This window comes from Corvus kubaryi, unplaced genomic scaffold, assembly GCF_017639235.1.
Source record: "Corvus kubaryi isolate FWS band 111438036 unplaced genomic scaffold, C.kubaryi_AGA036_p1.0 37397, whole genome shotgun sequence".
NCBI classification, from domain to species: domain Eukaryota; kingdom Metazoa; phylum Chordata; class Aves; order Passeriformes; family Corvidae; genus Corvus; species Corvus kubaryi.
The window spans coordinates 14,773,817-15,062,174 of NW_024581136.1; the positions used below are offsets into that span (position 1 = coordinate 14,773,817).

General features: G+C 43.7%; 2 protein-coding genes across 13 annotated transcripts in view; one reads left to right on the forward strand and one right to left on the reverse strand.

The window, feature by feature from the left end:
• ZMAT3 (zinc finger matrin-type 3) overlaps nt 1-7,183 on the forward strand; it is a 15,888-nt gene extending 8,705 nt beyond the window's left edge. For all 3 annotated transcript variants that reach the window (XM_042041789.1, XM_042041790.1, XM_042041791.1), the window contains exons 4-6: nt 452-618; nt 730-830; nt 1,829-7,183. In XM_042041789.1, the coding sequence (XP_041897723.1) occupies nt 452-618; nt 730-830; nt 1,829-2,040 (480 nt within the window). In that variant the 3' untranslated portion in view covers nt 2,041-7,183. The remainder of the gene's footprint in view (nt 1-451; nt 619-729; nt 831-1,828) is intronic.
• A 34,452-nt stretch (nt 7,184-41,635) lies between these two features.
• Nucleotides 41,636-183,916, reverse strand: KCNMB2 (potassium calcium-activated channel subfamily M regulatory beta subunit 2). Of its 10 annotated transcripts, none has more exons than XM_042041973.1 (6): nt 183,724-183,738; nt 92,728-93,626; nt 58,276-58,386; nt 52,098-52,268; nt 49,448-49,643; nt 41,636-43,799 (listed from the first exon to the last, which is right to left on the reverse strand). In XM_042041973.1, the coding sequence occupies exons 2-6, from the start codon at nt 92,799-92,801 to the stop codon at nt 43,515-43,517; spliced, it is 837 nt and encodes a 278-aa protein (XP_041897907.1). In that variant the 5' UTR covers nt 92,802-93,626; nt 183,724-183,738; the 3' UTR covers nt 41,636-43,514. The 10 variants fall into 10 exon arrangements, with proteins under 10 accessions (XP_041897907.1, XP_041897908.1, XP_041897912.1 ...); XM_042041974.1 differs by lacking the exon at nt 183,724-183,738 and having other exon boundaries at nt 92,728-93,264; nt 93,449-93,744; XM_042041978.1 differs by lacking the exon at nt 92,728-93,626 and having other exon boundaries at nt 52,098-52,247; nt 183,724-183,916.
• Nucleotides 183,917-288,358: the final 104,442 nt, after the last annotated feature.

Consider the following 288,358-nt stretch of genomic DNA (forward strand, 5'->3'; position numbering starts at 1 on the left):
TCTTCTTGCTGTGGTCAGGGAGCTGTGTAAAGACAGGGTACTGTGGAGAGATTAGGTGGACTGTAAATAGGAGAGAGAAGCACCTCTACCTTTCAGTGGGTCTTCATCAGTGTGAAAGTCACTCTTCATCAGCTCCCAGCAGTCAGGAGGAGTAAATCATTGCTGTGATGTAAACAAGCCTCTGTGGCTATTGCAGAGCTGTTTGTTCAGATTGCTTTTCTCTCCATCTCAGACCAGGAACTTGCAGGCTCTCCTGGAGGCTGAGGCAGGAAAAATGAAGTTTTTGTAGGAACAGTTTGGGGAGAACTTGAGAGTGTCCTAATCCATGCACTTTAATTCCAGCTCTCCTGCTGTCTGATGAGGATGACACTGGTCTCAGTCCCTGTGACTGAAATACTTCAGCGATATAACCTTCCTGTGTTTCACATGCTGTCTCTCCCTTTGCTGCTAGATGGGATCCAGTAAACCAGGTGGCCGAGTGATCTTGGCTACAGAGAATGATTACTGCAAGCTTTGTGATGCCTCATTTAGTTCTCCGGCTGTGGCACAGGCTCACTACCAAGGGAAAAATCACGCCAAGCGGCTGCGTCTTGCAGAGGCACAGAATAACTCATTCTCGTAGGTATTGTTCAACCTCATGCTCAGGCTGAAAGTGTGTGGCAGTGTCTCTGGCAGTCCTTTTGTCAGAAAACTCTGAATTGCAGCTGTTCATATTTGTTTAATCTGCAGGGATGCGTCAGAACTGGGCAAACGAAGGGCAAGGAAAGAAGGGAATGAATATAAGATGATGCAGAACAGAAGAAACACGTATACGGTTCAGAACAACACAGGTAACTTGGAGCTTGCATCTATTCTGTAGTTGGAATAGTAATTAATAATAAACAGACTTGTTTTTCTTCTGTTTCTGAGGTCTATTTTATCAGAGTCAGATTGTGAAAGGACCTGGTCCAAGCTCTGCTGATCCTTCATGTCTGCATGGTTTTTTTCTCAGCTGCTAAAGTTGCTTTGTTTTGTCAGCCTGCTTGTTAGTTCTTTTTCTCAGTTTGTAACTTAATTTACCATCTGCCTGTCTCTAAGGCTGCCCTAAGTGGTGACAATTTTCCTGCTTTATTTTCTTGGCAGGTGGCCAGGTGCTTTGACTCCTACTGTGGCACATCAACCTGTACTTGCATTCTCATGACCAGAATGAGAGAGCATGTTAGCCTCCCTCTAAGACCATCTGTTCCTAGCATAGAGTCCTTCCTCAGGTGTTAGACACTAACTTTGCCTCTTTACTATGATTTAAAGAGTGTATTGCAGTCTACAGCCAGGCATCTATTTCTCTTTTTCATTTTAAGTTGTTTTACAAGCACACATTAGCTGAAACCCTGATTCCTGGTGAAGCTTGGTTTAATCATGTCATTCTGATCACTGTCATGTGGAAAAGATAAATCTTCTGAAGTTCTATTATATATCATCTTGTGAGTTTTAAACTGAGGCAGCTTATTCTAATCAAAAGACTGTTCTAATTCTGGAATTAGATTGTTAAGAAAAAAAAAAGAATTGATTCATTACTTAAATGATTAAACTCTGGATTTTCAATAAGACTGGGTCACTAAGCCCACTCTACTACTTTATAAAATTCCAAGTGCTGCCCTGTGTGCTGCACCTCTGTAAATCTGGAAATCAGCAGAGCAGTTGTGGGGAGAATAAGGGTTGACTATAAGCAGATAAAGAAGCAAATCTTTGTCTGCTTTTCAGTCGTTCATTGGACTTAGGCATTGTCACTGAGCTGCCTGAAGCTTTGATTTCTTCCAGACAAACCAGGCTTTTTGTGTTGACTCCCCAGGTCCCTACTTCAACCCCCGCTCACGCCAGAGGATCCCCCGTGACCTGGCCATGTGTGTGACGCCCAGCGGCCAGTTCTACTGCTCCATGTGCAACGCGGGCGCCAGCGAGGAGATGGAGTTCAGGCAGCACCTGGAGAGCAAACAGCACAAGAGCAAAGTGTCCGAGCAGCGGTACAGGAGCGAGATGGAGAACCTGGGCTATGTCCAATGACGCGCCACCCTCGGTAGTAGTTTGCAACTAGAGCAGCTTGTCTCTCGCCTGCTGTTTGCCACATGCCCTGCTTTGTGCTCCATTGGGTAGGAGTATGCTCTCGAGCTGTACATGTAACACCTGCAAACTTACTGGTATGGTTAGATTTTTTTTCTGTCATAGTCGGCAGGATGACGCTGTGCAGGACATGAAGTGTTTTTGGTGTTTGTTTGCTAATTATCTAAGGCTCTTCATTGTGTTGAGTGGCGGGGAGGAACTGTGTCTTCTCCCCAGCCTTCTGCATGAATATGCAAAGCCCAAGAAGTGCTGGGAACTTCTGTGGTTCTACCACATGGGTGGACCATGTGCAAAGCCCACTCCCCTCTTAGCACTCCACAGAGCAGTGCTCCAGAATGCCTCCCTACAGCAGACTGAATCTCTGGGCAGCTTGTAAAAGAGGGGCAGGAGCAGCGCCTGTGAATGTGTGAATTAGGTGGTGTACTTGTCCACACTTTGCTGCTTCTGGCCCCCATTACAGTCCAGAGTAGGTTCTTCCCACATCCGTGTAGAAAGGCTGTGCATACCCCTCCTCCTTGGAGGGTCTTGCCTCTTACTGCTTCCTCTGCAATGCAGATTCCATTCTGAACATCTGACATGGATTTCAGCTGATTAGCCCCATTCAGAAATACTGTTCTGCTCTTGATATTGTTGCCTGGACACCTTAATGTACCATGGGTGTAGCTCATCTCCCTGAAGAGAGTCTCTGGGGATCTCAGTGGCTTAATGAAATGAACTGGAAAGCAAACCTGCTCAGGTGAGATGTGCTGTGCTCTGATTATGCCTTAGACTGAGTCAGGTTGAGAATAGATGGAAGGAGCTGTCAGCTGTAATTTCCTTGCATATTGATGTGGAAGAGAGCAAGCATTGGTCTCTGGGCTGCAGCCCTTGCTTGGAAGAACAGGTCTGCCTGGACTGTGGTAGCAGATATTGGTGTGTCCCACTGCCATGCCATTCCCTGGGCAAAGCCTAATGGGTGTTTATAGAGCAAAGATGAAATGCTCCTTTGAACTAGAGCTACCAATATTGGATGACTTTTCCCTTCTCTTTCTTTTTCCATCTCAGGATGGGTTTTAATTCCATTCCTTGATGTGAACTTGACTGTTCTAGGGACCATCAAAAAATCCAAAGTTATGTAGGATTTAAATGTTAGGGGTGATGGTTGGTTGAGTAACAGCTTTTTGGCCACATGGAAGTATTCAAGAAACTTGTTAAGCAACTTTTTAATTGTAGACAAACTCAAAAGGTGTGTGTGTTTGTTCTGATATTTCTTAGCAAAAGTAGGAAGGGGATAAAGAGCAGAAGTAGGGCTGGCATTTGTTCTTCTGCTTGTTTGGGTAGATGTGAGGAGCTGTGATTGGAGTCCAGTTTACAGTGTCATTGAAACATGGTCTCCAGTGGCAAGTGCAGCCCTTAGGTGGCTTTTGTTGGACCTGATCCCCTACTGCTGCTGGAGCTGTGCACTGGTGTAGCTTCACTGTCTTCAGTGGCAGGTGTAGAGAGAGGGTCAAGGAAGCGCCATGGCTCATCTCTCACCCCTCTTCAGGCAGCTGGAATTAGATGCAGCTCCATTAGTTTTAGTAGGATTTGACCAGGGATAAATTGTACCTAGTGCATGGTGTTGAAGGTAGCTCCCCCACCTCCTTTTATTGCCATTCTGATCCTGCCTCTTGCATTCCAGAAGGACTTTCTGCTTGCCTTAAAAAATGAAGACTGAGTAAACTAACAAAAAAAAAAGAATCCAGATAGTCTTTATTCATCTTTCTAGTCCTCCTTCAAAAGGTTTGTTGCACTTGGCTGCTCCTCAGAAACTGGGTATTATTTTCTTCAGCTACCTGAGTGAGCATCAGGGAGTCATACAACCTGAATGCAGCCTTCCTAAATCTGGGCAAGGTGAGCGCTTACAAAGTAGTTGAAAACTCCCTAGATCATTCCATGCTGATCCTTGCCCTGCAGATAGAGGCAGAGCAATGGGTGTCCTCATGAATGGGATTCCCTCCCCTCCTTTGTGCAAAACTCAGTTAAATAGGGTTTGTGCCCTGGGGCACGTGAGAAGGTAGAACAGGTGCTCATGTTGTAGAGCACTCACTGAATGCTTCTGACAGCTTCCTAAGTCTGTTTCTTCTGTGCTTTCCTGCCCCTGCCTCACCCTCTGTGTAGCCTTGAAGAACATTTACCTTTCCAAAATCTCTCATCAGCCTTTCCCCCTCATTGTTTGCATTGACAGAAGGGCTCTGGTTTTCTCTTTGTGTCCTGTCCTTTGGTTTGCCAGTCTGACACCACTGTCCAGAGGGACAGAGGCAGTTAGATGAGCCTTACCACAGCGTGCTTCAGCACAGTGATCCCTGCATTATGGTTAAGCATCCCTCTGGCTGTAAATTAAAGCGTGGTATTTCCCACAGGCTGCAATTAGCAGCAGAAAAGCAACCCTTTGTGAAATATGAGCTGGAGGAGCTGTAGGTACTGGTGCTGTCTGGCTTATTGCTAAGGATGAGGAGGCGTTTTTGCTTGTTTTCATGTGTCCCAAAAATCAGCTGTTCACCACTTAGCTTTGGTTGCTGCTCCTGCTTCCAGCCCAGCCATCTACTCCTCATTTGGCGTTTCCAGTGGCTGCTGGAGGTGTCAAACCCTGGTTTGCTCCAGCTGTGTAGATGTGCGACAGCACAGCCGTGTGCTGGTGCTTTTGAAAGGGTGTGTGAGGGATGTGCAGGGGGCTGTTCTTGCAGACTCCTCTCTGCTTGGGGCTGAGTCTGGTTTGGAGTGGTGGCTTCAGTCTGCCCTGAACAGAGAGGCCTGAATCTGCTTTGTTCTGTTCAAGGGAGTACAAGTGAATGTGGTCATGCTGGTGATTTCAGAGTGGTGGCTTGTAGAGCAGGTGTACAGTAGACAGTGGGACTCAGGTGATGAGATAGGACAGGTTTCCTCCATGGGAGGAAGGATGTCTTGCTGGAAGAAGCAGCTGAGACTCACTTTGCCCCAGTGCTCTGTTGTGGCCCTTTCTACAAGCGACCAAGGCTTTCCTCTCCCTCTTCAGCATTGCTTAATGGCTTGTGATCCTTCCACTTCCCCTTCAGCACAGGAAGTTGCTGACTGCAAAGAGAAAACACCCAACCTCCCCATTATCCTTAGGGTTCAGGACAATCCAAACTCATACTTGTCAGCATTAGATACTGAGTGGATCCTGATTTTATTTCTTTTTGTGAAAGGTGTTCTCCAAATCACTGTTCAAAAAATACTGAAAACACATCCTGGGCAAACCCTTTTGACATAGGTGGGCTGGGGAGAACACTGTACAGCTGAAGTGCCAGTTTCCAGACCCAATTAATCTTTTTCTCATGTTAAACCAAGTACCAAACCCAAGAAACAGGACTTCTGTGAAGCTGTCACATTGGCCAGTAGGTTAATGACCTTTGCTGCTAGAAACAAAATGTAAATCAATATGTTCATATTTATTTTACTGTGCTGACCACTAATTGATTTGTTAATATTTAAGGCATTATGCTGTAGGTTGTTTTTGTTTAAGTGGAAAAATTCTACATCGCACTTTGCTTTTGGATCAGAACAGTTATTTATTATATTTGTGAAAATGTTTTCCTCCCACATAGCTGTTGTTTTCTTTCCCTTGATGCAAAACACCCAACCACAAAACCTGAAAACCCCCCAACCAAATCCAACCCAAACACTCTTTGTTTCTTTTCATGCTAAACAAAATGGGGATTTCCTTGCAACTTGTTATTAAATGTCCACTTCCAATTTCTTTTTCCTCCAATGACTCCTTTGCTAACTCGGGATGTTATTTTTAGACACAAAGTTCATGTTTCATTTAAACATTTCTTTTAAGGCAAGGAAGTAAACCATGTGGCATCCATGAATTTGTGAGGAGTATGAAAGTGATACTACTTTGTTTGTATTAAGAATTAGCTGTTGTTTTGCATTCTGCACTAATGAGTAAATCTGTTATAATCTTGCCTAACATTGGTCTATTTTTGACTTTTTCTTTCTTCATGCACACTGAAAGGAACTCTGAAAACTTCTGTGGAGTTGCTTAGGATGGTCATCAGTGTAACAAAACGCAGATTTTTTTTCTGTAAAGCTGCTTACTTCCTTTCCTAGATGCCCATTATAGGGCATTAGAAGGGAAAGCTATTGCCATAAGCATGGATTCATATTTTAGCTTACTAATGCATGGTGTCCTTTTGCTGCATTACTTAAGTGATGCTCTCACTGTAACCAATGGGAATCTTGCCAGGGTCAGGAGTAAATGAAATACCCAAGGCAAAGGTACTGTGTTGTCTGGGGCCAGGCAAGGTACATTGCTAAAGTTTGTTTTTTACTCCTCCATCTGGATTACAGCACTCTTACGGTTTTGCTTTTTGAGGGCCGTGTGTCTGGTTCTGTAAGGATTTGCTCTTGCTCCAGCTAAAATAGTTTGAAGTACGTTGAATTGAGTTGAGTTAGGAGCAAGCCTTGAAAACCTTTAGGAATTTCTCACTGCTGATGTTTTATATGGGGTTTTGGTTTTGTGATTTTTTTTTTTTTTTAAATTTTACAACCACATATACAAGGATGCTCTGGATGAGATGGAGATCTGTTGCTGATTATGGAAAAACAAATGCCATGGTTGCCAAAGGATAAAAGAAAATGTAGAAGTATGGACCTGGTTTCTTTGAAGTTAATGGCTAAGCTTCTTTTATTTTGATCTGGGCTTTGCCACCTGCATAAAGTTGGAAGGGAAAATAAAATCCACTTTGAAATAAATAGTAGTTCTGGGAATCTATCCTTTAAAAAATGTATCACAGCTAAAATTGTGTTGTCTTACCTGAAATATCTGCAGATAAAGACAGAATTGAATTTTTGAAAATAAAATCAGTTTTTCAGTCCGTGTTTTGTAGGGGAAAAATTACTTGATTTAATTTCCTTCTGCATCTGTCCAGCAACATCATTTGCAAGTGCTTTGAACATGTTTCATCTAGAGCCTTCTTGTCAGGTTGTTTTGTACATTTTTCCTTATTTCCTTTATATTGTACTGACCCCTGTGAGGGAATACTTGATGAAAATGAATTTTTTTTTTTCCTTCTTCATGATATAATAAACCATCTTGCTCTTACCATTGTACAGCCCTAGTGTTTGGTATTGCTACTGCTCATGGCTGGACTGGGCATGACTGAGTTGATTTTAGCCCAGCACTGATCGCGACTACACGAACATGTTTTCACACACCGATAAAGGAGTATAACTCAGAATTTGTTACTCTGGAGGAGGGTCAGTGTACTTCCAGCTATTACTGAAAGCCAGCTGAGAGCTGTCTTGGCTTCAGGAGGGGTTGGGAGTGCTCAGTGTCTGGCAGGACGGGAGCCAGGAGGGACACAAAAGGCTCAGTTTCTGTCTGTGCTTTCCCATTGAGTGGACATCACAAGCTCTGCAACAGCCCCAGGCTGAACCACAGGCTGACCTTCAACTCTGACTGTGAAAAGGTGGGACAAGCTGAGCCAGGTCCTTACATTTACACTTTTTTTTTAACCAGAGTGCTGTTTCCCCCTTTTGTTACTTGAGGGCTCCAGAAGAGCATATGCTAAAGCAGCGTAAGTGACTTTCCAAGCAGAAAGGACATTCTGAGTGTGGCCTTGGAAGCAGAGAAAATCTGGGTTTTTTGAGTTCAGCTCAGGTAAGAGCAAAGCACAGCCCTTCTGTGGTGCTGCAGCCATGCTGTTGGTGCAGTGAGCTGTTGACCTCAAGGGCAGTGTCCTGGGGACACACCAAAGACATTTGGGGGTGTGACTGTTGTTGGGGCACAGCTCTGGGTGTAAAAGCAGCTGTGAACAGAGATGTGTCCCTGCAATCCCCTGTCCTCTCTTATCAAGGCATTGGACCCTTACAGAGAACACTGACACTGGTGGAATTATCCTGATTTACCATTTGGGATAAGAGCTGCCTCAGTGCTTAGGTGACTTCTTCTGTGCTAACAATGAGATGCTGGAGGCTTTATGTGTTCTCACTTAGAGTAAATAGAGTCATAAAAACTTGTAAGTGCAGTTTAATGTTAAATCTCACCTCAGCCCTTCACTGTTTATGTTCACCCAGGCTGTGTTATGTTTGGTCATCCTGGAAACCAAACCCCTACAAAGCAACTCGTCCCCATTATCAGGTGTTAAATTGCTGCCTTTTTAATACTTACATGTAGTAATTGTATTTTCTACCAATTCTATAGCAATTTGGTGCAGTCAAAAACCATAGTGACATGCAGATACCTGGGCAACCTAATTGAGAGTCACAGGCATTTGCTGAATTACTCAGTAAATAAAGTACGATAAAAAAGAGATGAAAATCAAAGACTAAATCTATAATTTGAAAGCATAAATAGCCTTCCGTCTGCTTCTTCAATTACCCTGGTGTCTAAGGATTTCACATAAGTGGCCTGCAACATTTTACAACTGAGGAAGTAAAATTTGGGGGGAAAAAAAGTGAATTGTCTAAAAACTCTATGGCTAAAAAGGAAGATTGAACTCAAGGGTTTTAAATACCAAGCTGCTGTCCCTGCCTCATCTCCATCCAGCCTCCCTGATCCCAGAATGATGAAAATGACTGGATTTTAAAACCAATTTGATTAATAATAGTTGGATTTTCATTGTTCACGTAGTGGCTTTATAAAGCATTAGGACTTCAGCATGTGGTTTAAAAATAATGAATCCTGGCAGAGAGATTTTCCAATATTGCTTCTGCCATTAAACATTACTGGAGATGTGGAAAAACAACAGCTTTTAGGAGGATTGTAAAGGATGCAGGTTTGCAAAGCACAGGTTTGGAGGCTCTTCTGTATTTATTTACATCCCCTTCTCATAAATTCTCTTTATTCCTACTTGTAGTTCTCCTAAAGCATTTGGATTGAAGGCTGCTTCTCTGTTTTGGAATAGTAATGAGCTGCTGCTATAGATAGTGTCAAGGATTCATTGGCCTATCCTTCTTGGAATGACGTGCTCTCGACTGCCTTTATTCCACTGGGCTTCCTTCACCTCTCTACCTGTGTGAAACTGGAGCAGAGCTGTGTAAAGTCACTGGAATCACATGAGGGTAAAGAGAGATAGGAAGATTATCCACAGTGTATTGTCTGAGACTAGGGAACGTGGCAGGTGTTTGCAGTACAGTATAAAGATGTTAAAAAAGTTTTAATCTAAGGTTTGTTTTGCAGTATCAAGGTACAAAGATACTGTGAGTGAAAGAACAGGGTTCTAAAAGAGTAGGGTTCTAAAAAGAAGTGAACACAGTTGCATGATAAATAAAATAGTCTGCATGTGGTGTTTCTGTGAATTTTGTGCAGGAATTACCTGAAGAAGCCAGACTATGTGCTTAACTAAATGCAACATGACCAATACCGTGAAAAACACAAAAAACATAGGTATGAAAAAAAAGGAAAGTCAAATGGCCAAATCCCTGTGCACCGGTGACACGTAAATTAACACCTGATATTTTGGGGAGCCTGGAAAGAATAGTTCAGAATTAAGGAACTTGTAAAAACAACATAGTGATGCCAAAAATCTCTGATTGCAGCTGACTGGAGAGTTTGGGGGCTGAGACGTCATTTATGACAATAGCTCCTTTTGCTCTGTGTGAACCTGTGTAGGTGGGGATTATTTCAGCAAAGGTGGCAGCTCCTGTGCAAGGCAGGGCATGGTCTCAGTAGCCTCCAGGGGCAAGTTCTGCCTTGTATGTATGTATGTATGTGCTTGCACATCCCTTTAAGGACTCTTCCTCCTTGTATTGGCCATTAATTATTAAAGATCATTTTCCAGTAGCTCCTTACTGCAGCTTCCTCTAACACTTCGCAGCATCTCAACAGCAGCTTAATTAGGAAATGCTCAAACCACCCAATACATGAGGTCTTGGACAAGTAGGTTCTGTTTGTAAAAGCTGGAGCATGTTTGGATTAGCAGCTCTGAACTCGGAGGAACGGTGCCGTTCATCCCCAGGATATTGCATTTATTTATGTCAGGTGGGGTTATGGGCTGCCATGCATTCTGCTGGTCTGTAGTGGGCATCAAGGTACCCAGGCACGAGGGCTGAATGCTTCTCATGCCTCCTATTGTGGCTTCTCTTAGTGACTGTGTCTTTAAGGGTCTGTTTTTGACTGGTCTGTCTTTGATTTACCTGTCACAGTCACAGAAGTGCAGTTAAAAGGACACCTCTTCGATTTAACGTTTACTTGCATGAAGCACAGATTTTTATTATGCAAACCCCAATTTCTGGTGGATATTATTGAAAAGTATGAAGAAAAGTGTTAACAGAAGAAGAGTATAAATAAAAGTGAGATTTTCAAGGTTGTGGTGATCCTAGGCGCACAAAAGTGAGGAGGTAGGAACGGGAGGTGACAGTGGGTGGTTCCAATCTGTTTTTTGCCAATCCTGCAGTCCCAAGTGCCTTATTTGGAATTATACCCTTGAAATAGTCTGATAAAATCCAAGCTGCACTGCTGACCATTTGAATTAGCATTTCCTCGAGGCTGATCTGCAGCTGCAGACAAGAGGCAGGTGCAGGAGGCTCGGGATCATTCTGCAGAGCCAAGTAGGCTGCTGCTTCCCCTGCCCTCTCTTGCCACTAAGGCCAAAGGCAGCAGGCTGAGTAAAGCCCTTGTCGTTGGGGTGGGCTGTTGTTAGCCTGGTGTCAGCACAGAAGACATGACAACCATTACTAAAACATAAGATGTAGCCACGTACCTGGACCCTTGAAGCATCAAAGGCTGCGTGTGAGCAGAACACGAAGAGATGCACTGGAGGTCAGGGTGGGTGCAGGGAGAAGCATCTCTCCTCCTAACAGGTTTCTTGACAGTCAGGTACATCAGCCTGGAGTCTTTTCATGCATTGCCCAGTGTCTAACACATGGGACAGATTTCTGCAGGCACCTTGTTAAGCTAGGTTAGCACTGATCTTCACACAGCTCCTCAGAGCTGCTGAGAAATGCAAAGGTGGGGCAGAGCACAGCTATATGTATAGACATACTGGGGATATATTTGGGCATAATAAGCTTTCAAGGGAGTTCTTCTTAATTTGGGTACAGACTGTATATGCTAATTATATGGCAGCAGTCTTGGCAATTAGCATACATGCTTTCAACTTGTATTTCTGATTGCTGCAACAAAGCCAGCGCTGCCTTCTCCGCTCACTGACTTCAAAGGCTTTGTCTTGATTTAAGAAATGCTGTCCTAAAGCTGTTAGGAGAAAATGAAGCTGTGGTACTGCCACTGTTAGGCTGCCCACTTAACGAACTGTGTGGTAAATGGATGAGCAGTCAAGCTCCCTGCAATGGTTCATGAGAGCTTTGAGGCTGGAAAATGCCAGCCAGTATTTATTGTCATTGGCATACAACATAATATTCCCACAGTGAATACAGCACAGGTCTTCCAAATCAGCGCAGGAGTCCCTAAAATATCAGGACCCAAAGATACACCTTGGGTCTAGATCACAGGCTGTCATATTTAAAAGAGAATATTATGTACACATCCCAGAAGGAAAGTAATAATCAGTGGAAGAAACAAGAATAGAAACAAAAAGAAAATCTGAAGTTCCCCTGGGTGATCCTGCCAACCCTGGGACACAAGACCAGCGTAGGTAATGAGCAATATTTAAAAACATTTGGCACCTTAATCTGCTTGGGTGTTTTCATCAACCGCAGTGGATGTTTTAAATTGCTGTAGCATTTTTGTATATCTGGTTGCAAGTTGTCTTTGAAAACAAGACTTAAACCCCCAAGTGAGTTAGTCTTTCACAGAATTTAATCCTACAAGGACGGTCATCAGCATGTGGCTGTGCAACTGCAGTGGGTGCAGTTGTAGCCTTTGAGCCTGGCTAGAACTCTCCAGGGCAATTCCCTGCAGAGAGCTGGAGTTGCCTGAACTGCCTACACCAAAATTAAGGAGTACAGTTCCCTGCTGCTGCCAGGGTACATTACTGGTTCCAGTCTCAAGCTACATGTTCCATACAGAAACCCATCATCTCAATGCTGCAGTGCCACAGTCAGACTGAAAATATTTGGGTGTCTTTCTGGAGACTGGTTGGGGTCACCCTGTGCTCAGCAGGTGCTGCTGAAGTTGATCTAGATTTCCTCCAGAAGGAAGTGAAGCTGTGTCACATCATGCAGGAGCATCACTTAATGCTTGGCATTTGGGATAAAACTTAATGTTCCACAATTATAGTGTTGCATGGCTGGCAGCAATTTTGCCAGACAAATATCACATGTCCTTCCCAGAAGGATTCAATCTTTAATATTGTTTCGATGCTGGAGGCTTTTCCAATTTCTGTTTATTAGAAACGACTTATCTATGTTGGAAGTGCTGCATTTAACCCAATACAGCTGGTTCCACCTACAGCATTGTGAAAAAATCCTGTCTGCAGCATTTTGCTTCCACAGACTTGCTGTATGACCAAAGCAAATTGTCACCTTGCAGAAATTAAACCGTTGAAGGGCTAAATGAGTGTTAGCTCTTCATCTGCTTTGTGTTCTTTGAGGCTCTTTCCACAGAGTTTAACTTTTACATCCTCAAAGCATGGAAGTGTATTGCTGACAGGGAAATGTGGAAAGTTAAGTGGTGTGGATGGAGAACCCATGGAAGGAAAAACGAAACAGGGACTCTGAGATGCCAGGGCTGTGCCAGCCCAGAGCCAAGCTGGGGAGGAGTGCAGCCACCTGGCTTCTCTCCCCTTTTTTGTATCTTTCTGTTGTTACCTTTCTAAACCTAAATCACCAACTGCGCTGGGGGTTCTTGCTATGAAGTTAAACTGGCCATGAAATGCAGTATTTTGGGGACCAATGTTGTTCATTTAGGGCACATATACAAGGCTAGATGCCCTAAGTCCATGCATGCTCTATTACCTGGAAAAGATTTCCACCTGCACAAGAAAAGGCCAGTTTTAATCAGCATCCTTATGCCCAGCTTTCCTATAGAGCGTAGAACAGGGAACAGCTGTTTGCTCCACCTTCACCTATTTGATCCACTGCTTTTTTTTTTTTTTTTTAATGAGACCTTGGTGAAATCATTACGTTTTTCTGTCAGTGGAATCTTACCTGTGTCTCTGGGGAAAGAGCAAGTGTGGGATGGCTGGATTAATTCCTATTTCAAGGCAATAAAATAATATTCAAGGTCTAATACATAAGTGGCAAATCCGACTGCCCTGAACATTTATGTAAATGCAGTCATGTACTTGAACCTTCTTTACTAGGCAGTAAAGAAGGCATTTTAGTGATGCATTTTATGGGGCAGAGGAGATGAATGAGCAATCATAGTGTGAGGTGACAAGTCACCCTCCTGAAATTCTCTAACAAGTGTTTAATCTTTGTTCCTTGGAGGGATGGCTTTGGTAGCTGGAAAAGTGAGAACAATAGAGAACTGAGGCCAGTTTGGGAGGAAATGGGTCACAGTAATTCATAACTCAAAAATAACTCATATTAGTTGGTACCCACCTTCCCAGGCTCCAGTTTTGCCACCTCCCTGCAGGTCCAGCAGGTTTGCTGTGGGCTGTGATGTGCTGCTTGTGCAGTACTGACCAACCTCTAACCCACGGCGGATTCAGGCTGTGGTTTTCTAATTGGCTTCCAGAAAATCAAGGGAAAAAGTTACAAAAGTCTTATAGCCCCTTAGAGGACTGCATGTTTCCATGTGTTTGAGCCTCCTGGATGCAGAATTCCCATCAGTCCTCAGCTGGGTCGAGGCTCTGAAGTTCTGGATGCAGCCAGAGAGGTGCGACAGAGGTGGCAACACCTGGTGGTGACATTTACAGGAGCCTGGAGCTCTCAGGATGCTGTTATCCCTGGAAAGGCACACGTGGGATGCCTCTCCCCACATCCATGCTCCAGTGTCCGTCTGTCCTGGTGGTTGTACTGCCTCACCCAGCTGGCTTGGCCTCAGCTCAGCCCTGCTTTCCTATGCTGTGATCACACCTCCTGATGGCACTGCAGACATACTTTTAGAAATCCAGAACAACTCCCTCCTTAGACCCATATTTCAAGCTCTTATTTAATATTGCCTCCTTTTCAGAGGTTTTAAGAAAGGTGGCAGTGTTTTATTGAGATTGGGTTGTTGTTTTGAGGCAGGCAGAGTGATGGTATTTTATTTTGATTTCAACAGCGCACACGCATTAGGATTTTGAAAGGTAGTAATATTCCCTGGAAACAGAAGAGGGTAGCTGTTTTTTGAGAAATGAAGAGTGCATTGACTATTTTTGAGAATGAAATAGCAGTCACTCAGATCTAGATGAGAGAGCTTTTTATTTTCCATGAATGAATAAAAATAGCACAGTATTTCAGGGCCTGTGCTGGTGTAATTAGTGTGTGAAATAGCTGGACCCCATCACCTTCCACAGAGTCCCTGGGTTTTGTCTGGCAAAATTAGATTCCTTGCAATTTTATTGCAATGTAATTAAAAAGTAACCAAGGGAATACAGAACTCAGTCTTCAGAGATGTTCAGCTTCAGACAGAGTAAAAAGCATCTTCAGCTCACTGGATTAAGAGTCAATTTCTTTATTTACTGCCCATGGGAAAAAAAAAAATTGCTGTCAACTGTGTATGTATGTATGGAAAAATCTGGAAAAATTAGGTTTAGTAAATGTTTTTCAATCCCCCAAATGCATGGGGTTTTTTAAATTGAAACAGTTTGTATTAAACAACAAATGTATAAATTCCAAAACAAATGTATAAATTCCAAACCAAAACATCATCCTGGAGTGAAATCTTTCTTCGTAACTTCCCAAAGAAGGCATTTTAATTTTTCAAACGTCCATTTCCAGTGTTAACAATTACAGAAGCTTGACAGGAGATTGCAGTGAGGTTAATTCCATCCAAATCCTTATTTCCTGGCAAATATTTGGCTGAGGACCATGGAGCTGATCTAATGTGCAGTCCTGAGCCCTGATTTCAGCCCCAGAGCATCCCTGCTCTGGCACCAGCCCCAGGCTGCCTTGCCCTCTCAACCTGTACACCTATTGTTTGGTGTATGCAAACAGCACATAGGCAGTGCAGCCTTGTAGCACAGGCAGGTTTTCTGTAGGAAATTTCCCATACCTGACTTTCCACACGATGCCTGTTCTCCGTGCAAAACCCACAATCCCCTCTCCCACGTCCCCAAGGCCGGGGCTGTGGCTGGATCCAGACTCAGGAAGTTGGGTCTGTTTTTAAACCCAAAATAATTGTCCTGAATCCCATGGAAACACGTCCTGGATGTGTTTGCCCCCAGTCTATTGTGTGTTTCCTGGATGCCACATCCTGGATGTGGCTCTTAATGAGAGGGACAGTTAATCCCCATTCATGTGGGACTCATAGTTGCCAGTGCCTTCGTTGGTCCAGTTGGTAGGTAATTTGGAAAACTCAACAGTTACTTCTTCCAGCACCTTCCCAGTGCCACTGTGTCCTTCCAGCTCTGAAAACAAAAGGGAATTTTTGTATTTGGCTGCACCAAGGAGCATGTGAAAAACAAATTGCCTTTATTTTTTTTTTTAAATAGCTCCAAGGCAGAAATAATTAGAGACCCTCCATAATGAAACAGTACTGACTGAAAGGGTAGCCCAAAAAGACTGCTCTTCTGATGCAGGAAATAATGAGGGCTGCCCTAAACTTTTAATCAGAAGCTCAAATATTATTTGCAGCTCCTGACAAGGATAGCATCCCTTAATAACGCTCCTGACAGTTCCAAACTCCTGAAATTAATATGAGAGCAATGAGGATTTAATGGAAGCACTAATTACAGATGCTGGAATTATTCTGCCTCAATTCAAACCCTCTGATGTGGAGAAACTCTTAGCATGGTTGGGCTGTCATCTAATTTCTACGAAGTTTTGCTGTGAAAGGTGACCTGGCTTTACACACCTTCCTTCTGGTAGGTGTGGGCATCCTTCCCTCACACTGACTTCCACAACTTGCAAAGAACTGAGATGCAAGCAATTAATTCTTCCTGCTCTGGAGACAATACCACTCTTGTGTGCTCTTCCCTCTATTTCCCCTCTCATGATTAGTCATAATGTCCTAGTGGACTCACACCCAGGCTTTTTACAGAAAAGCTGACTGGTTATGCAGGTGGATTAAACACAGTTGGCTGTGGCAGTTTGTACCTGCAGTGCCACCCGCGCAGCAGGAACAGCTGAACCTCACGTGGAACAGCTCCTGCTTCCCTGTGCTTCATGGTCTCGTTTGTTAGCCAAACTGGTACCAACAAATTGGTACATGGTTATTTGGGGATTGGTGGGGCAGGGATGGAGATGGAGGCCAGGAAGAATCTAAATGAGAGAGAACTATTCATGGGGTGAAGCCACCTCAGGCTCTAACCCTGAGTGCACATCCCAAAAAGCACAGATCTTTGGAAACCCTATGACATTACCAGTAGACCTACTCATGCCTTGCTCCACAGCCAATTTTCACCCCAGGCTTCCTGCAAATCTCACAGAGGTGCATGGAGACCATGCCAGGTCCTTGGGGCTGGTGGGCTGTGGAAGCTGGTCCCTGGACAGTGAGTCTTTGGCAGGCTGGGCTGGTGGGCTGCACCCTTAGCAACCACCTGGCTCTTTGGAACCTTCATGGTGATGCCAGGAGATTGCTGCTGGCCTGACAAGGTGCTCTGGATGCCCAGAAGGATCCTGTCATCATCCTTCCAAAGGTTTTGTTGCAGTTTTGGAGACCAACTAAACGGCAGCAAGCCCACACTGCCCTCCTTGCATATCCCAAAAAGGCTCTCTGGATGTCTAGCATTCAGAGCAAGAATTAAATTTGAAGGCTTTAAAGGGAGAGCTTCGATTTCCAAGATCAGAGGAATTCACAGACTGAGTGATTGGAGAGGGACCTTCCCCAAATCATGAACGTCTTTTGATCTATGCAACTTTTTCCTCTTTGTCTCTCTCAAAGCCAGCTGTGAAACCTGAATCTTGATATTAGCTCCAAATGTTGAATGGCATTAGATGATTCATCTCTGCTATTAACACCAAAAAAGTAATACCATTTTCTGCTTTGCACATAATGCCTTTTGAGAAATAGATGAAGACATAAGGGACACCGAAGAATTATTTAATCTAAGCTTTTTTCCTTTAGCCCTGGATTTTGTCACTCTGTTGAATGATTACGCTCCAGTTCCTGCCCTCCCCCAGTTACTCTGGAGACAGTGACAAAGGCAGGAGCCATCTCGTCCTGCTTCAGTGCCCCTCTCCTAAGGGAGGAGTGTACCTCTTTTATAAAAAAGTAATAAATGTTCTTTGGTATAACAGAGTGAAAAGAAGGAGGGGAAAATCACCAAGCTGGTTTCAATATGCTCTGTTAATAAGCCAGAGCCACTGTCATAAAAATGCCAGCACCAACATTGAAAATCGAAGTATAATCTCAACAATTCAGCTGAGAAATCTAATTTGGCCAAAGGGGGCTTGGAGATTTTCCACCCTCTCTGGTCAACATGGAGTCATGTGCATAAATACAAATATTCCTGGGAAACTTTGCAATGAATCATAAGCTCTGTAGCAATAAAGACAGAGAAGTTTTTATTGTGGTAATTCTTGGCATGCAACGTGGATTTTGCAGCTGAAAGACAATGGCCAATTTTATGGATTTTTGAGCTCTTATTTATTTGTGAGGGCCTTGATAGAATGGAATTTGAACACCTCATTCCTCTCCCCCCCCCCCCCGCTATTAAAAAAGGGACCAATAAATTAAAGATTAATTGATAGAAGTAAAAATGACAGGAGAGATCTTATGGCATTGAATTTTGGGGAAGGATATTTGTAAACCAAACAGTTAGTTCCAAATGTCACTGCAAAATAATGTTCTCTCTAAATTTCCCTGAAATCATGGACCATGTGCTGACTTTTGGATGCTGGGTGTTGAAGCATTAATTAGTACTATCAGAGGGCTGACCTCAGCTCACACTAAACCTACTAAAAGTAAAGAAATTTTTAATCAAAATTTTGTACTAGAAAAAGAGAATTTTGAGTTCTGTGAGTGGGGAGAGAGTGACATTTTACACAAGCATCTTAAAAGCTCCAGTTTTCCATATAACTTAGTGGTGGGTGGCCACCTAACATCCATATTTGTGTTTACTGGGGTTTGTAAGTGCTGTCATAACTATGGTAAATTATACAGAAAGAAACGAGTTAACTTCTCAGGGCTGGGAACAGAAAATCCTTTCTTCTTTAGTGCCACTCTTGCTGTAAGTGGTTTATCAAGAGGAAGCTGCATTTTTCTCAGCACATTATTATTGTGATTGTTTCCCCGGCACTGACAGCAACCCCAACACTTTCTCATTATGTGGTAGATGTGCAAGAGCCTGCTCTGTCTCCCATTAAAATCAATAACTATCTTCCTTAATTAGCATTCAAATTACGATCAGTCTTTTAACATTACTATCAATTAGGCACAGCACAGCCCTGCCCTGTTGTTTGTATGAATTCTTCCAAGTGAGCCAGGTCCACAGAGGCTGGGCGGGATCATGGGCAGGAGCCAGACCCCAGGGATTTGGGTTGAATCCACTGATGGTCACGGGCTCTCCGAATGCTGCTGGAGGAGGAGGAGGAGCAGGGGGAGGCTCTACCAAAACTATGGACACAGCACATCTGGTTTAATTGCCCTGTTCCAATCAAATGAATAACTTAAAAGTGTCAGAAATGTGATTACATCAACAGAAAAGGGAGCCTTTCCTCCTTTTTTGTCCGTGCTGGATGCTGAGGGCTGGAGCAACCTTGGCATGCAGTGAAATTTCCCTAAGAGCTGGGCTGGGGCCCAGAAATTAAGACATGGGGGTTTCTAAGGCCAATTACAGCACATGGGAGCGAAGGATAACTGGCTGGGAAGCTGCAGGTTGGAAAGCCAGGCCCTAACAGCGCTGGCTTACTCTGCTCCAAGGGCTGTATATCAAGGAACTGAAGTTGATGTTGAGGAGGCACCAAGGGAGCTTGAAATGATTGATGTGTCATCATGACTCCTCCAAAGCACCTGCCAAGGGGGACCTGGGACGCTGCAATGCAGGTTCCAGGGGCTGGAGCCTGTGTCTGCTGTGCAAGATTGTTTCTTCAGATTGGGATCAGAGTATTTGCAGTGCTTCAGTCAAGAAAAGGAAAAAAAAAAGAAAAAAGGAAAAAAGAAAAAAGGAAAGAACGAAAGTGTTTTGATGAAGTTAAAGCACAGAACAAACCTGGCTCCCTGATGACTCTACCAAGGTTTGCTGAAAATTAGCTGCTCAGCACATGGTGGTATTTGCTAGCAAAACAGACTGAATGATCTAAACCAAAGCACATGGGGCTGTTATAAACCTCCAATGCCTTAAATCAGAAAATTGCTTAGCACTGGCAATTTACTGTAACATCCCTCCTCAATCTAATAGAGATTATCCTCTGGAAAGGTCTGTTTTCTACTCTGAAAACTCAGACTGCCACCTATTTTCCTCTGTCCCCAAAGCTTATATTACATTTGCACTATTTAAACTCCTGACTGTGTTTTATACTACTGTATTTTACAACCACGTGGTACATTTGAATTAATTCTGCATGTGGGAAAGAGAGGCAGACAGAAACCTGTTCTTTGGAAGAGAGGAGTATTTCCCCTTGGAGCTCTATACTTCACCTCCTCTCTCCATTTTCCTTATCTGAGTAGATAGAAGACCCTCTTGGCAAGGATAGCAGTTGTCCATGTGGAAAAGTGACCTTTTAATTTATATTTTTCTCTTTCTTGGATCCAGTGAGCATCTGGAAGGAGTGCAGCTAGTGCTCCTCTGCCAGAGGGTTTGCAAGGGCTGCCAGCAGCTGGTCCATGTAGGTAAGGCAGGCTGCTCCAGATCAGAATGAACCTATTAGCATTAATTAAAAGACAGAAGTATCTAAGTGTGATGGAGCTGGCCCATGTTCCTTCTGGAGAACAATCTCAGTCTCATTTATTAACCTCTTTGCTGCACATTGAAGGACACTCTTCAGCCATTCCAGCACAGTCCAGTGTGACCACATCAGTAAATATGGACAGATCCAGGGCTTTTCCTGCAGGACAGAGGATGTGAGCTGCCACAAAATACAAGCATGGTACCCCAGTGTTCAAGGCCAGGTTGAACAGGGCCCTGAGGAACCTGATCTACTGGGTGGCACGGTTGAGGGATTGTAACAAAATGATCTTTAAGGTCCCTTCTAACCCACACCATTCTGTGATTCTTGTGGCCACTTAGCCAGGACTGCCTGTCAAAGCAGGAGATGGGGATTTAGGGGCAGGAAAGAGAGAAACAACATCCCCCCCTTCTATCTCTGCTGTCTTCTTTATTCATTTACATCTCACAACCGGATTTAATTTATCTAGATGTGCCAGCTCAATGAAACTTCAGTTTCTTCTCTTAACTGCTGTGATAATCTCACCTCTGCTGCCTTCTGAAAATAGAAAAAGCCATCCAGATAAAATGGCCCATTTTGATGAGTATCTTTGAGATTTTTCAGCTTTCTTTTCTTCACATCACAGAAAACTTCAAACTTCGCCTCAGCACCTGAGGCTCTGATTTCAATTTACATTAATTTCAGACAGCACAAAGTGATTCCCTAATAGTTGAGAGCACTGTTAATGCCTCTCTTTTTTGAGGTAAAGAACGAAGAAAAGGGTCTAAAAGAAATTAATATATTGTTCATAATAACAATTTGCAATGAAGCAAAACCCCTAATGTCCCTTTGAAAATTCTTTCAATAAAATATATACAGTTCCCTGTTTGGCTCTTAACTCTTATTTCACACTTTTTATTTGCTGAGCTTTTCAATTTTCTGAGCAAGAAGGGAAAAAGGAACTCTTGGTGCTCAGTTCATGGGAGCCATCTCATCAAGGGGAAGAGTTTCCTCCCTAACGCTGAGTAACTCACGTGCCTTCCACAGGTAAGGTGGGGGATGAGGGGAAACCCTTACTCTGTGTAGGGTTTTCGGGTTACATCACAAGGTCTGACACGGAGTCTCCAGAGGAGAACTTCAAAGACTGGTCACTTGAAAACCCAGAATTGTGGTACATATTCTGACAGAAAGGTCACAACCCTTTCTTTAGCTTGGGAAACTGAAAAATGGCTTTATTTAACAGCAGTGTACTTATCCCCCTTGGAATGCGAATGAAGATTAATCCTCGGTCACGCTGGGAAAGACTTTGCTTTGAAATGGCTGTTATAGTGATTTTAAATTAACATGTACAGCACACAGAGTGAATTCTTTTCCTCTGAGTGTGTCCACTCTGGACACTTTTTACCGCAATTTAATTGACTGCCAATTAATGTAAAATAGTCAGACATTTTTAAGGCCAGAGTAGACATTTTCCCACATTAATCTGCAAGCTGGTTGGTAATTAACCTGAGACATCTATCCTCCCCAACCCCAGAGATAGGTAAAACTATCAGATACCAGACACTTGTTACTAGAAACCACAATTATATCTTCATTTACAACAGCTGAGGAACAATGTTTAATTAGTTACACGATATTATTTGTGAACAACTGACTGCCATTTGGACAACACCTAGAGTGCCTTGAGTTATATATTTAGCTTTGAAAATCACCTCAGGAAATAATTTGCTCCTTTGTGCTTCTCTTCTGACCTCCTACTTAACACCAGCAAAAGGAAATGAAAAAATGCTTAATCAAAGGTAAGATATATTCTTTTCAATGATGAGTTTGTGGATTTTTTTCAGTCAAGGAAATCTCAGGAAATTAAGCAAAATATTTCTCTCCAAATATTTTTTCAGCCTGAAGTTATTTGTGACTCTCTTTGGAAAAAATGCAAGCATTGTGAGAAGACCCAGTCTTCTACAAAGCATGCTTCTGTCCTTGCCTGCACCTGCTTCATCTGCCATCCCTTGAATTTGGATGAATTTGGATGAAGGCAATGTACAGGTGCTTTTACATTTACCTGATGTTTTCCATTCCCTCTGTACACAGACACAGCATAACCTCAGGCTCATTACGAGCACAGGATCTGTTTGGTGCTTTCACTCTTTGCTTCTCTTGTCTTGCAGAGACACCCCAGCACCCACAAAAGAGCATTACCTCCCTGTATAAGGGTCTTGCCCCTTCCTACAGCCCAGCGCTTGTGAGGAGCTGTGCTGTGCATGGTGGAAGGTGCAGGGGAATGAGCAGCTCACAGGAACGCCAGATCCACTCATTCCATGTCTTATCTCCTTTCCAAGTGAGCACAACCACCTCCTTACAGCTGCCTGGTGATGAAAACCCTTCACTCTGCTAGCTAACAACTGTGGTTGAGCCAAGCTAGTCCTTGAGAGAGATAAAAAGCAGCTGGCAGAGCCTCCTGCTTTCTGCTGGTACCCACCCACCTCCCAGAGTGCCGGTGACTCATGCTCAGATCTCCAAGGACAGACGTGTTGCCCAGTGCTGTCATGACAGATGCTGCCAAAACCTTTGGGGCCAATTTTCTCTGCCAAATCAAGGCAAAATATTTAAGTAAGTGAGACCAAGAGGACAGTTCTGCTCCCAAGACCCTTGTTGAACTCATTGCCTCAGGACTTGCACCAACACTTCAATGACGAATTCTGCTGGGCCCTCGAAGCCCCCAAGCCTCAGACAATGTCTCAAAGTCAGGGTGCTGCAGGCAAGCTCTGGGGGATCTGCTGACCACAAGCTGGACTGGGCTGGTCCATCTTCCTGAGTCTGTCATACCAAATGTGTACTGGTCATACTGGGGGCAGAGCAGCCTCTGGAGCTGATGCTGCAATACAGGCAACACTCACAGACACCCCTGCCCCCAGTTAAGAACAATAAAACAACAGTCACCTTCATTGCAGAGATGAGTTCCGGCTTTGTGATTTCCCCCCACATCCCATCAAAGTCCCTCCAATTGTGTAGACACCTCTGTGGCTTAAGGACTTGAAACTTCTGCCAGGGAGGTTGGAGGAAAGCTCCTGCACAAACACTGAAATGTTCTTAATCAAAGTCAGTAAGTGCCAGAGCAAAATGAATTGAACTTTAGGGTGAAAAATGGCTTTTCTTTTTAAGAAAGGTGGATACTTACTATTGATTTTTTTTTCTTTACTTAGGATTTTGAAGCAAATCCATAAAGAAACTTTCATTGCAATGTTCTTGGAAATAAATGGTCCACATATTATACACATTCATTTACACCCGGCAGATCTATCTAAAAAGAATAGGAACTGATTGAGTTAGCTTGGCTTGGCTGTACCAGTTTTTTGCAGAGTAATTTATTTGCTTGAAAGTTGGATCATCAGCTGTAGTTAAACCTCATTTTGCTTTCAAGATGCTTGTTTTGTGCTTCCAGTCTAGGCTTTTTCTAAACCATCACGAGCTCAATTTTTAGCTTAAGTTTGCACAAATTTCAGTGAATTAGATCATGACTAGGGATGAGCCTTGCTGCTAGTCCAGTCTAACCACTATGTGACCTGTGGCAGCAGATGGTGGGATAACCAAGGCAGCTCCTGGGAAGTAGCCCTTGGTAAACAAGTAACACCAATACGGATCATAAACTGTGAGGAATTCTGGTTTTTTTAGGGGGGGTGCTTATTAAATATTCAATTATGTTTCCTGAATCTACAGCCTTCCACATCCTCTTGCCCTTTTTGTTTCCTGTCTGGACAGCTACACAAACTATGAAAAGGGGCAGAGCAGCTTTTGGACTTTGGAAACTCCTCTCTCCTTTTCCCGTTTTATTCTTTCACAGCTGCAGCATCCCCAAATCTTTCACTGCCAGTAGTCACCTGTGTCTCCTGGGTGAGTCTTTTCCTCCACCACCACCACCACCACAGGTCTTGGATATTAGCTATCCTACTGCCCACTTGCTTCACTTTGATATCAACCCTCTCAGACAGAGGTTAATCCTGAGGAAAAAGCCTCCCACAGGATCCTCTCTCCTTTCCGCCTACTCACATGAATCAGCGAGCAGTTCCGTGAGTGGGATGGGGACGGAGCAGGTCCGTGCTCAGGGCACATCCCCAGGCCCCTGTACCCGGGGAGCTGAGAGCTCAGCACTCCAGAGGAGCTTTGATGCCCAGAGAGCAGCAGCTCTGCATTTTCTCTCCCATTATCTCCGGCTGGCTCCGAGGGATGTGGCATCTGCTCTACCTGGCTTTAGGCAGAGCTGCCCCTTGGTGAGGGCAAAGCCCAGTGAGACTCCTGGGCTGTAACACCAGAGGAAGATTGGGGCAGCCCAAGGTACCCCAAAGGTGCAGCAGTTTGCAGGCACAACTCAGGCCACGGTCACACCAGCAGAGAGTGCTGGGGACATCTGTGTCACCCACCCCAGCAAGGAGCTGAGGTGTTGCAGCTCAAGCTTTTGAGGGCACACACATCATTTTGTGAATGAGGAAGCAGGAAAAAGAAGCTGATAGAACATCCTGAGCCCCAGTGGGATACAGCAGTCCTTTGAGTGAAGTGGGTCCAATCCATGACACCCATGGATCAGGATGAACAAAACCAAACAAGCAGCTGCTTTGATAATGTCCCCTTACCTGCAGAAAGGGCTGCAAAGCCTGGCTGGAAGGTGCAGGAGAGCTCCCAGCCCACATCAGCCATGCTGGGTCCAAGGGCTGCCCCCAGGGCTGCTGCATTCTGGCTGAGGTCTGGAAGAGATGCTGACCACAGACCCTGCTATGTGTGCTGCCAGGCCCTGACAGAGTTCTACCTGATTTGCAGCCCTGGGGGAGGAAAAGCATTCAGAAATCAATATTAGTGGATTTTAAATTAAGTACTAAATTATCTCACCTTCAGTCACAATGGATTTACTCCAGAATGATTCCCACAAAAAAATTGCTGTTTTTCCATTCCATAGAGCACAGCACACCACGTATCCTCCCCTCCAAACAAAGGGAACAGTAAAAATTCCCTCTTCCTCCCTAAATCTGCGTAGAGACATCCTGATTTACCTCACAGCGAGTCACTGGTGAAAATATCACGATGTAACATTATTTGGGGAATAAACCCCTCTGCATTACTGTTGCATGAGGCATAGATATCATACATAACTCTGGTGAGCTTATAAATACACTCATAGAAAGTGACCTGCAAATTGTTTTTCCTCTTGGCTGTGAGACCAGGTGCCAGTAGCTCTGATCAGGGTACACTTACATATTAGTGCAGTGCAAGGGAAACTTTTTTATGCTAGGAAACACCTGTGATGGAAAAACAGCAATATAAATACTTCATCATTTCAGCCACAGCTGCTCTGTGGCTCTTGTGCTGAATTCTAAGAGATAGTAAAACCCATAATCATTTCCCTCTTCTGCAGTTTGTAGCCAAAACATAATTACAGTAAAACACCAAGCTTTGCAAAATGCAAGAGGTGAAATCGTGACCCTCACTTTTAGATGTTTTCAGCCTTGTCTGCCATGTGTGCCTTGTTTCCTGTTCCCAAGGGTGCTCCTCAGGTACATACCACATGCCTGGCAGCAGGAAGTGAGCTTTACCTGATGCTCTTTGTGGTGCTGTGTTGTGGCTCCTGGAGGGAAAGGTCTTCTGACTACACAGAAGGAAAGATGAACCTTGTCGAAAATTTTTGTAGCTTTAGGCTCTTGGTTTGACTCCATCAGCAACTGCTGAAGGCTCCAGATAAGGATGTCCCAGCCAGTCTGGTAGGTGGTCAGGCACTCCAGAGGTGCTCCTTGTGTTGCCAAATCTGCCTGCTAATGAATGGGTCACAACCTGTCTGTCAGTGCCCTTTTGTTAGCTGTTTTTGGCTGTATCCAACTGCTGTGAGGAGGTTATGGTCCTGGGGGACTTGTGTGGATGGATTGGCAACTCTGGGAATAGGGAGGAGCTCTGTCCCTGCATGACACCAAAGATTTTTGTGAACAAAGGGAGCTGTGGGTGCATGGAAATGCTAATAGATGGCCACATTGTCCTAGACAAAGTGTCCGTGACATTGGGGGTAGTGCCCCAGTGTTGGTCTCTTTCACTCCATCTGCACATGGGTCGGGATGGTGTGAACAGACTCGCAATTGGAGGAGAGTTATAAAGTTGTTCTGAATTCTATCCATGAACTGGGCTCTCTGGTCAGTACTGGGAGGCTCTGGCATCAGCAAACCTGCTGTGAATACCAGACTTCGCGGGAAGTCACTGGCCCCATCCCAGTTTGGCCTGGGTCAGATGCTCTTCCCTTAACCTCTCTTTCTTGCACTCTCTTTGCCTTTCATGTTGCAAATAGCTCCCACCAGTGAATACCAGGATTTTTTGCTCATGAACAGTTATAGACATGTTAATTCTTCCTTAAAGAGACTTAAAAAGAATCAAACTCCATACCCTGGTGCACACATTGTATTTGGTAATTAAAAGCTCTTATCACACCAAGTTTTGGTTTAAATATAGTTCACCATTCCCCCTGGACTACAGAAGAAAAAAGTGATTCTAAAGCAATGTGTGATAGAACAGCCTGTGAAATTCATACCCCTTCTGAAAGCTGGGTGGGGAGACCTTTCCCAAGGAGAGTTGGAGGGGGAAATCTGGAGAGACAAAGTCAGAGAGAGAAAGGGAAGAAGACCGGAAGACTCACAGCAGTGAAATACTCACCCCTTTCTAAATGAATACCTAAACTTGTTTAACATCCCAGCTGGATGGGTGTGGAAAGATATCCCTAGGGAGGAGAAGGGTTGAAGGGCAAAAGGAACAGACAATGAAGTTTCACTCTGGCTTGAACCAACCCACTGTGAAGGATGCAGAAAGGCTGGCAGTGCCACCAGGGTGTGGCCCTGTCCCTCTGAGCTTTCTGGTGTTTCTGGAGCTCTTTGCTGTTAGGACCACTAAAGTACCTGGCTATTATCTTTAGCTCAAAACAAGAAAATTTGGTCTGCTGAATGCGGGAATGAGGGTGGGTTTTACTACAAGAGAAACCTGCCTCACTCCTTGCTCTCCACAGCCCAGGGCATCCTCTGAGGATTCTCTGAGTGGTCTCTTGCCCAATGACTGAAAAATATCAGCATTTCTTTGGAGTGTCCCTAATGCTCTGGTGAGAACCCCAATGCAAGAAGGTAATCAAAGAATACAAATGGGTGTTTATTTCTTCACTTTTCTATTCATTCAGCTTGACAATGCACTAAGGGGAAGGTGTGCTGGTGGTGTCAGGGGGATGCATGCGAGGAAGGAGCACAGGTCCAGCCCTGGTGTGGAGCCCCCACCTCCCAGGCGTGCTGCTCGAGCCCTTGACATGCTGCAGCATCCCCAAGTTGCACACACATCTGTTCCAGCACCAATTAGTCATGTGATGCTTGAAACATCAAATATTCTTTCCCTGCTTATCAACACTGCAATTATGGCCTGTCAGGCTTTTATGCTCTATTCAAAATAAACACCCAAATGTTCATGTTAACCCTTCAGCTCTCTGGGACTGTGGGGTTCCACAGCAGCTTGTGGGGTGAGCAGGGACCACAGGACTCCTGTTGTGGGATAAAAATGGGGGAGAAGGGCAGTGACTTGTGCAGGGCGTGTGGTGCCAAGGCCAGGCTTGAAATTGAAGCTGTTGACTGTTTGCTCAAAGGCTTTCATAATATTTCACCTTTTTTGCCATATGGTGTTATGAATATACTGCAGCTACCTTGGTTGTGAAAAAGTTTTGAAGCATCCTGGGAAGAATTGATGATAATTTTCTTAGAACCCCTTCTTCTCTTGAGACTTTTTTTTCTGTGTAACTGAAATTTACAAGAAAGAAACACATTTAAAGAGAGTTTTAATTTTCTCTGTTAAAGGATGGTTTGCTTTTGATCTGCCAGACAAAGATTCTCATGATTTTATTTTACAAAAAGGGGATGAGAACTACAAGGTTTTAACTGGTCTGGTTTTTTTTTTGGTTTTTGGTTTTTTTTTGTTTTTTTTGGTTTGGTTTTTTTTGTGTGTTTTTTTTTTTTTTTTTTTTTTTTTTTGAGAAAAAGATAACTTCTTTTTGCATTTTTAGTCAGGAAAATTGAGGTTTTCTTTTTCTCAGCTGCCTGACCCTATGCCAACAAGGGGCACACTGCAAAATCTTTTGCCTGGACAGATGTTGCAGAGACTTTGCTTCATTTTGGTGGCCAGACAGGACTTGTGTGCTGGTCTGCACAACTCAAAGCCTCTGCTGCCCTCCTCAAGCCTTACCCAGTGGTGCTGTGAAGGCAAAGAAGCCTTGAGGCATTTTTGGGCACAGAGAGGAGAGGTCAAGCTGTGCTGAAGTACGTGAGTACGTGCAGTGAGTACATCCAGTAGTTTACCATCCCTGCAACCTGAATTTTTAGACACAATCTGAGTCATCTTTCCCAGGCCACTTCTGCTTTTTTATGGGATGAGCTTTGGAGCCAGTGCTCAAGAAAGACCCTTGGATATGCCAGATCAGGAGCAAGGGGCAGTGGCAGACCCAGCCTTGGGAAGGAAACCTGCCCTGCTTCTGCCTCTGGCAATGCTGGGATCTCTGTCTGCTGTTTGGGCTTGAATTCCCTGCTGAATTCACCCCAAAGTAAGTAAATGAGCAGAGAGGCTGCAGGAGTGGTCAAATATGTGCATTGGCTCTGAGGGACAGACCTGACTCTGTTCTTCCCTTCTCCATGACCTTCCCCTCTCCACTTTTCACACCTCCCTTGTTTTCATTGTGCAGTGTTTTGTTTGGCAACTTTCAACTACACAGCACGCTGCAGTTAATAGTAATGATGTGCAAGCTTGGGGTTTTTTTTATTCTCTATTGCTGCTTAATGACCTAAACATCTTGAATGCTTTTGATAATTTGACTGAGGTGTATATATTAAATTCCTGTAGTTTCTGCTGTGAAGGACTCTTAGCAGTGAGCAATGTCAGAGCTAATCTGCAGCTCTCAGGGCCTGGGACACACTGCAGCAATGTGAGGAGCCACAGCCCAACTCATGTAGAAGTCCTGCTTTATGGATGCTGGTCCAACACCTCCTCTGCAGCAAATGTCAATGTCAGACAGAGAAGAAAAGTGAAGGGATTGACTTGGACTAAGAGAAGCTCAGCTGTGTCCCAGCCTGCTCGTTGTGGGTGTCACATGGGACATTCATTATCCCATTTTATCCCAGTCTTGGGATTATTTATTTCTTTAAGGGAGAGCTTGCTGCTGAGTTTTCTCTTGAATGGCTGTCCTGATCCAGTGCAACATTCCAGCTGCTTAGGCATAGTTGCCTAACCTCTACTTTTGAATCCATTTTTCAAACAAAAAAATAAGCTGTGGTCATAAGAATATTATTTATAAGAACACTTTAAGAACTGATATCTTCAAACAGCCCTTTCCTGCTATTTATTATTTTGCCTTTGGAGGATAATGTTTGGAAAATATGCTTTTCCTCCAGGAGCTGTGTTGGGCACTGCTTTGCACTGGCTGTTGATCGGGTCTGGAAGACAAGCTCTTGCACAGGTCTCTGTGCCATTCTAGCCAGGTTAGCTGAGTGGAAACCTCCTTCAGAGGTCCCTCACAGCCTGCCTGCTTTGCTTGGTGGCTCCTCTGGCAGCAGTGTGGCAGATGGAAACACAGCTGGAATGCAGAGGCTGGGGGGATGCTGTTAATGAGGGGTGTCAGCCTGGCACAGACTGGCAGGCACAGCCCAAACAGCTCGGCTGTTTAGCAAATGGTTTTGTGCTTTGAAAGGGCTTTCAGGGGCTGAGTGGCCAAAATGGCTTTAGTGCAGCCTCTGAAAATGCTGCTGTGACACAGCCCTGATCTTCTGGGCTCTTCAAAACCCTGACTTTTGCATACATCTGACATTTCTAAGGCAATTTAGTGAGAACAGACCATAGATGTCCAGCTGCCTGAGTCCACACTGCAGCACAAGCTGGGCTGGGCAGCCCATGCTTTGAAATCATTGCAGAAGTTTAATCTCCAAACAGACATGAGCAAATTGTGACTCCAAGGGTGCAAGCTCAGCACGTGAGTTTGAAACTGTGCCTCTGTAAGAGAAATACATATTTCCCATGCCGGAGGACAGCGTGCCTCAGTTTCCCTTCTCATATGGGCCGTCTCAGCTCTCTGGCAGGCCCTGGAATGTGCTGCTCTGCCCATCACATCCTTGCAGCACTCAGCTCTAGCCCTGGCCTGCTCAGGGACTCTCAGGCAGTTGAAATAACCCAATTCAGCTTCAGCTTTCAAGCCCAAGCCGTTCCCAGACTCCGAGCACTTTCCCTGCTGAGCTGTTACTGCTGCAGGTTCTGCTCCACACCAAAACCAACTGCCCTTGACAAAGCCGAGTCCTTCAGGCCTCCAGGTCTCCCAGACCAAATACAACAGCCATTTCTCTGCTCTCTCTCTCTCTCCCTCTCCACTGTGCTTTTGCTCTGCAATTCCCACATCCCCAGAGGCCACAACTTTCCAAATTTTTCCCTTGTGCCCAACAGCAGAGTTGTGTGTTCTGGGGTGCTTGGAGCATGAGAGACCTGCTCTGAGTGCAGTAGTTGGAGCCCGGAATGTGTTGCTCTACACCATGATCTGGGTTGTGGTTTCTCTCGATGTGATGATTCAGTTTAGTGCAGATGCCACAGCTGGATGATATCTCATTTCAGTACCAAAATGACATTTGATTTGTTTACAATAGAGAGTAAATGAAAGTAAGAAATATGTTACTTTGAATTTCAAAGAGAAAATCCTCATCTGAAGAGATCAAATGCCTTCTTTGTATCTTTTAAGATAAAATGTTTTTGATACTATCACAATCCACCTTTGGAAATTTGGGGATAAGAAATACTATTATCTGATAGAAAAATATTTTGCTGAAAAATCGCTTATTCTGCTTCTGAGAGAAATATCTGATGCCTGTAGAAAGATGTGTTACTGGGGGAGACTTCCAGTGGTTGTACATGAAGCCACAGCTGCTTCTGACTTGCCTGAGTCAAATTCCCAGTCCAGCCTGGCAGAGCTGGAGCTTGTAGCTGCTGGTGTGTGCTCAGACACCCAAGGACAGCAAGGATGTTGTTATCAGCTCGTGTCCCTTACAAGGCATGGGTGAACTCACGCTGGCTGCTGCTGGCAGGTACACAATTAACCTTGCTAATCAGCAGCTCTCTGAGGAAGGAAGTGTACTGCTCCTGCAGGGAATTCATTTTTTGCTTCAGGTTGATTGATATTAATGCACTCCAATATTTCAGCATTCCTCTGCTGAGATTGTCAGGTCTGGCTGGAGCAGGAGGCATATTTTCTCTGCTAGAGCAAGGCAGAATTTCTCTGCAGGAGTTGGTACCTCCCTGAAAATCTGATCTAGGCTGGGAGCTGCTGGAATGCTTAATAACACTTAAGGAAATACACGGCAAGGAAGACAAGGGATCAAAATATACAGGGGAAAACATCAAGTGAACTGAAGTACCAGAGAGAAAATCAAGATTTGAGGTGGGATTTGGTGGATCCCAGGAGTCTGGCTGCATTGTGCTGTCAGCTGGTCCCATGAGCCTGGGTCTAATCTGGGTCTTGAACTCGTGGTAATTTAAAACTCAAACTGAGTTGGAGAGTGTTGGTGTCTGTCCCAAGTGAACAGAACAGTTTTGTCTGTCAGAACAGGCTGGAAAAGCCCGGATTTCAGCTATTCACTGCCAAAGACAGTGTCTGAAGGAGTGGATGCTGCCTGGTGAATGTCTTGGCAGGACCTGGCCCTGGGGTACATTCACTGATAGCAGGCAGAGGTTGTAGTAGGTTTTAAAAGCAAAACTTGTTCCAAACAGTGATGTTCTACACTTGGATTTTCTCATTACTAATTTTCCCAGGTAACACCCTGTGGAAGGACCCTTTATTAGCTGCACATCCCTTCTGCAAGACAGACCAGCATTTTACTATTTGAGGCATACTCCAGCAATGAAAGTGAGTCCCCAAATTTGGGGAAAGAAAGATATGCCACTGACAAGCACAATCATATATACTTACAGGTTGTATTTATGCAAGGGAATGTACTATAATTTTTAAAGGCTGTTCTTTTGCCAGTCCCTCTCATAAAAGACCATCTGAACATGCAGATGTGGTGTTCCAACTCTCTAGGGTGCTGGTTCAAGGCGTTGCTGGTGCCCCCATTACCTTTCCCCGCCATCTTTAGTCCTGCAGGGATGCACTTGGAGAGGAGAGTGGTTCTGTGTCCCAGCACTTGCTCCTCCAGGTTGGCTGTAGCCTGAGAGATGCTCATACTCTCTCCTTGTTTAATAAAATTATCACTCCTTCTCAGACAGTTTTCCCCAGTTGAATTTATCAGTTTAAACAACTCAATTAAAAGGCCAGCAAAAAGTCCTTAAGGGCATTGCCTTTCATCACCGGTGAGAAGATGAATGCCGTACAAAGAGATTGCAGAGATGTGACAAATATCATTGCAAATGCACCCTGAAAGTGAAAAGGAAAAAAATTCTCAGGCAAGCATCTACATCTTCTCGACGTGTTACCCCAGCCAGGGCTGGCAAGACAACACAGCCCCTTGCATCCTGGCTGTGCTCTTGGCTGATGGGTTGAAATTGCTTCCTTGTGGCTTGTGGGTCATACAGAGGTGTTGTAGTTGTACCCTCTGCAGTTCCCATCCTGCAGGGATTCAGCCTGGGGAAAATTGTTCAGAGACCCCACCAGCCTCATGCAGAGAGGCTTCTTTTGTTTTTTAGTATTGTTTTTATGGAAAATCAGCCATTAAGTTGCCACTGAGGCTGGTGATTACTTTAGTAACTAAGGCAGCTTCAGCTGTGTGTGTCAAGGCTCAGCTGTGCCCAGTTCTGTAAAACCAGAGCAGAAGATGTTTTTATGTCCAAAGACCTCATGGTCTATGATGGGACATCCTAGGTGGATACCACAGGGCATGGGGAGCAAGCAGCTGGTACTGGCTAGATGGGAGAAACAAAAACTTTGCTGTAGGACAGTTTGCTGTGTCACTACTTTATGAAAGTGAGGTCCTGGGCTCCCACAAAGTTTTGCTGGATTTATTCTTTCTGGGTTTCTGCTTCCTATTTTTGCAGCAGTGTTCTGAAGCACAAAGCCAGTGACAGGGCTTGTATTTCTGGGACACCCTAAGGCCAATTGAAGGCATGGAAGGTGAGGCTCAGGTCCAGACTGAAACCCAGAGTCATGATGACACTTAGGAAACTCTTGAGCTGCTACATAGCCCACATCTAGACTGTCTCATCCTCCATAGAATTGTGAATTGAGAAGGTAGATGTAATTTTTTTTTTTTCAGTTCAAAAGGCTCAGGTATTTGCAACTTGCATATGCTTATTTGTTTCCCAAGAAACTGGAGACACTGCACAGTGAAAATGTGTTAAGCACTGAGGTTGCATTAATCCTTTATATTTCCTGTGTTGGAGATATTCTGGAATCACTGAGCAGGAACTTTGCCAGATTCAAAACAAATGTTAAAAAACCCAAGCATGAAGTCACTGAAAACAAGGACCATTGAGAAAGTCTGTTCCATGATGATGCTGTAGTCACCATGCAAAAAAATATTTGAAACAACCCAGGTAAGACAATTAGTTTGGCTTAATTCTTTCCTGATTGTTGCTTTGTCTTACCATCTTTCACCACATTTTGCTGGAACATGGTCATGTGCACCAGGGCTGCTGCTGGTTGGCAACTGCTGGTAAATGCAGGCGGACCCTCTTGGCTTATTGTGGGTCTTGTCAGGGAAGAACCCATTGTGAGAGGAACAGGATTTGGTCTGTCTGTGGCACTGATTGCTGGCTTTGACCAGTTTCAACTTTACTGAGTGCACAAACACCCTGACCTTTGGCCTGGCATATGGGGAGGCCAGGATGAACTGGAGGAACCTGGGTTTTGGTGGCTACAGAGTCTCTGTGTCAATGGATTTTCATTTCATTTGAGGAATAGACAGAAACAGGCCTTCCTTGAAACCCCCTATTTGCCTGTCTGATTCTGGTCTATCTGCTCAGCCTTGAAACAAGTCAAAAGGTCTTTCTGGGGAGAGGTGAGGTAGCATTTGTGGGTTCCAGGAGCAGGGCTGGTGGAGAGCAGCCTCTCACCGTGGACCTCTTTGGCTGTGGGGTGGGGTGGGTAGATTTGGTGACAGGGCACTTAGCTGGCAGCAGCCATCCAGAGCAAAGGGTAAATTGAACCCTGCTGCCAGGGCATGGCAGGAGAGCTAATGGAGGCTTCTGTGCAGCAGCACTTTGCTGGAGTTTTGACACAAAGGAGTTCAAAAACTAATAGTAAACTGGCCCTGCTTCCCACGGGTCAAAAATATCTGAAGATGATCAGTTTGGAGCTGTCAAAGCATTTGCTTCAAGTTGTTTTCAGCAGGAAGGTGATCTTGAGCTGAGCCCTGCTCAGGACAGAGCCCAGTATTTGCTTTGTGCCAGCTTGGCAGTTTCACTGAATCTTGAGCAGGAAAAGGATCCACAGTATTTTGGGGAAAGGAGGGCTCTCCATCAGCCCCCCTCAACTTAACCCTGCCCACCCTCACAGACACCTCAGCAGTGTTCTCCTCTGTAGGACATCAGGCATGTCTCCCTCTTCCACTCTTGCTCTGCCTATATGGTGCTATGGCTGTGACCCTGCCTAAAGGTCACTCACTAGGGCAGGGCCAGGGGTCCTGTGGAAAATGATATATCCCTGTAGAGTTAGAGCCTGTATCATCCTGCATATATACAAGTGGTGCACCATGGAAGCTATTCAGGCAGCTCTATTTCTGGCATTTTGTAACTTTGGAGTGCCTGTTTTTGCAACCTGAATAATGTTCTTTTAAGTATAGAGTTTATGGGGTTTTTTTAGGATGTAATTATAATCTTGTTCTACATAATTTAACAGCATCAGGGCAGGAGATTTTTATCCGAGGCTGGAAGTAATTGTCAGGCTAGTATTGAGCAGCCAAGCGACTCGAGGGAAGGACAAAGATGTGCATTTCCCAGCCACAAAGTGGAGAAGAGGACAAGCCCACCCCTGGATCTGCACACACAGTCTCTGCAGCAGGCAGGATGCCTTGTGAACTTTGAAGGGGCACCTTGAAGGTTGAAGATCATCACCAAAGTATCTGCAGCACAGATGTTGAAGAAATGAAGTGACCTTTGGGACTTACTCAGTTCCATGGGAATGGTGGCATGTCCTGAGTGGACTGCCACCTCCTGTCCTGCCACCTCCTGTCCTGCTCCTAGTGTGAGGTGTGAAAGGTTTGAGGGTTATCTCAGGCATGAGGCAGCAGGGTTTGGGAGCTGGGGATGTGGGTCAGCTCAGTAGAAGTGTCCTTGACCAACCATTGCATGCAAGGGCCCTGGATGCTCCTTCCTCACTGTCCCCTTTAGGGACCTTGGCTCATTTGTGGTGATAGGTCCATAACAAGCTGCTGGTGGTGATGGTCAGCACCAGACTCAAAGGGCTGCTGACACCAAAGTCTCCTTGCCCAAGCATCTGAACGTGGGTTAGTGCTGATCCAGTTTCCACGGCTCTGATGATGGGAAGTAGGTGGAATTTTGGCTTTACTTCTGCTTTCCTGCATGTGTTGATCTGCATGGCCAGGATCTCACCTGGAGGGAGGCCAGAAGGGTTGGGAGAGGACTCTGGAAAGGTATGAGAGAACAACCGATTTTCTAGATCATTAATTTGTAATTTGCAGCGAGAGTGTCATTGGCTCAAGATGAAGGACTGCCAGGGACAGCAGTAGAAATCTGGGACTGCAGAGGTCTTCTCTTCTTAAGGTGACTGCTGAGTGGCACAGAGCTAATGGCGCCTTGAGAGACCACCTCAAAACACAGAGTAGACAAGAATAAGGGAATAAAGGGAGGTATTTATTTGAAGGGCTTTCAAAGGTACACCCTGGGGAGCCAGAGGTTACTCTCAAAATGGACCCCAAGATGGACGACAGGTCACGAGTTCTCCACACTTTTATAAGTTTGGTTCATTTGCATATCAGGGCTAATTCTCCAATTAAAACTTCAGTTAATGATGTAGTTTTGCCAAGCTTGCCCCCTCCCCCCCCTTTAGAGGCTTTGGTTTACATTTTGGGCCTAGGACGGTCCTTGGAGAGGCTTTGTTATGTCTGCCTGGCACAAGAGAGCAGAAGTGAACAGGCTACAAGAAACCTCAGAGTTGCACAGTAAGCAGTACAATATTTGAAAAGTATGAAAGTTAAAACCTAAGGCATCACTAATGGCAGGACACTGGAAAACAAGGAGCAGTGAGTGCCTCCCAAACTCCTGTGCCCAGACCACGTCCACAGAGCTGTGGGTGCTCGGGACCAGGCACCCTGTGCGGTTGGGACAGGGACACTTGAAGCTGCCTGGTCTCCCCTGTGCCCCTCTCTGATGTGGGTTGCAGTCCCTCTCTCCTGGCTTCTGTCTCAGGATTAACCTTCTGGTTGGAGTTATCAGGTAAAGCCTCCTGGTTTTGAAAGCAGAGGATCTGGATTCCCTCTAATGCCAGTTCTGATTTTGGTGCTCTTTAACAGGGGAGAGCCTCCTGGATAGCTCTGCCAGCTCTGCTTCTGTGTCTTTCACTGGATGCTTTGAGTTAAAAGAGTGAAAAATGGAGTGTGATGGAGTATTAGCAGAAAATCAGGTTTTTAAATGAGGTTAACCAAATTCTCCACTCACAGCCAAGTCCATCACAACTCCTGATTTGACTCCTGTTCCTTTGACAAGACCTGTACTCAGGGCACTTGCCTACCAGGTGTTGGGATGTGCAAACCCCCTGCTACAGCAGGCTTCCCTACAGCACATTACCCAGGATTCTGTCCAGATGGCTTTGGAATAAATCTATTTTGATACTGAATACTCAAATTTTTTAGCGCACTTCAGTGGGCCTAGTAAGCAGCTACTCCTTGGGAAGCAGAGATTTGTGAAGAGCTGTGTGTTGTGCCCACATGAAAATGAAAAGAAATGAAAACCTGGATGCTATATCCAAACATGATGTTTCTGCCCACAGAGAATGAGCCCCTCGAGTGTCTCCTGCCCTGGGAAACCCCTGCGTGTGAGCAGAAAATCCTCATTTCTCCTGAGTAAAGCAGAATATCTCATTTACTCATGTTTGCTGTTTGTCTTTCCCACTCCTTCCTGGTGGCTGTTTAATAGAAACCTTGGACTAGTGGCACTTTACATGCTGTGAAAGAACCTGCTCTGGGACAGATTTCTTGGCCTCTGTTTTGCTCCCGGGTGGGAGCTCTTGTCTCGTATTTGGAGGCTGAGACCCAGAAACCCTTGTGCAGGGTTGGGAGCCAGCATGTGCTGATGAGGAAAGGGAGCTGCCAGTGATGGAAAACGAGCTGCTGCTGGTACAGACTTGCCTTCCCACTGCCTTTGAGCACATGGTGAAGTGGTGCTGAGGAAGTGGCAACTAATTACACCTGGACTCCCTCGGTGTAGGGTTTTGCAGCCTCTGCAGTGTTTGCAACCTCCCGTTGCATTGTTCAGCTGTCTTGCTGTATTAATGGCTTTGAACTCTTGCTTCTAAGGGGTGTGATTAAGGTGTTGCTGCTTAGTCATCAGACTCTGCTTCCTATTTAATTTCTGATGAATATAACGGAGCTTAAGTGCACCGTGATTGAAATCATAAGTGCCTTCCCCATGGAAGGGTTTCAAGGTGCTCTTTCTTTTTGCCCACTGGATTTTGGGGATTGAGCTGCTCAGCAGCCTCTGGAACAACAGAACCTTTGCTTGTGATCTGGAGTAAACTGTGCAGGTGGCTGGGTGTTAAAAAGTGCTTGGTAACAGAATACAGAACGGTACCTGCAGTTATGCAAAGGAATTGCCAAGGTGGAGACTTTAGGAGGAGAAGATGAAACCTCCCACTGTCCTCATACACATTTCCACACAGTGGAATCACAGAACGGTTTGCCTTGGAAGGGACCTTACAGATCATTTATTTCCACCCCCCATCATGGGAGAAGACACCTTCCACAGGATATATTAAAAAACCTATCCTAGGAGGCTTCAAGATTTTAGCCTGAGCTGAGTGGGAAAAGTTTTCAATTCCACAATATTTTATTTAGCTGTGAATGGGAAGAAAATCTTCAAAATCTTCTGCAGACTGAAAAACCTGAAAAAAAATCAAGTTGGGTTGATACAAAGAGTTAGGTGGGATAGTGGTAGATCACTTGAGGTTCAGATTTCGCTTTTGCATTTTTTCCAAGTTTTGAAAAAAATGGCATAGCAGAAATGGTATCTTTTAAAAGGAAGCTAGTTTTTGGGTGTACTGAATGTCAAATACAGTGTTTCAGGAGTTTTCTAACTTTTTTCCCTGAAATGTATTGAGAATGGAGCACACTCCTGGATGAAAAAGCTGTACTTTTTTTTTTTTTTTGCAACCTATAGCAGTGCCTGATCCTGCTGTGCTATACTGAAGGGGATGAACATATATTTATATGGTTCCCTAAATCTGACCTGCCTCATTGCCTCCGGAGATGCTTCTAACTCTCACCCGCTTTTCTTGAACTTCCAATTTAAACAAACTTTTTCTGTATGTTTAATAAGAGCTGGTCCCCCATCTCTGCCCATGTTTTATGAGTCATTTGCTGAGCTTCTGCCTGGAAATGGCCATGTTTCAATAGAGCTTGCAGAGCACTTTAGAATGAGCATCTCGTACCATCTATATTACAATAGAATCACCAAGAAATGAAATACACTAAATTCTTACCTAAACAAATGCAGTTCAGTTAAAAATAAATACTCACCTACCAGCTCTTTCTATGAAAATGGAGAACTAGAAAAAGTAGACAGGCTGTGTGGAGGGCTCTGCTAATGTTAACACATTTTTTTCAGTGCTTGGAGAAATTTGGTTTATTTAAAAAATCCTGGTGCAAATTCACCAGGCAGCACTGCTGATCTTTTTTTTTTTTTATCATATCTGAAGGATGAAGAAGCCCTTTGTGTGAAATGAAGTTTGTTTTACATTTAGCAGCTGCAGATTAGGGACAGAAAGTGGCTTGTTGGGGGACCAGCAGATGGCCAAAGGCAGCAGCACCCACCTCTCCTGGTTCACTGGGATTTATCAAACACAGGAGAGGACAGAGCTTGGGAGAGCCAACCCATAATGTGCCCAGTGCTGTGCTGGCTGCACTCCTGGGGCTAACAGGGCATGGAATCCACTACCCAGGGCCTCTGCATGTAGGGTCCTCCCTAATTTATAACAGCTCAAATAATTGAATCACATGGCCTCACCATTTTGTGTTTAAAAGAGAAAAAAATTAAGGGGGCTTGGTTTAACTTTAAACACAGTGTCCCCACACAAACAGCTCAATTCAGGAGTTGTTACACTCTTTGAGGAAGTGCTGTGCTCTGCCTTACTCATCCTGGTGATCCCTGAGATGACCATCACCCACGTGAGCCTGGCTGGACCCTGGCTGGGGCTGCTGCTGGTTGCATCCTTGTGATGGATCCTGCACTTCACTGGTGGGAGATAAAAATTAAAGAACCTTGCTGGTCAACCTCATAAAAAAAACCCTGACCTCAAAATATTCAGTGAACTGATCAATTGCTGATCATTTTGTTTCACATCAGAGTAACTCTTATGTTTATTTTTTTGAGATTTCCTATGCAAAAAGTTTCCCTCAGCCCTAGATTTCAAAAAGGTTCTTTAATTCAAACTGAAAACTGGAAACATCTTGTTTTCAAAACACTGAAACAAATTAATTGATATTTACCCTCGCTTTTCACTCTATCCTGTACAAAAAAATCAATTTGGCAAAGTTTGCATTCAGTTGTGAGATGTTTGGGAACTCCACAAACTGTGCGTTGTTTTCCTCTGAAAATTGAGTGCTGGGAAGGGACAAGTGTTCAGTGGAGCAGAAAAGTGAGGGTTTTTTCCCAAATATTTGATGGATAATGAACAGTACAGTGGATAATGGAGAGAAGATGCTCAGAGTCTGTGGAAAAATTGTGTTGCTGCAAAGATATTGGATAACTTCCATGAATGCCTGGAGCAAATTTCATAATGGCATGACTGTATGAGAAGGGAAATTAGCTGAACGATTTCTAAGGTGATTGTAATTGACAATGCCATTCACAATAGAGGCTGTACTGCTGTAAGGTCAAAAGTTTTACAGTCAAATGAGAGCAGGAATCGTCACAGAACAGACAAACACCAGCCAGTTCCTTCCCAGCTACTTCTTCCATTGAGCAAACAGTAACCCTAACCCTAACCCAAAACCTAACCCTAACCCTTACTATCAGTAACCCTAACCCAAAACCTAACCCTAACCCTGACCCTAACCCTTACCCCAACCCTATTTTTCAAGCAGAATTTAAAAATTAATTACCCAAGTTCACTCCCATCCTCTGTACAAAGGAAAAAAAAAGGAGGCTACAAGGTGGGACTTTATTCCCTATTTTCCTTGAGGTGGGAAGTCACTGCCTTTGTGTCTCCTTGAAATCTGCAGGCTCTTGTGAACCCTCTCTCCTTGCTGCATTCACCCAAGCTCACCCTGGAGATAGGTATTCTTCCACTGGGTACATTTTGTGAGATAAATTGATGTCTCCTCAATGAGGAAAACTAAATCAAAATAAACTCTCTGTTGTCCTAGCTGGTGACATTTAGTAAATCTGCTGCAAGGTGCCAAATTTCAAAGTATTACAGCAAGGATGTTCACACTTCAGCTTCAGATTTAGATGTTCCAGAATAGAAATAAGGCTTGACATATACAATCTAATTAAGAAAATAACAACTACTAAAAGGCCATGTGAATTTGGTACCTGAAATACTTACAAATGCTTTAAAGCACACAAGGGTGCTTGTCATAGGTTTCTAATGCCTGGGTATACTGCACAACCTTTTTCATATTGCACCTTTCCCTTCCAGGGTTTTCCAGGACAGGGTTTTCCCTGCTGCTATCCCAAATGCCCAGCTGGGACATCAAGAGTTGAAATGTTTGTGCTGAGAAGAGTCAGAACCAGTGTTAGAAACAGGGTAGGTTTGCCTGGCTCCTGAATTGCATTAGATATTTTTCTCATTCATTTGAGCTGCCTATAGGAACATCAATGCCTTTTGCAGGGGAAAACGTGATATTAAAATAGAGTAGAGGAAGAAATAGCACAGACTAACATCCCTGCTGAAACACCATCTCTCTTTGGGGCAGCAGGAGTTGTCAAAAATCCCATTTGCAGTGCTAACACTTCAGTAGGGGGTTAACAGTGCCAAGGATCAGATGGATAATTCCCTTCAAAATTATTGTTTTACCTCACTCCATCCAATTACTCAAGTTGTTTTGCTATCCCTCAGATCTCTCTCTTAATGTCAACAAAATGATTATAGCCTACGACAGCAGCAAGATGTTTCACCCACAGGAGCTCTGGTGAAATGTTTTATGGCACGAAACGTTGAAAGCAGCGTTTGATGTGTAAATGTCAGGAACAATCAGCTTCCCTGTCACCGAGCGAAAATACACAAATACAGGCACCAAAAATGTCACAAGGCACGTAAATCACGGTGCAAATGGCCAGCATAAGTATTGGTGATGGTGTGGAAAAGCCACCACACCAGAGCTCGGTGCTGCCAGGGCCATGTAGCATTTCTGATTTGGGAATTGTGATCGGCAGCACAGTCCAGTCCCACTGATGTTGAGGTTCTCAGGTGTCCCAGTGCCGGCTTCTGCAATTCCAACATACTGACCAAAACCTCTCTTTTGCAAATGAACATTTATGAATTCCCTGGTCCACCAGCACTCCTCTTTTCTTGGTAATAGAAGCTACAGAAAACCGTTTGATGAAACAAGCCAGATCTGAAGGCAGAAGATATTGAAATCTGGAAGATTTAATTTAATATTTTTATTACATATTTTTGGAACCTTCATTATCCCCCCACCCTCCAGGAATTTAATTACCTAAGGAAAATTATACTACTGATTACAAGATTGCAGGTTTATTTTCACTGCTGAGAACTCATATTTTTTTTTTTTTTTACAGCTCACATTACACTTGCATGACTTGTTTTGTAACATCTTGAAATTTTTAATGCTATGATGCGGAAAGGTACTTACATATATAGATGAACTAGGCAGAATACTTGGTTTTCAGTCTTTTTGAAGGGAAAAATGTTATTTTCTTGGTTTGAGTAGGCCTGTATGTATTTTCTTTGAGCTACTGGGTAATAGGTTCACAGGATTTCTCCCAGGATGTGCCTTGTGTTTGTCCTTCAGGCTGGGTGCAACATGAGAAACGGAGAGAGGTGTCTTTAAAACATAAGAAGGAATGTTTTCTATAGGGGAATAAAAATAAATTATGCAGACATTGTGACTACAGTGTGTATGAAATTAAATTGGCAAGTATACTGTGGTAAATATTTGACAGATAGGACAACAATTTAGCCAGATTCTCAGTTCTTCCAATAAATCATTGCACCTGGGTCTTGTAAATCATAATTCATGTCAGCCAGCACTGCATAGTGAGATAAGGTCAGGAGAGATTTCCAAATGTGTTATGATGATTATCTAACAATTCAGTTAATAGAGACATAGAATTGTATGAGATTTTTGTCATTTCCCATGTCATAGCAACAGAGACCTTTGACTGAAACACCATCATGAATATTGGATAAGATCCTGCAGTGCTGCTCCTCCATGTTATGATATTATCCAAGGATGAAGGTTACAAATACATGAGTTGTACTGTTCATTTTTCAGTGGGTAAAAACAAAGAAAAAAACCCCCATAAACAAGTTTCAATACACAACTAGATATAATATAGCTTTTTCTTTATATATATATATCTGTATATATATCAAGTAAAAAAATCTAAAATAGTTGGAAGTAAAAAATGAAAAAATAGCTGATAGTGTTATTTTTTTCTTTACAGTGATATGGTAGCAAATACAAGACAAATGAATAATAAACCTTTACATTAGGAGTTCTGGTCCCACCTCTATCAATAGGGCTCAGACTAGAATACAAAATGGAAAAAGGTGTTTTTTGCTTTTTGGCTACAGCTTCTGCAAGTGACAAAAACAGAGGAAAATCATAGCACTACACAAAATAAAACTCCAAAGTGTTTTCCAAAAGACCTTAAACACCATAGGGTACATTGACTTCTGAACTGAGGGAGCAAACACAAAGCATCACCAAGTCCTACTGAGGCTGAAAATACTGTACACTTATCCTGACCTCAAAATACATCCCTTTTGTGCCATTTTACCATAAAAAAACCCCCATATCAATGCCTTTTTCACCCCCCTCTGCAGCCAATATTTAAAGAGCCAAAGCCACAAATCCAAGGAATGGACTGAGGCAGATGTGAGACTTCAGTGATGCACAAGTGGTCGGCTGCCCTTTGTCCAGCAGTGAATTTTCCCCAGAATCCTTTACACAGAAAACATCAACTGACTAAAGCTTGGCCAATGGTCACACTGAGCCCTATCTTGGGTGTAGAAAAGAAAGTACTAATCCCAGCATAAAACAAGATCATAGAGACAGTCAACACAAAACAGTAACTTCTTCAGTTGTCTGCATAATAATAACATCATGTTTGCATATAGAACAGCTTTTGCATTATTGCTCTACTTAGAAGAATATAGTAAGGAACTTATACCAGACTTGCACATTACAAACTTAAGGTTCTTTGGTGAAGAATGAGAAAAACAGTATTTTCGCTGTAATTAAATTTCAGAGAAGTTTCCTTTCCTATCTGCTGATCCTTTGGATTCTCTCGCAGAGCAGGGAAAGGTATTGAGTCAGCTTCACCATGGCGACGATGGCGACACCGCCGATCATCATGCAGGTGGGCCAGAACAGGGAGTGGAACAGCACGTTGGAGCTGTACAGTTTGGTTAGGATCACGTTCTTCTGAACGCCCTCGGGGTCGTAGAAGCAGGAGAAGCGTTGGTACTTCCTGAAGTTTTCCATCACCACATTCACCAGCGACATGGATTCTTCGTAATTCTTCCCGCACTTGGGGATGTACGAACACTGGGAAGGAATCACAGGGAGAAAAACACGTCTCCAAAGCTGTTGCAATGTCTGTGTTCAGGTGGCAAGCAGGGAAACCCCGAGGTGATTATGCTTTTCATAACAAGAGTGGAATACTATTACACTAATAATAAATTTATCACAGCAAAACCCAATATTTTCCACATCTACAGAATTTCCCATTGGAGAACCTCCAAGTGCTGTTCAAACATTAATGCATTAATCTGCACGGTGCCTTGTGAGATAGGTGAATATACTATTATTGCTAATTTACACATGCAAAAATAGAACTGATGAAGTACCTCTTCATCTTAAGTGGCACACATATGCTCACAGTTAGATGGGTAATTGACTTTCTGTAAATACGAATCTGGTAGTTTAGATCTCACTTGGCTTGGATCAAAGTGATCACAGGGGGCACAGGATTTCACTCAGAGCAGAGAGGGATAAGGGGAGACCTTTATACAAATTTTCCCACGGGGGTAATGCCTCAGTTAGAGACAAAGTGGTAGTCTAGGTCTTCCTACTGACTTTCATTCAGTCTCTAGCTGAAGATCAACCTGGTTGCCGGGGTGGCTCTTAGTGCTGTTTTTGCTTTTGACCCCAGCATAAGTCCAACAGCTCCTTCTTTCTGATAATTTAATGAGAAAGGGAGTTTTGCAAAGGAAAAAAAGATGTTTTGATTAAAATAATGTGACCCATGGGTTTTGATTATTATTGTTTTAATGTACATACTTTGTAAATGTCCCTCCATTCTTTTTCATGACGTGCTGTGACTTTTTTTAGTAACACACTGCAACAAATCTCTAGTCCTAATTATGATTGAAGGATTAACCTCGTAACAGGATATGATTGATTCATTGGCAAGTTATTAACACAGAATATGATTTGAAGCATGGCAGAGAGATTGTCTGGCGTTAGCAGACTGCAGCATTAATGGTGGAGCGTGGCCACACTGCCATTACGAATATTTCATAGAGCTCTGGAAATTAGAGATGAAAAATATCAGAGCATTAATATCTCATCCATCTTCCTGCTCGTGCATGTCTGCTCCCTATAGGATATTCTCTTGTACCCTGACCAAATTTGTCTTAAATGTCCAAAGTCACGAGCCCTTTTCCAGTGCCCATGAGTCTTTAATAGATCATAATCTACTAAGCAGGGGAAATTTCTCAGTGAAACATTCCTCATTTTCTCTTAATAAATTATCTGTTATCACTGTCATAACAGCAGTATTTCCAGTTCAGATGGGTTTGTGTTGTGTTTTTTTGGGGGGTTTGGGGTTTTTTTTCTTGTCATTTTTGTGCTATACATTTTTATTTCTGGAATTGCCGTGAAGTATCCTGAACGAGGTGATTAAATAAGAACTTGGCCACTTTTGCCAAAATACAATTTCCCCTTGACAGAAAATGGAAAACATAGAAGCCCAAATGAGGAAAGATTCCTGGGGTCTAATTCTGTAGAAGTTCCCAGGAGTGCAGCAAGTCCGAGTGTTTTCAAAGGGGACCTGATGCTGAAGGAGAATTGGAGACGTTTCTCCTACACCTGCTGGCACAGAGCACCAACCATGTTGGGCTGCCCATGATGGAAGGTCTGGGAGCATGAAACTGTGAAGTGCAGCTGTGCTAGGGAAGTTTATTTTGCCTCTCATGCAGACTCCTTGTGCTGAAGCCATCTCTCTCTCCAGGCTGTGGTCCCCCAGGTGCTCTCCAAGGCATGTGTGCCCTTTACTCTGTGTGCTATCTGCCTCACTCTGGTTCTCCTGAGATGCTGGAGACATCTTGGCCTTGGCTTTGAGTAGGTCCCTAGGACAAGGACATTAAATTGTGGTTGTGGAGTGCTCCTGGCCTCCTTCAACATCTTGGCTTCCCCAGTGAGATCCCAGGGATAGCACAGGGCTGGCTCTGCTGTTTTTCATAGGTGATTGGCAAACAAGTAGGAAGACTCAATAACGGGATGTATTGATGTTTTCTTTGTTTTCAATAGCTTTAATTTTCAGTAGTTTTCTCCAATGCCTGGCAAGGAATTTTATATCCACAACTGTTATGCTGTACCTGTGCATATAGACAACTAAATCTATGCCTCTTTATGGCATTTCTGCATTGTCCAACACTTGGAAATCTGCAAGTAAACAATGTCTGGTGCTCTACCTCAGGTGAAGATTCTGTGATATAGCATGAGAAAGGTGGTTCTTATGCTCCTTGCAATCTGAGCAGAAGAAGGATCTACCAGACTCCTACAAATAGAAGTTGTTATTAATGTTTTTATCTCTACTTTCCTAATATAAAGGACTGGGTAGGTGTCCTGTCTGAACTACCTCTGGACACATCCAGCCCAGTGCTCTGCTCAGTGCTCAGGAACTTGTCCAGTCAGGTTATGAATATCTCCAAGGATGGAGTTCACACAACTTCTCCAGGCGAGCTGGAGGCAGTTTCCTCTAAATCAATGATGTTACACTGAAAAGGCTGTTGCCACAAAAGCCCCCAGTTCAGGCTGGGCAGTGAAATACACAACTCTTATCATATGTCTGTGGCTGGGATTGCTGTCCAAGCTGAGCCTGGAAACTTAGGATGTGTTGTGGCAATCTTTGTGAAAAAGTGGTCGGGATGTCAATTTACATCTCTTTTGGAAAAGGCAACAGGTTTGGAGAAGGGTTGAAGGAGGAGTTCTGTGTCTGAGTTGTCCTGAATTGATTCCTCCAGATGGAATTCTCCAGTTCCAGCCCTGAAATGGGTCTACTGGAATCCACAGGTGAACACCTCTGCTTCCCCTCCCTGCACCAAGCAAACTCCTTCCTGGCCTATAAATACCTGAGCCTTCAGTGGCAAACCCTGAGAATCCCCATCATCTCAGAGTCTCAGGCAGTAACAGGTGATTTTGGTGATTAAATCCTTCTTGTTATCTCACTAATGGAGAACTGATATAAATCAGCAGTAGCTTCGATGACATGAAAATAATCAAAATTACATAACATGAGATCGAAATGGGGCCTCTCTAATTGCTTTAACTACCACAGCCCTTCCTCATGGTGCCAGCCTGGCTCCATGGCCAATTTACCTCTCACAGAGGCTGTTACAGCCTCCGGCAGCTGAGGAAGAAAAGTGCAGCTGTGGAAGCATTTAAACCATTTTGTCTGTAGTATTGACAAGGAGCTGGGCTTGTCCTAAAGGCTAGAGATAAAGTACAAACAGTGAGAGCAATGAAAAGCCAGAAAAAGTCTCATGTGCTTTTCTTGAAAAGACTCGAGCAGCTTGACAGGTATCCACTGGCTTCCCACTGATTCCCACCGGAGACTGGCAGCAGCATGCTGTAGATCTCTGTATAAATTGTACCTACTCCTTACTCCACCTTCTGAGCTGACAGCCAGGTTAGACAGCAATTCTCCTGAATAAATCATTATTTAAGATCAAAGAGGATTTTGCTCTGTCCGTGCTGGCTGGGGAGAGGAGAGAGATGGGCTCCAGGTGCTGCTTTGTGTGTGTGTGGGTGCTCAGCAAAGCAGAGAGCTTGGTGGAGGGGTGCTGACCTTTTCAAGGTCACTGGTGTTGGCCTTGGAGTGTCAGGACAGTGCTCTGTGTTGTTCACAGTCATGTCAGAGCTCAGTGAGCCAGGCACGGGGTTTTTTATTTTGTTTATTTGGCAAGGGGAAAGACAGAGAACACAGATCTGAGTAGGTGGATGGAGAGAGACAGCTGGCACCCAACTGGAGCATCACCGTGCAGTGCTGCTCAGGACTGCTTTCCTGCTGCATGGGGATGCTCTCTGGCCAGGGAAGAGGGAAAGCATATCTGGAGTGATGAGATGGGTTGTGCTGATTTGAACTTGGAAACTCTGCAGATCTGAGCCATGAGCAAGAAGCCAGGTATTTTATAGATGTTGCAAACTTCCACTCAAAACTGCTTTTGAATTCAGGTCACATAGCCAGCAGCATGTCAGGAAAACTTAGGAATCCTCCTGAGAGCAGAGCTTAACCTGTAAAACAACCTTGGGCTGGAGAAGTATTAACTGTGCCTACACTAAATTAAGAGGAGGTGGCATCTGGGGGAATTTCAAAGTCCATTTCAGCAAGCAAAAATTATCAATAACAATGTGGAGATTTATGCTGAATCTCTTGATTTATTTGAATCAGTGGAGCATAGAGATTTATCTGATCTCTTTTAATCAAATTGAGGCGTGCACATCATGATTTTGCTTGTGCCCCAGCAGGAAGTGGGGTCTGTCCTGCCTCAGGCTTCACACGCAATGAGTGCCTCTTCCTGCACTAATGCCAGAGCAGAGGGGAAAAAGAGGGGACTCTTCTCCATTTCATACTTCACATCCAGAGGACTCCATCTCTCAGTCATGGGAGTTAATTATCCAGCAGAATAAGCAGCCTAGTGCAACCATGCCGTGCTTTGACTAAATTTAATATCACTTCATCTTAATATGCAGAAGTAATTTGGTCTACTGAACGGCTGCCATAAATAGAAACACAATAGGTTACGTTGTCAGCAGCCTGAAACGGGGCTGTGCTGTTCCGGGGTGTGCTTTGCCAAGCGCCCACAGTTTGGGGTTCAGTGACCTTGGATAATCAAGCAGTTAATGCAGATCTGGCACCTGTAAGTCTAATGATTCCACTGCGTGCCTGCTCACTCCAGCTTGTATTCTCACAGATACCGGTGCTGTCAACACGAGAAAAGGAAGGTGGGGAGAGGGACAATTCCCTGTCCCATCCTGCGGTTCTTTGTGGAAGGAGCGCGGAGCCACCTGCGAGGGCGGGCACTGGCCGGGAGTGATGCACAGCCCCGCGCCAGCCACACAGCTGTGACTGCCCCTGGAGGGGACGCGCCTTCTCTGCATCTGCTGCCTCGCTACAGCCTCCAGACAGGAGCTGTCTCCATCCCACCTGGATGGAGTTACGCTGGAGCGTGTACGCGCAGAGGCAGAGAGGGGAATTCTTCAGACTTGCTTAAGATAATTCTTTAAGATCAATGTCTGGAATCAGGGAAGTTGTGCTGTAAAGATGGGGTGACTCCTTGGCTTATTCACTCCCCAAAGCCAGGCCTTTTGTTTTTGTGCTGCTGCTTTTATCTTGGCAGTTGTCACTCAGCAAACTTTCAGGATCTTTGCAGGGTAAGTGCTGTGCCTGGACCCCAGCAGCTCAGCTGACCTCAGTGGAGCTGCTCAGGTGCAGAGCTTGTCACCAGAGATGGAGATGGACTCTCGTCTCTCCCTGCCACCTTGCCTGGCCTCGCAGAAAGGAGTATCCATTCTCACTGCCACATGGATGCTCCCTGCACATTTCTAGGGGTGTTCACTGTCATGGGGAGCCATGCCTGGGTGGGAAGTGACTTGTCCACAGCTCCATGAGAATATCAGTGTGACAAGTGCTCTGCGCTTCCCTGCTCTTGTAAAGTACTTGCAAAGGACGAGGGAGGCTCCCACCCTTGGGGCACAGCACCCTCTGTGGAATGGATGGAGGCAGAAAGCTGCCCCTCTCCAGACACATGAACTCAGTTTGTGCACTGATTTCTGCTTTCTCTGCTCTGTATTTACCAGTGAAGCAGCAGCTGGAAGCCTTATATTGATTTAAAGTGAGGAATGGATATAATGAGATGAGAAGCCCTCCAGAAACCCATTTAGGAACAAATTTTATTTCGTGCTCCTACCTCAGAATTAATTTTCATTGTTTCTTCAGTGTGGTAGAGTAGAAGCTTCTGGCCAGAAGAGGTGAGATTAACATACACCTGCAGGCAGGGGTACTGAGAGATTTTCCAGCACTCTGGACCACAGTTAAATGAGCAGTTGAAGGTTTCTGTGATGGATGCATTGAGAAGCGAGCACTGAGTCTCTTCTGTCCAGACACTAAACAAGAAAAAAAGAGAAATTAGAGCATGGCAAGAATAGGCAAATAAGCACTAAAGCCATCTCAGGATTCCCATCAGAGATATACTGGGGGCGTCTTAAAGGAGAGGCTACGTGTTGCAGGGCATTGAGCAAAGCCTGGGCTGTCTCATGTCACACATCACAGAGAGTGTTTTATTCTGTAGTACCCAAAGTTTAGCCCTTGGGCACAAAACTACCCTATTCACCTATGCCTGTGTATAAATGAAAAGTGACCTGGAACTTTGACCCTGAAGAAGGTATATTTGAAAGGATGTCAAGCAGAGAGAGAAGAAAACTGAGCTGCTTGCGCTGGGGAGAGCATGACACACACAGTCGTGCATGACAAGACACCCTGAGCCAAGACTTGGTGGTTAACTAAAAGTCCAGGTCAATTTAAAGAGAAGGTTGAGAGCACAGTTTTGAATTAGCAGGGTATATATTCTCACACGCACGAAGACACAGGATCTCACGAGTGGTACCTCATGCAGCCGTACCTATGGGAAAGCTCTTCCTAGTGGCAGCTCGCTCAGTTTTCTGTAAGTTAAGTCAGTGGTTGTAACTTTTCTGGAGGATTTCGTCTTATCTCCAATTCACCAGAGGCTAAAACTGGAATGATGGAGCCTGGCTGTGCACTAGCAATGTTCACGAGCATGTATTTAAAAATCTACAGCTGTGTTTTCCTTGGGGAAAGGGCAAAAAGCCCTTGTGGGCTGGGGGAAGGTTTCACCCAGGGTTCCCTTTTAATCGTGCTCAGCCCCTCAACTCGCTCCCAGTGTGGCTGTCCTACCCTACGATGAAGGGGATGAGGGTCTGCTTGCCCCTCACAAAACCGATGAGAGGCTTTACATAGTAAGTGATATCAAAGATTTCTGACTAATTCTATTGCTGTTTTGCTTTAGCAGTAATTCTGCTTGTATATTCCGTTTCACATTTATATTAAATTATGCTATGTTTTCTGGGGGGAAATGGAATGAAAGGATCTTTTTCCCCTCACAGGCAGTGTTTGTTGAAGGGGTATTGCTGTGAAAGAGAAGAACCCCTGAGGAGATCTGGCTGTGTGAAAAAAAGTGACAGCAAGGACTCCTGGGTTGTCTTCTCCTCGCTTTCACCTTTCTGGCTGCTGTTTTATTCATGCAGGGGGGTAATAAGGTAACACCTACCCACCACAGACTTGTGAAGATGGAATAGTTGATACTTTGCAGGTGCTTTGATATCTTCTGGCAATTCTTTTTCCACGTATCTTACAATATAAATCAACTCTTTCCGCGTGAGCAATTTTGACCTTAGCAGCCTCTGCAATTGACCCTGATATTGCTGAAAGGGCTGGGAGAGCAATTTGGAAGAGCAAATGCTCTTGGAAACTTAACAGGTCTTCATCTCAGTTTTCAAAATCTAAATTTTGCCTTGATTTAAAACAGGACAAATAACTTTATCACACAAATAAGATGCTGCCAATCAGTACAGCTCATCCTCATCTGTATTCCTTGTCACTGCAGGGTCAAGAGGGAATATTCTCATGCATGTGCACCAGTATATTTGAGGATGCTCATACCTGTTAACTGCAGGCACTTATTGCATGTGCCTAAAGAAGAAGCCTGTGGAGTTTAACCCAAAGTGTGCCAGGTATGTACCCCTGCCTTAGTGTGGTTTGGGGCACGGCAGACTAATATTTTGATGCCTCGTTACACATTTTTCATTCTCTTAGCTCCACAAATCAGGGCAGAAAAAAACCACCCCTGACAGCTTTATTGCAGTCTGTGCTGGATTTTAAATACAGCTGATGCTTGAAAACTGATTACAAATGTTGTTAATGAATCACAGGACAAACTCTCTGCTCAGTGGCAGAGGAGGAAGACAGAGACAGCCTCAGAAAAATTAAGTGCAGTGCAGGAATGATGAAAGATGGTCTTCCACTTTCAGCAGATTACTATCATGAGGATTTCACTTCTTAAAATTAAATTAATAACCAACATGGAAAGCTACATGTTATAAAGAGCTTAATTTCTTTCCCAAATTAATTCTCCATCCTTCATTTGGAAGTGTGCTGTTTTTCAAGGCTGAAAATTATTTTTTGCTCTTTTGTCCTGAGTCTGGGCTTTGCAGCAACAGCCCCTGAGGAGCTTATAAGGTTCAGCAGACTGCAGGCCAGCTGATATGGATATTATACTGGTGTTAAACTGTGCCAAGTCTAAAGCCTGTGGATCAAGATTTTGTCAAACAGGAATCTAATTCTTCCCTCACTTTATGCCAGTATTACTCAAATTGCTTTTCACTGTGGCTGTGCCTGATTTATATTGGGGCAAGGAAGTGCAGGGTCAAGCTTATGTTGACCAAAGGAAAAATTATAAAACTTTAATAAAAAGAGTCAAAAGAATAAGGCACATGAAGTCAGCTGGAGCAGGGGTGTGAGACCAGGGACGACCATGAAATTACCTTTGCATGTAGGACCGTAGCAGCGTGATTCCCAGCAGGAAGTACATCATGATAGAGCACACCATCATGGCCAGCCCGAGGAGTATGGCCCGGTCTTCTCCAGCTTTTAGGGCTGTGACTGTTTTCCTTTTGTCCAGTAGGTCGTGATCCCTGATTTTTTGGTAAATATTTCTGAGGTTGAAAATAATACATTCTTATGTGAAGTTCATATTTAATCATCAATGCAACCTCTACAGGGTGGGCAGTTCCACCTCCATACCCATCTCATGGAGAGAAAGGCTTAAAGGTCCTCAGGTGTCCTTTTTCAACGGATTCACTCTGACCTGGTGGAAACTTATTCATCTCTAAAATAAATAACAGCCATTTCTGAAAAGGTAAAAACCCCTTACAGCAAATAAAAAAGTTAGACACGTGTGCCAGCTCAGTAAATCGTTCTTTGGAACAGCCTCTTTGGCTCAGTAGAACTATTCCAGAGGTGCCTTTGACCTGCCAGTGCCATCTTAGGCCACCAGAAGATGTTCAGGTGTATGAGGTGTCTTTTCTGCAGCTGGATAGGGTAACAGGTCTTATGTTACCACATGTAGGATATAGCCTGAAGAAAGACATCATTAATACTATCTGAAAGGACCATGCTCTCTTTTGATTCACTACTATTGTTTTGGGCTATTGTTTTGGGCAATTTTCCGCCCTGAGCGTGACTCAAAGCCATGAAACACTGTGGGGATTTTGCAGTTGATTTCTGTGGGTTTTTTTTATTGAAATCTTATTTACTTTATTCATAAAACAGCTTTTTGGAAGCCCAGTTACTCATTACAGTGAAAACCCTCTCAGAGAATTATCCACCAGAGCTATTTGTTCTGGGATTAAAAAAAAAAAGAAAAAAAAAAAAAAGAAAAGGAAGATACAACAAACCATTCCCCCTTCAGCAGAGAGTCCTTTGCATTTTCTAACCATAAGTCCTTCTTTCATCTCCGAGCCTTTGATGATTCAATGGGTCATGAGGACACAATGGTGGAGAAGGAAATATTTGAGTACATTTCAAACACACTCAAACTTTGTGGGTTTAAAATGTACTTACAGACCTGAGGCTGGTCAAAATCTCCTGTGTTTTCTGTTATGGTTCTTTTGAATCATCCAGGCAGCACCCGAAGCATGTGAACCGCACACCTCTGAGCCCTGGCACCACCATAACATGGACACAGTAGTACACGTGGGAGAAGTTCCTCTTCCACTGTCTGCAAAATGGCAGGTGAGCAACATCAACGTCACTTTGGGCTCGAGCAAACCCACCACTCGTTTAAGCTGAAGCCACCAAGTTTCACTCACCCGTGGAAAAAAAATTCACTGAGTCAGACCAACCAGAGAACTTACATTGACTATTAAGGACAAAGAAATAGAGAGAAGACAGATGTAAAATCATACATAAACACAGTAGAAGCAACAGCAAAAAATATGTTTAATCATAGACTCCATGAGACTGGAACTGAATTTCTATTTAGATGATGAGTCACAGTCAGGAAAAGCACATATGGTGTGGGGTTTTATAGCAAAATCTTGCTTAGATGGTACTGCAGTCAATAGTCTCCTGTGCCTAAGAACCCTTGAGGTTTTTTTATGTAATTTAAATCTTTAAATGTCCATGGTTTCTCTTCAAAACCATCCTTTAAAGCTTGTCAGTGTTTTCCTAGTTGGAAATGAAATGGTAATTCAGCCTGTCAAGATTTTCTCTGCTGTTCAGGAGAAAAAATATATTGTAAACTGGCAGATGCAATTGCCTTCAAAGAAGTAATGTAGAGTAATAATCTAATGTTACTTTTCTATTATTATTTATCAAACTGTATTTAACTGCTGCTGTTAGGATTTGCATTGCTCTCAAATGGAAGCAGACAGGAAGGCAGAGATTGTCATGCAGTTCCAGCACATTAAATGATCACACAGCATAACTTATGTCAACGTGGAGGCATAAAACAGGCCCAGTGCAATCACTCACTAATGTCATAGGATATAAAAGGGATACAAATGGACAATTTAAAAACAAATAGCTAATTGAGATTGGTTACAAGTGCTTCCCATGTGGCCTTGAGCCAAGGAACATGCCATAAGAGGGAAAAAAAAGGGTGGACTGAACGGTGTGTGGTGGAAATGAGTTACCTGGCAAGGGTGACTGGTGACCACCTGCCAGGTGCATCTTCCAAGCTCACCTACCATAGGAAATAAAACTAAAGAAGGCTCTGCCTCAGAGGTCAGGCTTGGAGCACTGCTTCCATTGCCCTTCTGTAAATATTTGTTATTCAAAGCCCTGAGCAACAGCAAAGTGATGCCTGGTACACCTCACTGAGGGCTTTTTCCCCTGAATCCCTGCCAGGAGTCAGCCAGCCTGGTGACCCTGCCCGGGCAGGTGGTGGTGTGGCACATGCCAGCCCATGACAGCAGTCCTGCCACAGCACAGGAGACAGCACTGAGCAGCCCTCCCTCCTCCTCCTCCTCACACTTGTGCCTGCACTGGGGAGGTGTAAATCATCTCCGTGTGATACTGGGAACATCTGCTGTTACAAAACTTCACACTTTTGCCCCTTAGAGCCCTGGTTTCAGGAACAAAATATGTTGTGCCCAGTTTTTGGCCAGTGGCAGGGCAGCCCCAGCAGCTCCCTTGCTGGGGCAGCAGCAGTACCCTGCACAAGGGTGTGCAGCCGTGTCGGGGTGGGCTTGGGCACCTGTGAACTCTTGGCACAGCTCAGGGGCCTCTCTCTGCTCGGTCAGCTGGAAGAATGCCGTGCTTAGCTGGCTGATTTTGGATCCCAGAGCTGCACAGCCACAGTCAGCTGCCTCTGTGCTGTGTTTAAGTACAGATCGCTGCATCCCAGACTCTCTCGTCCGGGTGACTCCGTCTAATACTTGTGGTTACCTGGGATAGCTCCTCATACGACCTCAAGGGGGGCTGGTTGTTTTTAAAGAAGTCCCAGCTGTCAGAACATGGGGTCTCCCCACCGTGTGCAAAGACATTTAATAGGAAGCAAGCCTCCAAGGAGAAAAGGTCTTTTTGCACTTGGTTGTTTCCAAACTGAAGTTCTCCCCTGCTAAATTTCCACGTCCTTTTTGCCAAGTTGCTCAGAGAATAAGGGTTGGCTGCTCTCCCTGGGCTCAGATGCCAGAGAGGAAATCTCAGCCGTGACTGTGCCTGCTGGGGACAGAGCAGAGATTTCCCTCTCCACGTTCCTGCACAGCAGCAGTGCTGGGATCCCTCTGCAATGTGGTCAGCAGATCCTTCTGTCTCTCCTGCTCCAAAATGAGCAGTACTAGGAGCTCTGTAAAGAGTGTTAAGTGTCCTCACGGGAAAGCTAGGATAACCAGGCACCTGCAATTACGTTATTTATTTCAAATAAACACAAATTACCTACCTTCAAAGCCCTCCCCTGGCAAAGAGACCATGGTGTGACACAGAGGGAGACCTTGCCTCCTCTGGCACCACGCAGTTGTGGGGCTTGTCAGACAGGAGTTGCCTGCCTGCCTGAATAATTCAGAATGACTTTGAATTCCCATTCACTTCTCTACTATCACAGTGGTTATGCAGATGTCACTCAGATTACCTCATGGTGAGGTGTTTACTGATATCAGAAATCCTTGAATGCAATGGTCAGATACTACTCCTGCATCTTACCTGCAGAATTCCCTGTGCTCAGGGATTTTTCTGCTCAGAAGCCAACTTCTTTACATTTTTCTTTACAGGTATGTTTGGCTGCATCAGTTTTTGCTAGTAGACCTATGGCAACAGGAAATATCTCTGGAGCTCTCAGAATAGACTCAGTGATAGTTGTAGAAGGATTCCTATAGATATTAACAGATTTGCTCACTCAGTTCCTTCCCTCTTCCTCACCAGGCTGGACAAAACTGAACCAAACCAAACCAGTGCCTTGTGTTTCCAATGGTTGCAATGTTGTGCAGAGCCTCTTTGACAGCTGAGAAAGAATGAGGGCTTGACTAGTTTTTCAAAGCATAAAATGTGGCAGCTGGGGAATAGTTGATGGCTAAAATGGCAATGAAATACAGATATTTTGGTGCTGATCCTGCAAAAAGAGATGCCTGAGAGATACCTTCCACCCAGGCAGAGGTGATTCCTCTAGAGCAAGTGACTCATTGCAGCACAGTTAATATTATGGTGCAATCCCTGAAAATTCTGTGGTCGTAGCATATGTTGGGTGACAAGTTTGCTGATCCATATGACAATCTTCCTGTCTGAAGGTTAAAGAAAAAAATCCCTAGGAAAGGGTCATTTAAGGTGAGTCATTTCTCTAAAAGGCACCACCTGTTGGATATAATGATGGCACTGGTGACCTTACATGTGTTAAAATCACTGCCAGACACTGGAGGATGAGTTTCTCCCACTAACAGCACTTGCTCTGTGTTCACACCTCTCCTCTGCTGCCATCAGTCCTCAGGCTGCCATCAACACTCTCTTACTTCCATCTTCTTTTCCTCCCTTTCTCTCCTGCATTTTATTAATCACTCACAAGATACAAAGAAGTCCTTCTGTAGAGCTCTACAGACTCTCTTAGGAAACAAACCCACCCAATGGCTTGTCAAGATATCTGAATTTACCATGGCTGGTGTGTAGGCACAGAGATACTGCTCCCTTTTTCCCTGTTTCTGCAGGCAGGCAGGGATGAGCTCCGCCTGGGTTTATACTGACCAGACTCTGGTGAGCCCTCAGCCCAACTTCAAGGCATGGTGAGAGTCAAAGGCTGTGCAAATCAGGAGTACATGGCTTCCAGCCAGCCCAAAGTGTGGGTAGATACCTCCTCCAAGTGTCTAACCTTGGACCATGACTGTGTCCTAACGTAGAAGAATATTAGCCTGGGGAAAATTTGATTAAAGAAGAGACTTGCAGAAGTACAGGAGGCATTTAGACAACCAGCCTCAATGAAAGTTCATGCTGCCAAGCTGGCCTTTTTGTCTTCAAAATATCTGTTTGGGATCAGATAATCCAAAGAGCTGAACACCTATGCAATCTTTGCAGAAACATTTAGTGAATCGGCCAATTTTCCAAAGAATCTCAGGGTCCTGAGGGTAGCTCTGCTCCTGAATTCAGGAGTGCATTTTCCCAAGCAGATGCCAGCAGTAATGTCTCATTAGAATCACTGAAGGGTGTGTTTCACTAATTGTCACTGTAGATACATTGATATCCATTTTTGTTTCACTGGAGTCTGACTTTTTGTGATTACACTTAATAATGACTGCAAGAGGAACTGAAGAAGAGGTGGGAAGGGGCAAAGGAAAGAAAAGAACGGCAAATGTGTCCTTGTTGTGACAAGACAAGCTGTCCAGCAAATCTTACTACAAAGGAGAGGGATTTTGGAATGATGAGTCTGAGCATTACCGACAATTGCTCTTTCATCATTGATATTTAACTTCTTTCGTTCCCAGCTGAGCACTGCCTTTGTCTGTGGACTTCAAACCTCTCCTTCCCTTCCCTTCTCTTTGGCATATTTCCCTGCTCCCCTGGGAGATCCGGTAACTCATTTATTCCTCTGTCTGCTTCAGCCTGTTCCCTCCAGCAACACCACTCAAGTGGGCTCGTGAGACACCAGCTCACTTTCAAGCAGCTTAACAACCCCCAGCTACTGCGCAATGTGTTGCACACACCCTCATCCTCACGTGTGCACGTGTGTAACCAGAAAACATTTCTGGCAGCTGGAAGCATCCTCCAGATGTGTAACAGCTGTGTGGGGCAGTGATCTGGCTGGGGGACAGGAAGCACTGTGTTTGTGTGCTGTCCGGAGGGGGTGCAGGGCCAGTGTGGGTGATGGCTGGAAGCAGGACACCTGCAAAAAGTATAAAGGCTTCACAGGGCTTGGAGCTGGGGCTGCACACCTGTGGCTGGGCATTAGTGTGCTTTTAAACCTGTGCTGACCTCAGAGATGGTCATGGTGTGTTGCTCATGTCCTGAGAACAAGGAAGACTTTGGCCGTGGCTCTGGCATTGCCCCTCTGCTCTGTTTTGGCTTGGCACAGTAACCCTGGCACTCCTGTGCCTGGTGGAGCAGCAGCCGGGGTTGTGAAGCACAGGAAGGACAGCCTTTGCATCCCTCCTACTTCTCCAGTGCCACCACTGGGGAGAAGCTACGGGCCACACCCATAAATATTCAAACCCATAAGAGACAGTCAGCACAGGTGCCGTTTACCTTTTCTCATCATGTCTGTAAGATGTAGATCCCCGGCCACTGGTCCAAATAAACATTTTAGAGGGTTGCCCAGTGTTGGCTCTGCTCGCTGCAGTGGGACGATGGAAGGACCTGGGGGAAGAGGGATAATTTTTGTCACTGCCCATCCAACATGGCAGAGCACACAATATCCAGCATGCCAGATCCCCTGTGGCCATGCCCAGCGTGCTCTGAAGATGGACCATGTGTTAACTCGAGGTGAGATGTAAAATAATGGGGATGAGAGATCCGTGTGTGAGAATGGAGAATAAATCCCTTTAGTCCCACTGGCAAAAGGCGAGGCTGGCTAATCAGGCTTGGCTGTGCTCCACACTGCAAAGGATTCGCAGCACGGGCAAGAAATCATCAGTAGTTTAAGAAAAGGTAATAGCTGTGTCCAATGTTCTTATGGCAGTATTTTTCGGGGACAAAATGGCTATTGTTTCAGCACATGCACACTCATTACAGATATTTTGTTGTTCTGCAGCTCTCCTTAAGGTGAGGCTCTCAGGGAAGGTGTCAGAATGAGGCACAGGTATGAGATGTAAATGTGACATTTTGTGGAAGTGTAACCCATATGACAAAGATATCTTTTCCCATGGAGAAATTCCTATCCTGAGGCCATTTGGCCAGACCAGTTAGATCCCTGCCCAAGAATTCTTTGTTTCACTGCAGGGTATGAGACCTGCTGCCTTCTCTCAGGGGCTCAGGCTATATTGGACCTGCTAGTGGGGCTATGGCTCCCCTCGTAGCCTCTTTTAATTTCTTCTGATTTTAGTGAGGCCCAGTTAAAAATCTCCATCTCTGAGAACTGGGCCATTCTTATGAGGGCCGTATTTTGCATTATTTCACAGCACAATACTTTGTGTTTTTAATGCATTCAGATAAAAGCTTAAGGAAAAAAATAAAAAGAAATATTCCAGATACCAAATACTTCATTGTGAAATTTTTCATACACTGGAGGCCATTCTTTAGCTCACTGAAGAATAAACCTGATGGCTGATGCTGTCAGCAGAGAAGGCACATGATCTGAGAAAGTCTGTAATGTCACTGTCTCCATAATCATGCAAAGGGCTAATTTCAATATTTGCATAGTGGTGAACCAGGAGAATACTTAAATACTATAGAGGTGGCTGCAGGGGAAGACTGACATGGACAAGAGCCAAAATCCATCCTTGTACAGACAGGCTGATGGGTGCTGATGGACTGGGCACTCCACCTGGAGTCAGCCCAGAGCCCCCACCACAGGGTCCATGACACAGCCCCAGGCCAAATTCACACCCTGGCTGGGCAGCTGGATGGGCAAACTGGCCAAACTGGTGTTCCTGCCACCTCCTCCCTGCTGGGATCCTGCTGCCATGCTCAGAGATGCTGGCTTGGGACTGGGACCTGCAGACAAGGACCAGTCCTTTCCCTGATTCTGTGGTCATCACTGCAGTCTGAAGGCCAAGAACAACTCTGTTCTTTCCTTACAACCACTGTAGTCAAGTACTGGGGAATAAACTACAAGATGAGGCACTTCTTCTCTGAAATAACTATAGTAAAGTAGCATCTGCTGGGATCTAACCAATACAGCCAAAACGAAGTGTTTTTATAGTGATATTGGTCAGAAATTTCACTTGTAAGACCTTGAGCCAAATCCTCACACTGCTGGGTAAGATTTCATCCACATTACCTCAGACAACACCACAGTGACCACCCAGCTGGTGCTTCTGCTCCAAGCCGTACAGGAGGGGTCAGACAAACTACCCAAGGGCCACATCAGATTCTGGACTGAGCCTGTCCCAGGCTGAGTCCCTTAATGCTGGAAAATAAAATTATATATTTGCCATTGCACCCTTTAGGATGTCACACACGACAGGAAAGTCTGGCTGGTTGTGCTGCCACAGCCTGAGTGGTCCCAGAGCCATCAGGAGACGGTGATGGATGCTATTAGAGAGGCTGTTCTTAATTAAGCAAAACTTAGGCACACGTTAGAGGTGATCAGCAGCTTCTGCCACCTGTCTGAGCCTACAGGGACACTCAGGCAGGACTCCCTGGGTAGCAAGGCAGATTTATAAGCTCCAGAGCAAAGTGCAGGAGCACTGCTGGGCTGTGAGCTGGGTCAGGGCATCTGTCCCACTGAGGGGATGCCAGAGAAGGAAAAGGAATGCTGCTCTTCCCAGTGAAGTGGGAGTGATTTCAGACTCCCTTATAGTGCCAGTGCCCTGGAGCAGTCCATATGTGACAGCTTTAATGCTGCCTGCTTCATTAGTTGAGCAATCCAAGCTAACTACCACTATTTAACACACCATTGCGCACCTAATTTTGTGTAAAATTGTAACACTGATGACATCATAATGCTGCTCCAGACGTGGACATAAGTGACTGACGTCCATGGTTCCTTCAGACAGGGGTTAGATGTCAGATGAAAATCTTTTGTGCACCAGCAACAACACAACCTCCCCAAGACCCATCTTTGAAGGCCTTTGGAGGATTCATAACCTCTGAAGTTGCAACCTACATGAGCATGCCCTGCCCCATCAGGTCAGTTAGCAAACTTCCACGCCTTTCTCCCATCCTGGGTAAGTCCCTGGGCAGGATTGAGAACTTTGTTCCTTCCCTGCCCCCTCTCTCTTTTCTGAGAAAACAAGTATCACTACTTTTTCTTGGCTTTTTTTTCCCTATTGTTTTTTAGAGTCAGCTGCTGGCAACTTATTTTTATCATGCAACAAGTAATCAGCCTGTGAAACTCATTACTGCAGGATGTGAGCCTCGCATTCGGAGTGGATTGTGTAATTGCTTGAACAGACGGAGAACCTAAAGTCACGACAATACCTGTTAAAAACAGTGGAGAAGAGATGCTTCAAGCTGCTTTTTGACTGTTTGGATTCTGTGGGGGATATTCCTGTGAGGCAGGTTGTCCACATACTGCTGTACTTGATGTGATTTTGTTAGTCAGGATGCTGGGTGGGACTCTGGGCTTTCTGCCTGACCTTGCCTGAGCTTCTCTGTCTCCTTCACTCTTTACACAGTGTGGCATCAATGCAGTTGTCTCTTGACACAGTTGCTACAGAGACAGGCAAGGAGGCCAAGCTTTGGTTTTTACAAAACACACCTCATTCTTCATATCTGAGTCTATTCTGAGTAAATGCTCAAGGTTAAAGGCAGAAATGCAGAGTAAAGAGTGCACAGTCTGGTACAAATACATGAGTCTGTGATGCTGTCCCACTCCTCCCATCTTCTCCTGTTCTCATCCTCCTCTTGAACATTACCTTCTGGTGGATTTCATGGAACTCACTAGAAAATCTGACAAGATTTCCACTTTTTCAGCTATTGCGAGATGAAGACTTGAGATAGCTCTTACAAGATTAGAACTATTCTGCCCTGTCCTAAGGAGTATCAACATGTCCACCTAACAGCAACCACCTGACTGAGGATTTCAGTGTGAAGAAAACACACCAGGATAGCATTTGCTTCAAATTGCTCCAGAAAAGGATGTAGTTCCAAGGGTGAATCACAAAATCCCTTAGCTGCTACCTTGGGGGCTATATTATATGCTCTGTTGTCCTCACTTTCACCCTGGGTTGGCTGCTCTCCTCCCTCTGTCTTCAGTTTGTGTCGTGACTGGTATAAAAGTCCCTTACCTCCAGGTCCCCAGAGCTGTGAACAGCCAAAGAGACATGTTGCAGACCATGTTTTTGGATGGAAAGCTGGCTTTTATATGTGTGTTTGCTTGTCATTGCCTCTGTCTACGTTTATGTTAATTATAGGTTTTCTGAGACCCTGGAGAGCCATTTATGATACCATCTAATGAGCTTTTTTCCCCCTTATGACATTTCATTTCCTGGGCAATGTGGCCACTGTAAAAAGAGAAGCACTTGCATTAATTTTTCCTCATAAAAGACACCCTGAGTAATCAAAAGGCAACAAAAGCTAAATATTCACCTAAAGATACAATCACTGACCACCTCAACTCTGTCTGAATATACCCACATCCACCCTGTCCATGCTGACAAATCCTGGATGCTTTATCCCATTATTTCCTGGCCAGAGGATTCATTTGAACCCCAATGCAGTTCTCTGGAAACCCCAAAGTTTTTCTGCTAGTCCACTTGTTAACCTCTCCCTGTGCCACCCCACAGCTGCCAGTGCCAGTTCTTGGACAGACGGGTCAGTTGCTGTTGAGTGATGGGAAATATTTGGTCTCTCATGCCTGGATAGACCCTTTTTTGGTGTGGTCCCACCCACCATCACCCATGAGAAAAGGAAGAGACTGAAACCAGACATCAAAGACAACCTGCAAGGAACAACCTGCAGTTGTTCACTTTGAGGTGAATTTACTGAATACGGACAATTAGACTTTGTGTCCCAATAGGTCTTACCCGTGCCTCTGTCTGGTGATAGAATGTTCTCTTGTAGCTTTGATGAGCCAGAAAACAGGGAAAAGTGATGTGTGATGACGGATGGGAGAATAAATGAAATAGCCTGTTGAATTTTTGATGTAAAGTGTAGCCTGACTGGAGGGTAGCCTGGCTTTTAGGTGCCTTGGAAGAGCATGGAAGAGTTTCCCAGGCAGAGTGATGGAAGTAACTACTGTATTAGATGCTCCTGTCTGATTCAGGAAATGATCCAGGGCAGTTTTCCAGTCCCGGTATTGAAAGAATGGAAGAGCTGTACCTAGAACCCTTGTCTGCATCCAAAACAAGAGAGAAAACACACACCAAGGACAGAATTAAGCTAACTCACAAAAGAAATACATCTGCATTAGCAGAAGACAGTCACCACTTAGGGAACATTTAATGCTCTGGCAGCAGCAGCTCTGAATTGAGAAGCAGCAAAAGCAACATCAAAGGATGAATTTGTGCCTCGTGAGGGAACTTTGGTGCTCTGCAGCTGATGGGCGTGGGGCAGGACAGAGTGACACTAATTGCTGCTCTTGTTGCAGCATCTCAGGAGCTCCAGCTGTACTGACAGACTACTTCAACCAGCAGATGACCTTGAATCTGGGGTTCCTCCTTATGGCAAGGGGAAAATGGACAATGGGCAGCTGGTGCTAATATACTGACATGAGTATAAGAAGACTGATGGTTAATGATGCTTCATTAATGATTCACCACTATTTCTGACCCTGCTCCAAAATCCCCACAGAGCTAAGAGCTGAGCTCTCCCTCTAGATTTTAAGTTGAATGAGGGAGACATCCAGGACATAGAGTGGTCTTTCTGGGCTCCCATGTCACAGACACGTCTAGGACATTCCAAAGGAGGAGAATGGGGCTGCTGGTGACAACAGAAGCCATCGCATGGAGGTGCAAAACACAGTGTGTGGAACATAGTGAAATTTAAGTATGTTTTCTAAGGCAATAATTCTTTAAAATTGAAGTCATTCTTGGCAATTGTTGATTCCCTCTTTCCAGTATATACAGGAGAAAGAGAGGTATTCAGAAAGGCTGAGGTATCTGTATCTCCCTGCTACATAACAGTATGTTCACACTTCAAAATTAAATATTCCAACGTAACCTTTGAATCTTCTGTGTTTCCATCTCATGATGGTTTTCTCTCTGGTGCGGACTTTCTGTGTTTTGAGAAAGTTTCAAGCCTTTCTATTTACTGATGCCCTTCATCCCTAGGCTTCCCCTTTCCCAAGAACTACCTTCCTAGTACAAGCAGCCCATCCAGCATGGCTGTAGACTTTATAGCCTTTATTCTTCTTGATCTTTTTACCTTTAACTTCCTTCCCCAATTTTCTTATTTTTTTCCCAAGTGTCTCTTCCTATACATTACTATCCCAGTGATAACTTTCACTCACCTTGGCCACACTGCATTAGTCTCAATTACTCTGATGTAGTTGATTGAAACAGCAACTTTTTGAAGAAATTCCTGTGTGCCCAGTTCAGCTACAAAGGAGGGAGCTACTGCCTGTCATTGCAAGCAAGAGACTCACAACTTCTCTTCTTTGGTGACCTTTTGGTTGCCTTGGAGTCTGGCACTATGGCCTCAGCTTCCTTGTCTGTACAAGAGAGGTGCTGGTGCCACCAGGGTACCTGGCAGAGGACGCTTTCAGGCCATCTCCAGGGGCCAGAGCACGTAGTGAAGAGCCAGCCCTTGCTACCATCCTCATGCTTTGGTGCTGGCGAGTTTGCAATCCAAGCACGAGGCAATGCCTCTCTTGGCACATTGCAGTCATGAGGATCAACATTTGTGAGGAACAGCTGAATATAATTGTCCACTTTGCCTGTCAGGATTCTGCAAACATTTTTAGCTTTCTGTGCTGAATTTGAATTTACGTAGCAAGTGACACATTGGACAAGCACTATATTCATCATCTCAGCTGCTCCCTGGCTTCAGAGAGGGGCACAATCTGCCTCTAAAATGGGGTTGGCTCTGGGAGGGGGTGTGGCAGTGCAAGGGCAGGGTCGCCTCCCTACAATCTGCTTCTACCCAGCTGAGCCAAGAGAGTTTTATAGGGAGATCTACTCTGCCAAAGACCAGGTAGTCTGATGGAGAAGGATTCTGGGGGTAAGGAGGAAGGCAGTGAAAGTGCTGCACTACCTCACTTGATGCTCTCCTTTAAATCTTAACACAGTCCTCTGCAATGGCAGAGGGATATATCACCTTGGGTGCTGCTCTGCACCAGAAGGGCTGTACAGCCCTGGGCCAGGCTGGCTGGGGAAGAGCATGTGGGTGGCAGTGAGGAGGTTCTGTTGCTCATGGTTATGCCCTGATAAACCCAGTGGGAGATGGAGATGGGGTGAGAGAAAGGAGATGGAGGCACACTGCTCCATGCTGAGGTCAGTCTCTTTGATGGTCATCAAGAGGGAGTGACCTTCTCCCCAGCTGAGATTTTGTGAGTACCTACTGGACCAGACCTTAAAGAACGGTCTTCTGGATACCAATAAATCTATTTCTAAGAGTAATTTGTTGCACAGTGGGAGCTGAATGCCTCTGACTACACTGAAGTGAGGTGGCTTCAGACTTGACTCCTATGTCCACTCACCACTGTCAGCTCAGGGACCTCGGATTTACACCCCAAGTATGAAGAAACAGGGTGTTGGCAGTGCTGTTTTAGAGGTGATGAACAGAAGCACAGAGGCTGCTGAGACTTGGCCAAAGGCTCTCAGGAAGTCTGTGGTGGTTGTAGTTGAAAAAACAGCCTGAAAATGGTGGACAACCACCTTCCACCCAGTGAGGAGGAGGGAGGAGAGCCAGACGTGTACAGACTTCTATGTCAGAGAGCAAAGGCAGAGCCTTGCTATGTGGTTGAGCCAAGTCCCATCCATGGGGAAGCCCTGTCCAGCTTTGTGCAATTGTGCCTCAGCTTTACACCCCTCCAGGGAAGTTGATCTGAGAAGGACATGGCTTTTAAATGTCCCCGAAGAGGGTTTTGCTTCAGCACTAAAATACTGGCAGTGTGTTTGAGGTAGGAGCACAGGGAGAGGAAGAGTGATGTGCTTCTGGGGACACAGAGGACACCAGCAGCTTTTAGGGAAACCATGAAGGAGAAGCATACTGCATGAGTGATGTGGCTGGGGAGAGAGGTGAGGGCAGAGAAAGATAAACAGATGCAAAATAACACCCAGAGGAAAAGCACAAACAGGCAGGGCAGATACATCAGGAGTGGCTTTTCCGTCACCTAATTCCTTGAGCGGGTCAATCATCCTTTATCTCCTTTGAGTCAGTCCCTGTGCCATGGAGAGCACCAGCCAGAACAAAGCAAAGGCAGAGGAGAGCTGAAACTACTGCCCAGCAGGAAGTGAATGCTCTGGCACTATTTATTTTTGAGTCTGCATTTGGATTAGCTGTAAAGAGCTATGTGGATAAGCAAGCAGGCAATTACAGCTGGGACGTGCTGCTCATGAATGGAAACAGCTCCAATCTGCTCAGGTCATATTGAAATTCTAATTCAGTTAGATTTCTTTAGTTACAGTGCTCATCACAGACACTAAAAGAGATGGGATTAGAAAATAAATACAGCACTTATGTTGCCTTTGGTCTGTCTTCTGTGCTCCCCTTTCCCTCCTACCCTCCCCAGTTTTAGCTGTTGTCTGACTTTATTTTCTGTGGTAAAATACAGCAGTCTGCAGTTAGTCTTCTTGTTAATTTTTATGAGCATCTGGCAGAGGGCAGCTGGCTGGACCTGTACTCTGCTGAGGGGTGGACAGTCAGCACCAGTACAAAGCCACTGTTGCAGCTTCTCATGTCCCATCTTACTAAAGACCACCACCCAGAGACATCTGTTCATACTGCAAAGGTACAGGTGTGACACAGAGACTCAGAGCAGAGCAAAGACATGATTTACAAAAGCTCTTCCCTGGTGTCATCCCTGGTTCAGACAAGTACTCCAGCCTGCAATGCTCACCCAGTAAGCAGGTTGGCTCTCTGCTTTGTGAAAGCTACTTTACTGCTGCAGGCAACCACTTTTGCACTGTGTTTGTGCAGGCAAGTTCCTAAAAGATCTGATCCAAAACAGTGAGCAGGGAAGAGAGGATTGGGTGTGCTGGATCAGCCCTGCCAATGTGACCTGGAAATTCAATCAAATGACTTAACTCTGTGCTGCTGGCTTAGTTTCTCTGTCTGTCAGTGAAAAATGTTGTATTACATCTGCTGACATATTCAAGGAATAGATGAGATCTAAATGTCAGAAACTGTCTGATTGGAGGAACAGGAGGAGCTTGAGTGTGTAGCTCCAGCTGACAGGCAGTTGTGTTCCTCCCCAACTGGTCTCAGACCTGCTGGAGGACCTCTGAAAGTAGAGGAATGTCTACAGGTAGGTTGTGAATAGTTCTGGAACATCAGCTTAGAAACCTGGTTAAGACAGACACTGGATAGAAATCACTTGTCTCCCTTGAAACTAAGGAAAGGGCTTGATGGAGAAAGACAGTTGTAATACCCAATATTACTGACACTGAGTCATGGAGCTGTGAAATAAGCAACTCTCTGGTAAAAACAAACACCCAGCTTGGTTCTCATGAGCATCTTTCCTCTTTGTCTTATTACAAAAGGGTAAATTTTGCATCATAAGCACTCTGCAGTGGCTTGTCATCCTTTCAGAACACAAACTTCACCATCTGTAGCCCTCTTAGTTGAATATGATCAATTGCTGTGTCAGATTCCCAAAACCAAAATTTTGTGCTCAAGTGCTGTAGAAAAGTTCCAGACATATTTTTTTTCCTGCATGCATTTCACATAATTTTCACAGAATTTAAAATTTTTATGTCCTTATTTTTTAAAATGTAATTCTGTAGGTGCAGCTGCCTATTGGCTCCTGAGTCTAAGTCATTTGCAACACAGCTACAACTCTGTGGACCTTTGAACTCACACATGTGCCCCTGGAGATCCCTGTTTGCTTTGCCTGATTGCTTTTTTCTGATTAGTGGCAAGGAACTGTTGTTTTAACAATGAACTCAGTATTAAGACAGTAATTCAGTGGAAGGGAGTTCTCTCCATTGAGTAATTCTACTGTTGACAGCAAAATAGAACAACTCTTGGGAATAATGTGGTAGTAATATTTCTAGTGACCTTTAAGCATGGCTAATGCTTGCCAGCTGGGGACCTCTGCTCATGTATGACCAGGTATCTTCTGTAATAGTCTGTGGAGTGATGTTAAGGATGTCTAAGCCACATATTAGGGACAGAAGCCAACTGGCTGATTGGAAGAACAGTACAAATACCTAATTCCTGCAGGGCAGGTACATGTCCCAGAGAACCATTTCCAGTGCAAGAAGAAGGAAACCTTTCTAGTGGAGTCATTTGTGATTAGGACACAGATCAAATCCAGCCTGATGAGCAAGGCAGGGAGAAAGTGGGAGACTAAGTGGGTCACATTAAGGCAGAGTGTTAGAAAGATAGGGACCACAACCTGAAAGAGAGTAGTGGTGTGCCCACACAAGAGAGGGCAGGAACAGCAGCAGATTGCAGCAAGATAGCAATGAACTGCACAAAGCAGTGGTGTGAGCTGGATGGGAAATCTGGTGAGGCAAGGAGTCGATTGACTGCTGAGATGAGGATGATGCACTGGGCTTAGCACAGTGCTGCACCAAGTCAAAACACCAGGTGTAAACTCTAAAGCACCTGCTCTGCAGATGAGTTCAGTGTGTGATATGCTGGATGATACAGATGCAGATTCAGCCTCTTTGGAAAACAATAGCTCGGGTCTTCATGAATCTCCTTACAGATATGTTCTTGTAGTATATTTTAGCAGAAAACCAATTTTTCTTGAAAGTCAGGAAAAAAGATAGTGAGAAAGAACAAAAGCAAAGTCTCTTTAAAACAGGAGTGTGCATGTGCCCTCAATGCAGCTTTGAACAAAAAAGGGAACAAAATCTCTGAGGGCAGTGGAGCATGGTGAACAATGAAGGGGCCATGTCCACGAAACAAAACCCCAATGTATTTCTGGTCTCATAACTGGTCTAGAAATGAAAGCAATGGTAGAAGCAGGCACAGATGCTTCCATTCCTCATATGACAATAATGTGTATTAATTACTGCAAAGCATCCAACTCTGAACAATGTCACTGCAGTGCTATTACTGTTGAAAAGTATTGAGCTTCCAAGGAGGTGAATGTCTTTTTCTCTCCCTAATCATGATTACTTGGCTTAGTACTTGGGCCAAGCTTCTATTTAACCAAGATAAATGGATATTTCCAAAACAAGCAAGTTAACACTATGCATCACATTATTACCCTCCTCACAGATTTCTTGCCTTGTGTGCTATTTTACTCAGCTGCTAAACACAAGTAACAATAAGAAGGAGGAACTGTGCAGGATTCTATATGTGTTAAAGGTATAATATAAATAAATCTGGTTTTGAGCATTATTTTGTCATATTCTGTGACAGCATTTTCCCTTGATCAGTGTAACATAACAACATCATTTTGTCCAATAATTTCTCTTCCTTGAAACATGAGCATCCACTCCACATTTTTGCAGACATCACCAGCCTATCTGACTAATATTTTATTGCTTCCTGCTTGGAATTCTTATTTATCATTTAAGTTGATGTGCCAGCACTGTAGGTTAACATTCAGAAGAGCAGATGGGGAATTAGAGACAAAACTTCTGTCAGTGATGACGGGACTTCCATGCCTCATTTCCCCCAGGGCATAGTGAGTGTTTTCCTTTTCAACAGTGCTGGGCAAAACTGCCTTAAGGAATGGGTGGCAGCAAAGCTGTGAGCTGGCAACACACTGAAATTGTCAGGCTGCAGGAATAGATTTTGGGTTGCTGGGCTATTCGTGGGAAGTTATTTTGTAATAGCTCTGGGAAGATACCCATCTCAGTACTGGAGTTCCAGTGCAAGCTACACAGTGAGAATTGCCACTCTGGGAGAGCCAGTGAGAGGTCTGGCACCGAACAGCTTCTCCCCTACAAGCGGGTACACCTGACCGCATCTGGCTGTGCTGACCAGGGCAGGCTGCAGATCCAGGAGAGGTCCTAATTCAGGTCTCTAAACTCTCTAAATCCCACTATTTCAGCACCATCCTGATCCCCACCACTGCTGGGGAGAACCTCAAGGTTGTGCATGGGCAGCTCAGGGAGGGTGGGTTTCTTCCCACCTGCCTCCCACAGCTTTACACAGGAGCAGTGTCCAGGACAGGCCACATGTCCCATGTGTGGATGTGTGAGGTCCACGCATGTACCTTCCTTCAGGGAAAAAGCCCCCACTTTCCTCCAGCAGCTCTGTGCACCACCCCCTTTCTGAGGCTCAGGGGAAGCTCGTTTGTGTGTGTTACTCCCACACCTGGAGTAAGAAGGACCTCCCAAAGCGCAAAGTGGTTCATGTGCTGCAGGCTCAAAAACACCTCACCACCAAGGAGTCAGAGCCAGAGGAACATCCCACCTCTGTTTTGGGGACACTTTCAAGCTGGAGAGCCCTGTGGCACCTCCCTGGGATCAATCACCTCTCCACACTGCTGGCTTTGTCATGGGCCGTGCTGCTGATGCTGGCCAGCGGCCACCCAGCAGTTGCTGAATGACAGGAACGATCAGGATCAAGGCAGAAATCACTGTCCTAACACACCAAATGCCACAGGGGAGAATAAAAACATATTCTGGCTGCTAAAATATGCACTGAAGACACATAGGAGACCTGCCCAGAGAGCAAGAGCTTGCCCCTATCCTTGAGTGCCACACAGATGGGATCTGTTCAAATAATTACCACAGATACAGCCTGCACCATCTCACCTTCCCTGGTCTCTGTCTCTAAGGTGTCCATCATTTGGCCAACCTCCACCCACCTTCTTCCAAACAACAAAAGGCTTTTACTCAGCGTTTGATACTGCCACTAATGAAACAGGGAAATAGATGCTGAAAATCAGACCATAGGTGTTATGTCTGTATTCTCTGCTCTTTAGGAAAGTTTAACAATTAAATGTTAATTTTCTCCCAAATTGATGTTTCTGTGGACGTTCTTCCTGCCTCCATCTCTCTTAAGAACCTCTGAGCCTCAGTGATCATGTGAATTACATTTGAATCAAAATGCAGAAAAACTGTGTTGTCACATTGACCTTGAAATCCCAAAGTCCATTTCCATTATAAAGGTGCTTTACAGCAGAGCTTGTGATTGAGGAGGCTGCTAAGGTAACCAAAAATGGTTTTCATATGGAGATATTCCCTTGCTCCTAAAAGCTGGTGTCGGAATTCTTCAAACTGTTTGGATCATTTAAGCAGACATACCTGTAGGGAAACGTGTGAAGGTAACAGCTAATGCCCTGCTCATGACTTGTAAAGTGTGTGCCTCTCTCTCTAATACAGTGTACTAGGTAAATAAAAGCTGGTAGTCTTGCTCCTAATATGTTCAGAGGGCTTTTATCTCCTCTTGATTTCATAGTAATAATTCAAAATTATCAGGAACTGCACTTTTATTGTATAGGGTGAAAATTTTAACTTTCACCCACACATGCTCTTCTTCCTTACACTGGAGCTGCTTTCTCAAAATTCTTCTTTTAAAGCTGCTGTACAAGCTTAATGAAGTCTGTCATTCCAGTGCTCTCTGATATGTACTCAGAAGAGACTGGGTACTTGATTCTCTTCTTATTTACACCTGCGAGGTCAGCAGCTGAATGCAGAAGCAAGCAAAGGGCCAGGGCAATGCCACAGAGCCTGTCAGCACCACAGCAAAGGTATTTCTTCAGTTTTCAGTGGTCCCTCGGGGAATGCTAACAGCTGCACTGATGTTGGATGTAATTGAAGAAATATATTCTTTAAACTGGCAGGCGGTTCAGTATTTAAACATAATGCTTGTTGAAAGAATGCTTGAAAGATGATTTTTGACCTTCATTCAAGGCAAAAAAAAGAGATTTTTTTTTAGTATCTGTACAGATTTAAAAAAATGATGTGAAACATTTTGTCCAATAGTAGCCTTTCCCATTTCTTCATAGTGTTTGTATTTATTTTTACCTTTCGCCACAATGGAAATTCAATCAAAGTCAAGGATTTTATCACCTTTCCACTCGAATCCCTGAGTCAGATGCTTTAAATGTAACACCAGCAGCACTGTGAGTAGTTAAAAAAATCAACCTTTTGCACCATAGCTCAGAAAAGTGCCTTTTTGTTTTTTCTGTAGCCTAGTGGAGTCATTTGCAATCAGAACATGTTTTCAACCAGAGTGGTCTGCTACTGGCACCTTACAGGGGATAGAAAATGTTGCTACTGGAGTGTTTCCATTACCAGAGTGCTCCCCAGTCAAACCAGTTTGCTGGTGAAGGAGTTCTGCTATCAAACACATTTGCCAACTGGGAAGCAGCAATTTGCTTCCTCTCACTCAGTGCAGAGAAAAGCAAAGTTTATTTAATCTGGAAAGTGGAAAGCAGGAGTGGAACAAGAATGACTATTGCTCTGCACCTTTCCAGCTTTCCTTATGCCCCAGGAACCTTGCTTTTTGTCTGTCACCACTTCCAAAGCTCTCACTTCCTTCACCGCACCTGGAGCAGCAGCGCTTTCGGCAGATAGGTCCTCCTGAGGCTCTGTTGTCCCAGGCTTGGTCTGATGTGACAGAAGATGCTCATCCAGCCCATTGCTACTGTCAGTCCCCCCAGAAGACACTAACACTGGTGGTGGGAGAGAAAGGGCTGACTAGGAGACAGCACATCCAGTTCTGTTCTGCAGATTATGATACACAAAATAAATGGAGTATGGGTATGGCAAAGATATCCATGTGTGGGTTCCTATTCCATGTACCCTGCTGTAAACACAAACCAATTGGCTGAGCTGGAAGGTCAGATTCATTCCAGCAGTGCCCTGACCCCCCTTTCTGCTCGTCTTTGAAAGGGCAATCCCCCAAGTGTTAGCTTGGCAGTACTCGGAAGAGTATCAGCAGTCACAATAAGTAACTGATACTATTTCCTAAGTGTCTATATTTTCACTTCTGTGGAAAACATTTAGCTGATCTAGGAGCACTTAATTTGAGAGATGTAAGTCAATCACAGCAAAAAGCGGCACTTGGAGGACCACCCGTGGATTTCAGCAGCTCAGATCCCCCGCAGTTAAACTAAATGTCATCACACTGTACACAGCTGCTGATTCCAGGTTTGCTAATTTGTAAAACAATGTGAAGAAGATGCTGCAGTTTTGAGCAGGGCAGCTGAATTATAGGTACTTAAGCAGCACTGTAGGGATATGAATTCAGTTTATTGCACAAACCGGCCTCTATAATTAATAGAAATTGTATCATTCCCTTGCTCTGTTTTCATTAATTCAGACTGATAGCTTTGGAAGACCAGAATGGATTAGGAAACACATTTTGGAAGAACAAGAGAGAACTAGAGAACTTCCTTGGCTTTTCAGCATCACTCCAGATCTCTTTCAATGTGTAAGGAGCAAAATTACTAGCAATGCCCTGTGTGTGACAAACCAGCTGTCACCGTAATTGTAGCCTTGTTTTACTTTTCCCCCCTCCTGGGAGGAAAGATCCAAACTTCCCTGGCTACCTGTCTGAATTGAACATTATGAAATGTACTTTAAACCCTCAAGAAACAGCCACACAGTGCAAAGCCTTCTTAAACCCCAACTGCTCTCTAAGACCAGCACCAGCACGTCCCAATAGAAACAGGCTGCAGTGTTTACCTATCAAGCTACAGATGATCTGAACAACTGGCTCCTTTAGCGGAGTTTTATAGGCTTCTTTCGCCTCTCTTAGGAGGTGTAAATATATCAAGGTTTAACATTATGCTTTATTTATCTCAGTGGTGCAGTGTGTCACCATTCCCACAGAAGCACTGGTGATACTTTATTGTAGTAGAGAGGCAGGCACTGCACGAACCAGAGCTGCTGCAGGAGCTAGCTTAGCCATAGCCAGTGACATTTGAAACAGAGCACAGGCCTCAGTTTCAGTGCTATTTCATTATTTTGGATGCTCTGGGGACTGAAAGCAAAGTTTGTCCAGAGAAGAGCATGAAAATCAGCTGCTCAAGGGGCAGTGGCCTTCCCCTCTTGTGGTGGAAAGCTTTGCCCCCAGCCCTTTCCCTCTCAGGGTCAGAGGCACAGGAATAGGTATGTCTGAGATGACTTATTTTCCTCATGATTCATTGAAAATTAATCCTAATAGCTTTCTAACATAAAGTTCGTAGTGACCATTGAACTGCTCTGACTAAGGAGGGCCCTGTATTGATGTGACTCCGTGGCCAAATTTAATGCAATTAAACGATTGGATTTCGTTACCTATATTGACATGGTGTCAGTGACAATTTTCATTCTCTCTATTATTTCTATAAATAAAGTCATCTGCCATAATTAGAAAATATGAACGTGCTAAGACCTCCATTAATTCTCTTCCATATTAATCTAAGAGCTGGGCAGATGTTTATTAATACCTTGTTACACTGCATTCATCAGCTGTTACCAAGAATAGAAAGATTGAGACCTGACCTCATGCTGAAGGTTAAACAAGAGCAGATCTGGCCAAATCTTGGCTTCAGATTGATATTTTGACAATGTCTTGGTTTTTTTATCAAAATGTTTTTAGATTTTGAGCCCCTCTCTCTCTTTCTTTCCCTAAGATTCCTTTGGACCGTGTATGAAACTCAGTTGTGTTCCCCATCCTCCAGGATTGTCTGGTCTGATTTCAGTGGAGCTGAATTAAATCAGCCTGTGGCCTGCCCTCTGCTTCTTCCACCTGGAAAGTATTTAAGGAGCTGGGAGCTGGATGAAACCCAGGTCCAGCACATTCAGTGCTGAGCACCTGCTGACGGGTGCTTGGGGATGGGTGTGAGGAATAGCAGATATGGATGAACCTGCACCAAGCTGCAAGGAGGGCTGTGAGCAGCCTGTGGGACCTTTCAGACCCTCCTGGTATCCTGTGCTTGGCAGGTTTCAGAGCTGGTCTTTGCCCCAGGTCATTTCCCGCTGTCACTTTCGCTGGGTCTTTTGCCAAGAAGCTCCACCATTTAATTATGTTCCATGTCAAAGAGAGCTTAATCTTCCCTGTTTCTTTTAAATACTGTGCGTGGTAACCTGAGGTCACTCCTTATCTTCCTCTCCTCTCCCATTTGCCTGGTGTTTGCTGCCTCTCCCCACTCTGTTCCTTCTCACCATCACCTGGATCTGTTCTCTTGGCTGTTACTGCCCAGGGTCAGTGTCCATCAGGGCACCTCTGCTGACCTCGCAGTCTGTACCAGCAGAGTGACTGCCCTGTCACCTCTGCAGAGATGGCAGCTCTTGGCTCTGTCCGTGTGCATGTGGCTGTACCAAGGAGCTCTGCTCTGCAGCCTGCTGCCAAACTCCTGCTTGCTCACGTTCCTGGTGTGCTCAGGCTGCCCACAGCGAGAGCAGGCACTTGGTGGCTGGGGTGAGCCAGCCTGGGATGAACCAACCTGGGATGAGCTTACTTGGGATGAGGCAGTGCTGATTCACATCTGATGTTCTCAGCAACAGTGCACCAGACATATGTCTGTTCTACTGACTGCAATGGAGCCTATTTCTTGATTTTAGGAAAAGTTTAACTCTTTCTGGTGAAACCTGATGAACTTCTCCCGAAGGACTCATCTTTCCCAGGCTAAATGAAAATTTTTAGCTGGTAATAATTGTAAATTTTGCAAGCTCTCCACACTAAAGTGGATGGGATGAAATTATACATGTCTTGTGACCATTTTTCCACAGAAATCCACACTGTTGCCATTCCTCATTTAAAGCCAAGCAAAGCAGGGCTGTTCACAGCTGGGATTTACTTTATATGGTAAGATGTAATGCACTGTACTGGGTGAGGCAGCACTTGGTCTGAACCTGCCTGTATATTTCTGTCTGGGCCACACCTGAAATGAAACTAGAGCAAGTTGTGAGTTATTCGGGGCTGGGGATGGCCTTTCTGTACTGCTGTACCCAGCACAGTCCAGTTGGAGCTCTTGGAATTCAGCAGGCCTTGAAGAAGAATTGAAATAATTTCAGATTTCAGGATAGGCATGACCCAATCCCTACCATAAAGTCATCAGCAGGAATCCTGAACTGATGAACTGGCTGATATGTACTTTAAAGACTGGTGGTGGTGACTGGCCCAGACCCATCCCATCCCATCCCATCCCGTTCCTTGGCAGCTTCAGAGACAATCAATGCAGATGAAAATGGCTCAGCAATACAGAAACAGGTTTCATGTCAAAATATTTCTTGAACTCAGAAAAGAACACTGGTACAAAATTAGATCTTGTTTTGTACAAAGTTATTTTAAATTCATATATATAAAATATAATTTTAAAAATCCAATGTTATTTCCATCTCTTCCTAGCCCTTTCCCATCTCCTTTGCTCTGGATGCTGCTTGTCTCTTCTTTTCTACCACCTTGAAATTACCACTTTTTGCACTCTTTTTCCCCTTCTTGGAATTGCCTTTGAAGAAATGAATATAAAGAGCTATTCTTTGGGTCAGAATTTCAATTAGTTTTCAGTCTTACATTTCTATTTCCTGGGCCTGTACTTATTTATTATTATTTGCATTGAATTTTTGCCTGAGTGTTTGCATTGATTTTGATAACTCTGTGGGGTGCTTATCTGTACAAATAGATCAATAGCTTTTGGGCTGTACTTTCTGAAGCAATAAACTGAGAGACTTGCTTTGAACTTGAAAGCTTCTGTACTGCATTTATTAATACAGCAAGCTATAACAGATGTATGATCCACAAAATTACTTCAATCCCATGCTAAAGGAAGTAGATTTTCTACCTTTTCTTCCTGGTCATTTTTATTTAAACTGTTGCCAATCTTACACCTCCTTTTTTTCATTACAGACACCCTGAGTTCATCAGGGGAAAGGATACCACTGATGTCATGGTGACATTCTTTCCAGAGTTGACAGGTTTGGGTTAATTGCTGGTCCCAGTAGGCCAGAGTGTGTGGATCATCCAAGGGACTAATCTAAAGGGAGGATCTAGTAGGAATCAATCTCCTACCTCAAATGAGAAATGTTCCCTTCTAGTAAAATGCAGCAAAACAAAACCTGCTCTAATCTGATCTGAATTAAAATCAGGCACAAACTAAGGCTTTAATTTCTGTTTCTAGTTTGTTCAAGTAGCTCTTTGCACTGTCTTCCTCCAAGGCAATTTTGGGCTAAGTGAAAAAACACAGTTCCACAAAGTCTCTGAGTGAAGGCACCAGGAAGGCAGCAAGATAATAGCATAGAAAGATAAGGGGGATTAAGATTACTTCTGGGCTTTTTTAAGAAGTAAGAGGTGAAAAAGTTAATGGAACACTCAACTGGGAGACATTGCTGAGACCTGCAAAAAGTGATAAACCAAGATAGCTGGGTGAAATATCAGTGAGTGGCCAGAGTTTTCCATGTACATTGCAGCCTGCTGAATTCTGCATGGATTATGGCATGGAAAGGTGCCTGCCAGAAAAGGACAGGTCGGGGGACAGAAAAGGGGGTACAGGTCAACAGCCAGCCAAACATGAGTCAGAGGTGGCCAAGAAGGCCAAGGGCATCTCACCTTGTACAGTGTGGCCAGCAGGACCAGGGCAGAGATTGTCCCCCTGTACTCAGCACTGGTGAGGCCACACCTCGAGTGCTGTGTCCAGTTTTGTGTCCTTAACTACAACAAAAACATTGAGGGGCTGGAGCAGGTCTAGAGAGGGGCAATGGCACTGGGGAAGGGGCTGGAGCACAAGTCCTGTGAGGAGCAGCTGAGGGAGCTGCAGGAGTTTAGCCTGGAGAAAAGGAGGCTGGAGGGTGTGTGTAGGGGACATTTATTGCTTTCTACAGCCTCCTTCAAGGATGTTTAAGCCAGGTGGAGGTTGGTCTCTTCTCCCAAGTAAAAAGCAAGAGGACAAGAGTAAACGGCCTCAAGTTGTGCCAGGGGAGGTTTAGAATGGCTATTAGAAAAAATTCTTTCTTCAAAAGTGTTGACAAGCCCTGGAACAAGTTGCCCGTGGAAGTGATTGAGTCATCAGCCTTGGAAGGGTTTCAAAGAGGTGTAGAGGGGTCATGTAGGGACATAGTTTAGTGGTGGACTCAGCAGTGTTGGGTTAGTGGCTGGACTTGATGATCTTAAAGGTCTTTTCCAGTCTAAAGGATGTTATTATTCCATACTGAGAATTTGCTTATATTGTTGTGGAAATTGGATGTTACTTTAATCTCCATGGCAAGTTTGAGTGGATTACCCTGTAGAGACAATAACAGCCACTGAGAATCCAAATCCAGTGGACACCTGATCCAGCTGGTGTTGAAGCTGATGAAGTATTTTTATTGTACTTAATGGGCATTGGCCTCAGCCTCAGAAGAGTGCACTTGAGATTGAACTTCTCTGCCTTTGCAGCGATTTTATTAAATTTGCAGAGTTGGTATTAGATTTGCTCAGTGGTATGAGAACATTACTATTCTGTTAAATTACTTTTTCAGTTAATAATATATTCTTTTCTACAAAGGTTTTACTTTCTTAAGTCCTTTTCCCCTCTTTGCCTTCATCTGGCTGGGGAATTCATTCTCCGTTTCTGCCTTGAGCTACTACACGCTGTTATCTGGCAGGGTTAAACAGCTCTCATCCACTTCTCAAAGGAGAGCTCTGTATGCTAAACTGTATTTTTGTTCCTTGGGCAGGCTGTCCCTTTCTTACTGCTGGAACCAAAGCAAGAAGAACCTCATGAACTATGAGGAAACCTAAATCAAACCAGTCTCCTGACTCCAAGTTCTTCCAGGTCAAGGCTCAGCACTAACTTCTGGGAAAGCCCTCCTCATTCCTGAGCCTTTTCTGTCCAACAAAGAGATACACTTTGTGAGACCATTCCCAATGAAACAGATCTCTGGGATCCAAACTGTATTATATCATTTGTACTATTTACACCTGTAATACCAGCAGCATGCTAAGGGCTTTGAAGAGATCTCGGAAGACAAAGTCCCTGACTAAAGAGCTTAATATTCATATTTTATTCAAAATAAAAAAAATATACATACTCTGAGTCTATAAGATACTGGATTAAAAAGGCTTTTCTCCTTAAATTAGCTCACAGAAATCTAACCCCCTGAAGAGAGCGAATGAGGCAGCTGTGGAGGGAAGGGAGCCAGCAGCACTGAGTACAAAGTGTCTCTCAGCTGCCTCATCTGGAGATGCACTTTCAGCCTCAGCTTGGGGTCCTTACAGACACTTTTATCCCTGTGAGCCCAGCTGGGATCAGAGGACCAGGTCCACCGTGGCCCCCCTGCATGGTGTTCTTTGCACAGAAGCGAGTCCCAGCCCCACCCCATCCGGAGTGGGCGAACAGGGGCAGTGTGATGGAATTGGAGCTTTTGGATCTGCCTGTTCAAGTGGCAGCCCTCCTTAGTGGAACAAGATCAAATTGCTCATCCTTTTACTTGGGAGTCAAGGGTGTGCAATGCATAGTTTCTCAGTTCTGACTGCTGTGCACAAATCACACTATTCCCACTATTTTGACACAGTACAATTATTTGCTGTTTCTATGCACAACACAACACACTGTCAACATTCAAATGTATTAAATTATTTAAGACCAAAGGAAACCCAAAAAATAGCGTACGAAGAAATCTTTTGGAAAAGGTTGTACTCCTGCATCAGGTGCCCTTGAAGTTTGGTGGGACTGGGAGACTTTTGCCATAATGGACAACTGTGTCAGTGAAATGGAGCACAGTGCTCAGGAAGGGAGCAGTGACTAATATACTTTTGAGGAGAGGGAGGCAGTTACATGTTAACAGTTGAGAAGCAAAGTGACAAGGGTTCAGAGGCCATAAGTTCCAGCTTGTTGCAGAATTTTATCGTGTTTCCACATGAATGATATTTGGTTAGATATTGTAAGCACAGTACTGGAAAATTAGGATTAGAAAATGACTAAACTAAAACGAAAATTGGGTAAAGAGATGTGGAAGTAAATGTAAGTGCTTCACTCAGAAGGGACTTTGCCCTCCAAGGAATATTTTTCTAAATAGCCTGTGAATTCTTATTTGATTTAAAATTTTTCCCATTACAGATTCTAGAGATCTTGCAGAGAAATCTGATGGGGTTGCAGAAGAACTGTAAAAGAACAACAACAGAAGAGATGTAGGTTGAAAGTGATGCAATGACTTCTCTTTTGTGAAGTGCTTTCACAGATTCCTGGGAAAATTTCTGGGATTCATTCCTGGCCACAACATAATGACAAAAATACTTCACACAAACCTCACCAACCCACTCCTGGTTCTTAAGAAAATATCTGTTACAAGGCTAAAATCCACATCAGTCTTTCAGGATTAATTATTTCTGAAACCCGAGCGAGATGCAGAGGAAACTGCACACAGACACAGGACATAAATAACTCTGGGTATTATTTGCAAACAAGGGAAATCACCCAGAGGTGGCAGGCAAAGGAGATGGTCTGTGCTGGACCCTAGGGTACACCAACATGCCTGAGCACCTGTGCCAGGGCACCTTGCCAAATGCACCAAACGGAATCCACTTCTGATCAATGGCACTTTGAATAACACAGGAATTGGGACGCTCCACAAACCAGCCTCGTGCTGACACCAAAACGAACCAGACAACTCAAATACACAAAATGGAAAAAGCAATAGGCATTAGTGAAAGAAAAGAGTGGGTGGTGCATAGCCCCAGTGACTGTCTCAGTATATTGCTTTTCCCATGAGGATCTGGAAGATCTGATACTTCTCATACTGATTACCAAGGAACATTGCAAGAGTATTAGAGACGGGGGAGAGAGATGCAGAGCAGTCTGATAACTTACCATGACAGTAGCTACCGAGTCAAAATTACATCCAAGGCTTCCCTCTTCAGTCTGTGAGGTTTGATGATGCTGATTTTATCAGCAAGGTCGTTTTAGCACCCATGCTTAATCCAGAATCTATTCTGATATTTGTTTAGGAGATTTGAGTAATCTCTTTAAGAGAATTAACAAGTGCTGGAGTCCTAAAGAACAATCTTCTCTCAGCTCTTACTGGAGCAGAAGGATTTGAGATCAAAGTTAGGTGAAGGTTTTTTTAAGGCAATCTGGAAACAAATGGAATTATCTTTAGAGCAAGTCACGTTTTGGAGAAGCACAAAGTTTGCAAATGAATTTAGGTTGGTTTTGAGTTCAATTTTCTGTCTGTCCTGGAGGTAACCCATGGCCTGCTGCATGATGCAGGTATTGACAGGAGGGCAGAGGATCTTGCTCTGAGATTTCCTCTCTGAGCCATGTGCAACTGCAGTCAGTGGCCAAACAACATGTGACAATTTACTGCCTTATTCCAATGTCACCATGTGCTGCCTGCTAGCTTTTCATGACACAGTGAAGCCCTGGAACTCTGTGTTTGGAGGTAACATCAAATTAAGGGAGTGGATGGGAAAATTCAGTGAAACAAAGTCACTGATGCTCAAATGCCAAGCTGTTAAATCTTCAGTAAGTCTTGGTTCAGAAATCAGTCATTGTTTTTATAAATAATTAGAAATATAATCAGTGGATACAAAGTCACTGTTTGCTTGAGGGCTTTGGGTTAAATTTTGGGAGGGCCTTTGAGGAATTGTCATTGAATCTTCACACCCAAAGCTACTCTCTCTTCTGGTGGTTGCATGGGTGCGGCATAAACAATTTCCACATGTTCTCATCTGAGACTGTGTGGCTGATATCACATAAGATTAGCTCTTCTCTTGCAGATAGGCTCAAGAAAATAATTAAAATACCACAAAGGCAATGCTTCCACAAGAGTCCCATCATGTCAGGCAGAACAGTCACCTAGCAGCTTGTGGCACTTCTGTGCTATTAACCCTTGCACCCTTTTCCTTCCCAGAAGGCTGATGGATTTTTATCTAGATCTAGAAACAAAGAAGAACACCCTGGCCTGCGGGGCTGAATGCTGTGGATGCTCATCTCAAGCTCCCTGCTGTTTCACAGCTGGCAGCAAGAGATAAATTTATCGTTTGTCTGATGGAATCAGGTCTCACTTAGAGGTGCCGCCTCGAGAGTAAAGGTGGGTTTGGGTATTAACTCATCTCAGCTTCCGAGCTTTGGAATGTCTGAAAACTCAGAATATAATTTGGAATCCTAAGGCCAAACACCCCAAACTTAAGAGGGGGTACTACAGCTCACCTAGCAGAGGTTTACAGTGAGCTTTGCTATCCAAGCCATAACAACGTTATGTTTGTGTGGCTGATAAATTGCAACAGCAATTATTTTACTGTAAAAACAAGAAAACTTCCCATTAAACTAATGAGAAGCAGTATTAAAACTCATTCTTCTACTTTTGAGAGACTTTTACATAGAGGTCTGGAGATGTTTTGATGTTTGGGGAAACAGCAGCATATATGAACAAATGGAAGCACCAAACACAGCATGTAGGCAACGTCCTTGGCAAAGCCTATAAAGTCAGGGGTAAAATGAGATATGGGAAGTGTTTGCCAAAGTACATTTTCACAAAAGACACTAGGGGACATGGTAAATATTTTAGGGACATTTAATCATGGACTTGGCAGTACTGAATTAATGGTTGGACTCGATATTAGGGGTCATTTTCAACCTAAATGATTCTGTGAAATATTAAAAGATTGTGTTGATAAATTCAACACATCTCTGGAGGAGGGGATGCTGTAGGGGTGTGGAGGATCCTTGACCTTAAGACACCCTCTGCATTTGTTGGAGATCCACAAATTAATAACATCCCAGCATCCTCCCTGTCTAGTGGCTGTTGCAAAACAGTGAGGTGAGCAGAGGTGGGAGAAGAGCAGTGCAAGACTGTCCAGCCTGGAGGCTCAGAGGGTGCTAAAATCTCAACTGTAATGCAGGTCCTGGCATGTCTCCTTTAAAATGAATGATGAGGACTTGCTGCAAGGCAGCCTGCCTGGAGGAGGCAGCCAGACACATATCAAAGGGCCTGAGCAGGTCCCAAATCAGTGGGTTATCAAGTCAAATGCTCATTTGAGGGTCTTGGGTTAAATTTTGGTCCCCATATCCACTGCTTAAAGGCACTTGAAGTGAGCTGTCTGAGCTGTCCTGCTGGTGTGGGTGCTCTGGCACGAGCAGCAGTGCTTCTGCAGATGGTCTGACCGTGCTGAACACAAGCCCTGCAGGATTAAATGCTTATCTTGGCACTTGTAAACTTCCGTAGTAAGAAGGCTTTAAAAGAAAGCAGCCATATGCCTGAGGAAAGGCATCATGCAGCAATCAGCCTGCATTGTTTACCTAAGCAAAGAGGCCAGGAGTCAAGCAAGGCAGGACCAGGCAGCCTAAACCCCTAACCTCTGACTGCCTTCAGGCTCCACAGCAGGAACTCAGCCTTCACCATTCCTTCGTGGTGATTTACATTCACAAAATAAAACCTGCCTGGCTTCCTTGAGAGGGTCCTCTAAACACCCCAACAGGAGGCTGGAGCCAGAGGTCCTGGCACTGAGAATGCCAGGTCCCTGGATGAGGGCTCTGGCAGGCACCAAACCTGCAGCTCCCTCTTCCTGGGTGACTGCCAGTGGTACCTTGGACTTTTGTTTTTCTAACACTTGCAGAACTGTCTGACAGCAAAATGAAGAAATAGGCAGTCCAGGTCCTAAAGCCCATGTAAAGGGAACAAGCCCTCGACAAGGGGAACAGGAGAGGAAAGAGGAATGTGGCATTTCCAGCTTTCTCAGTGCTGTGTGGTAGCAGACATGAAAAATGACCTCCATTGCTTAAGCCCTTAACCCTCAGTTTCTTCTGTTAACGTCAGATGAAAAATCTAGAAGTTTGCAAGTGTAGATGAAATCTGCATTACATGAAGGCGAGCAGAGTTAAACAAGTCACTGAATGCTCATTTCTTCAGTTCAGCACAGCTTGATGAACTATTTGATTCATCAGAAACTCTACCAGGTCCCTGGGATCCATTCCTGATATATTCCAGGGCAATACTGAACAGGTTATTGCCCAAACTAGGGGATCCATGAGGTTGCTGAAGAAAAACTGAGATGAGAAATACCAACTGCTACTGTCTGGCTCCAAGGTTTGATCAGAACTTCAAGAAGGAGCAGAATTGGGTCTGATTCAAACTTCTGGTAACCACTTCAACCCATGAGCAATCAGAACAGCTTCAGGCCGTGCTGAAGACCTATGAGGCTGTGAAAGCTCAACTAAGTATTTGGATGATTATCCAGGTGGAGACTTAAGTAGAAAGATACAATATCTGCTAGCATTAACAAAAGCCTTGTAATGGACCTCTGTAATATCCACACTTTATGATAGCCTAAAAACACCTGGTCCTATGTCAAGCTCATCATTATTTGTAGAAACAAAATCAAGATGTGAAAAACCCGAAACAAACATACAAAACCAGGAGGTATTTCTTTGGTGGCTTGTCAGAGACAGGGTACACAAGGGTGTAAAGGGACTACAAAATTTACAGGTGAGAGTGTATGTAACTGTCATATGGGAGTCACATTCTTGCACCAGCACCTTCCTGTATGTCAGCACACCCAACTGGTTTGGTAAACATTGATAAGCACAACTTTCTTCTTTAGCAATCACTGTGACAGCAAATTGAAACCTAATGTCCACCACTAGTGCCTCACCCACAGCAGTCTGTTACTGGTAATAGTATCAGAAATGACTTGGTGCTGAGTAACTCAGGGTTTGGCTGTATCATGTGAGGGGAACTAGAGAGCAGTGTTATTCAAAGTGTTGTAACATCAAGACATTACTGGCAGGACGTTCCCTAACAACAGGACCTGTAAAAATGTGTGGTAAAGACAGTGGCTTTATTTTTCCTGTGTGTATTTGAAAGGTTAGATACAATGGGTAATATAGAGCATGTGACTACTAATGAAAGTATTAATATAGAGTTGCTAGAGGTTTTTTTATTATGAGCTACTATTAATAATCTTTATTTTCACATGTGAGTGGAAGCACACAATAAAGGCATTCCTAGGGAAGTTTGTGGATTTACTCTCCAGCCATGACTCACCCCTCACTCAGAGAAGCAAAGCCCAAGTGACCCAGCTGTGGTGAGCACAGAGCCCCCACCAAGAAAGTTCCCTTAGCAACAGGAAAACATCCAAAACATCTTCTACCTCCTGCTTGCTGTTCCTTGAAGTTGTTATGAGTAAATGGATGCTAAACCTCACACCTGAATTTCAGAGCTAGAGTCAGTGTATTACAAAGAAAATCCTTTTGCTTGCAAGTTAACTTTGGCTACCACCCTCCCAAATTCAGGCTTAATAAGAAAAATAACATGAAACTATTTTATCTAGTCCCTCCAAACACTGCCTGGGTTTATAAACAAATAGCAGAAACAGCTCTGGCATCCTCAGCTGACACTGATTATCATTAGGGATCTGTTGAAGTTAATGAAACCATGGCAATTCAGAGCAATCAGCCCAGTGTGAGCTGGGTGCTTGTGAGTTCCAGGTGCCTATGATCAAGGGTGATGAAGATCAGGGAAATAGTTCACCCAGGAGAGAGGGAGTCTTGGGGTTTTGTTTTGGGGTATTTCTTGGTGAGATATTTTCAAGAAATTTTGAGAGCTGGCTTTTTTTTTTTTTGTTTGTTTGTTTTTTTGGGGGTTTTTTTTTGAGAGGTGCTGGACATGGGGAAGAATGCTTGCAAGCAAGTGGAAAACTGTTCTTTGTGATCCAAGGTACTGTGTCCAGTAGTCTGATGTATTTCCTATTTATATGTACATTGTTTCCTAAATATTTTTAGTCCCTGCATTGCAGCCTTCTGGGGTGAAATGAGTATATTGTATTGCACAAAGATGCCACTTTTTGTGTTCATTGTAATCTACATTAAAATTCAATGAGGCTGAATGTATGCACTTCCCTCCCTGTTGCTGGCATGCAGTCATGGACAAGGAGTGCAGAAATGAGTGTATTGATTTATGCCTGTCACTGTCTGACAGGAGCAGGTCGGGGTCTGGGAGTTTCAGTTTAGCTGATGGACTGTGCTAAACCTGGCCTGGCTCTGCTGCTATTACATGTGAGTTACCTTTGATGCAGCTAAGTCACTTTTAAAGTATTGTGGAAGGTGAAGTAGAACCAGCTTTGTAGGCAATAATAACAGAATGAGATTATTTAGGCTAAAATGAATCAATATTTGGAAAATTCCACTGTTAATAATTAGATCTTGCCTGAGGGAAGCTGATTGATGCTGCCTGTACCAGATGGTTTGTAGAATGAGACTGAGCCTGAGTGCTCCTGTGGATGCCCCTGATGGGGAAGCAGCTTGGGGGGAAAATGTGAGGGTGCAGCCAGGAGAAGATACATGTGGGCACTGAGTCACCTCACTGGGAAAAGCACAGTCGGGGCTTTCAGTTAAAGCTGCAGGAAGAAAAAGGAGTTTTGGGAAAGATATAAAATTACACAGATTTGAGCTCTGGCAGGGCTTGTCTGTGGTAGCCCTCAGCAGTGGCCCTGTCCCCAGCTGGTGCCAAGCATGAGGGTGCCTGACCTGCTTTTCCAGGGCTGTGGGCTCCTGCTGGCACCAGAAGCACGAGGCCCTGGCTGAGTTTTGCTGACACTTGTCCTATAAAATTGACAGCAATAATGAGTGATAACCCATATCTGTAATACCTTCCTCCTCAGGACACCTAACAACATGCCACCAATAATGCTTTTTAAGGGCTGGATTTTGGCCAGGTCCTTGGAGAAGCAATAGCTTGGCCATGGTCCCACAACAGGGAGCTCCAGTCTGTAATGCTTCTGATCAGGGATGAGGCATTTGCTTTCCCTTTTCCCTGCTGGCTGCCTCCCCTAAACAAACAACCCTTCCTTACAGCATATGCAGGACTGTCTAGAAGGTCTTTAATGGTTCTAATTGCCTGACCTGAGTACCTGGTTGGTCTTGGCCTAATGCTCAAGCTCTGAAGGCACTGCCTCTAGCTGAAAAAGTGCATGCACTCCAATGGGTGATTTCGGACGGGAGCAGCTGTCTGTAGTGTCAGACAGCAGATCTAATGATATACCACTGAGCTGTTCTGGGCTAGGCTATAGCAATAACTCATTAAATCTAATTGTTAGGTAGCCAATTTTGGGAGTGTTGGAGTGATCACAAACAACTGAGGCATAAAGTAGTCTTCTTTCCATCCTTGGTCCATAGCACAGCTCAGGACTTTTCTGGTTATTTGTGGACAGAATTTATTGATGATTATTGTATTCACTGGCATGAACTGAAATTTCAGCCTCCCAGTTCATGATCGTTAGCCATGGTGAGAACAAGTGAGCCACTTGTCTCACATGATGAGTTTGCCTGTGGAAGCTGCAGATGCTTTGACTGACTTATGAGCGTGGCTCAGTGCTTGTGTCAGGTGCAAACAAAAATCCAAAAATGGCCAGTCTGGAATGGGTGTTTTTGTGTGTGACACGATGGTTCTTCCTGCAGATACCAGGCTGGGAGTAGTGCTGTGACTTACTGGTGCCCTGATGAAATGTACTGCTTCTGCATTGAGTGTGGTTGTGAAGACAAAAAGGAGATGGATTAAACTCATCTGATGCTTTCCAGTGAATTCTGGTAGAGCCTTTCTGCTCAAGCTTTGTCTTGCTTTCCCTGACCACTCTGACATCAGTAATTCACTGGTCCTTTTGATTCACCAGCATAAAATGAAACGCTGTGATTTGTGCTGCAGGAGCAAGGATGGGAGCTCTCAAGCACCTTCCGTGTATGCAAAGGAGGCTGATGCATCTGGAGCTGTGACTGCTCTAAAGACCACTTCAGATCCTTCAGTGTGGGCCTGAGTGGAGTTTGAAGAAGCTGTGTGCTTATGCAATTAAAACCAAGCTGTGCTGCTTCTTGAGCACTTAGAGCACTCGATAGGGGTACACAGAGCTCAGACACTGCTGTGTGGGCATCTCTTTAATCCCCAAAGGGAGGGAAATTGGCCCCAGTGCTGCAGGAAGGAGGCTGTGGGTTTCTGTCTCTGGCTGTGTAACCACAAGCTCAGATTCTGAGCACTGACTGCACTTTTCAGCAGCACCTGTGCTCTTGTTTTGCTGATGGCATTGCTTATTTTTATGGATCAGGAGTCTGCAATCAATTTCAAAAATACAAACAGTACAGTGTGAGCCCACGAAAGGAGGATGTATACTTTCAAGAAAGAGCTGAAGAAAAAACACTTTAAAAGCAGTATTAATTTTATAATTGCTGTAGAGGATAGACACACCAAGGCACTGTTTTGTCACTGGGTGAAACAGAAAACTGAAGAATCAAAATTTCTATGTCCCGTTTCAGCTTTTTCAACAACTTCTATTTGGAGGCAAACAAGTGCCTCCCTTCCCTTCTGCCTCCTGTAGGAAAGGCAGAGCTGTCTTGTGGCTTTAAGGCTGTAGGATGATGGAAAGCCTTGGTGAATGCTCCTATGGAGATATAAAATGATTAATCTACAGGCATCTGAGAACATTTATGACTTAGCTTTTGGTCTTGTATCTGTTATATCACTTATGGAGCTGTTAATAATCTCGTAATGCACATTAGGCCATATCTTAATGATTAAAAAATGATTAAAAAGGGTCTGTTTTATCTGTAACTAGTGAGAAATGCAATTATTTTAAGTAGTTCAATGCCTGTACCAGTCAGAAGTGGTATTAAATGGTTTTAATAGTTTGGCTGGAGGGTTTTTTCAAGGTGCTGGAAGCACACTATCCCTCATATAAGAATGTCATGATGGCTCTAGAGCTGGTGTGGGGGCAGTACAGAGGGCAGGAGGCCATGGGATGGAGAGCAGAGGGATGGGAAGAGACAGTGAGAATAAGGCAATTTGCAGTGTCAGATGTAGTGCTTAGCTTGAGGACAGCTGGGGAGGTAGAATAAGGCCTGGGTAGGAAACCTAATAGAGATGACAGAGCGGGGAGACACAGAAGGATGGACATGTGCTGAGTGGGAAGTGAGAGGGCTGGAGATAGGTGAGGGGGGGAAAGCTCTTTTCCTTCTACACTCGGACCTTGTGCTGACAGAAAATCCCAGGAACAACCTTTGCCTCCTAATGCTGACCTGCTGGTCCTTGGAGGGGAGCCTGCAGTGCTGAGACCTGTCAGGTGATCTGGCACTGCTGGAGTTCTTCCCAACAGGCTCCCCTGCCTCTGAAATGTCCAGTGCTCCTCAGAACCTCACAGCTTCACTCAGAGATAATTAACTGTGTCGTTAGCAGGGATCAGACTTCAGTTTTTAGAGAATAAACCCTACTGTAAGCATGTGAGTGGGACATGGATGGGCTTAAAACATTCTTGAGGTTTTAACTTGGTGCTTCCCTCATATGGGATACATTTCATCTCCCCACCAGCCTTTACACATCAAAAACAGAGTTAAGAATTAAAGCAGAATAAAAAATGGACAGTTTGTCATGTCTTTGGTGTGGAGGGCTACTGTTCAGCTCAAACCCAGAACAGAAGCTAATTGCTGAGAAACAAAGTGGGATTTTTGAAAGCTCAAATTAAAGGCAATTTTAAATCCATTGATATCAGGAGGAAAATAACTGCTGCTGGACACGTACCAGTTAGCAAGACCAGCTCACCAAGAGAGGGGTACAACTGACCTGTTTTAGAAATGGGCAGGGCTCTGCTGAGCAAATTGCAATTAAACTGACTGACATTATATAGAAATTTGGCCTCTTATCCCTCCTGCACACCCCAACAGGGCAGCTGGGAGATGATGGTTGGGCAGTAAGGGGCAGGTATGTGCCTGTGCTGTGCTAAGTGAAGCCAACTTGATCTGGATGCAGCCCAGCAAGGAATATCTATGTGCCTGAAGCACAAGAGTTACCAGCATCTGTGGGGCTGCATCAGAAGTGCAGATCTTCAGTTCTGTACTGGGGAAGTTTTACATAAATGACATTTAAGTGATTTTCTGCCTAATTTCTGGTGAAACATTTAATGAAATTACACTGCCTCATACTTTTTGTTAACAACCAAATATTCCACCCAACAGTGTTTGCCTGGGAACACAGATGTGAGTCCCTGGCCACATGGAAGCCAGAGTCAGCTTTGCCACTGAGTTCAACCAGCACTAAAGCTATTCCTGTAAAAGTGCATTTCTACAGTTGCACTGCGATATCTCTGCTCTAGACCTCTAGTTAAACACATGTTAAAGTCTGGGATCAATCTGCCTGGCAGTAAGTTAATGGCCCACGGTGTAGCTACTGCTGTGATGCCTCTCTTCCATTAAGAGAGAGGCAGTGTTGCTGTAAGTGTCTCATATGTCCGGAATAATGGTGCTTGTGGCTTGCACCTGCGTAGGGGAGGATGCTTGTTGCATTTAAACTAGATATGAGCCAAAAGCACTGCTCAGCCCAAGAGGCACTGCAGAGCTGCAGTGCTCCAAAGGGACAATCCTGTGGGAGTGGGGACTTCTGGAATGTCCCCCCCATGCATCATTTCAGGAAGCTCATGCAGACCCCTTGATTGATAGGGTTTTGCTGCCTCTGCCTGCCCTTCACCTGCAGTGCTGCAAGCAGCTGTACTTCTGCATTTGCAGCCTCTGAACAAGCATGCAAAAAACCAGGAGACTCCCTTGCTATCCCTGCCCTCTGTTGGCACAACATCCTGCACCTGGCTATGGGTGCACTGACCTACCAAATGATCCTGAAGGATAAAGGGGAGAGGAGTTGGGCCATTCTGGACACATGCAATGTTCCAGTCTGCTGGGTTGCCTCTGGCATTCTGGATAGTAGCCTGAAAGGCACTGGACTTGGAAGGTTCAGTGCTTGGTGTTGGTATTGCCCAGCAGCCTGCACCTGGCATGCAAAGCAGCACAGAGAAGGGGTGACTTCTCCAGTTCGTTTAAAAGAAAAAGTAGAGAGGGAAATAAGAAACAATTACCAGCTTTGAAGGTGAGAAAGGTGCTGAAGCCTTCTGCTTTCCTTGCCCATGGCTGTGCTCCTTGTCTCCCTTGGGCCCCATGTTGCAAATCCTATGCTCCCATCTGAAGAGCGCTGGCTGCAGGCTCCCTCCAGAGCCCTTGATGCAATGTGGGTCATTCAGAGAAGGTTGTCAGGAATGATCCTGCACCTCCCTGCTGTTCCAGCACGGAGCTTTGCCTTCCAGGGCAAGGGAAGTGCTAGGCTGGTCCTGAGTGCTGCTCCTGAACCTGGCTGACTCAACCCACTGCAGCCTTGGGGCTCCTGGGGTAGTGGCTGAGGTCAGGCAGTGCTGGGACACCATGCTGGGCACACAGGGAAAATACCTTGTGGCATCTATCTACCCACATTTTTTGGGTGGCAAAGACCCAGTGCCTGAGGCTACTGCTGGGTATCCCTGTGAGGCAAAACCCACCTGCCCTGTCAAGGGGCTGCTGGAGAGTAAAAAGGTTTTTAGTGGTGCAGTGAAGGCCTCCTAGGAAAAGGCAGGATTTCCTCCAGTGGAACTGAGTGGATTGTGACAGAGAGCTAATCTGTATGGCTGTTTCATAGGTTTCCCCAGTGCCTGGACTCTGTGCTCAGCAACAGACACTCTGTGTGCTGAGAATAACTGATAAACACCACGTAGGAATGTGTGGAGGTCTGGAGCAAGCTCTGCCAGTCTCTTTGTATTTTAGTGTTATCTAACTAACAAAATCTCTCCTCATTCCCACACCAGGTTAGTAGGAGGAACCAAATGTGCTGTCAAGAACCACTGCTTGGTGGAAACCACCCTTCACCTGGCAGTTTACATTCCTCATAAATCCCCACCTCTTTCCCTGACCTTACTCCAGGTGTTTACACAGGCAAATGGTGCTGGTGGCAAACCTATCTCCAAAGCCACTTTAGGTTTAGACAACTCTCAATCTCCTACTCATTTACTGCAGTCAAAATTCACAAGGGAAGGCAGAGTGCAGCTGCTCGTCCAGCCCAGGGATCACACCACAAGGGGCTTTGCTACTGCTGGTCCCCATGCTCAGACCAATGGTGCTGTGCAGCAAAAATCACAAGCAAGCAATGTCCAGAGTATGCTATTACAAAGTGCAAGTGAAGATTTAAGTTCCCATCTGGACACCTGTTCTATTCAGCTTCAAGTTTTTATCCAAAGAATTTAAATGCTCACTGCCTCAGTTTTTCTGATTGTAAATCCCTAACCTGCCTGTTTGCTACTCTGAGATTAAAACCACTGTGTGGATTAAAATCACTGTGTTTAATACAGTTCCTGTTCCAGCGGCTTCTGCTGCTTGTACACATTTGGAAAAATGAACTCTGAATGCATTCTGAGGAATATGGATATTCCCAACCAGCCTAGGGTTGGGGTAATGGCACTGCTGTGGTATACTGCCATGCCTGGAAGCTGGGAAGAGTGTGGAAGTTTGTGCTCTGCCTATGGGAAGTTTGTGTGCAGTTACTGCTTCCTTAGTCCTTCTCTGTTTTACATGCAAACATGTAAATGAGTTCAACTCCACCCTAAAACCAGTACAGAGCATAAATATGAAGTCAATAAGACCTGAAGCCCCAATAAGTACATTAAAGCTGGCAGCCTGTTTTAATTCGTTACTCCTACATCTTTAGCTTGCCTGACACAGCTGGGGAGCGCTGCCAGTGAATGCTGTATGAGCTCCTGTGTGTGAAGTTGGAGGGGAATGGACAGTGAGTTCCCCCCTGGCTGTGAGCCACAGCCTGGAATTTCCTGGCAGTTTTTCTTTGTGGTTCTGAGAGCAGCTTGCTGTCAGGGAGTGTTTCTTGTGTCCCTTCCCTACCCCATATGTTGTTTTCAGTCTCTATTGCAGCATTCTGGAGTATTTTGCTTTCCAAATGAGGTCCATAGGGTACACTAATAAGTTGAAACATCACAATATGCATCACTTAGACATTACTGTAAGCCTCTAGCTCCAGCCCACAAATGCTACCAACAGCGAATTCATTCCTCAGATGAACAAGTGTAATTTAAACTCAAAGCAGCAGTTGAAAATGTTTGACTAATAAAACATCCTTCACTCGATTCCTCAGTTAAAGCCTGGCTTGTGCCAGCCTCTTGTCAGATGTAATCGCCCCAGGAAATCCTTTTCCAGTGTACACTTAGCAGTAGAACCTGAATTTGCTCTAATACATGCTTTACTCTCCATTTCCCAGTACTTCCCTAAGTTCTCCCGCTGTTCCCATCCCAAATGCCTCAGCCCATCCAGCAGCTTCCCCCCATAAGGATCAGGTTTACCTGAGCAGCAGCGGAGTAGCAGTGCCTAAAATGGAGATTTCAATGGGATGTGACAGGGAGATTTTCCCTCTCATCTACATACTTCTGTAGTTGCCACCTTTGGGAAAACAGCCTATCTACCAGCAGAAGGCTTCCAAATATCTTGTCTCTCAATGTGTCCAAGTATTTCTTGCTGCTTTCACAGCTCCCAGGAAGTTTTAATTACTTTTGGTTTTTAAATAGAGGCAAAGCACCAGAATTCAGCAACTACACAGAAACAAGCTGTCAGAAGGAAGTGGGTGTGAAGACCCTCTGAATAAAGTCAACCCAAAAAAAGCTGAGCTTTCTCTCTCCAAACTTTATTTCACGAAGCTCCTTGTTCTCCCCACATTTATAAAAACTCTTCTTGAAATCCGCTCTGCCTGTGCATCCTTGGCTGCCGTGACTCCTCTGGGGCATGATGGACATTTCCATCAGGGCAGGATGCTCGGTGTGGAGTAGGTGCCTTCTCTGTCATTTGGCAAAGTTCATCCCTCTCACCTGCTCCTTGGAAGAAAGCTGCAGGAGTCAGGCAGAAAAACGAGATCAGGGTTGGGGCAGTCCCAATACTGAGCAGAGCCCGTGGCCAGCACACAAACAGGCAGCACCTGGCTGGCTGTGCACCCTCCGCCTCCCGAAATGTCAGGGCTGTGCGGGAGCAGGCGCGCTGCTCTTTCTCCAGCGCTCACTCATCCCTGCGTACCCTTGCCCGTGCTGGTGTGAAGTCAGGGGCTTCCCAGCCTTTCCCTCAGTCACCTCCATCAGACCACTTTGTCCTTGGGTGGTGTTTGCTTTTCTGAGTCAAGAATGTGCTGGAGAGATGCTCCTGTTCGTCTCTGGCTGCTCACTGATTTCCCATGCTGTGCTCTTGTTGTTTGCTTCTATGGCAAAAAGAAAAGCAGCTTTTGCTGGTGAGGTCCACAGTTGGTTGTGATAGGATCTTTTTTTCCCCTGTTTAAAATGTAAGGTCTTGCAAATTAAGAAGCTACAGCCTGTCTAGGTCTTATACCAGTCAGTCTCTGATTCATCAGAGAATCTCCTTGGTAACTAGCAGCTCCTCTCTGATGATTTGCTACTAAAAAGCTCTCCCAATTTAAAGATAAAACACAGTGAAAGCAGAAAGGGGAGCTACACTATATAGATACCTTATACAGAAACATATGCCTTGTGTGCATGCAGCTATACTGGATATTTTCTGATGTGTGTGGGAAGCAGCTTCTCTGTGAGACAGCATGGTATTACCCTATGGATGGCAAATGTGCCCCAATTGCCTCATCTGTGCTAGAAATCCTTTTTGCTGCTCCAGGGTCAGTAACCCCATCTGCAGGGTAAATAATACCCCAGGAGAAGATGAGGTTGGCATTTAATGAGGGGCTCAGCAGTTCATGCTTTAATAAGCCAGTTTTCTGGCCTTGCGTGGGACTGATCACCAAGTACAAAGATTCAGAGACAGGGTGACTTTCTGCAGGAGGTGTTCCTGGTGGGTTTGATGCTGCCTGGTTGCCCTCTGGCTCTGGTAATGAGCCCCTGCTGCCTGACCCCCTCTTCACAAACAGCAAAGTGCTGCCTGTGCTCTAGTGCCTGCTCAAGCTGCAGGGAAGGTGCTCACTGAAGACTTTTCTTTCCTAGGAACGAGTATTGCTGGAAAAGTTGATCCAAGGTGCGGCTAAGAACGCTCTGTGTTTGAAGTAGTGAGTGTTTGTGCTCAGCAAGTCAGTGCAAGTGAAGGATGCTGGAGGCCAGGGAGCTCTGTGGTGAGAGTTGCCTGGGGCTCCTGAGGGATGAGAGAATGGTTTGGGACTGGAGGTGAGTGTTCATGGTGTGCACCAGACAGAAAACTCCAACTCCCTGTGCCTGCTGTGCTTGTCCCAGTGGGACTGTCCTGCTCTGTGTGGGGCTTTCTGTGATGCCGAGCCCACCAGCATAGTGGAGGGGACATAAAATACTAAATGAGTGCAACTGAGCTGCTTCCAATGCTTTTTACCAGATAAATCAGGAATTAAAACCACTCCTAGATTCCTCTTTCCAAACCTTCCAGCAGCCCTTGCCAGAAGTGAGCAGAGGGAGGGTGAAGAGCAAGGGAGGTTCACAAGGCAGGCATGGGGCAACCCACAGCCCTCTCTATATTTCCTCACTTGCCTTATGTCCCATGGCACTAATTCCTCTGAATCATCACAACAAACAGCAACAAAGCACCAGATCCATGAGATGTTTTTCCATCCCTGCAAGAGGGTTTTGAGCTCACTGTGAAAGCTTGCCCAGCCCTGGGAAGCACCAGCAGCTGGAGGAAGGCTCTTCCAGGCAGCTCTGGCAGTAAGGAGATCATACTCCATGGATGTCAGCAATTTGGGACAAAATCTGTGTTCCCATAAGGTGGTGTGGCATCTCTAATACCTGGGGAGGCCTGATCCAGCCCTGTTTGATTCAGACCTGTGGTTTCAAGGTCTTTAATTTTAGCAGGAAAAAGCTTGAGTGCAAATGTGTTGCCCATGCCAGCAAAGGTAAAAGCGCTCAGACCTTCATTTATCAAGGAGTATGGGTGACAATGGTTCTGAAAAGTGAGGGCTGATATATTCAAGCCCGTTGTTGATGCAGTTGAGCATGTCGGGTACACGACCTCATTGTGGTTAAGGGATGAGTTTCTAGATAATCCAAGTTGTGATAAGCAAGGCCTGACTTCCACCCAGTCAGGAAGGAAAGGGGAGATTGAAGCTTGTTCTTCCCTTTCCTGCTCTCCTGCTGCCGCTGTGGGTGCTGAGACTTGGTGTGGGCAGGTGAGACCCCACTGTGTGGAGTCAGGTGCTGCTGTTTCAGGCTTGAAGGGAAATTACAAGGGGAAGCCTCTCCTCCACCTCTTTCCTGCCTTTGTGTTCTTCCTGAAACTTGAAAGCCTTTGCTGCTATCAGATCTCTGAGCCTGTGCCTCTTGATGGAAGGGAAGCAGATGGAGCCCCTGATGGGAGGGATGTCTGCAGGCATGTCCTGGCTGGCTTAATCTCCAGGATCCCTTCATGGAGGGAAGGATGGAGAGAGGTCAGGTCCAGCAGCACTGTCACCCAGTGCCATTCTGTCACCAGAAACCACCAGGCTGGGAAAAACAGGATCATTTTGTTTTGCCTAGGGGTAGCAGGAGTTCATCTCCCCCAGGGGAGCATCAGAGCAGAGCCTGGGTGCCATGTGCCTCCACACAACTCTTCTGGAGCAGGAAATGCTCCCTCGAAGCCTGTCCTGACCTATGGGGGCAGCAAGCAGACCTGAAGATGGATTGTTTACCTTTGCTGAAACTCTGGAGTGGCCAGATCTCAATTTTTATGTTATACATTTTAATAGCAGTGTTGTGACTTGGACCATGTCATGGGGAGAAGTGGAAAAGCATCAAAAACCTGCTTGTTCCTCAATCCCCACCTGGTGTCTTCATCCTTCAATTGGTTCCCCTGCAGATGCCTGCAGATAGCATCTCCTCAGCTGGGCTATTGCCCAGCCTGTGTGGGTTTGGTTACAAATTCATATTTATAGATATAAAAACAGAGCTTATGTACAGTGTTTTGCTCTTCCTATCTCCTTTGCAACGTGTCTCTATTTTGGGAAGTGGAACAAAGGTGTCTGCAGCTATTTATAGCAGGGGAAGGTGCACAATGCCTTCAGCCTGGGTGGGCACAGGGCTGCCTGGCTGAGGGTGATGTGGGGTCCCTGCCATCAGAGATGGTGGGTTTTTTCTGCTTTTTTGTGTCTGTTCCCTTTTATTTCAATTGCTGGTCTAATGCTGAATAAGATATGAACTTAAAGGACCGTTGATGGCAGTTAAAAAAAAAAGAAAATGTGCAAAGCCTTGGCAAGTATTTTTTATGAATTGAATCTCTTGAGATGAAAGCTTCATTACTGTGAAACAATGAACTTGCTGCACTTTTAGTAGTACAAATGGGTTTCATTTGTATTAGGAAGATACAAGCTTATTATTTTTAGTTTGTTCCTGTAGTACCAGGAATGTTTAATGTGATAATCAATGTAATTGAGGAACTGAAAGCACAGAAGATCGCAGCATTCTCAGGGGTGATAATGACTACAACTGCAGCATGGCCAAAAGGTCTGGGGCACGGGTACAGGTGTGGTTAAAACACACTCCTATCCCAAATGTGGATGATTGCTTGTTGTGCTGGGCTCTGTGGGAGCACAGTGCAGCCCTTGCCCCGTCCCCAGTTATGATGGGATGCACCCAGTCCTGAGCACCCAGCAAGAAGCTCAGAGCTGCGGGGTGCACCTGGGATGGCTCTTCTGGAAGGACACAGGGAGAGGAGTTTTTGCTTTTGCCCCAAAACCCAAGGATTTGGGAGAGAACCTGTCCCCTCCTGGGATCTAGGGGAGAAGGACATCTAGGAGAAAGCTTGACTGCAGAATTTGGCACCTTTTTTTGAGGTCGTTACTGAGTATTTGCAAAGCAGGATAGAGTCTCAATTTGGCTTTTTTTATTTTTCTCCCCAGAAATAGCGAAAGGCACACATTTGACACTAAAAACCGACCATTAAATTCCCAGCTCCTCTTCCTAAGTACAGGGCTGCTAAAGATTTTCAATTAAATGCTTCAGAGCCCTTAACACAGAGAAAACACAGCATTTCCTCTCCAGGCCACTGCTCGTAAACTGTGATGCTATTTTGTGAAACTTTCACCCCCGAAACTCAGCAGCAGGCACCCACCACACAATTTCAGCCCAAATTCCACGAAAAGCATAAGCAGCAAACTCATGGGAGGACCTACCAGCAACAGGTTGGTCACCTATAGCCCAGCACCATGGAGATCCTACTGCAGCTTTGGGGAGTTGCTGGTTGCCACGTACCAAATCCAACATCTCCTGAACCTCCAGACAGTTTCCCTCCTCATTTCATTCCCTCCCTGATGCAGCTGGGGGGGGGTTTTGTGATTTACTGTGTATGTTAGTCCACAGAAGAGGTGGAGGGGAGGAAGGCAGCTCCTTGTGTCTGCCCTGGCACCTGCCCCTGGGGCAAGGAGGCTGTGTGGGGCAGCTGCTGTGGGCTGCTGGACATCAGCCTGCATGGTGATGGGTGAGGAGAAAGGCACAGAACCCAGGGCAGACTGAATACATTTTAGATGCAGCCTCTGAAGCTTCTAAATTCAGAGCAAGTCTGAATGAAACAACAGCTTGCAAAGGCGCAACCAGGTTTGTTTTCAGCCTTCTCCATTTTAATTTGTTTCACTTTGAGGAGGGAAATTTTCTGTGTTAGAAAAGTTGCCTTGTCCTACTGGTCTCTAATAAATCACGGCTGTAGACACCAAAAGGCATTAGGTGCCCTCTGGAAATGCTGCTGGAGCTCTTTTCCCATGCCAGGACAGGCTCCCAGCATTGGAGCTGGTGCCCAGCATTTCCCCACAGTGCAGGGCCTCCTCCCTCTGCCAGTCTTGAACAGATAGCTGCAGAGAAACCAGGTTTGTCCATTAAATGATCTCACTTTAGCACTTGCTATGAGTTAGATTGAAGCCTACTGCAATCAGAGTGTACTTTGAGAGAAATGACTGAAGGCAGAGCCGAAAGTGCAGCCGTGGTGATGCATGAGCTGTGGTGTTCATGCTCATAATGCAATTACTTACATTACAAAGCAATTATCAGAGTTTAAAATTCCAATAGCATTTAGAAAGGCATATATGCCTGAGGGTTTCCATTTGCAGAGATGTTTCTTTTATTGTACCTGCTTGCCTAGGAACTTCACCATTTTAAACACATCAAAGTGTTTTAGAAATCTATTTGTGATCTTTGTTGAAAAACAAAGGCAACCCTGCCAGGTCCACACAGAATACTTGCTCCATTGCAAGCTGCTCCTGAGGCCCAGTTTAGGTTTTGTGAGGTTTAATGAGGTAAAACCCCCTGCACAGTGCTTCCTGCTCCCTTTTGTAAATTTTGGCAGCACATCCTTCAGCTGGGGCAGTGTGCTTCAGTGCTCTCTCTATCACTGCAGTGCCATCAGCTTTTCCCTATCTGTCCAACTCCTCCAGGAGCAGCAGTCACTCTTGCAGTAAATTTTTGCCTGGAATAGCACATCATTCTTGTGGCCTGCTCCCGGTGCTCTGCAGACAGGCTGAGGGGGTGGGAAGGGCAAACCTTCTCCATCAGATGCTGAAGATGAAGTTTCTTGCTGATAATTTGAGGTGGTGCTGTGTTGGCTAACAGGGCTCTGGGCAGCTACAGTCCAGCCCAGAAGGGCCAGATTTGAACTGGGACCTACTGGAGGAGGAAATTTAGACAACATTGCTTAACAAGGGACTCTGCAGAGAGGAAGGAGTTCAAACCTGACAACTGTACACCTCCCAATGGGGCTACAGTTCCCTCAAAGAGCATCAACAGACTAATTGTTCATCACCGTTTATCACATGCAAAATGCACGTGAAATTGCATAACTTCCATAGTAACCATGATCATCACCTTCCCATGTGGGGACTGGAGTGTCAGGATGTTGTATACTTGAGAGTACCACACGTACCTGTGTCCTTGCATAAAGCACACACTCTTCTGGCAGCCAGCCTTTTGTTTATGGGCTTCCACTGCTTGGCTTGTGAGCATTTGCAAAGCCTTGATTACTCATCAATACCCTTGCACTAGACACATGCTTCTGTAATGTCTTTAAGGTTATGTGGAATTCTATTTGAAATCCCTTTCATAAAAAAATAACACAAACCACTTGCTGCTAAATCTGGCTGTCAGCAAGCAAATGCCAGGAACCAAAATGACTATTATTATTACTGTTATTTGCACCATTCCAAAATCCATTAATTTGCTTGTTGCAATGTTAGGTAATGAACACTTCTGCAACAAGGTCACACCTCCATTTTATATCAAATAACTGTCTTTACTCATGTTTGATATATGAAGCATATTTCTTGCTTAGGGCATAATGTTTTATTAACATTATTTTCCTTTGTTCTTTCTTACAAATTGTCTATTATGACTCTAAAGATTGCCTGCATGACATCGTTTTTAAATTCAATGCATAATTACATAAAATAGAAATTCATTTGATGCTACATTAATAAATCTCTCATAATTTTCTTTGAACGGGGGGACACGCTGCTATTATTTACCAGAAAACATGGATTTAGTTAAGCTTCATGGAATTTTGCAGTCACTGACACACGTATTGGATATGGGCAGAGCAATGACAGAAGTAATGTGAAGGCAAACAGTTCAGTTCAAGCCAAAAAGACTGATGGAAATAGTAAAAATAGTAGAGATGTGAAAGGAAGAAGTACTGAAATAAATATCTGAGATGGGAACTTGCAGGGAAGGTTCACTGCAGCTGCTGAAAGGTTCACTGTGCCTGGCTGAATGTCAGCCTGGGTTAATTTGCAAGGTGACAGATGTCTTGGGAACGGGCAAATGCTGAAGAAAAGAGCTGGTGTCCCTGAGCCAGATCTGCTCGTGGAGCTGAGCCACTCGGGTGTCCTTGGAGCATCAGTGACTTACTGCAGCTGTGGCTTTGGCTCTTGTCTTTAAGGATGATTGTGCAACCCTACACCTTGGCAAAAAAAAGTGTCACCCCCCTCCTGGCAGCTGAAAACCAAAGTTTTGACTGACTGACCCTATCCTGCTTGATCTGCTTCACCCACTTCAGCTGATCTTGTCTCACCTCTGACTCTTTGAGCCCAATTTCCCCCAGATTGTCTGTAACCACCCCTTGCTGGGCTTCTCGGTGCTGTCAGCCACCATGCCCAGGTGTCTCTGGTTCCCCCGGCTCCTCCTTCACCGGGGCTGCTCCTAAATACCTCCCAGGCTACCTTGAGTTGTAATTTCACTGTCGTCTTTCTGTGGCTGAAGGAGTCTTAAGGGTGTCCCCAAACATTGTAGTATCCACCTTGCAAGGACAGAGCAGAAAAGGTGTCCCCACACCCTAAACCTCGAATTTGCAGGAGGTAAGTACTGTTGTTACTGTTTTGTAGATAGAAAACCTACTGGATGGCAGATATTAAGTGTTTGGCTCAAGGTCACAGTGAATATCTTTGAAGTCACTTGATAAACACTTTGTTCTCAGCAAAGGGTGTGCTTTGGGCTGTGATCTTATCCTGTAACAAAAGCTGAGATATGTTCCTCCTCGTTTATTCTAGTCTGGTGGTGTATGTTGCTCACAGTTAATAATAAGTGGAAGGTCATTAATTGTGCCTTCTGATATATGTTTTTAATTTCTTTATTCATAATGAGCTCATTGCTGCAGCAGCAGGAGTGAAATATGTGATACTACTGGAATTTCTTTGCAGTTCAGCATTAATTAATGTCCACTTTTTGCACAACATTAATAATAACGTGCCTAATATTTCAGAGGAATGTGGAAAATTCTTTTCTAGCTGGCAAGAACTGAGATTTGCATTTCAGCCTTTTGTTTAAAAATGCCTCTGAAGGGCTTTGAAGTATTAAAGTGAAGTTGGATGTAGCACCCATGTCCAACCTCGCACCACGTAATTGGAATTCCAGTCCATCCACTCCCCTTGTCTCTTCACATTTGCCAGCTGGTGCAGGGAAGGACACTTCATTTCCACAGAGGGCCACGACGAACTTTTTGTTAGGAGAACAGGTCTGTCAGCCCTTGTTCCTGCAGAGTTTTGGTTAAGTGCACTGTGGCTCTTGCTACCTCTGACATCATTTGTGTCCCCTTGCGTGGGATGGGCTCCTGGGTCTGTATGGTGATGTTCCTCACCTGTCGGTTGCAATAACAACATGCTGCAGGTTTTGCTGGTTTTTGTCCCTCTTGAGAATTAGACATGCCATTTAGCAAGACTGGCCATCCAGAGACAAAAATACGCCACTAAAATGAAGTCACTGTTTGCCTATACTGCGAGATCTGTATTAATGCTATTACAAGGTTAAACCCCTTTTTTCACAGGTTAAAGATGGTGGATTTGCCGGCCTGAAATGTTGATTTTTCAGCATACCTTGCTGCTGTGATATGAATGTTTGTCTCCTCACCCCTGTCCAGGGGGAAGGAGGGGCTGGGTTTTGAGAAATCCTGACTTGTGTCTTTTGGCAGAGACTGTGGAACAGTCAGACTGATGGTTCATGGCTTACAGATGTAGCATGTCTCTCTGCATTTAGTGATGTCCTTAGTTCAGCAGCAGGACTAGGTAGATTTTAGGCCCTCAGCACCACAGTGAATGTCTCTGCTGTGAGAATTAAAGGAGTGACTTACTGCCAGAAGGCAAAGGGTGTTGTGTTTCCTGTTCCTGACCCTTTAAAGCGTGATGTGACCTTTTGAGTAGACAGAGAGATGAGAAATTCATAAATGCACACAGATTTAAACAAGAGGTGCTGCTTCCTTTTCTGAGAGCCCTGTCAGGCTGTGTGGGAGTGGGATGATGTTGCATGGCAAACTTGGGAGTTTCTGTGTGACCTTGCTGCTAAAAGCTTCATCTTGTGGCACCAGAGGATAACACTGAAACTGTGCATGGACTCTAAATTTTTGCTGTACTTAGGATGCTGAATGAGCAGCTGTGGAAACTGCTGCTTCACTCTGCATGCTTGGGATGGCATTCCCAAAAGCTCTTGCCATGGCCCAGGTTGGAAACACCCTTGTCTAAGGGCAGCCTGGGGATGGAACAGCCTCGTGGTATGGGGGGGGTGTGTTAGAGGTGTGTCACCTTGTCCCCGTGGCCATCGCTGACACCTTGCTGTCTGTATCATGTCTGAGCTTGAGAAGCAGCTTTGCTGCCTGGACAGATGCAGCTGGGAAATCCTGCACCCCAGCAAGAGTCACTTCTTTGCTGTTTCTTTTTCAATCCTGCTTTGCTGCAGGTTGGAGCTCACCCAGTGCCTGTGCAAAGCAGCAAACACAAAGCCAAATCCTGGATAGGCTGGAGGTTGGGAATGGGGAGACACTCTGAGGTCTCCATGAACAGGGGATGTACCAGGGGCTGTGTTTGGCTGCTTTGCCCCACGAGGACAGCTGTGGCAAACTGCTCCTTTTTTGCCCTTGCACTGTCACATTGGAAAGAAAATGGGAGGTGACCATTACTGCAGTTCCCCATCCTTGCTCACCAGGGCTTGGCAGGGAGATGGCACTTGTCACAGCCAAGCCTGCCATCTCCTGACCCAACAGCTCAGAGGGGGGGTGTTGGATCCTGCTCCATCTTGCTTCACTGACTTGCCATTAGGAAAGTTTCTTGGTTTTGGTTTTGTGTCTAATTTGGAACACGTGTAGATTTTGGTCAAGAAAAATGAGCAGTGAAGAGCACTAATTACTGCACCCTCAGGGTAACGGCCTCAGTGTCCCCATGCTGCATTTGACTTTGGGATTAAGTTGGGGGCTAAATACAAATTCCAGCGGTAGCACAGGCTTTTCAGTAATTTACCATCTCACTTACAAATGTGCTTTGCAGAAAAATAACTACTTTGAACCTTTCTCTTTGCCACACACACTGACAAATATAGCCCTGAATTAGTATAATGCTGTCTTTCCAAAGCTCCCCTTCACATCTGCCTGTGCTGAATTCGTGCACAGAAGTTTTGACGAAGAAATGAATTGCTAAAATTCCTAATGAATGTGGTTATCAGAGAGGTCTTTCTAATAAAGATAATATACGTCAGCAGAGCTGGCAGGTTTTTACTGGGGCACTTCTTCATTGAGTCCAGAGTAGATGCTCTGTGATAAATCTTCTTAGTGCTGTCACTCTTGGTCCTAATAGTGTGAATAGCCATTTAGCTCGCAAAACAGCAGAGCCATTCAGTGGCTCTGGGTTTTGGCAACATGCTCAAGTGTTCTCCAGCCTTTCCGGTCTTTTGCCAATCTCTTCTGTCTAATTCACCAACTCTTTTATAATGCAAGAGTTCCTCCTGCAATGTATCTTTTAACCTCTGATGTTCAGACTTTTCCCTGCTCCCACTGCACGGCATGAGCCCCACTGCAGTCACCTGGCTGCATTACCAGAGACTGAGGTAACACTTTATTCTTAGAACACCTGTATGACTTGTTTTATATTTTTCCCTTTCAAAAGCTTTTCAGCTGGACTTCCTCTCTCGCTTTCATAGACAGTTCTTGCTCCGGACTGAACTGGAGGAAGAGATAAACTAAATTCTGTGGGGTTTTTGTGCAGAGTACAACTGGTTCATTCATTACACAGGATGCTGCTGCTTGTTGAGCCACCCCCAACCAGCTGGATATTTCTTGAGTATCGAAGTCTGTCTCATGGAGACACCCACAGCCTGAGGCTATGAGTCCACAGCTTCAATGTTTGCTTGCTATCATGATGACAAACGCCTTGTTTCCCTGGCTGGGCTTGAAGCTGTCTCTGTGTAACCCTGGGTGCACACCCTGCAAACAGGGACAACCAGGAATTTAGGAACAACCTGTGCCTGGTACCTGGGACTAGCACTTGTGCTCCTTCCTTGCCACGTACTCTGCTGGACCACTGGATCTCAGTCCCTTTTTGTCAGCTGCACTCTGGCAAGTGGTGGAAGGGTTTTTTATATTTCTTCTTTTAGAGTATCTGTTGCCGATCTTGTGGGTCAAAAAACTCAAGTGTTTGCAGCAGAGACAGTATCTTACTGAATTGTTTTGCATCAGTGGCGGTCCCAGCAAAAACAAAAAAGAAAAGAATAAATGCAAGAGAGTTTAGTGAGACCATCACCAGCTTTGCCTAATACTAACCTTGCAAGAAGTCCTTGGATGATGTGAACTGGCTGTTCTTGCTAGCAGAGAAAATAAAGTTGCAGCAGTTTATGCCAGCTGAACACCTGGTCATTACATCTCATGTTGTAAAAGCTGCTGTGGAACCACAGGATAAAATGGCTATTCATCTTTGATCCCTTAGCAATGTGAGAGTCTGTAGTAATCTCTAAGATTAGGGTAATAGAGAGCTCAAATTTTAAATAGAGCCTGCTAAACCGTGTTTACACAATGCTTCAGTTCAAAGAGGGAACCGCTGCACGTGCAGTGTGGGGTGCACAGGGATCTCCCCTCCTCCCTGCCTCTGCTGGGCTTTTAAATGTGTGTGTGTGGTGCCTTGAAAGTCTGACTTTGCACTGTGTGGGTGCTCTGAGCTGAAGGCCAGCACTGCTGGCCCCAGCACCCAGTATTTCCAGGGGAGAAAGTGTAGCTGAGGAGGTGGTACCATGTATTTACAGAATTTCCCATTCTTTGGGAGCAGACATGGAGCCAGGTTGCATTTGAGAGATGATGTAAAACCGACTTAGAGGAATATACTCTCATGCAGGACTGCAGTCAGAGGCTTTGCTGTTGCTCATTTCCAGGTGACTTTAATTACACTCCTATGCAGGGGAGGGTATAAAACATGATGGCACAAATAAACAAAACCATCCAGCTAACAGGAGGCACAGTTGCAGGTTCTTAGCTTCTAATCCAACATATGCTTCAGCCATTGTTTCTCTGATCCCTGTGTATTAATATGTGTCTTAGAAAAAGCAATTAATGAGAAGGTTTTCAGATGCCAAAGCAGAAAGTTACTGAGACCAGGAACCAGCTCATTTTTGGCTTTCTTGGGCCAAGCCTGGGATTGCTCCCTAGGCTTCAGTGGAGTGATAATGGGTTTGCCCTGGGAGAAAAACAGTTTGTCTGACCACCAAGAGAAAACATAATTCAGACTGCAAAGCAGAACAGAGTGAATTTTGTAGCTCGCTTGCCAAAATCTTGTTCTTTGAAAGTCTGCTCTGGTCTTACGTAGGAGATAGCAAATGAATGGATTTGGTAAAGGTTGGGGTGCTTCAGCAATGAATGGAAAATTTTATTCCCTCTCAGCTTGTAGTAGTAATTCTATGTATCTGTTCATAGGTTTCTCAGAAAATGATTTTCATCCTTCCAGCAATATTTGATACCCTGTGTATCCTGCAGACTGCAGAAAATGTTTACTCTGTCTCATTTGCCCTTCTCCCAACAATGCACATGCACAAAGGACAGTTTTGAAGTGTTTGTGCCTTTTGATTGACAATAAAAATCTTTTGCTATGAGTTCTGGCAAAAAGTTCATGGTCCTCAGAATACTTTACAGTTAATTCTGATTTCATTTGCATGACTAAACAGTGGTTCTGCATCACTTCATTACAAAAATTTGCAGAGCTTTGAAAGCATTTCATTGCTGGAGAAAAATCCAGCAGTAAATCCAGCTTCCATGTATGGTTAAATTGCTTTAAGCTAAAAACAGCAATAGGAACAATTCTTTTTCAAAGAATCATAGAATATTTTGGGTTGGAAGGGACCTTAAAGATCATCTTCTTCCACCCTCCACCATGGGCAGGGACACCTTCCCCTATCCCAGGTTGCTCCAAGCCCTGTCCAACCTGGCCCTTGACCCTTCCAGGGATGGGGCAGCCACAGCTTCTCTGGGCAACCTGTGCCAGGGCCTCACCTTCCTCAGGGTCAAGAATTTCTTCCCAATATCCATTCTAAACCTATCCTCTTTCATTTAAAAGCCATTCCCCCTTGTTCCGTGTCACCATTCCCTTGTCAAAAGTGCCTCTCTGGCTCTCTTTTAGGCCCCCTTAGCTACTGGAAGGTGAGATAAGCTCTCCTCAGAGCCTTCTCTTCTCCAGGCTGAACAGCTCCAGCTCTCCCAGCCTGGCTCCGTAGCAGAGGTTCTCCAGCCCTCTGAGCATCTCTGTGGCCTCCTCTGGACTCACTCCAACAGGTCCTTGTCCTTCTTATGTTGGGGACCCTAGAGCTGGATGCAGCATTGAAGGGGGGTCTCATGAGAGCAGAGTAGAGGGGGAGGATCATTGCCAGGTCATGTGGAGCTTCTTGTCAATGAACATTCCCAAGCCCTTCTCCTCAGCGCTGCAGGTGCCTTTTATCCCTTCAAATGCAGCCTTAGGCAAGAGGAGACAGCTTTCAAGCCCCAGAAGAATCTGGGTGTGGATGGATGAAACAATGAAAAATGTCTTAGTGTAAGAAACAATTCAAGTTATTGTCAGCACAATAATGTGAAACGCTGGCAATTCACTGCTGGAACTTCCTGCCACATCAAATGTACTGCCATGAATTATTTAGCAAATCTAATTGAATGTAATTTTGCTATTGGAGATAAGTAGCTGCTAAGCTTAGTCTGAAAAATCAATTTGTGTATGTCAGAGTACTGATATCCCTTAGAAGTAGCTTGGGATCATCCACTTTATGCTGGAGTTTTATGCCCTTCTTTTGGTGTTAGTTTGGCCTAGGATGTCCAACAGCTCACAGCTCTCTGGGATTTTACATGCAGGAGGATGTAAATCTCCCTGAATTTCCAGGGGGACACACATGTCAAACATTTCCTTGTCCTTTCTGGAGGATTTACAATATTTTGGGGCAGTATGGCAGACACACCCAGTTCACAGAGTGGTGCAGAAGGGCTGGGGTTTGCCCAGGGCACCTGGCAGGACTTGCAGTGGATATGCCATGGAACTTCTGAGCAAGTGAAAGCAAGCCAGGATGTAACACAGCTGGGAAGTGTCTCTGCAATGGGAGCTAGGAAATGCTGTAAAGAGGTTGTGTAGGCTAAGAAACCTAGATTTGGTCTATTGAGGTCAACATCATCTACTGGGGATTAGGTAGGATCAAGTAATTAATGAAAAGGATAATTCATACCAGTTTTCTAATCCCTGCAGATAGTGTAGATGACACACTTCTGCTGCTGACCCTTCTAGATATGTTTTCATTGTAAAGATGTGCAGAGAGGGAAAGAATGGGCAACAGGATGCAGAAGTCGTCACTAACTCTTTCCAAGTGGAATTTTTTCAGTGGAATTTTTTTGCTTCAGTGTTGCTCAGACTTTTCATAACAATGTCCTAAGTCAGAGCGATGTTTTTGGTTGCAGAACTTTTTGGTTCAGAACTTCCAAACCTGTTTCTCTCTCTGTTTTAAAGCTTACAAAATACTGTTTCAATAATTTCAATTAAACTCTTGGACTCTGTTTTGAAATAATTTTCTAGTTTTAAAATGTCCGTTATTTTAACAAAAAACCGCTGTATTTAAAAATATTTAAAGTAGACTTGAAATGAAATGTGGATTTTATTAATTACATGGAAAACATCCTTTTCGGATCAACTGCAACTAAATTTTTCCTCTCTGACCTACTTTGTCCACCAAACTGGAAACTCCATTATCTGCCCATTTCTACAAGGGATATTGGATGCTCAGCAAATGGAAACACTGATCTCCAGACACAGGTGCTGCTTCTGCCAGTGCCCACCCTGGGCCCAGGGACGGGAGGGAGCACAGCTGGGTTGGCCACAGGAGGAGTTTGTCCCAGGGAATCCCTGCTGGGTGTTGCAGCAGAGGTGGGCTGTTTCAGTGCACAACTGCATTGCCTTTCCTGACAGAGCAGCTCTGATGCCAAGGGAGGAGAGCCGGAGTGCTCTGATGCTTGCAGTTTCAGCATGGCTCTCTAAGGTTGTTTCCCACAATGTTCTCGCTTTTACTGCTGAAACACGATCCTTCAAATTACTCAGCTGCAGCCTCTGGAGCAGTTGAGCTGCCAGGGAGAGCAGGGTGCACATTGTAGGGCTCACCTCTACCACCGTCCTGGTGCAAAGGTGTCCTCCAGTGGAGGACAAGATGGAGAGGGAACAGGGAGGGCTGTCCTGGGTTTTCCTGGAGCAGGTGCCCAAGCAGCCTGAGTCTGTCAGGAAGTAAAAGAAGAAGAACTGGAAAAGTAGGGAGAAGAAACTGTAATAGCCCCAATCCCTGTTTTCATGGCTGATTAGGATTGTCCTGAAGACCTAATGTGGGGTTGAAACTCCAGGAAATCAATCCCCAGGCATTTGTGCATTGATCTGTTTGGAAACATTAACCTGAGGAATTTCTCCATCTACGCTTGTTTTCATTTGGGTGCATGTTCAAAAGCATTGATTTTCTTAAGACCTGAGCATTGAATCAGATGTTTTTCTGGATGCCTCAGCTTTTGTAAGGAGGCAACAACTGGGATTTCACCTAATTTGGCTTTGGTTTTGAGATTCACCAGCAGTAAACAGTAGGTTTGCAACTGCATTTTCCACAGCAGCCCCTGAAAGGGCAGAGGGCCCTTTTATTTGTAAGGCTGAATTGTATTTTCACCCAAATGCTGTGGGAAGTGGGGGCCTAATCCAGCTATTGCTGTGTGACAGGGTCATGTGGCATGATATAGGGCTGGATTCCTACCCAAACAAAAAACAGTGACCTCTTGACAGCTAAGGTGTCACCTTTTCTTAGGAAAAATAACGTGTCTAGATACATAAGATGTACATGTAAATGTATATGTGTTCATGTATTTTCTTATCAAATTGCTTTGTTGTCCCCTGGCCATACAGGAATGAGAGTGAAGCCTCAGATAAAGTTAAAGCCAGGTGGCCCAATTCCCTGCAGTTCTGGTGAAAACATTTTTAGGGAGAGAAGGAGGTCCCAAAATGCACCAAAGGGCTACAGGAGAGGCTCCCCATTGCATCTGCTGGGTGATGGTGCTGCCCATCTTCCAGCTCATCTCATATGGGTGCAAGCACACCTGCCCTTTGCTGTGACTGTCTGCCAGTGCCAGGCCCCTGTAATGAAAGCAGTGGATATCTGCACCCAAAATGCTAAAACAGGCAATACTATGGTCTTGTTTCCTCTGTCTTTGCCTTCCCCACAGGCTCTGTGCATGCTCGTGCCCATTGCTTGCCACTTAGCCCCAGGGGTCCCACACGGACTGCCCTGAATCACAGGGATACTGCTTCAAAGCCAGCTGTAAGTGGAGCCACAGTAAAGTTACAGAAATAAAAGTGGCTTTGTCCCCTGCAGGCTTGGAACCTCTTTACCTTGAACCTGTGCAGAGCTTGACTTGCAGGGGTCAAGTCAGAGCGAGATAAAGTACAATTCATTATAGTGGTATTTTGTATGCAGGGACTGAGCTCAGGCGCTCTGTGTTACCAAAAGCTGATAACAAATAGATATGAAACACCTTTGAAATGTTAACTTATCCTAAAAAGCCTATTTCTTCAACACTTCCAAGCAGCATAAAGCTTCATCCTAGACAATCTGCTCCCTTCTCTCTATTTTAATAAGCAAGAAGCATAGCATCTGTCTGGAAAGAGTGCAACAAATATTTTTACATTCGCACAGCTCAGGAAGGAGGTTGCAAAACTTGAAGAAATCCCAGCTTCAAAGTACAGAGATGAACAGAGGAGAAAGCTGGGAGCAGTGAGGTTTTGGGCAGGATTGTGCTTTCTCCCAGCTGTACTGTCCCATCTTTTCTCTATGGGCTGGAAGGGGCTGCTTAGTCTGTGTCCTTACAGAGGATGTATTTTTTTTTTTTTTTTGACCTGCATGCAAGAGAAGCCAGAAGCCCAGGTTTCTGCCATAGCAGGCTGTTTAGCATAATATGCACTTTCTCTCCCCAGCTGCATTTTCCCTGGGCTCCCTCTGAAGTCAGGTTTGCTGCTGAACTCCTTGTGTGGGTACACTGTGACCCATTTCAGTTCAAATGAACTAGGTTAGCTAAAGCAGTGGAAATTGTAGGTCTTTTGCTATTTTGCCTCGCTTTGAGTGAGAGCCATTGGACGTGGAAGACCAGTCCCTTGGCTGATGTAAGTCCATATACCTCCCTTAACTTTGATGGAAGCTCATCTCTTTTTTCCAGCTGCTGATCTCCCCTGTCATCTGGTACAACCTATCCTGTGTGGTGTTTATTTTAATAGCCCGATAAAACTATTATTCTCAAGGGGAGATAGAGGCTGCTGGCTGTGTGTTTAGACAAATCTGCACCCACACAGATTCCATAAGTGTTTGCTTCAAAGATGTAAACACCACATTACCCAATTAAAGGAGTGTCCTTAATAATTTATCAGGCAATTAAAACGTTCATTGCCCTTTATCCCAGAGAGCTCCACCAGTGATATATAACCTGAACCTAAGTTAAAATGCCATAATAAATGAACAGTGATGCAATGTATCAAACATAATGGGAACATTAAGGCAGTGAAGGGTGGTTTGTCAAGAATGGAAGGTATAACACAATTAGTGGAGCTAACTTATTTCTGGAAATACCACTGCTCCTGAGGAGTGGGGCATGGCAGGGGGATGTCTGGCAAAAAAAATGTCAGTAATATGTTCCATGGAAAACTTACCCATTACAAAGTTAGTGATAGAAAAGAGCTCTGTCCCCAGTTATTATTAATAATCCTCTTGGGAATGTAATGAGAAAGGGAAATGAGCAACTGAAAGAGAGGGATTATAGCAGGAGCAGTGTTTCAGCTTAGCTCTGGGTGCTTGTCATAGTACAGTATTGCTTCATACCTGTGTAATGGAAAATGCAGAAGTAAAGGGGGGGATAAAAAAAAGGCAAATGCTTTTGTTACTAATTCTGATCTGGATGTTTTAAAAAAATTACCCCAGAGGTTGGGAGTCCAATTCACACTGAGCTAAAATCTGATTTAGACAGTTCGTTTCCCCTTTGAAAATCTCAGTCATTATTGTAAAAATGCCAGAGCCTCGGTGGTGCCCGATCCCCCACCTGTGCTGTTCCCTCTGCTCCTGGGAGCTGCTCCTGGGAGTATTTTGTGCTGTGAAGGTGTACCCAAAGATGTGTAGGTCATGTAAACATACAGCTGCTATGTGTTTCCCTGCAGATGAAGGAAGGATGATAGTTTCATCTTCCCTCTTTTTAATAGTATCTTAAGGTGGGAGGATGATTAAGGGCCACTACTACTGTTTTTGAAGAACTCCTCTTGAGCCCTTCAATTCTGGATATGAAAAAGGATGGGATGGAAGTGAATGACAACATAAAAATGATGGTCCTGCAGGTCCCCTTTCCAAGCTCTGAGGCTCAAGCATGTCAAGTGATTTGCTTCAATGGAGAGAACCCAAATGAGACTTATTCTGTGGTCAGAGTTTTGAGGCTTCACGAATACCCACAGCTACTCTGACTGTGGGCATGAATGTGGCACACTTTGAAAACACGATCCCATAATAGGGCTGCATGTCTGATCTTTCCATGGGGACACACATTCTCTGCCACCTCTGGGGAAGAACTGTCCTGTCCAAGGCACCATTCCATGCTTGCTGGTTTATTTATCAGCCTGTACAGACCTGCATGTGGAAACAGTGGTTATTAATACTGGAGTCCTAACACAGCATCCTGCATCAAGTGGAACTATGCAAGCAAAGGGCTGATGTGGAGCCCACTGCATGCAGCAAGGGCAGGAAGGACATGGGATGGGCTTTATTCCTGCTTCAGTTACTGACTTGCCACCTAATCCTGGACACTCTGTGCTGTTATTATTTCCCCTTTGCCTGTTTGGTCCCCTGTGGATGCTTTGGAGAGGGAGCAGCTGCTTGCTGCAGGATTGAGGGTGCTTAGTGCTGTCACTATATGGCAATATAACAATAGCAGGGAGGGCTATTGGATAGTGAGCTTTATATTGAGTAATTTGGAGTGGATTATATGGACTAGAACAGTGTAATGGAATGCAGGGCTCATCCTTTCCCCACCATTTGCAGTATACATTAACTCCATTTATCTATACTGCCACTCTTTCTCCTTCATGTGATGCAGAGGAGAGTCACCCCCCTGCTACAAACTCCCCAAAGATTTTTGGGGCTGGGATCTGCTCCTTACCATGCATAGGAAATTTTTACATAGTTTTGGAAAAAGCTGCTTCCAGCTGAACATGCAGCCCTGCCATCCTAGCCTGCACAGCAGCACCCACGCTGGTGCACCGTGCTACCTGCCTCCCTGGAGTAATAGCCTGGGGAGCTGGACACTTCTTGGCAATCCCCTGTCCTAGTTTAAAGAATAACCACATCCATCAGGATAAAATATTTTGATTTGTCACATCTCTTCAGACTAAACTTTTTCACTGAATAAAATTTAAGGACAAAAGAATACAATTAAGCAGAAGCACAAGCCACAAAAACAACAGCAAAATGTGCTTTTAGAGTGATGCTTAACACAAATTGCTTTTTATTAGTTTAACTCTGCCAACTTTTAGTTCTTTGTGCTAAGATAAAGCAGGCATCCCCTTCTTTTAGCCTCAGAAAGGCGCACAGAAAAGCTGATATCCTTGTTTCTGTCATCAGGTGCCTGTATGTCCTTGTATTTTCACTCTTGCCTTTTGTGCTTGGTTCCCTTCTTTTTGCAAATGAGTGTTTGGATGCTGTTCAGCCCAATGGGGGGGCTACAGCTGTTCTTTCCCTCCTCATCATTCTGGTCACTTGGCTGACACTTCTAGCACATACCCAAACTTTCCCATTCCTGGGTTCTGTGTGCTTTTCCTTGCACACTTCTGAAGGCAGAACAGCAAGACCTTTTGTATTGTTATGAGATTAAAAAAACCCAACGCAATATTTTTAGGACACTCATAACTATTTTCTCTTGACTTTAGATGCTTAAATGAAAAGTGGCTTGCATGGTTTACTGATGCTCCACCTCACTGTAGAGTTATAGGGACTGCTGAAGGTCCCTCTGTAGTTAGATGCTGCCATTACTTCCTTTCTATAAGTGCTGTTCCTTGGCATAAAACTTAGAACACCTGAAACAAAGCCAGAGATCTAATATCCCATCCTCAGAAAATCAGGAAAAAGTCAGCTCTAAATTTGCTGAGAAAACATTTGATTTGTGATGAATTTCTAGAGGAAAATAAAAATAAAAATTGCTGCCTTGCAGAAACCACAAGAATTTCAGTAGCTTACAAGAGAAGTGTTCTTTTTGATGACTGCCTGAATCCTCCTAATGTCATATAATTTATGTTAATTAAATGCTGATGGTATCTGAATAAGCATATTGATGGAAGATGTATTTGAGATACTGTTATTAATTCATCATTCAGTAGCTAGTGCGTGAAATAATGCATTCCTAGGCTCTGATTTGGGACATTTCATTTTCAGTATTACCAAGATGTCTGTTTCCAACAGAAATAACCCTTTAATCTACCAAAAAAAAAAAAAAAACAAACCAACCAAAGCACAGCACAACAACAATTTAACAACAACAAAAACTCACCAAAAACCTCATTGGAGGCAGCCTGATTAAACAACTCTGAAGCAGTAATTATTTATGCCTTTCAGAGCTATAGCACATACTGATCCCACTTCTCCAGACAATGGACATAAAATAATTATTTATAAATAGTTATAGCATTCAAGTATGAAGAAGGAGAACCCCTAAACCCAACAGCACATGATTTATTGCACCCCAAGCTTATATTCTGGCAAGTGTAAGGACATGGCAACCTGTCTAGAACTGTGCTTTGTACCTAAATCCTCACCTTGCTGGTAGTGAGGTGTGGCCAGGGCTCAGCACCCTCCATCCAGGCAGCTGAGCCAAGGCTGGCCAGAAACTTCACCCGATGGCAGAGTGTTCACACCAAGCCATGACATTTACTGGTGCTGGAGATGGTTTCATAGATCATCTCTAAATGTTCAGTAAGTCTCTTATAAATTCATTTTGGGAGTCAACAGTGCCTAGAGGCATAACTGCTCCCATTACTCTGAGCTTTACTGGAGGAAGGGAAGCAGTGTGACCTCCAGGAGTTACAGATCCACTCTTTAGCAAAGGAAAGTAACCTGCCCCACCAGTGGTGCTTAGTGACAGCAAGAGGAAGGAGCGACACATGCATGCTGAGGTTTCTCCAGCTCAGGGACAGGGGAGGTCTAACCCCAAATCCAAGCAGAGGCTGGTGGGAGGCTGGGACATACAATTCCCACCAATGCTATTGTGTCTCTGAATGCACTTTGCTGGTGTTGTGGGATCACGTGAAATTGGGTCCTGATTTTTCTGCAGAGGTTTTCAGATGTTCAACCAAGGCTTACAGCTCTGTCTCCTCTATAAAAGAGTCGTTGCCTCAGGAGGAGGGGGAGCACTGATGTTGGCAAGAGCTGTGTTAATTCGTGAGGCTGTTCACACTTTCCCCGTTGCTGCATTGAGCCCTGGGGAGGAGTTCAGAAATGATGGAGAAACCTAATGATGAGCTTCACTGAGAGAATTACAAATGTGATAGGGAATGGAATGAGGTAAACAATGAAAACCAAGGTGAAATTTCCTGACTAACTGAAGCTGAACTAACTGTGGGCACTGCTGAAGGGAGTTGTCTCATCTCCTGGCTCTGCAGTCTTTGTCTCTTCACCTGATACCATAACACAGGGGGCAGGCTGAGTTCTCTTTAGACTTGTGGGGTTAGTTTTTGGGTGGATCACTGAGCTTAAGTCAGTGGGAGATTTCTGGTCCTGCTTAAGATGAAGTGCAGTGGCAGCATTGCCAAGCTGCTGTACAGTTGAAAGTGTAATGTGGAAAGTGGCAATGCTGTAAGTTGGCTATGTGGGCATACATGACAAATATGCTCTTTCTCTGCAGTGGGGAAATATTGGCTTCACAATGCTGACAAATAACTGAAGGTATTTAATATTGGGTTTTAGATTCCAGGGACCTTTATACTGCACCATCAAGAGAAATTAAAATCTGGGAAGAGATTTCCTTGAGCATCTGCACAGACAGGACAGAGGTGTTCCAGACTGCAAACAGCCACTTTCCCCTTCTGCTCCCCAAGACTTAGTAATGAGAGAATCATTCCACATTTTGCTCATAACCACTCAGACCAGTGAATTTGTTAAATACTATGCCTGTGGCTTCTCAAATGGTAGCTGGAAACCTTTCTTTGGGTCATTTGGGAAAAGGTGCTTTTAGACTGTCTTGTTTTGCTACGGCAATCCTGCTATTCAAGTGGGTGTGAAAGGGGTTTGAAAACAGTCTCTGTGTGTGTGTGTACAGCAGGGAGAAGTGGCTGCTCACTTTAATTCCCAATTCAGGCTGTGCTTGGGGGTGGCTCTGACTACCCCAAAGATCAAAGGTGACTGTGTATATAACCTGCTTCTGGGCTGCATTCTGTTAATGATGGTGTCTGGCCCAGCTATCAGCAGTTATGGTATATGACCTGTGTAAGAGGCACAAAGCTGGAAATACTCAGGAATTGCTCTTTTCCCCCAAAACCATTTGAATTGCTGGAGAATTTACTGAAAACGGCCCTCACAGGTGACATGGCCAGGAACTACCTGCATCTCATACCAGTTGCACTCAGGGATTCATTCAGGCATCTCTGAAACCTGTAAACCTGTGTTTTCCTTCCCCAACTACCATTATTTAATGTTGAGATGCTTTTGACAGTAGGGCTTGTGAATATTTCTTGCTAGGACTGGTATTTGTCTTTGGTTTTTGCTTCTCCCCATCCCAGGGCAGGGCACAGTGCACCATCAGGAGCTGTGCACTCTGTAGAACAAAGCACAAGAACTTTTTAGCTCCTGCCTTCACATCCTCTCTGTTTTTACATTACTGTGGGTTTATGTTCATCCACTTGCCTGGGGACTTGTCATCTTATTTGTAATCTATTGTTTTAATTATTTTCTGTGAAGGTGCCCAAAGACCTTGGGGTATTGAGACACAAATACATTATTTATTCATTAATTATTCACTACTGCTAACTACTCCCTACAATGTAGCTGTCTGCAGTAACATGCCTGGGTGAAACCTCTCCCGTGGATAAGATGGCAGCTCCTTTATTTGCCAACTATTCCTTAGTCAGGAGCAAGATTGTTAAAAAATTGGAGGGAGAAATATTTACATTTGGCCAATAACACATTTTCTTATGTGAATCTCTAAGAGTTGACCTAAAAATCATCAGATGGAATGTAGGCTTCCTAATATACCTCTGGGGTTTATAACCAATTGCTAATTTGTCCCAGAACTGCCTGGAGAGGGATTTACCAAGTGGGTAAAAGGGATTTAATTTCCTTGGTTATCACTGGCTTTTCCCACTTAAGAAATGTCTCCTTCTGCATCTTCACCTGAATCTGCAGCCACCCTGGCTACCTCTGCAATTTGGTGCACAGGTAGTTGTCTGCACTGCATTTTGTGTGAAAGGCAGAAATAAGCACACAAATGTTAAAAATAGAAATAACCCTGAGCTGAAATGATTTCCCCTTCCTGGCTGGCTGCCTTGCACTCCAGACTTCAGTCATAGATCATCTGAGATTGTTGAGGCTGGAGCTACCCAGTGCTAATCTCTGCATTGGTTTTCTCAGAGAGATACCTGGTCCCAATTTTTCATGGGTCTTACTTATTTCTTGTCCCTCAGTGATCTGTTTTCCATTATTTCTCTGCACTGGTTGCAGGAAAAGAGGGGACTGCAGCAAACCTCCAGCTTCCTCCCTTCAGTGCTGCAGTTCATTGCACCCCTTGGTAGCAGGGGATAACTGTGTGGTTTAAGCTCATTTCTCGGTGTGGGACTTAGTCCTGGTGGGGGCTGGGATCCTCTCCCAGCCCAGCCACTGCACATGTGGCTGTGGGCCAATAGGGGTGACACCTGGTGAGCTGCCGCTGGAGGACACGCTGCTTTGGAGATGGCTAAATGGAACTCTGATGAATGACAGCTTTAAAGAAGGTTCTTTGAAACCCCAGGGAAATGTTAACAGGCTTTTGGTGTTTTGTTTCAAAAGTTCGGCAACTATTAGCTGTTTTATTTTTATCTTGAGGGGAAACCAGTCATCTAAGAGTTGGGGGATCCTTGCAGGTCCCTTCCAACTCAGAATACCCTGTGATTCTGTGAATTGTAAACCTCTTGGTTACTTAGTTGACTGGTATCAGGTCAGAGAAGTTGAAGTACCTCAGATGGATGGATAAGACCAGACTTTCTGGGGATGGGAGTGCAGACTGGAGAGGTCTGAGATGGAGGAGAGCTGTGTGTAATATATGGTGATAGTGTTTTGCCCTCCTGAAAGACCATCTCCTCTGGGACTATTGCAACAACCTGAATATGTGTGAGCACTTCTGGAAATAAAGCTACCCACTCAGGAAAATCAATGTGGGCTGCCAGGCACTGCTATGACTGGCAGGTCTGGAGAATTTTTGTAATGTCTTAAGATCATTTCTGGGAGCTCTAAAACTGTAAAAAACCTCTTTGGCTTCATACTCTTATCAGAAATGCCCCTGGGACACTGTGGTCACAGTGAATGTCTGCTCAAGAAATTTTTGCATCTGCTCTATTACTGTGTTGGATTGCTACAGTAATCAAGGAAATTAGGTATTTAGCAGTATGGAAAGATATTCTGACAGTCCTGGAGAGGACAGAGGAAGTCTGGGTAAAAAATCCTGGCACTGGAAGGGTAAATCGAACACCCAGCGTTGCTGTCAGCCCTTTAAATGGAAAGCAGCTCAATCACTGGCAGGATCAATCCCTATAGACTGAGCCCATGGCTGTTATCAACTTTTCCTACATCCTTGCTGCTTGTAAATTTAACTCCACCTCTCAATAATTTTAAATGAAAGGCACAGCAGCACTGCAGAGAAAGGAAACAAAATGCTTCCCTAATGCATTGCTCTTTGAATAAACCTCTTCTCTGTATAAAATTTAACTTCTGCCTGCTGCTTACGCTTGAATTTGTACCCCTCTTTGCTCTACTGTGGTTGAGAGCAGTCCCAGTGTGACACAGCTGGGAGGTACCTGTCTGCCATAGTCACAAAGACCACTTTAAAGGAAATGTTCTTGGGAGAGCACAGGCCATTGCACAGGGCTGTGAGTCTCTCTAGCAGAATAGCATATATTAAATGGTAATCATCTTAGATGTGTTGCAGGGTAATTCTCTCTCTGCTTCTCTCTCTCCAGTGCTCCTACTCTCTTGGAGTGGTGTGGAAGTGGGACTCGATTGTTTTCAGTCTGCTGCTGATCTCCCTGGAGAGATCTGGAAAGCAAGGTGGGAAAGTGCCTATGAGCCCTCTTGCTTGCACCTCCCAAGAGGTTTGGAGCTGCTCATCTGCCACCTCCTCTTGAGAGGACCACAAAAAGGAGTATCAGTGACTATTCCAAAGCTGTTGGGGCAGTGGCTGAGTGTGGCTGTGGCTCAGATGCTGAGAGGAGACAGCCTGGAGCCGGGGTAAGAAACAAGGCTGCCTAATGCAAGCTCCAAATTTGGCTGCGGGCATGCAGTGAGTATTTTTAGCTTTCACGCTCTCCCTGCCACTTAGGTGTTAATTTTACAGCCCTGCAGTGTGTTTGCCTACAAGTGCCTGCCTCACACGGCCCCGTGTCTGCTCCGCGTCGAGCGCAGGCACCGCGCCAGTGACTGGAGCCACTGGATATGGCAGCAACAGGAGCATCCTATGCCAAAACCACCTCCTAGGCCTGGGTTAATGGAACACTGCTCAAATCCTTGCTCAGTTTAACAGAAAACCCCCAGAAATATCAACATGTGCTGGCAGCTGAAGGCCTTCGTGTGTGACTGTGTAGTGACTAAAATAGTGCAGAAAGCGATGAACTCTGAGGGTGTCTCAGCTTTTATGGGAACACATGCACATACATTATTATTGGACATTATAATATAAATTATCACCTTCTCTATACTTCCCAATTGCACTATAATCTTTCATAGTGCTGCTCCTCACCATGCAAGGAGCAATAAGAGAGCTGATGCCTCACACTGCTTTTCATAGAATAAAAACGCAGCATTATTGTGACAGCTTTTGTTGAGTGCCCCTTTGCCTGGAGCACATCCAGAGCCATCTACCCCACACCTGGGAGATGAGAAGAGCTAATCTGACACTGCATCTGCCTGCTCTGTCCATAAACACAGAAACAGTTCACACCAACATCTGTGGCAGCTGAATCTTACAGGCCTTGCTGCCATGTATACTTCAATCTTTGCTTAAAGGAGAGAGAAGCAGAAGTCTGGAGATGTCTGTCTCTAGAGACAGAGAAAAGATCCTACCTTTGACGCACGGTTGCCATAGTAAAACCAAACTTGTTTCATGCAAAGGGTGTGAAAAGGTAAAAGTTTGAACTTAGACCAAGAAGGTTCATTATAGGAAAGAAAATAATAGAGGTAAGAGCCGCAGGGAAGAAAAACACTCCTTCAGATAGTCTCACTTGATCCGTTGGAAAAGGTTTTAATGCGTTTCAATTATCTTGCTTTCAACAGAACTTGCCAAAGTCTGAAACCACAAGTTTTAGTAGGAATGTGATAACAATGGAGATGGGTCTCAAAAACATAAACAAGGGAGTTAACTTAGCTGACACGTAGGGTGGATGAGTGCTGCTGCAGCAGCTTATGGCTCCCCAAGTGCCTGCAGATGCTCTCCCTGTTACCCTCTTGCCAATTTCTCATGGCTAGTTTGATCCAGCAATATTTTGCAAGCACCTGAGAAGGTTTGCAAAGTGACATTGCTCCACACCCAGGCAGGAGAGCTGCTTGCCTCCCCCCTGGCAAGGGGGTACAGGAATGGAGCTGTGAGGACAGTTCATGAAGAGGTTTGGGGATCTTTCTGTTAGAAAGCAATACAGGACCCATCCTCAGGTCTTTTCCTGTATGAAGGCAATTTTTATCCAGTTTTTATATCTGCCACAATACACAAAGGAAACCATCCTCCCTTTACCTTTGACAACCAGTCTGTGAAGGTCATGAGCCAGTCACAGTGATTACAAGGTCACTTTATCCATCATGGGGCAAATCCCAGGACTTTTACTCAGATTTTTCTCTTTTTCTTATTTCACAGCAAAGATCTCCTTCAGCCAAGCCATCTGTAATTATAGCTGAGCTAATGTTTGCACCATTCCCCCAGAAACTGACTCATTTCCACAGCCCCTGGTTTTGCCTTGCAGAGTGTGCCTGGCTCAAAACCTCATTTTGCCTTGGAGGAGCTCGGAGGAGGCCAAGGTGAGATGCTGTGATTTGACCTGACTCTAGCTGAAGTCAATGCAGCTTTTCTTCCTTTCACCATATTCATTTAACTTGCATCAAGGTAGGGTTCTCCACGTGGGGATGATGTTCGCAACAGTGCTACGGTGTGGTGAATAAACCTAAACCCACTATGACTATGGAAAATAAATTTATTGCTGTGGATTCGCTATGCAGGGCAGAGGTAGCTGTGGCATGTTGTAAAAAGGCACCAAACACAAGGACCTGGAGGCAAGAATAATAACCAAAAAACTCTGCTCTGCATGTACATAGGAGGTTTCTGATCAAAAGCAACATTTTTTTTAGATTATGGAAATTATTTATGAACAGTATCTGGGGAATTCTAACTGGTACAAATGAAAGGAACTTGTCCTCCCCTCCCTGCAATTTGTCAGTCTCTAACTTCTCACCTCCTGGCTTCACAACTGAAAACTGGGCTTTTATCTGAGGAAATGAAATTTAGTAAGAAATATTTTTTAAAAAGTGATCTGATCCGTGAGTCTGGGGGAAAACATTACAACTGCAGTATTTAATATAATTTAAAAGCTGATTGCTCTGCATGTGGAATAAGTACTTTTCATAAGGCCTTCTGCTACATCTGGTATGCACCCTAATTTGTATTAATGGCTCCTAAGGAACCATCATAGTTTATCAAGAAAGTAGTATGCATTTTAAAAGCATTCAAATAAAGATTTACATGATAAACCTTAATAACTCTGGAATGCATTATTAGCTAACATATACTCCCAGAAGTAGTCACTCACTTCTGGCAAATTAGATAATTCAAGAAGCCATGAAAAGCTTCAGATCAGAACTATGCTGTTGCTTGGTCACTCTAGGATTTATTTAATGCATTAAGAGGCACTTTCCATCCCAGACTTTGTATGGCAAGTGGCTATTTTGTGCATAGGAGTACTGCTATGATTTCTTCTGAAGAAAACAACCTGTTAAGCTTTAAAGCTCATTATTTATGGCAAAATGGCCTTATATCTCTGGCAATATTTCCCTGAATTGTCCTGTCAGCCAGATGCTAAGCAAGATATCAGTATAAACCACTTCCACAATATCTGTGAAATGTGGCTGGTAGATAACAATGTTACTGAGATGATGCTTTTAAATCATGAGAAAAGCCAGGCAGTAAATTGATGGCTTCCATAAAGCCAATGGAAGAATTAATATGTGGAGGAGTGGGGCTGAAAACTGCATTTAGTCCAGCAAGATGAGAACAAAGCAACAGTGCAAATGAAAATTCAATTACTCTTAATTGTGTTGAAGGCTGGGACCCCTATGATACAAAAACTTGCATGGAACAAGGAAAAAAATGCATCCTAGGGAATAGCTGTGTGCTCCAAATAAAGGGATTAACTGACCTTTCTCTGCCATAGCCAAGATAATTTAACTTTAAATGTACTTCTTAGTGAGACTAGTCCTGTCTTAAAAGTTAGTGATTTATACCTTTTTTCCCCCCACTGAGTTCTGAACTGACATTTTCATGCTGTCAACTCCATTTTCTGGCTATTCTGTATTTGTAATTATTCTTGTGTGGGTAGCCTCAGCACTAGGGAACTGTTTTGTGCTCCTTGCTGGTCAGCTTCATGGTTCTGCCTGGGCAGGAAAGGCTGCTGCCTAAAAAAGAGGAAATATTTAACTGCTCAGACCCATGCTCTGCATCTGTGTGCAGCCAGTGGATTGATATGGCACTGCCTAAAAGTGGGGTTTGGGTTTTTTTGGTCCTTAGACTTTGCTTACCCTGTGGGCTTGTTTTGCTCTGAGCTTTTTCACCTTCTCAGAAGCTTTGGAGGGACTGCAAATATTTGTATATTCCACTGCTAGCTAGGATTAATGAGAGCAGAAGAACATGTCTTAAGTGCACTATATTTTTTAGACATTTAGATGCCAGAGAGCCTTAGTCAGCTGGAGCAAACTCTGATAGTGAACATCTGGCGAGGCAAATAGTTCTGAAAGATTAAAGGCCTTAACTTATCTTGAGTGGCACTACAAATGTCCCCTGCCTTTGTGGGGCATGTGCTGCTAAAGATCAGCTACTCACTGTGGTCAGGGGAAGGACATAACGAGGGAAAACGGGATGGGAAGAGAGAGGGGTGATTTTACCGAAGTGATCTGCTTTTTACCCGTGTCTCTGAAAGGTGCCACGGCGGATTATAGATGAGCAGGGCAAGCAGAGCACTTGGCTAGCTGTGGCAGTGACCAGTGATTGCCTGGCAGAAGGTGTATGGATTGCACTACCCAAAAGTCACTATCTGCTGGAGGGCAGAGCAATTGCCATGGTGAAACCACGCGGAGCTGGGTAGTGACAAGTGATTAGTGCAGGGCACCAGTGGCTCCTCATGTGGGCTCCATCTCAGCCAACCCTCACTGGCAGCAAGGTTATGCTGCTCACATGTCTAACAGTGAAGGAGAAGCTGAAAAAGGCTCTTCTGGGGATTTGGTTGAATGGTTTGTTGTTTTTAAAAGGCTGCATAGCAGGGGCTGAAGGAGCAGGGTCAACACTGCCTGTGAGGAAGGGAATTGTGCCATCTTTGTTCTCTTGAGCAAAAGAGCACAACTTTTTGGGAGTTCTGTGTATCTTGTAGGGAAGAGGTAACTGAATTACTGCCTTTGGAACCCCTCTGCCTAGGCTGCTTTCAGGCCAAGCATGAGTTCACTGCAAGGGGAGCTTTACAGAGGGAAAGAAGCTGCCCTGGCCTGTCCCCAGCCGACCTGAACTTGTTACCTTTTTACAAAACAGCTAAATGTCCATGAATGCAATTGCAAATCTGAGAAACTGGGCTGTCTCCTAATAAGCTGCAGCTGCCATTGGGGTAAATGACACACAGCTTTGTTTTGTGCTGGGGAGTGGAAGAGAAAAGGAGGTTGGGAAGTGCTGCATTTTCCAAGGTCTGTGGAACGTGGCTGTTAGGAGTCCTTGCCTTCCCTTGGACAGGGTGTCCCTGAAACACGACAGTTCTGCCTCAACCCTTGCCTTATTTTTACTTTTATTTTACAGCTGTATGTCTCTAATGAGGTACCTATGAGAAAGCATGTTCATGGTCTTGGCCATACCCTTTTCCTTCTTGTGCAGTGAGCACCCTCACAGCCCAGGTTTGGGGTGGAGGAAACCTCCTGGTGAGACCATGGGAGGCAGCAGAGAGAGGTAAAAGATGACCTGGGATACTTGGAGGTACCTGGAGGACGAGTGGTAATGACAGGTGAGGGCAGTAGGGTGGGTGACTCCCACCCTGGGGTGTTTTTCCTTAGCACAGGAAGGGGGGAAATGATCCTCCTGCTGATGTTTCTCTGTCAAGCAGGCCACTCAAGAAAGGGAAACACAGAGTCTGGACTCATGGACCCCTTCCTTCCCCTGAGTGCCTCACTAATAGCAGCCTGGGATTCGTTTCCAGCTGGGTTAATTACCTCTAATTGCCCGCAGCTTTCTGGCCAGCCTCACCTCTCCCCAGGAGGTGATGGCCCCAGTGGGAGCAGCTGTGATTTGATGCCCAAGGAGCTGCTCCTGCTGCCTGTGGCCAGACACCACCTGCACACCTCTTCCCCCACTGCTCAGCACCGAATTGCCTTGGGCATCCTTGTAAATTCAGATACTTGGGGGAAAACAAACGTTGTGGTTCCCACTAGTTTGATAAAACTTTAGAAATGTGCATATAAAAACAACAGTTTTTCCACATGGGTTTGTTGTCACAGATTTCCTTCAGCTGCCTGATGCAATTCATCTCAACTGCAGCATTATGTGTTTTCTGGGAGCTGTAATGGGAAAAAATGACCCTTGAAAAGGCAGTTCAAAATATTCCTAAAAGGACACAACAAAATTTTCCTTTCCTTCCTACCCCAAAGCTAGGCTTTGCTTTGTGTGTTTGGGGGGAAAAAAAAAAAAAAAAAGAAAAAAAAAAAAAAAGCTGTTTAAGAGGTTTAGGTGCATTTGGTATCTGTTTACACAAAATCCAGGGCTTAGTTGCGATGAGATAAAAGCAAATCTGGCTTTATTGTTTCTCTTCTGCATTTAAGTGATCACAGAAAGAGCAGCCGTAGCCCAACTGCTTAGACACACTCTTTTCACGTTTGGTTGTTGCTTGTATTAGTGTTAAGTCAGACTTTGAAATGAATTTTCTGCACATTTGTTTGTATGCAGTTTGGCATAAAGCAGTTCAGAGCTTGGCATGGCAACAGTGAAGGGGAAGCAATTCAGAAATCCAGGGAAACGAGGCTGGCAGCATTTCAGTGTTATTTACCTTCCTCTATAATCTCACTTGTGAATACTAGGACTAGGCAAAAAAATGCTGTGCTCCTCTCCATCCTCCTCCTTCATTAACCTGTGGTACTCATTAACTGATGAACCTCTGGGTTTCACATGATCCTCTAATGTCCATCACAAATAATTGTGCTAATTAAAAAGGTAACTGGATGGTTCAGCATGGGAGTGCAGCTCCTGCGATGGAATGGACACGTCTGTGAGCTACGAGAGTGCTTTGAGTAATAATATTTAGCACTAATAAATTAAATTTTGGAACTCCGTAAAAATTCATGCTTCAAGGCTTAAAGTTAATCTCTGTCAGGGTAAGACCACTGTTGGCATAGATTATCCTGTGTTTACCAGTTGGGAATTTCTTGCAGCTTCCTCAGAAGGCTGTTACTGGCTGGCTTTGAAGGCAGGATTACATCTAGGCAGAGCATTTGTCCTATGTGGGTGGCAGCTCTTACACCAGGTGCACTGACCCAGGGGAATAAAGCAAAAATGGGCATGACTCCATGAATGTAGGAGCCATTAACTGGGGTTTAGTAATTGTGCTGGGGTTTGGGGGACTGACTGCTAACTTTGTTTCAAGCTTCCTATGTGTTTTGGTACAATACAGGCAGATTTTCTGTGCCTTTGTTCATCTCTTTCCAAATAAGAAAATACAATCCATCTTCTGACACCTTTTTAGTCAAAACACACAGCCTTCACTGAGTAGGGATCAGTTCCTGCTGTGGGCTGGTACAGTCACTACCTGGCATTGTGGAACACAGAATTTGAGGATTTTCATTTTTAGCTGTGATGCTGCTGCCATTCTTGATGATAAGGATGACAGCTGTAGCTTTGCTTTTTCTGAAGTTTATTGGTTTCAGCATTTATTTTGATGTTTCATTTTCTTACAGTAAAAACTACTTTTCACATATAACAACCTGCTGGTTTGATTTTTCAATTGTGAGGATGGATAGTAGAGACAACCAAGAGTTAGCAGAAGGTGAAGTAATTTGACAATATCTCTAGAATCTGAATGAAGAAATGAGGGTTAATTTATGATAAAACACTTCTTTTGCAACACATGTTCTGTCTTATTCTCACAGATTTAGTGAAAGAGATACCACAGCACAAGACACATCTAAAATCTCAGGAGCTGGGGAGATGCTGTCATATAATTTGTAGCTGTTTTTTCATGTCTGGCAATAAAGTAAGTTATAGATGAAAAGGGTGAGTTGGAGAGGAAAAGGCACTCTGTTTGGACAAGCAATGTGTCCTAATCATGTGCACATGAAAGCCAGAAATATAACATATGAAAAAACACATAAGAAATGGAAAAAAAGTGCGATCCTGGGAAATGAGATCTTGAGAATCCGAAAGGCTGTTACTGCTTCAGAGAGGGAAGATTTTTTTATGTAGTTACTATGAAACCTCATGAGTGAAAATGTCATTCTGCTGTGTTTGTGCTATTATACAGTGCAATTTACTGGCAGGTAGCAGACTCTTTGAAGGAAAAGCTGATGATAGTCCAGTTACCGTGATGCTGTAAACACACAACCCAAAAAAAAATTGCCAGAGAGAAAGAGCTAGAAAATGGTGTGGTCCCTAATTAATTACTCCTCTGACTTTCACTTGCCTGGCCAGACCACTTTGCTCTCCCTCTCTCCACCCCAGGATATTACTTATCACCCATCCAGCCTCAGTGAGCTGCAAAATCATCATTCAGTACCTGTGATACGGCAATTCATTTGCAGCTGCTACTGTCCCAATCCTTCGTTCCTCTCTGCTGCTCACACCAAGGAGTTCAGAAATCTGCCTCCAGGAGACTGAGGCAGGCAGAGAGGCTGTGTGTGTGTGTGTGTGTGTGATGTGGAGGTGCTGGAGTCTGTGCAGCCCTCCCTGTACAGACACACTGGCTCGTGGCCCAGCACGTTCTTGGGCTGTATGTTGCATTCATGTGCAACCTCTAAATGCATTTAATTGATCTTTATGGCTACATGTTTGTCTTCCACCTGGCTCAACATGAGGCTTTAATTGGCTACCATGTCACACACATTAATAATAAATATGGCAATTAGCTAAAATTGTACTTGCTAGTTGGGTAACTCTGTGCTATGTATCATGCATGAAGGCACACCAGAGCTGCTGTACGGCCTCATGAGCTGAACACACAGGCACATATTCAGACCTCGTGCTGGGGATGGGCTCCTGTGCCTGCAGCAGTTAATGATGCCAGTGTTTCATCCCAAAAAATAGACTCGATATTAGGTGACACCTACAAAACAGGTTTAGGTGAGACCATTTGCAACTGTGAAATCCCTTAACATAAAATCACTTGCCCACATCTCGCCTGTTTTCTAGGCTGTAGGGAGGGTGTGAAGGCTGTTAGTTGTTTTGTAGGCTGGGAATGAAAGACCAGTGCCCCTGTTCTCAGTTCTGTTTCCCAGGGAAGTCTGAAGGCACTCTTGATGATGAGCTGCTTTGAAAAATGTAGCCCTTAATTCTGGCAACTCTTAGAAGATAAAATATTTTTATTGTTGGTGTTTCCAGCTTCCAAGAGATGCCAAATTTGTGATATTGTATTTCTGTCTCCCACCAGCTAGAATAAGGCAGGGCCACAACCACCTTGTAATAAAAAGAAGAAAGGAAAGTGACTTTGTCAGGCCTCTGATGAAATACTTGTGTAGGATTTTGTATCAACTTTGAGATGGGAATTGGGCTGGTTTTTGTTCATCTTTAGCTGACAAACAGATTAAAATCCTATTTATGCTTAGTCTCTGGCTATTGTCGACACTGTCCTGTAAAATCCCTTCTGTTGGTTTATCATAGAAATAGTCAGGGTTTATTCCCCTCCATCACTGAGAGATGCTTTTCATATCCTAATCCTTTTACGGTAAGGTGATTTGACACCTAATATTTCAAGACAGAATCTATTATGAAAGCAAAATTAAGCAACAACTTTTATTCTCTGATTTCCTTTATAAACTCCAACATATCTTGGCACACTTCACTTTTTTATCTCTGACTTATGCATAAGAAATGAAAGCTACCACTGTAAAAATGTTAAAATCATTAAAGATGCTGTCACAGGTGACTATGATATTTATTCATGCACATCTAGGGGGCTTCTAAGGCTGATGGTGTGGTTCAATAGAAATTAGAGTGGGAGTTTTTTTCGTATTGACAGTTGCAGTTGTTAAGTGTGTCAAAGCTGGTGAAGTCAGAGGAGCTTTACAAAGACAAATGCACAAGAAGCATGACAGCTGGTGAAATTCATTGATGAATTCTAGTAAGATGGATTGGAGAGAACTGCCTCAACTTCTTATGTGTTGGAAGATTTTAAATTAATTATATTTTAACTGCTTTGGAAACAGACCTGAGAACAAATTTGTGGAGCCCAATATAAGTGGCTGTTCAATAAGTGAAAGATGTATAGAAAAGTAATCGTCATTTTAGCTGTGTACAGAATGAAAAAGAAATCAAACACTGAAAATATTATTACAGTGCCATTAACATAAATCAATTGCATGCTTTATCCTCAGAATCTTTTTTTCATTTCTGGTCATCCTATCTCATAAAGTCTTTAATGGTTATAAAAAGAGTGCAGAGATTGACAGTAAAAATGATTAGAGACGTGTAAAGATTTTTGTAAGAGGGGAGGCAGTGGGCTGGAACTGCTTAGAAAAAAGCTTTAGCTGCACTAGGAGATTTGAGGAGCTCAGCAGGACCAAGTCAGGTTGCAGGTGCTCAACGTGGTCACTTGATCACCTTGCTCACCTCCTCCCTAACCCTCAGGGCCCCTGAACTCTATAAACCAGCTGGGATTTTAATTCAAGGCCCCAGATCTCAGGGTTGTGGGCCTGAGTGGCAGCTCTTGCTCCAGTTGAGGATCACACTCTACTTTGGGACAGGCCAACTGACCCCAACCCAGCTTGGGCTCTTCCTGAGACTGGTGGTTATGGAAACAGTCAAAATGGACCAAACCACTATTTAAAAATACACAGCACAGCTCTCTAAAACACAGACTGAAGGTCTTGCCCTTGATAGCTGGTTCTATCCCACAAACCTCTCGGTGGAAATGGGATTTCAAGGTTTTCCTGTCAGGTCCTCACCCAGGTCCCTTGGTTTGGGAATGTCCAGCACAGTGTACTAGCTGGCTCTGGGGATTTTAACTCCCTGTCCTCTCCAGCACCAGCTGCTAAAATGAATCTGCTGGAACTTCTGTATTATGCTAAAATATTTGCCACAGCATACACACCAACTGCTTAATAGGATTTTTAAAAACTCCTAGAAATTTTTGCAGGTAAAGAGAGCATCTATCCATTTTATTGGGCAAGCTCAATATTTCCAAGGATCCGCTATCTCATGCTTTAAGGTATAAGTCAAACATGCAGTTACAGCAGATTCAGGCAATGGTTCCCTTCTTGGCAGGTTGCTCTGCAGTTTTGTGCCATTCCTGGGAGGAGGAGCACTGGCTGTTGGGATTCCCAGACAGGATGCAACTGGGAGTTCCCCAGGGCACACTTCTCATGGCATTTCATCAAAGGGGAAGGAGACGTGTCTCCCCTGTCATTGTATTTGGGGTGGGCTCAGCCCCCCACTCCCACAGGTGCTTCTGGCACCTTTCTTCCTTTCTCCTGATAAAATGGAAGAGAGAAACAGCATTTCTGAGGTGTAAATAATGTTTAACAAGTGAGGCTTGGAGTTGTAAAGGAACTCCTGCACTTATGCTATAATCATTTTGGTGGTTGATTTGGAGCCAAATCCTGCTGGCCTGACTGAAGCAATTAGCCTGATTACTGCCAGAGGGATGCTCATGCAATTAAGGTGAGCAGTGTTTGCTCTTTATTCTGGAAACCAGTTGTCTGTGTAAAAGTAGTTGACACAGTGCAGTGGTGCTGAGGCAGGAGGGTGATGGGCTCTGAGACAAACCTTCAAACCCTGACAGAACCTGGTCTCTTTCACAGAAGAGGGATGGACAGATGGACATTGTCTGACACTGCTCTGAGAGGAAAGTGAAAACCTGACAGTGAGAGACATGTCCTGGTGTGTTTGCTCCGTGGGGTTGCAACTCTTGTTGTTTCCCCAGCTTCTCCAAAGGATGGAGCTGGCTAATTAGATCTACAGTTGCCATTTATCAAAAAGAGCATCTGAAGTCTTCAGTGATATTTTTCCCCCCTCTCTCCCTGCTATTTCTAAGGCACCTATCAATGTGGTGCAGAAGAACCATCTGGATATCTGGCTAGTGACCAGCAGGCTGTGATATGTGAGGGTTTTAAATAGAGACAAGAGAATGTAGAGTGGAAAGAGTAGACAACCAGCATCTTTTAATGGAGGTTGAAGAGGGTATAAATGAACTGAAAAGCAAAAAAGGATGGAAAAATGCCTTTTCTTCAGGTTTTCACGATGAAAAAAGCAGAGTATGTTAAATCTTTTAGGAGCCTCCCTAGGAATATTTAAATTGCCTGGGAAGTATTCCTGCAGATGAGCAGGGCTGCTGCATTGACTCTGAGGATGAACACTCATCACAGAGCAGGAACACCTCTGCGGAGGAAACTTCTTCCTGCCCTGCCAGGAGAACCTCTGCACCTTGCTCTGGATGCCAGCACTTATCTGCATTCACAGCTCAGATGTGCTGGAGTTTTACTAAGGGCAGGCACAGCTTTGGGGTCAAGAGTTCTGACTTATCCCTCCCCCTGAATTCAAGGAAATTTTGAGGTTTTATTTGATTGAAGAAATCAGCTATGTTTTACAATGTGGGAATTTGCCCTTTTGATGGATCTGAAGGGTTTATGAATAGCCTAGTCCAGGGCTTTATTGTGAAGCCCCTCGTGTCATCTTAGTGATGCTGAATTCACTGATATCAATAGAGTTTACTCTTTGTGTTAGCACTGTCCCCCAGGTGGGTGCCTGTGTGTGCACAAAATAATGGCTCCGTCTGGCAGAATTTCTTTGCTAAGAAAACTTCACTTGTCAATTACAGGGAATTCTCCCTGAACTCTGATGGTTCTGGAGCAGAGTTCGGGCTTCTGGTGTTATGACAGAATTTTGCAGGTTCAGTGATGGCTTTTGACAGCTCAGGTCCCAGTAGGGAAAGACTCCTCACTTGAAATCAATCAACTTTATCACACAGGAAAAAAGAAAATTGAAACCCACCTGAAGCTCAAACCTGCTTTAACAGGGGCTCTTCTCTGACTGAGCTGTTACTGCAGATACCTCTACAGAATGAGCATATTCATGTAGGGAAACATCAAAAGATAGGTGCACCTAACAAAGACATCCTGTTCATGCTTAATGCACCAGATAAATTGTTTTAAAATGCAGAGGGGGGTTTTGAGTTCTTAGTGAATAAGCGCATCCACATATGCATCTCTGAAGAGTTTTTTAATTAATTGCTTTCAGTCATTTCCTTTTATAAAATTAGAACAATGATGGAATAGACTAGCCATGGAGTTTGGCCGAGGAAAGATTATACTAATCCACTTGAAAAACGACTAGAACAGAAAGTAAGGAGAGATAAAAGCAATTTTTTCCCAAAGCTTGTTTACCTGTGACAAAATCCTTCCAAATCAGCTGCACACAAAATACTGGATCATCTTAATTAAACTCGACCAAAAGAGATTTTGCTTTGGACTTTTTGGGATATTTCATATCCAGAGAGTTTGTCCTGTGATGGTTATAGCAAGATGGGAAAATATGTGTTTCAGGCAATTAATAATTAGGAGAGCAGCAGAGCTTTTAAAGACCAGAGTGGCACCCAGATCAACTTGCTGTATGGAAGCAAACAAAAAAGGGGGAATTTGTCAGAAATTTTCGATATACCCTAAGGCATCTCTAAGAGTGGTTTTTAAGAGTCAGGGGACCTTTCATTTGTGTATTCTCCAGTTAATGAAAGGCTGTGGTTACAAATGAACTTCCTTTGTTCCCTGCATGGGTTATTGCTCCCTAAGCCTTGAACTATATATTCTTTGTTGAAGGAATAAAAAGATGTCCTAGTTAACATGATGCTTTCCCCTCAGACTTTCTTTCCAAAACTCTTATTTGCCAGAGGAGTGAACTTTGCCAAACCACAACAGCCCTCCATCCACCTGCTCCACAAAGACAGGTTTTCACAGCTGAATCAATTCTTTCCCTATCACCACAACAGCAGCAGCTCTGAAATTCCACATATAAGCTTAAAAACGGCTCATCAATAACCAGATGGGCCCTGACAATCAAAGACGAACGAGTGCAGACACACTGTTGTCCTTCTTTGCCCTTCAGCCAGCCAGTCCTGGGCTCTGCAACACATTGCTGTGGTCAGCCTGTGGTTGTCTGAAGCCTATTTCTGCAGCAGTCTCACCAGGTCATGAAGGCAGAGCAGTTTAGGGGTGTGTTCAGCTGTGCCAGGACTGTGACTGCTCCTTGCTCCCTATGCCTGCACCTGACTGCTCTTCTCCTGCTTTTCTTGCACCTGCTCTGGAGCTCGTTGACTCCCAACTGGACTCCCTCAAGAGTCAAAACCAAAGCACAATTTTCAGGAGGTTCCATGAGCTTGGAGGGCCAGGAGAGCCTGGAAGGTGCAGGAGTGGAGGGCTAGATGGGAATGGGAAGGCAACAAGAGAGGAAGGGGCAATGTCAGCCCCGGGGCAGCCTGGCTGATGGGTTCCCTGAGCTGTCCCCCCAAAAAACCCCTTACACTCCTAACCAAGGTCAGGGAGTTGGTGTATTTGGCAGCAGCACCAAGGAGCACCTGGACACAAGTCTCCAGGAGGATTTAATATTCCTTTATTCCCTCTGACTTTGATTTAACCATGGGCTGTGATGCTTTAAGTACCAGATATTAATTAGAAGTGGTAGTAGGTCCCAAAGGGACCATACTCCAGATCTTCTCACCATTCCTAGTTCGACTTATTTCAAGTTACTACTCTGAAACATTATTTATGCACTCAGGAGCCTGGCATTTATAAGGCCTAACTAAATCTGCAAATAACTAATGGCTGTCAGTAAGGAGTAACATTCTGCTGAGGTGGAAAATAGCTTACCCACGAGTAAAACATAGCCATGTACATGGGATGTTTTCTGCAGCACTTCTTTAAGCCAGGCAATGTTATTTTGATCCTTCTTTGGTACCATGCCTAAGCAGGCACACAGGGACAGTGACATATGGAGGGGCCCACCAGGATGGCAATCTTGGAAAGATGAATCACTTTGGGCTTGAGCAGAAACTTCACTCTGAGCTCTGATCCTCTGACAGGGAAGTGGGGAAGTGGGACAAATGCTCTTTTGGCTCCTCTGGTCTTCAAAACCCTTCTGGCAGTGGTTGATTTAGGACAATGCAGTGGCACACTGAGTGGGAGGAACACTGAATTCAGGCAAAATTGCTGGGTGCCTGGGGGTGGCTGGGGCATCCCATTTGGCACAGGCAGAGATGAAAGTTATTTATGGGTAGCAGGACAGCTTTGTATTATGAAAGAAAAAGTATCTGAAGACATAATAGGAGTTTTAACAGTATGTAGGGGGAATTTCAAGTTGGGATTTCATTCCAGACTACATTGAGTCAATTTTTGTCCTAGCAAAGATATTCTCTGTATTTGCTCTGACTTTAGTTCCTCTAATTCTTCTCGTTCTCTGACTCTCCCCAGGCAGTATCAGTCTGGTGTTCTGTGTGCCCTGACAGAATATGAATACACGTGTGTTGCCTGTAGTGACTCTTACTGTGTGACTCACAGCACCTGCAATTTAGGCCCTTCTATTTTTAGAATAGAAAAGGATATCTAGGATCATTGGACTTTAAAATCATTGAAAAGGTAAAAAGGGGCCATCTGACGGGGGTGTAACTGCTGGTTGACTCTATGAAGTCTTAGAAACCCTGTTGATTCAGCTCACACCAGACTTTCTATATAAAGTATATGGACAATAGAGCTCACTCAGTGGGAGACATGAGGTTTCCTCCTATATGACATAAGTACAGTGCAGAAATATCTCAAAAGGCAAATATATTCATGTTTTATAACCTTCTCCCCTTGATTTGTTTCTGAGTAAAAGAGCTTGGTGTTTTGACAGCTGAAATTTTTTTGTGTTTGTGAGGAAATACATTTGAGAGAAATTCTTCACCCAGCTGGTTTTGACTGCTTTTAAACCATGTACCAGGTGATAGTTTTCTTCTCATCTGCCATTTTCACAACTCTTCCATACCTCCATGGCATGTCATCAGACCCCTGCATGACAAAAGGTAAACTGTGTCACCTCTTTCTTGGTGGCACTTTTGGTGAGCACAGGGAGGGATTGGGAGCAACATCTCCAGGGCTTGCCATGGGCTGAGTCCAGTAAGACCATAGACCTTGATGTTAATGACCCAAATTCACTAGATTCATTGTTAAAAATGGTACCTGTGTATTAGGTGTTCCTGCTGTTCCCATTCCTACCTCCTCTATTCCTGCTCTATGTGTCACTGATCCCTCCTTCTGCCAGGCACCCTTATTTTTCCCCTCTTTCAATGTTTTCTTCTGCACTCACTGCCTCACCGTTGATGCTCTCTTGCTGTCCTCCCTGTTGGCTGCCTTCATGTCACAGAATGTGCAAGGCAGGCACAACAGGAGAGGTTATAATGCAGAAAATTTAGAAATTTCCATTATGGTGTTTTTTCCTTCTAAATTGGCTGCACAAGCAGTTTCCACTGGCACTGTGGACTTACAATGGAGAGTTGGGGAGACTATGGGGACATGGCAAGTGCTGTGAGAGAACGGCCCATGCAGTGCAGGATGGATGATGCCAAGTATTCATTTTAAGAGAGCTGCAGGAATTCGAATACTTTTCATGAATATTCATATGAAATTGAAAGCTGTTTAACCTGGCTCTCACATCTGTCTGGTGGGAGCACTTCAGTGCTTATGTGGTGCTCATATGACTACTTGCAAAACGTGAATTTTAAACCTGACTGCTCAGAGAGTGATGGAAATCCAGTATGAAACAGTACACTCGGTTGTGAAATTTGCAATTCGCCTTCTGCCAGTTAGCTACACAAATCAGCTAATCAAGGAACACCACAGGATTGAACCAAGCAACACAGTATGAATTTGCAAACATTTGCCATTCCCAAAAGATCTGTAAGCCATGAGCTGTTTGCTGAAGAAAGCCCAAAGTAATACCAAATAAATAAATTAGAAAATTGCATGACCTCCACAGACAATTCATAACAGAAAAGGCAAGTGAGATTCATTGCAAAAAGTAGCCATTGAGCTTCTGAAGAAAACAGGGAAATCACTCCTTAGCACCGTGAATCAATCTGATGGAGTTTGCTTCACTATCTGCTGCACACTGATGGAATGATGAGAGATTTGGAGTCACTTCTGACAGGCTCTCAGACGAATGAGTATTTGGTCGTGGCAGAAGTTTTTGTAAGTGGCCAATTTGTCTGGGATAATTTTGAGAGCAGGTTTAGTTTTGGATCCCGGGATTTGCGTTATGCCGTATTTTACAGTTGAAAATGCCCGAAACATTAACCTCCTTCTGCCACAAAATTTGGCTTTGCATTTTGCCCTGTCTGGAGCCCTGTGTTCAGCTTCATTCCCTGAGCACCACGGTCTCTATTTCCATTACATCATTACCACATTAGTCTTGTTTACAAGGCAGGGCTGTTGCACTGCCCATTTCCCAGAGATGCTGAGGGATTTGCTCAAGTGTCCCTAAGAAATCTGGGCACAGGTTGAATGCAGTCTCCCACCTCCTCATGGTTTTACCCCTTCAGACCCTTTCCTCAGAGAGGCACTGAGGTACAAAAAGTAAAACTGTCTAAGCTTCTGGACAAAAGTGAGATGGAGAAGAAAAACCACGTACTTGATTTCCACATGCATTGCTCATTTCTGGCACAGATTTAATATCTCTGCATAATAATGCTTTGATCCATACTGCAAACTGCTACAGTTTCTTTGGAAGAAAGTTTTCACTGTTATCTTTATGTACTCTGTAGAGTACATAACACAGGTTGAAATTATTTCCCCCCAAATTTGCAATGCAAAGTAATGCAGTTAACTGAAAAGTTCTTCTTGCTTGGATCAAATGGGGAATATTTATGTTTCTTAAAAGCAATTCTTACCATTCCTGATCCAATATTGCTTCTTTTTGGCACAACCAGTATTCACTTAGACTGAATGTATTTAGCAATTTTGTTGTTGAATTGTCACTGGTGTTTTGTTTTTAAATTAATTATATCACGACCTGTTTACAATGCAGTAAAACACACTGAAGTTCTCCTTAAAGGGAACATTAGTTAGGATGAGTAAATTTGAATTACTTGGTAAGTCCCTGCTATATAATAATTCTTTTTCTGATGAAGATTTAATGAAAACAATCAGTCTAACAGAATTCTTGAAGTTGTGAGCTTTTGACAACAGTATTGTAAAGTATCCTTAGTGACATCCACATTAAAGTAGATTTAAAATGGCATCATAACCTTAATTTTCAAATTAAGCACAGCAAATGACTCTATACCTCTTGCTTCAAGATATGACTCTCAGCTTCTTTAAGTGCATTTTTAATAGGTCCTGTGAGAAGCATTTCCACAAGCAGAACATTTTATTGTTGCTAAATACCACTCACTCTGAAGTCTCTCTGTTGTTTGGAAATGAAACTTTAATGAACAAGTCAAAACAATTCATCAACCCGGGGAACATCACACTCAGATCAAACACACCAAACAATAAGGGCCCTGCATATGCACGGAATATGATTTTCATTCATTGTGCTCCTGCTGCTCATCCTGGCGAGGGTCACACACACTGACAAAACCCCAAACTCACAGCCCAGCCCTGCCCAGGACCCTGTGCAGACCCCACTGCCCTGTCTGGCCACGCAGACCTGACTCTGATGTTCGGACATTTTCTTGCCTGGTGATGCTAAATAGGGACATCATAAAAAAAGTACAGGAGGCTTCTAACTTTGCCTATTACCTCTTGGACTTCTGGCTGGGAAGAAACAAGGTTTTTCAAGGGGAAGCTTTCCTGTTATCCTACTCAGTGTTCATTCTCCCCCTCAGCCCTTGCTCACAGCCCTCTCAGCATCCAACCGAATGTTGTGTACATCCTTCCCCACACTGGTTTCTCAGGGGGAGGAGAGTGCCAGGAGGCTGGCAGTGACACGGGAGGAAATCATGCCTTTTTCTCTCTGAAACTACAATTCTCATCCAGCAAAACATTGCCAACAGTGCAGAGAAAGCTTTGGTTATGCAAAATGGATGGACACTTCACGCCTTCTTTTGCAATAGGTTATAACCTAAGGAGTTCCTCACCCGGAAAATTCCTCCCACCACCTTCCCCCGCGAATGTTTTTCCCCTTTCAAAATGACATCGGTGGCACCCCAGACACATTTTACACGTTAATAGCATGTCTCTCTCGTCTTACAGGCTCAATGGCTTTCCCCTTCCCTTTTTATTTTAGGGCAGCTTCCCCCTCTCCCTTCTCCCATCTCAGAAACAGCCCGGCTGGCTCGGTAGAAAAGGAGTAAAGTGTTTTCTTGCATGACCTCTATGTATTTTACTCCGCGGGAAGAGCAACGTGGAATGCACGGCCAGCAGGCAGCAAGGTTTGAGCCAATTTGTCCTCGAGGTATTCCTGCCATAAAACACAGGACTGTCCACGGTATTTCCACCTCCGGCTCTCCCCCCATCCCAGCGACCCCTCCCCAGCGCTGCCGCCGCACCTGGCTGCGCTCGGAAAGCCGGGGAGCAAAGCACAAACAGCGGGCACCGAACAGCAACAGCTCCCTTTGTTTCCCATGCAAATCCTACCTCCGATAGTTGTCACATCTTCCTCCGAGGCGAAGCCTAATTATTAACACACAGAGATCCAGCGGAATCCTCCGAACTGCCACCGGTTGTTAAGTGCTGTCATCGTTCCCTCCTGGTGCTTAAACCTTTTTGGACCATTAATGTCACAACCCCTGCTAACTCATCGCTTAGTACTCGCTGCTCAAAATGTCTGAAATAGTTTGGAAGGACAATAGGAATGACAGGCACACTAGACAGCCATGCCTGAAATTAGTTTTCCCCAGCTGACTTAAGGCTGTTTCGTAGTGCTTTTAGGCATGTACTCTGTGGGGTTTATTAACCTAGGCTAGACATGCCATTCCTGCTTCTATTCAGGGCTGTAATAGGTTGGCTGCTAGGAATGCAGCGATAGGTCTAACTCCATTCATCCCTCCGTAGTTCTTAAACCTCCCAGGGAGAGGAAACAGCTTCAGTCATCCTTAAACTTACTGAGGCTACTGTTTCTGCAGAGCAGGCTTTCACACATTGTTTTGAAACTAAAGAGAAAATCCCTCCCGGGAATGGAAGGTGCCGTAGCTCTCCTGGCTGATGCGAACTGCAAGAGGAAGCGGCAGCCTCCGCGTCCGCCGCAAGCTGAGGCTGGCGCAGGACTTAGTGGAAGTAGCGATTGGAAGCTGAAAGTTCTTAAAACTCTGTGAGGCAGCTGTGGCATAAAGAGAACGAGGGGGATGTAGGGACCGCGCTGTGCTTTGTATGCACAGTCACAGATGTGCACTGCGCTTCTCAAAAGGCAAAATACTGTTTGCAGATGGCAGGGACTCTTGCAATCTAAATTTCCGAGTAAGCAGCACCTGGGATGACGGTGGGCAGAAGAAATGAGAGCAATACACAGCATTCGAGGTGCCTGTGACGTGGGGAAGGTGAGAGTTGCTACAGGACACTGCTGTTTTCAGTAAAGCTGTGCTAATCGCCAGACACCAGCTCAGAGATATTAGTGCTCTGCGGAGATCTTGGAGCATCTTTTTTCTTGGTTGCCAGTTAATGACCGGCCCAGGTCGAGATGCAGCGAGGCTTGTTAACATCTGCTATCACTGGTGTTGCTGATCTCAGTCTGGTCCCTAGTGGACAAAAGTAAGAGCCACCAGCACAGATGTGTCTCTGCCAGAAGAAACGGCACACATGGGCTGAAGGACTGGAGAGGCACCCTGGAGCCAAGGCAGGCTGGGACAGAGCAAGTGGGGAGTTAGTTGTTTTGCTGCTTGTTCTACTTCTGCCTGTTTTTTTAGTACCGCCTGGTTCACAGCCCTTTGCTCTAGATGAAAATACCATTCAGGAAATATCTCAGAAATGAATGGTGTTGGGAGAGATTAAGGAGGAAAGCAGATCACAGTGAAACCCCAGCTCCAGCTATGGCTGCCTCACACCCTGGGAATGAGAGGGTTAGGATAGCACTAATAGCAGATTTGCTTTACCAAACAGCAAGTCAGTGTTCATGCATAGCATGGGCCACTGGTCTCTCCTCCTGCACTGGCCTTCAAACTATGAGTGAAAGCAAGCCTGTTGCTGGTGCAAGCCAGCCATAGATGGGGACATCTGGAGGGACCACGGGCATGATGTTTGCTTTTGAATCAATGCTGCTCCCAACAGAGCTGCCTTTGCTCTCTGTGCTTCCCCATGCCTGCACTTGCTGTTGCTGTTGGACATCCTCCCTTCCCCTCTTCATCCACTGCTCCTCACACAGTCAGTGGGTTGGAGGGGAGGACTCAAGGGTCCAGTTTTGTTTCTCAGTTCACACTGGGGTATTATTAGCACATCAAGCTTCTCCCAGAATTGGTGGCAGCAAAGTGGACTTTGAATTTTTGTAGATTTTTTTGAATCTCAGGGTGGGCAACCACATGCTGACTGATAGCAGGGCTGACTGAACAATACCTGCTTTCTGAATAATTTAAAGAAATTTTTTCCCTGTCATCTATCTTGCATCTTTTGTGTGCCCTTCATTCACCTTAAGGCAGAAGAAGAAAAGGGAAAACCAGAAAAGTTCTCCTTGTCCCAAGAACTATACTTCTGTCTCACTAAGGGTCTCGCTGTGCCATTGATTTGTAAGCGGGATGACACAGCAGTTCAAGAGGCACAAGAATCTGGTTGGAGATACACAGGCCTAGGAGTCCTGACTTTGCTGGTGATCTTTTGAGAGATTTCAATACTGAACTGGACACAAGAGTGTTCGATGACAGGCTAAAGCAGGTGGTAGTTGCCACCCACGTTCACAGTTCCTCAGTTGTGTATGCTGAATATAAGGAGGTTCATAAATAACGGATGACTATCCCAGCTCCCCCTCCCACATGGACATCTCTGCCAGGGTCATCCCAAAGGCCTCAGTCCTTCATAGTAAGTTAAAGTCACTCAGATTTGTGGGGCAGCAGGTGACAGCTGTCTGTGAGAGCTGCGTGACTGAATGGAGAGGAGAGGTTCTTACCTTGGGTGGTAATTGAAGGGGGGAATAAACTGCTCAAGATGTGCAGTGTAGGCTGAAAGGAAATGACCAGAAAGATCTTCTGGGGGCTGATGAGTTCAACATGGTTCAGTCTTAGGGAGATGTTACATGACATTCCCCTTCTCCTCAGGCTTTTTCTAATCACTGAGCAGGAACAGCAGCTGCCATCAGTGATGGGACTGGTGTACCCCCTCTCCTTACTGTGGCCCTACTGCTGTTGCATTTTTCTGGCACACCAATCTGCTCCTTGCTGGAAAAAAGATACAGGGAGCAGTGGAGTGGTGATCTGATCGGGTATGCCAATTTCCTGTCTTCCTGCACTGTATGAATGTTGCAAAGTAGGATTGTCCAGGGAAGCAGAGGGCTCACATGTGCTTTCACTCTGCCTTCCATCAGGAAAAACCTATTCTGTAGGAGAGGAGATGGCTGCTCAGCTGTACAGCAGTGGACCCTCTCTGAGAATACCCATTGCTTGCAAAGGAGTTGCAACAATTTAAAGCGCCTTTGTCAGTTTCTGATCAGTATTTACTTAGTAAATGGCCAAGGAGGATGAAGGATGGGAGGAATTCAGATTTGCAGCTTGCATGCTGACAGTAAGCCAAACAATATAATGAACAGAGCAACTAATGCATAATTTCATTATGAGTCATCCTCATTATAACAGGAATTTGATAGATACATAACTAGCAAGTGTAACTATCACTTACAAATTCCCATTTCTACTTGCAAAGGAAAGGGCATGATATAATTAAAGTTTCAGGTTGCACATACAATAACCTTTTCTCCTCCCATGGTCACAAACTCTTTAGGAACAGTATGAGCATATTTTAAAGTTGCATACCTATCAGACAGCATTCCTTCTACCCACTTGCTGAGTCTTTTTGAAACACCAGCAGGTAGTCTCACTAATTCATAGATACTTGGTGTGAATCCTGTATTAAAGGAATTGCAGGAATGATCTGTTGATGGCTCTTCCACGCTGGGTGTCTCTGTAAAGTGTCAGTGTTCAGTGCAGCCTTAGCCTGGCAGGGCTGCAGGTGTGATGTGCATGGCAGGTAACAGGTTGTGTTTAGGCTGTATAACCACATTGTCAGTGAATATTAGTCTAGCAGGAAAAGGGATCCTCCAGAAAGGGCCAAATTCTGTCATGCACATCTAGATACTCCTGGGTGTTGTGGAGCCTAAACTCAGACCTGAGTTTTGCAGAGGGCAGCTATTCCCTAAAAAGGATGAATCCAGTGTGGGGGAAGATAAATTCCTAACAATTATCTTGGCAACAAGCATTAATCTCACCTCTGTCATTTAAACGAAAAAAATATCAAGAAAGCCTGCTGATGTCAGTCCCCACATTTAGAGCTCTCCCTGGTTTCCCTTCTTTTTCCTGTGGCAGAACAGGCATCACCTGTGTGAATGCAACCCTGTGTTTGACCACAGTCTTGCAGTGTCTTGTGCTGAGAACCACAGGACGCCCAAGTGTTCATTTAACTGAGTTACATCACAGTGACTGGCTAATCGCTTCCACATGCTGCTTGATTGTCCCCCTTATACGCCAGCTCTGCCTTTTTCTTGCACAGCTCTTTTTGAGCCACTTGCCTAAGAGAAAATAACTACATCTGGAGTGTTGTTAAATGACCCAGAAGCTGCTGCTCTGCAGACTGACAGTATTTGATGCAAATAGATGGTTCCTTGCTGTGAAAATCTCCTTGGCTGACAATCCATCGGGTACTTCCGACGATAGCTGTCTGAGTTAAAACACAGGCTCCTCTTTGTATATTCACACTATCATTCTTACAGAACTGCTGGTATTAAATTCTCCCTGTGCAGTTTCAGTGGAGGCCTTTCTACTCCCCATTTGTGCACCAGCTGCTGGTGCACATCGCTCCCTCTCTTTGCCTTCAGCTTTTGCCATCTGCCACCATTAAGTTGCCCAGGTGTCGGAAATCTTCTTGCTCTTCTCTGGCAAACATTACTCTGCCTCCTTCTCCACTAATTCAACCTTCATTTATATGGAGGCTGATAGATCAGGATCAAACATCTGCTGCATTTCACACTTCATGGGGGCGGATGGGGAACAGAGCACGTATAGTTGCTGGCAAAAATACAGGCTGGTTAACCCTTCCCTAACTTTCCATTCCATCTTCAAGAGCTTACGGTTTTCCTGCACTTCTAGATGAGCCAATTAATTATTACTTGCCAGTTGGGATGTTACCTAGAGCAAATACATCCTAAAGCAGAGCTCATTTGCAGAAACATCAAAGCTTTCACATACTGCAACAGTGTCTAGTCCTGAGGTACTGAGGAGCAGCAGAGTTGGAACTTATCTAAGACTGTTATCAGCAAAGACACCAGAATAAACCTTTTTTCCTCTTCTGACTGCTCCTTCTGGTGCAAACAGGGGCCACACCACTGACTTTATTGTGCTTTCCACTGAGATACAGGTCAGGCATCCTTTGTGATTGCCTGCAAGGGAAATCCAGACTCACTGATCATCTTTCACAACAAATGGTAGTGTAAACTATTGAATTCTTTTGGTAGAGACGATGAAATTAAATGATTTTCAGTGTGCCCAATCCTCTTCAGTAAATCACTGAAGACTGACTGCAAGTTTGCACAGCAACAAACCAGAATCCAACAAAACAGGCTGCTTACACAATGCGGCTTGCTGGGCCCAGGGAATGCTTCCTGATTAAAGGCTGGTAAAATATGTATCTGAGGATGCACACCCAGCTGCTGGGGCCAGTCTCCAGTGTGATTGTTGAGTAATTCCAACAGGATTTCACACTTCAGCAATTTTACTCTCCTCAGCCTGGTTCTCAGTGCTTTCAGAGCCTGATATTGTGTGAGACTCTTGGGCAGAGATGGTTCCCTGCTCTGAGCAGCAATTGCTGCCTGCTGCTTTCCCATTTGTTAAGCAATGGATTACTGCTCAGACATTTGCAGGCCACGTTGGTCTAAGCCCTGTGTGCAATTCTGTGGATTTACTCCTCTCCTGGAATGCCATGATCAGAGGTTGTTTCTTGCTTGTTCAATAATTTCCTGAAGCACTGCTCCAATCGACACTGCTGTGATTTCCCTTCTTTGTGACAGATAATGCATTGTGCTATCACCTTTCACAGAAGCACCAAAGCGGCCACTTAGATGCTCGCTGATTTTACACACAGTGCCTGGCTGTTTCTCCAACTCTTGATTGCTTTTTCTGTCCACACTTCCCTATTCCTATGTTAACATTACTTCTCCAGCAACTTTAGCAAGATATTGCTAGATAATTCTTTTGCCTTTTTTTGCCATCCCTCTGCAAATCATTTGCTATGCAGAACTCTCCTTTCTTCAGGACTCAAGTATCTCCTTTAATCTGTTCTTCCTTTTATTCTTTACTCAGCTGCTGCTGCCTTGCTTTGGCAGAATAGTCACCCATCTGATGAAGCTCATGCTTCTATTTCTGTTCTCTCTCTTTTAAAAGGTGCTTTGCATCAGTGATATGCCTCTTTGGGTTTCTTTGGTGATTTGGTGCTGTATACTGAGCTCTACACTCCAGGATTGAAAGAGCAAGTTGGAAAGATCAGGTTGTGGAGAGAGTGTGCAAAGGGGGGCGAAGGGGACTTTGCCATGCCCCAGTGAGGGGGTTTTCAGTGAAGCAGTAAGAGAAGCAGACAGGTAAATGGCCAGGCCAGGAGCAGAACTGTGGAGAGGCTGTTTTGTAGCACCCTGCCTCAGTTTCCCCACTTGTAAACTAAGAATAATCCTCTGCCTTTATAAATTCCTTTGTGAGATTCACCTGAGAACCGAAACAAGATGGCTGAAATTCAGCCTTGCTAAGCTTGTATTACCTTGCTGATGAACTTTAAATTCAGAATAGCAAGGGCCTAAAGCTGCCTGAGTAGCCTGCACATTGTACAGGGTGTTTGGTGCTGTGTGGACACACACGTCCACTTGTGAAGGCACAATGTCTCGGTGTCCCCTGGCTCTTCTGTCTGAGAATACCACAGACTCTCATGGGAGATGCTGTGGGGGTGCAGCCCTGCTTGTAGGGTGAAAGAGGGGTTTGGTGGCAGCTTCACAGCAGCCAGGGAGCAGGAGGGACATTGCCTGGGTTGGATTCAAAGCCCAGCCTGTTTGGAGAGCACGTCTGCTGGTAGGGACAGCAGAAACCTCACACAAGACGCCACGTTTTGTTTTTCCTGATCTATATTCTGCAGCAGGTGCTGAGAGTGGCACATAAATCCACCAGCACAGGATTTACGGTTGTGAACATCAAATATTCACCAAAGCTCAAAATACCTTCTCAGTTTTCCTGCAGAGTGACCAGAGGGATTTGACTACACTTACTGAAGTACAGTTGTTTGGAATTTATACCTCTGAGGGCAACATTTGGTCCTAAACATGTATCTCCACATATATAAAGGTTTTGTACAAAGTTCTTTCTTCTCCATGAAGAAAAGCTTAGAGTGCCTGTACAAACCTGCCACCTCTTCCCCATCACCACAGTGATGCCTTAACCTAAGGCATCAACAGCAGCTGAGGACACAGGATGTGTTTATGAATAAATTAATTGGGGAAAAATGGTATTTGGAAACCAAGCAGAGGCTTTCCAAGAGGAAATAAGCAGAATGATAAAGCTTTGCTTTTAAGACAAGCTGCAGGGATACTCCTTTGGCATAAACACACATTTTTTCATTGATAAAACAGATCTCTTTTTTCTACCCTCTCTGATGAATTTTTCAATTCTGTATATGCAAAAATATTAATGTATCATCAAAAGCTGAAGTGGACTCCAGAGGAATTTAGCCAGTCAGTTATCTCTGGTTTTAATTACTTAACGGTATATTTTACATTTGCTTGAAATGATTTTATACTCATTATGGGTACTGAAGTAATGTTTCATTATTTCTCTACTTTTGTGAGGTTTTAAAACAACAAAAATAATTTTTTAAAAAAGGAACAAGTTGTCCATAGGTAGACCTGTAATCTGACCTTTTCTCTGCCCTGAAAAGTTTTAAGAAGATTATTTAAGTTTTCGTGTCTGTACTTGCTCTATTTTCGGAGTCTTAGAAGTAACCTTGACTCGAAATTGTGGCCTCTGAGAGAGGCACAGAAGATGCACTACAAGCTGTGGAGTTCATCCCTGCTGGGATGAGGGGCCATATCCTCACTGCAAGAGAATTTCTCCAACAATGCTCAAACCCCTGTTGTAGCAGCTCCCAGCTGGAGCTTCAGACCACAGAAACCAGTTATGTTTTCATGGCATGAATAAAACAGACCTGGAAAAACCGTCCCAGGAAGCCTGTACTTCTGCAACTAATGTCCCTGCTCCAGTGTGACCAGGATGTTGCAGGATCAGGCTCTGGCAATGCATTGTGGCCTCAGCTGCCTGTGTTTAAAGATAAAGGCACCCTGATGTGCCTCACAGACACACACAGGCACACACTGTGTCTTTAACCCTTGGCTCACTCCTGTAATCCTCTCTCCTCCCACCCACAGCCGCTGCAGGAAGGATGCATTTTCTTTACTTGGTTTCCCATTCTGATTTCAAATGCCTCTTGGTGCAGTAAACTAGTAAAAAACCCAGTCCCTGAAAATGTAATACCCTTTGGGGGAAGCATGATGGATCTGGTAGTGCAGGAACAAACATCCCCAGGGTCCCGTTTATCTCACACACCATGTCTATTTACCTGGATTTTTTCCCCTCGGAGTTGCACAGAGGACTAAAACAACTCTCCCCCTTCTTGCCTCCATGCTCACTGGCTTCTGATTGCTCTCCTGGTGGTCCCAGCTGGATCTTTAACCCCTGCCAGTCTGGTGGGCTTGAGCAGGGCTCAGCCCCCAGCAGCAAGCTCCAATGTAATCCCTCTGGAAAGCAAAGGCGACTCCTTGGAGTGCCTGCCTGGCTCTCCAGACAGGTTATGCTGTTTGCAGAGTACAGGTGCATAACAGATCCTCAGACATCTCCCCTAATCTAACTTGAGTGAATCCACCAAACAAGAAAAGAACCTCTGTCCCTCTTGGTCTGATGCAGAACCTCTGCTCTGATCAGGTTTGGTGGGATATGAAGGGTTGGGGAGCCCATGTGAGCAGGGAGGTCTCTGAAGCTGTGAAGGGTGTAGTAGGCACCAGTCAAGTGTGAAAGGAGCTACCTTGTGTGGAGGCCTGGTGTCCTCTGTCCTTGCAGATGTGTGTGGGGCACAGTGTGGGGTAGCTGTTGCAAAGGAGCACTGACAGGATGCTGGGGATGGTAGGGATGGCCCTGGAGCATGTAGCACCCTGTGATGGGGATTTGTTTCCCCAGGCTTCCCTCCTGAGCCTGGCATGGCCTTTCCCAGCAAAGAGGGCACTGTATGCTCCCCAGACCGCAGGGCAGGAGATCCTCAACTTCCTACAGGAGTGAGGGGCTCCTGCCTTCACAGAGCCTGCAGGATTTGAAATACCTGTGTGAAAGGCAGTCCCAAACAGCAGCCACTGGCCTGTTTGAGAGGTAGAGCAGGGCTCCCATGGGCAGCAGCGTGGGCATGTGGGCAGCCAGCAGCATCTGGGGTGTCATCATCACTGCTGCCCCTCTTGTCTCTGTTAGAAAACTCAAGGCAGAACAAAAAGAGGGGCTGTATATGAGGCCAGAGATGCTTCAGTGTTTGTCAAGATAGGATTTCAAGACTGAGGAATCCAAACTATACCTATCAAAGGGGTAAAGAAATGGTGACATGATTAATCTCTCAGCTCCACCTGTGTAAATAGAGAGCAACTCCCTGGCAGTCGATGGAGATGCTCCTACCTGTGCCTGTGTCAGGCAGAATTTGGCATGGCTGGATGTAGGATAGCATGAAGGAACATTGATGTGGAGCTAAACAGGGACCCAGTGTTACCAGACTGATTGCAAGTGATGTCTCTCCCACACACCGCAATGAGGATACAGGTCTGGGTCCAAAAGCAGAAAATGTGCTTTTTCTGTCCTCTCTTTTGCAAAGAAAACAATCATATGCATTAATTACTTTGGCCAGCTCAGTCCCTTCAGGGTTCTTTTCCAGGGACTGCTCTATTGTGTCAAGAGCAGTACAGCCATTGAACAAAAAGACATTGTGTGCCCAATGTTATTTATGTGCTTTATTTCAGTAACTCTCAATATTTTATGTACTAGAATATTCCTTGAAATATCTGACGTGCTGTGAAGAAATTTCATGCCATTAAGTTTTAGTATAGCTGTTTTTAATGACATAGAGGATCAAGATTCTACATTTATGTATTTGGTATGATATATAGATGTTATATTCTCTACTGTATCAGTCGTACTGTCTGCTCTAATTTCTGTCTCCAGGGGTACAAATGTATTTTGCTTTGAAAAACTTCTATCCTGGCATGGGATTTTCCTCCAGAGATCTTTTGTCCATTAAATAATAACAGTCAATAATATTTGGGTATGATGGGAGAACCATCTAAATGTAAGTATGAGCCCTGTTACTTTCAAGCAATATAGTTTTACAAAGGAAGTCTTAAATTCTCCTGAAGCTCTTCTGATTTCAGTGGTTTGACAAGAATATAAATGAGAAGGAAATTTCCCCCTTTGCTGGCATCCGATTTCTGAGTTGGATTAATTATGACAAAAGTTTTTTCTGTGCATAATCAGATTTACTAAAAATTTCTTTATTAGGTTCATAAAACTGTTTTGTGAAACAGAAAATAAAGTGGGGATTTTTTTTGCCACTAAGTTCAAATTTGTCTGAACTTTCAACTGGACTCTGGTATCCTATTAGAGCCTGTCTTTGATAATAATCATATTTGAATTCCATTACTTTCTCTTCTAATTCCAGTCACTGAACATTTTACTTTTTTCTAATAGCAGTACGAGGTAAATTGCCCATGCAAGGCTGTTTAAGATGGTCCTAGAGCAGCTCAAGTGAAATGTCCTCATTTTTCTTAATTTTCATGAACTTGCCATCTTTATTGTTTGTGTGTAGTACAAGCAGTTAGTGGAATACCATACTGCAGACCTGCACAGTCTGGCTTGGAGGTCTGTCTCAGCAGCTACTGGAACAGTCCCTGTGGATGCTAAAACTGAGGAGGAGGGAATGCAGAGCCTGGCCAAGGGCTGTGCCAAGCAAAGGAGTAGTAGAGGAGCAAGCAATGAATGACAGACTCTTTCTCAGGCATGAGAAAGTGAAAAAGGATCATAAAGATGTGAAATGACCTGCAAAAACCAGCATTTCTGGCACTGAAACCCCTCCAGCTCATGGCCTTCTACCCTCCTCTTCCCCCATCTTCCTCCCTCACATAAACTGCACATCTGTGGGTTAATGATCTCTTTAGGGCTTCCTCACAGACCAGAGCTATGAAAAGCTGACATTGCAATCACATCTGGTCATCCTGAGGGAGGGTAACACCACGAAAATGAGGTTTCAGGGAGAAAACGGTAAAAGCTGCCCTGGCTGAGGCAAGAACAAGGAATTCCTCAGTGAGTAGGAGGAAGGGAGGAGAGGAGGGAAAACAGAGAGAAAATATGTTGATATGGATAGCTTGGTAACATAAATTTAGCACACAAATCCAAATCCAGGTCCATTTTCATGAGTGACTGAAGGATATAGAAATGTTTAAGAATTAGATCTCTGGCTGCGCACATCTAATAGCCCGTTACCTGCACCTTCCAGAGGCCTTGGATCAAAGCCCATCAAAACACAGGTAATATTCACAATCTTATTTTCATTCTAATCACCTGCTTCTATGCACTTTCAAATTCTCTGGCCTTTTTTAGGGAAGAGATTTCCTCATTGCCATAGGAAAAGGTTCACCATCTTTTTTTCCATGGGTCTTGTGAAAATCCAGGTCTTACATTATTTTTCTGGAACTTGGTCTGCTTGACTCCTAAACCCCTGAGTCTGTACTTTGACACTGTAAAAGCACAATTTCAAACCTCTTTTGAATTAAAGAATGTAAAAAAGCCCAAACATTTGAAGAAAAGGTAGAAAAGCAGGCAATAGAGGTTAGGTGCTATTCTGCTGTGGCTTTGCTAGAGCCAATTTGTACGGAATCTGGCTCCAGATGGGCACTGCTCCTGTCAGCCCTTTGTGTAGTACTCACTTAGTATATTTTTAAAGGAAAAATATGATCTATGTGACTAAAGGCTGGTTTGTCTGACCTCAGCTTTATACAAAGCTTTAGGAAGTAAAAGGACTTCTTTTTGAAGAAAAGAATGCAGCAAAGCTTTACCAAAGCAATGTTGTGTCAGATGCATTTGATGATTTTACTTGATAGAATAATTGATTTTCTTAACAAAAGCAGTGCAGTAGATCTAATCTCTCTGGACTTCTGCAGTGTATTTGATGTGGCGACAAGATTGGCCAAACTGCAGAAAACGGGGATTAGTGGAATTGTGCAGGAATTGTCTGGAGAACTATGGAGAGTACATTTTGGGAAGGTTTGGGGTGGAGTGGTGCCCCTGGCATCCCTTTAGGATTGGCGGGGGAGGTTGATTGCATTTATAACTCTAATCTTCCTGGCACAAAAGGAGACACTTTAAAATTTGTGGCTGAGATGAAATCAGGATGGATAAGCACAATAGTGGAGGTTTGGAAAATTATTCAAAAAATGGGATAGACTTGAAGGCAGGAGAGGTGGAAGTGTGAAGAAGGATGCAATCATATGAAGGGCAAGGCTGGTCACTGAGAGAATCCTGCCATACAGTATTTCTGTGAAATGGGACTTACCTTTTAGAAACAATAGAGAAAAAAGTGAACTCAGATGTTCTGGGGTGCCCCAAGAGACTTTGTGAATCCATGTTGATGCATCAGACATGCAGTGTGAACATCCCTGCTCCAGGGCCTGATGAGATCTTACCTGGAGCACCAGGCAGTCAGACCTGGCACAGAAACTCAGAAAAGGTCTATTAAAACAGGAACAGCTGCAGAGAAGTGCAGCAAATGCAGCCTTTCCTTTCTATGGCTTTGAGAGATGTCATTGCTATCTACAAATGCAGCTGGGAGGAGGACTAACCCTGGAGGGTGAGAAGAGCTATTTCAGCTCAAGAACAGCATTGACACAAGAACAAATAGGTAGAAGGCTGGAAATTTTGAGATTTCCAGCCATCAGAAGAATGAGGCATTAAATTAGTCCTCTTGACAAAGAGGTGGAGGTAAAGAAAGGAAACTATGTAAACTCGGTAAAACTAGTCTTAAGATAACAGCTTCACTGCTGGATGAAAATGATCTTATGAAATGATGGCCTGTGGCTGCAGGCAATTGGGCTCAGTGATGCAGAACCCTCTCCCAGCCCTTTGTTTTTCTTCTCCTGTCAGGAGAGCTCCAGTTGTGCAGTGATTCTGTGAAATCCTGTGCCTTGCAAGGCACTGTCTGAGGAGGGCTCAGAAAAGAGACTGCACAAGTCAGGAGCACAGAGAATACCTACTGAAGGCCAGCTCTGGGAGACCATGTGTGAATATCCCTGGTGTGCACGTTTGTGGATGTCAGCATCTTTATGGCCTCTGGATGAAGGAAGCAGCTTTCCCTGAGCTGGGCTCTCCAGCCAGGCAGGACAGAGCTTGGCAGGCACAGCAGAGCAGCTGCTCTCTTGTTCCCACCCCTCAGGAAAAATGGTCAGAATTCTTATTAACTGAGGGAGTCATGACCCGTGACTGAAACTTTTATCTAAATCCTGAAAATAGAACTGGTCTGAGCCTCAACTCCCAGGAAACAGCAGCAGCAGCAGGAGGAGCAGTCAGGCATCAGCTCAGCATCGGCAATTCTTCTTCCCTTTTCCCTCCTCAGTCCTTCAGTAGGTGACCCCCAGCTCTTACTGCTTCGCCCAGGGAACAGCACTGAACCCAGCCACGTCCCTGGGAAGGCTGTGAAATCCCCAGGTGCAGTGAGGATTGCTGCAGGCAAGGCTGCTGCTTTGCTGCAGTGCTGCTCACAGCCCAGTGCTCTCAGGATTCGCAGGCGCAGGCTCCTGCAGAGAGTCAGCAGCTCATTTTACCTCCAGCCTAATTGCACCGAGCCCTGCAGGGCTGTGTTAGCCCAGGTCTGGCCTGCTGCTCCTGCCACACCAAGGCACAGGGATGTGAGGGTCAGGTCAGGGCTGTGCTGATGCGTGACATGTCATGAGGCTGCCCTTGCTGGGCTTGCTCATGTCTGCTGGAAAATGCCATCGTTCCGTGCCACAGCAATGCTTCTCAGCTGAATGATACCATTCTCATGGGGAAATGTTCTCCTTCTACTGGCATGAAGTAGATGTCTCTTTAGCTCATGTAAAGCAGGCTAGCTGGGAAACAGCATGGCTAAGATGTTGTGTTACCCACAAAAGTACCTCTTGACAAGTTTTCAGAGGAGTGACTGAAGCAGCGAGGTTGCCAGTCAAGGAATTGTTCTTGTCTGAGCAAACACCTCCTCAGTTTTCCCTTTCTGAGTGGAAGCAGAGGGGCAGCACTGATCCCTTCTCTCTGGTGACCAGCACTAGGACCCAAGGGAATGGCATGGAGCTGTGTCAGGGGAGGTTTAGGTTGGGTATCAGGGAAACATTCTTCACCCACAAGTTCCCCAGGGAAGTGGTCACAGCACCAAGCCTGACAGAGTTCAAGAGTCATTTGTACAAGGCTCACGGGCACATGGTGGGATTCTTGGCGTATCCTGTGCAGGGCCAGGAACTGGACTCAATGATCCTTGTGGGTCCCTTCCAGCTTAGGATATTCTCTGACTCCATATTAAAACTCATCCTGCAACAGATCCTGCCTTCTGAGCATGAAGGTACTTGCCAAGTCCATAAATTTTCTATGGTGTTCAAGTCAGGAAGAAAAAGGGACTCTGTTCCTGCAAATGTCTGAACATTTTCTTTTATAAAGTTCAGGCCATGAAGAGTAACTGCATGGTGTCCAGGTGGTATTGTCTGAAATGGAAACAAGCATGTGTGTGAGTGTCCAGATCCTATATGCCTTTGACAAGTCCTGGCATTTCAGGAGAGAAGAATGAACACTTACTTCTGGGAAGGTTCTTAGTGTCACAGGGCTAAAAATGGGAAAATAAGCCTGCCCAAAGGTGAAGAGCTCAGTCCAAACCTCCCTTCCTTTGGTACTGTGTGACACCTATTAGGGTTTCTCCAGCAGAGAGATCTTCCCTGTAGTCCTTTGTAGCTGGCACTGACATGTCTACAGCTTCTTTTTTTTTTTTTTTTCCAGAGAAACTGAAAAGACTGTGTCAAATAAAAAGCACATATCTTGTCTTTGACAAAAATAGCAGAGAGAAGAATTAAAAAGACCCAGAGGACAAAAAATTAGTGTTTAAAAGAAAGAAAAGAGATACAGGCTCATTTTTCAGCTTGACTGAGTTTTGCCTCCCATTTTCTTGTATTCTCTATATGAAAGCCAGCATTTCTTAGAGTCAGAGGTGCACTGCTGGGTCTGCTACCACCAGGAAGAATGCAGACACCTTGGGGCAACACCTGCCCTCCCAGGGTTATGGAAGGAAGAGACTTTCCCTCCTGAAACGACCTGAGATTTCCTTCTAATGATGAACTTCCCTAGATAAACACTCTTCAAAAAGTGCCCATTAAGGAAATTGCTACAGAACTTCTGAATACCATTTGGAATTACCCTGGTGATGAAGGATTCGTTGCCATCTTTTGTCAGTGACATACTGATACTTTTTCCCACCTTACTCCCAAGGAGAGTGCAGCTACAGGGATGGACTGGTAGCCATAGTCTGTCATTGCTGGATGTTCTGTTGACTTCTTGGGCATTTCCTTTTGTTTTGCTTTACTCCTTTGTAAAGCAAGCATTTTTCCTGATGCTGAAGATATTTGTAAAACCAGGTGGTGTCCATGGAATGCTCTGTGTTCCCCAACTCCACTGGAGAGGATGGAGCGCTGCTACTCAAACCCAAGGTCATGCTGACCTTGATTGCTGAACATGACTAAGCCACCCTTTTTTTTTCCTTGCTGCTAAAATAGATGCACTGAGGACAGTTCATTTACTCCTGCCACTTCAGCAGATTCCCTTTTACTCTGAGCACTTCCTTCAAGTCAAATGGTCAAATTGTAAAAGGTTTCTGTGCATCCAGTGGATGCCTCAGAGTGAGAGGAAGCCAGAAAAGATATCACCACAGCAGACAGAAGCTGCCCGTACTCAGCTATTACAGAAGACTTTTCCCTACCACCTCATCTGAGCACTAAACAGCTGAGAAGTAATTATGCCTAATGTTCTCTGATCTCTTCCCTCTCTGCACATGGCAGGATATTCTGTTTCTGAAACACTCGCCTCATGTCCATGGCATTTGGCCTGTAGCAGGGAGGTTGAGTCCAGCCCCAGAATGTCTAAAACATTTTCTTCTAATAGATAGCTCACCATAAGCTGGAAATGCGTCACACACCAGCCAGTTATTTCCACATCATAAACTCCTAATGCTTCTTTAGACTGATGGGGTTTTGTATTTGCTAAGACCTGGAAATATGCCAAATATTCTTCCATGCATGACACTTCTTTTATTTCAGCCACTGCTGAGTTAATCATTGGGTATTTCTGGTGCTTGAAAGCCCCTCCATTTGCTCCTGGGTATGAGCTTAAAGCTGCCCCACAGCTCAGAGCACTCTGCCTAGCAGGGACAGAAAACATTTGTGCTGAGGTGTGACCTCCCACCCTTGCCATGGGGTTTGCATCGCAGGCATTCCTAGGACTTTGGGGAATTCCTAGGCTGGGACCTGAGTTGTCCTCACATCTGGGTTCCCACTCAGTGAACTCCTAAATGTTTTCCTTAAGCTCTGCATGCCATCAATCCTATTCCCTCACTTCTCTGCTTTTTTTCCTCTTCCACCAACGTTGCCCGTTAAAATCCCAGTAGAGCTGGGAAGTTCAGCTTATCAGTGTTTGCTGGAAGGAGAGGTATTTGGGAGGGCACTGAGAATAAGTACAGATTTTCAGTGGTGGCTTGACTTCTGTGCTCAGATCTCTGGTGATCCTGTTGGGATGCAATTGACTGTTCATCCCAAGAACCGAAAGGCAATTCTGTTCCATTAATCACTTTGCTAGCTGGCTTTTAATGGTCTTATCAACGCACTTTCTTGCCTGCAGACTGTTCCATCTTTGATGTGCTCTGCCTGCTCACCTCTCCCTTTAATTTGTTCCTTTTATGGCAAGACTCTGGTAACTGCAGAATTTCCTCTTTTCCCCACTGACTCCAAGCCTGATGTGCTTTCCAGATTCTCTAGCTGCTCAACACTAGTTAAGACTGTGCCACCTTGTCAGATAAACCCTCGTTTATTTTTTTTGCCCCTGGAGGTTTGTGCGTACAAGGCTTTAGGCATAAAAATTGCTTCGGTCCAGAAGCTTGGCAGACACACCTCAGGACAGTAGCAAATACCTTTGCCAGGTTCAAAACAGTGATAATACTTTTTGCCATTTTTTTTTCAGTATTGAGAGTGTAAAACTAGTAGTTTGTGTGATGGAGGAATGTATGAGCTTATTAACTGAATCGGGTTTGATTTAGCACGAGGATTCTGCAAGGGATTCAGCCACAGTACAGCCTATTGCAGTGCTTTAAATCCCTCCTCTTTCCTCTTTTGAGGTTAATGCAGTTCTGTTCTCACAAGGAGAAGAGCATATCCTGCAACTTACACTTTGTTTTCCAAAGGCACCCAGGAACGAGGAGTTAATTACACCCACAGACCTAGTTGCATATGCACATGCATGCAAATGCACACAGGCAGTGCATGCATGGTTTGTTTTCTCTTTGCCCTTTCTAGAGGCTCTGACCTTGTACCAACTCCTCTCCTGTAGCTACAGAGCTGCTCCTTCCAGGCCTCCGAAGAGCTGTTCCCCACAAACAAAAGCTTTAGCTCCTCACAAAGAACCTGTGAGCCACTGCTCATGAATCCCGGCTTCCCTGGCTGACACCAGACCTCACCACATACAGGGAATCCTTCAAATGTCAGGTCCCACAGGGACACCTTTGAAAGGACAGCGATAATAGTGATGCTTTTCACTTCTGCCACACTTTTCATCACAGGAGAGCAGAGCATTTCATTAGCACTGGGTCCTGACTACAGAGGGGCATGCTGGCATCCTCCACCCTAAAAGCACAAAAAAGTTCTTGACTTGAGTGCAAATCTCAAGAGAAATGCCCACTGTGGCTGTGGCCTGTTTGCACAGAGCTGTAGGAGCAGAGATCTGGACATGGCTACAGCAGAAGGAAGTTATCCATGGAGGGAAGAAAGGAAGAAGGGGTAAGGTAGTTACAGCAATGAAATCCTGCCTTTACCACATCCAGGCTGCATGAATTAACCAGATTCGGCCCAAAGTATTTTAAAATCACAGGAAACTGCCATAATTAATAGTAAATATAAGCACCTCCAAGATCACCTCTGCATCATCAGCATACCCCCCGATATAGAATCTGACACAAGTGTGTAGAGGTGGACAGAATCTCACACTTCAACATATATGAAATGTCTAAACATTTCATTATGCCTAGAAAATAGTTTAAACAATGCAGTAAGTTTATTCTGAGTCATAATGCACAACAATTAATGACAAGGGCACGGTTCCTGCCCAAATCCCTAAAAAACAAAACAAAAGCCTTGCTGGTATAAACACAGACTCATACTGTATTTCTTAATTCTACCCCAGATCCCCAGTCCCACTGGAGAGCTTCACATTTATCAAAAATCCAGTAGATGAAACAAAAAGGCATGGCAGAACCCATCCTGTCCAAATTAAAGCCTCTGAGATTCTCTGTAAATCCATCACAGAGCATAAGAATCATTAATTTATCTCCTGATTTAACATCTTCCTGACAACTTAGTATCCAAACACATTATTAGTGGCCATCTCTTGGCAGTTGGTACCCAAAAGGAAATTGTGAGGGAAAGAGCTTGTGGTTACCAGCACAGACCAGGGTACCTCCAGGAGCTGCACTTTGCCACAGGTTGCTCTACCCTCTTGGCCAAGTTGCTTAACCTTTTTATGCCCCATCTCCCTCTCTGTCCTGGATAACAACTGCTGATTTACTTCACAAGACTTCTGTGAAGCTCCATTTGTCAATGCCTGTGATGTATTATTTATTGTCAGAGACATAAACAATCGCATCCTGAGGATGCTGAGCACATCACCTGCATTTTGATTTCTGCCAAAACCTGTCTTCCACTCAGGACAGCCCTTTCTCCTTCACTAGCACAATAATATTTTATTAAGTTATAATGTAATTTAAATGAGTCAATATGCATGTTTGGGGCCACGAAGCCAGCTCCCAATTACTGACTTTCTGGATCAGGGGAGGCTCAAGGGAAAGCCACTGGATTTGTGATTGCAGTGGTGACAAAAAAATTGCGGCTAGTTTTGAGGACTCTTTGCAGATGCTTACAATTGGTGGTCCTGTCAGTATCTTCAGCAAGGTTTTACTCATGTCTGAAGGACAGATTTTAGGGTGAGGAAATGCCCTGCACAGAGGCTTAAAGAGCAGCAGAATAAACACGTGAAGAAAAGCTGAACAGAGCCCAGATAAAGCACATCTATCTCTGTTAAAGCTACATGGGGTAAATGTATCTGAGAAAAAGCACATAAAAAGAGGTACATTTTCTATAAACCTCGGTAAAAATACTGACTTGGTTTTCATACTTTTTCTTCTGGGGATTTTGGTCTATCAGGCTTCCTTGTTCCTGTTACAAAACGTGATGACAAACTAGGCAGTGGCTAGATTTAACATCCTGACTGACCTTATCTAACTGACCTTGCACCAAAACAGCACAGTGTGCTGCCAAATTTTCCAATTCTCTTCAGTATCTGAAGTCTCAGGAGGTCCATTTCCTAAGTAATTCTGCATCTGCTGACCTTATCTCACTGTCCAAAAGCAGAAGTCCCAGGCAAGCAGTGGGGGCATTTCAGCACGCTCAGAAATGGGTGAGCTCTGGGTTTCCAAGCCCTTCTCTGGAAATACACTCAGCTTGTGGGTGGTGGGACTGTTGTAAATCATGGCAAACAACAAAGTCTGTGTCACTAAAGCACCTTTAGCTTCCAAATTCAGCCAAGAGCAAGTGTTTAACTAAAATCCTGCCAAACTCTGGAAGACTGAATGTGGTTTGGATGACACAAAGTGTTGCAATTTTAAAGATGCATGGCTTCAGTTTGGGGAGAACTCTTCTCATCACTTAAAACAGAGAAAGTTAGAAATGTGTCTTGTGACTCTCCAGAAGTTTTATGTTATTTCACTTGTTATGCAAGCCAAAAACGGGTTTAACACAAAATGGCATTGACTTTTCAATCATTAATGGCACAATCAACTAAAATACATAATCTGTTGCAGTGTTTGTAAACATGTGCAATTAAAGTGGAATAAGATTCAATTATAATGGATTATGTGTGCATAATAATGCAGATCATGCAATTCTTATTAGTTGGGCTGTACCCTGAGCTCGGTTCAGGAGGAAATTATATTGAAATGCTCCATAATGAAGAGGAAATTTTAATGGGAAGACAAGGTTGAAAAAACATTACTCAAAGCAAGAGGAATGAAAGTATCCGGAGGCAGAATACAAATGACAGTAACACAGAGTCATTTGACTCCAGCTCCGGATTAGGAATTCACACTTGACAGCTGCTGGGAACGAGGTAGACACAGTTCACCCCACTGGCTGCCACTGTTCATAGAGCAGGTCTGTGCTTCCTCTCCTGATAAGCTCCCTACAAGCTTTGCTCATTTTAGGAGTTTCACCTGGTGCAAGAGACAGAAGAATTCAGCTCTTTGTTCTAAAAGAACGTCTCCTTCTCCTAGGTTGCTACTTTTTGGGTGGGGGACAAACAGTACTACCAAAGATGCTTAATTTAATGAATTTCCACTTTTTTTCTCTGACAATATCTGCTCATATTCAAGGACGACATGCAGCTATCCAATCTTTCCTCTTGTTCAGTCATTCATGGAAGGTGGTTTACTTCACATGAATTGGTTTAATTAACTATTATTAGGAGTGGGGGAGGGCCAAACTACATTTTCTAATGCACAGAAAATTGCTCCGGAAGAGAGCACAGGTGATACAGAACACATAAGAGCTGATCCCAGCTAAAACACACAGACCTTGTCTCATTCTGGAAAACAGATAGCTCATGTGCTGCTTTACAAAACCAGTTACAACGGGCTCACGTGTATAACAATGCAAACTGTGCTGCACTGATTAGTGCAAGGCTTTGGCTTGACTTAATCAGTATTTGTGGGGTGAAAGCAGTGTGAAGTAAAATAAAACAGATGAGAAACCCAAGCTGCTGTGTTGAATTAGCTACACAGTCCTTAGGTGGCTGAAATACTGAAGAGGAATCTGTGTTGGCTTGGACAAGGTATTAAGGATATCTGCCCTGAGTTTGATGTTGTTGGCACAGAGCATAAAGGTGCACTTCTGTAGAGTGATGGCAAGTGGCTGTAAGTGTGGGAGATTAAACTGGAAATTTTACATGGAGAAGAAAACCTCTGTGTGTGCCTGGTCCCACGGTACCATCAAATATTAAATCTCTCAGATAATCAAGGGAAAAATTGCCCAGAGACCAGAACCCAAGTTCTCCATTCTGAACAAATGCTCACTAGAGGAAATTTGAAATTATATGAAAGAAATGATCCTGTCACCACAGCTCACAGTGAACAATAGTCTCATACATATTCATACATTCCTCACTCTCATGTCACCCCCAGAGGGATGTGTGCCAGTCCCAGGGAGAGCAGGGGGCAGCACGGTGATCTCCTGGCTCTCTAGGGGACTGGGTGATCACCCTCCATTGCACATCTTCTGGCTTTTTCTTCACTTTAACTTCAAGTGTTGCAACATGAGAGTTCTCTTGTCAGGAGTTCTTTCTGGATATTTAATCTCTTTCCCTTTCTCATTTCCAATTCTCATACTTCCTTTTACATCCCATCACTTAATTCTTCCCTGTCTTTGGTGTTTGTACCTTTCAGCACTAGATTGTAACATCTCTCTGTAGCCATTTTTCTCTGAGTAAGTGTATTACAAATTCATCTCTTCTCATACTGATTTAGTTCCTTTAATCTTCCTTTATAAATGAATCTCTCTATCCCCTTGATAATTTTTGTTACTCTTCTCTGAACTCACAGCAATTTTTCAATATCTCCTTGCTAATGAGTTACCCAGAACCGAACACAATGTTCCAGATGTAGAAACAGCAGAAGAGCACAAAGGTGATCTGAACCTGTCCTGCCCCAAACTGCACTGCCCTTTTGCTGCCATAGCTCATTTCTAGCTTGGTTCTAACTTGTGCCCACAAGTTTGAAGAGAGTAGATGGAACTCACCTACTTATCTGTTTCAGATGTTTAGCGAGTAAATACTAAAATTTCAATTTTTTCTTTTCTTTAGCAAGTATTATTGAGTGTGCACATCTGTCCTGAAGACTGCAGTCTGAACATGTCACCCATGTGGAAGTCAAACTCTGCTTTATGTCACTAACTTAGAAAATATCTAAATTGTACAACATGCTGGGGTAGAAGTGGATTTTCACAAGCCTTCAGGCTGACAAGATTTACATCCGCAGAAGCAGACACTCAAAATGATGAACCCAAACCTCCTTTCCTCCTACCAATGAAAACTAATGACCTGTTTGTTCCAGTAAACGGGAAAACTGGTCACAGTCTCCTTCTCTGTAACTAACCTTGGGGTCCTTTTATACCATCCTGACCCACCTGCTGTTCTCCCCCTGGATCTATTTCCATCTTTTGTGGAGGATTTAATTCCTCCTAGTTCCATCTCATCTGCATATCTTATTAAAATTTTGTTTCCTTCGCCATTTCTAGATGAACAGTGAGGATATTAAATATAAATTAAGAGTAAGCTTTGTGGTTCTTCTACAGTCTCCTCCAACTCCATGCTTTGCCACTCTCTGTCAACCTCTCTTTATAGACTTCCAGCCTGTTTTCAATTAAGAAGACAGTGTTCATCTCCAAGTTGATTTAAATTAATTTTTCTAGAAAGATTTCATGAGGCACAGTATCAAATGCACTGCTCAGATGCAAATATATTAAAGCTCCAGCATTCCCTTCATCCATTAATTTTCTGTTTCTATCACAAAACCAATCAAGTTTGTCTGGTGAGATTTATTCTTGCTAGACTGGCTCTGCTGGAGGCTCTGTTCTGCTGGCCCCAGCTCTCAGATACCAAACACCCATGACCAGAGCTGTCTCTGAGGTAGCTGGATGTGTCAACACCTCTAAAAACGGCTGTTTGGGGGGCACTGCTAAGCTAATTCTGCACCGTGGGCTCAGCTAATTGGCAGTTCTCTCTTTAACGTAGCAATGTAAGCCCAGGTGAAAATACTGACTTGTGATTTCTGCCCCAAAATGTTGGGATCCTGTACAGCAACCTGGGGTGCAATTTCACTCCTGGAGGGCTGCAGCCAGGGGTTGTGGTCCCTCCAGCTGCTGAAAGCAACAGTTCTTTTGTTGTGGTGAGGTCACCCAACAGACCCCAGAAGGCATTTCTGCCTCAGCACCACCTGCAGAGCATCCTGCTCCCTATCCTGCTCCCCATCCTGGTCCCTGCCAGCTGGCACTCCCAAGGCATGGTGCCTGGCCAGGATGGGGATCTCCTGCCTGGAGTCTCATCACAAAATTAGCAACGAGCTGCTGGCAGCAGTGGCCATTGCCACGAGGAACTGCAGCCACCACCCAGGGGCCATGCAAGGAACTTTTGATGGGCCTAATTGTGCCACTTCCCTTTGTATTCCTCACCTTCACCACCTTCCAGAGCAATGATGATTAGTTTAGAAAGGGTATAAGGTAGATATTCAGAAAATAGGGTTTGGGATAATTTATTTCTCATTTTAAGTATAGACTTCTCTTTAGTCAATTCTTCTGGTCACTAATTAGGAGGAATAATCACATGCAGCATGGCATTTTCACCACTTCCCCCAATAATATAGGCTCATCTGTATCAGCTGATTTACATATCAGCTCATTTTCCTTGAAGTATTTTCTCACGTGCTACTAAGAAAAGATATTTTATTGGCTTTTCCTCATTCCTGAATTGTTCACATTTATTTTATCTGTCTCATTAAAGACAGATTCTAGTCATCATTATTTTCATACCAAGTTAGTTTACTAATTAATGGACACATCGTCTGTCTAGGATTTGTGCTTGTCTTCCCCCGATACTCATATAATAAGAATCTTTCATATTCCCTTTAAAACCTTTGACAGCGTTATTTCACTATGATTTTTTTTTCTATCCTTATCATTCCCTGATGAGCTTTAAAGGAATCTGTATTCTTGTTTGATTCCCCTCCCACCGTTTCCTATTTCAGCACAGGATTTTAACCTCACGTCTTTGATCAGTCCCTTGTGGAGTGACTGTAACTGTGGCAGATAACAAACTTCTCGTGCACACTTATTAGTCATGCAGATTGTGCACCCTGGCTGCCAGAGAGATTGGAGGGGTCATTTCTGGAAATGTTCCCTTGTGAATTATGGGTGTAGGGCCTGGGTCAGGACAGGGACCACTGTCACTGGGTCCTCCTAAGCTGAGCATCCTCCCATGAGCCAGACAAGCTAAAGCTGGGCTCCCACCCCAAAACATCAGCCATTAACCCCCCAGAGCAAGCAGAAGTCCCAGCAAACCCTTCAAGTCCTTCAAAGGATCCCTGGCATACACATGATCCTCAGAAAAAGCAGTAAACCTCTTGCTGTCAGTAATTAGTTCCTTAAATAATTAGTTAATATTTGTATAGTACTTTGAAGGTGTTAAGTGCTCTATAAGTGCACACATTATTTTTGGCATATAAGGGCCCTTTCAGTCTCTGCTGGCAGTGCCTGGTTCTCAGCATTAATGAATTATGTGACATTGCTTAGGGGTAGATGTGTTCAGCAGAAAGGATTAGTTGCTATCTCTCCCCACAGTCTATGAAAAACAAAACCGAAACCCAAATGAACTTACTGTTTGCCATGAAAGGGCATATCCACCTTTCCCACTCCCTTAGGGCAGCAGAGAGCCTCATCCTGGCCCCCTGGTCCAAAATGGATAGTTGTTGTCCTGGGGGAGGGGGAGCAGAGCTAATCTAGTCTGCCCCAATCCATGTTCCAGCTGCAAACCCTTCCCTCACTCTATTATGGCTTGGTGGGGTAAGGGAAAAGGCAAATTTTCTTCTTCAGGCCATGTAAACCATTACATATTTTGCTGTCACCTCTAATGTTAGAATTCTGAATATGAATGATTTTGTTTTTTAAGAGCCACTATGTTTCCAGCAGGGACACCAGTGAAGTTATTCTCAAAGTCAGGCAATCAACATATTAAGTAGCCTCTTGATGTGAGTGAAAGTGGTGTTTGTGTTGGTACTGTTCGTATTGTTCCTACAAACTTACTTAAAGTTCCTGGCTAATTCATTATTCTGGGAGCCTAATGCAAGGCAGCAGGTACTACAGTTCTCCTGCAGAGTCTATTTTCAATATTAATTATCTTGCTGTGCGTTAAGTAGTTTTTGTTTTTGCGTTAAAAGGTTTATGAAAATTAGATTACTAAAATGATAAAAACTAATTTTCTAAAGTGTAGCCACTCCACAGCAGTCAACTCAAAAGAGAAAATATGTGCACTTCGTTGTCTTGGAAAAATGGCACCATAACTAAACTGTCATATGTGGAGGGAGGGAACAGTGGGAAAGGCTGCTTTATCACAAATGTTGTTGCTGTCCTGCTGGCCACACACTTGTGCTTGTGTTGATGGGTCTGCTGCTCATTTTCGTTCCCAATAAAGCAGATTTTTGTCTGAGAAATTAATTTCAATATATGACAGGGATGGCTATCACTTGCAAACATAGCACATCTGCTGCGAAGCTAAGCCCAACGTGACAGCAGGGTGTATTTGACTGCTCTTTCAGGAGGAGGGGGCTGATGAAGCCTCCCCGTGGCTGGGTCTGGTTTCAGGGCATTAAGCTGGGCTGCCCTCTTGCAGGGGCAGCTGTTCCTGGAGGATGATCTCATGGTTAAAGGAATCTCTTTTACCAACACCACTGCTATGCCTCTGTTCCCTCGCTGCAAAATGATGAGGAAGCTCTGAAGGAGAGGGATAAGTCACAGCCCTGCCTTCTGTGAGACATTGTTATTAGTCTGCTAATGCTGACAGATATCTGGTTTCACTCCTTTGCTCTTTATCCCCGGTGACATCCAGAGGGACTCTGCAGAACTGTTACAGCTTATTACAATATATTGCTAAATTTGGGGTTGTTGGACCTCAGCAGATTTGTTGGTTTAATTTTGGCCAAACAGTGAACTCTGAGGTGAGGATTGGATGGTTAAGAAAGATATATCCATCCCTTTCTCTTTGAGCCAGTGGGCTGGAAGTGTGATCTGAGTGGTGCTGCAGCAGAGGTGGGTGCAGCTCCCGGAGCCCTTTCCTGCAAGGCTGCTGTCCCCAGTTTGCTGTCCTGTCACCTCTGCTGCTTCCATCATATGTTGGGAGAAAGAGGGGAAAGTGGGCAAATCAGAAGGAATGCCGTCCCCATCCACTGTGCTCCACATCCTCCCCTGTGACTGGCACAGAATATCCTTTCCTTTCCTTTCCACCCATCATTATAAACACAGGGACTTTTAAGCAGCATAACACATTTTGTTATAACAAAGTTTCCTGCCTGTCAGGCAGAGGTATCTGCAGAGAATTTGCTAATGCCAAAGCCATGGGAATTAAAGTCACTCTTATCTTTAGCAGTTGTCACCCCCATTGCACGTGCAAGGATGAAACCAAAGAGCAAAAGGTGCTTTATGAGATACCAGCATAAGCCAAGAGCTGAGGAACAGCAGGAGGGTTGCTGTGATTATTTTTAATGTGCAAATATCCATTTTATATGGTCCTTTAGTGGTTTCTGCATTTTGGAACACTTTCCTTCAACTACTAGAATTCTAAATATTGTTTTTTCTATAAGGTTGTTATTGTTAGTGTTATGAACTCTTTATTTGTTGATATCGTGCAGTTTTTCAATGTCCTAGAATTTATTATGGGTATTAGTGATGCCAATGTTTATCCATTTTACACCTTCATTATCTGATCTAGGCCCATCATTACTCCAGATACATACAATGGCATTATCATTGTTGTCTTCTTTCATTATAATTCCCATTTGTTTAGTGCTTTATTTCTAAGAAACAATTTGTCAGAAAACATGCTGAAACATAATCAGCCCCCATATTACACGTGTTTGGATCTCAGCATTTGACATAAAATATCTGTAACTGAGAGGTGGCACAGTGTCTGTTTTACATCAGTGCTCACAGGCTGGGCCAACAAGCACAGTTAATGCTAGACCCTAACAGCCTCTGAGAGCCTGAAATATCTGTGGGGATACCCCAGTGTCTTACATGTCCCCAGGGAAGGTTCCTTCCCGTGTTGAATATAGTTTCTGTCCTCAGAAAATGAGCAATTTATCATATGAATATATGTCTCAGCTACAGTAAAAACGACTGATGTGTATTTGATCTTTTTCCCTTAGTTCTCCTGAGCAGAACCTCTGTGTTCTGTGAGGCTACACTCAGTTGCAGAGAGGGCAAAAGAGGAGAGAAAGAGAGTGGGGGAGGAAGAAATTAAAGCGGGATTCAGCTGCCTCTGACTGAGATGGACACAGATGTCACCCTGTCATGGTGGCAACTGTTAGATTTTTATGCTGAGAAGGATTTTAAGGATCAACTCAATAAAAAGTAAAGCCAAGATGGGAATGCAGAGCATAGAGGGGCCAGAAAGACAGCTGTGACGTGTGACGTGAGGGGACTCCTGATTAAGGACGCTGCCTGTCCACCCTGGGCAGAGAAAGCGTGCTCCCAGCCTAGGACAAATCACTGAATGTCCTGCCTGAGAGAAAGCATTGAAAAAACTGACCTGAATCCATTTTTAGCAGTGATTGTTCTTCTGACTGGAAGTGTTTTCCAGCTGCAGGGAAGCTGCACTCAGTTACGAGCAGGTTCTGCCGTGCTGGATTCCCACCAGGTCATCAGTGTGAGGTGGTGGGATGCCACCAACACTAGAGGAGGACAGCCTGGGCTTGCTCAACAGCCTGGGCTTGCTCAACAGCCCTTCCTCTGATTGCACTGTGTAGCTCACGGCAATCACTGGCCAATAGTAACACAGAGTTACAGGAGGTCTTGTAAGAGCATCTGCTGCAATAAAAGCAGATAATTGTATCTGTATTTTAGGGAAGCTTGCAGTGAGTCTGAGTTAGTAACCCCAAACACAGCACTTCATTCCTGTTAAAGGCTGGGACGGAAAAGTCCCAGTTTCTCAGCTTGTGAGGTGTCATTAATAAACAACCCTTGGAGAAAATACTAGAAACAGTGTTTTGGAACAAATGATGTGATTAAAAAAGTATATTTCATCCAGCAAGTAATTATCACACCCGCTGACATTTGCTAAGATATAATTCAGTGAAAAATAGAACCTGTGTTTCTGCTATAACTTCTGGCTCAATTCCCACAGATACCAATCCTCAATCTTTAGCCAAAATTTGCTGAGGCATTGTCTGACACAGAAAATGGACTCTGATTTCTAATGTAAAAGCTAATTACAGGAGGTACTGCAAGACAGGGCAAGAGATGATGCCTATAATGCTTAAGAAGACAGGGTTTGGTATCCATTCTTTTCCAGAAAAAAACCTCCCAGATATCAGTAACACTGCCTTAGATGCAGAACATCCCCACAGACACATCCTACTCCAGTATTGAAAAGCATGAACTGCCTTCTCTCCTCTGCACTCAAACCCCAAACACCTGCAGCAGTATCAACAAATACCATAAAAATTAGAAATAACATTCCAGTCCCCAATTCAAAGAAGCTGTGGTATTTGCACACAGCTTGAAGTGTAAGGATTTGGCTGATAGGTGAGAAGTCAAGATCGATTCTATACAACATAATATTTGGAAAGCCTGTCTATCTATGCATCAGGAGCAGCTTCATTCCTGGGCAGAGATGGCAGCTGGGTCAGTCAGGGCATCAATGCTCATCCTGAGGCAGCAGAATATTGTGGGGGCCATTGGTGTCTCCGCAGGCACTGAGACCTTTGGCATCAGGTCCGGATTCCCCAGGTGCCCTTCCCTGTTGAGCACCAGGAAGCTGCACTTTGCTGACAGTCTTGCCTGGAGGCTGTGTGTTCACACAAACGGGAAGTTTGCTATCGGCTATGTGAAACAGCATAGGAATGAGGGGGCTGGCAAAGGCGAGGTAACAGCATGGCTCTGAATTAGGCTGCAGGGAAGGTGCTGCAAAATGCACTTTTGTGGGGGAGCTGCTCAGCACTGAAGGCTCAGTCTGCCGTGGTGGCCGTGTGCGGGTCGTGGGAGCCGTCAGTGGCTGAGTGCAGCAGTGCCAGCTCCCAAACATTGCCCCAGCTCAGGCGCCAAGAGAGAACTCAGGTACCCACAGCCAGCGCTCAGCTTCCATCACAGCTCCATAAGGGACTCAGAGCAAACATCACCATTCGTTATAGAGAAAGGAGAAATAGGGATATCAGTTCTCCAGCAGGTGCAGGGAAGCTGTCCAGAGCTTTGTCAGGGAGGTGGCACAGCCTGTGCCGTGGGCTGTAAAGCACCTCTGCTCCCTGCTGTTTCCCAAGCACCATTTCTCATTTAGGACAGGGTTTGACGTGGCAGAGCACTGGGTAGGGGCCATTCTTTTGCGGGTTCATCTCCATGCAGAGCTGTTGCTGGTATCTGCCCAGGACCTCTTCCCCACAGTTTGCTAGTCCTGCTGGATTGCCTGGACACCGCTGCAGCTGAGGCTGTGTGGTTCCTGCCAGGGAGTATTTCCTATATACTGAAGTGGCAACAGCTAAACATCCCAAGGGTAACAAGGCTTCTCCTCCCCTGAGGCATTGCCTCCTGTGTCTCAGGGTCACCTGTGTCAGACTATGCTCCAGAAGAGCACCTTCCGGTTGCTCCCATCACTGTGCCCTACGACAGCTCTCTGCCACCCAACTAATTCTCATGGCATGACTTGACCTTCCCATCCTATGAGCAGCATCACACAACTCTCACATTTCAGCATGCAAAGATCACCAGAGATCACATATAGGCATTAAATGCATTTGTTGAGGGAAGAGTTCCCAGATGGAAAAATTAGAGAGCTGTTCTCCAAGGTTTGTGCCTGATCACGCAGCATCCCTGCCCTAAGCTGAGATTAGTATTTCAAAGGAAATGCAGTGTCCCGTGGGCACTTTCAGAGAGGTCCTGCAGACCAGCTGAACCAGGCTAAACTTATAAGAGGCACAATCTTCTTGCTTCTTTCTCTCTGCAGCACATATAGGAATAAACCACTTATATAAGTGTACGTGGGCTATCAGAGATGCAACGTGAACTTCCATAGTTCTCATTAGCCAGGGACAGGGAGGTCTGTTATCCACTGTTCCAATGCTCACAGCATATTTGTGGGATGGTGTTGAGGGTTCATCTGGCCACAAAGAACTTGTGTTATGTCCTGCATAGCATGGGACACACAGAGGAAAACACAGTTAATACAGCATCTCTGTAGTGGTGGGGAGACAAAGTCCTCTTCTTCAGTTGTCACAGCTGGCATGGGTTCAACTGGGTGTGGAACACCTTAAATTTGTGTACCTTGGGGCATCAGGAAAGGAGGAACAACACCTTACCTTAATGCAAGGTAAAAATCATTGTATGGCAGTAAAGAGCAAAACTGAGGGCTCCCTTGGGAAACAAGGGAATGTTTGTCACTCATTTAGGAAACAGCAGGATAAGACTTGCAGATTGGCTAAATGTCTGAGTAAACTTCCTGGAGGAGGAAGAATGAATGTACTTTCTGCTACATGTTCTAATTTTCCATCGCATTGTGGTAAGCTTACAGTGGTCATGACATGCTTTGTGATAGTGATCAATATCTAATTAAGCAAAATGCTAATTTGCTAATGCCTGGAGCCTTAAGCCTCACCCTCCAGAATCAGCCCCATGTGCATTACTGCTGTCTGTGACAAATCACTTTTGTCCTTGCCCTTGACCTAGCAGGGTTAACTCCTAACCCGACAATGCCACTAGCTCAATTTAACCTCTTCTTTTTCCTTCGTGTGAAAAACTAAGCTACAGCTGTTCCTCACTCAAAATATGGTGCAGAAGGTGATGCTCAGGGTGTCCCCTCTGCCACAATCCCTGCAGGAGATGTGGAGGGATAGCTGTGCCCGGTGTGCTGGTTTACACAAGACTTAAAATGATGCTTTAAAAAAAGGCACATTTTGGTGATCCAGAACTGCTGCAGTTTCCTCCTGCAACATGAGGAAGTTGCTGCCATCCCTCTCCCGTTTTTCCTGCCGGGAAATCCATAGCTGGTAGTATAGCAGCACCTAGAGGTGAATTCCAGGGACAGTCCTGCCCAGGGGGGTCTGCACAGAGAGGGCACAGGGGGATGAAGAGAGGAGCTGCTGGGTCCCAAGGGGCACCCACAAAACTGCAGGGCTCTGGCAGCGTGTCCCAGAGTTTTCCCAGTGTCCCAGAGGATTTGGGGTCAAAGCAGAATGGACCCAACCTTCCCGCATCTCAGGACCATTCCTACCTTCCATACCAGACCCACTAGCCCTGTGAGACTGAAGAGACTCACCAGAGATGATTTCTGGGGCAAGTTATCCTAGAAAAGTCATGTGAACAGCTCTGCCCCAGGGAAGGCATGTCTGTATGGATGCAATCACGGCCTTGTCACTGAAAAGTCTTTTCCACTATAGGGGAGAGCTTCTTTCAAGTAACACTTTGTGTGTGTGTCTGGAGATCCTGATATGAAAAGGTTACGACTTCTCTGGAAGTCGGGCATGTCATCTGGTGGTCAGAGAAGGGAGAACCTTGCCATCCATGCTGACATGGTTAGTCATTGGAAGTTCCCCTTGCCACTCACTGTGGTACAGCTGGCTACTAGATGGCTGTTTCTTCCAGCTTTTTCTGAAAGATTAAACAGTTCTTCATACCTGATATTTTGTTCTTTTCCTCACAAAACTAGTTTTGTGTTCAAATTAAGTCACTTCTCTGACGTTGGCTGTTCTATAAGCTAAGAAACAAACTCATCCTCTGCAGCTTTTTGCCAATGCTATGGATCTGCACTTGCTTTGGTATTTAAGCATTCTGGAGAAAATAGGGATGCTAGAAATAGTGCAGCAATTTATTATAATGCTATATGTGGAGGTAACCACACTTCCTTCAATTAGCCTTAATTTCCGTGTTAATATAGCCAAGAAGTTCAGCCTGCCTTTGGTGCCTGCCTTGGAGAGACACTTTTTCACTCGGGGGTTAGGAGGGGAAGGTCTGAGCAAAGACATGGAATTAGCAGAGGATAAGGAGGTCTGAGGAGAGCCATGTCAGTGCAGCCCTTCACAAGGGGCACATGACCAGTGTAAGACTGCAGTTAGTTTCTGCCCAAGGAGAAAGGTCTCAAACCTCTGAAGGAGGGGATGAGATGGCTGAATGACACTCGCTGCCCAAACAGAGCTGTGCTGCTTCTCTGCTGGGGAAAATGAGACAGGGAAAAGAGAAACTCAGTCGATGTTCTGGTAAAGTTGCTGAGTCCATGGAGACCTTGCCTTGTCTGTCACTGCTTGGGTCAGTGGTGGGCTCATCCTTTTATCCTGAGGGCTGAATCATTCCTGAGTTGCACAACCCCTGCAGTGAGGGCTGTGGCAAAAGCGGAGCTGATGGAAGGACTCTGCGTAGGATGGATGGGCAATATATCTGTAAACTGCTACACATCAGAGCAGACCAGCTCTTTGTGTGCTTTTCCAATCCTTCTATTGATCTTACTTAAACTAAGCCTAATCCTAGCACAGACAGAACAACACTAAGGTCAGGAATATCCCTTGAGGCAGGGCCTCAGTTCTGTGCCACATCCTACTGGCTTTCCTTGTCTGCTGGTGGCCAGTGTCACTTATGGTGTTATGCTGGCACATCTAGGAAGTGCAGCTTATGTTCATATTCCCTTTGCACAGAACCTTTGACAAATGTATAAATGTGCATTAGAAGACAGTCCTGGCATAAAATGGGCAAACAGGCAATAGAGACAGATCCAGAGAGAAAGGAGAATGGAAATAATTTTTACAAATGAGACAAGCCCCTCATTACTGCTGTGCCACAGGACACCCCACTTCTTGTGCTTTCCTTGCAACCAGTCATTTTCTTTCACCCTGTTTTTCCTTCCATCCTCTCCATCTCCCTCAAGCTACACAAGCTGTGGTTACACTTTGTACAAAAACTTTCATGCAACACCGGTATTGTGGACACTCAGTATTTTCAGTGTGTCCTACCATCATCAAACTAGCAAGGGAATTCATCAGAGCCCTCCCTGTTCCTGGCAAACTGGAAGGTAGTGCCTTTTGGAGGTCAGTGCCATAATGGTCATTGTATTTTCACTTGCTGGTTCCTAATGTGCTGGTCACCAACCTGAAATAAACAAGGACTCTCCTTTTCTCACTCCTGTAGCCACTGCTGAATCATTCACCAGTGTTACTGGGTACTTTTTGCCACGGAGGGCCCTAGGACAGGGTGCAGGTGGTGTGGTCACAGCACTGAGCTGTGGTTACTGAAGGGGAAGGTGACATTCCCATCACTCTCATGTGATGAGCAGCAACATTGTGCAGCTCTGCAAACTCCTCGTTTCTTAATCAAAACATGATATTCCAGCAAGAAATGGTGTAAAGAACCAGGCAGGACTAGCATAGTAAATAAAGCATGTCAGCAAAAAATTTATTGTTAATACTCATGAACAAAACTCTGTGCACATGGAATGCTTTGGAAAGATCAGGACTGTGCAGGTATGCCTGAGACTGTTGCTTTCTCTCCTACTTGCACAGCAAGTGGAGAGTCCTTCTTGCTCTTGAGAGCAGCATACTGCAGGGAAGGATTTGTCTCTGTTTCTGACTTTCAAAGGGATAAAACCAGTAGAATTTTGATTCTTACTCCCTAATTAACTTATCAGACTAAAAAAGGTTGAGCTCTGTGACTTGGTTTTCCTTTCTGGGAGAAGAGAGGTGGCTCAATCCCATCTTCTTGTTCAGCTAGGTTACCGAAACACATTTTGCGTTACCCAAAGTTTTCCTTTCCAGCATCTAGCTGGTATTCTCATATGAGCATCTTTGCTACTGCAGCTTTTCTTAACCTTTTGGGAAAAAAGAAAAAGCTTTCTGTAATCTAAGTCTAAAATATTTGTCTATGGGGAAGATGAAGAGGGCTAAAGGAAGATATTCTCCACAGAGCAAGTTGCACAATTGCAAAGAAAGCGTGTCCTGTGCAGGCCCAGGCACTGCTCTGCAGAGAGGCCAGTTCTGGCAGTAACTTCACCGATGCTAATAAACCAATATGAGTGTGTATGTTATCAAACCTATGCATATTGATGAGGGCAGGTAGCCAGCTGGCACGTGTCAGTGCAACTCCACAGCATTTGGTTTGCACCCGTTGGTCAGGCACTGGCCATAAGGCGAGAGCACACGTGTGCCACAGGGGGTGAGCTGCTGCAAATTAGGGGCCCTGCAGAGCCCCTGCTCACCAGATGCTTCATGGAGTCCATTAATTGCTTAAAGAGCAGCAGATGAAGTGAGTGTTTCCTCAGGAAACACTGAAAGAAGCAGAGCGAGAGCATTTGCAGTGGAGTTTCACCGGCAGCTGGAGCAGCTGGTGGGCAGCAGGTGGGCTGGGCAGTGGGAGGCAGCAGGACAGGCTCTGTCTGCACACACCACTTGGCATCAATCAAATCTGCTGGGCTTTTCCTTCAAATCTTCTGTGGGAGATCAGGCATGGCATGTCTTTAACTCTTTGAACTGTGGTAGAGAGGCTTGTCTGGAAATCGTGCTAACAGGGAAATCCACAAAGCATGTCTGCTGGTTTTCCAGACTGTAAGCAGTCTTGTCTGGTTTTTCAGTAGGTATTTGGTCTGATGGTGTGCTCCTTATTTTCAGTGGAAAGGACACAAGCAATAGCTGTCTTGCTCAATGTCATGAATGACTATTGAGGCCAACATTGGCTGCAAGAGACATTTCCTTCATTGAATTAATTCTGGTGTGCAAGGTTTCATTAAATACAAGAAACAGACATTGACCAAGTGCTGCAAATCCTCTCCTAACTGCTGTTATTCCTTCTTGTTGTTCATTTATAAACTAAATCCATATTGGAACTGTACAAGTGACAGTTCACTTAAAAACTGACAGTAACTGCTCTCTTTGCAAACTCACAAATAGGAATTATTTAGCCTCCATAGAGGGAAAGGTTGCAGTTCCCATCCTAAAGGAGGAGATTTTAAGCCCAAATCTTGCCTAGAGTCTCTCCTGTTTCCTAAGAGCCAGGAGCCAGATCTCCTGTACTCCAGCCTAACCCTGTAGCTACAGGGCTATTCTCTAATCTCGTTTTCCTGAAAGCCATTACTCTATAAGCATGATAAATAGACTGGTAGAAGTGTTTAGCACTGAATATTCCTGACGCATAATTATTCCAGCCTCCCTTGGCAGCAGAAGCATTACTCTTATGTCAAAGATGAGGAAACAGGGCCTCAGTGCTTTGTCCAAGCTTGTAAGACTGTTGAGCCCTGGGCTGTGGCCCCAGGTTAATCCTATGAACTGTGTTCCAGTCAGTGCCAGCTACTGACAGTGAACCAAATAATAGCTCAGTGGAAGAGGAAAATGAAGCAGTACTGCTGAGGAAGACAAAGTATGGTTTTCAAACAGATTTAAAAATTGAGACAGGTGTTGATTAGGTTCATATCACTGTGCAATCTAGAGATGTTAAACAACCAGCTCTCCACAGCTGGGCTGGTGGGAATGTCGACCAGGTGGAATTACTCCTCCTGAAATGCAGTAACCTGCTAGTACTGCAGTGCTGCTTGGAGGGGGTCATTCTGTCATGGGAGGGAAGAAACAAACCTTTTCTTCTCTGACCCCCAAATCTAAGGGAAACCTGGTGTAATAACATGTACTTAAATTTTCCTTGATTGCTTTGCAAAGAAGATAATGTCAGAGAAGCAATGGAGACACAGTGGAAAAGTTTATAGGGAATAACCATTAAGAATATAAGGAACACATCTGTAGTGTCAGGCCATATCTACTCTGCGATGGGAAAAATTGCAGGAAAGAGAATTCTTGAGGGTGCTGGGTCCCTGAGCATGATCCTTCCTGTCCCTGGCACAAGCTGTGCCTTGGCTGTGGTTCAGATGGGCTGGGTGGAGGAGAGAGCAGAAGTCAAAGCTGCTGGCCTGGGCTTCCTCTGCAGGTCCTGTGGCTGAATGACAGTGGGGCAGATCACTGCACTCGGGATCTTCCTTTCCAGAATGTAGGGAATGTCAGATGACAACAGGGGAGAGTGACACTGACAGTAGGCTGAGAACTGCAATGAGCTGACAAGAGGTAGAAAGAGACAGTGGTGTGCAAACACCCACACTCTAAATGTGCAGGACATAAGACAGAGAGGGAGGATTATGGATGCTGAAACTTTTTGAAATGCTAGTTTTCCAAGAATGTCTATCTTTGCTATGATGCTCTCTGCCCAAGTATATTATTAATGGTTTGTTATGTGAAATCCAGTTCCAGCTGACTGACACATGGTATCAAACAAGGCACACCATCATTTGTGTGTCAGCCTGGTGAACTGAGGAGAACAAAAATAAAATCCCCATTTTTGAAAACTGTCTTTGAAAAAATTGAAACCCTACAAAACCAAAAATACCAAACAAGCTGCCTCTGTAACCCATGCTTTACAACTGTGTGACCAAACACAGCTGCTCTCAGCCCACACAGGTGTCTGCCAGTTCTGCCTGACTTGATGGGGCACCTGGATGGTCCCCTGATGGTGAATCCTCTGCAGTTCATGTTATGAAGTATTGTCTGCAGCTCTGTTCCCCTTTACAGACCACACTGTTCTCCATAATGGCCCAGTGGGATGAGTGAGCTGAATAGGGCTGCACTGCTAGTGGAGGTTTACCTGCTCCTTTCCAAATTGGAAATGCATGTTTTGTTGGAATGGAATTGACTAGGGACTATTTACAAACATTCCAGCTCCCAAGGGTTTGGAAAACTTTGCTACAAGTTTATTTGGTTGCAGAATGGTCTCTATCAAAGCACCCAGCCTCTCGTGCCCTGCTCTGCCTTTAGTGCTGCTGGAATCCTGTTTCCTCTGTGATGACTAAACTGCAGAGAGCTGATGGGTTCCTTGCTCTGACTGCTCCCAGAGGTGCTCCTGCTGTCTAGGAGGCCTCTGGGAGCCCTGGCAAAGGCTCTGCTGGGGGACCTTGGGTGGCTGAGGGGGACATGGCATGTGGAGCTGGAGACAGTCAGGGTACCAAAGGTCCCATGGGACACGAGCAGGATTGCTGGATGGCTGTGCACAGTGGTGAATTTATATGGATTTTCTGCTGCCTCCAAAAGGAGAACAGGGGCAGAGAAGCAGGGATGAGGGGGAAAGGATCAGCATTGATTAAGCTGACAGTTCTACTAATGTCACTGTGGACACAGCCACTCTCCTTTGCCAGCAGCAACTTCAATAATAAGATGCAGAGGGAGAAGGAGGGAGTGTTACTGCTCACAGTGCTGCTGGCAGTATTTAAATGAGAAACTGGTGGTGTGATGGATGGCCATGATGCAAAGATACATAGTGATCAGTGCTCTGGAAACGCAGGCAGATTAAGTAGGACTGTGCCTGACTGGTCTGAAGGTGACTCTACTGAGAGCCAGTGGTTAGATGCTAATCTCTTTTTGTTCCCCACAAATAATATTTGTGGAGAACTCACAACAGGTCTTGCAAATATGCTGGCAGGTGCTGCTTTCTCACTTTGGCCTAGATCTGCTCGCTGGGCTCTGGGGTTCATGGGCAGAGGAGAACTTGTTTGGTCCTGACAAGCCAAGATGCACATCAAGTCTTGGCAGAGCTGAATGATCCAGCTGTCTTGTCTCCTGCCCCTGTCCTGCACCCAAGTGCCCCCACTGAGCAGCCTTTGGACAGGCTGGCTGACTGGCACTCTTTTCTCACCATGGTCTGCAGACAAACTCAGTTCTTGAACTCTGTACTGTTCTGTAGGAGTCTTTTTCCTAATTTTACCTTCCTTCTGGCAGCCAAGAAGGATTGGTACAGCTCTGCCCAAGCACCTCTAGCTTCAATGCAAGGCAGTGTGTTCCTGGCTGGTCTGGAATGTGCTTGCAAGATGTGTGAGATGGGACAGTCTGTCATCTTCACAGAAACCAGTTATTCAACTGGACTGAATAGGGATGAACCCCAAGTAAGGAATGCGAATCATGGTGACTGTGCCCTGTACCTGTATCAAGCCTGAAGCATGAAACTAAATCTTTTTACACCCACAGTTTTAGCCCTAAACCCCTGCTTTAGAAAAGGAGGAGGGTGATGTACAAATAGTGTCTAGGCTGGTTGGTGTTATCATCAGCACATGGGTTTGCACACTGAGTTTAATTGTAGTTAAGAACAGCACCCACCAAATCTTGTATCCCACATGGTGGCTCTTAAGTCTTACATTAGACTGCTGGACTAAGATTTAGGGCTCATTCAATTCATTTTCATGGACAGAATCAGATTAAATAAAAAGTGTTTCTGATTTTATAAACTTCATGTGTATTTGGCAAAATTAGCTGTGATGGGCAGCTCTGAGAAGAACCATTCCTATAAATACCCAGACATCATTATTTGGATCCACACGTCCAAGGTCATTATGAAGAGGTAATCTTTGACATGTTTCAAAACACCAAGTCAGGATATTTCCAAGTAGGTTTCTGCTTGGAGATGAGTATAAATCTTTAGTTTTAATTTTGTAGGAGTTAAACTGAAAATTATTAACATCTCCAACACCAGACTTCACATATAGAGCATTGTTCATATCTATCTCATGTCTTCACTTAGCCAGGGGCACTGTCTTTGCTGCCTCTTTCATCCAAGGACAAAACCAATTTTTTAGGATGGCAATTTTTCTCCCATTCTTGCAAATTAGCATTAGAGCATCACTATAGAAATAATCCATGCTATCTGGATTATGGCAAATTTCTATAAATTAAAGCTGGTTTCTAAACTAATATTTAAAGAAGATGAGAGGGAGATGTCTACATGAATTAAACAGATTTCAGTATTTATTTTTCTGACAGAGATTCTGTTTCTACTGAAAGGGTAATGTACATCTATCTTGCAAGGAGTTTCCTTAGAGGGTTTAAATGAAGAGTGAAGCTTTGAGAACAAAGTGAAAATGGAAGAAGAAATATACTGCCATAGGAAGATCAAAAATGAGGCACTTGGGGCTTCAGAGAGTTTTCATTAATCCCCTCCTGCCCAGAGGGCATTCCTGTGTGACCATCAAAATGACACACATGCAGCTGTCTGGCAGTTTGCCACATCTCTGGGTTTGATGGACTCTGCTCTGGGGATGGATATACCTCCAGCTGTTCAGAATGGCAGCTTGTTTTCCTCAACAAATTCTCTCTGATGTTTATCTGACCTATTTGAAGCCACAAAAGTAGATTATAAATTGTTTCAAGTGTGTTTTCAACACCTTTTCCTTACCAAAACCTGGAAACACAAGCAGCCATCAAAACCTGAAAGCCTGTTCTGCCTGAGCACAGCTTTGCCTTTAGATTAGGATCAATGTCAAGACTGGGTTGTACTGCCTAAGATTGCTGTTGTACTCATGGCTTAACAAATGTGTAATAAGGTTCACCTTATTAATACAGCAGGGGAAACACAGGTGTGTGTCTGTCTGGTGTGCTGATAAGACTGTGAGGGTCACATTTACCCCCAGGACAGCACAAAGATGTCCCTGGCTGTTTCCATGGGGTGCTACTGCCCAAGCAGCTGCATGGCAAAAACATATACTTCAAATAGGTAAAAGGAGGCAAAGGTCAGGAATATACTCCAAGAGGCAAAGTGAGCTCTTCAAAGTGAGGAGGAGCTCAGAAACAGAGCTGAAGGTCTCAACTGAGCCGACAGTGCCTGAAATGGTTTGGTTCTGTTCACCTCATTAGCTTGGGCATTCTCCAAATCAAGGGATTTAGAGCACTGAAAGATTGTTTATTAATAACTGACAAAATGTAAGCATTGATTTTGAAAATGCTGCACAGTTATGATAAAAGAGCAGGTACATGATGGATGACAGAGAGCTGTGGGAAGCATGTGTTTGGCTTTGTTTGGGTTGAGTAAAAGAGAGAGAGAGAGAGAAGGGTCTCCTAATAGTAGCATGAATATGAACAGTGTAAGACACACTCAGACCATATAACATATTTCAGAGCCTCCTTTCCCACCCTGTGCAGTTGCACACAGATACAGGGATGGTTACCAAGACAATATCTGATGCCTGCAGATAAAATGTTTATTTGCTTTTACATAAAACTGAGCTGGAAGTACAGCTCATGATTGCAAACTGGGAAAGAGGACAGATATTTCCAAAGCTGTTGCCAATCCCCTTACAAGGACATGATTTGACTCCTGCACATACTGAAGAGGAACCCATGACTCAACACGTGGATCTGAACTGAATTGCATTCCCAGGTTTTTATTCATTATGACTCCTAAGCTCCAAAAATAAGAGCCTTTCAAAAAAATAAAATTAAAAAGACACCAGGGGGTGATGTTAAAAAACTACCAACAAACAAACCCTTCTGAAATAATGGGAACAACTGTACATATTTCTCAACAGTGAAAGAACTAAAATGCAGGTGTATTCTGACTCAGATAAATCTTAATTTTCCCCTGTGTACAGTTGAGACTGCAAATCAGAGAAAGACTGATGTGGGGAGATTGTGGGGAGATGACTTGGCTCTTCTTGCTCAAATAAAATTATTTTTAAGACTATTTGCTTTGTGATTGCTCTAAATCCAGGGCTTTCAATCTCTTAACAAAACTCCTGAACACAGTAAATGCACTGCAGTAGGATTCAGGGAAACTCTCACTGGAGACAGCAGGACTTGCTGCTGTGACTGATTCCACCCAGTCTGGGTGAGAGTGGAATGGATGGACCTTCCTGTCCCTGTGCTCCTTTTCCCAGTGCTACCAGTGACACACAGACCAGTGCTGCATCATTTCCAAGCAGCCTCAACACCTGAAACCAATGAGCTCATTATCCTGCAGGCAGTCAAGGCCAGGACACAGTCAGGAGTTCAGGGTCAACTGCGTTCACCTGGCTCATGTTTGAGCACGCTGATAGCAGCCTCTCAAAAGAGACCAAAGTTCTCAGGGCTCATCTGCAGGATAAGGTCAGAAACTGACATTTTTTATAGTAGTTTTTAGAACTTCTGCCTCCAAACATACAGATGAAGTCCATTTCTTCACTTAAAAGTCAATATTGTGATAGGAATACTAATGTGATGGAGGAATATGTGTCACACAAACAGTATCACAGACTAGTGTAGGCAACTGCGTATTTTCTAAAGAAGCTGTGAAATGGATAGTGTTTGCATGCACAACCTTTCTTTTGCTGGGCAAGATTTCAGCTTTTCAATTGTCTGAAAACACAGACAACAACTGGCCATGCATGGAGCCTGTTAGTGCTCCTCCAGAGCTCATGATAGCTCAAGACTGCTCATGAATGCAAGCAAAACAGTCCAAACTGGCCCCACCTAAGCCATCTTCCATCATTTGTCTTATTTGGTGACTAATACAGGGCTATCTGTCCAGTTAGTGAAACAGAAGCATTAAATTAGAGAAATCATAGAAAGGAAAGACTGGGAGGCCCCTCAAAGGTCACATGGTCCATCTACTGCCCCATGGCAGGTTCAGCTTTCCCTGTACCACTTCTCTCTGTTTTGCCTAACCTGTTTTCCAAAATCATTTCCAAAATTCTCAAATCACCCATCACTCCACTAGGGATAAAGTAAAAGATGTGCTTCATGAAAAACACAACTCTTCAGCCATCAGCTGCTCTCTAAGATGTTCATCTGACAGACAACACATCCACTGTGTGGTTTCCTTATGCTTCCAGGACTCACACTGATCCTTTGGGGACATGCAAATCTCAGGACTGGAAAAGGGGAGATACATGCTAATATTTGCCTGTGAGGTTGTTGTTGGTAATGCACACATGAATTTTAGCTAGATGGGGTTTTTGGTCTAATGTCCTTATGCAGTTGTCTTTAAGACCTTAATTGTAGCAAATGGGGTTTGGCACATACTGAGCAGCTCTCAGGCAGTGCTCTATTAGTGATCTCACTAAGGTCACTCTTCTCTTTCTTTACGTTCCCAAGGCATAAGGTAAAACTGGACTAACTCTCTGTTTGGTTCATCCTCTTATTTTCCTTTTGCTTTTCATCCTTGAGCACATTTTCATGGAGTGCATAGAAGTGTCCCACAAAAGGGACCACCCCTGTCTCAGTGCCACAGTCACTGGGAGAAGGCCGCTGTGTGTTCCATGGTGAGCCTCTTCCACACTTCAAATCCAGTGACTTCTCCCCAGGACCTACTGGGAACGGCACCAAAATTGCTTCCTGCAACCCAGCATCCCACCAGTGCTGTCAAACTGGCACCATCTCAGAACCCATACCAGTCAGTGCCAGGGTAACAGAAGCATTTAAGGATACTGCCAGCACATTATGGATTTTAAAAATTGCTTTTAATATCTAATGTCCACATCTTAATCCCAGCCAAATTAGCTGAGCTCCTAAACACTCTTGTAGGGGCTGTAAGTGGGTGGAGGGGAAGAATGTTTGTGAATGGATGTGAGGAAACAGCAGGAAGATTTCACAGAAGAGGCAATTGAGAGCTAATCCCAGGCTGTGCTGCATGACAGTGCCTCTGAATGCTCTCTTATTTACTGATGAAGAGCAATTGACTGAATTGTACTATTTATATGTTTTAAGCATTTTTCCAAAGCTGCATACTTCACAGAAGTATGTGGGACAACCTGGGAATGGAAAGGAGCAATTCTAAGGTAGTTAACAGGCCTGACTGTCATTTTTATTCAGCCTGTATATGTAAAGCTCTTTAAAAGCAGTTTTAAGGAAAATGAAAATCAACACTCTTGAGGTTAACATTGTCTCTTACAGTCTGAGGAGCTAGCACAAATCTTGCATTCCCTTCTTCATGGAATATAAATCAGAGAATATTATAATTTTAAAAAATAATCAGCAGGAAAATCCATGATTCCAGTGACGGGGAGTAAAAGTATAAAACTTATTTATTCATATCAGGTACTGCAGGTTTTTCCATCAATTCCTGACTTGCCAGCAACTCTCTACATTAGTGGAACTTTCATCATAGTCTCATACTCCAGTATTTTCCTAGACTGAACACTCCTAATTTGAAAGATATGGCTTGATGTTGACCATAAAAAACAATCTCTCTTCTGGCAGATCAAAGCAGAGCCAACACATACACACCACTTGCTTTCTAACCCAGGACTTGTAGAGTTTCACTTTTTGGCATCACTTCAGGAGCTTTAAGATTAGAGAACGATGTAAGTCAAAAGATTTGAAGCTCTGAGGGGTTGTGCTGCCTCTGGCTGGTTGTTGTCTGTCTGGGTTTTGCTGGCTTTATTTTGTTTGTGGGTTTTTCATTTCTGAACCTTATGCAAAGCACTGAAATGTGGTGGAATTAGAGAGAATGCCAAATTGCTGGCCCAACACTTGCTACCTTTTTCTTCCTCTGACTTATCCTCCTGTTTGGTAATCACTCTTGTTTGAGAAGATTTGGTTTGGTGTAGCTTTTGTTTGGGTGTTTTACACTGCTCTAAGGCCCCAAAGAGAAAGCTGAGGAAGAAAAAATTCATGGGGGTAGAGAAATTGAGCTAAAATACTCTTCTCACACTCCGAACTTTCACAGATGCCTTTAATATCACATATCCAAAAGAGAAACATATATATCGGGGGTTACCTTTACCAGTATTTCTCAACAAATCTCCAGAAGCTTTTTGTTATGCAAGAAGCACCGGATATTTTCTCCACTTTTTAAAACATGACAGTATAATCAGAAATAAATAGACTACTGTTAGTTTCAACATAATTTCTTGCTGTCCAGAAATAAGATGGGAGAAAAACCTTTTAGGTAAAAGCAGAAATTTCATTAAGAATCAACATGTGAAACACTTTCTTTGTTAAGCATAATTAGCAGTTCAAAGACACTTGCCTTTCAAATTGTCTGCTTTGATTCCTGTCAGATGCAGAGGCAGTGATATATGACACCACATTCATCAACTAACTCTCAACATAAAATGATGTGATGATTTTTCTCTAATTGAGGGGATGGGAAAGCAAGCCCTTTTTTTTTTTTTTCTTAAATGAGTTTGAGAAATAATTTAAATGGCTGTCAGATCTCCAGCAGCAGGTAGTAACACACTGGATGGAAGATTTTCAAATTCAGTTTTTTGCCCATTCCCAGTGTTTTTCTTTCAAAAGTACTTTACTTTCTGACATGTCAGATATTACTTATAGGGATAGTTCTCCCCTGTTTTTAAGACATCTCCTGTTCAAATTTGCCTGCTGAATTCAATATACCATTCTGACAGCTTTCATTCAGACTAGGTGGCTCTTCTGAAATGTTTCAATTGAGAGGTTTCAAAGTATTTTCATTTTATTTTTGATCTTCCTGTGACTATCAAGTATCATGCTGGCCTTTTTTTTTCTAGTTGGCTGCTCTGGTGTTTCTTTCTCTTCACTCTCCATTCCCCAGCACATTTTTATTTTACAGGTGGATATTTTGTGTACTCTTCCTCACATGCTGTTTTTCTTAATCTCTGGATTCTACAATTAGCATAATTCTGCCTTTTTTTTTTTTTCAGAGTAGAGTAATTATTAAAATAGTCTAAACTAATTAATATAATAGCCAGCTAGAATGACTCTGTAGCAGACGGACTTGTGAGCACGGACTGCTCACAGCAGAAATCCAAGGTCTGTGCTCCAGCAGAGAGCTCAGGAGAGAAGGGGTGACTGCTCCTACATCACCTTGCGTACTTGATGTGGCTTTGATGACTGCAATAGATTATTTTCATGTGCCCAAAACCTTCCCCTTCAGATTTTACCCAGGCTGTGGGCAGTATTTCAAGCTGTCCAAAAAGAGAAAGTGAAAAGCCATTAGAAATACTCCCTGATACAAAAATCAGGTTGTGAAAATAACTATACAGGTTATTTTTAATTCCTTTCTCTGTGTCTGTTGTTCAAGGTTTTAAGCATGACCCAAGCCTGTCTTCTGGGTTTGTTCCTGACCCAGGACTTTTTCTCTCTTCCCTTGTTGCCAAGTGTGTGACTGCCTGTGTTTTTGTCTCAGTGTAGCAAAGTTCTGCAGCAAGAAGTGTCCTGGAAGCCTTGGTGAAAGAGGAATGTTGTATTGTGGGAAAGCAAATGTTCAAAGCTGCTGCTTTGTGTGGAGTGACTCAGCTGTAAGGGCTTGGCTTTGCCAACAAAAAGGCAGCTAAACTCAGTGTGTCCATGAAACCAGTGAACAGAACAGGCATCCTGTGAGCTCTGGTACTGGCACGTAAAACCTTCCATCAACTGCAGTGAACTCTTTGCCGTGGAAAGGGATGAATAAAGCCAGAGCTCTGTAGGAACACCCAGTCAGGGGAAGTCCCTGCCCCAAGGAACGTTGGGTTTACGAGAGAGCAGGGAGAAGCCAGAGGTGATGGCCAACAGAAAGACAATTTTTATTTCCCCAGTTCAAGGCTGTCCCTCTCTAACACCCTTGCTGAGTTAGTGTCCCCTCAGAAGTTACATTCCCCTCATGCACCAAAACAACAGCTCCGCTTTCTGGTACTTTATGACATGAGTGAGCACAGTGTCTGGTCTCTGTGAACTGAAGGGGAAACTAATCTAAAAAGTTTGCTGATTCTACATTATTAGAATTGTTTGTTGATCCTACATCATATCAAATATTTTAGAAATATGTTCATTCTGCTTCATATATGAACTAACCCTGTGGTCTCTGAGTTGCAATGGTTTATTATCAGTATTTTCCTAGAAAACTTTTAAATAGACATTAGACTGAACAATCAGCAAACAGGAAATACAAATGTTTTCTTTTTTGGCAGTTGAGTCGGGAAACCTGGCTCCAAACCCCATGATAATGCAGTTGGAGACCAAAAACATACCATAAACACAAGCAAAGCTAATGCAACCTAAAAGTTTGATATTAGAAATACTCACTGAACAGTACAGAAAAAAACCTTCCATCAGTAAATTTCAAGATTCTTAAAAGATAACTTAGAAAACAGGAAGAAGGAGTGTCAAGAATATTTAGTCTTTTACTCTGTTCTTCATTCACATGTGGAGTCTTGTTTGTACAACACAAAGTCATTTTCATCCACCCAACTGCTAGGTATGACACCCTATGAGTAAAAGACCTGCACGTCATCAAATCCTGTACTGAGTAATTTTCCCTTAAAGACACCATTTTTAATTTATCTCAAAGTCCATCTTAGCTCTCAGTACCACTTTTATGCCAGTACCACCAAATTGTACCAGCATTACAGGATTATGAAGTGGGATCACTTACCCTGTCAAGTCTGGTTTCACACTGATACTTCCAGCAGGGCAGGTGCTATATTTTATTAGTTACAGAGATTCACTCTGCATCCAGAACCTGCCCTCTGCACCCTGCTTTTATAGCAGGATTCAATACAGCTGAGCAAATACAACCTCTGCATTATACATGAGGTACAGGGAGATGATGGGAGCAGGGTAAATGCTCGCAGTAGATGTAGTGTGCACAGGGAATCAGAAACACAGAAACACTCTGCGAGACCAGGGAAAAGGAGGAGGGAAAATGTGTTTGAGTCCGCCACGAGGGCCCAGGAAACCCTGCTCAAAGGATTTCTGTCCCAGCCAACTCTGTAATCCCTACCCAAGGCCTGGATGCAATTACAGCTCCACTATATTTCCATGCCAGACTTTAGTTAAACTCTCAACATTGCAGCCACATAGGGGGAAAACCCCAAACAAATCCAATATACTAGTTGCTAATAACTTCTGAGCAGCAAACCGACAGCAATTCCCCAGCCCAGACTTGTTTCTACTCACCTCCATTTGTCTCTGGGATATTTAAGGCAAAGGCTCATTTTTGTCCTGCAGATTCGGTGCTGCTGCTCAGTGTTATTTTGCCAGGTTGTAAAAAGGCTCCTGACCAAAAGGAAGAGGAAAGCAACACGTAAAGCAAACACAGAAGCCCAAGAGGAAAGCTACACCCTACAGACCGGCACTAACAGCAACGGCGAGACTGGGGAGGGAGGAACACTCCCAGTTAGTAACTTTTTCCGTCGATACATCTGTTACAAAACAATTTTCCTGCAAGCGTCTCTTCCTTCTTGCAAGCAATGCTTTGCCACAGAGGAGACCTCAGATAAACTACATGATGAATGTGGGGTTTGTCAGGGTTTTTTTTGGGTTTTGTTTTTTTACCAAGTAAGCAAATTAGTGAAATATAAACTAGAAGCTCAGCTGACTGCTTTAAAAATACACTGCTAGGCAGTAATTATCACAAGGTGCATTTCTCCATACTTCAGGATTGGTTTTTTTTAATTCAAAAGTCTTCAACAGAAGCAGAGTCATATTTGAAATAACCACCTATGGGGGTTTCTGGCCAGAAACCCTCAGTGCAGCAGAGTTGAATGTTAGATGATTAATAACTTAATTTTTTAAGAGCTTGATTGAGACCTTGAGACAAGGAAAATATGCCAAACTGTTCTTGCCTCAGAAGGATTTTTAATGCCAAAACAGAACTGCAATGAGAAGGAGAACTCATGATTTCACCTCTAAAGACTTCCAGAGTAGAGAAAAGTGTGGAGGGGCAAAGGGATTTACTGCAGCAGCAGAAGCTGCTGGGCCCAGCTGTGTTTTCACACTCTTGCCTCAGTGGATTTGAGCTTCTCCAAGTGCCAGGGCTGTTCCCTGGTTTAGGTCATAGGGTAGCTCCGCGTGTGAGCCCACAGAGGCAGCGTGGAAACTTTTGTGCTGACAGTCAATGTGTGGCTTGGAAGAAATAACAAATTTTGGTTTGAATTAAAAAAAATTGACAGGTACATCTTGCCAAATGTTTGTCAGAAAGGAAAACTGATGGATATATCGTGTTTGAAAATTCCCAGGGTGTAGCAAATTCATTTGTTTTCCAAAAGCCAGTATCAGGTCCTTCCCTTGCCTCAGAATAAACCTGGAAATACTTCAGGGAGGTTGAGAGAAATTAAGGTTCCATTCACCAGGGTAAATAAGATCTGCCTTGAGCCCAGAGCCAGAAAATGCTGTATGTGGTAGCAGAGGTGTGAAAGAACTGCTGCAGGAGTTCTCCTATTAAATGTAATATTAACCCCCACCCCTGTGCCCCTGTGACATCTTGCTTTGCTGTTTTTCCTCTCCATGTGCTGGTGGACTTTTAAAAAGTTGTGAATTTCTTTAAGGAGACACACAGGTCATGTAAAAAGGTAGTAAGTCAGATCATGGGAGAAAGGAGTCATCTGGTTCTCATCTGGAATATTAAAAGAGACCTGAATCCACTTGGTTCCCAAATCTCCTCAGACCCAATGGAGCAGGCATGCCTGTGCCCTCGGTGCTCCTTGAAAACTGCAGTCAGCATCTCCTCCAAGTCTTGTTTTCTGAAGGAGCTTCCCCATGTGAACTCCTCTCAGCCAGGAGCAAACCAAAAGTCTTTCCCACACTGCCAAGCAAGGCAAGGGATGGCCTTGGGACACAAGCCCAGGAGGACACAAACCCAGAAGGGACAGAAGTGTCCCCAGCCCTGGCTTGGCCACTGTCTTCAAGCTGAGAACTACTCCCTGGGCAGGAGCAACCTGCATCTTCCCCTCCAATGCAGTGGTTGTGCAAACCTTAGAGCAGCATCTGGCCAATGTTTAAAAACTGAGGACTTAAAACACTGTACAAGAGGTGAGAACTGATTTTGGAGGGACAGGACAATTGAGTTACACCACTAAAGTCCTTGTGTATAAAACCAGGCCTTTAGAAGAACTGGTTTTTTACTCTTTTTGGATTATTCCTTTAAGAATGCTCCTTTTGGTCTGGCACAACATAGAGCGACATGACAGCACACTTTGCCCTCCTTTATCATTTTCTCTCAGAAAAAGCATCTGGCCTTGCTGCCTTTGTAGCTGGTAAAAGCTTGACATGTCAACTCTGAATAATTGAGCCAGGTTAATGGTAGAACATAATTTACAAGCCTCCCAGCATACAAATCGGTTGGTACAGCTGTTTGGAGTAATTGCCAGCAATGGATTTGTGCTTTCTCACTGTTCACAGAGCTGGTCACCTTACGGAGGAAAATCAGTGGAGTACTTCCAGCACAATTATATTTAAGCTACTGGTTTTCAAAGGGCCTTTGAAGCAAAATATTTTCTTCCTCATTATTAATGCAGCGCTGTCAGAAGCATGGGTAATGTTCTTAGGTACCAAACCTGGCTCTGCATGCACTAAGGACAGGGTTTATAGTCAATCCAGAGGCTGGTTACTACCCAAAATACTGAAATTGGCCTGCTGTCCCCTCTCTGTATCCTTCTGTATATTACTTTTATTAATACTTGAATAGGATGTATATTTAGCTTTGTAATTGTATAATTACATCTCAGTGTGTACATGCCCCTCTTGCATCAATGCTTGCCCTCTCACAGGGTGCTGGTTCAGGGGTCAGTGGCACCAAAGTCACTCAGTTCTCTGCCCATTTCACTCCCTGGCTGGGTCTCTAAGAAGGCAGAGAGCAACAGACGTTTGACCTTTCAGTGACATTTGAATTTTGGGATTACTTTTGACCTTTCAGTGTTCTATGACCTTCAGAGGGAGTATTTGACCCCTTGAGTGGACATTGACGTTTCAGGATGACCTTTGGCCTTTTGAGATGACCTTTGATCTTTTGGGATGACCTTTTACGTTTGGTTGGTCTTCCACCTTTGGAATTTTGGGGTGACCTTTGACTTTTCAGCGAACAAATTTCACTGTGTGGGTGATATTTGACCTTTCTGTGACCTGTGATCTTTTGGATCACTTTACATTTCAGGCTAATACTTGAATTTTTGGTGACCTTTGACATTGTGAGAGACCCTTGTGTGACCTCTGACCTGTCCTTGACATTTTACCTTTATGTAACCTTTGATGTGTTCGTGACTTTTTCATCTCTAGTGACCCTTTGGCCTTTCTGATAACTTTCTCACTTTTTGGTATGACCTTTGACCTTTCTGGATGACCCTTGACCTTTTTGTATTGCCTTTGGGATTTGCCTTTGACTTTTGACGTTTTGAGTATCACCATTTACCTTTCTTCCCCCATGCGTTTTCAGGTTATTTTATTCCTTATTTAAAAGACAGACCCAGAACACCCTCCACTCCACTTTTTCTTCAAGAAAATCCCCTGCACATGATAGTTTTGTGGTGCTTCACTATCTGCTTTCAGAGGATAATACCTCTGAAATTCTGTGATAGTTGTATTTCAGCACTTAGAGAAATTCCCTCTTACATTTTATTCATGGTTAAAGAATCTGGGTATTCCTATTGATAGAAACAGCTGAATGTTTTTGAGTCCTGCTAATTTGACCTCATAGTAATTCACAGCAGATGCATCACAAATTAATTATGTATTCTGGGAAAAAAAGATTCCCTATCATTCCTTCTGCTGGCTGCTGCCATTTAATTTCACTGGTGCATCTCTTGTTGATGTTGTGTGAGACACAGCAAATCTTTACAGCCTCTTTTCTGTCCATTGTTCATAAACATCTGTTGGTGTCAGTTTTAATTTACTTCCCCCTTCCACTAAATTTTATTTGATCTGTATCCTCATTAATGACTTCTGCATGTTAATAAGTGATCTTGCTCTTCCTCTTCTCCATTCCTGTTTTATGATTTGTCAACAGGGGATTCCAGCTGAGACAGCAGTATTAAAAGCATGAATGTGGGAAGTGGAAAGGGCTGATGTACTGCCCTGATTCCAGGTAGGAATGCTGCACAGGATAGGGGAGTATCCCCTTGCAAACCCATTTCTCAGTGCTTTTGGTGTCAAGTCCTCCTGGCAGGAGGTCCAAATGCATGTTGAAAATGTGGGAGGGAAGAGCCATGAAAACACTGAACACCTCGGAAGACCTTACTTGCAGGGATAACTTTCAGGGCAGCCCCATCTATTTAGCTCTTAAGAATTTAAGGAATATTTGATTAGTCTTAAGCACCCTACAGAAAAAATACAAATGTAAAAACAAGGAAATCTTTAGTCTGCTAAAATGAATGTAAATAGATAATGAAGCTAGTCAAATGCAGATTTGCAAGAAGCTGCAAAATCCTAACAGGAGAACTTGCTGTCAGAACAATTCTCTGGAGGTTTTCTTGGCCATCCATCCTTGGGAGTTTAAATGTGACCTACCTAAAAATCCTGTAGTGGATGGGTTTGAGGACATGACATGTCATCAAAGCCACCAATTAAAACAAAAATCACCAGTCTGGACTCTGGTGGATTGGCCACATTTACATAACCTGGAAAAAGAAAATAAATAAATACATAAATTACATATAAACATTACATATATAAATTATATTTGATAAATAATATGTTTCTGCTACATTTCCTGAGGATTTCTGATAAAAACCAGGACCCAGAACCAGAACTTTTAAAATACAGTTTGTTTCATGTAAGATCAACAAAAGCAGCCAAGCAAACACTTCTAGGGGTTAGGTGCGTAAAAGGAATGATGTGTCTCATGGAAAAAATATTTAGAACAACTGAGATTAAAGAAGTGACCCTGGCCCAGAGGCTATTCTGAGATATTGGATGATTCCTCATGCAGCCAAATTTCCTGGGAGGTTGTGAGCAACGTTTAGTGGGCATAAGCTGCAGTCTCACCTCCTCTGCATAAAAACCACGCTTAAACTCACACAATGTTGGGTTACAGGTGCACTGGGAATGAAAGGGGAAGGCATATTTCCAAACCCAAGCAGTACTTCACTAAAATGCCCCTTGGTGATACAAATTCACCCTGTGATTTTACACACAAAGGTGGATAACTTAATGGGGATCCTTGCTGATTCCCTCCCCACCCACCCACCCACTCTGTCTACCTATCCATCTATCTATCTATCTATCTATCTATCTATCAATCTATCCATCTATCTATCTATCCATCATATCTAGGTTAGCCTGAGGCAAAATGGCAAAATATGTCAGCTTTTCCCATGGGCAATACTTGGGATGCACTTCTTCTCTGGAGTTTTCACTCCTTGGGTAATCCTGGGAATATCTGCTGTGCTTTCATCTGTTTGTGGCATTTTGATTTTATTTGGTAAGAGGGGAAGGAAATGCTGGCAGTGTAAGGCTGGGAGGGAAGCAGTATTGGGTAGTGTCTGTTATCCCAAATTACAGAAACACCAGCCCCAAATGTGAACTCTGGTAGTGAGACTGTGTGCGCTGCTCGGGTGAAAACCACACCCAGCATCCTGATGGCTTAGACGCGCCTCTTTTATGCACCACCACCTTGGAGGAGGCCTGCCCAGGTAACTTTTACACTTTGTTTTGCAAACTTTTGATCAGACCTTGCTGTACAAGGTCTCTCCTTGCAATTTCCACCCTACAAGGGCTGCATTTTAATAGGGAGGAAACTGAATCCTGTAACTCAAGCTGTCTGTGATGTGAATGAGTAAACCATGGGAAAACATGAGAGGAAACATCAGCTACCATATGAGAACAAACAAACAAACTTGATATTTACCTTTCCAGAGAAACAGGACAGAATTTCAGATTCTTTTCTTGCTATTGGCATACAAAAACCTTAGCAGACCTGACCAATCCCTTTGAAATAACTGTGTTATTGCCCTATTCCTTTAGGTTTTTACCATAGATGCAGCTGGGTATGCGACTGCTGCCAGTGTAACAGTTTGGAAAGGAAACAAAAGACCTACTAATGCCTTGAAAAATCCACGTGTTTTCCGCCTTGGGCCTCTATGCTCAGCGTGACCTCTGTGGCTGTCCTTTATTCACATGGAAATGTTCTTGTCCTTAGCCCTGTTGCCAGGAGTTAATTTCTCTGCTGGGCTCTTCTGTCAGCCTTCTGGCATCCCTTGCCAAAGGCACCTCCATTGCATGTGCCTTCTCTTGGCACCCTGTCTTGGGAGCTAAGATCTGCAGCACACCAAGGACTAGTCAGATCTTCTACGATGGATTTTTCTTGGTAGATTCTTCCTGGTTTTTTCCCCTGTGCTATCTGTCTCCTGTCTTCTTATTACCCTAAAGCTGATTTTTTCAGACCTCATCTTGAATCCGACACTGCCTTTGTGATTTTCTCCCTTGCAGTATTGCTGTTCTGAATGTTTAAAGGTTTGTGGTTCTGCTTTCAACTTCCCTTTGCTGTCCCAGCACATCTTCCATCTCTGGCATTTAGTTTTCAGGTATAATTTCTTGTGAACCTGCTGCCTCTAAGCCCTGTTCCCACTGGTTCTGCCTGTTTGCTCCACTGAAGTTCTTTTCCTGTAAAGCCTCTGTCTGTGGACTGAAATATCTGTGCAGTGCACATACGTGGGAGGTGGGCATGGAGGGCAGCCATGGGGCTAGTGGGAGCAGGACACATTAGTACAGTTGTGCTCCAAGATGCTGCAGCCTTGGCCACTGGGGAATGGCAGTCTCAAATGGTTTATTTTGGATAACTTCCAAGTTGTCCTTTTGTTGGACTGAAAATGGCACTGAGAGGTTTCCACGTGGCTCATGCAAGTGCCATAAACATTTTAACACAACTAAAGCATCGAGAAGACATGGCTACCATTTGGTGTGTCCAAGACATGGGGTCTTATCCAAATGTTAATCCTCTCACTGCACTTATTTCTTTGGGGTGACAATGATGAGGGATTTCCTTTAACATCTATAGAGGACACCTGGGCTTGCAATGTTCTTTTTAGAAAGGTTATTTCAACAATAGATATTTTCTAATTATTATACACAGTACAGTATCTGCTTCCAGAGTCATTGCTTTAGTAGAGAGCCATTCTATAGAAGCATTATTCATTGATAATGGTCATATTCTTGCCATTTATTGCCAAATAAATATAACAATAAATGAGCAAATATTGCCTCAAATGTGCCTGTCTGAGCATCTTCAGTCACTGAAGGTTATCAGTGCAGAGAGACTGAAACAACCAGGCATCCGCAGCCTCCTCTGTGCCTTTCTCTTCTTTCAGGTGTGTGTACAACCCACTCCTGTAGCACTTTGGGGTTCTCTTATGTTGATGTCACTTTGTAAATATTTTCATGGGAAATGCCCCAGAAAAAAAAAAAAACTTGGTCCACCTCCTTTTATATATATATATATATTTATCTTTAATATGTAGATGTGGTGTTTTTGTTCTTGGACAAAATCACATAAACCACTGCATAGGCTCAGGGTTTCTCCAAAGAGGCAGTTTCACATTGTGGGCAGTGGAGGCCAGGCTCAGCAGCACATTGGTTATTGCCAGGTATCCAAACCCCTTGGGATCTCTGGCTGGGTCTGCTGGATGTGTTTCACACCTTTGCTGCATTATGAGTTCCAAAACGCAGGGTCCCTGCCACTGGGCCTTTCCCTCTCCCTTAGGTGCTGTAAATATATTTTCTTGAAGTCACAGTGCTGTCTGCAGGAGCTGCAGGAACATTCTGTAAATTGCTGTCCTTGCAGTTAGGAGATGTATAAAATACAACCTTTGTTTGTGTGTCAGAGCAGCCTTGAACATCATTATAGGCTGTTATAATTTTCAATCTGTTGAACTCACACTGTACTGTAAAACACCTTGCCAGAAAGGAAGCAGTTCCTCGGTTTGTCTACTTTGAGTGGGCCATTTAGGATGAAATGCTGCATGAACCCTTGTGAGGTGATGCCATAAATTGCAAACCAAGTGTATTCCCCCAATACCCAGTGATACCTCAGCCAGATGCACACCTCAGGAGACTGGTGTGATCTTTCTGTTCTTACTGCCACATGAAGACCTACTACTGCCAGGCAAGACCTCTTACTCCAGGACATGGAGATGAACCCTGGGGAATTTAATTTTTTTAAAATATCCTTGATCAGTAGTCAGATGAACAAACTTTATATTTGCAAAACATTCCTCCTAACTTCAGAGAATTTCTGACAGTTTTCTGTCTCTCATTTTCTCCACTGGAGGCAGGAGAGGAGAAGCTTGTATATTAATTATTAAGGCAAGAAAAAGATACACACCTCACTCAGCTACCCCCGCCCGGCATGAGGAATCAGAGAATTACACTGACTTGAGCCCTTCTTCCTTGCCCAGGTTTCTGCAGAGGGAAGAGAAGGAAGGAAAAGCAGGAGCCTTAAAACATCTCTCTCTCAGTTCTGTGTAATCCCGATTCAAGCTTTTGGTGGCTGTAGGGAAGTGTTGGGAGCTCTGCTTGTCACCATTAACCTTGACTGTCAGGGGAGCCTGAGGGGAAAGAGGCTCTCTGACTTATTGCTTTGACCCCCTAACATGCCAGCCTAGTACCACTTTAATTCCAGTAAGTTCAATACAGTTACACCAGAGATCAATTTGTTCTGAAGTATTTTTGGTGTGTTCGTACATAGAAGTGTCAGATATTATTAGCAACAGAAGTTTATCTTGTGAGATAGTATTAAGAACCTGATAGAAGTGTGATTTTGTTTCCTACTGGCAGTGAGTGTAGGAATTGCTGTTTGACTCTCTTCACAGCATGGATTAGCAAAATTAGACTTGTCTCTTTTGCTCTAACAAGCCCCAGAACAGAATGCGAGCCGTTAAATGAAGGAAACTCCTTTCAGACACACACACAAAAAGCTGTGGGAAGAAAATCATCTAGGCTTCCAGGAGGACAGATTATTACAGAGTTCGTATCTGTAGGGCATCCACTCTGCAGGAATTTTTGTGCACAATGACATGACTTTATGTTTTTATTTACATTTTCTGAAGAGTTCACATGATGTTGCCATGGGGAATGCTGCAGTTGTCTGGGATACCCTTTCATATTTACATCACACAATTCTGCCTTGTATACTGACTTGATGCTGTTTGACAATCAGTAACTATGGTGGGACTGTTAACAGTTTGTGTCAGGTTTTAATATAGTTAGAGAATTGTTGTGTCTTCATTTTATTTTACCTTCTGTTTATTTTTAATTTCTTTCCATTTTGCATGACTAATGCCTTTGGAACCTAGACAAACCTGGAAGCTGGCAAGTCCTGTTCTCTGAGGCTGTACAGAGCACTGCTTGCCCTAGGCAAGATTTGCAGAGAAGATAATTTCCATAGAAGCACCCAAGAAAGTGACCAAATCCTAACTCAGCCTTCAGGGACAGTCTAAGCCTGGGTGCCAGGTGTCCCCATGACAGATGGTTGAGCATTTCTGGTAACAGCCCTGGAAAGGCATAGTGAACACTTGAAATTTTCCCTGAAACCTTTTGAAAATCTGCCTTCAAGGCTGAATCCTGAGCCCATGTAGTGAAAGAGAGAGACTTTATTAATTTTCCCCTGGTGGGCCTTGAAGCTGGTCCAAACTAGTTTCACTTACAAATAAAGTTTGGCTTCTAGTAGAAGTTAGGTGAGGACAAAAAGCTTGAGTTTCAAATCTGTTTCAAAGCATGTCTCTGTGGATGTTTAGTTCACAGGCTCTCTGTTCTCACAGTGAGGAGTAAACAGTAATGTTTCAAAGTATTCCTGGAAATTTCCTCCCATGACTGTCGCTATAAGCACACACCATTATCTGTGTGGTTTTAAAGAGGATTGTGTGAGGAAACTCTTGGATTCCAAGCTCGCAGTTCAGGTAGCAAGGCATCAGGGTACAGTGAGAAAATTGCCATTTTTACCCCAACAGATTCTTTTGAGCTGAAAAGAAGTGGCCATTCCATGATGTTTTATGTTTTTTCCTCTTCATTGCTTCCTTTCTTCACCTCCCCCTGCCCCCTCTGAACTTTTCAAGATACCTGGCTTCCAAATGTCAGAAAGAAGCCTGACATTACAAAGCTTTAGAACTTCATAAAATCTTCAGAGAACTGTTTGAATGCCACAAAAGCATTGCTCATGTCCAAATGACGTTATTTCAGTCCTCAGTGACTGTGCACCTTGACCACACTCATGATCATTATTGATACATCTCAGATGTTCACCCCAGACTTCTCTTGCTCACATACATGTTTTAACAAATTACTGTCTTTCAGAAGAGTTGAATTATTTGACGTTTGTTCCCAGAAAAGGTATTAACTGCCTGTCGTGTATTATCTGTTATTTCATTAATTATTTATCGATTGTAATCCTTATTTAGGAAGTTCTAGCTATTCATCCAAGAGTGGTGTCATGCAACGTGTGCCATAATTGTGCAATCATATAAAGTAATGAAAAGCTGTCACTATTTCTGGAAGCTGGTGCTGGTGCCTGCCCATTCTTGTCCCTCATCGTACACTGTCCCTTCTTGCTCTTTCAGAGAAGGAGGCCAAGAAATTGATCTAGGTTGAAACTAACACTACAAAGGGAAATCTTGGCCAGACAGATGCTTGTGTTGGTACAGAAAGGAGCTGGCAGCACAGAGAGGTTTTGGAAGAGAGTTTGTCTTCTGGCAGCCTGTGCAAACTGATTTAATCTGATTGAAAAACGACATTGTAAAATCATTGTTATCCATTCCTGAAGAGGAACTGCTGTGTAGCCAAAACAACAAGTTTGTGACTGCCCCAGATGTCAAACGTGTTTTAACTTCTCTGGGATGTGGATGCTTTCCCTTGCAGGGGCAAAGGTATCCCCTGAGTGCCCCTGGCAGGTGTGTGGCACCAGTAGTCCCCACCATAGCATCATATCCTGTATATTTTCAGGTGGGATTGAGAGTGTGCCATCATGTACATACACTGGCCAGTGGTTCTCTGTCCCCAGTAGAAATACTGGCCTAACTTTATCAACCAGAAAAAAGAAATAAATCAAATAATGCCCTTGTCCAATACAAGTTGGGACATTCCTGTTCACAAAATGGCTTTGTCCTCCCCCACTCCTATGTCCCCAGTGCTGCCTCTTGATGCATTTTCCTGTACATTCACAACCTGATCTAATCACATAAGCTGGCAGCCAAGTGTGTGCCACTGCAGAGAGAGGAACACCACTGCTTTTTGACATGCCAGTTACTCAGCAAAGGGCAGCATGGCAGAGCATAGATACAAACCTAGCACACTTTGAGGCTCTTACAAACAATTACAAAGTACAACATCCAATGCATCATCATCTATATTTATATTTTCTACCTATATTTATAAAAACTTTCTGGCAGTTTCCCCCGCTTGGCCCACAGGATTTCAGCCACTGTCCTCTCCTCCTCACTCAAGAGCCAAGCACTTACTAAATGAGAGAGTCAATAATGAATAATAGCAACAGGGTTAATTATTTTCATTTCTGGGTCAGCAGTAGACTGGAACACATTTAGAGATGTAAAATAAAAAAGATAGGAACAGCATGGTGGTTAGAAGGAAAACCAAGAAAGCCCAGCATAGTGCCAATTACTAAAAGCCTTTAGGCTTCCTCTTGGCTGCTGATCAGCCAAGCAGCTCTTGAAACAGATAACTGCATCTCACATGGCAGCAGGAATGAAGATTCACCCTTGACCTGTGTATTTCCCCCATGTAGAGTGTTTCCTTCAGCTCCTGATGAAACTGCTCGAAGATCTGGGCTCCCCCTCTTGACATGCCCTGTCCTCTCACTCTCCTTTCTGCTTTTCTCATTGTCTTCTGGGTTGCTGACTTTTGGTTACTTATCTACTTGTCCCCTTCCCAGTGCTTCCCTGGAGGATGCAAACAGTGGGTCAGGTCTTCTATTTCTCATAACTCTGGGATTTGAAAACAAAGCAGCACATCTCAACAATGCACACTGGTTTTTGACCTTGAGCAGTTTGCTAGTGGGTTTGATTTTCTGCCTCCTCCTCCTCCTGTAACCTCAAGTCTCTTGAGCACCTCTCATCTTCTCTCCAAGGTCTTTTCCTTCTTTGTGATCCCAGAACCATTTATCATGCAGGCAGGGGGGAGCATCAGCTTACTAGAAAGGGAATTATCCATTTAAACATCACCAGTCTGACACATATGGATTTTTATTTTAAGAGGTAACATGTAAAACACATAAATAAAATACAGGCTTTGGTGGCTTCCTTCTAGGTCCTTGCAGCTTCTCCATCACTGATACCTGATCATAGCAATGTTCAGTAGCCTGTGCAACGCAGGTCCCCACACTGACCCTGCTGTAAACTTTCTCTGAAGATGTAATTTGCATCACACCCTTGGGTGTGTTTAACTCCAAAATGGTACAATGACACACCTCCAGCCCTCGGTACTGCTTGTCTTCTTTGAATCCAGGTGCTGAGAGTGTCTCTGTGCTCCACAGCTGCCATGATCAGCCAATTGTCCATGGCCATTCATCAGCCTGAACGTGTGCTAAGGCTTGGGAATGGGAAATCTCAGCACCCAAGCACAGAGACACCCGGGGGCTGCTGGGAGGCTCACACAGTGCTGAGAGCAAGACCAAAAGAGCTCAAAGAAGAACTGTATGTATGCCTTCAGATGTGAGCCCTGTTAATAAAATATAATGCAGTTTAAGGTCCATCAGCTGGAGGGCTGACAATCCATTAACTTCCTTGTGACATCTTTAGGCTTAAACCAAAGCAGCCACAGCCCCACTGCAGCAGGTCAGAGGGCATTTTGCATTATCTCTCCCCACAGTTTCCCCCAGCAGAACAAGTGCAGTGTTATCTTTAGCTGCCCAGTAAGATCTTCAAGGGGATGTTGAGCTCTGAAAGGGTCTTCAGGGGCATATGATGGTGCAAAGGATGTGTTAGTCAGGGGGATTGTCCTTGTGGGATCTGATTCCTCTTGTTGCCTTCTTCTTCTGCCCCTGGGGACAGTCGAGGTGCTAGCTGTGCTGCAGAGGGGCTGAGTACCTTTGTGTTTGCCTTTGCTGGGAGTGACTTCAGTCTGTGCTCTGTGGGTGCTGTGTTTGCCTGTTCCCACAGAGCAGAATGGTCTCAGCATGAGCTACTGAGCCCCTTCTGCTGGAAGCTGCCAGGTGCTTCCATCCAGGTACTCGGTGTATAACCTAGTCTGGAAAAAAAAATTAAAACTTTTTGCAGAAACCTGTTGTACCCTTTATTGCTCTAACTCTGCTCCCCATGCTTTAACACCAAGCTGGTTGTGGCCCTGCAATTTCACTTGCTGTTGTTGCTTAGCTCCTGGCTGCTTGAAATACTTTAATGCTGACCTGTATTTACTGACAATTGGGCTTTTCATGGTTTTGTGGAAAACTACATGCTGCTTTTGATCCTGAAGGGAATTAATGCAGAAAATCAGCACAAGTTGTGTACCTTTTGAAATCTTAAGTACGAGGCTTTCTTTTCATTTAACTTCTCATTGGAAGTTGCTATTTTTAAAAATCATAGAAAAGCTTTTTGTAGTGTCACATACATCTTGGGAGGGCTTTTTAAGTATCAATGTAATTCTTACAGAACCTTTTTTTTTTAATAGAAAAACTTCTACCAGTGCTACTTTTAAATTTACTGTGAGCTGTGCTGCAGTAATGCAGAAGATCAAAGAAAGTGGCTTTCTGCCTTGCAGTCAGTAGAAGTTCAGAGGTCTTGCCTGTGACTATACCTGTTTATAACAGATTGGTCTGACTTCACCTGAGGGAACAAGTGAACAGAAATAGCTGACTTAAACTGGAAAAAAAGGAAAAAGATATTGTTGCTGGATATGAGAAACTACCACAAATTGTTGAAGGCGATCACTGTGCAAATCCATCACACCAAAATATCTCTAACTGATTTGTGAGACCTTCAAAAGTCCAGAGAACTTTGTACTCAGGATGTAAAATGAAATTTTTAGGCATTTGGCTGACAGTGTAACTTAGCCAGCGGATTCTGTGGGCTGTTCTTGAAACTGGCAGGGGTTGTCTGTACTGCTCTTGTGGGCTGTCCAGAGCCTGAATGGGAGCCATGTGTCTCTTAAAGGATTCTCTCAGCCTTAGTAACGTGTTTTAGGCATTTCTATTTCTTGACTATACCTAAGAGACAGCCCAGTCAATATGGTGTAAAGCAGCTGTTTTCCACTCACATTTTAATACTTTACCAGTAAGAGTCCATAGAGGTTTCCTGGAGAAATCCAGGTGAAGACAAGTAAAGCCTCCTTTCAAGCTGAGTATTTTTGGAATATGCTTTTGAAACCTTGAAAAGTTTTTCCTGAAAAAAGCTCATGCATACTTGAAAAGTATTGTAATCAATATTTCAGTTGAGTGCTTAGAAAAAGGAAAAGAGAAGACAAAGGAAATTGATATCATTAGAGAAAACTGTGAACGTATTTTATATTGCTTTCCCTAGAGGAGATATAGCTGAGAACATGTTCAGATCTTAAAACACTATTGTTTGAAAAGTGAAAATGGGAGTAAAGAGCTGAAGCTGTGTGAACCATTGCCAGTCTATATGAGCCTGAAGTTTTCTAATCCTCGGGACATGAATCAGAATGAAAAATGCTGCATGGGGTGTTGTGAGACTCCCAGTCCTGCTCATGAAGGATAAGGCACAGCCAGAACCTTAATCCAAATTATCAGCTGAACCAGATCCATGTCCGCCTTGAGGGCTCTGTGCTGTCCCAGTGCCTTGCTCCTGGGGCCTATTCTAAGGGCAGACAGCTTCTGGGAGACCTCGTCTCACTTTCTCCTTCTCTCCGAGTTATCCAGCCGATTTGTCAGGTGTGCAGCGCTTCTTACTCTAGAGGTCAGTATAGTGTTAGGAATGGAAATGATGCATATCCAATTCTTGCTCCCTGATGAGATGTTCCAGGGTGAACTCTGAATCATACTCCTTCCCATATAAGATGGGAGAGAAGTTTCATACTGGGGAAATGTTGTTGTAAAAGCACAAGAGCCAATATGGGAAGCTCAGAGGGCGTTTAAGAAAACAATCATTGAGGCTCTTTGTTGAATGGAAGTTTTGCATGCACTAGTAGTAATTTTCTGAAGCCATAGACAATAACATAATGTGAGTGGGCGATGGCAGAAATTACATAGGGTGAAATTTAGGGAGCTGACAGCAGCCTATGCGTCACTTAAGGCCTATTTCTGAGGGCTTAATTGTGGCTTAAATAGCCGCGTGTTCATCTTCCGTGTAGAAACAAATCCTGTCTAGAATGAGCACCATGAACACAGAAAGTGGAATCTGATCAGCTGTAAAGCTCCTGTGTCAGGGCAGGGGTGTTCTGTACCGAGAACAGATGTGGGCAATGCAGATTCATGTTGCCGCACGCACACTATCAAGGTCTAATGCTGTGTTTTGCCATAGGATGCACTGATGTTGGTCCAAAGAGATGCCAGAATATCAATCTTTAAACAAATGGAAAAACTGAGTAACGAGCAGACCCCAGGCATTGTGGTGATTTACTCCATTTGTGTATGAGCTGTGTGGCTGATAACACCAAAAGCAATCCCACCTACTAGTCCTTCAGAGGCATTTTACTTTTGGGTGGGCTTTCTGCAAATATTCACACTTGGTGTTATGAGTGCTTACAAAAATAACTCTTTTTTAGCTCTGTTGTGTGACTTCAGGGGGAATCAGAACTGGGCTGTCACATCTACCTTTGCTACAAAATGGTTGCATGTTGGTTCAGTAGGAGAAGAGAAGAGGCTCTGAGAGAGATCAGGCTTCCAAGCCACTTTGCATAGTGCATATTGAACTCTGAGTTTTTCAGTCAATTCTTGGGATGTGTTTCCAAAACTGTGATGGGCAGAATTAAAGCTGAACCCATCAAACTCTTCCTTATCTTTACATACTTGGATTTCTTGTAATATTTAACTTTTTTCTTTGCATTTCCTGGGCTTAGCATTCTTACTTCTGAGGTAATCAATATTCCCCATGAATGTATTTTGTCATATGTTCTCGATAAGCATTTTTAACTTGAAGTCCTAATAAATGTTATTTTTGTCAAAACAAAAAAGTTAAATTGAAGTAGTCTCCTGCAAGCCACTTTGAAGGCAGAAATATAGATGAAATATTTGGACTACAGTAATAGAATTTTTCAAAACACAAAGTTTGATGGATTTAACTGTTTCCTTTTTAATTAAGAAGCAACCTGCAAATCATTGCTGTCCTCTGGAAAGAGATCTGTTATTCAGATGTCTGCTAAATCGTTTTCGTGAATTCTATTCTGATTCTGGGTTTGTTCACAAATTGTCTACTTTTATTATTCACAATGTGTGATTGGACATGTGGTATATTTTCTGCTCTCTGGTTTAATGACTGAAACATTTTGACAGGGAGTAGCAAATGGTGAATGACAACTAGAAAACAACATGCAACTTGGGGCATTTGCAAACATTTTCAAGAATATTAACAGTCAGAAGAACACTGCTGAAGCCTGGGTAGTCTGACCTCTATGAATGATAATGATTCACATCTCAGCCATTTAGTTACAGATGTATTTCAGTCAGTTTGTCATTTGTCCAGATCCATTAGGTCTGCAAGCGAAATCATTGTCTATGAATGATGTGTCTTTCAGTCCATCTGAGCTTTGATTTACTTGTAAATAAAGCCTAATTCTGAAACTCAGCCACAGAGGAGCAAGTTTTCTGATTTCCATATCAGGGAGGTGAACTAAAATTATGTACTCGTGTCCTCTAGGACTGACACAGAGGCGGGTACTGTATTCTTGCTCAAAGAGTTACAAATGTGGTGCTAAAGTCAGCGTGCCTGCACATTAACATTAGAAACACTGCATTTCTGGGGTATAGAACTAAGCTAAGGTCATTTAAAAATATCCTGACACTTTTATTCATGTATAAGAAATAGCTTATTTTATTTGATAAACTTCATTCTCTGTCACCGTGCAAAACCCATCAAGTTTCTTCACTTCTTCAGCTTGGCAATTGAAAAACAGCCCTATTCTAGTTCAGAAGGTTTTGAGATGGTGGATGGTGTGATTCTCACACAGAATATGTGCAACTTTTTTTTTTTTTTTGCCGCAGCCTGGGGTTCTTGAGCTGGATGAATGATTGAGATTTCGTAACACTGCAGGCAAAATTCCTTCCCTTGATCCATGCTGTAGATATCGTTTGCATTGTCTGCACACATGGTACTTTCATTTACATCAATGGGAATTCCACATGCTGAATAAGGAAGAAATATTTGCATTCTGGATAAGTGCCTTATTTGGACACTTACTAATACTTACTCACTCGGGCAAAGCTCCCACTGACTTTGATCTTGTTGGCAAGCTGCCCACTGGGTTTGAAGCCCTGGTTTGAAGAGTTGCTAAATGGCATTTTAATGGCAGGGGTCAGCAGTGATTGCCATACAATTTTTCTTGCTTTCCCCATCACAAAGTTATCATCCAGAGTAAGTCATTGCAGTTCTTTTTGGAAGATTAATAGCTCTCCACTAGTAACAGAAAGCAGTACACCCACTGATGAGTTTATCATTTGAACTTTGAATCCAGTCAGGAAGTTGAGACGTAAGCTCTTCCATGGTGGTGATTTGTGGTATATTTTCAGTTTTCAGGGTCAGGTTATTAACCAGAATAACAGTGATATAAGCACATGTCGTAGAGAACATGAATCAGAGGAAGTGTCTGACAAAGGCTTCACCGAGCAGGCAGCTTTCCTGGGAGGCTGTGAAAGTCTGACATGTGTCATGAAGCTCCAGGTGTCAGGTTTGAAAATACCACGAGTATTAACAACCTGCATGTGTGGATATAAAACTTTTCTTGGCAGCGTTTTTGGTACTCAAACAATTTTATGCTGGGGCCTGTCTATGGAAGAATTTAATTTTCCTCTAGGAGACACGGTTCCTAGAGGTTTTCTTTGCTTTTCCCTATCACTGAGAGGGAGAAATATAGTGACAAGAAACAAAGCCAACCACCTGTATCGAGTAAGTTGTAACTTTTTTACATAGGTAGAGTGTTATCACTTTGTATTTAGTAACAATGCTCTGGGTTGCTATTAAAATTAAGATCTCAAAAGAGCATAATTGTCTGCAAATTTCTAATGCTTGTCCTGTCATCCTGAGAGTACTGAAACAAAAAATATTCTGGGGGAAAAGCTGTGTTGTAAAATATAAATATTATTTGAGCTATGCCAATACTGGAAATCATTACCCATAGAAAATTCTGATATTCTGCCATGTTTCTGTCCTGAATTGAAATAAATATTGAAAAAATTTATGAACAGGGAGTTCTGAAGAGCACTGTAGTATAGAAATATTTAACATTTTGTTTAGAGCCAGTGCAATGTTATGGGAACATGTTATGGAAAATGTAGTTCAGGTGTCTCTTCCCTCTATCCAAGTGCAAGATTAGGTGGTTTTGCAATGTGGTCTGTCACATGCTACACTCCTTTTCACAGCTTCCACGAAGTATTAAACATGGAGAAGAGACCAGAAAGTACTTCCCAAGGCAAATTCCAGTCTGGGAAAATCTGATTTTGTTGAGGTTTTTTTGGTTTGCTTAATTGACTTTTTTTTCTCATTGCAAATCACTTTGAGGAAAAACCTCTCGGTCAGATCTAATAATAACAATATGGAATTCAACTTCTCTACCACTAATAATATGGAATTCAGCTCCTTTTTTAATAGTTGTACTCAGAGTTATAGTATGGCAAGTTCTCCTTCTACCTGTGTTGTAACAATCTGTTCAATCACAGTGGAAAAAGTCTGTCCTTCGACTGCATCCAAAATAATGCTGAACCCCCTTTCTGTAGGGCTCTTACTCAGAGACTGAGGTTTGAGGGTAATTCATGTGCAGTGAAATCACCCAAGTTTTGTGGACGAGGTGAGTAGCACGTGAGATGGTAGCACTTGGGCTGGGCTTGAGAGAAGAAACAGTTTTCTGCTCGGGTGGCTCAAGCCATGCCTGGGGTCAGGTGGCAAAGCCTTTAACTGAGGAGGACCTGCCTGGCTCCTCTTCTGTGTGATAACTTCTGCTTTCCACCCTGTAAGGGAATGTAGTCTCCACTGAGGAGCTATTTTAATGTATTTAGATATTCAAATAGTAGTGCTCTAAATAAAATATGCACCCCCCAAAAAAAAAAATCTACCTATTGCATACAGTTAATTCTGTGCATTATAAAAGTGAGAGACAGAAGCGCTGGGGGAAGAAACCCGTTCTCAGGAGTGTTCTTGCTCCCCTGAAGGCTTTGCTTCAGCCACTAGGTGATGCAGCAGCTTCTCTTTGCATTCCGGGAAGTCGTGGAGGGAGAAGCTTGGAGAGTCTGGCATATGAATTAGGAATGAGTAATTGGAGAAGATCTCCACTCCTCTAGAAGCGATACAGACTAGATAATAGCCCTTGGAAAACTAACGAGATGATAGGATTTCCAACTTTACATTTTCTAATTGCTTTAAATGAAACCCCATTAGAAACAGCTGGTCTGATTCTCAACTGATATAAATTGTCATATATTTTTAGATTTAAATAGCACTCGGCTGGTCTATCCCAGATGTAAACTCTGGCCTAGATTATGTGATTGCTATCAGCTTGGAATGGAAACTTCAGCACTACTTTTACAGGCAAATTTATTTTAATGTATTATCAGGAAAACCCAGCATATTTCCAGGTATTGTGTATCTGAAAAAATAATCACCAAGACGACTAAGAAGACAGTTAAAGTAATGCACGTATCCACATCATCACTGCTCAGGGCAGAGAGATGAAACTTGAGTCCCAGGCACATGCTGGTAACAGGTAATCTAGAGCTGGATGCTCTGAGCCAAGGACATCTTCAGCTTCCTGAATCCAAGGAAAGAAAAAGGCTTTGTATTTTTCAGTGTCTGCTGAGACCCACACAGAACTGGAAGTACGTGGAGTAGATGATGGAAAATAGCTTTGTAGCAAAAGTAAAATGAATCATATTTGAACAGAATTAACCTGTGAGATATTGCAATTCTTATTTGAAAGGAAATTAACAAATGATTCGTTGTTCATTCTGGGCCAGATTCTCATCTACCTTAAACTCAGAAAAAGTCCTAAGTCTGGCTCTTAATATTTCCTTTTCATTGGAGTTTGGATGACTTTGAACAGTCTGTTGCTATAGCCCTTCCCAACAACATTGCTTTCATAGGTCTTTGACCTGTGTTGAAAGAATTGTCTTACTCCTGGATCTGAGGCCTGAGGGAATTGGGTCACAGGATCTGAAGCCTGCAGTGATGCAGAATTACAGGGGTGGGGAAGTTTAATTGTCTCTTGTTTCTACTTTTATGCGGTATGTTTATTTTCTAAAGAAGGAGGAAAAAACCCAATTAGAGCAGGATTAAAGAGGGAGGGAGAAATATTTTCCAGTAACCATGAGGTAACCACTGATCTATAGTAGATAAGGTTTTTGTAGGCAATAGGTCTATTTCTGATCTAACTTAAACTAATTTCAGAGCAGTCAATGCCAATATACATGGCTTTAAAAGAAAGACTTCAAATGAGCTCACTCCGGGAATGAAACAGCACTGAAGTTCTTAAATATTTGAAGCTGGGGGAGTTATTTTGGGGAATAAATTGTCTGAAAGAATTGGATTCCAGATTACTTTCCAAATTAATGACATCTTTCCTGCATGTTTGTTGTTACAGAATTAGACGATCAAACAATATAGAGCTTTCTGAGTTACAAAGGGTTAGAAACCTGAAGTCTTGTACTGTTGATATCAATATAAATATATTTAGCAATAAAGGATTGCTGTGTTAATCTATATATTGATCAGTTAAATTTATTAAAAATGCCATATTCAAAACCCCAGCTTATAATGGGACACTGGTTGATTAAAATTTTCATATCACAGATGATAAATATTCTTTGATAGTAAAACATTAGGTTAAAACTTGGAAAATTCCATAAATACAACAGACGAGTTGCTTACATTTCTCCCAATGCAGACAGTGTAATCCACTGTTCACATTATTGTTATTTACATATCTCTATTTCCTGTCATCTGTTTTGAGTTAGCCTTGCCCCAGTTCATGTTTGAATCACAGCCACGGCTGGAGAATGTTTCGCCACAATTGTTTCCACTGCACTTAAAACATACGAGGTATTATTAACATTGACCTTGGGTTTTTTAGATGAGTTGTTCTATCAAAACTAAAGTCTGGGGATGCATTTTATTTGCCCTGATGGAAAACATGAAGTTATTGTAGAGGAAATCAAGACTGGGCAGAAAAATACAAAACAAGCGATGGGCTCCTAGGCTTTGTAAATTGAAAGCCCTCAGTGAAGTTGGACTAAGTTGGTTTCAGTACCTCAGAGGTCTCATGGTTTTGTGTCCAACCTTAATGACTAAAATTTACTTTCTTAAAATATGAAGGCCAAGGTTTTCACAGAGTAATATGCTTCCAAGAGGAGTTTCAATCATTAATACTGTAAAACCTGTTGTAAAGTGGGGAGGGCGGCCAAGTGGAGGGAAAACACACTTGCATATATAGATAAGATTCTATTTCAGGAAAGAAAGTAATCTAAAACTGACATCACCTGGCCATCTGTCCCAGTAAGAATTGTATTACATTCCAGATTAAATGAATCCAGAGGGACTATACCTTTTTCTGGACATATTTAGTGAGATTTTTTTCACTTGGAGCTCATGTTGATCTATTGATAACCATGTTCCTGAAACTAGCTGAATTGAGTGCAGATACACTTAAAATTCAGAAGTATTTGGTCCCTCCTGCCTTTTAAAAATTCATTTTACGCTGATGAATGCTGATGCTTTTAGTGAATTTTCATCAGATAGTTGCCGTTATTGCTGAGATGCTTTTTCAAGTGCTGTAAAAGATTGTGTTTACATTCATTCGGTTCAGACACTTCAGCTGATAGAAATTCTCTCTGTGCTGAAGACAAAGGAGTTCTGCTTATATGTGCCAGGGTTTGTGGGTCTGGAGAGCTGTGGAACTGGTCTTCTCTAGGTGAATATCATCATGGAGGAGAGGAAGGAAAAAGAAAAAGGAAAAGCAAACATATTACAAAACATCCTTCCCTACTTCAGATCTGTTTCCTTCTACCATTCTCAGAAGATTATCCTCTCTGTCATGGACAAGAATGACAAGTGCAGTTCATGTCAAAATCTGGTAATAAATCTTCATGCTTATACTGCTGCTTCCAGCTCTTTTTCTGGATACATTTTCAGAGGAGCTGCCAATGTCACTTATCAGTGAGTAGGGCTGGGGAGCAAGAATTTGAATAAGGTGCCTGCTTAGAGGCAAACATAGACCCTTCTAAATCACAAACCTTGTATTGTTCTTTGTTTTAGGACCTGAACTGGAACATGCATCTTTCAGTATTCACTGGCTTTCCATCATGGGAGAGACTGACTGTAGGTGCTTCCGGCTTTTACTCTTTGTAATCATACCAGGTTTTAATCATTTGGGCTGAAATTAGAAGTTACACTCAAGATTTCAAACAGCAGAGATCTAGGAGCCATTCACTCCAATGCTATCACCTGTTAGGGAAGGACTGGGTTTGCTTCCTTGGTAGCTGATAACATCCCCTGATAGCCTTGCAGGAGCAATAAAGTGACAGAATGCAGAGACACCACAGCTTGACCTGTCTTACCCATGGAAGGAGGGGCTGCCTGCTTTGGGAACACCAAACTTCTCATTCACACACATCCTTCATGCTGAGTGAAGGCTGTGTGGGACCTTCTGGAGATGCTTTCCCAGTGTCCAAACAGAAAACGTGCCAGGACCTCCTGTGTGCACTCAAGCCTCACAGAGGTTGGTCCCTCATGACTCTGGTGTTGAGCCTGTCCTCCCTGCTGCAGGGACAGCTCCACTGATGGATGGGGGGCCATTCAGCTGCTGAGCCTTCTGCCACCAGGCACCAAAAGGCTCAGTTTTTAGGGCCCTGTCATAATTTCATGTGTGCGGAAAGTAATTATCCTAAAAATGTAAGGAACAAAGGGAAATTTTTTTCCTTTTTAATCCCCTTGCATCTCAGTTTTGCATCTGTAAAATGACAACAATATACTGCTGCTCATAAAAGTGAAGATGTGTGTTGTATTCCTCATGAATCATGCAAAGGCTGTGTGATGTCCCATATTTTAGTTAAGCATACAAGGAAACAAGCAGTGCTATTGTCAGAGCTCAGCCTTGAGAGAGGTGGGAGGGAAGAGGCTGAGAGGTTTTTCCGAGTGATGATATCTAAGGAAAGCACTGACTAATTGCTCTTCCTGCAAATGATTTCCCCCCTTTTCACTTAATAAGCGAGGGTTCTTGAAGAAAGGTGATATATCAGAGAAGGACGTCTATTATAGTCCCATGCATAGAAGGATGGAATGAAAGCAGTGATACCTTTGGTGTTTCTGGACTTTCTGAGTATGAATTAAAAGGAGATCTGAAGTCACCTCTCCTGCTGACTTCAAGCCCCAGGACTGACATGGATGAAGTGGTGTGGTGAAATACATGTTAGTGTGTTTTGGGGATCCACTTGCTAATGGAGGCGACTATCATAAATTCTGCTTTTGTAGCAGATTCTCCTTTGTCTCCTGCTTGTGGCTGCATCCCCACTCATGTCCAAGCCTGCATTTCCAGACTGTGTCTTCAACCAGGGCCCCAGTCCCAGGTGTGAGTGTGTTTGTAAGGTGGGGAGGGCTCCTCTCCTTTGGCAGATGTGGTCCTGTGCTCTCCCGGGCTCCCGCGCCACGCAATCCTTTTCATAAGTGCGGGCACATTGCCTGTGCCTGTCTGACAGAGAAATATTCGATTTCCCTCCCAAGGGTTCTGCTCTCACAATGGGAAGTTGTGACAGTGCAGGTATCCCTGAGCCTGCCGAGGTGAGGACATTCCCATTGTGCTGATCCAAAGGCCACAGACGAGAGGAGGTGGTATGACTCAATCTTATTAGAAGGTATTAAACCACTTCATCTTTTATCCCTACAAGCATAACCCGAGGACAGCTGTGGGTGGCTGTAACGTCGCTGTCTCATTTTTCTTTGTGTTTCTGTTGCTCAATAAACATTAACACGCTGTAGGAGAGTTAGAGATTTTATTTAGCTGGAGCTGTAAAAATGCTTCTTCCCCTTGAATTTCATCTTCTTTTTTTCCTTTGTTCCGCTGATGACTGGCATCATCTGTTCATCTCCTGGAGGGTTTTGAACTCTGTTATTATGATTGTGTCTTGCTGCCCTTGTTTTCTGTGCACAGTTTCTGTATTCCCATTGTTTTAGATTAAATTAGCCCAAATCCCATCCCTAGCCTTAGCAAATTTAAACCTCAATATGGGTAAGAACATTCCTCATTTTTAAGATGGGAATTGTCTTGTTGGCTTGGGAATTTTTGAAGCTTTTCGAAAAGCGGTGATATTGTTTCTTGTAGGATCTCAGTGGATGTTCTTTCATTTTCTGCTTCTCTCCTCATGTTCTCGTCTGCCCAAGACACACAGCCCATGTTTTAGCACCTTGGTTTCACAGTTCATAAAAATTGGCCTAGCCTTGCAATTTTCCCTTGAACAAATATTTTTTTACACTTACCTGAATTACTATCAGGTCCTAAAACATTGGGGTACTCTAACTATAACAGCAACTGCCTTTTCCAATAAAGATGACTCCTTTACCCACAAACCTCTGAAAATAATTTTGTGTGAAATTAAGCTTTGACCCAAAATGTAGGGAGGGAAGGCTTCTGCTTCCAGAGATCTTGGAATATCTTATGCAAAATGCAAGAGAAATAATTCTGACACAAAACAGAAAGATGGGACTTGTTGTTTCAAACTACCCGAATAAAATACCCACTTTTTTTTTTTTAGAAGTTTTTTTCCCTGGTTTTATTAAACCACTGAGACAATTCAGTGAATTTGATCTGCATTTGCAAATCATTTCAGTTGAGAAATAAGTCCTTTTTTGTGAATAAAATATTTGCCTGAAAAATATTTACTTGGCTCTGGCAACGTGGCATATGGGCCTGCGTAATTCCTCTCCGTGGGATGCGTTTAACCCTGGGTGAAGCATACTGTCAGTGCTTAATAATCCTCAGTGGAGAATGCATTGGAAATAATGTGCTTCTCGGGATCCCAGCTTATTTTATCCTCATCTCCAGCCAAGGAAGATGGATTGCCTCAGGGGCTCGTTCCCAGGTGCAGGATCTCTTCTTGTAGCTGAAAGTTTCTTTTCACACTCTCCAACTGCCAGCCCAAGAAACACACCCACAGGGAATCCTGTACAGCGGAAATGTTGCTGAACCAGGCTACTTTTAAAATTCCTTACTGCCTCCCTGTTGCTGATTTACCCTCCCGTGGAGAGGGGGGAATGGTGTAACACTTGGTAGTACACTGGAGAAATGATGACCACAGGGTTCTGCATCCTTTAAGAGCACTTCTGCTGTGCAGTGTTGGAAACTGTTCTAACTTTAGGTCCAGCCCTACTTCAGAGTATGCTAATATATTAATTTTAATGACTGAAGAAATGAAGGGTACTTGCATAGCTGAAGTTCTAATACAATATGTAAGACAGAATGAAAAATAAATTAATTTTAAATGGTTTGCAGACATACAAAAGGTTCATTCGCTGCATATAACATGCTCAGTAAAATAATATCCTTTAATGTGCTGAACTCTTCATGCTTTTCATGAAGCTGCATCTAATTGTACTCTTCAGAGTTGACTTATTCTGCCACTGCCTTCCTTTGAGAAAAATAGCATTTTAAGACATGACTAGCACTCTGAGTAGTCATTAATTCTTAATTAATTCAGAATGAAAATTAAAATTCTGTAGTGTATACATCACCCTGAATACCATACACAATGCACACATTCAGAAGAATTACTCTAGAGAGCATAAATGCAAGGTGACCACTAGTGTGTGTATTTCTATATATATATACACACCTGGATCTGAATATACAAATATACCTGCATGTCTGTGCCAAACCAGTGGTGGGACATTTTGATGTTTGCTTCTGAGGAAAATTCAAATTTATCAGTCCTATATACCTTTGATTTTTCCCATCAGAAGTGATTAAATAATGAAATCTGGAAGAGGCTCTTTGGGTATCTTATGTACAGCAAGATGTGAAAAGAAAAAATGTCTTTGAAGGAAGCCATGACTTCACTAAAAACTGTTTGTTATCATAAGAAGGAGGTAAATTAGCTTAATCCATTTGCAATGTAATACAGTGAGAAATTACATGAAAACCAAATGAAAATGGCTGTGACAAACTGTCCAGATGGTGGGGGTAGTTCCAGAAGAGATGGAGCATGGGATGTTCAGCAAGGGACAAGCCTCTCTAGAAGGTGAGAATAGAAAAATCACTTCAGGAGCAGGCTAATAAGAAGTTTCAAACCCTTGTGAAGACATGATTGAAAATATTCCTTTTGAAGATCTGGAACTGAACCCAAAGCCTATTTGGACATTTTGGCACATGGCAGGTAACTTTCATTTTAAAATCCATCCTTTTGCAGCCTCTGAGCATCAGACTGAGCGGCTGTTTCTTTCTTTTCGTCCTTTCTCTTTGTGCCAGGATCTGGCATTATTTATCCCTTGGGCAGCAGTCACTGAAAATAGGTTTCCTGACCCCTTGGAAGCTAGAGGAGAGTGGTATCCTGAAATTTAAAGCTTTTAATGAAGAGCTTAGAAGAGGCATCCAGCCTGTTCAAAGGCCTTTCCACCTATTTATTAGACACAGAGCTACACAGAAATCTGTGGCTGTCAGACTGCCAGCCAGAAGACAATACAATTCTTTCTGAGCCCCTGACCAATTTTTGTTCATCTCTGGAATTGGTTGTTCCTGCCTCTTGCATTCAGTCTCTTAAGGAAAAAAAAAAAAAAAAAAAAAAAAGACAGCTGAATTTAAAACCATAATATCAGTGCAGCTCTAGCTTTTGTGCTGGTAATCAGGACACAATGTACTGCTGAGGATGCACACTGTATTATGCAACTCATTCAGCCTGTAATTATCCCTGATTTCCCTCCTGTTGTAGCAGAACAGCTCCAGACTCTTCCCTGACCATTCCAGGCTGTGCAGCTCCTGCTGTTTGTTAACTGCTCAGACAGATAACAAACTGTACTGGTGGTGGTGAGCTGGCCTTCAGGGATACAAAAGCCTTTAAAATTCCAATTAATTTATTTTTAGGGTTTTCATGAATATGTCAAATATCTAACGTGCACAGCCCAGGAGCAGGATTTCTACTGTTGGGATCTTATTCCCAGGTGCTGAGTGCTGGAGTGTTTTAAACCTTTCCTTTCCACTTGGTTCTTCAGTAGAAGTTGTTCTGGGCAGTTGTGCTGCTTGAAATGTTAAGTGGTTCCAGTACCTTTCCAGTTTGAGATTGTTCAGAGATCAACAGAGTGATGGATTAAAGGGGGGGAAAAATGCATTATATTGACTGAAACCATCTACAGACAGCAGGGAAAAGCAAGGGCAGCAGTAGGTATGGCCAGACCTACTGGTTTGATTGAGGTATACTTCTCTTTTTCAGAAGTAACCAAGTGCTGGGATCAGGCTTTGGGCAGAATTGCTGGTCACGGAAGATGAGGAGAAATTAAATTATTTACCTGCTTTTGTGTCTTGGACACAACCTGTGTCTTTGGCAGCATTGGGCTAAACTCTGCACAAATGCAACCTTATCCAAAATTTCAGGAATTCAGTGAAACAGTTTCATTGATTTCCCACAGCTTCTTGACCTGAATTTCATTCAAATAGAGCCACTGAATTGCAACCAGCGCTACTTGATTATTAGTAGGAAAAGTGAGTTTCTCTCTCCACCACCCAGACCCTGAATCTCAGTAAGATTACTATCAAACTATAGCCTTGTTAGGATTTCTGAAATAAATGAGATGGGATAAGTTAACCTATACTTGAACGTGTTGGTTTGAATATTTACAAGAAGGAAACGGTAATGGAAGTCTGAATGCCTGAATTATTGCTGCACTTCCTTTAAAAAAAACATCTCATATAAAAACCAGACCTGCCAAGAGTGCATACCTATGAACCCAGCAAGGACACCCCTACACATGTACATGTACATACTCTTGTGGGTATAATTACAGTATTTGCCTTTTAAATCTCTGCACGTTCTAGCACGATGATGACTGGAACAATAATAATTGAAAAATCTCATGTTACCTAGCAATGATGCAGTTTATGCCTTACCAGTGTGTTCTTATGTTATGCCTAATAAAAGATGACAAGACTTGCTTAAAGTCTTAATCCTGCAGCTCTATATAATCTGCTCAGGTGAGATGTATTTTCCTTCTTGCACAGATAAATAGCATAAAAATTGGATCATTTGGAGAAACTTTGAAGCAATGTTGTGAAACTGTTACTATGTACACCGGTTTTCTTTTGTCCTTCATGCCTGGCCCAGCTTCAGAAAGTGACTCTGAGGAATGTTGAGTTATTGTGATTGGGGCTGATTTCTCTTTGAAGGGAGAGGTCACCTTTTTCCTCTCTGTGATGAGACAGAGGTGCACATCTGAGACTAGAAGACCAGGCGTGGCTTCTAGGGGTATGTTTGACCACTGCCAAGGGTGAGGGACACGATATTTTTGGTTTTTCATCCCCATTCCTTGTCATTAAGGTGGCCAACCCTTCCAGGCAAGGACTGCCTCCCCCACATACACATACTAATGCCAAATGAAAATGCTGCAGCAGCCAGAGCTTTGTCGAGGACAGCCACTTATTTACTTATTTGTCCAATGCAGGACATAGCACCTGCCTTTCTCTCCTCCAGAAGCCATTGCACTGGCTGGAAAACATGAATTGCTGTGAGGAAACCACAGAGCCTTTTTATGCCTGTGCTTAGTCATCGATGGCATCATTCCTTAAATTAAAGCTATGGACAGTAACTTCACATGTCAGCAATGTGATTCAGTCACTGTAGAGCTCCAGCTCCCCTTATTTGCTTCCAGAACTAAAGATGTAATTTTAGAGAAGAGTATGAAAGGTCAATTAATTTTCCCAAACCTTAATCTTGAAATATCTGTGCTTATTTGACCTTCCAGTTCAGTCATAATTGGCGTGAATTCAACCTCCAGCTAAATGAATGCTGCCTATTGATTTCACACAGACCAACACCAGTTCAGGGATATTCAAAAGCCATTCCTTCAGCTTTCTGAGGCTTATAAATTGAAGTATTGTAAGGCTGCCAGGTGTGGGTTACCTGGACAAGATATTGCAAATGAAAGTTCTTTGTGTGGGTGTTTCTTAACAAGTACTATTTTTCACGTGGTAAGGTTCAGATCCTGGGTTAGGGGGTCTGCAAACTGTGGCAGCCTGGGCCATCAGTTGATATTTTTGTCTCAATTTTCATTTCTGTGTATCTATTAGAGCAAAACCAGTTAGAAAGCTTTTGGATAATACCTAAATGTTGAAAAGGTTCTTAACAACTTCAGTCTCCTGGTGGGGAAAAAAAAACCAATCAGCTTTTCCCATTTAAAAATATAAACAAGGATTTTATCCATGAGTTTTCCTTATGGAAAAGATGTTGATTTCCTGGCATGCTCCTTCATCCTAGCATAGGATCTTTGCATTGCATCATCATACTTTCTGCATTTCAATGGCAAAAGGATGGACAAAGTATTTAGGATGCTCTGTGTTGTCCACGTCCTTGTGTGTGGTGAGTGGAGCTGGCTCATTAGAGTTTAATGAGTGGTGTTAAGGCCTGTGTGTAGCAACTGAGAACATGATACAACAGACCTGCAACACAGGACCTCTGTTATTTTTTAGCTATTTAGTTCAATGAGGTTTCTAAATGTGGTGTTACAGCATCAGTTACATACTTGGCCTATTTAATCTTGTATTTTTAGTTTAATTCTCCCTTCTTGAACACAACTATAAAAATCTACTTATTCTTTCTCTCAGTTTCAATACATGGCTTTAACTCTTAAGCTGTTCTCCGGTGACTCACTTTTGAATTGGAAGGAGACATTACCCTGTGCCTTTATTTCATTCCTTTGGTGAATTTTGAAACTTTATAGGAATTACATTTTGTGCTTCTAATAATTACAGGTTAATTTCCTCTTGTTTTTAATCTACCATATGGCTTGGTCAGCCATTCTTTACATCTATTGCTGCATCTATTTTTCACCAATTCATCCTGAATACAAGGTGCTTTACTTAATTATCCTTCTTCCAGTTCAGGTTTTCTCACCTACATAATGCAAACAAGCTGGTCAGCTGATGGGAAATGGTTCCTGTCATGACTTCAGCACAGGTTTTTACCATTGTCCTTTCAGTACCTGCAAGACCATGTCTAGAGGAGTGTGAAATCCTCCAAAAATTACCCCATATCTTATTGATAGGAGCACATTTCATGTATGAATGACATAGCAGCACAGACATGCTGGCCATTAAATACCTACAGATGACATTCTGACACTGTGTAGCCCACAAAATGGCTGAAAACTCCATATCCAGGCAATTTTCAGCACCATTTTCCAGCATCTTCAAGTAGCTCTGTTTGACTTTTTTCTTTCTTTTTTTTTTTCTCCTCCTTTTTATTTTAATCTTCTGAGGTCTTTTAATCACTTACTCTATTTGATGGGGTTTTTTTCATATCTTATAGTAAAATACATGCTCACCCTTAGAACTGCCTATCTCAAAGGAAGGCTTAAAATTAAATTATTAAATTTATAAGGCACTTATTAAACAGCATATTTGCCAAATGCTACAAGATTATTAAGCAAAGCTTAATGATGTTTGTTGGCCAAATTTGTACACTGTGCTGTAGAAGATCAGTAAAGTTTTCATTAATGTTATTTAATATATTGTAACCAACCACTGTTTTAGTTGTGTCGAGCTGTGGTGTTTTCTGCAGCTTACAGGCCAGGCAGGGCTCTGAGTCTAGAACCAGTTTAGTGCTTTAATGAAGCACTGGAGCTGTTCAGAGATGTCACTGAATGCCTCTCTGTGATGTAGGCTGGTCAGCTTGGAGAGGTATGAGTCAGCTCCAGAGTTTGATTTCACAGTGTAGAAGATCCTGGGAAAATGCTCCCTTATTACTTTTGTGGAATAGCTCCACTGTGGAGAAAGAGACTCTGGTCTTTATGTTTTTGGAAAAGCCACGTAACAGCCAGGATCTGCTGGGAGCTACGTGTCAGCTGTCTCATTTGGGAAGAAACATGATTTAGGAAACAAGAAAAATGTTAGAACACCTAATTAAACACCAGACAAGTAATGGTAGATCTGCTTGGTTCTGTTATGAGCAACAGGATCTTGTAGACTTGAAAGCTACTCTCTGAACATTCACATGGAGTGTGTTTAAATGTGAGGTGTGGTCTGGCAGAAGGAACTAGAGGGTGTGATTTGTACAGACTGGGTCAGGGATTGTGTTTGGGCACAAAGTGGTGTTTTCCAAAGCACTAGAGAAACTCAGAAGCCTTAATCTCACTGCAGAGGATGATTTAAGCTAGTGAACTCTTAAGTACATTGACTTCTATATGAAATGTGACTTCTAAGTGCTTGAAGGCCATATCTGCAAAGGAATCCAGATGTTTATTACAATTTTCAAGAATACATCACTAACCAGGATGCCTGCTTCTGTTGATTTCAAGTAATTTTGTTCTAAATTATTCTTGCTATTCTCCTTAGATTTTATGCTACCTACTAAACAATTTAACTGTTTTGGCTAAACTTCTCCCCAGTGTAAGGGCACTTAGCACACTTGTTCCCAAGAAAGACCTTGCATTTTGTTCTTCATTTCTAGAATAGAAAAAATCCAAAACAACCCTTAGATTGTCTCTTTGGAGCTTCCTACCTTTTTAATCTGTGCATTTTAAGATTCACAGAGTATTAGATATTTAAAAGTCCTCATTATTCTGTGTTTGTCAGCTTTGAACTGTCTTTGCTATTAGCTTCTAAATGATCTAAGTCGTTCTTTAACTGACTGGAGTGTTCCTCATTTACTGTTCCCCAGACTTTAACACTATCAATTTATAAGCACTTCTTAATTTGCTTCTTGTTACAATGCTTTTTGTATTCTGGGCCAGCTTTCTCCATCTCTTCTGCCACTTGTGGTATTGCAGGTATTTACTATTGTCCTTGAACTAGTGTTTTATTTAAAAGAACAAACTTTATTTTTTGATTAAAAGAACCCGTGCAGTCACCATTATATCATTGTACAATGAAGTGCATGACGGTTCCAGACATTAATCTTTCCTCTATCCCCTGCTTCCAAACTCCTCCCAGTTCCTGGGGGCTTCCACTTCACAACTGTCAGTGCAGGAATGCTGTTGAAGATCACTTGTTTAGCAAAACTTACCCTAAAATCCCTTTTACCAAGCTGCCAAGCCCTGCCATCGCTCCCGCACTTGGCTCATCTCCTGTTGTAAACTCTGCTGTTGTCAGGTCAGCGTGGGCAGGGAGAAAGCAATGGCATGCAAATAGAGCAATAGAGCTGGCTTGCTTTGTGTTACCTCTTTCTGACATCCTGCATCCCTTGTGTCTTCACAAGACTTAATCTGGGGAAGAAAGCTCTCTTTAGGTTGACAAATTTACACTACACCAAGATGAGCCATATTTTTTTTTTCATCCCTGGCTGGATCTTCTTGCTGAAAGAGAAGATCTTGCCAGTACTAGAGAGATAAAGGCAAGGTGCAGGAAGCAGCTCCAGAGAAGGATTGGTGGATTTTGCAATAAAAATGGCCTATTGGTGAATACACCAGATCAGAGGCTGTGGAGTCTGCTACAGGGGCATCTGGGTTAGAGAAATAGAGGAGGTGTGGGTGAAAGAGAGGAAAGGATATTGTGAAGTAGGGCCACTGCTCACTGGTGCTTGATGGGAAGAGAAACTTTTCTGGAGGAGGATTTTGAGCCTGTTGGGTTGGAATTAGCCTTTGGCTGCCAGGGGACACAGTGGTCTCAGACTGAAGATAATGATGAATGTTTACTTTGACACTAAACTGGGCAGCATCTGAGGTCTTGGTTGCTGTGGTGTTGCTGTTAATTGCGGGAATTAGGAATAGGAGATGCTACAGGAGTTATACCAAGAGACAAGTCCTTATCCCACAGAGCTCTTGATGTAAATCAGGGGCTGAAAGCACCAAGGGATTGTGACAGGAGAGAGGGTGGGAGCTGCTGTGGATAGAGAAGTCAAAAGGCAAAGCTGACAGCTCTTCACCTGCTTAATTGACAGGGTGATTGTGTCTATTGTATCAGTGATTGTATCTATTACAGCAGAAAGTGTTTCCATGGTTTTCCTTCTTTCAGTTAGCACAACTTTTTCTAACATTTTTCTAATAATCTCCCAACAATGAGGAAAATTATGTGATAATTAGGGGTAATGCTACATTAGATCCTATTTCATACCAGTTTAAGGTTTTTACTTCTTGCAAAAACATGCCAACAATGAAAAAATTCCTAGCAACTTTTTTTTTTCAAAACAAAGTAAAAAATTAAATACTGTCAGTGTTAGTGGTCTTTTTTTATTCTTCCTCCCCCATTCTCCAGAAAGCCACAGAACAATTTATCTGTAGGAAAGGCATATTCTGTATGAAACTGAGAGTAGTGATGCTGCCCACTTGAGTAATTTGTTGACAACTTTCTGATTAAACTTGCCTCCTTCCTCCCTTTCAGCCCAATTTAAATCAAAATATCAGTGGAAACAATTTCTGTGAGAAAAATGGAAAAGTAGGGTAGCTGAAGTCCCACAGCCTTCTCCATTAATGTGCCTGGGTGTTTGTTCCATTTATGTTTTATTTATCGTGCTCCTGAGGTGTATCATGAATAGCATTTGTAAGGCATTCCTACTAGATCACTTGAGTATTGTGAGAAAGTAATATCCCATACAGGACCAAGAAATTTGCCGTGACAAGTTCACAATTACAGTTGTACACAATAAAAGACTGTCAAAACTTCTTTCACTGATGGCAAAATTGCTTGGAGTTATCAGCAGAGCTCCACGGATGGACTCAGGAGCGCTGTTTCCCGCTCTGGCAAAGAGCTTGGCTTTGACCTTGGGTCAATCACTTCACCTCTCTGTGCCTTCATTTTTACTCCCATCTCTCTCTGGTCTGATATTTGGCTGAACTCATTGGTGCTGGGACTCTGCTTGTTCCTACAGCCTGGTGTGATCCTACTCCCTTCAGCTGTTGCAGTGACCTCTTGGCACAGTGCTCATGGAAGCAGTGAAAAGTCACACCTTCCCTTTCCCGGGGCTGCAGGAGTGTTAATAAGCTGCATTCATTGATGTGCCAGCATCCTCAGATGCAAAGTGCTGAGCCCTCACCACTGTTATCACCTCCAGGCCAGGGTGTCCAAAAAATGCAGTGGCTCCATGGCAAGTAAACCTCATGCCTTTCAAAGAGGAGTCTGTCCTGACTGGGAGCATAGATTCACCTTCTTGAAAGCAGCACACTGGTTTTCAAATGTAAAAAATAATGCAAAACTTTAAAAAGGCAGTAGAAAAGGTAGGGTTAGTGGTGAAAGCAAACCCACTGGTAGCTCAGTGTTTGCTGGCTGGAGCAGATGTTTGTCCAGCCTGTAGCTGCCCTGAGGCCAATGCTGCAGAATGGCCATTAAGGGATCTGCCCTCCTGCTCTCCATGGGGCCAGCTGATGGGAGCAAGGCTGTGTTGGAAGACGTGCAAGCCAGCAATGCCAGGAGCAACAGAAACAACAATTTCTGCTGATTTTGGTGGTCCAGCTTCCCTCTGTCTGACCAGTGACCCATGAAGGAGCAGGTTTCTCATTTGCTGTCTTCTTCCTCATCCTCTGAGAGAACAGAAAATGCTCCTTGTGAGCCAGTGCCAGAAGAAGTCATTGCACAACACTTCCCATGGAGAAGGGAAAATACTTGTTTTGGCAAGTAAGCCAAGGATTTCAAAGAGAAAGTGCAAACACATGCAATAGGCTAAGTAGCTATATTTCTTCTTACTGGTAAGTGCAGGTATGACACAATCCCTGGGCTGAACAACACTCCCTGTAATGCACAGGTATCTCCATCAGAAGGAAAAAAGTTACTCCAGATTTATGTCAGTGTTCCCAGGAGTTTACTATGTTTTTCAGTCATCTTTAAGAACAATCACTGCAGTGCCACTGAGCTCATAAAAAGGGTAGAAAATATTTTTGAAGCCTAACACAGCACAGGCATCAGTGTGATATTAAAGGAGTTTTTCCAGTGGCCTCTCCAAAGATTTATATCCATTTATCAATGCCTTTTCTAAATTACATACATAAAATCTTTACATGCAACATAACAGAAAGTCATGAACAGTATCAGTATTCAGATGGTCTTAGTGACATTCAGCACAACAAACTGCGTAGGAAGCTGATTGTCAAAGCCCTGTGATAGTGAAAATGGCTCTGCTCACAGTACCAAGATATTACTGCTCTCTCCTAAAGTCTGAAAGGCTGCAAAAAAAATCCCTGATATATTTTGTAATTATGTTAGAGGCATCAGCATACCACTGAAGTGCTCAGTGTTTGCTATCCATTGCTCCACTGAGGATATGCAGGAGCATTCCAGCCTTTCCATGTCATCCCACTTCCCCAAGAAACAAAATATCTTAAACCTGAGCAACTAAAACTGTCTGCTGTTTTATTTGTTTGGGTTTTTTAACACAGTGCTAAACACAAAGCAGTGTAGAGCATCTTCTAAGAGAATTCTGAAGACACTGGTATAATAAATTAGTGAGATTACTACAAATGGCTAATTTCCACACCTGGAAACACACTCTGTCCAGGAGTTTCAAACCTGAATCTGCATAGCTTCTGTCCTGACTTAGCTACAAAAAAGGAAATCCTGAACATTTCAGGGTGATGTATAATAGAAGCAACAGACCCATAAAGATTAATTTTTTGTTTACTTTAGTATGCTTGGAGGTTAAAAAGCTCCCAAAAGCACAGGAACCAATAGAGTAGATTAGGAAAGGGATTGAGGTGTTTGAGTTCTGTTGGTTTAGATGAGAGATTGATAACTCAGCATCTTTGTACATCAGGTGTAAGGTGCTACAAACGTGCAGCTTGCCAAATAAACGTAGCAGATGCCCAGGATGGGATGCACCTGATCAGAGGTGTCCACGTGGTGCCTGGAGCAGTGAGGGGACGTGGCCAGCAGTGTTCAGCACATCTGTGGTAGGATCTGCACTGTGTCTGGGCCTGACAAATGATACCTGAGGTGAGCTAGAGTCAAGCCTGAGCATAGTGTGCTGAGGGGCCTGGTTTCCATATGAACCTGAAGGTTCTCTCCATGCCAGAGTTAGTGCAGGAAAAACTGTAAATGCAGATGTTGCTCTGCTTCGGCATTCAGGAGCATCACTCAAAGTCACAGGGTGAAAGATGCTTCTCCTGAGTCCCTCTGCTCTGGGTTGTAAGCAGCACCATGGCCATTTCTTTCATATTTACCCAGTGATGTTGCTCAGGGTCTGTGGAACATGCCCATTGAATCAGAGAGACAGAGAAGAACAGGGGGAACAGCACAGTGCTCTGCCAACCTGCAGCTGTGACCTTCCTGTTTACCATATATATTTTTGTTTTTTAATTTGTTTTTTTACATTTGTTAAAGGCATGAAGCAGCAAATCACCAATGATAACAGAAAAATCAATACCCGCCTCTGCTTCTTTTGTGACATCTGGAACATGGCCTCAATCTGTCAGACTGAATTACAGAGAGTGTGGGTGTCAGCAAGGGCTCAAACAAATAGACCTGCCACGCTGCTCATTGATAAAAGGCTTAGGTCTGTACCAGTGTCACCACTGCTGCTGCCTCCAAAAGGCATGGAGGGAACAGGAACCTTTCAGACCAGAGGCAAGTTACAGAGCCACGAATGTGTTCACTTGCACTTTGCATGTAAGATTGCACTAATCTCCGGAATAAAAAGGGTAAACAAACAATTTGACAAATACAAGGCTCTGGGGCATTACCTTGCTAATGGATGTTAAATCAAATGGATGAATTTGAATGGAAGGTGATATATCAACACAGGAATGTCATCCCAAAATAGGCCATTGATCCACTAGCTGAGAATCCAGTCTTCAACAAAGGTCAATGCATCAGAGAGAGGAACAACCTCTTCCAAACTCATCATTTTCCCAGGCAACAGTAAAAGGCTGTATCAGTATATAGAGGAAAGCTTCCTCCTGTGACTCCAGATGGTAATTAGTTTATACCCTGGAGCATGAAGATTAACATCCCTTATCACTTTTAATTTTGCCAGTGGATATTAAGCCACTGCAATGAGCTTTTGAATCTTTGAGTAACACACCATGAGATTTTCACCTTACAAAAAGGAGCTGGTGGGGAAGTCCAGCATAGTCTTTGTATTGTCCCACTGCCCAACCAGACCAGTCAGGACAGCTGCTTGTGCCAGTGGTGGAAGAAGGTGGTTCCCAGCAGTGCTGTCAGGAGTAGCATCAGGTAAATCAAAAGCTAGCACTGGGGATTTATAAGCACAGAAACAAGCTTACAAGAGGAGCTGAGCAAAACTTCACCAATACATTTACAGGGAGAAAGATCGCCTTTAATTTTCTTAATTAGAGATGTTTGGCACCATGTAGCACAGTGCAGACTCCTGAGTAATGAAGGTGGCACTGATGGGTTTGTCTGGCAAACTGCAACACACAGAGCAGTGCAGAGCTTGGGCTGCTTCTGGACAGAGTTGCCTGGCTACTGTGCCCTGGAAGACAGAGGCTCAACACTCTGCCTTCTCTGCCCCTCTTGCCCCAGGCAGTGCCAGCTCAGTGTCCCCTGTGCCTGCTGTTCCTGACAGTTCAACAAGGCAATTCTGACTTGTCCCAACCATCCTTCCCACTGCAGGATAGAGGGAGCTGCCCCTCCTACTCCAGAATCTACCTAGACACCTGAAGGTCTTTGGCTTGTTGGCTCTGCATCTCACCCTTCCCTGCAGGGGAATGTCTTTCAAGCATTTTATTCTAAGCCTCCTTATCTTAAATTCATTGTTAATCCAGCCAGAAAACCGAAAGTTCCTACAAGGGCCTTATGCAGACCAATGCCTCCTGTTCCGTATTTTCTTTTAACTAAAATATTTCCTTGCTACTTTATTTCAAAATGTGCTTTGATGATATGAATGTCACTAGATTCCACATTAAAAAAAGGACACGGAAAATATGATCTTGTTCTTGTCCTGCTCTGAGTAGGCAGCAGTTAATTTCACAGACTGGTTATAAACTATGTTTAAAGAGGAAAAGTCTTCCCTTTAATCTGTATCAGCCTTTGCAGCCTTTCTAATTTCATGAAATGTCTCCACATTCTTGTCCTGTACTATGGGCAGAATAGGAAAATCCAAGGGGCTTTCATTGCATTGTTCATTATTTCACATGCCTTTGTCATTCTGTATCTATCTATGCAGCGATGAAATATTGTTAATAGGGGAGCAGAAGCCTTTTGTTGAGGAGAGGAGCTGATTGCCATGGACATGTAACTAATAGTGTGTGTGGCTAAGATCGTAATTTGGAGCAAGGCTAGCACAGGAGAAAGCAGAGAGAAGCATACTGTTTCTCCTGATGAAAAGAGTCAATGCCATAAAGGAAGAAAAATAAAGATGAGCATCCAGGAACGGGGAAGAAAAAAAATCCTCATTTTGAGACAGTGTTCACCTCTGTACCAAATGCTCCCTTTTTTGCCTTTCTTGTTTCGATTCTCAGTGTAGCAGCAGTGCTGTGAGAAGAGCTAGTCTTGCAGTATCCTCATTTTCAAGACTCTTATGGTAGCGTTTGCTCTTGCAAAGTGCAAAAGTCTTGGTGATTTCATTTATTCAACAGATCTAGACAAGCCTTTGAACTTCTGTGTGCCTGAACCAAACCTGAATTCGCAGCCTTCATTACTGACCTGATTCAGATTCCCATGAAGTCAGCTGGAGTCTTTCCATTTAAGTCAGTGTGGCTACTTGGAAGTTAATAGGCTTGCATAGGTTTGTACTAACTTGCTTTTTGGGTAGCTTCTTTAAAATTGTTTCTACGGAGACCCAAAAGAGGAAATAACAATCAATACATATTTAAAATAATATGTGATAAAAGATCATGCAGTCTAAGAGCACTTGGATTTTCACAGAAGTCTATGGCTAAAAGTCAAGCACCATATTGACAGAAATCTGAATGCATAATTTCTACCCCAAGATCTCCAAATCCTGGCCTGACTAGACCTGAGTTGGACGTCAGATCACACTGCTCTCTGAAACACAACCTTTAGTCAGGTGTTATCCTTATTTTCTACGGAGATAATCATCTATAGCAAACAAGGATCTGACTGTTATTGTTAGAAATAAAGCTAGCTAGAAGCTGAAACTCCTGTTTGAAACCAGGACGTAGAAAAAAAAAATCAGAAACCTGTCTGCTGTGAAGTGTTGAGGAAACTCCTCTGCGTAATCAGAGACCAGGCAGCATCCAGTACCTGGGAGTTACAGCCTAATTTGAAAAGAGATGAAAGAAAGTGGGATTTTAGAAGGTAGAACCTCCAGATTGGTGGGCAATCAGCCTGGCAGGGGGGTTGTGGACACTGAGCAGACAAGGTGCTTGCTGTGTTTCTGCTGCACGCTTTCCTGATTTGCCTTGTTGCCATTATCAACATCTTTCTGCAGAGTGGTTTTGTTTCCATGAACCAATATTCTCCCCTGGTACAGCAGAGCTCCCCAGCTCTGTTTCTGAGGGTGCTGTAGTGCTGCTTTCGGGAGGTGAAGTTTCCCACTCAGGTTATGTGAGATGCAACTGGAGGTCTCTTGCAGGCACAGCTAATTCCCTGCTGCTCGTTTGCCAAAGTCCTATCAGCCATTATAATGTCAGCAGAAAGCCAGGCGAGTACTCAGCCTGTCATCTCCAAGGTTCACGAAGGATCGGCTTTGGGAAAGGATTATGCTGAATTTTCTTTTCATCTGCATTTATGAATTTTTTTGGCTTGGCTTTGCACTGTGCCAATCTTGTGCTTGCCCCAGGGGTTGCTGTGAACTGCAGCAGTCTTCTTGCCAGCTATTTCCTGAATACCTGTGGTAACAGTTTCCAAGGGGCTGTGCCACTTATTTGTTCCTCTAAATGGAAGCGGATTGCAGCAGCAGTGCTCACTGCAAACTGGAGGGAATTGCAGGAGAGTGAAACTGCTGCAGATTGAAGAGTTAGGAAAATATGGCTTAGCCTTGCCTGGAAAATAAGCCACAACACATAGCAGGCCCTTTTAAATGAAGCATACAAATATGAAAATACCAGTGTGGGTCCATGTCTTATGGAATTGTTTTGTGGGCACATTTCTCCTTGGTGAAGGCATTACATGGGCCACATTCAGCCAGTTTTAGGAGAGTGTACAGTCTTGCAGACTGATGGCAAGGCATAGTTGTCCACTGGGCATATGTCCAAAGCTGATTCCTACACAGCATCAATGTAGGATCTCAGTAGATCAAGAATGGCAAACAAAATTCATATTCACCATGCACAGCACTCTGAATAATTCACAACCCAGATTTGTCCTGAGCACCAGGAAAGGTGGTAAGCAGATAATCAGAAGTATCCCATACAGGAAAGCAAGCCAAGTGACAGGAAGCTTCAAGGATGTGTGAGATATACCAGGATTGTCTTACACAGCAAAAGGGAACTAGAAAGAGTTGCTGTTCTTATTCACCCACACAGGCTTTTGAAGTCAAGCAAGTTAATGCTGTGGTCTGTGGCTCCGAGAATAAATCTGTGGCACAGAGCTAGGGAGAGCTGTGGTTTTACTCGTGGTTCTGCTTGATTTTAAAGAGGTCACTTCATTGGTTTCCTCCTCTACCTTCTGTAGTTTAAGCAGGAAACCTCCACAGACAGGACATTGTACTGCTGATCATGGGTGCCATTCAGCGGCTCCTCAGAGGATGGGTATGGCAATATTTAGGGAAATCCCTCCATCTCAGGCTGGACTGACAAGCAAAGCTGGACCCCTGGGTGCTTGGCAGGAGTCACAGTGCCTGGCTACACATATTCAGGGGGGGTGACAAGTGGCCAGAGGAGAAGACAAGTACTGTCCTCTCTGTGGCAGTTTGCTGTGCAGAGCTGTAAAACAGTGTGAGTTGCTTGTGTTGGGCAAGTTTAGGACAGCAGTGTATTTTCATTAACAGAAGGGGATTACCTGCAATGTCAACCCGGTGTGAAAATCTGTAGTTCATGGAGATATAGAACTTTATGTCCCCTTTGGTCCCCAGAAAAATAAAGCCACAAGCACACAAGTAATGACTCTTGTCTGGCAATTGATTGGTGTCTGGCTTTTCATGTGGTTCTGCCCTTCAGCTGCTGTGTCTTTGGTGGCACCATGCCAGCAGTTATGCTCCTGCAGAATAATCACAGGCAGCAATGTGTTTTCTTCTGTTTCGCTGGGGGCTTTTTTATTGGTTGGGAGGGGTTTGTTTTGTTTTGTTTTGTGATTTTTTTTGTTTGGTTAGTTGGTTTGTTTGGGCTTTTTTCCCCCACCACGCACTCTGCTAGTTGTTATTTTAAAAGCAACAAATGGTTTTGCTCTGGGTGCAGCTTAACAAAATCCCAGCACCCAGCAACACACCATTTTGCAGGTGAAGCCCTGGCCACAGCAGAAGTGTAGGGAGAAATCCTCCAAGCAATCGCAGATGGTTTGTTCTTCTCAGGGTCAGCAGAGGCTGGAGAGAGCTGTGACTGATGGGTTCTGCTGCACAGCACGCAGGAACAAGATCCAGGCAATGCCCTCCAGCACTGACTGTGCTCTGCCACTTGCTGTGATGTTTTTCTGATAGCAGATAACCAGGGGGAATATAATCCAAACAGGGAGCAAATGCATGCACCTAAACCTAAGGAATATATTTTAGCATTAGTTTGTTCTTTCTGAGAGAAGACTTGCTCAGAGGCTGAGAGTGGTTTGAAGTGGTGTAGAGACAACCACTTCCTCAAGCTGACTCAGGCCTCCCCACCCAGCATGTGAGAACCATGTTAGCTCTCCTTTAATATTCTTTGGAAAAGGCTTCTTTTCATGTTGGTAGTGGGTTTTTCTGGTTTCTTTTTTTATTTTTTACTTTTTTCCTGAGGCTCTGCAGGCACAAGCGTGTTTCACAGCTGGTTTAGCAAGGATGCATCTAATTTAGAGGACATTGAGGGCTCCCACAAGCTGTAGTGACACTGATCACATGGGCAAAGCAAAGCACTGTGGAGGGTCTCTCCTGAAATGTCTGCCCAGCACACTGATGCTGAAAGAGGGAGGTAAAACACTGAGCAGCCTCAGAGCAGCTCTGAGTGACAGCTCAGACACGGGACATGCTGGGCTCATCTCTGCTCCCCACTTGAATACCCTTTCTTCTGCCTCTGGTACCGTGCTTTCCACCTTTAATTTTTCTTCAGATTCTTTCCATAAGCTTGTCACTTTAATACTGGCTATTCACTTCCTCTGTTCCCACTTCTCCTGGTGCCTTGGACACATTGCTGGTGACAGCTGGTGACAGCACACCAGCCTGTTGGTTTTGTACTTCACACAGTCCTGTGAGTTTAGCTGCACCCTGCACTGGCCAGGCTGACTAGCTGTGGAGGGAAGGCACATGTGAAGCTCCCCTTGGGATATGCAGCCCATAGTGCGCCCAGCAAAATGAGCATCCAGTGTGCCATCAGAGCCTGGCAGAGCTGGCTTTAGCTGTGAGGCTGTGAAATGTAATTGATGAAAAGATCATTGACTCATGTGATCAACAAGTACAAAAAAACCACCAAGTACACAAGTGGCTTTGAGAGGAGGCAGTGGCAGGGTTGTGTAGTGACTCTGAGCACAGGCCTGGCTTGAGCAGCCCAGGCTCTGCCGCTGCTTTGGTGAATTCCCAAATCCTCCAAATAGAAACTGCTCTTGGAGAGGGACAAGATGTACACAGTTTAATTTTTTCTTTGCTGTTTTGCAAGAAGGATGTGGTTCCCTGTGCCAGTTCTGGCAGTGCTCAGTTAAGCCTTGGAGAGATCAGGAGGAGCTGAGGACTTCCCTCCCAGTTAATCTCTCAGTTGTGGTGCTCAGTGCTTTTTTGTCTTTAGAGAATTGAAGTGTAGTGTGGGTCACATGTGGTTTTCATGTTGAACCAAGACTTCCACATGGTTCTATTTTTAATCCTGAGCAATGAAATCCCAGCAGTGACAGCAGGACAGCCCCACAGGTCTTCCCATTGTCACGTGAGAGGACGTATGGTGCTTCAAAGCAGATGAGGAACATGTGATATGAAAAGGCCTTTGTGGCCTGGAGTCACACTACAATAACTCTGTGCTCAACAACAGGTTGTGGTTTGAAGAAATATTGCTTCTGTCAGCCTTGCATAATGGAAACAGTAATCAGCTTCCATTAGGTCAGAATGCATTGTCAATCCACAGTGAAGCAGAAAGGACTACATCTCGGAAAACCTTTTCATTAAGCAAAGAAAATTGATACCAGTGCTTGGCTCAGCCTAACACTTTGTTCGTGAGGCCAAGTGTGGATAATGGCTGGGTTTGTTTTCCTTTCATTCGTTTCTCTATGCACAGTTATTTTGATTAGGAAACATCCACCTTTCATTCTAGATGAGCAATTCTAAAAACTTTCTCCCAACATTTATCATCCTGTGTACACAATCAATGTTTGTGTAAAGAACGGCATTAGAACATAGTTCAGCAAAAAGTATTTGGCTTCTGACTGAAGTCACACAGTCTCATTCTAGTTGAAAAACATTTTTTTATCTGCATAGTAAGTACAGTATCTTTTTTTCTTTGTGGATTTTGTCAAAATAGCTATAGGCCATGTTCATGGGGAATTCTGTGCCTCTGAGTAGCTCACAGCTACATGTGTGCATTAATGATGTAGTACTGGCTACACAGGGGCCTGCATGGTTAACTGTGCAGCCAGCGTATGAAAGGACAAAGGGTTGAAGGGTAGATACAACATGTACACAAAATAATACAGGATGATAACATATCTTTGTAGTGGCATTCTGTGAGAGTAACAAAGTAAATGGTGGTTAACCAGTAACAAAGTCTGATTGGTTAACCAGAAATCATTCCTGTGTATCAGCATTGCAAATACCACTATCCCCTTGCCAGGATGAGCTGATGATGATAATGAAAAAGAGTAAATGGATGGGTGGGCCTTTGCATAACACTGCCAGATCTAATTCTAGGAATGGTGAATCACTGCTACTCCTATTGCTAGAGCATTCTCTCTCTCAGTTTTTTTTCCTGTTGCCAATAAGCTTCTCTTTGTAGAAAGGAGGATCCTTTCAAGCCTTCTTTCTAGCCGTTCTAACTCCATGTGTTTTTCCTGCTTGCCCCAAACCCTCTTTGTTTATAAGGATGTAATTAGGAGTAGCTCTTTCCCTCACATTTATACTATCAAAAACCTTCTTGGTTAAAAAAATATAACTCATTTCAGGAGACACAGAAAGCACTTTACTTTTGCTCTGTTGCAGGTGGCTTTGGGAAGCGTTGATATCGTGGGTAATGAAACATAAAACAAGAGGTCAAGGGCTGGGAATTGCAACGCTCTGTGCTGTTTGCAATATCACTTCTTTCTCTTCCCCTGTATAATTCATGAAGGATTGTGGAGAAGGGGGTTTGTTGCTGGGCTCTCCCCTGGGGTCCGTGCACTTTTCTCCCACTTGGGCTGCGAGGGCCTGGGCTCAGTTAGGGGGTCGCAGACAGGAGGCAGAGCTGGCCGTGGCGTGGGGCTGCCTCCTCTCCTGTGATCAGCTCATCTTGACTCCTTGATGGCACTTACTCAGCTGCAGTGTGGGCTCCATAACTCCATCTGTTCTCCCACCCCTGCAGGACTGTCTTGTTTGCCAGAGTTGTACAGGGGATGAAGTGTCCTGCAGTCCCTTGTGGGTATCCTTTGATATTTGGCCTATAGGTAACCACAGTCCCACATTGCTGTGAAAGTTGCTCTCCCCTAGATCATGCTGAATGTGATGTTTATGAATATGAAGAATGAATATGAACATAGGGAATATGCACAGGAAGGATTTCTACTGGGGTAAAGTATAACATGATAAAGCATCACCCTGAAGCAGCTGTTCTTTGTAGCTAGAGAAAGTCATCCCAAACTTCTCATTGCATAAAACCTGTGGGATCCTGACTTTTTTGCTTTTTTCTTGCATTGCCTCCCCCATTGTTTGCTACTCTTACTGCTTGCCTGTCTCTAGATATAAATGGCTCTTTTCACTGCAGTAACTGAACATCATGAATAAAATGAGACTGTAAATTCCTGTAGGGGACATCTAGCCCAGCATCAAGCACTACATAAATAATGATCCATCTAGAAAGGAGGTGCTAGAGAAACTTGACATTATTGTGGTTACTTCCATAGTATGTACACCTGATAGTGGGTGTAACTGGCAAAAAACTGATTAACAAGCCCGTGATCACAGAGCTCTAGAACAATTCCTCACCACACTAGACTTTTTTCTCTCCCTGTGCATTTATCTCCTAGCATTTTAGACCACAGTCATACATTAGGCTGTCAGCTTTATGCTTCCTTTCTATTATCACTCATAAGTTATGCTTAGTCATAAAATTGCAGCTAAGGAGAAAAATCAGTGCATCTGCCATTTTTAGGAAGCCTTCATGCCATCATCTGTGCTCAGTGTTTCTTTGATTCCTCATTTGTGACCTATCACAAATCTGAGTTGCTGAGGAAAGATTTTTCTGGCAGAGAAGATTTTCATCCTTATCTGATGTATTCATTTCAAGGAAGAAGCCTATTCTTCATGTTATTTCCTTTTTTTCATATATACAGCATGAATCTGACTGGGATGCAGCAGTTTTGAGTAGGGGGCTTTACAATGGATTTGACCCTGATCTGAGATGTGGAAAACAAAGTAATCCCATGAATTCTTGTGTGCAACACTTCAGAGCTGTGGTAGGGGGACACCTCTGGTAGGCAGAGAGTGTCACAAGAAAGATACAAGAAATATAAGACTCTTGTCCCAAAAGATGCAATCCAAAATAAGTACTGTGGGGGTTGCTTAGACTTTAATTTGATTTTGGGGCTTTCTTTAAAACTTGCATGTTTTAATGGCACTGAGTTCCTACTCAAGTTCCCAGAAAAATTTCTGCATGAATTTTCTAAATTTTCCCTACTTAAATTATTTTTTAACTAGAAAAGAATGTCTTTGGTTTAACTTTGATTAAAATTCTAGATAGAAAAATGTCAAAAACCCCCTCAATAATATCATTAGTCTGTTCCAATATTATAATTACAATTTTTCTCCTCTGAAAGCAATTGTCTCAAAAGCTTATTTCAATTATTATTTAAGCAAAAACTAACGTAGAAAGTTAAAAAATATTGAAGTTTTATTCCTCTGCTGGTTGAAGTTTTACTTTCTATTTTGGAATTAAAACCAATTCCCAAATTTATGGAGTTCTCAGCAAATGACGGAATTCTACCACCTTTTCAGAGATTCTCCAATAGGAAATGTACTCTTAGACTGGACAACCTTGCTGATGAAGTTGGTATAAAAACAGTATTTAATTATGGTAGAAGACTGGTAAGGCCTTAAGGGGTCTACACTGCACCTTCTATGCCATATGACAAATAAAATTTGCTACTCTGAAGGAGAGTCCAGATCTCCTCCAGTAAGGTCTGGCCTAAAACAGGAGACCTTGCTTTTCTTCCTTGGGCTTTTCCCATTGCCAATGTCCTATTCTTTCACCTCACCTTGAAGCTATCTCTGCTGAAGGAGGTGACATGGTCCCTCCTCACTCAGGGGAGGGTTGGAAAGGGAGAGACTGGCTGTAGGGTGAAAATTTAATTTTCCTTCTTAGGTCCAGGAAAAGCAGCTTTCATGGCTGACGTGCCAGCGCTGGAGACAAAGCAGCTTTTTCTAAGATTCACTCAAAAAAAAAAAAAAAAAGAAAAAGGAGGGATGTAAAAATGTAGAAAATGTGATATTTGCTGACTACCTCATGCTTGGAGAACGCTACTTTTCTTTTGTGTTTTGGCTATTATATTATCAAAACGTGGCATGTTTTCCTCTGCCTGCGGGGACTGCCAGTACAGCAAGTCTGTACCTGGAGGCCTGAACCTTGCCTTAACTATTTAATGTTGTGCAATGATTAGGCCATGTCTCTAGGCCCATTTACTCCATCAGATTAACACATCAGGCAAGAACACATACTTAGAGAGAAGTATATCCTGACAGATATAATCAAACACCATTTAAATCAAGGGAGACGATGGTGACATTAATCTGCCCTGGTATAACAGCCCATTTAAATGAGTAGGAGGAGGGAGGTGGTACAAGTGAGGATAGATGGTGTGTTTAAGCAGAGAAATGAAATATCTAGAATTACTTCAGTGGAGATAGTTTTGATTGAAGTCAAGTAGTAAAATGAGCAAGTGAGAGAGATAAATTTCTTTAAACTGGAGACACTTCAGGTTAAAAAAGGTGTATGAGTACCAGGGATCTGTAACCTGCTCAGGCTCATAGAGATCTGTGCTCTTGCTAGAGATAAATTAGCAAATTAGAACAAAAAGGGCTCAGATTCCTGTGGAAGCCTAAAAATTGCTTTGTACATTTTACAAATCATCCAGTGTGAGTTTGAGTTAGTAGATTAAGGCCAACCAGATTATAAATAAGAGGATTTTTTGAGACTAGAGGCCAGTTTAAGTTGCCAGCTGTGAAGGAAGGGAAAAAGGATAAAGCAGGTTCGTAGAGAGCTATGACAAATGATGCCACCGATGTTCCTGAAATGATGCCATTTTTTATCTTTTTTTCCCCACATCTGACATACAGCTGTGATCACTAACTGTACTTTCTCAAGAAACTTGAGGTGGTGTGTGCCCTCCTGCCAGGACTCTGCAGATCAGAACCCAGGTAAATCAGGCTTTTAAGAGACAAAAGCCACATGAAGCATGAGTAGCTCTTCAGAGTAGCATAGGAAGCTATTCATGCTCTGCTCTAACTAAATGCCACTATAAATTACACAAAAAGAGATTAGGATTGAAAGGTACTTGCTGTGCTGTTCTGGAATGACTAATTAGCTGATGCAAATCCAGTCCAAAGTGCTGTTAAGGAAATCAGACCTAGGAGGTAGGTATGAGTATTGTGTAACTTTCACCAGGAAGAACACTAAGACTAGACTGAGCTTGCTACATACAAATACTAAATTTTTTAATCATAGCGAGACATAAATAATCCTGAGATTACAGTCTTTCTATTAAAGTCTTACCTTTTCAAACTCAATCAAAAATATATCCTGAAGATAAAACTACAAACCACTATTACACCTCAAAATATTTAATTGGATAAACAGAAATCAGTCAAGGAAAAGTTTTTTTAATAAAGCACCTTACAAATACAGATTTTTTTTGTCCAAAACTTGTTTTTCCTTTAAAGATTATTTTAGATACTGTCTTTCTCTGACCTCAATAAAGTTGGTATATGAGGTTTATAGAGCTGAGGGTAGAGGATTCATGAGGAGCAGAGGAGCCACGTCCTGTCACATACCTCCAACCCTGTTCGGCAAGATTCCTTAAAGCTGGACTTGCATGGGCCTTTCCTTTCTACAGGTCTCTTCTGTTTGTCTTCTCTCTGTTTCTCAGGGCAGGGGCAGTGTTAGAAGAACAACATATCTCAGTAGGTTTGCTCTCTTTATTGGGAGTTTTTCTCTCTAACATTTTCACTTATACCCACACTACACTTTTTTATAACACAATGACTGTTTTGTCATGCTGAATAAGTTTTCCTGCTCTCCATCTTCCATTTGGGAATATGGGCTAAACCTTACAACAAAGGACATGATAAAAGACAGGCATAGCACTGTCATTAGAAGGACAGGGAGCTTTTGAAGTACAGTCCTGAAGTCAGCAAACAAAATCTAGGCAGCAAAGATTACAATGTGCTGCAGAGATGAGACTAAACCCAAGTGAAATATTATGCTTTTTAGTCACAGGTCCTGCTCCCAAGTGATGAAAGGGATCTGATGACTTTCTCCTGAGTCAGAGCTTTCATTGCCCCTGAGAAAGGGATGCACTGCTTGTATAAATGACAATTAATTGAAGTACCCCAGAGCCTGAGAAACTCCAGAGCAGAGACACACAAGCCTTTGTAGGTGGCACACAGAAGCTATCAATCAGGAAAGCTGTAACTCCTCTTTTTTTTTCCCCTAAGATGCAATTGCATGGAGGCTCAAAGATGATGTGAAATATCATTACAAAACCAAACTCTCACATTTGAAATGCACTGAATATAATGAGGAAACCCTCATTAAACTAGAGCAGCCACTCTTGCTATTTTGCCTGAAACTGTCTCTGTATCCCAGATGAGAGCTCCTCCCCACACTCATCTTCTGAAGATGTAAGACCTACTTTAGAGAATGACATTCCCGAGCAAGGAGGGCAGAGCTATGAAAAGCCTTTGGGATATTGGACTGTCTTCAGATTCCTCTCTACTGAGTTTGCTCAACTGTGCTCTATCTACACTCTATATGGTTAATTAATGTGTGATAGATTAGGAACTCCCAAACAGGAAATCATGTTTTCGCCACAGGCTGTAGCAGAAGTGCACAGGGTCTTATTCTGACATTGCTTCTGCTGATAAATCCTGGGAGGAACTCTGCTGAGTCTATCAGGCAAAGTCATCACAAGGAAGATCTGATGGGGCATAGCAGCAAGCAAAGCCACCCATCATCCTGGGATCTGAGTCAGCCCCTGCCAGGGAGCAGACACACAAATGCTCTACTTGGTCTGCATCCTTTTGTTTAAAGGGATGAAAAATCACAAGCATCCAGGGAATAGCACAGCTAAAAAGGCTCCAGGGAGATGTTCCAGCAGCCTTCCAGCACCTGAAGGGGGCTTGCAAGAACACTGGAAAGGGGTTTTCATAAGGGCATGAAGTGATAGGACAAGGGGGAAAGGCTTTAAGCTGAAGAATGGTAGAATTAGATTAGATATGAGAAGAAATTCTTTGCTGTAGGGGTGGTGAGGCACTGGAAGCAGTTGCTGTGATTGTCACGTCCTTGGAATGGTTCAAGGTCCGGCTGGATGGGGCTGTGAGCAAGCTGGTCTAGTGAAAGGTGTCCCTGCCCACAGCAGAGGAGCTGGAACTGGTTGATCTTTAAGGTCCCTTCCAACCCAATCCATTCTGATTCTAAGGAGCAGTGAAGCAGTTGCACAGAAATATTAGTATTTTATTTAAAATCTTAGGAAAATGCAACCCTAATTGCAAATCCACCCTATTATTATCCCATAAGCAGAAAAGAACTGTGAGCCAATCCTTTGAGACATATCTTTAAGTGTTATACTTAACCCAGTTGCTCCTAACAAAATAGATTGATTTGTACCAAATCTGGACACTGGAACCAAAGACAGTGTGTTTTTTCTGGAGAGGGTTTCAATAAAAGGTCAAACTACATCAGTATTGTGGCTGTGGTCTGTGGCACAGTCACCCTGTAGTTTTGTCTTCCTCAGTGAAATCCCAATGCATTTGAATTTAGTCACACCCAGTCCTAAAATTTTATCTCTACCATAGGGTGGAAATCCACTTATTTCATTGGGTACCAACAACCTGTGTGTGGCTTTATTATATTTGTCTTTGTATCAGCTTATGACACTCAGAATTTATAGGAGTTCTTTCTCAGCAAAGCCCCCATACATTTGTATGTCTTTTTTCCCCTCTGTCTAGATTTCACCTTGTTAATCAGTGCATTATAATGCTTTTAGCTCGCTGCAGTAGCATTGCTCACTTCAGTGACTTGAGTTGATATTTTGCCCAGAGACCACCCAGCTGTGTTTGGGTATCACCTTCCACACAGGCACAGCAGTTTGGGCTTATGGGATCTGACACGACTGTGTTTCACTTTGCTTGGATCATGCATTCTCTTCCATTTACTTTTGTCACTATTTATCATTTTCTGAAATCAGCTGCACAGAATCTCTCTCTCCATCGCTACCTTAACACGAAAGGGCTCTTTGCTGAATACATATATTTAAGGTTTGCTTTCCATAAGTGTTTCTCAGAATTTGGCAACATGTGCAGGCGAAAAACAATTATGCCAACAAACCTGTTTGGGAATAGCTGTAGAAAATTTGCATTCTGTCCCAGTTTCTGACACAGACTTCCCTTCTAAGGATGGAAAATTGCTCAGTTCTTATCTGTCTCAATTCTCCAGCTCCAAGGTGGGAATAACAACATTTCCTTTCCCCAGTGCTTTCTCTGTATATTTAGATTAGAAGCACAAAAGGGACAACGGCTGCTTGATTATTTTCCAGGGTAGCTGCTGACACACAGAAATGCTTCTCTTGATTAGTATTAACATACATAAAAATAATGCTTCCAAATACAAAGGAAAATCAGTTTAAAATTTGAACAAATATTGATTTGCAGTATTATCCAAAGTCCAATTAGTAACAAATGAGGGGGCTTCTTCCTTCACGATGTTTGTATCATTGTGCTGCTTTGCCATGTCATGTTAATCCCGGTGCTAAATCACTGTGGTTTTTATGCATGTTCTCCAAGGGGTTTTCCTAGGCTGCTCCTGATATGGTGTAGCCCTCAAGCCTGCAAATGGACAAGAACTTTCTAGTTTGCCAGCAAATTTTTTCATTTATTATTTTTATGGCTTTATAGAAAGGGGGTTTTACTGTAATTTTCAGTTACAGTTGCAGACTAGGCCACTAGGTAGTCTGTCATTCCTCAAGAGTATTTCCATACTGTTTCCATATTCCTGTTTTGCTTTGATATTTATGCATTCTGAACAGTGAGATCAGCTGATTGGAGGCTGTATGTCCTCCTTGCGGCAAAAATAAAATAAAAAAATTAATCGCCAACAGGTTCTCTGAAAAAATTTTCAGTTTTTACATTCCAAAAAGGTATTGTTGATCTGAAGGGGAATGCTTTCCAGTTTAAACATGCAGCTCAGATGAGTACTAAATTCTCCTCTGGTTTTAAAAGTGTGACTAGTGGCCATTTAACCTCCTTTATTCCTGTTAACTGTCTGCAGTATATCTAATTTGCTGGGTTTCTAAGATGCTTGCTTTGTCTTTAACAAGCTTTGAGGTACAGGTTAACCGATGTCTTTACAGAGCATCTGACTACAATCTGCCAAGCTGAAATTTGTAGCTCAGCTGTCTCTTTTCATATCCTAAGCAATTCACCATTTTTATGATTGTGCCCCTACTCTGACCCTGGGGGGGAAAGAACTTCTTTAGATCACCTTGCAGTCTGAGCTTTGTGCCTGGCAAGGGACTTCTCCTGCTAATTACCAGAGCTGTTAATTCTGCTGTCAGGTTTGACAGTGGAGAGACGGTGGCTGCCAATGTCCATTTCCTACCAGTGGAGTGAAGAGGTAAGAGCAGCACTGTAAAAGGATGAAAAGCAATTTCAAAAGTATTTCTGCTTTTCTCAGTGCAATACAGCAAGATTTCAGTGATATGCTGTTTCCAAAGGAGGGATCAGCTCCTGTTTGCTGGGTACCCCTGCAGGGATAGTGACCTGTGTGCTGAGGGGATTGCTGCAGGTTTGACAGGTTATTTACTGAGGTAGATCTTCAGAAGCACTGCATAGTACCTTTGAATGGATGGATGGTAAGAACACAGCAGCTCCTTGCAAACAAGAGTAGCCATGTGGTTATCTTGTGGCAATACTGCTGCTTTATCACCTGGTAAGATGACAAATAATTTTGACCAGAGCTCCATGCAGTGAATTCAGTCCAGGGCTACCTTTGTGCCAGACATTAAATTCTAGGTTTGACTAAAACACCTTTGCCCCTGCAGATCTCTTAGCAGAGATGTGAATGTCCATCTCTGTATCCACATTGTGGTATTTCCTGCTAGGAACCAGCAGCACAAACAAGGTCATTTCTTCTCGCTGTGGTCTTTGTTGTCACCTTCTAAGCCCCCTTAATTTTTCATGGTTTCCGAATTTGGTATCAACACCTTATTTTTGTGCACAAAAATGTAATGACAAGGTTGGATTAAGGAATAAGCATCACGGCTCATCTGTGTGCCACAAGCATTGATCTGTTAAAGGAAAGGGAATTGCTCCCTTAGGTCAACGCACTGGGGGGCTGGAAGAGGTAAAAATGTTTGTAAGCACAGGTTGCCAGGGGACAGAACTGTAGCTCTTGTCACTGGAGAGTTTGAGGAATACTCAACAGCATCTCTGCTCTTCTTTAATAAGAAAATAGAAAAACATTAACATATATACACACATATGTTCCATACAAGGGATCTGTGCTTGTTCCATACAAGGGAAGCTCTGGATTTTTGACCTTCAAAATCTGGCACAGACTTCTGTTTTAAACACGTGATAACTTACAAATGTGGCTCCTGCAATTCAGTTCCCAGATCAACACACGTGTCCATCAAAGTTTTACAGATTGGTTTTAGACTATTTTTTTTAACAAATCATTTCTTTCACTATCCCTTAAGCACATCAGTCTTTGAAGTTAAAAGTCTTCTCAAGCATAGCTAGTGAGCCTGCTTCAATCATAGAGCTAATCTAGCTATTGATCATCAAAAAGCTTCTGAAAAGCTTAATTTAACCTTCCTAAAGAATCTGGACATCTTCAAATACTTTAAAGTTTATTAAGTATTTATTTGTTTTTTACATACAGAAAAAGTGGAGATGATATATATTTTACAGAAGCCTGCAGCTCTTTGTACTAATCTGGGAGGTTTAAAACATTTCATTAGAGTCTGCTTCCACTTCTGTGGGGCAGATGTTTTCTCCACAAATTATTTTTTACAGGTAACTTGTTCCCTGAGTTTACTCGCCTCATCTTTCAGCAGGCAGCACACTGTTAATGGAGCAGAGAGATGCAAACAAGAACATCTTGAAAACTTAGTCATTATGGCTGGACCCTGGATTCTCCACTTTTCTGTAAGCAGCTGGAGTTTCTTGTCCACATGAGACAAGTATTTATGGGGAAAATATTCCACTCTTGTTTAATTACTTTTATTTGCATAAGGCTGGATGGGGTTATTATGGAAAAACTTGGTCTCTGAACTTCAGAATAGGAATTTCGCATGAAAATGTTTATTTTTCCTCATGAAAATGCTCTAAGAAAGTTTTTTCTTTTGTTTTTTTTCCCCATATCATTTTGTATCCTCAGCTAACCCCTGCCCTGAGGGGTCTATATGTCCATTGCCAACCATGAGAGATTCTCTGCTTCTCTGTTCTGTTTCTCACTTTCAGTATCTTGCCTAATTCTAGAAGATATTTCTCTGATAAGAGAGTCCTGAGGGGAATGTCTCTTGCTCTTCAAAACAAAACCTCATCTGAGGCTTGGAGGAGCTACTATAACTGAAAAAAGTACTATTGTGTGGACATCCTCAAACCTTGCGAGTGTTCTTTGCATTTTTGCAAGAAAAGATGATGAAAAGCTTGATATTTTCCCCCCAGTGATATTCCACTTTGAAGATGCATTTTTCTGATTGAAAAGCAGAGCACAAGATCTCAAAAACAAGCTACTCTGAACAGTGAAGCTCTCCTGTGAACCACTTGGAGCTAAACCCATGGTGTTTTTCTTAATCTTGCCACAGAGAACGAGGAGAGCAGGGGAGCCTGTTACACTGCTCCTGCTGCCTCTGGGCATAACCCTGTTTTGCCTTAGCTGTCAGCTTATCTTTGTGGAACAGAGATACTGCAGGTTTTTCTTTTTTCAAATTAAGGTTGTTCATATATTGAAGTCTTCCATCTCCCTACTGATAACTGGAAAAACAAAGCCTGCTGATGTTGTCTCCCTCAGTGCACACTTTAGTACATTTGACCCACTTGTCATATTCTTGGCATCAGAGCCTGTGTGTTTTAGAGAGGTTGTTTTGGGAATGAGCTAATGGCACAAATGGGGGATTTGCGTAGCTACAGTGGAGTTGCACAACTGTGTGGAATGAGAGCTTTAGGAACAGGGAGAGGAGCTCTGTGGTCTCTTGCTTGAAATGTAGATCCAGGGCTGGACCTATTTAAAAATCACCAGAGGTCTTGCTAGTTAACTTCCCTTTCATGTAATAGAAGAAAAGGTTGAATGAGTCATGTGAAGCCAGCCATGAGATTAATATAGACAAAGATGTCATATCCTCATGCATGCAGCTGTGAATGGCGTATCTGCTTTGCCATCTGCAGATTAAATGGACATAGTGTCTGAGTGGCTGCTGCAGGGCTTGGTGTAACTCAGTTATCATCAGGCAGATTTCCTGTTGCCTAAAACCCACACACAATGGTTGTTTAGCGTCAGACTTTGGTTTCTGGAGTAGTTTCAAAACCCGTCAGCCACAGTGTGTAGCTTTATAACAACACCACCGTTAACTAATTGCACTAGCTCACAGAATTATGAAACCTGAGAGGGTAATTTGGTGCATCATGAGTATATCTTTGTGAATTTTTCATAGGGTTATTTTCCTGCAGATCTGTTAGCTCTAATTTCTTCCCTCCTGGTAATTTGGGGCTTTCTTCTCCAACAATTAGAAAAACAACATTCTGTTTAATTACAATATTTCCAGAAACAGCTTTTTTTCCATATTCAAAGCTGTAACAAGTTTTATGTCAATTAACCTCTAAATTTGCAAAGACACACCTGTATTGACCCTGAAGTGTCATTCATTCCATTTTCAAATTGGACAGTTGAATGTGAGCACTCAATTTATAAAAAGCATTTAAGGAGGTAATATCTTAAGCATGCACTTAATCTTGACAGGATGATACTGTACCTCCATCAAATCATTCTGGTCAGGGCTGATATCACTGAGCAAGTCTATCTCTATCTAGAATCTTCATCAAAACTTATTTGTGAGTTCATTCCAAAAGGCCAAAGCTGGGAGAAAATCTGTGCTCTTCATCCCAAAATCTTTGATGCAGTCACGTAATTCCCATTTACTTCAGTGAGTCACCCGTGTGCACAGAGATGAGAATTCTCCCTTGTTAGGCCTTTAAAGATTTCCATGGGAGTTTGCTTCCTTGAATATTTTATTTTCAGCTTTGTTATGGTAAGATGATTTTTCTGACATTTCACTGATCACAAAGCAGCTGGCCCCATAAAAAATAAAGCTCACACACAAAGAAAGAAATGACTGGGTGTCTGGGGGAAAATGTTAGTTCTGTGTCTGGGCTGCAACAGATTGTCATCATTAAAACAAAGCCCCAGCAAATGCTGGAATGATGGGCATGAAAGAGTGGGAGCATTTTCTCAGATTGAAAGACAACAGAAACGTGGTGCTTTAATTAAGTCATTGTTCATTTTGAGTGTATCACCTAGCTCTGATATTTTCTAAAATTCTAAAATAACAGTGTTAAATACAAAGAAGATAACATGTAGAAATACTGTAAGGTGCACTTGATCTAAGAGTGCAAATAACACCATCCCTTGCTGCAGGTCTAGAAGTACTGCTGTACTGATCTGCCCAGACTGGAGCACCATAAACCCCCCCAAAAAATACAGATACTTGTCCCTGTTGGGGCCTCTTTCACAAATCAAAGTGAAATCCAAATTTAAAAGTGCAACAGAACCAATCCCAGACATAGACATTCTGCTAAGATCTCTCTTCCATGACTGTAGTGTATTTTCAGCAGAGGATGCTCCCTATTTTGATTCCCCACAGCAGTCCTTTGCCAGTTCCTTTCAGGCTCTCTGCTTGGAAGAGAACAGACAGATGGGTGATGGAGGGGTCTCTAGTTACGTGTTTGAAGGACACACAGGAAGAATCTGGACTCCTTATTGTACCAGCTCCATCCCCAGAGGAAAAGACACAGCTCTACCAACTCCCAAGGACTTCTACTGTATTGAAAAAGACATAGGCAAAAGAAATGGCCCAGGAAGGGCAGAAAACCCACAGGCAGCTGTGTTACATGAGGAACCAGTTCATTTCCTCCCCCTTCACCACGTCTTTTATTAAATGCTTTTTCTTCTGAGTGAGTTTTCCATTTGTTTTCTATTTCTATTGAATTTCTTGGTTTGTTTCTGCTTATCTATATTGCATGAGTCCTCATGCTGTTAAAGACCCTTATTAAGGAAAATGAATAATCTTGTGGAAGTTACTTATAGTGTCTCTGTTCCCTGCTTTTATTGTTGTTTCCTCCCTGGTTATTGGAAACTAAAGGCCAGAAAATGGGTTTGGCATGGAATTTTCATGGGAATTTTTTTGAGGTTTTCCCTTAAAAGCTTTTTAATCAAAAGCTGGATCTAAAACTCAAATTACTTCTATGTTTTCAAAAGGAATAGGTCAGCATGCTGGGTTTATATCAAATGTTACATTTTCAGAAACAAAGAATTGTAACTTCAAGTTCAATAAAAATGTTCTTAGGCAGACAGCATCCTGGCCACTGGCCCAGGCAGCTGCATTGTTTCTCCCCGGGCTGGGTTTCTGGGCAGTCAGAAGTGATGCAGAATCTGGAAACCAAGACTTCAGAGCAGAACAATGATGGAAATGAATGCACTGTCGTGTGGGGACGATTTCCTTGGCCATTTTTCAGCACTTTCCTGTACTTGCTTTCATTCCCCTCCTTAATTCGCTTTTCTTTCCTTATTGTTCCCTTTTCCCTTGTCTCTCACAACTCACTTTCCCATCCTCTCCTCTCTTTTCTGCCTTTACTGTTCTCATGTCTTTGTCCTTGCAGTGATGCACTGACATGTTCTGACACTGGCAAAACTTTGTCAGGGCACATTTCCTGCAGAAAGCCAAGACATGTTTCAAGGTAGGCTCAGAGTGTTTCTTCCCACAGCCAAAAGAACTGGGTCCATTCCCCAAAACATGGTCCCTTGTTTATGGTGTCACTGCTTAGCTGGTGCTCACAAAGCCAATATGAATTTTAATTCATAGTGGTTCACTAAGAGGGACCTTTCAGGTCTTGCCATGGTCTTGTGGCCTTTCAGAGCTCCCCCTTTCTCTGTAGCTATCTCTCAAAAGGGGTCTTTGTTTTAATTTGAGTTCTTGTTGGCTACTCTCTGTTTGCCTTATCAGCCAAGCAGAAGAAATGTGAAGATGTATGTGTCTGATCAAATATTTAAACTTTTAATACCAGCAGCTCACAAGGTACATAAACCGTAATTTATTTCTGTTTACGGCACTTCTGCTGGAAGTATCCTGCTAATCTACCTAATGTATGTCAGAAAATGCAGACACACCAAGATATTTTTTATTATGACTATCAATCTTCACAACAATATTGTGAAGCAATAAGGGATGGACTTTTAAGGGGACTAGATCTCCTATTTATTAAGGACAATGCTTCTTGTTATCTACCAGTGCCCTGTATGCAGCACTGGGTGAGCTTTTTTGAAGAAGCCCATTTGAGTCATGTAGCTTTAGGTGTAAGATTTTGTCACGTTTCCTGTACACGTGTGTCCTGGAATGAGACATCCCATTGCTGTTGCTCTCATAGGAGCCATGGGACCAAGCACATCTGTACAAACTGCCTGGGGCTAGTGGAGGAGAAACATTCCCCACACATTCCCTCAGGTCTGATTCTCAAGGGAGCAGGCAGAGCTTAACCCCCAAAGCAGGCAGGCAGGCTCAGGAGTGGAGTCTGAGTGACCCTGACTTCTGAGTGACAATTCTTCCAGCCTTTACAGCCATGATACAAAAACAGTGTGCAGTTAAAAATGGAAATACAAGTGGACCCCAAGATAAAGGAGATGGGCAACAATAACATGCTTGATTGGCTGAGCTCTGCCAGGTTGTTTTTAAGTTAACTGGATGGCCTGCTCTTGCCTTCAGTATAAAAGATCAAAAAATAAATCCTATTAATACTTTTATTAGAACTAGTCATTCAAATCTTAGCGGGTTGAGCAGCCCTAAGCACCCAGCTTTGCCCAGCATTACCCCTGGCATAAATTGCCTGCAGAAATCAGAGGTGTGAGAATATCAAGTGAGTTCGTTTGAATTAATGGTATTAAAACAAATGGAGAATTGATTTTTGGTAATAGAGGGCTTGATTTACCCTAGCTTAACTCCATTGAATTTGATGGATTTGAACCTACTTTATTTTGGCATAAATCAGGGGAATACCAAGTCCAGAAAGTGTAAATGCTAAGACCAAGTTAAATATTTACTGTTTTATGTGTTATTACATTCAAAATAGTAGAAAATGTGTTTCTTCTGGTTTATTCTACTGTAATTCAGTGGCCAGGAACAGCAGAAGTAATGATTTGCCTTATTGCAGCACTTGGGCTTACTATCTAGTATCATGCTAACACAAACATAATTACAGATTCAAATTGAGCCTATATTTAAGATATTTATACAGTAACAAGCAGAACTCAGGTATTGACCATTCACAGACAGATCTGGTTTCCAGCCTCTGGGCTCAGCAGCATGCCAAGGTCTGTAGTCACTTGGGTACCTGACTGGAGTCCTTCTTCTCCTTTTCTAAAGTGCCTCCTTACTGCTCCACCAGTGAAAAATTAATGGACCTCCTTTTGTTTGCTTTTGTGATGAGAAGGAAGCACTTCCACTAATGACACTAAGAATAGGATTTACTGTAACTTGGCCTCAAATGGTATTTGTGGTTCCCACACATCCTGTAACAATAATGCTTTCTAAACTTAAGCGGATATTGCCACACTGACTGTTAGAGAAAAGCAGAAGGAAGATGATGAAGCAGCTCCTCCAAGCTAATTTTTTTCCTTTCCAAGGCAGATTTATTGGCCTCGTGTTCCACACCTTGGCAAGGAAGAGAAAAAACCCAACATGAAAGCGAGACGGCTGTGACTGTATTTTACCAGCGTGTCTGGAGTGGGGTGATTTCCTGCAAGTAATTACTGATGTGCAGGGACGAGTGGAAAAACAGATTTCTACAGCTGTTTTTGCACTCCTGCACAGTAGTATTATCTGACAAGGGCACAAATACCATATTCAGCTCTACTTTTCCCATTCCCTGGTGAAACCGCTCCTCCACCTCTCTGTGGATTCTTCCAGCAGCTGTATACTCTAGAAATCTTCTACAGATCACTTGGCACACCCCTCCTAGGCAATGCTCCTCTGGGGCAGCTCCAGCACCCAAATGAGGAATTGGTGGTGTTCAGCTCCAGATGGCAATCAGCTGCCTCTGCTCCTTGACCTCTTTCTTGCCCAAAGCTGCAGAGCTGTCTGTCAAGGAAATATTTTTTATGAAGTCAACTTGTTAAGCAATTAAGGATCTATATGTAGGAAGCCAGTGCATCTTGCATGGTGCTTGGGCCAGCTAAAACTTCTCTTACCAGCCTCTGAGTAAGCCAGTCCTGCATAAAATAGAGAAATGCCAGCCATCCATCATCCCCTTCATGGCTTAGGAGTGTAATTTCATGAGCTGCCTGTGTGGGAGAGAGGTGTGAGAAGATGCTGCATCAGTGTGTGGGCAGCACAAGGGACAAAGAGGTGACTTAAAATTTATACTGGAAATAGAGAGTGAGTAATAATGTGCCCACAATGGACCTTTCTTCAGAAGAAATATGCAAATGAAAAATTATTTGAATGATGGCTTTAACTACCAGCTGAAAATGAAGCTGGGGGGCTGAGGTGTGAGCCAGCCCTCTGGCAAGATGGTAGTGAACAGGAATAAACTACAAAGTGAAAAAACACTCTGTGTTGTGTGAAGATTGCAGCTCAGAAAGAGAAATTTTCTGTGCACCTGATAGATTTTGTAAATTTTCTTTGTGGTGCTTTCCCACAATTGATGGAACCACGAGGAAATTAGATGACTTGATGCTCCAGAGGTGAAATTTGAGTCCTGGGGGAATTCTAAGATGAGTCCAGACCACAATACTGGATCCACAGGGCTATGGGAAAGCTATTGGAGCTTGTGCCTTGGACTTTAGACACAGATGGATATGAACCAGACCACCAGATCAGACACTTCAGATTTTGGAGGCACTGTAAATAGGGTTCACATGCAAACATTACTGCATGACATTTTCTCTAGGAAAAAAAAAAAAAGCTTAACAAGCATGCTTGACACAGAAAATAAGCTGCTAGGAAAACCTAGAGACTATATTTGAGCTAATGGAATGTTATATCCTGGTGTGATATTTTTCAGCTGTGGTCTGAATTCACCTATGCAGTTCTCCAGCATTCATCAGTCAAGCTGAAACATGTTTCCAGCAATAAAGAGAAGACTTTCTTCAAAGAAAATCTCTCTTCATGCATATAATCTGGAGAGAGCATTTCTTTATTTTTCCTGTTCCATCTGGGATGAATAGGATATAATATTTTTTCTTCTGTCCATTCTTATGCATCTTCCTGCTTGAGATCCTTACAACTGCGAAGTCAGTTTGGTGAAAAACATCTTTTCCATCCCCTTCCTTCATTTCCTATGAAAATAGATACTTTGAAAGGCATGAAATATAATGCCAAGTGCTGCCTTCATAAAGAATGCCTAAAATTCCTGCGAGACAATGTATTGTTTCAAAACAAAGCTATTTCAGGCAATTCTATCCTCATCTGTACAAAGCTATTCATCTGAGAAACTTTTTTTCCAACACAAATATTCTTGCTCTGGGGTTTTATCTTTCAGAAAGAAAAAAGAAAGTGTTTTGGAAGATCAGTTTCATACTGTTACAATTTAAAATAAAACAAACAAAACCAGATTCTGAAGAAGTTCAATCCATCTGCCATTCTTGCTGTCCGTGTCTAGTCAAAGACAGCACAATCCCCCTGGAACTTCTTTTACAAACATTATTTATTTGACAGCCTCTGTTTTTTGGGGGTTTGGGGTTTTTTTTGGTCAAATTTTTACCAAGAATCCTGTGCCACGCATAACTCTTAAAGGAAGAGCGTAGTGGGTTAATTTGATACACTTAGGGTTTTACATGGGCCTTGGTGTGGTGGGAACTACTCCAAAACTGCTGACTGTCTCCGTGTCCCCATCTCCAGGCTGCTTTTCCAGGGCACTGGAACTGTTATGGATGTTTGGTGTGGCTGGAGGGAGGGACAGCCAGAGTTCTGGCCTGTTGCAAGCCATTTTCTATGAGCAAGGACTTCCACCAGCCTATAGATTTTTATTAACTTTGATTCACAAAATCCCAGAGCTGAGCCCAGTAGAAGCTTTGATATTTCCAAAGGAAATACTTTATAGAAGGCAGACAGGTTTTGGCTAAATAAAGAACCTTAGCTGCTGTTTTATGTACTCTCCTCGTGCATGAATGAATTCATTGTGGTCATGAACCAGGAAAATCTGGCTAACCTACCATGGGAAAAGACAGAATGAGCTCAAAAGCATGGATGCCTTCATTTCTTTTCCTTATTTTTCAGAAAGCAGGGCTTCAGACCATTGGTGATACCTCCTTCCTCAGCATCCAGCCTGCTCACTGAAATTACAGATACAAAAGTGCTTCCCTAGCCCCTGCATTTGACTTCAAGTCATTGGTTTTGTTGTTATTGAGGAGATAAATATTCACAGAGCAAAGGCAGGATGCTATTCCACTAAAATGTGTAACATTCTCTCTGTGAAGTAAATTTGTAGGTGTTTCCCTAGATAAAGATTTAAATATGTCCCTTTAAATTCCAGTGCTGACGGTAACATGGATGAATCTGATTTTAGCAACCATTGATAATTAGCCAGTTTGCAAGGTTGTCAGAAATATGTGCTTTTTCACAAGAACAAAAATACCCCAGAAGCATCCTTGCTTAAAAAATATCTGTGAAACAAAACCAAAAAGTGGAAAAAAGAAAATTAGCAGCTGCTATTGCAGTAAACTTTAACATACAGACACTGCTTTCCGAGAGCTATCATTAGAGCCAAATTAAAATATAGCTGAGATTTTTCTAAATAAAACTGTCAATGAAGATAAAAAAGTTTTTATGTTGACAGTAAAGCAAATGATTTTTTCCACTCTGTTGAGGTTCTGTAATGGTTGCAGTATATCTGGGTGACTTATGGCACACTAATGACAGATTAACAGCTGCAGGAGACATGATTGCTCCCAGCATCGCTCTCGGGTGAGGGAAGCTCCAGACCCATGGGCAGGGGCTGGGTTTGGGGGCAAAAATGGGTGGAGGATTTACACAAGGCTGCACATTGGTAACACAAAGAAGAATATTAAGAAAAGCAATCAGGGATGTGAGAAGTGATTCCTCAGGCGGGGGAAGCCCCATGCTGGAGGTTATGTCTTGGTACAACCAGAAATGAGGTGCGGCATCAAAGTTACTGAATTTGGGTATTTTCTGTAAGTTAGGGAAGGAGTGCAACAGCAGCAGTGATAATTGCTGGGGATATAAAGTAGGCTAAGTGAGAATTATGACCTGCTGCAGTTTTAATGCATTGCCAGCATGTTCAGCCAGCACAAATATCCCCACAACCAGCCTGAAATAGCAATTTCCTTGGGTGTTTCCCTGAAATATTCACACAGACATAAAAGGTCATGGTAGAGAATTTTGTCTCTTCTCACCACCCAAAACTGAAGGCCTTGTTCCCACTTGGAGGTGTAAAAGGCTCAGAGCTCAGCAATACCCATGGTCTGGCAGGAGAAGGATTCCTGCCATGGTGGGTAAATGCTGACCTGTCCTGCTGCTCTTAGGGGTGCTGCATTCCCTGCTGGGGAGATGTGAAATGAAGAGAAGGCTTTAGAAAGTTGCCATCTTGGTGGAAACACCCTTTGGATTAAGAATTCACTCTGAAGAGCTCACTAATCTACTACTATTTTATCTATTTGGAATTCATGTTGTTTGTTGCAAACGAGGCAAGAGAAGAGTTTGAATGCCATGGGTTGAAGCTGAACAAGCATCCCTCTGCTTGGTACCTCCGTTGTAACATGATGGCAGTGGTGGTTGCATGTTTATCTGACACTCTTTGGAGCAAGCAAATGGACAAAGAGGGGGTGGAGTGGTGCAGCAGCAGAAGCCATTCATTGCCCATCCATCCTCTGTGCCCACGGCAAGTGGAGAGAAAGGGGCTGTAAATCCTTGAGCCATAAATCATGCCCGAGCCTCCAGATGTGCTGGACCTGCTCCCTTCATTGTACAGTGCCCGGTTATAACTTTCACCAAGGCCAGGGACTACTGGCAGCTGTTCCAGGCCCCCCACCCCTTAGTTCCTGAGTCCTGAGTTTCACCACTTTTGGCAAAAAAATGCACTTAACTCTTCAAAACTGCTATAACTGCTATAACTGCTATAACTGGGAAATCTTTGTATGCCTCCCAAACCATGTCTGTGTTAACCTGAATTCACTTGGAGATTTCTTCAACATTTAATTAGATTCGTTATTTCAGCAGGGAGAAGGAAGGTAAAAAAGCAGAATGCTTAGAAAAGAACAGTTTTTCCTTGATTGTGGCATCTGAATAATTTAAAGAGGTTTTGAGAACTATCCTTTATTTTAATTAGTTTCTGAATCAGTTTCTGCTTTGCCTATTCTTTCTCCACCCTCTTGGTACTGTTTATTTTTGATGACATCTGCAATCCTGGAAAAAAAAAGAAAAAGGAAGCAGATTAACTTGGTTCAAGCCACATCAGCACATCCCTTGGAAGATCACAGCAGTCAGCTGTAAAAAATGGGCTTATGCTGAAAGAAAATGAGGAGCTCAGAGGGCTGAAAATGAACTTACCTATTTATTAACTACATCTATCTTTATTATTTTTGTATGACACCAAAAGGTGTTCTTGGCACTTCACAGATGTACACAGAGGATGTGAGGTGAACTGCTTTGGCACTATTTTATTCAGGCCACTCTGCATTAACATTTCCCAAATCAGGAACAAAGCTCATCCTTTGACAAACTCTCAGTCTAAATGGGCACAGTCCAAGAGAGCTGTGGGGGAAGAGATGAGCTGCATGGCTGCAATTAATGCCGTGGTTAAGGACTACCACAGTAGTTACCGAAAAGCCTTTTTTGCTTCTTGCAGACCCCTGCCCTGTGATATTTTGTGTTTTGCCAATAGTCCTTCTTCTTGTATCCTTTTTCCACAAGCAATGGGTGAAGGGTGACCCAAGGAGAGTGGAGGGAGTGAGAGTGGAGACCACAAAGACACTTGAGAAGGAAGGAAGGAAGGAAACAGACCTGATCAAATGGTTGGTCTTGACACAACTATTTCAGCTACAGCTTTGAGTCTTTTCAAGCAGGACAAGGTGCTGCACATGGGCAATGCTATCTGCAAACTGAAGTTGCCCATGTAAAGAACTCCTCTCTGAGTATGTGAGGAAAGGACCTGCAGCACCCTTCTCATAAACCTGAGGGCTGCAGAAGTTGACAGGAAGTTATTTGTATCTCTGGCCTATCACCACCAGCCTACATTCAACTTTGTTAATCCCATGTGCCTCCTGGAAAGATAGGATGTCTATGGAGTAAAAAAACCCATGAAATGCAGTTGTAATTCCAAGATAATTTTGGATGAAAAATGAAAAATTGCTTTAACCAACATATTTTGAAAATTAATATAAGCCTCAGGTAATTTTTCAGTAAGAAATAAAAGAGCCAAGCAACCTGTCACAAAAAAAAGGCAGAATGACTGAGATGTTTCATTTCAATATTTGTCAAAACTACAAGTTTTGAAATTTTTATTTGAAGTGAACATTTGTGGGTTTGAAATTCATGCCCTCCCTCCTTTTATTGGAAAGCTCAAAGTGAATCATATGTTTTTTCATCTCAAAACAATTTTTACTTTCAAACTTTCCTAAATGCCAGGCAGGCCAGAAAAAAAGAAGTTATTTGTGCAACTGAGATGTGGTTTCTGAACAAAGTGTGTTGTGATGAGGTCCTGAACACTGTTCTGATCTGAGTTCAATATACAGTTTTGCAAGGTGGGTGATGGAGGTAATTCTGTTATTGTGACATTCTGCCCTGCCAATCCTCTCCTAAGCATTATCAACTAATGTGTGACAGTTATAAATGGATTATAGCCCAGTCTCTCTGATACAGCCCAGCTGAATCCATCAAACACATATCACTCAGGATCTCAAACTGGACCTGAACCTCGGTCTGTGAAGCTGTGGATTACTAATTTGTCACGTTTTGCTCACACTTTTTCCCTGCTTTGTGTATCCCTTGTGGTCCCACACCGCACTTCAGCACGCTCATTTTCAGGAATGTTTTCAGGATGTAATATGAAAATTACCAGGCATTATGAAAAGGTCAGCTCTGTTAGACTCATGGAGTAAGTAGGAGAAATGGAGCTGCTCTTGGGATATTAATCATCTGTCATTATATATTATTAATCATCCCAAACAAATCTTGGACTGCAGTTCAACAGAGAGTGTTTGTCCTACAACTGTCTGGGATAGGTGCCATTTTTGCTGTAGCTTCTCTTTCTGACTTTTTCATCATGTTAATAACTGAGATTCTTTTTGTGGCTTTTGTATTTGCAAGTGTAAAACACATGCAAACATGTTACCTGTGTCAGGAAAAGCTGGAGAGGACAGCTGTGTAGAAAGGTGAGAGTTGGCCTGAGTGAGCAGCAGGGCTGTCTGGATGAGTGCCTTCATGCACAGTTCACTTTTGAAACTAAGCTCAGCAGTTAGACAAGCTTCAAGAGATCCAAAGCATTGTCAGTATGAGGAAAATGCATAATGTCAAAAATGTTTGACAAGCCTGGTCTAAAGAAGGCATTAGACAGCATAATGATGGAAGTATTTAGCTCCCTGGCACAGCCCAGTCTACTGCTCCCAGCAGTGATGTGGTTTTTGTAAGAGCTTCCTTTGAAAGAACTGCTTAAGCCAAAATGGGCTTTGCACAGACAGACTGGATGGAGGAAACCCTTCCAGAGGAGTTTGACTGAAGTCATGTTCGTTGTTTCTGGGCTTCCCAAGCAAATCCCAAACAACAGTGTGGAGGGGGAAGGAGTATGTGCAACTGAAATATTAAATTTATTCATGTAGAGCTGAGGAGCAAACACACCCTTCAGCACTTCAAAACACCTCTTTAAAAGGAGCATGCAGATCCTGCCACTTCAGAAGGGTTGAGGATTTAAATGGGTTAGGTGAAAGTGCACTGGAACACAGTCAGTCTTCAGGAGTTATCCTCTTACTAATTTGGAGATTAAAAAAACAATAAAGCAGCTTTGTGTCTTAATACTCTGCCTTCACATCACAGATGTGAAAGTTTAAGAGTTTGTTTTCACTCTGTGCCTTTTGATGGGGTAGAGGGGAATAGAGGTGCAAGATTTATGGGAAAGGCATTTCTTTTACTGCCCCTTTAAATGGGAATAGTGGTTCATGTTCTTCCCAGGTGGAAATGTGCTGCTGAATTTAATGAAGATGCTATCACTTGGCTGTCCAGGGAAAGTAAGACCTGGAGCTGTGTGTAACAATTTTTTTTGTTGTTGCAGAAATTGCAGGTTTTGCAGAGAACTCATTCACCTGATTTCCAGTGTTTGGGGTTTTTTTTTTCCTGACTTCTCAGAATGCTGAGAATAAACCAGTAATCTTTCAGAATCCGTTTTTTGAAACCACAGGACCAGATGCCCCTCTTGTGTAAACAGGCACAGATGTGTGTGAGATAGCTGGAGTTATGCAATTCTGCTCTACTCCAAAGGCTGCCCTGACTCTTTGGATGATTCTCCAGCAGAGTAAAGCTTCTGATGAAACACTGGAAAAGACAAGGAGACAGACAGGTTTGCCTCTGACCAGTATTTCAGCTCAGCTTGCATAATGCAGTGCTCATCTTGTGCAAACTGCTCTGGCCCCACCTGCAGTGGGTTCCTCGTGCCCCTTTGCTAAGCTGATTTTCAGTATTCCTCCCATACACGAGGATTTTCTGTGGGACAAAGCCAAGTGGTGCAGAGAGAATGACTCTGCTGCCAACCAGCCTCTGCTCCTTTCCCCCACTGGCTGTGAATGGTCACGGGCAAGGAAGAAATGTGTCCCAGCTCATGGTGGCTTTACTTTTGTAAGCTTTATCATGGAAAGCACTTCATTCCATAACAGGTACTGACGTAGAAAAGAGCTTTTGTGGGAGCTCTTCTCCTTGGTAATCTGGATCCTGGAAGTGTAGGCTTTGCAGATCCAGGCCATGCACCATCACCACTCGTCCTCACCAGGACTGGCCTCTGGGAGCAAACACTGAGACTCTGCTGAGTCTGTGCACTTCACCTGGGGGTTTCCTTAGAGCCAGAGGGTTTTGATGCATTGTGACTTAGAGATGCCAAAGAGCAGGGGCATCTTTGGCTTTGTCTAGATTCTTCCTTTATATTTAAGTGCAAGAAATGGGAGAAGCACATTGGGCTTGCACGAATGGGGAGCAGGAGGCCAGTGCTGATCCCCAGGATGTGGTGTCACAGTCTTTAGCTCAGTGGTGTGAACTAACACACATCTTTGCCTTCTGTGCTCATAGAGATCCCAACACATCAGAGTGTGCTTTCAGAAACCACTGCAGTGGTTTCTTAAGTAAGAAAAGGATAATAATGGATTTTGTTTCCTTCTCCTGCTGAGTTTGGTCTATTTTTATACACTTACATGTAAGATGAGCCACACTGATAATTTTTCCATTCTTTTTCTATTTGTCACACTGCTGGTAGATTGATACATAGGCAAAAGTTTATAACTTGGCTTTTTTTCCCTATATCCAATATTTGCTGACAGAAATTGAATCTGTCATTCCATATTAACAGGAAACAATCAAATGATACTATGATTACCATGGGAGCTCAGTTGTTAAGGGGGGGTAGAAGGTGGATGTGCCCTATGGTGTTTCTTATGGACAATCCTTTAAATAAAGGAGTAGTTGTAAGAGCAGATTTCTTTCACAGGAGTTTTGAGAACAGTGTGTTTCAAGGGTCTCAGGTATTTGGTGTGTGGAGCATGGAAGGCAGGTCTTCGTGTACAATACCCTGCAGTGACATGGGTGGGAGGCCCAGGAGACCAAACCTGGCATTTTTGGCTGTGAATGAGAAGCTCCTGCCCTTGGGAGCTGCCAGGGCCTTCTCAGGAGCAAGGGGTGGTAGGAGCCACTTCTAGAGAGTGACAAATAGCCACACTGAATGTTGCCACCATAACTTTGTCATGAGACGCTGCCACAAGACTGAGTCATGAAGTCATATGGCAACTTTGTCATAAGAGTCCCTCTTTCTGGCACTCCTTTCCAGGATCTGGTTCCAGGGAAGCTGTGGAGCAGAATGAAGATGGTGAGCATCAAATGAAATGGATGCTTTCCATGCAGTTGTAATGTGGCACTCTTTATTCAGAGCTATTTTGATGCTAACACTTCACAGGTAACATCTAGGAAGTCCTTGTGCGGCAAACATTTGGAAGGAAGGACAGTCTAGTGCAGCAAAGGAGCTTTTCCTCTATTTTTATTTGCTCCTGGGCTACAGTAAGACACTGGGCTTGGGCTAGAATGACCTTTGATCTGAGCTGGTAAGACAGCTCTTATATTGGGATGCACTGCAATGGAGCAAAAGGTAACATTTTGCAAGAATGGAATGGTTATGTTCAGTAAGATGGAACACATAGGAGGGCCTTGCAGCAGCATGGCTGGATGCAACACAGTTCTCCAGGTCACAAAAAAAGGAGGTGATGACTTCCACCAGGTATGGGAATGCAACATGAAACCAAAACCAAAGTCATCAGTGGGCCTTTTAAATGTAAGTGCTTTCCCTCCCCAGAACAGTGACAAAAACTTCAAGCAAAACACCCTCTTTTATACATGGAATTAATGCTTCAAGGAAAAGCTTCACATTTCTGGAAATCAGAAGAGTTTCTATCCAGCAGGACAATAAACCCTAGTAACTCTAATTGAACAAAATGATCATTGGTGCAGGGGAATGATGTGATGTGCAGACTTGTGTGTGCAGAGGAAGGGACTTGTGCTCATGCATCAGCCATGGGTAACCTGAGAATCCACCCCCAGCATGAAGATATTCAAAAGCATACTTTCAGGATTAGTATATTAGATAACCAGAATTGAAGGAGAAATTCTTTTTATATAGGAAAGTGAAGGTAGGATTTGGAATCTGATGTCAGGAATTGTTAAACAAAATGCCAGTCAGACACAGCTGCTTTGTCAGCAACATCTACACATCTGTTTTTCTTTTGTGAGCTACTGCAGAGATGCTTATGATAAAATTAGATATTATGGTGCTATTGTTGCATACAGAATGTGAGAGGGGAGAATGTTTGGAAGGAGGAACTGAAATAATAAAAAAAATAAATATTAAAGCCGTCAGGACAGCCAAGTTGAATAAAACCAGCTGAGGACCTGACTCATTTTGTGATGTCTGTGGCACACCAGACACATGCACATGCATTGTGCTTCCTGCCCTGGGGGAGTAGCTGAAAGAAAGAAAAAAGACATTTCTAGAACAATACTGGCATAAGACATGTATTATTATGCTAACCCCCTGATACATCCTGGTTTTAGGGTAATTGTGTGTGTATTTGGTGTTTGAAGGAGAAAGGAGAGATACTGCAGTGAGTCATTTCTTCCCCTCCTGGCTTTTGCACCGTGGGCAAGGCTGGTGGTACTCCAAAAGCTTTTTCTCACTGTACCACAAAGATAGGCATTGACCTTTTAATACATTTTAAGGTCACGTGGAACCATTTTACTTCACTTGACATAATCCAGTCCAGGAAATGCTCCCTTAGAGAGGGATGTCCTGACTGCCCAGGGTGAACCAGCCATCCCACAGCTCCCCAGCTCTCCCTCCACCTACTTGCTCTCCCCTCCAGCACAAGCAGCTCGTTGATTCTGATGTCCTTTTCCTTTGTTCTTTTGGGATTTCTGTCCTCTGTAAAGGACAAAAGAGCAGCCCACTTTAGTCCTGACTATGCAGGAGACAAGCCTGAACTGCTGGAATTTCTCTGTCAGGATGCAGGTGCGTGGGATTTTTCCTCACAGCAGTGTCTTCCTGGAGCTGTGCTCTGGAGCTGAAATCTTGGCCACAAAGAAAGTGAAGGCTTCCATTAAGTCTAATGTGGATAAAGCCTTAGCTGATGAGGCAAATACATAAACCATGTATTCTATTTCTACTCTCCATGATTAATACAGGGAACCAAACGTCTGTATCAAATTCAGTGTCTGTTGTAGTTATGCCAAGTTTCAGGGCTCGGACAGCTGGCAACCAGTAAGGAATTTATTTGGAAATACAAATCATTTGGAAATGGCCTTAATTCTTTTACTACCTTTCCCCTTTTCATAGCTACTTTTACCTCTCCTTTGATTTATTCCTATTGTGTTTGCAGAGGATTTTTCACAATTATTTTGAGTCATTTTGGTCATTTGGACATTTTGCAGAGGAGATAAAGCCCTGCTTGGCTGAGGTGAGGAGCTGCTGGGGATCCCGCTACACCTCACTGCCTGGCTCTTCAAAGGGAAGCTCTGGTGAAATGTTTCTGTGGCCAAAGAGCAAATGAGTTCCATGGGAACAGCTTCATTTCCTTTGATGTTCGGTGGATTTGGCAGTTCAGCATCCCTTGATTCACCAGCTTGGCAGAGAGCCAGGATGCCTCCAAAGCAGGTCAAGGCTGTCATAATTTGAGTGTGGAACAAACTCCTTCTCAGATGTCTTTCGTAACAGCAGCCGAGCGTTTCCCTGCCCTGTGGAGAGGCTGGGTCCCAGTGGCACAGGGCAGAGAGGGGGAGAAACACTGGCTCAGCATTTTCTGGTGCCCAGCCCCATCTCAGCTCCCAGCCATGCTCATGCAGGCACCACAGTTCTGCAGCCAAGCCCAGCATCCTTGCTGAGGCTGTACAAGTGGAAAAATGCTCACAGGAGAAATAAACTTAAATTCTTTGCTGCAGCCGGACAGCTGTGTTGCACAAGGGAATTTGCAGCTTGTCGGCCCCTGATGCTGTTTCTGAGTCAGCCCTGCTCAGGAGAGCCAGCTTGGATGGCCAGGGAGTGGCTGTGCAGCAGTGTCTTCTTTTGGAAGGAAATTATCTCCCAAATCTGTGTTGACTGCATGGCCCCATCTCTCTGAACAATAACAGTGATGAAGAGAGAAATGAAAGGCAGAGACACAGGTTCTGCTGAGCTCAGGTGGGAAGCAGGTTTGCCTCCTTTATTCCCCAGAACTGGTCATTGCCACAGGGCTTCTTTTGGGCTAAAGGAACCTAAATAATGCTGTCAGCAGTGGGTATTTTAGGGTTCAAATGGATATTACACCAACAGAAGTGTTCAATGACCAGTAGGGGTAAATATGATGGTGCCTGAGTCCATCGAGGTTGGTCAGACCCTCAGAAGTGGCTCTTGTCTGCAGGACAGCGTGTGTTGGTGCTGGCTCTGCATGCAGTGAAGGGACAGCACTGGTCCCCCAGCTGAGCTCCTGTGTCCCCATGTGATGGATGGACTGCTTGAGTGTAATCCTATACTGAGAGAGCTCCTTTCAAGCTTCCCTCCTCATCCTACGAGGTTAATTGGCCTGAGTTAGAAGCCTCAGGATATAAAAGCAAAATGCCAGCATGCCATACATTGAAACTAATAATAAAAAGGGTTAATTATCTTGAAACTCAGAGCTGTTGGAGCTGAATGAAGTGAGATAGCAGCTTAGAGTGTGTCTGCCTGCGTGTGTGGGAGGAAGGTGTGGAGGATGTTTATTTACAATTATTCCCTTTCTGGAGAACTGGTGCATATCAGTGCTCCCTCACCCTGTTCAAAAAATCAATGACAATCCTTCTTGGCTTTGTTTTTGTTGCTGTTTCACTTAACCTTTAAACTTTACCTTTTGGGTAAGCCAGGAATCAGTGAATCAAAACAGTCTGGACGTGTCTGAGTAAAAGTCAAAACCCTGAGCCTCAGCTGTGGTATCTGTTGCACTGAAGCACTGGCTGCTTTTGGTGCTCAGAGGTTTGCAGCACTCAGTGTGCCTGCTGAGACCCCAGGATGCTGCAGGAACCCAGGGCAGCCCCCACTGATGATTTGCATGAGCAGTTTTTGCTAAGTCATCTCTGGTTTTCTTATGTTTTCCACAGAGTGGGGAATTAGGCTGCGATATTGCAGATTTTTCCCCTCCCATCTGAAAGTGCTAGAGGTCCTGAACCAAGGGCATTCGGCCACTTTCCATGCACCCCACAGGACCTCCACCCCGGGACTGTTGTCGCCTTGGCAACCCTCCCCACTGTGTTCCAAGTGCAATCCCCAAAAACCCCAACTTTTCTGTTGCAGCCTCTTGTCCTGCCCTTCCTGAGGTGGTTTATCCTGGGACCCACTGTGGTCTCTCTGTGTTTTTACCTTTCACAGGTTTCACTGTGATCAATAGGTTACAGAAACTTAAAGGAGAAATCCTATATGGATATATTTTAAATGAGGTGCAGGGCCTGTGACTTCAGAGCAGCTATAACAGCCTAGAGCTACCCGTGAGCAGGATTTAAGCCCTCGGTGATGGGCTTGGCACAGTCATGCTGGATTTAAAGGTTTCCTGGGTGGAGAGAGCAAAGTAAGCTGTGAGGCTCTGACTTCAGCCTTTCTTCTGAGCCAGGTAATTCCCTTTGAATGAAATTTTGGTGCCAGATGATGTTTCTGAGAGCCGAGATTGCTGAAGATTTCTCCGAGCATCTGTGTTGCTGGGGTGTATGGTGGAATAAAACTAATTTCTCTCTGCTGGGGCACGTGCCAGAAGGGACACAGTGGTGGGGTAGGGTTGCTGTACTTTAGAGTGAGCATCAGCCAGACTGTGAGTTTTTGCTAAGAGAAATATGGAAGAAATATTTGTAGATATTTAACCATTAAGCTGTGTTATGTTCCTACTGTGCAACACACTACACATCTTTAGAACAGGCTTGGGGTGAGGATGAGCAGAGAGGAGCGGGGCAGTTGTTGGAGGAAGATGGGAGGGAAATGAAATTGAGCTTGGAGCTGCAGGAAAGAGCTATGGCCATGACAGTAAGGGAAGCTGAGTTCCCTGGCTACATTTGGTACCCACGGCTGCAAGTGGAAAGGTGTTTTGTTACTTTCGTGCCATCTTTGCTAGTCATTTATCCAATTTTCACCTCTTCCTAAGCTGTCAGCTTTACAGTATACGTTTTCAGGAGTAAGCACTGTGCTCACAGCTTCTGTGCTGTGAAAATCTGAAAACTTGATGTCAACTTAAAAATGTTATTCTGCAAGAAAAGGCGGGGGGGGGGGGGGTGGAAGTGAAGAAAGAAAAAAGGAAGAGGTGTCCAAATCATCTCTATCTGTGGAATTAGGAGTTTAAAACTACGACCAACCTATGTTAGTTTTCTCAGGATGAAACCAAATCTAGAGTGTTACTGGTTTTAATAACATGCTGAGATTATGTAGCAGAGATGTGGGTGCCATCATTTCTTTGCAGAGAACACACTAAAAACGGGTATTTTGGCTTGCACCACAATGCTGCATAATGACAGTGTTATGTTTTGTGCCAGCAATTCAATGGGATGCTCCTTTCTTTGGATCACATATCTGTTATCACTCCAGACAATGAGTATCTGATACAAAATAAAAGTGATGGATGCCAAGTGAACCAGAGAGTGGGGGGAAGATACTGTGGTTCATTGACTAACCAAATTACTTTGGGGGTATTTAAATGCATCTCTAGCTTTTTATTCTGCATGGGCTATTATAGATGAATTCTGTGATGATTCAGCCTTGGAAAAATTAACCTGTTCTGTTCCATGTGGGATGCTGGTGATTGCATGAGTGTGGTGATGTGGTGATGGGTTATAATGCAGCTTCCAGGATAAAAAGGTTCTGATGAAATTTTTTTTTAACATTTATCATTTCATTTTAGTAGAGCAGTGTAGCTGTTTATGCTTAAAAACTGAGCTAAGACAGAGGAAACAGGAGCTGAACTGCATAGCTTTAGGCAGCAAACAGTGTGCACTACATTAATGCATTCTCTTGGCTTTATCCCCCACTTCACTCCTGGGCTTGCCATTCCACCACGACAGAAATGAAGCTGATGAGTTTGCTGCAAAAAAAGCAAAGCAGCTGCTAACTGAAGCAGGGAAAATCCCTCACCAAGTTATCTGTAAATAAGTAAATAAAACCCTGAATTGGCAATGCTGATGCTTGCACCTATCTTGTATTTTGCTCTGAGGAGATTGTAACAGATCAGTTTGTTTGCAAAGACTTTGGCATAAGCAGGGAATTAGAGGTCAGTGGCAAAGAATGTGCATAAAAAGACATTTTGAACTTTTACAGACAAATACTCACACTGGAAAATTTTTCTCTGAGAGTGGCCAAAATAAGACACCGCCATCTGTGTGTATCTTGTCCAAATAATTGAACAAGAGGCTGCATTTCCAGTATCAAATACCAAATTTCTTATGAACAGCTCCAACTGTTACAAAAAGTATTCAAACCGATCGTAAATCTGTTTGGAAAATTGATGCTGCTTTTGGACAGTTCATACCTAAAAGAGACCTTATGCTTTCTGAGCAATCAGCTCAGCCTTTCATACAAACCTGTAGAAAATAGAAGCTATCTGATTACCAGGAAAACTCTCTTAACCACCATTAGAAAATAATTTCTAAGCAAAAAATTATTTTAAAATAAATTTTTATATTGGCATACAGGGTGGACAGAACAGGGCAATGCAGGGACACTTTTGGGGCACTCTGGTTTTTTTTCTGAGAGGTGTTTGCAGCTGGATTTTGCTGCAGGCAGCTTGTTGTCACGCAGAGATTGTGACCTGGTGTGCTTGTTGTTGCCTCAAATGAGTTTATGGTCGACCATGAACTCTTTACGATGTTTGGCTAAAACCCATCAACCAGTTAACCTGGAAGTTGCTGCGTGTTCCTCTGCAGCTGTTGAATTAAGATGATGGCAAAATAAAGTTGAACTTAAAGACACCTGAGAGGCTGAGGAGCTGAAAACCATAAACATGGAGAATTATTTTTGCAGATATGCTGACAAGTAAAGCATTTAAATTGAATATGTGCTGTCAGTGAGGTGTAGGCAAATAATTATTGGAATCCAAGGAGTGGGTGAAGATATAGAAAAACAGGAATATTCCTTAGCAGGAAGCCAACAGGGGGCAATCGGAGCCTTCCCTGCCCACAGCTGTAACCCTCCTCCAGCCACTGCCATTAACCCAAATTGCTGTCTGTTGGACTGTAAAGTGTTACACGTTCCATTTAATTAACACCTTAAATTTGATCTTGATGGTGTGGGAGCTCCTGGAGAAAATGAAACAAATTTACAACTTGTATTAACAAAGGCAGCCTTTGCGAGGGGGCGGAAACCACCAGAATTGCCATGGAAATGTTCAAGGGCTTTGTTGGAGCAAGGGGGAGAGCCAGGTGAGGTCTGTGGGTTCGCTGTGCAGAGCTGCAGGTTCTGCCCTGGCTTTGGTGAGAGGCAGCGTGGGTGGGAGATGGTCTCACTCCAGATATGCCCCTGCCTGGAGCTGTTCTCCAGGTGCTGCTGGGTTGATGTCGCACCATCCCAGGCTTCCTCCTGCCGAGGGGGACAGCTCTCTCCAAACTGAAAAGCACCAGGAATGACACTCTATCATTGAGCACTGATGATTAATCAACAAACTAATTATCATTCCCAGAGCAGGCTCTTAGGAGCATTCCTGTCAGGCAGAGCAAAGGCTGAGGAAGGAGATTTAGTATGCAGTGAACACCAGCTGTTTCCCACACTGCCTGCCACCAGATGACATTGGAGAAGCTTCTGATGTTCCAGAGTAGGAGAACGACTTCTGTGTGTAATGGTGGTCTGGTGATCAATGACAAAAGTATTTCAGAAGAGATGAACTTGAATTTAAAAACAGAATGGAGTTTATTTTCTGTGGACCACCATATGTATCCACTACTGGAGACCTTTAAAAACATGTGGGGACATTTGAGAAGTATGTGCATGGGGTTGGGTCTGCTTTGGGAAGAAGGATGGACTAATTCCTTCTTTCCAGTCCAATATCTGATTATTACCATTATTCTTGCCAAAGATACCCGGGAAAAACAAGATTCCAAATTACTTTCATATAAACATGTTATTCTTGTTTCTTTTATAGGAAATGATAATTTCTTAATTAGTTCAACATGCAGAATATATTCCATGTGGACACATCCTGGCTTTAGGAGCAAGGACTCGCAGGGACTGCTTTGCTCCCTCACTGGGTGTTCCTTGGTGGGCGGTGCTGTGTGCTCCCCACCGTACTGAGGAAACACCTTTCTTTCCCTTGGGTCTTGAAATTCCTGCCTCCTTCCAGCTGCTGTGAGCTGAACCATCACTATCCTTCTCGAGTCTCACCTTGGATTCCTGCTACGTGTTTGACAATAGACTGGCTCTCTTTGTGGCTCAGCAAGATGCCTCCCCTGCTTGTATTACCCACATTATTAAATTTTCTATGCCCAGTATGTACTGTAGCCACAGCATCAGCTCTGGCTGCTTTTTAGGGGGCAATTCAGGGTTTTTTTTAGGGAGGTATCTTTTTTCCATTCTCTTTCTGCGTGTCAGTTTAAAATGCAGCTGAAGGAGTGAGCGGAGCGTGGTTGGTGCCACAGCAAGAGCATCCTGCAGGTGAAGCCTGCGGTGGTGCGGGGGGAGAGATCCCTTTATCCACACACACAGATCCGGGGGTCTGGAAGGGGACTCCGCTCCGTGTTTGTGGCATCAGCCGAGTCACTCCCGGTGCTCGCATCGCGTGCAGCCCTCGGCAGAGAATCCTCGGCAGAGAATCCTCGGCAGAGAATCCTCGGCGTATCCATGGGAACACGGCTTTGCTTAAGTGCCTGCGAGATACAGCTCATAACGAGCCGGGTGATCGGGGTGAGCGTGTGGGGGAGAGGAAGAGTGTTCCTCTTAGCTTTCCTCTACCCCCACGCTAATTAAATGCAAGAAAAGTTGCATAAATTAAGAATGAAAGTTTCTCTTTACCGTTTTTCCCAGGTGGTCTATCACTCGATATCACTTCTGCATTAAATACACCGCCACAGGGCTCGTTTTCAAAACCTGATGGGTTTTTTTTGATGGGTAAATCAATGAGATGCTCTGTGCCATGGGAGCCTGGGGCAGGTCCAGCAACACCAGTGGGATCCAAGATCATAGGGGCTTCAGCTTCCCTGGAGTCCAGGGGTAGAGCACCATGAGCAAGGTGTTCAGTAAAGACATCAGGCAGCATTTAATGGCCACATTTGTGACTTTTAAGGTAATTTTTAGGGGGTTTGCTGCTGGTAGAGTGAGGTCCATAATGACAGTGTTGGTGCCTCCATTTTTGTATCCTGCATTTTTGCAATGGCGACCACAGAGTTGGTGTTGGAAGTAGAGGGCACGCAGCAGCAGTAAATTTATAATTACAAATTGGAAAATCTCTTTCCAGGTTTCCAGAAGTGACAGAGGTGATGCCAGCTTTTCCTGCCCCAACAGACATGTAACAGAGCTGGCTGTAGTGGGTATGTTCTGTGGCTCTCAGAGCATCAAAGGCACTTTGACTCGGTTCCTGTTGATCTTTTCTCCCAAGTTTTTCCATGATAAGAAGTCACTGTAAGATGGAGCTCAGCTGCACATGGACTTGTAACACCCCAGGCACCTGTAGGATCCAAACTGCTTTAAGCACTTTCTCCCTACTTTATGGCCATGTTTAAGGACATATTCAATCACAAGTGAACAAATGTGCTTCAGTGCTACCCCAAGGAGAGGCATCCCTAAACCAGCTCTCACTGCCCCGGTTTTAGTGGGAGCTGCAGGAGAAGTGTTTTTTCAGAAGTGTTAATACAAGAAACATTCCCTCCTCTCACGCCTTGCACACCTTTCCTTTTGTGTGAACATTTTAATTCAAATTTTATCATCTGCATGGCTAAAGGATGAACCAACACTGGGTTGGCAGATTCATTCCCAAAGACTTACATGAGCTTTGTTTAATCACCCAGTTTACTGGGTGTCTGAGCTGTGCTGAGAGGTCTCAGAGCACTCAAAAGTGAGCTGTTTGGCTATCAAACGGCAGAGCATTTTGGATCAATTACTTGCTTTCATTCCCTTCATCTCCTCTATCCCCTTCAGAACAATTGCTATTTCTCACTACTTTCTTTCTTTTTTTAAAATTTTATTTTGTCTGTTCCTTATTATTGTTTTCTGCAAATAGTGGGGGAAAAAAAAATCAACCTAAAGCAAAGAATATGCACCAACTTCCTCCTCAGGAGATGTCATTTGGGAGCACTGTTTTACATACATACATATATATATATATATATAGTTATACAGTTATAGCTATCAAGCAGTGAACTGAGACAAAACGGAACTTTCATCCATGTTTAGCTGCTCAACATGTGTGATAATTGCAAAAATATACTTCTTGGAGTGAGAAAATGGCAGAGATTTAGGCAGCTGGATCAATTATTTTTCACATATTGGATTGGTCTGTTCTGATGTCCTGCCAGGCTGCTGTAGGCGGGGGGGTAGCTCACTTTCACATGGGGGTGTGCAAGTCAGACACGAATTTGTGGAAAATCTCTGTGGGACATGCACATCCTCCTTCAAACTTCACATCTCCACCATCACATCGTGAAATTGAGTGAAAAGATTGATCCATTAAAACAGTTTGCTAATTCCTTCCCTGAAGCTGAATCTGGGCAGAATTCCCAGTCACTAAACTTTGTCACCTAATCTTTGCGAGTCCTTCAGGCAGAATGAAAATTCGCCCCAGCTTTTCACTCACAGGGCCCAGCCCTCTATAAATAAAGTTTATGGAGAAAGCCTAATCATGCTGACTTTAGGGAACATTGTTTTGCCTTCACAGCTACACCCAGTATGGGACTGGGACCAAAACCTCAGAGCTACAGACTTTCCATCCTTTGGGATGGTTGAATGTGCATTTGCCTGTTGGTGCTCAGGCTTCCCACCCCTCTCCAACCTTGTCTTCACATGGTCTGAAGCTGGGCGGCCCAGGGAAGGGAGGGTTTGATCACATATGCTCTTTGCCTTTCCATGGACACATGCTGTGAGACACAGAGTGCTGCCCCTATTCCTCTCTGGTTTCAGGCAGAGCTTCTGGAAGGCAGCGAAGGGCTGAGAAGGAAGCTGAAGTGGAGCTGTGTTGGAAATTCGGGGTTTGGGGCACTGACCTCAGGGGACCTGGTGGCAGCTCCATAAGGAAAACATGGAAAGGCAATAATGATGATGATAAGAATACTTTTTTGTCCATCCAAGGATCTCAATGGTAATACATTGAGGCCAGTCTGCTCCTAGCTTTTGGTTTTAGACTCTTTGACATCAGCAGAAGATGCAGTTTAACTCCGTTTTCCTCCTCTTCCATCAGCATCAGCCTCTGTTCACACAAGCCCTTTGCTAGGAATGAAAATATTAGCAAATTGAGTGTGAGAGGAGGCCTCCAAGACATGGTTTTGTTGTTTAACCACCTCTTTGCTAAGAACAATAGTTTCCTTGCAGGATGTCAAGCTGGATACCCTCAGTGTATATGTTTGCACCTCTGGGGACAAGTTGCACTCCAGGGCCCTTCTGAGAAGGGGGAGAGGAGAAGGAAAGGAGAACATCCAATTTCACATGCCCTGGAGAGCTGCAGCACTCTCCTTCCTTCCTTCCCTCCTGACAGGGAATGGTTTGGGATGTTTTCAAAGCGTCTGTCACTCTCTGGGATTGTATTTTCCCCCATTTGTGAAAAAGCCTGAGACTGTCTGACATCTCTGCTGCTCACGTCATTGTGGCACATGCTGGACTTTGCAAATAAAAGAGTCATGGCATGTATCCTCGGGAGGTGTAACTCTCTTGGTTGCCCTGAAGGCAGAGGGAGGAGCTGCGAGCTGCAGAGCTGGTCCCTGTGCCTGCCGCAGGAGAGCACGTGTGCGTGAATTACGTGATCTGAATCTTAAAGATTATTTGCATCACTCACTGATACCGACTCAGCCCCTGGGCTGGGTTTTCCTCTTGTTTCCAGGCTGAAACTGGGAGGTGTCCTGTTTTTGTGTGGGCTGGGACAACAGGCAGGTTCTTGCTGTTGGACTTAACAGAGAAAGCAGAGTTTGGAATGAGAGGGCGCCTGGGCCAGGGTTCATGCCAGCTCTTTTCTAAACCCATTTCTATTTTGCTACACTGAGCAGTGGGACAAAAACAACATTTGTCAAGATAATGATGCATCTCCTGTCTAATATCATGAAGACACCACCTGATTTTTTCTCTTTCTGGTTTTATTTTAACAGAGGAGTTTACCTTATTAAAACGGAACAAGCCTGTTGGTGGGCTGATGGTAGTGTTGTTTCAAGGTGGATGCAGAAGATTCAGAGAGTTGGACTGCATCCTTTTTTTCTGACATGCTGAGTGATTTTGGCCAAGACTTTTGCCCTTATACGTCATCATATTTTTGCTTGTGAAATGAAGACAAAAGTGCTGTGTTCAGCTAAAAGGACCTTTTTTATTCAAAGGGTTTTGCAATACACAGAGTAAAGGGCTGTGGAAGGACAGATAAATGACAAGTGGTAAAGCAAAGTAAAAGACACAAGCCTTTGTAACCATATGCAAAAATTATTTGGAGTCACCAGATGGCAGGATTCTAGACCAAATTTGTTTTTGTTCTGCATATCAAAACATAGCATCTTTTACAAATGTCTGTCAAGTGAGGCGTGGATCTCATTAAATGCCAGGAGTGTTAGAGGGTCACCACAAAAGATCCAGGTGCAGATAGTCTGGGAGATATGATGAATAACCAGTAACTTGCTGCTAGGCATGGTGGTTGTGGGGAGTGCAGATGGCTTTAGAAACAACCAGAACTGGGCAGTGCAAGCTGTGTGTTCCCAGGACTGCCACCAAGGTGGGGTGTTTTTCTGGAAGAGGGTCTGCAACCCAAGCAGGACCCAGTGCTTGGAAGTAGCTGGAGATGAGGCCATCAGGGCAGCTAATTGCCATGTTCTCTGCACCCTTTCCTATGTGCAAGCCTGGAGTGTGTCAGCTGTAGACCTGAACAGTCATTTTTCTGGGTGGCAATAAAACAATATGCATTTTCCAATTAATGGTGCAGGCAGCATTATTTCATTTTTCATTGCCTGCATGAGTTAGCAGTGCTCAGGTCATTGTGGCCCTTCTAAAGAGGCAGGAAGAAATGGATAGGCCTTCTGTGGGATGTCTTTGCTAGCAGCTTTCCTTGCCTTTAATAGAAGACATCAAAAGAGATCACAGAGAACTTACAGTAGAGACTAAATGTGCAGCACTAGGATTACTAAGGCACACAGTCTTTTGGATTTAGAGGACATCCCTTCATTTTTGCTCAGTGCAGTCCAGTCTCTCCTTTTCTAGTTTTCATGACAGATCTGACAAAGACAATCTTCTCTTTTAATGCTGAGCTGTGAGTACTGCCAGACGCTCCGTTCTGTAAGAGCACGCAGTTTTGATCAAACCAAACCAATTATCCCACCAGACTGATAGTTTACCATGTGGAGAGTGTCCATCTCACAAGACCCTGCTGGAGTCTTTTTTTTTTTTTTTTTTTTTTTAATGTACATATGTTTTTTTAGCCCTACACCATTATTACTCTGCTGGAGAGCAAATGACATGCTGCTGTGCAGGTAAGCTGCCTTCAGCCAAATAAAGACTTAATTGTGGCACAAGCAATTCAACACATATAATAGAAGACGAGTGCATTCAGTCTGGAAGATCGATGATGTTGACAGCTTTTGAAAATTGTAAAATGTAACTGTTATTAGAGCAAGGTGGTGGGTGAGAAACAACATAGCCCAAAGTAGATCTTGTCAGCAAGGCAAAAAAATATAGATCTCTTGAATGACTTGAGAGTTGCTGAGGAGGAAATGTATCTGGTTTGGGTCTCCTGATCAGGTGTAAGATGCCTGGGAGCTGGTCACAGAATACCTTTTGGAAATGTAAAACTGCTGGGCTGTAAAAATAAGAGTGAAATCAGGAAAGAGCTCAGCAATATTAAAGTTGCTAATTCTGTGGGGCTCTAAGCAGCACATCTGAGCATTCTTTATTTTCTCTTTAATTGCTGAAGAAGTGGTCAGGCTGGTGGAGGTTTATTCCCAGGTACCCACAGAGGCTGTGCAGGGAGGGCTTTCAGAAGCATTGGTCTCAGCAGACCCTGTGAGCAGGCTCCTATAATTGCATGCAGCAGGCCTGGGAAGGAGGACTTTCAGCCCAGGAAACGAAGGAGAAGGACATTGCAGTAAAAATAATCTAGGCTGCTTTGCAAGTCATTTAAAAGCTTGAAAAGAGTTGGGGTTTTTTTTGGAGCCCCTTGGAAAGTGTTCATCAATGGAATTTTTTAAAAGGTCGCGTATTTCCTGAAAGGAAATTACTCCTCATTCTGAGACTCTCAAATCCACTGTCACTCCATCACTCTCCTAATGTGTGGCACTCTAAAACACACTTGGCTTTAACTTTTCAGCTCTTCTGAGCAGCATTGCCCTCTTCCCTTGCAGCACTTCTGTGTTTTTTTTCCAGCCCTCTCCAATTCTTACACAGTTGTCGGCCTCCTTCACATCAAGCTGCCTCTGACTCTTCTCCCAGGGCTCCTGTGTGAGCTCTCTCATGCTTTTATACCTCATGTCTGCTGATGAGTCCTTCGAGACATTTTTTAAATGCCTTTTGTGCTCCTCGAAAGCTCTTTGCTCTGAGATCCTCTCCACTGTGCCCCTCTGCCTTCCCTGCTGGAACCCAAGCACACTCCCTCTTGAGTCTTTCCTATTAGAGCTGCAAAAGATGATGTGTTAAAGTGATGCGTTAAATTTGGACATACAAGGCCTTGCAAAGGGCTGAAATTTTTTTAAAAGCCCATTTCACATTATTATTTTTCTTTGTCACACGGTTCTTTGCTTTGTTGTGGCGTGTCTTAATTAGTTTACTTGCTGCTGTAAACACACAGAAGAAAGGATTCACTCATCTCTGAATTGATTTCCACATATGCAGTAGAGAGCATGGTGGAAATTACACTGGAAATTGAACATTATATGGTGTGATAAATAGTAATTTGGAGGTGTATTAACCTGCTTCCTTTAGGTAAAGAAATGTCTTATGTAATAACTGTCCTCATTCAAAGCTGACATTTCCTCCTGATGAGGCATTTATCTTACGGCTTGATTATCTTTCTGTGAAAACATTTCAACTCTGACCTTTCCAGATGCTGTAGTGGGCTATGCTTTCACACTGACTGGCAGCTTGTGGTGGCATGAGGGCAGCTGGGAATATGAGGTATTCTGCCTACCCTAAATCATTGAGGTGGTGACAACTTGTTGAAAAGCTCGTTGATGAAACCTAATTCCCTTCCTTTCCCTGAAAGATAGCGTATCTGCCAAAGTAAAATGGGTTGATATAAAAGAAAATCGTGTGGAAGTGTGGAGCGGGATGAGTGCTGGAGAGAGGGATGCAGGGCTCCCCAGTACTGCTGAGGGTCATCCCTCCTGGGGGAGGTGACAGCTCAGGGGGTGACAACCTGCTTTGTGCCCGAGCCTCAGTGTTAACGGAGAGATTCAGACACAAAGCAGTGCTAAAACAAAGCCAACTGAACAAGGTGCACTATCGTTGTCTGCTACTTTGGGAAGTCAGGCCTCCTCTGGACTTCCCCTGGCTTCCCCCGACCTCTGATGAGCACAGAAACTGGCTTATTTCTCTAGGAAATGTGGAAGGCCATGGGAGTAAGCTGCAACATTTTTATGTTGTGACAATTGACTGCTATATGCAGCCAGAAAAGGGGTAAAGTAGGACTAGGGATGACTCATGGTGCCCCAGCCTCTCCCAAGGGTAGGCTGTACACACACAGCCTTTTCTCTCACCCTGGTCACTCGAGGGTGAGCTCTGTCCATAGCACAGCTCCTGCTGAAGTCACTGTGGGATCTGCTAAAGTCAGTATACCAGCACCCTGCCCTAATTTATTTTGCAGTTCCTGACTGACTGGGCATAACATAAAGGCTCTCTTTAAAATATCTACTTAAAAGAAAACATGTGAAATGTACCCATGCTCTTGGGAGTACTTTAGATCCAGCCAGTGAACCCTTCTACAAAAACTGCAAAACATGAAAACATCCACAGAAGATGCATCTCTGGTTTGGTGGCATCTGACAGTCAAAAGCCACTGGTTGTGCCCTGCATCACCAGCATGGCTGCAGAGGGCCTAGGGCAGCATGCCTGGGGGCAAAGGCTGTTTGTGCAGATGGACTATGACTCCTTGTGCACCCCACTAACAGCACCACATTTGCATCTGACCCTCCCAGAGAGATAACAGGAGCTGGACCTTGAATATGACTCCAGATTTTGTGAAAGGCTGGTGCAGTGGTAGAAGGTCAGATGGGATGTGTTTGCAGGAGCCTGTGCTGTTGAAGACACCCAGAGCAGTTTTTTGTGCCTGTTTCTGTGTGTACAAGGGAATCATTACCCAAACCAGAGCACCGAGTCCTTCTCAGTAGAAGCAAACCAGTAGTGCTGCTGGTGCCCCGGTGCCCTGGCAGCTCATTACAGCACACATGTGACAGAGCTGAACACATCCATCATGCTGAAATTGGATCCCACATCCTTGCTGGGTCCTGTTGAGTCACCCAGAGTTGTTTAGGTTCAGACCTGTTATTTTCACCCAACAAACAGCAGCCTCTAATGAGAAGAGGTCTCTTTCCTCCTCCTGCCTGCTGCTTGGTCACTTCCAAGTTATAATAAGCATGAGGACAAGTGAGTTTTAATCCTATAAAAGAGTTCTCTAAACTACACAAAACCAAGTCTAATTTCAGAGGAGATACCTTGGAGGTCTCACTGGTTACTGTGGTGTGGTCATTTTGGGTGGAGGACACTACCCTTGGTACACCGGTGCTGGGGGTAGCACAGTCCCATATTGCTCAAGCAAGGCATGGAAAACCACAGCAGGGAAATGCCAACACGATGATGGCCAAAGCTGGGTATTGAGGGAACAACCTAAGTAGAGCTGTCAGGACAGACCTATAAGCAGAGGACTGTTATTTCAGAAGGGGCTGTGTTTGTGGTGATGAGGAGAAATGCACGTGCAGAGCAATCTGAGCTTGGGACTCGTTTGCACGGCAAATGCAGAGGTTCAGGCATGGAGAGGATTCCCCACCAGGGACAGTGTTTGCAAACACAACCAGAATTAATGTATTGGGTAAATAAACTCCAGACATGCTCTGCTTTGGATTTAAAAGATCTGCAAGAGATGAGAATACTAGAAAGTTGAAAATGGAAGCAAAGTTCTGAGCTTGGTTTTACTTACGCTAGTAAGAATCACGAATATATCTGTAGAAGTTGATGGAGTGATGCTTATGTGACCGAGGTGTAAATGAGGGGATTTGGTCCCTGCAGTCTGTCAGAGGAGAGTGTGATATTACCAAGAGCTGTCCTTTATGAGCTTTTTCCACATGCTGGAAAACTCCATTAACAAAATGTAACATTTTTTGAGAAAAATAAATCAATCGGGTCAATTTTCTTTCTCTTTTTGTTTTTAAATGTTTATAACAAAGTGTCTCCTTACTCTCTACACTCACAGCACTCAGTAGTCAGTGTGATGATAACTGATGATGAGACCTGAGAGTCCAAATTCCTTGACAGGCACAAGAGACCCCTTGGTGCTCAGTCTTCCAGACAGGTTCCCCATCTGCCCCTTTCTCCCCCTGACCTTCCCAGAGCTGCTCCGGGGCTCTCTGGGCTAAGCTGAGTTCCCTGGCTGCTTGGAAAGGTAACTGCCAGCAGCTCTTCTTGCATTTTTTGTTTCAGTTTTAGCCAGTGATCCCTCAGGACCCACATCCAGGTATTGCTGGAAGGCTGAACATCAGAGGATCCAGCTGTGTGAAGAAGCATCAGGCTGTGAGTGTTCTGCCCCAAATCAGCACATGGGGGTTACCACGTGCTGATTTGGGTGTGAAGCTGCAATGGCCCTGTCCCCACCACTCTGGCACGTGGCACACATCAAGCACTGCCAGCAGGACTGACTGGGTTTTGTCAGCGTTTTGCCTCCTCTCCTGCGGCACCGCTGAGGTGAGCAGGAATTGTAATCACTTTCTCCCACTTCCTTCCAATTAGTGGTCCCTCTTTTGTGCATCCTAAAATTGGTCCCTAGTGACATTTGCATGTCTACATGGCATTAACATTTCCAAACTGGCTTGGAGCAATGCTGTAGCTCAGCAACACAACCACCTGAGGTGCTTGTTTTAGCCAAAATGAGGGTACATGTGTGTGCTGGGGGAGGGGGGTGCAGAGGGGAATGGCTGAGATGAGTAATTGCTTGGGGATTTTAACCCAATTAAGACTAGTTAATGGAATTATGAGGTGGATCATTTGTAAATATCGTCAAAAGTTGGAACAGTTTAATTGAAAAGGCTTGGAAGTTCCTGAGGTCTGAGTCGATATGGGCTCCTGTAGCTATGAGGTGTCTGGGGGAGCAACTGGATTTTATATAGTCATCTGTTTCCTGTACCTGATGACTGAGCACATTTTGTTAGGGCTGTCCTCATCTTTTGGAGCAGACACGAAGCCGAGGTCCGGACCATGTGTGGTCAGAGAGGTCCCCTGGCGTTTGGAGCAGCATTGCTCTGGCCAGGTTCCAAATTGGGTAATTACATTACATTTCCCTAAATTCCCCCTGTACTTTCCACTGGATATACTTCTCTTTTTCACATCCTGCCTGAACCTATAGTTTAGCTCTGTAACTAATTAATTTAAGTGCTTTGAAAGTATAAAATGCTATGTCAGTGCTGTGAGTACTATTATTACTTGTACCCCAGTGTGATGTTGAACAGCTGTCATGGGCCAGCCCCAGAGGTGGCTGTATCAGAGAAGGAAGATCCTTTGGAAGAGCTTAGAGGCTCATTGCAAGGATAGAGTATAAACCTGCAACAAAATAATATCCCTGGAAAAAGGAAATGGCACGTAGACAGCATTTATTGAAATTTTAAAAGTTTAATAATAGTATAATCTTCTTCTCTTAATCTCCTTGAATGAAACAGTTTAACTAATATATTCTCGTGATGTTGATTTACTCTCAGTTACCCACACAGAGATTAGCATCTCCTTACACCAAGAACTGTATAAACTGTAGTGAGGGTTGCAGTTTATAATCGAAATAAATCAGATAGGCAAGGAGATGAAAATAGAACTAATCATCCCAAACTAGGAGCTATGGCTGCATGGACCAACATTTTTAACTCCCCTTTGTGATCCAGGCTTCAGGTTAGCCACTTTGCAAAAGTCTCACGGGCAGCTTTTCAAGGTTGGGTTATCTCAAAGGACAGGAGCAGATGTTAGTGGGGTTAAAGCTCCATAGAAAGCTGCTCCTGAAGCAGCAGTGGGCAGGGGCTGATGCACGGAATCTTTTCAGCCCTTTGGCTTCACCTTTGGGAAGACCAGACTCCATTGAGTTGCACGTGTCGAGCTAAGCACCAGCCTCAGCCAGGGCAGCAGTGGCTGTCCCATATCCACCTGCCCCTTCCTTGGCACTAGCTCAGGAGTTTGTCATGAATTTTGAGAGGTGCCGAACTCTTAGAAGTCAGTTTAAACTGCAAGATCTGTTGGGATGACCAAATATGGCTTTGTTCCTGTCTCTCTTCAGGAACCCATGCTCGTAGCTGTTTTTCCAGTGGGAACAAATGTCTTCACTCTGTAAGGGGTTTACAACCTACACTGTGGGGCTGAGAAGGTCCAGCAGAGGGGCATTCCATTTTCTCAGTCGTTTTCCTGAGCATATGTGGAAAGCAGGACAGCAGAGGGTGATGGGGGGGGGAGGGGGGCGGGAAGCAGAGCAGGGCTGGTCCTGCCCAGGATGAAGCTGCCATGGTTTTGTTGGCATGAGGCTGCCCACACCCCATCTTCAGGACCTCATGATTTATATTTTTTTAGACTCTGGACAGAGGAGGTGGGCTGCAGTTTAGTTTTCCCTCAGAGCAAAAGCCCAGATCCAAAGGTGCTCATGTGTCTTCACCCATTTTCCTCACTTCCCTTGTTCTATTTCCTGTGTGCCTAATGCTGCCTCACTGTTGTGAGGCTCAGGTTGAGGTTTTTAGGCCTAGTGGTAGTGAAGCACAAAGGCCACACTAGCAGGTAACAGAACCCATATCCTAGAAGGATCTACATCACCCTGGCACAGCTGTGACCGTCAGGCTGTGGGACAAGAGGGTGTGAAGGCGCATGTGCCAGCGATGGCATCTCACCAAGACATCCGGGTCACTGCTGCTTTCCATTTCTTGTGCTGAAATATTCCCTCTTTTCACCTCTGTGTCATAAGGAATTGCCACGGGGAGTTGAGTAGCTCCAGAAAAGCGTTGCTCCGGTGAGTCTAAACACAGGGACTTAAATTTGAGTTTAGTTCTCAGCATCTAGCCCAGACTACCTTGGGTCAGTGTGTGTAGGACCCTCTCCAGTCTCCTTACCTGCTCCTGCATTTATTTATCTTGCTCATTCAGTGACTGAGTGAATTGCTCCATAGCCTCTGTATTTATTATATTTCATGTTTTAATACAAAGAAACATACTTACTTCAAGAGGAGCTATTATTTTAAAGGGATAAAACTCAAGCCTGAGGAAATTGCAGGGATGCAGTCTGCCATCTGTTTAGCTGCTTTGGTTATGGTAGGCTTTATGAAAGCCATTTTGCTCAGGAGGATGAACTGGATGTGAGTGGTTGACAATGACATTTGGAAGAGACAATCTGGCAAATGAGAAAGCATGAGAGTCTCCTGTGGACTGTTAAATACCGAATAAAATATGAACAGTGCTGTGTTATTACTAAAATGAGCTATTTTTAATGATCCCACTTATAACCTGCCAGACCTCTGATGTGACAGTTAGCAACAGCATTAAAAAAAACATGAATAATAAAGAAAGCAGTTTAAAAGTTGGAATATATATTAATATATATTCTGGCAGGGGGTCTCAGGTGTCTTTAATGAAGAAAGATAATTGCACAAAGAGCTAACACGAAAAGCATGGATTTCTCACTCCCACCTGAAAGTTATTGATTTAATTTAGTGTAATGATGCAGAGAAAAACCAAACAAGTTTGATTAAAATTTTCTGTGCTGTTTTGAAACAGCATCAGAGAGCTGTGCTCACACTAGATGAGGAAAAGGAAATAATTTTCAGATTAATAACCACTAAAGAAAATGCTCAACAAGATTTAGTAGAGTTACACTTTTTTGGTTTAGCAGTCCAGGGTAATTGGCACTCAAGAATTTTAAAAGTCTGGATAAGAGTGTCTGGTTAACAGATGTTAATTTTTAATAAACCTTGAATTAAAAATAAGGAGTAATAGACCACAACAAATATGGGAATACAATGTTCTAGTTGAGAGAGAGAGCTGAAAGTCGAGGAGTTCTTTTTGGTCCCAGTCCAGCTTCTAGCTGAGTCGGTTTGTCTCTGAACAGGTTGCTCCAACAGTTTTCAGCCTGGAAAGTCTCTCATCTCCTTGCTAGGCTTAGCCAAAGGCAGAGGGTTAGATATGCTCAGTGATTTGGGCATTTTCAAGGTAGCTGCCACCCTTTCTGCCATTTGGTGAGACCCAGGGTGACAACCACATCCCAGTGCTGGCTGGCTTCTCTCCTGCAGTGTGGAGTGGAAACCTAGGCAATGTCTCCAGTTTGGAGTGAGTGAGCCACAGGATATACCTAGGATGGGACAATGCTTTGAATATTGTCTGTGCAGGCATCTGCATCAGGGCTGCAAGCAGACACCTCTCTCCAGTTGGATCAGCATCCTGGTTTCCTCACCTAGATTGCAAGCAATTGTTATAATTAAAAAAAAAAAAAAAAAAAAGGAAATTAGACCAAATTTGGTCTTTTATGTTTGAATCTCAGTGGAGAAAATACAGAAATTGTGCTGGAAGCAAGGATCAGGGCCCAGGAGTGGGATTCAGTGCATTGCAGGAATTGTAAAATGTGTTGATCGGGACCCAGAACAGATGTCAGTGCCTTTACTGACACGGCTGCTTCTTTCCCTGTGGTGATGTGGCTCCTCCTCCACTGTGGCATCACAGCAGAGTGCTGTGCTGTGCTGGCAAACCCTGCTGTCCCCCAGGGCAGGGAGGGTTCCGGGTTAGCAGATGCCAGAGCCCTGAGTCAGGAAAGCAAAGGTCACCTGGGCCAGGAAGCAGCTTGGGGATGTGTTAGTGCTTGGGAGCATCCTTAAGGAAGAGGAAATCACCACCAGGGATAGATAAAGAGCCATGGTGGAGCAGTAGGATCAGCACTCTCCAGGAGATGCTCTCTGTGGCTTTGAAGAAATTATTCCTTGCCACTGGGAAAGAAATGCCCTTTTGGTCCCTTTCCTGTTCTCAGTCCTTCTGAGTTTGAGAGGGAAGATGCCTCCATATGGTCCTGGCAGGGAAGCTAGGAGCACTGTGGGAAAGGCGAGAGAAGCTGGTGCTGAGTGCTGGGCTGCCCTGAGCCCCTGTTTCTGTGGGCCTGAGGGTGTGCAGGGAGACAGAGCTCCACTGGTGCAGGGTGTCCTTTGCACCTTCTTGGCTCTCCCTGTGTCCCTCTCTTTGTGCACTCTTTCAGTCCCCACGTGGGAGAGCCACAGAGAGAGGCCAGAGAGAGCCACGGGTGGTTGTAATGACAGAAATGGGCCAAATGTCAGCCCAGGTTAGCTCAGAGATGAGCTGTGGTTGTTGCAGTTTCCTTATGGAAGTGCAGCTTCTTCCACCAGTCATAGCGGGTGAACCGGTGATTTATGCACTTGTATTTTTGCAGGGCTTTGACCAAGACCTTGTCTCCATCCAGAAAAATTAAGGTGGATGATTTCCAAACCAGACGTTCATGAGCGTAATCCTTATTTATGTGAGAACTTCCACAAGCCGTAGCTTTTTACTGCCATTGCACTTGTAGTGCCTTTAATGGCTGTAGATACAGAACAGGCAGACCTTCAGAAGAACAGCATCATCACTCAAGTTCAGTAATCCTTTTCCAAGCACATGTTGAAGGATTTACCAGGACCTCATGATATGCACACCTGGAAACCTCTGAATTTGATTTAAAGGGGTTCATGGAGTTGTAATTAACTCAGAACTGCCAAGCACAAATACATTTCAAGGAAATAATATTTCAGCTTTTCGGTGCTTAAACGGAAAAATGAATTAATCCTTGGCAATTACTGAGTTAAAAGACTTAACTCATGACTCGAAATACTCCCACACAATCTTGTTTCCAAAGCTTTCATTAACTGAGCTAATAATTACTACTACAATTAGAGATGTGAGGCTTTAAAAAGTCCAAGATAATAAAACATACGTAGTTATTTAAAAAATTTACCAGTCAGTTTTGCAGTGTGTAAGAAATTCACCTTGTCTCTTGTTTGGAAACGTTCCATATCCACACAATACTCTTTTTTTTTAACAGTAACATGGTCTCATTTGCTGTCACAAAGCATCCCAGGACAGCCCCAAACCAGTGCTTTTGCTCTGTCTCCTTGTGCTTACCTAAAGCAGCCTGTGGTTGACGTCAGGGGTCTAAATTCATGGAAAGGCTATTTTTTCTGGAGGATATGAGTAGAGGTGGAATGTCTGATGGTTTCTGACGGGGTCTTGTATCATCATAGATGGGATTTTTCATTCATTTCCTTGTTTTTGTCCTGTTTAATACAAAGGCAATTCAGTGTTGGCGATTGAAGGAATGACATCAAATGCTGAACTAGGCCAACACTGGGATCTCAAACAATCGTGTCTTTATGGCAAAGCATCTCCCCCCAGAGAGGCAGGTTCTCAGCAGAAAGGAAAGCTTGGAAAAAGGAAGACGTGGGTGGGAAGGGAGTCACGAAGATGCAAAGGGTGCTTGTCAGCGAGCTGTTTTGGAGTTTGCCTGGTGGAGAACAAGGGAAGGGGGGGGAAATTGACTCCTTTTTAAAATATTCGATATGGTATTCTCAGGTACAGGAGTAGCCCAGCTTCAATCAGGCCAAGGGTTAACAAATGCAAATGGACTGTTTAGTCAGATCTTAAACAGAAAGCATTTTTCTTTTTGGCTTGTTACCACAATTATCTCTTGCCAAGAAAACATGGAAAAATGCTGCTTTGAATCAATACAAAGTGATTTTTGTTTTTTTTTTTTTTCATTCCCTAACTCTTGGGTTAGACACTCAACAGGAAAAACAGTTATTTACAGGTCTGTGGTGTGTCTTGGATGTCCCCTGGCCAGCCCAGGACACGCACACTCACCCAGCAGGGTTTGCACAGCCGCTCCTGGGACGGGCAAGGGACCCTGGTGCAAGGCCAGTGGAAACTGGGATGCAGCCTTTGGGAGCAATGAGGGCTTGCTCTGTGATCCTGTTGTACCGTCCACGTTTGTGAAGTGTTCCTGGGTCGGTAACTGAAGGGGCTTGCCATAGTTTTGTACAGTCTCTTTTACGAAGGGAATGAGAAAGCACTGATCTTGATTTTGTTTAGCAAAAAGCAGGATGGCAGAGGACCTAGAGTAAGATATCTGGAGAACCTAATGAGTAAAATGAGTTACTTGAAAGTTGCTCTACAGCTATATTTTTTTCTCCCCTCCCTCAAATGGTGTGTGTACGTGCATGAGCATCAGTGTGTGTTTAATTCAGCAGCCCTGGGCAAGGGGAACTGGAAAATTCACAAGGCTGTGGCAAAAGGCAAAAAATTACAAGGGGGAGGCAAATGCATCTTGAGGTCCTCTCTCCCTCTCTGCTCAGGGGCTGATGGACACTCTGGGATACAGCTTTTCTTTGCAGTGGGGATGGACTTTACACAAAATCTTACCTTTATGGCTTGTCTTACCTTTTTTGCTTGTTGGTGATGGCTCACGTCAGAAATTCTCCCTGAGCGGGTCTCCCAGCTGCAAAAAGTCCCAGTTAGTGACAATTCCTTAGTATAAAGCTTCAAGGTTTTGGGGAACAACAAGAGAGAAACAGGCTTAAACCAAAATCAGAACATGTCTACGCAGTGAAATCCTCTGCCCTTGTTTTTCTTGGACACTGCAGCCTGTCTTTGTGGTAACAGTCATTAGGCAAAGCATTTGCAATAATTTATTTGATGCATTTTGTCCAATTTTACTTTTCCTAATTTTACTAAAAGAGTGTTTGATGTCTCTGCATTTTGTTTTTTATATTCAAATCAGATCCGAAGCATCATGCCAGCACATTCCTGCCTGTTGGGGCTATGGATAAACCATTCACTCTGACTATTTACCATTCAATAGTCATTCCAACCCCATGATTGAGAAACCATGTGATCTAATACTAATTTTGGTCCTTGGCTGACTCTCTGAAAAGCCTACAGAGAGGAAAAGAGATTTCCAGCTTTTCCTAGCAGCCTAACTCAGTAGGAGTCCTTCCATGAACTTGCTTTTCCAACCTCAACAGTTCTGTGATCTGTGATATCTCTAGAAAACTTTACAACTAACATTTTTGTGAACACAGATCTCTTATAAATATTTGAGGAAAACCAATAAAAAGGGTCACAAACTGAAGCAGTTTCATGGGCTTTGCTCACACCACTGAACATTGGTATATGTTTTCCAAGCTGCGATGTTGATGGCTTTTCATCTGATTCATCTGATTTCCATATAATAAGAAAAAGAAATTGTTTTTCTCTAACTGTAGGCAATTGGATGAGCCATAAGTCAGAATTAAAATGTGATTATCTGTTATGAAGATCTCAGATTCCTTTCAAACTTTCATTATTTACAATCCTTTCCTTGGTGACATTTCAATTCTCTGGAAATTATGTTCTAAATTGTACCTAACATGCTCACCACCCACATGTAACACATGCAATAAGCTTATAAGATAGAAAGGGTGAATGTTTCCATTTTAAATTTGATTTTTAATGAGATTTTGGAGTGTAGGGCGAGTATTTTGCTAAAATATATGGCAGAGATTGCACAGCAAGAGTCTAACAAGGCTTTCAATGGCAGTAATCTGCAATGTTATTTTTCTGCTATCTGGGTAAAATCCACCCCGTTCTCTCCAAAGCAGTGTAAAGGTTCTTTGCGTAGGAGAAGTGTACAGGGTCAGCAAAGCAGGAATCTCATCTCAAACCAACCGTGAGGCTGCTGCTGTGGTTGGTGCAGGGAGAAGGAGTGGATGCTGAATGGGAGAGCCCCAAATTTCCTCCTCGTGCCCAGCATTGTGTGGAAGGTGCTGGGCTTTTCCCAACTGGGTTTAAATAGTTTAATAATATGAGTACAACCTATGGGAGCAGTAGCAATGTGCAAAAGGGCACACTATGAATGGGTTTTGCATTCATAGCCCTTGCAGCAGGGGTGGGCTGGATCTGTGGTGTGTAGAGCCTCATCCCTCCCGGTCCCTTCCTCCCTCCGGAACCCCAGTGGTTCCCCACAGCTTTATCACCAGCACAGCAGGGCTCAGCTCCTTACGCACTTTGGCAAGTTTTCTCAAAAATGAAACCACATCCTTTTTCAGAAGAAAACATGTGTTGAGGGGAAAAATAATTAGAAATTTAAATTGGATCAAAGTCTGATCTCTATTGCTTTGGCATGAACCTGAGGTAACTTTGTGGGACTGAAGCCAAGGGCTCCAGTCATTCTACCTTTCCTTAGTTGTAAAAGAGCACAGAGTCTGACCCATTATCTACTGGGAAATGTACCATTGGTGGTGATTTTTTGTCTTTTTGGATTCTCTTTCTGGAGAATAATTGGCTTCTTTACTTAGAGCAAGTCTGAAGATCAAAGGTCTATAGATAACATACCCATAATCACAAAAGATTTATATAAAGATATTCCTTTCTCATTTCATTCCAGCAGCATAGCCTAAAACCTATTTCTATAGGCTTACAAATCTGGCTTCTGAAACTAGTATTTAATGCACTCTTCACTGCTAAGTCCTTATGGAATCTGGCAATATTGAAATTACACTATTCCCATATAGCAATTGCAGGCTTTCCAGTGGGCTGACAGAGACTTCCTGGAAAGACCATAAGGATTTCACTTGTCTTCACGTTAGGAAAGTATTCCCATTTTATACACCAGTGTCCAGATTCTCAGCAAGCCTCTGCTGTTTACAGCCACAAAATTTGTCAGCTCATATGTCTGAATGCTGTGATACCATAACAATGGATGCACCAGAAATTCCCCAAGCAGCTCTGTAGTTACATCTCCCGTGTCCAACAGACAGCTGCAGAATGTGCTCGTTACTGCACAGTTGTGCTCAAAGAAATACTGCACCCCAAATATCACAGATGGTGCTGCAAAAGTGTTGGGCTTGGTGTTTGTTGTCAAAAACAGTTTGGGAGCTGTGGCTGGTGTAGGGAGGGACAGCTCTGGCTGGAAATTCCAGGGTCAGTGTCATGTCAGGATAGCAGGATAGTAGGGACAAAGCTAGGTATGAACTTGCCTGGGACATTATTTGTGTTATTGTGACTCTCGTAGCTGCTAGCGAAGATCAGAGCCCACTGACTGCAGAAGTGTGCCAAGTCATCCCAGCCTTGCAGGAGGGCTGGGGGGAGCAGGAGGGGTTGTTGGGTGCTGGGATGCACAGAGGCAAGTCTGAGCCCACGTTCCTGTTTTTTACATCTTGACTCTGAGGCAATCCTTTCTCACTTGTAAATTTTAGGGCACCCTCATCTAGATTTTCTCCAAGCCTGTCTCTGATCCACTGTCTATAAATAATCTTTGCTTTTAGCAGCTTAAATGAAAAAAAAAAAGGAAAGGGTATGCGCTTTGCTGCGGAGCTTGCAGAGCTCGCCTCTTCAAAACACTCTTGTTAGTGGGAAGGGGAGGAAGTAATGGGCGTTTGACTAAGTTAATGTACTTGGTGAACCATTGGAGAGCTGCCAGCTCTCATTTTTAAATAAATTCCAACATTAATTTTTAAAGTTTAAATGCATATTTTGCATGTTTGCTCTCGGCTCTCCCAGGCTGGGTTCTCTGGCGCTTTCCGAGGCGCAGGAGATGGAATGGCCGGGCCTCCCTGGGGACCTCCCCATGGAGGCAGCTGGGAATGGGTGCTTGGAGCTCCACCGTTCCCATGGCATTTGCTACGTGGGTGTAATTCCTTCCTTGCAGAGAAAGCCTCACCTGCTGCTTAACTCACTTCAAAAAAAAAAAGGAAAAAAAGAGAAGATTTTGCATTTTCCCAGCGCTGTTTATTCCCTTCAGGCGATAAGAAGCTGAACCCAAGCAGAGTCCATGTTACAGATATCAGTACAGTGGCATCTTCTATAAATAGGGTCACTGTAGCTATGCCAGAGCTTTGCTGAGCACAGATTTAATTTAATCAAGGTATCTCTTAGTGTCAAGGCCATCTGTTTAAAATTAGCACTATGATCTCTCTAGGCCCTCTTTAAAATTGTGATGGTCCAGAATCTTTATCCCCTGAAGGCTTTTGCCAGGCAAACAGCATCCAAATTGCTAAGGGGAAGGATGTTTTCCTAAGGCTGAAGCACTCTTTGGAAATCTTGTAGGCAGGCAGTAAAAACAAATCAGTAACGAGGGAGTTGTGCGTTCACTGGGGACTGCAGGGAGGAATTTGGCAAGAAGGAGGGCTATGGAGGGTAGTGCAGAAGCAGCAAGGTGTAAGCAAGCTGTTCCTTGGCACCAAAGCAGGAGGAAAGGTATTTCCAGATGGCAGTCAGAGGGACCAGCTGCAGAGAGGAGAGGGAGCAGCCCTGAGTGAGGAGGATTCCCCTGGCCCCAGCTGAACTTCCAGCACAGCTGTGGCCATGGGAGAGGGGAGGCAGCTGCCTCCACGTGAGCTGCTGCCTTGGCTCTGCAAGCTGCAGGATTTGCAAGGTTTTTCCCCTGGGCAAGATCTCACTGAGCAGAGCATTTAGCAGGCTGATGTTCATGTCCCCTCTACCCTCCTCTTGCTGCATGGCACAAGCCAAGGTCCCCAGAAGTGATCTCCAGCTGCCAGGTCTCATAACCTGAGTCCCTTCAGTCACCCCAGTGAGGAGGACAGGAATCACACAGGGTTGATTTTATCACCATGGCACTGTTACATATGAGCCTACCCAGGAGCTGATTTCAGTATAGATTTGCTAAATATTTTTGGATTAAATGGGTCTGTAACATCACCTGGGAATGTATCACTCAGTACATGAGCTTTCTCTTCTGTGAAATGCGAACACTACAGGCTTCTTCCCAAAATCAACAGCCATATCAATCTCCTTGGCCACCACAGTTGCCTCCTTGCCCCAGGGAGAAAAGCACACTGTGCTTGCAGCCATTTCAACCTGGTCTGCCTGGAGATGCTTCCCAGCCCCCACTGCACTCCCTCTGCACCTGTCCTTTTCAAAATATCAGCAGAATTTAAAGGCAGAGCTTGCAGTAAAAAAGATCTCTGTCTTAGCAAAAAGAGCACCTTTAATCACAGCTTACAATGGCAGCTTGCGCAGTAAATAATAGTTGTCTTAAAATCATCTTGCTCCTGTTCAGCACTCTCTCCTGTGACAGGAACTCCTCCCAAAAGGCAGGGCAATGACTGCTCCAGCCAGGAGATCCTCACCCATATGTGCTGCTTGGGACAAGCAGCAGAAGCCCACCTGCACCCCACAGTAATGTGAGCACAAGTTGTCTACATCTGGGGTCAAAGATTTAGTGGACCACTGCCACTAAACCGTTTTTTATGGGTTTAGGCATTTTTTAACTCATCTGGTTGAGAATTCCCTTCCTGACAGTGAAACCATGTCCCCAGGCATGTGGGTCAGGAAGGCAGGAGTTTCTGTCCAGCTTTGCATGTGGTCCAGAGTGCCTCAGAAGCCTTTTGTCCCCAAAGTTTTCCTGAAGAAAATGCCTTCACACTGGCCGTAACTCCACAAAATGTTGCATTTTGGATGAAGCAGCATGTCTGGTTCGTGTTGTTTTGGTGTAAACACACAACCAGGCTGGGACAGTGACCCAGTGCCTCACACACACCTCGCCCACCTCAGCCCCATGCAGGCTGTGGGCTGAGCAGATCCACCTTGGCTTTTCCCATCACCCCTTCCCTGCCTTGGCTGAGCTGAAGCATCTCCCTGAGCACTTGTCTGTTGGCAGCTCTGCCTGTGATGCCTGCTGCAGTTTCTGGGAGGAGAGACAGCATTAAATTCATGATGAATTACCATATTTCTGTGGCTGATGGCACAAGTGACCTGCCCAGGGGAAGACAGGGCTGTGATGAACCCCTCTGACTCTCTGAGTCACCTCAGTGAACTGCAAAGGCTGAATAAATTCCTTAGCCTCAATGGTGTTTACCCCAATGACTCAAGGCTGCTGATGTTTTCCATTTGTCTTTTTGAACTTGCATTTTAATAATAGCCAAAGTCATTATTAATTCCTTTCTTAAGCTAAAGTGAAGATTATCATGACTGTCAAGTATGCACTGGCACTCCTTAAAAGCAAGTATTTTATATAGCACCTTCAGATTAATATATATGCAAATAAGGTGTTACAGATTAATTAGTATGCAAATTAAGCCATGTGTTATTCGTGTATACATATATCTTTCCAAGCCTACTGCCTGGTTGGTCTAGCAGGTAGCTGGTGTTCTTGTTTATGAACTCATCTCTATTTCTGCATGGTAGCAGGGAAAGTGTGCATGTCATTTCACCTGCCTCTGCCCAGAGATACAACGCTGAAAGTTCTCATATTTTTCAAACTACTTTTTCATGCCTGTAAATGTTTGTAACTGAGCTGCTGATCTCCAGCTAAGTTCATGTAGTTAGATTTCAAAATATCATCTTTCCCAAGTGAAATCATTATCAGGACACCATTTACCAACTTCAAGTCATCAAAATCTCTGCAAGATGACAGATTTACCCAGGTCATTATAACAACAGCAGCAAAAGCTGCAGGCAGGTCATTTTTAAGTGCAGGGAGGAAAACCCAATGCTATCAAACCTAAAAATGACTTGGGAGCAGCTGTTCCCAAACCAGCAGGTCAGTGAATAACAGGTGGGAATGACATGAGCAGCTGTGCTGGAGGTCCTGCATGAGAGCCTCTTTCCTCCTGGTTTCCCTTGGATAAGCAGGGACCAGATCCAGCTGGTGGCTCCTGGGAAAGCCCACCTGAGCTGTAGGAGGTGCAAGGAGTAGAGCTGAGAACTCTGAGGATGACTGCTCTGAGAGGTGCATTTCCATCCCATTTGTCTTTCCCAAACTCCACGTCATGTTCTCCACTCCACATGGGTTTTTATCCTACTTGTCCCAGAGAAACATGGAGCTTGGATGGAGATGTTAAAAGCTGGGAGCTCAAGGAGGCCATTCATAAGGTCTGCAGAGCTGTCGTGGTATTCCCTGCGTCATTTTCTTCCTCTTTTCCAAAACAGCCTGGCTGATCTCTGAGAGCATCTGGAGTAGCAGTCAGCTTTTCCAAAGCCTTTTCCCCCTGCTTTGCATCACTCAGCACACAACCAAATGTGGGGCCAGTCTGGTGGGAGGCTTCAGTACAGCCAAGAGTAATGATGAGCCGTGGGGTGAGGACCAGCCTTCTGTTTAATTTGAGAACCTTTTCCCTGTGTTTTGAGCCCAACAGTAAAATCCCTGCATCCAGCTGCATTTCACTGACTCATTACTTCATAGATCATCTCAATAATCTGATTCCAGAGCTCCCACACTCTATTCCCACTTCTCCAACCATCAGCCAAGTGAGCTGGGTTAAATTTCTTGCAGCATGGAGGGGACTAGAATAGGCTACACAAGACCTAATTAGCAGTCTTTTCCTTTTACAGCATATTGAAGTTTTCTAGGCATTGAGCCATATTTTTTCATAGCCTTCTCTTTCCCTCCCTCACTTTTTTTTTTTTTTTTTTTTTTTGGTAGCTTCTAATTTTTTATTAAAGGATAACAGCATTATTGACAGTACAAGATACTTTCTTACATTCTGCTAAGCAATAAAAAGGAAAATGTCAGATATACAAGATAAGGGAAAAGTGGAGCTAAGGCAGTCAGGCAAATTACAGGAGCTATACTTACAGCCATAATAAAAGCTATACCAGTAATTTGCTTTTAGCCAGTTCCTGTCTTGGGGCTTTCCTCCAAAGACATTCAGTATTACCTGCCTTGGACAAGCAATAAAACTTTCCAATTTTCTTTGTTGTTTCAGGAGTGAGACTCTTTGGATTGAGTTTCCTGCTGCTGGGGTTGTTCCCCAGAAAAGTGGAATCATCTCTTTCTGCCTGTGCATCCCTCAGGCCAACAGCAATTAAAACTAGCTTAGGCATATGGTGTGTGTTCAACTGGAGCGCAATCGCTGTGATTGCCCTGGAAATCAGAGGGAAACCCTGGGTATTGCATTGTGAGCCTTTTAAAGATCTATGTTTTGGTCTTGAGGGCTGGTCACTGACCATCTAGAGCCTGGATGGTCCATGTGGATCAGGGGTAGCTGTTGAATCAATGAGTGCAGTGAGGAGACGAGGTCATTCTATACTTGGTTCTTTGCCGTGGGAGCTTTTCCCTTTCCCTGAATGTGCTGAAGGAGAGTGATTGTGGGAGGCTCAGCTCCATGCCCTTCCTCTACCTCATGAGAGACTTTAATTCTTCTCTTGCAGCCTTAATGAGTGCCCTGAGCAGCCAAGTTAGGTGTTTTTCCACTGTCCCAATCAATGTTTAGTGGCTCCCACCAAAATGACCCAGGCAGGCTCACCTTGAAGTGTCAGGGCTGTGTTGGGCCATTTCCAACTCATCTCTATAAAACTGGACCTACCTCTTAAAGATTTGATTAAGTTCCCACTGAATTCAGTAGCAAAACTGATAATAAAGTCAGTTGGAGCAGGTCACATGGTAACAAATGTTGCATTTTAACTTATTATAATAGTATCAAAGCTAATGCTGGCTTTGCAATGAACCCCTGGAATGCTAGCATACAAAAGAGGTAAAAAAGAGCAGTGAAAAAAGTGCTATTCATTCAGAGACAGATATATTTATTTCAAGTAGATTATTCTTAGAAACACTCATAGCATTATTTACAAGAATATTTAAAAAATTGCAGTGCTACAAAACTGAGATTCATCACTGAGGTAAAACATTTCATTATTATTTCTCAAATCAATTCCCCCAGCAGAATATGAATTACAAGATTTCAGCCAGCCTTTTCAAGAAACCTCTTTTAAAAATTTACATAGCTTATAACAGATTGCCAGAAATATTGCAAGCAGCCATTAATTTACTCCTAGCCAATTAAAGCCTATGCTAACACATGCACTGATATGCACACACTTGTTCCTAATTTTTCTTCTGCAGTTAAGCATGAACAAAAAGACATGCCTTAGAACTAAAAAGAATTTGAAGGCATTTTCATGCTTTCTTTTTTCAGGCTCAAGGGCAAATGTGCCTTTGATAAATATCATTCTGGGTTTTTTCTTCCAATGAAGAAACATCTTTACAAATCACTATTTTTTTTCCGTTGTTGATTGGCAGGCAGATTTGCAAACAGCAGCACACCATCCAAAACAATGTCTCCTTGAGCTTTTAAGTTTAAATTGTTAGGGTTTTTAATTGAATTAATTTCTTACAGATACTAGGTTGAAGAAAGACGTGAAACAGAGAGATTTGGGCTTTTTATATTACTGAACTGACAAGATGATTTACAAGAATGGTGACAACCACCAATGTTCTCAAGGGAGCGCTGAGTCTGAGCCCCTTTATTTGCTTTTTTTGTTAGTGGGGATGGTGCTACTTTAGTTAAATGTCATCACTAGGTAGTAATCTACATACCCAAGAGGTTAGTGAAATGAACCTTTATCAATTATGATATCAACTTCCTCATGAGGGGATGCAGAGGGGCGGGCACTGATCCCTTGTCTGACAGGTCCTGAGGGAATGGCATGGAGCTGTGTCAGGGGGATTTTGGGTTGGATATGAGGAAAATATTCTTCACCCAGAGGGTGGTTGGGCACTGAACAAGCTCCCAGGGAAGTGGTCACAGCCCCAAGACTGACAGAGCTCAAGAAGCGTTTTGAAAATGGTCTCAGTCCATTGTTGGGGTGTCCTGTGCAGGGCCAGGGGTTGGAGTGATGATCTTTGTGGGTCTCTTCAAACTCAGGATATTCTATAATTCTATGAACTGTGTCTTCAGGCTGGGAATTTTTACATACCTGTGAGAAAGAAGGGATTGCAAGGAGAAACATCTGCTCTCTCAGCTGCATGTCCCACTGAGTGTCTGGGGTGCAGGCAGACACCTGAGCATCTCAGGGTGCATCCTGGTACCTGTGGAGCTGAGATTCACCTGGTCCACCTGCAGCCAGCCTGAAGGAGCCTTGGCTTGCCCTGCAGTTCAGGCAAGGAGTACATCTCTGAGTCAGTGCAGCTCATGACAGAGCTGTAGGAGTGCATGAAGGCTGGCATGGCCATTGAGGCTTCATCCTTCATACTCATTCTTCTCACCAAGGAAAAGTCAGTATGCAAATTGCTCTGTAAAGCTGTGGTCACCCCTGAGAATTATCCATCTGAGCTGCTGGCTGTGTTCCACAGGGCAAGAACTGGAGCTAAGCATTTTCCAAATTATAACAAAACCCAAGTAAGACAGATGAGGTTTAAAACATTGTGATCCATGCTGTGAACTTTCCACTGAGTTCCAGCTCAAGCCGTAATATGATCATCATAAAAAGGCTTGAAATGCTGGAATTTCAATGGAAATACTGCCTTTTGCACACTACTAAACCTGGAGGTGCTCACACACATATACTGACACAATTAAAAGCATCACAAGCCTCTAGGAAGGCACCATGATTATTTTTCCTTCTTCTGTGACAAGGCTTGCCACCCTTCCACATCTATTAGTAGTACAAATTTCAATAGGAAAAAGAAAATCAATTCCACTTGAATGTCATTTTTGATGGTTGCTCTAACTCTTCTGATGGGCCCAAACAAAAGACTCCAGTTTAATGTGTGTGTATTTTGAGCTGTGCCCCTTGCTGACCCTCCAGTTTAATTTCCGTCCTTCAGATGAGATGAATGAAGCGTGAAACAGGTCATATCTCAAAACACTGACACATGGGTTACAGACAGAACTCATAGGCAGGAGAGGCAGCCAGTTTGTAGATTAAATCAAAGCAGTTCTGAATAGATGGGAGGTCAGCGAGGGCCAGCTTTGACATTAGATAGGACCTTGTGATCCATCAACTCTTTCTTGGGTCTCACAGATTTCTTGATGACAATGCTTCTTAAAATAAATAAATAAATAAATAAATAGACAAACAAACCCAAGTGGGGCTTTTTCAAACCTGCCAGAGGAGCTCTGGCTTGTGTAAGTGATAAGGATTAATTATTATCAGAGATGATAATAGCTGGAGTTGTTTAGAGCAGCCAGCATGGAAGTTAGTGCTTTTTAATTGCAAGCATTTTCTCTACTTGCAGTGGTAATAATTTTTTGCATGGTGTGTATTATATCACTATGATTTTGGTAATAATCCAAAAGCATGATAGCAAATCCTGGTTGTTTATGGCACTTGGGAGTAATCAGAAGGAGTCCCTGATTAAAAACCTCCTATTACATTGAAAGGAAGGATGAGGTGATTTCCTGGCCCCTGATGAAATTTATCCCCTGCTGAGTCATTCCTGCCAGGATGAGTTATCTGGGGGGAGTAGGAACATCCCTGAGAAGCAAATGTTTGGCTTTGGGCATGGATGATATTACAAGAAATTAAGCCATTTTTCCCAGAGGAGGAAGGCCCTCACTGTCTGTGGACTTTGCCACCTAAACACACTTGGGCATTAAAGCTTGTTAGAGGAATATTTGCAGCATCACTTCACATCAGACCTGGTTTTGCCCCCCTGATGTACAAAATAATTTTCCTACAGGTAGACCCCAATGGAAAATCATTCATTTCAGTGGTTTTGGAGGCAGAGTTAAAGTTTCAAGGAGAATATGCAGCCTAGGAGTTTGTCATGACCAAATGGATCTGTGCTCTCACAAGGTTTCAGGAAGATTGTTTCAGTTGTATTTTTGTGTCCTTAAGAAAATAAATGATATGGTTTCTTACTCGCCTTCCTTGCTTCATGCAAGAATTGGAAATACAGAATCTATTTCTGGGGTTGGCTGTGGAATCTCATTAGAGATCATTGTGAAAATATTGTTTTTCAGGAAAATATTAAATTCAAGAAAGACTGCCAGAAGTTTCTTTTTGGAACATAAAAGAAAAATAGATGCAAAAGCCTTATTTGATGTCAAGGGACGTGCTGTAATGAAATGGAGAAGAGCTGATGAGGAAAGCAGGATTTGGGAGTTGGTTTAGAGAACAGTGAATTTCCCCAATGAGCCACAGACTTCCCTGTGTGGTCTTAGCCTCTAGCTCA

Coding starts and splice junctions, on each gene's coding strand:
- KCNMB2 (XM_042041973.1), bottom strand. CDS start 92,801: ATGAGAGGGAAAATCTCCCTGTCACATCCCATTGAAATCTCCATTTTA. Junction 58,387..92,727: donor GCTACTCCGCTGCTGCTCAG/GTAAACCTGATC, acceptor CTCTTCCCCCAG/GTCCTTCCATCGTCCCACTG. Junction 52,269..58,275: donor TACAGACATGATGAGAAAAG/GTAAACGGCACC, acceptor TTTCAACCTCAG/AAATATTTACCAAAAAATCA.